The sequence below is a fragment of the Bubalus kerabau genome, chromosome 3, assembly GCF_029407905.1.
Source record: "Bubalus kerabau isolate K-KA32 ecotype Philippines breed swamp buffalo chromosome 3, PCC_UOA_SB_1v2, whole genome shotgun sequence".
NCBI classification, from domain to species: Eukaryota; Metazoa; Chordata; class Mammalia; order Artiodactyla; family Bovidae; genus Bubalus; species Bubalus kerabau.
The window spans coordinates 45,219,301-45,463,093 of NC_073626.1; the positions used below are offsets into that span (position 1 = coordinate 45,219,301).

General features: G+C 46.3%; 2 protein-coding genes, 1 long non-coding RNA gene and 1 pseudogene across 7 annotated transcripts in view; 2 read left to right on the forward strand and 2 right to left on the reverse strand.

Moving 5' to 3' along the window:
* The window catches only part of KLHL31 (kelch like family member 31), a 22,679-nt gene extending 21,772 nt beyond the window's left edge, over positions 1-907 (reverse strand). For both annotated transcript variants that reach the window (XM_055571761.1, XM_055571760.1), the window contains exon 1: positions 714-907. The gene's annotated coding sequence lies outside the window, so the exon portion shown is untranslated. The remainder of the gene's footprint in view (positions 1-713) is intronic.
* A 54,128-nt stretch (positions 908-55,035) lies between these two features.
* On the forward strand, positions 55,036-57,812 carry LOC129647244 (tigger transposable element-derived protein 1-like; annotated as a pseudogene).
* A 50,109-nt stretch (positions 57,813-107,921) lies between these two features.
* Positions 107,922-242,948, forward strand: LRRC1 (leucine rich repeat containing 1). 4 transcript variants are annotated; one of them, XM_055571762.1, is made up of 14 exons: positions 107,922-108,159; positions 157,440-157,557; positions 193,161-193,239; positions 197,216-197,305; positions 211,024-211,080; positions 211,359-211,422; positions 211,807-211,881; positions 215,462-215,606; positions 217,883-218,001; positions 219,559-219,642; positions 230,620-230,735; positions 238,681-238,853; positions 239,752-239,888; positions 241,477-242,948. In XM_055571762.1, exons 1-14 carry the CDS (start codon positions 108,001-108,003, stop codon positions 241,633-241,635), a joined length of 1,575 nt encoding a protein of 524 aa, XP_055427737.1. In that variant the 5' UTR covers positions 107,922-108,000; the 3' UTR covers positions 241,636-242,948. The 4 variants fall into 4 exon arrangements, with proteins under 4 accessions (XP_055427737.1, XP_055427739.1, XP_055427740.1 ...); XM_055571764.1 differs by lacking the exon at positions 107,922-108,159 and adding an exon at positions 121,277-121,576; XM_055571765.1 differs by lacking the exon at positions 107,922-108,159 and adding an exon at positions 146,388-146,657.
* Positions 191,828-194,219, reverse strand: LOC129646077 (uncharacterized). Its single transcript, XR_008711669.1, has 3 exons — positions 194,017-194,219; positions 193,085-193,166; positions 191,828-192,409 (listed from the first exon to the last, which is right to left on the reverse strand). It is a non-coding gene; the product is annotated as an uncharacterized LOC129646077 (long non-coding RNA).
* Positions 242,949-243,793: the final 845 nt, after the last annotated feature.

A 243,793-nucleotide genomic window follows, 5' to 3' on the forward strand; every position in this document is an offset into this window, starting at 1 on the left:
AGCACATTCCAGCCACCGCGTGTGTCCGCCCGGCAGCTTGACTCCGGGAATAGAAACAGCCGCCCTCTATCTCTTGCCATTTTAAGCGAAGTCCAGCTTTAGTGGGGGTTTCCATTTTACTGTTCCACTTCCAAATTGATTTCTAGCATAAAACACAGGTCAGTATTGCCACAGGTGCATATCCGGAACAACAACTTGTTTTAAAGTTAAATTAAAAGCTGTTCTTTTTTTGCAGAAGACATTTTGTCAATGGGCTCTCTTTCTGGGAATTCAAAGAGCTGTCTGATTTGTTGGTACTGATTTCAACACAACAGATTATATTTTATCTAAACTTATCCGATACTAAATGCTCCTGATGTTCCTGATAAAAATGAAGATGAACTTCTAAACTTTATGAACAAAACCTCAGAGGTTTATTTTCCCCTCCCTCCTCTCTAACACAGAAAAAGAAAAACCTACATTAGCATTAGAGACGTAAAATGAGTGTTAGTAATTGTCACTTTGCTTTTACGCCTTTCTATGACTATACTTCTTCCTCACATTCCTTAGATTTCAAGAAAATGTTTTCTGGCTCACAGCTTCAGGACTGGAGGACGTGACGGAGGGGGGGTCGTTGTCTATAAAATCACTACCACCGCGAACACACAGACAACCCCCTCCCACCCTCTGTCATTCACCCCCCAGATTTGGAGACTGGGGCCCCAGCTCCTTACCCTCCTGTGTGAGGGGCGTCCCCGAGACTTGCGATGCTGAAGTTTCAGCTGCAAACTCCTTTTGAGAAGCAATCTGCGGAGAGAGGGCGGAGGAAGACCCGGTGCGGAGCCAGCAGCAGCAGCGCTTAGAGTGACCCTTTACCGCCCCGCGGCTGCGGCGATGAGCCTGTGGTCTGCCCTCCGCTCCCTCTCTGGCTTCAATTTCAGGCCACCCCGGGGCAGAGGGCGGAGCCTCTGGTTGGTGGAGAGGGTTTGGGTTTCTTGATCTCCCCACTTATTGAAAAACAAAAAATAGTCAAGCCCCCATAACCTGAGACTGAGGAGAGAAAATTAATTAGGTGGATATGTAATTATCAGAAGCAGATTAGAGTGTGTGTGGACTTGGTCAGAGAAAGGGAATGTCGTGGATAAAATGAGCTTCTGGAAAGGTAAATAGCCTGGTCAGCTCAGGTCCTTTGAGAAGACTGGGCTTATAAATAGACTGTTCTTTAGAAGAGGAGCTTCTGGTAGCTCGCACATGGCACCGTCAACACTGGAGTCAAAGTTCCACGGGGTGAGGTTCACAGCCCCGACTCCCCGGTGGTCTCCAGGGAAGCCTGAGATGAACACGCACCCCAGCACACCCAGAGCTTGGGGAAATACTTTGGCAGTGCTTCCTGTGGGGGGAGAAACAGAGAGGGTCATAACTGACCACAAGCTTTAAATAGGCTCTGGGAGTGTGAAATAGCTGCTAAAAAAGTTACCCTGATAGTAGGCTGCAATAATAGAAAAATAGATCATGGAAAATAAATGTTCTAATTATTCTTGATTAGTCAGATTGTGAGTTCAGCATTGCTTTGCTGCTGTGGCTCACTGAGAAGTTCTTCTGTATCCTGAAGGAGGGGGCTGGAAAGAAGCTGGGCGTGTTGGGACCATCTGGAGAAAAGAAGAACCAAGAGAGGACTCAGGAGGAGTGGGAATCCTGGGTGCAAGTGTCCTGGGCGCTGTTGGGCAGCAAGGGGCCTTAATTAAAAATTTTGTGGTTTTAAGATATCAAAAGTTAAACCCAGTGGGTAGAACTTCCAACAAAAGACCAAAGTACTCAACTCTATTCCTGCTGTGATAAAAAATGAGCCTTATATCAGTATTTATGATAATGATGATATAATGGCAAGAGCTTCTATCATGGCATCTGGTCCCATCACTTCATAGGAAATAGATGGGGAAACGCTGGAAACAGTGTCAGACTTTATTTTTGGGGGCTCCAAAATCACTGCAGATGGTGACTGCAGCCATGAAATTAAAAGACGCTTACTCCTTGGAAGGAAAGTTGTGACCAACCTAGATGGCATATCAAAAGCAGAGACACTACTTTGCCAACAAAGGTCTGTCTCGTCAAGGCTATGGTATTTCCAGTGGTCACGTATGGATGTGAGAGTTGGACTGTGAAGAAAGCTGAGCACGGAAGAATTGATGCTTTTGAACTGTGGTGTTGGAGAAGGCTCTTGAGAGTCCCTTGGACTGCAAGGAGATCCAACCAGTCCATTCTGAAGGAGATCAGCCCTGGGATTTCTTTGGAAGGAATGATGCTAAAGCTGAAACTCCAGTACTTAGGCCACCTGATGCGAAGAGTTGACTCATTGGAAAAGACTCTGATGCTGGGAGGGATTGAGGGCAGAAGGAGAAGGGGACGACAGAGGATGAGATGGCTGGATGGCATCACTGACTCGATGAACGTGAGTGTGAGTGAACTCCGGGAGTTGGTGATGGACAGGGAGGCCTGGCGTGCTGTGATTCATGGGGTCGCAAAGAGCTGGACATGACTGAGCGACTGAACTGAACTGAATGGCAAGAGCCTCTAAGAGGTAGGTGTTGGAGCCAACACTGTTTTCAAGGGTTCAATACTGTTCATTTCAGTTCTACTGGAACAACACTGAGGTCATCCTTTCAATAGACTATTATTTTACATAGCGGTATGAACCCAAGTGGAAGAAATCAATGGCAGAAATGGGAAATCTAAGACACTTTGATTTAAAAACATTTACAGAGTAACTACATGTGCCAGGATTCAACTTCGCTGTGGTTTGTATGCTAGAAATGGGGGGCATAGAATGTGGGTGAAAAAGGAGCCTGTATGTGGGTGAAAAAGGAGTCCTGGTGTATATTAGGACATTTAATCTTTATTTTTAAAGCAATGGGAGCCTATGTATTGAAGTCTATTATGACAAAAAGATGTTCATGATGAGATTCGCATGGGAAAGAATGCTCTGGCATTTGGGGACTTTAACCTTTATAGACTTTAGAGGTTTAGAAAGAGATAGAAAATATTAGGTGAGTTATCAGCAAAGACTGGGGTGGAGTAGATGGTGCTGGTTATGGAACATGGGTTGGGATTGCCTGGCAGGATAGAAGGCCCCACTGAGGTCAGTGGCGGTGACTGTGGGTCTGAGACCTGTCAGTCTGCGTGTATGCTTTTCTTAACCCAACTTCAACTGCAGAGAAACCAGTGAGCTGGACTTAACCAGAGAAGGGGTATTGCAAGGTGGGTAGTTTACTTGTTTCCATTGCTGGTGCCCATCTCTCCTTCACCAACCTCTCCTCCAGACCCTGTACCACAGGCCATCTCAAATGTGAGCTCCAGGAGAGCAAGGATCTTTTTCTGATGAGTCCCAAGTGCCTGAAACAGTGCTTGGCACATATTGGATGATGAGTCATTGTTTATTAATTGACTAGGTGAATAAATGAATGAATAATTAGACACTGAATGAGTACAATGAAGTTAGGGGACGAGAGAGTGGAGGGTGTATGCCAAGGAGTATTATAATGGCAGGCCACAAAACTGAGCTGAGTAAGGATGGATATGAAATCCTAAGGGCAGGGAATTTTTCTTGTTAATTACTGCCATCCCAGAACCAATACGCTGCATATAGTAGATACTCAATAAACTAGAGTTTATTAAAAAAAACAAACACTGGACATAATTGGTGGCCCAGTGGTTAAGGCTCTGCACTTCAACTGCAGCTGGTGCAGGTTCAATCCCTGGTCAGGAAGCTAAGATCTCTCTCAAAAAAAAATCCACTATTATAAATAAATAAATGATTACCTTAAAAAATAGTACTGACAACACAGCAAAATACAAAGCTGAAAAGTATTGTGATACTTTGCCTTTTCCTTATCCTATTTGTCTCTTATAGAAATTCATAGGGATTCTGTAGCTAAAACAAGTGTGTCTTTTAAAAAAACTTGTATAGCTGAAAGAACCATTGGACAAAAAGGCGTGGTCCTTAAAGTATATGTGTCTGCTGTAGATTACAGCTCTGACCCTTTAGTCAGTTCTCAACTCTTAGATTTAATAGGAAGTCATTTAGAATGCTGTTTCTCAAATTTTAGCGGATATGGGACTCCTGAGAACATTTTTAAACACTCATTCTGGTTAAGGGATGTCTGAAGTGAGGCCCAAGATTCTGCCTTTCTAACTAGCTCACAGGTAATGCTGATGCTGCTGGTCCCAGGGCCACGCTTTGAATAGCAAGGATTTGGAATGCTTGGTTACTCAGCATCTGAAAGGAAAGGGTTTGTTAAAAGGCAATAGAAGCCATTTCATCAGAACTCAGTATTTCAGTATCACGTCTTCAGATCCACTGGAAAAAGTTCCTGACATTTCTTCGTTAAGTTGTAACAGCCCGGACTTCCCTGAAGGCTTAGTAGTAAAGAATCTGCCTGCCAACGCAGGAGACACAGGTTCAATCTCTGATCCAGGAAGATACCACATGCCTCGAGGCAATGAAGCCTGTGTCCCACAACTACTGTGCCCCCAAACAACAGAAACCCACCCACCCTAGACCCTGTGCTCCGCAACAAGAGAAACCACCACAGTGAGAAGCCTGAGCTCCACAACTAGAGAGGAGCAAGTAGAGAAAACCAGCACAGCGATGGAGACCCAGCGCAGCCAAGAATAAATAAACAAACGACGTGGAGCAGCCCTCCTCCCAAACCCAGCTTTGGACCCCTGCCACAACCACCTGTTTGGGAACCCCACCCTCCATATCTGCAGCTAATTTCTACCACCATTGAATGGTACACATGCTTTCCCTATTAAAAAACAACAACGACAAACAAAACTTTCCATTTAGTCTGTTTTTCCCTGCAGTTAAAGCCACATTGCCTTCCACGTCCTCACAGGCACATTTCTCAGGCGCGCTGCTTGTCTCCTGTTGCTTTCCATTTCCCCCTTAACTGTGTCCAACCAAGCCTCCCTGTTTGCCCTCTACCAAGTGATTTGCCAAGGTTGTAAATAACCCCGGGTCACTGGGGTTTTTTTGGACATTTGCCAGTGTTTGACCTTTCAGAATGATTCCACACAGCTGACCAATTGCTCCTACTAAAAATGCCCTTTTCCCATTGGTTTTGGTTTTCCTCAAATTGCTCTGGCTGTTTCTTCTTATCCTCTTTTCCTCACGGAAGGTCTTCTGCTCAACTCTTGAAGATTACAGTGCTTCAGGTCTGTCCTGGACTCCCTTTTCAGCCTCAGAACTGTCTGGAAGACGAGCTCATGCATTCTTAGATATCCACAGATATCTAAGAATATCTTTCCAAGACTGGAGTCATCCTTTCCCTCCAAATAGGTTCCTCTTACAATATTCTCTTTGGCAGTGAACAAGCCACCCCTCGTCCAGTTCCTTAAATGGTAAATCTGGGCTCGTACATGACCTCTTCCTCACCACCCTGTGCCCGCATCTCCACATCTGATTGATTGCCATGTCTTTGTGCTACGTATCTATAATTTCTTCTCACTGCTGCCATTCTGGTCCCAGCCATCAGTGCCTCTCACCTGGACCATCGTGAAATCCCCCCAAATGACTTTACTCTGTCCACTCTTGCTTCCCTCCAATCCATCCTCTGCACGGTACAGTCAGTGATCTTTTCACGTCTGATCATGTAACTGCCCTGCCGAAAATCCCACAGCTTTCCATTTCCTTAGGAGAAAGTCTCAACTCCTTCTTGGTTTGCAGTGGTTTGCAAACCACTTTGTAAACCTTGGTTTGCCTCTCAGCTACCTGGTCCCACAGTGTCCACCTCTGTGATCCCTTCATTCAAAACCCTCTTCAAGGGCCCCCAATATTCCATGCTCATCTTCTGCCTTGGCTTTCCATACTTGCTGTTCCAACTGCCCAAGTGATCTCTTCCTCACCTTTGCCTAACGATTCCTAACTCATCCTTTGCCTCGTGGCTTAAATATCACTTCCTCAAAAAATCCTCTCTTGAACCTTCAGCTCAACTTCTGTGTTCCCTCAGCAGCTTCAGTTTCCCTTCCAGAGCATGTGGCTGGTGATGGGTGGAGCCATGATGTGGACCACATGGTCAGGCTCCAGAGGCCATGCTGCTGACCTTGACTTTGATGGAGGTAGGTCTGTCTAATGTGTCCACAGCTCTAATGCTAGTCATAACACGGTATTTAGCACATACATTACTTGGTTAATTAATTGATTACTTAATTCAGAAAATTACTAAATGAAATAGATTGTTTTTGTGCTGGAGACTTTTACAAGTGTATTCTTAAGCGGTATAGTGTCTGTTTGGTCTCAAAGGCATCTTCTCATTTTGTAGATTGTCTAGGTGTGGGATGGGCCATATGCTAATTGACTGAAAGTTAGAGATGCATTTCAGTGTATAGAGCAGCATATATACACATTATGTGAGTCACATATGTAGCTTTACATTTTCTGGAAGTTGCTTTAAAAAGAGTAAAAAGGAACAGGTGAAATTAATTTTCACAATACATTTGATTGAACTCAGTAATATGTATAAAATGGGTTATCAATATAAAATTAGTGAGATACTTTAAATTCTAAGTCTTAAGACTTCAAAACGTGGTCTTTTACATTTTCAGCACATTTCAAGGGCTTAAATTTGGATCTGCTCCACTGTAAGTGCACAATAGCCAGTAACCTTCACCACAGGTGTGTGGATGGTGCAGGCATGTGGACAGTACAGGTGTAAACAACATTTGAAAGGAGCTTCAGGCCCTGAGAGTCTGCAGAGTGCGTGTTATCCTCATTGCTCCTATGATCTCAAGATACACTCCAAATTATTCCAAATAAAAACTGAACTTTAGGGACAGAATTTATCTTAAAGTTGCTCTTTATTTTTTTAATCATTTTTTTCTACTCTGTTTATAGCATTTTATTTTTTTATTAAAAAAATTAAATTATAAAAGTATTATAACACATTTATAGGAGACTTGGAAAATATGGAGCAAAGTTACATATAGTTCTATTATATATTACAATTATTTTTTAGGTAGATAAATGAAGATTTTTAGTTGGAGTTTTAATATCAAACTCTCAAAAAATTAATAGAATGAACAGACTGAAAAGTAGAAGGATATAGTAGACCTGCAAAGCTATGGACCAATTCAACAGAATTAAGATTTATACAATTTTCACACAACAGTTGGATACACATTCTATCCAAGTTCCCATAGACTATAAACCAGGAGACACTGAAACATATCTAAGGACATAAAAAAAGTACAAAAATTTCATGGTCTGAAGTTATTAAAATCATATAGGATCTGTTCTCTTATGAAATTACATTAGAAATCAATATCAAAAGAAAATAATCCACATATTTTCAAGGACAATGTGACATTTACCAAGAAGGTCTTTGACGTAGCCATTGAAAGCCTCAATCAACCTAAAAGACTGGACAAACATAGAAGGCGATTGCAGCAAAGGAAATATTTAAATGGGAAATTAGTATCAAAATGAGAAATTAACATCAAAGATGCTTTAAAAACCCCGTGTAATTGGAAGTTAAATGTCTATTTTTAAATGATGGGTATATTTAAGAAGCCATAGCAAAGAATATTACAAAATGTTTGTAACAGAATAAAAATTAAAAGAATTTATCATAATTTGTTGCATGTAGCTGAAGTTGCTCAAGTTAATTAAAGTTGCTCTTTACATGGAAACTGGAAAGAAATCCTGACCTGTGTCTTGAACAGTAGCCTGAGAATGGAGTTTAAGCTTGTGCCTTTGTATTTCTGACATTTGGGTGCCCTGGGATGTGCACTTTCATCTCGGGCTGGAGACAGGAAAAGTTAAGAGAACAAAGCTCCAGGGACTTCTCTGGTGGCCCAGGAATTAAGACTTTACCTTCCAATGCATGGGGTACAGGTTTGATCCTTGGCTGGGGAACTAAGATCCCACATATCTCATGACCAAAGGAAAAAAAAACCAAAAAATAAAATGGAAGCAATATTGTAACAAATTCAATAAATACTTTAAAAATGGTCCACATAAAAAAAGAATCTTAAAAAAAGAGAGAGAAATATCTAAGCTGCCAGTTTCTGTGCTCTGAGAAGGCGAGACTGGAGAAGATAGCCCTTTGTTGAGCAAAAGTCAAAGTGTCAGTCGTGTCCGACTCTTTGTGACCCCAAGGACTATAGCCCACCAGGCTCCTCTGTCCATGGGATTCTGCAGGCAAGAATACTGGAGTGGGTCTCCATTTCCTTCTCCAGGGGATCTTCCCCACTCAGGGATCGAACCTGAGTCTCCTGCATTGCAGGCAGATTCTTTTACCATCTGAGCCACCAGGGAAGCCCTTGTTGGGCAAAGGCTACAGCAAGTCTTTGGTTGTGCAGAGTCATCAAGGAGCATAAAGTGGGGGAGACCAACAGGCCTTAAGTGTGAAGCAGGATGTGTTCCTTCCGGCTGCTGGACCTCTAACCCACCTTCTGATGGCTGCGTGCTTTCCCAGGCCATAAGGCTGGGTACAAGGCAGAGTCGGTCTTCCACCCTAGAAATCAGGAAGCCAGATGCTTGCTTTGCCAGCTTTCTTTGCAGGGATGGCGTAGTTGAGTGCCAGGCATGGACCTGAGCCTCCGACTGGAGGTTGAGAGCTGATGGTGCAGCCCAAGAGGTGGCCTGCCTGGCAAAGGGGGCGCCCTGGCTTGCAGGAGCCCCGCGGGCACTGGGGCCAGCGGCTGCCTCACTGTTCGGGCCCTGAGGCATTCAGTTGTGGCTTCTGCGGCCCTCTGCGGGCCGCTGTGGTGTCTGGAGCTTGTCTGAGCTGTGGTTCTATCTGCAGAAGACGCGTTTTCTCCTTTCCTTTCCCTGGTCTGTTTCTCTGGTCGTCCAGCTGAAACGATTCCTGAGCTGCACGGGATCCTTTTTTAAGAAAAAAATATTTTAATTTTTTTAATTAAAGCAATCACTGCAGACGGTGACTGCAGCCGTAAAGTCAGAAGATGACTGCTTTGGCAGGAGAGTGATGACAAGCCTAGGCAGTGCGTTGAAAAGCAGAGACATCACTCTGCCGACAAAGGTCTGTATAGTCAAGGCTGTGGTCTTCCCAGTTGTCTATGGTTGTGAGAGCTGGACTGTAAAGGAGGCAGAGCACCAAAGAATCAATGCCTTCCAACTGGGGTGCTGGAGAAGACTCCTGAAAGTCCCTTGGACAGCAAGGAGATAGAACCAGTCAATCTGAAGGGAGATGAACCCTGAATTTTCATTGGAAGGACTGATGCTGAAGCTGAAGCTCCAGTATTTTGGTCATCTGATGCGAACAGCTGACTCATTGGAAAAGTCAATGATGCTGGGCAAGACTGAGGGCAGAAGCAGAAGAGGGTGTCAGAGGATGAGATGGCTTGATGGCATCACCAATGCAATGAACATGAACTTGGGCAAACTCTGGGAGATGATGAGGGACAGGGAGGCCTGGCGTGCTGCAGTCCATGGGGTCGCAAAGAATTGGACACAACTGGGTGCCTGAACAACAGTGTAACTGATTTACAATATTGTGTTAGTTTCAGGTGTACTGCATAGTGATTCAGTTACATATTCATATGTATGTATGTACATATATATGTCACATATATGTATGTATAGATATATGCACACATATATGTTAATATATATACACATATTCTTTTTCAGATTCTTTTCCCTTACAGATTTTTGCATGATATTGAGCACAGTTCCCTGTGCTATACAGTAGGTCCTTGTTTGGTCATCTATTTTTTTTATAGCAACTATTAATCCCAAACTCCTAATCTATCCCTCCCGTCCTCGCTTCCAGTAGACCCCTTTTCTCCTTAGTTACACAGTTATCTAGCTCAGGAGCTCATGAAATGAGGGGCACTGAGGAGCTAGGAGCAGACCACCTGGGAGGCAGGAAGGTTGGGGCTGAGGCGCACGACTTGACCTGGAGTCTGTGGGGAAAAGGGGCCCGGGAGGACTTTCTGAGGCTCAGCGGCCACAGGACCCACGTCAGCAAAGGGTCCTGACGATCTGTGTTCAGTGGCTTGCGTTCTGTGGAGTGAGGACCCTCCACGGCGCCAGGGTGTCAGGAAAGCCTGCTCTCCGTAAACGCTGGGTGGGTGTTTCGAGTGGAGATCACTGAAGACAGCACTTGGTGGGCAGAGCTGATAGGAGAGCTAAGCAGAAGGACGTGATGGGGAGTGACAGATGTGGGCCTGGGGCCCTGGGCCTGCCCCTGCAACGCAGGTGAGGGCAGGGAACTCCCCAAAGGCTGTGACTTTGAGAGGTCAAGCCAGTTCTATTTAAATACTAAAAAGGCTCAGAGACCTCAGTTGACATCCGGGTCACACCAGAGCTAATCCAGTTGTCTTCACTGAGGAGGACACGCGGTGACAGGTCACAGGGAACGACTAGGCTGTTTCCATCGTCACTGCGGGAGGTGGAAACTGCCTGCAAGAGGAGCTGTCAGTGACTCTGCAAACAAATGCCATGCACAGAGCCAGCAGAGGCCACGTGCCAAGAATTCCAGATAACAGACTCGAAACCTTGCCTTTTCAAGGGGACACAAAGTGGGATGCTTTATTATTCAGACAGGTAGGTCGGAAGCAGGAAGCCGAAAGTTCAGCACAGATGTGTTGACTTCCCATCAAGCTCTAACTTCTGGAAAATAAACAGGAGGTTCATCAATGTAGTCAAAACGGTCATGGAGACTGCTGCTAACTCAGTGAATTCCCACTGCCCGTTCCAACAGCCTCGAGAAATGCCAGCTGTGCTGGGCTGCACTGAACATAGCCAAGAGCTTCTTGATGTAAGTGGACACTTGCGGTTCACATGCTCTGTTGTGACATTTTAAAGGTAGCAGCACTGTTTGGGATAAGACACACTCGGAAAGGAGAAAGCATATTCATTGCAAGCACTTCTGAAAGTATGATGCAGTTTGCAAAACCCAGAGCAAGCTTTCTCTGACTGTAAGCGAGCAGCCACCGTGGGCTGCTTTTCAGTGTCAAATAATGAAAACAGTGTACGTATGAGGGCTGAGGGTCAGCCCGCCTTTGCGGTGGCACTGTTGAAGAGTCTTTCTTCTACAATGTAGATGCCTCTTAATCAGACTACTTGCTGTCCTGGCAGCATTTGGCTTAATCAAAAGTAGGTACTGATTCCTATGACATCACTTCACGACAAAGGTCCATCTAGTCAAAGCTATGGTTTTTCCAGTAATCATGTACGGATGTGAGAGTTCGACCATAATACAGGCTAAGCGTCAAAGGATTGACATTTTTGAATTTTGGTGCTGGAGAAGACTCTTGAGAGTCCCTTGGACTGCATGGAGATCAAACAAGTCAATTCTAAAGGAAATCAACCCTGAATACTCATTGGAAGGACTGCTGCTGAATTTGAAGCTCCAATACTTTGGCCCTCTGATGCAGAGCTGAGTACTGGAAAAGACCCTGATGCTGGGAAAGATTGAAGGCAGGAGGAGAAGGGGATGGCAGAAGATGAGATGGTTAGATGGCATCACCAACTCAATGGACATGAGATTGGGTAAACTCCAGGAGTTGGTGATGGACAGGGAGGCCTGGTGTGCTGTGGTCCATGGGGTCGCAAAGAGTAGGACACGACTGAGCGACTGAACTGAACTCCGCTTCATGTGAACAAGCTCCATTCAAAGAATGAGTTCGAAAAGGCAATTTGTTCATAAGTCTGAAGAAGTTGGCCTAGGTACTAACACAATTGGCTGTATACTGCTGAACCATAATAGGCTTATAATACTTTTCACACAAATAATACATAGAAAACAAATACAAAAAATAAAACATTTTTAATCTTGCAGTATAGTACCTGGAAAAGTATAGGAGTATAGTACAACAGCTGGCACACAGGGGCTGGCATCGAGTGAACAGTCAGGAGTTCCTGACTGGAGATGGTAGTGCTGAAGGATCGTCAGCAATAGGAGATAAAGGGCAAGCCGCAGTGTCACTCACGCCTGACATGGATGGCACAGCTCGTAGTTTCTTGCTGGAACCAGATGCATGTTCTCGTCTTTGAAAGTTTGCAACTTGAAGGTTCCTATGTAGGGGCCTTACTGTATAGTTCTCTTGAAATATGTATTTTTCTGGGGTTGGTCTGCTGTGGGGCTTGAGATTCTGCGTGGCTAACAAGCTGTCAGAGGCAAGGGATGCTATTGGTCTGCAGACCATGCTTCGAGATACCTCAGTTCTATTCCTGACATCCTGACTTCCTTGCTCTGAGGTAGAACTCAGACGTTACCATTTTCTAAAGCTTTCCAAAGCTCTTTTGTAAACGAGTGGAAGTGATGAGTAGCTTGGGGCCCCTAGCGAGGGTAGGAACACTGAGAAGGGGACTGCATTAGAGATGCTGACTTCTGAATACTTCAGCTAAGAAAGTGTTCTAAAAGATGAGCGTAATATGACTTGAAATTATGAAAGTTTATAAAATAAGAGAATCCTTCATTCTTCACACAGTATAAAGAAAATTAAAAACAAGTTAAGCTATCTCTGCATATGCAACAATTTTCTTTTTCTTTTTAAAAACTTTTCAGGCATGTGGGACCTTAGTTCCTGACCAGGGATCAAACCCGTGTCCCCTGCAGTGGAATTGCACAGTCATAACCACTGGACTACCAGGGAAGTTCTTGCAACAATGTTCTAACTCAGTGATGAGTCACGAGCCTCTTCCACCATCAGTACTCGGAAAAGTACCGCGTCCTTACTGACACGGTGCTGTATTCCACAGCTTGGTTAAGCCATAATTCATCTCACCAACTCCTTATAGGGGGACATCCTGTTGACTCTAATTTTTCTGTTTTGCAGATGATGCTCTGTGCCCGTATCCAAGGACACATGTACACGATGTTCTATAGGGACAGATTTCTAGATGTGGAAGTGCTGGGTTATTTAAATAATGCTCCTCAAATTGTCCTCCAAATCACATCTTCTTCAAACGGCTCACCAAATTACATTCCCATCATTTTATATAAACATGCTTTTTTCCCAATCACTTTGCAACTACGGGGCATTGGCAGTCTTTCCAGATTAATCAATATGCCATGTGAAAAGTGGCTCCATGGATGTTGTAGTTTGCCTGTAATGATGAAGGTGTGAGGATGAAATAGATTTAAGTACCTCTTCTTGGGATGGCCTGTCTATAGCTTTTGTCCCTTTAGCTATTTGATTGTTTGTGTTTTTACAGTAATCTTTTGTCTACTATGCATTATAAGTATTTTCAGCCTGTTTGACAGTGTTCCCTTTCTATACAGTGAGATCTATTCATTTTCGCGACTGCTGAGTTTTACTTCTTGCTTAAGAAAGACGTCCTTATCCCAAGATTATAAAATATATTCCTGCTTTCTCTATCTGCTACTTGCATAGATTTGTCATTTATTAATCTGTCTGATCATTAATCCTTGTGCCAAATGTACGCTTCACTTAGGACTTGAAGTTGAGCTATTACTTCGTTTCTTTTATTTTCAAATTTCATTCTCAGCACCAGACAGGTCTTCATTATTCCCGGATTTGAATTATCTCCTTTATCATATAGTCAACTCTACAGGTACATTCTGGTCCCTCTTTTTATCTCTTCCTCTTTTTACGTGACTATCCGAGCTGTCAAAACTTCTGCAGTCTTATACAACTTCTAGAAAGTTTAGTTTTCATTTTTCTTCTTCTCCCCTTCCTCCTCCTCTTTCTTCTTTTAACAAATTTCTTCTTCACTTTTTTCTAGATGGATTTAGAATTCCCATGTCAGGTTCTAAAGCAGTCTCATTGGAATTTTTACTGCAATTCCATTTTAATCCACAAATGTAAGAATAGACTTTTTTACAGTATTGAGTGCTCCAGACAGAAACAAGGTCTCTCCACTTATACATGTATATTATTCATATATATTTAAAATATTTTTTAAAAATATAGATCTTACACATTTCTTATTAGGCTTATTCCTGATATTGACAGATAGACTGATCTATTAATCATCATTTTAATTAATTATTAACAGTATACAACAGCTATTGATTTAAATATCTGCTGTTGCTGTTAAGTAGCTAAGTCATGTCCGACTCTTTGCAACCCCATGGACTGTTGCTCACCAGACTCCTCTATCCATGGGACTTTCCAAGCAAGAATACTGGAGTGGGTTGCCATTTCCTTCTCCAGGAGATTTAAATATATTTATCTCCTAATCATCAATCTCACTAGGCTCTTAAGGCCTCATGGTTTAATTCATTGTCTTTGGAGTTATTAAGCTTTGATTTTACAAAACCCATTTATTAGTTTCCTTTTTCAACTATGTAGCTAATAAGTATGCAATTGGGAAAATTAGAAATATAGAAGAGAAACTACCCCAACAACCAAGGACAACTATTATTATTTTATTATTTTAGTTGCATCAGTTTTCATTCCTTTTTTTAACATTTTTTTAAAAATTGAAATGTTGTAGGCTTACAGGGCTTCCCTGGTGACCCAGTGGTAAAGAATCCACCTGCCAATGCAGGAGACACAGGAGATGCAAGTTTGATCCCTGGAAAATTCCATGTACAGAAGAGCCTGGCGGGCTGCAGTCCATGGGGTTGCAAAGAGTTGAGCATGCACACGCAATTGAGCATGCACATGTGCACAGTTTTACAGTATAATATTAATTTCAGGTGTACCATATAGTGATTCAATATTTTTATATAGTACAAAGTACAGTTACCCTCTGTCATCATACAAAGCTATGACAAAAGGAACTATAGTCAGTATCTTATAGGTTCTTATAATAATTTATAATGAAAAATAATATATATGTGTTACTGAATCATTTAGCTATACCCCTGAAACATTGTAAATCAGTTGTACTTCAATAAAAAAATTTTTTTTAATTTTAAAAGAGGAGGACAAGATATATTTGCATGGCTTCTTCCACAGAATTGTAATAAGACGGCATACTTAATTGGGTGCATTTCTTAAATGAATAATTGCCTTCTATTTGCCAAACCCTTTTGCTGGAGGCATATTTATCTGATAAGGAGACATGTGCTTCTCACTTAGGGGCAGAAACACTCGTGTGACTTGTGCACTGAGTTGCTAAGTTAGGTCAGCCCCTCTGCTGCCAGCCTGGCCTGCTGGCATCTGAACCACCCGCTCCGGTTCAGCGTAACCAGGCCTTCTGGCCCTCCAGCTCCACACATACCTGCTAACCTCTCTACATACCTAGATGCCCCTTTCCAGGCCTCTGAGCAATCACTTTCAGGGTTCAAGTGATGTGGAGGTGGCAGAGGCCTTATAATTCTACTTAGAAGGCTGACTAGGGACTTCCCTGGTGGTCCAGTGGCTAAGGCTCCATGTTCCCAATGCAGGCGGCCAGAGTTCAGCCACTGGTCAGGGAACTAAAGACCCAGCACAGCCCTTCCCCCCACAAAACAATTCCAAAAAGAAAAGACTGACTAGACTGACATGATAGAGATTTCCCAAGAACACTTTTAGAAACCATTTCCCACATGGCTCTTCCATGGGGGTTGGGTAGCAGAGTTTCTGGTTCTTGAATGGGTGCTTCTCCATCAACTGACCCTGTGGGAGGTGGCTGATTCCCCTGCTCTGTGTGATGGTGTTTCTCCCCCTTCTCTGGGCCCTAGCAAAATTCCCTGCAACAGGAGAAACCCGTTTACCTGATACCCTATTACTCTGCTAGCCTAGCATCCTCTTTGGAGTATTGGAGGGTGGCACCCGGGGTATTTGTGAGCCATTTGAGCCAAGACAAGGAGATGATCTTTCTCTGTAGCTGCATCGCCCACATGACCAACGTGAGGACTGAACTAGAGTGGTGGGCGTGGGCTTTGACCCCTGCTCACATGGAAATGAGCAAAAATGTCGGCACATGGCAGCTGAAGATATTCCAAGTCTAGACGAGCCTTTTGTCGTTTGGAAGGGAGCCAAGCTCAATGAATGACTGCACCTGTTCATCCAAAGAATCTTAAAAAGATCATCTCAAGGGAGCAGAAATAGTCCTACACTTGACTAAGTCCAGGTTTCTGGACTGAAGAAAACAATCACTTTTTTTTTTTTTAAGGTTTTGAGCCAGTATTGGTCAGGTACTGGTGAAGATTTCATATTTTTTCCCCTTCTTGTCAATTAACAGGTTTCATTTTTCTTTTGCCCTCAGGGATGAAGGTCTCACTTAAATCATTAGCATAACTCCACAGATTGGAGCTTTACTGAGTGGTGATCTCAGAGGTAGCTTTGAATATTTAAAAACCATGTGTAGAGCAGACCCAAACCGGTACCCACAAAAACAGTGATGAGGGTAGTCGGCTCAAAGGAGCTGATAGAGCACAGCCCCAGCTCACAGGCACCACGACAGATCTCACAAGCAGCCTTTCTCTTCAGCAAACGATACCTGTGATGGAGAGAGCTGAGACACGCCGCAGTACAGAGCTTGACAAGGGCAGGCGATCCCCAAGCCTTACCCTGGCTATCTCCTCTGAATTTCTAGATTATTACAGATTGAGAACTCAAACTACTTGCTCACAGCTGGCATGAAGCTGAGGCATCTTCATTTGTTGCAAACAGGCTGCTGATGCTAAAAAAGGAACTCACTTCATCCGGGGTTAGGTTGCTGCTTAAGCCGGCTCCGACCAGAGCTGTTTAAAACAACTGCGCTGAAATTAACCAAATAGCCACATTACTTTAAAAGAAACACATTGTAGGCGTGAATAAATCTGTGCTGAACAGAAGTGCAAAGTTGTCTGAACTGATGTTTACAGGTGAGCAGGGAGAAGTAAGGATGGCATTGGAAGGGCTGTTGGATTTCATGCATGTGATTGGAGGGTGTGCATTACGACACCAGCACCCATTCCAGTCCTCAGCCCCCAAACCCAAGGGTGGTTCTGGATTCCTGCTCCCACCTCCCCCTTCACAGTCTCTCAGCAAGTCCTGCCAGGTCCAAAATACAACGAGACTCACCTGCTTTCTCCATCGCCACGGCCCCTGTGCAGTCCAGGAGTCTGCCCTGGTTTCCTCTCCATCCCACTTACAGCCACACCAAGGGCCCACAGCACTTCTCTACTTACCAGCCCGCAGTGCACCCCCTCCTTAGAGCTCACAGCGTCCTTCAGGATCTGAGCCCTGCTTCCCTCCCTTTCCCTCATCTTCTCGCACCTTCTGCCCTAAGCGAGTGCAGCACACTGCAGCCCAGGCAGATACACTAACAGCTTTAGTTTCTCTGATGGGACTTCCCTGGTGGCTCAGACAGTAAAGAAACTGCCTGCAATGCAGGAGATCCAGGTTTAATCCCTGCATCAGGAAGATCCCCTGGAGAAGGAAATGGCGACCGAGGGGACAACAGAGGATGAGCTAGTTGGATGGCATCACCGACTCAATGGATGTGAGTTTGAGCAAACTCTGGGAGTTGGTGATGGACAGGGAAGCCTGGCGTGCTGCAGTCTATGGGGTCGCAAATAGTCAGACATGACTGAGTGACTGAACAACAGCAGCCAATATTCTTGCCTGGAGAATCCCATGAACAGAGGAGCCTGGTGGACTACATACAGTCCATGGGGTCACAAAGAGTCGGACACGACTGAGTGATTCACACTTTCACTGTTTTCAATGTACCTCGTGGTCTTTGCATTGCTATTCTCTCTGCATGGACTGTTCCTAGCATGGCTCACAGCTCAAACATCATCTTCTTACAGATGCCCCCCCTTCCCCGATGGCCTCAGTCACTGCTCAGTCCCTCTATGGAGCAACCAGGCTTTATCCTCTTTATAGCTTGATTACAACCTGACCTCTGCTTGTTTGCTAACCAACTCCTTAATAGAAGCAGTGACTCTATCTGTCTTATTCACTGCCATGTGCCCAGCGCCTACTCATTCTCAGTTAATAATGGTTGAGTCAGTGAAGAGGATGCCACGTTTCCCGCCCATTTGCTTCGATTTGGACTGTGCCCCCTCTTCCCCCCAAATTGCAGAAGTATAATGCGTAACAATTGACAGGAAACTGAGGCCAACAACTTCCCTTCTCCCCTGCTGGGCTGGGGAGCTGGAGGCTGCGGTTCCAAGGTGGTTTGCCCAGTAGCACACAGCTCACCAGGGGCAGAGTCTGGAATGAAGCCGGGTCTCAGGACTCTGTCTGGCACCCTCCCTACAAAACCTGTGGATGGGCTGGGCTCCAAAAGAACTGGATTTTGTGGCTGAGCAAACAGTAACAAGGAATATGCGATGAAAGGAGGAAGGCGAGCCTGGGAAGAGAATACCATAAGACCCCCTAAAACAGCAGGGATAGGGAACAAGGTCCTGGGATAAAAACTAAAGGGAAGTCTTGTCATCCATCTGCCAATGCAGGAGACGCAGGTTTGATCCCTGGTCCAGGAAGAGCCCACAGGCCTCGGGAAAACTAAGCCCAAGAGCCGCAACTACTGAGCCCACGAGCCATAGCTACTGAAGCCCATGTGCCCTAGAGACTGTGCTCGGCAACAAGAGAAGCCTCTGCAATGATAAGCTGAGCACGGCAGATACAGGGGAGCCCCTGTTGGCCACAACTACAGAAAGCCTGCATGCAGCAATGAAGAACCGGCACAGCCAAGATAAAAAGTAAGGGGAAGTACACGTGTGGGGAGGAGCAGTCATTGGCACGGGCCGTGGAGGTCAAGGTACAGTCTGCTGCTTTGTAGAAGGGCTTCCAGGGCAGCAATGTGTGAGAAGGCGTGGAGGCTGCCCCGTGAGACAGTAATGAGGACCCAAGCAGGTAGGAGGCAGACTCTCGAGCCCCGGCAGACACTCAGAGGCACTACTCAAATGCTCTTGTGGACAAATGTAAACTTTTTATGTGGCTGGATGCAGCCCCGGGGAAGTCAGTTTGAATCCTTTGACACAAAACCTCTGAATCTGGTTGGGTCTTCTTCTTGTTCAGTCGCTCGGTCGTGTCCAACTCTTTGTGACCCCATGGACTGCAGCACGCCAGGCTTCCCTGTCCTTTACCATCTCCTGGCGCTTACTCAAACTCTTGTCTATCGAGTCAGTGATGCCATCCAACCATCTCATCCTCTGTCGTCCCCTTCTCCTCCTGCCTTCATCTTTCCCAGCGTCAGGGTCTTTTCCAAGGAGTCAGTTCTTCACATCAGGTGGCCAAAGTATTAGAGCTTCAGCTTCAGAATCAGTCTTTCCAATGAATATTCAGGACTGATTTCCTTTAGAATGGACTGGTTCGATCTCCTTGCTGTCCAAGGGACTCCAAAGAGTCTTCTCCAACACCACGGTTTGAAGGCATCCATTCTTCAACACTCAGTCTTTTTGATTGTCCGGCTCTCACATCCATACGCGACTACTGGAAAAACCATAGCTTTGACTAGACAGACCTTTGTTGGCAAAGTAATGTCTCTGCTTTTTAATATGCTGTCTAGGTTGTTCACAGCTTTTCTTCCAAGGAGGAAGCATCTTTTAATTTCATGGCTGCAGTCACCATCTGCAGTGATCTTGGAGCCCAAGAAAATTAAGTCTCTCACTGTTTCCATTGTTTCCCCATCATCTGCCATGAAGTGATGGGACAGGATACCACGACCTTAGTTTTTTGAATATTGAGTTTTAAGCCAGCTTTTTCATTCTCCTCTTTCACCTTCATCAAGACGCTCCTTAATTCCTCTTCACTTTCTGCCATAAGGGTGGTGTCATCTGCATATCTGAGGTTATTGATATTTCTCCTGGCAATCTTGATTCCAGCTTGCGCTTCTTCCACCCCAGCATTTTGCATGATGTACTCTGCATAAAAGTTAAATAAGCAGGGTGACAATATGCAGCCTTGACGTACTCCTTTCCCAACTATGAACCGGTCTGTTGGGTCTTGTGTTGTTCCAAATATACAGTGAACTTGAATTGTGATCAGTGCTGAGCAGAAGATTACCTCTGATGGGAGAAGAGGCAGAAAAAGCTATGGGGTTGCTTCTGAATCTTTGTCATATTCTCTTTCTCCCAAACTCCTGCCCAGGGTTTGACAAGCAGGGAGTGACACAGGAGAAGATGGAGCTGGCCTGTGGCTGGCAGTGGGCATCTGTCCACACACATGTCCTTCTTCTTCTTTACATGGACTCCAGGCTATGACGGATTGTGTCTTGGAATTAAAGACAGTCCATATACTCTGGTCCCTTGGTGGGATCCCAGAATTTGCTATTGAGTTAGGAAGGAAACCCAGGATTGGGTTAGAAAGCAAGGGTGATGGGAAAAGTCAGGGCATTAATATTAACGGTGGATATAGTCAGAGGAATTGGAAGGGGGGGCAAGGAATTAAAGGGAGAACTGTTTAAATGAAAGGGGGGAAGCCCACTCAAGGTGGTATCAATCAGTCTATTTTGGTGACTATCCTTTAACTTATCCTTCATACATAATAGGCTGTGTGTGTGGTGGTGGGGAGTGTTCCAGATAAAAATAAATACCAACCACCAAAAAAAAACCTTTTCAAGGAACCTACCGAAGTAATACCCAATTTTTTTTGCGGGTCCCTGACTCCAAAGAAACTTTCTGAAGAAACATCATACAAGATCCTAAGTCTTGGCTTATTTTTGCGAGAAATTGTTCCGAATACATAATTCCTCTAACGCACTGCACTGGTTGATAATGATCACTGCTGTTCATTACATTTCAGTTCACGGGAGATCAAAATCTTCAACAACCTGAGCAGAAAGGAAGGAGGAGTAACAATAGCTTTAAGACAGGAGGGCCGCTCCCAAGAATTCTTCCTCTTCTTCCCCAGCCCCTTCAATAAGGCACTTGCTGGCTTGGTGGTCTTTCTTCCTGAATTTCGCAGTCTGTTTGACCGCGTGGATGAGAGTGCAGGCTCCGGAACCCGGTGAGGAGTGTGTCCACCTGAGGGGCCACCTGTGCAGGTCAGGAGGTCTGTCCCACCAGGGCAGCGAGGTCTGGGGGTCAGGGCCCACGTGGAGGGAAGAGGGGATGTGATGTAGAAGCGTGTGTCTCGGGTACGAGCATCCAAGCAGAGCGAGGGCAGTGATGCAGGGCAGGATGTCAGGGCTCAGGTAGAGTGGGGAGGCTCTGGGGGGCTCCCACCCTCCAGCGGGCTTGACCCTGAGGGAAACAGGATGGGGGGAGGGGTGCACCTGTCTGGGAGGGGGGTGGCCACAGCAATATGAACCTGATTATAAGGAGGGATTTGATTCGATAAATAAACATATCAAGAATGATGGGTGCCAAGTCTCTCATCAGCAAGAGAAACTATTAGAATGGAAAGGGGGGAAGCAGGAGGAACCCTGTGGGGTGTGGTTAGAATGGCATAGATGCTGTACATTGTGTGTGTGAGTGTGTTCTCTTTGCCGATAACCTGGGAGCAGGTTCCACTCTAAATTCTAAATACCGTTTCCTACTAGAAGGAACCGGAGATCGTTGCAGAATTTGGCTGATTTCAGAGCGAGGGCAAGGCAAATATACCCCAAAATGGCTGTGCTTTTGCATTCACATTGTTGGAGGTCTTCCGCCACTGGAGTATTTTTGTTCTACAACAGTCTGTGTTTTATGTGTTCTCTGCACCTCCAGCCCAGCACACAGTAGGTTCTCAGCATAAATATTTTTGCTGAACACATTTCACTTTCATCTTTTGAACACTTACTTTGAAAACACAGAAAGCTTCAGAAAAATTTTACCTTAAATTGTAAATGAACGCTCCTATGCTAAATGTTTTATTTATGTGCTTATTTATTGAAGTTCAGTTGATTTACAATGCTGTGTTAGCTTCTGGTGTACAGCAAAGTGATTCTTTGCTGTATATACACACACATACACATGTGTATTCTTTTTCAGATTCTTTCTTCTTATAGGTTATCATGAGATATTGCAGATATTTCCATGTGCTGCACAGTACAACCTTGTTGTTTAGTTTATATATACTAGTGTGTATCTGCTAATGCAAAGCTCCTGATTTATCCCTTATCCCTTCCTCCCTTTCCCCTTTGGTAACCATATGTTTGTTTTCTATGTCTGTGAATCTATTTTTGTTTTCTAAATAAGTTCATTTGTATCATTTTTTTAGATTCCACATATAAGTGAGATCATGTGATATCTGTCTGATTTATTTCACTTAGTATGATCATCTCTAGGTCCATTCACTTTGCTGCAAATGGCATTATTTCATTATGGCCCAGTAATATTCCACTGTATGTTTATATACCACATCTTCTTTGTCCAGTGATCTGTTGATGGATATGTAGGTTCCTTCCATGTCTTGACTATTGTAAATAGTAATGCTAAATGGTTTAACAAGAATTTTATTTTCAACCAATTCATAACCTAGAGTATGACCCAGACATCGGATTAGAACACTTATTGAATATTTAGAGGGAAGGGGAAAATTACAGAAGTCAAGATTTTTGTTTCTTTATAAAAGTGATAAAATTCTCCAAATTTTAAATTTTAGCGGAAAGTTAAAGAAGCGTTTAATATGTCTTTTGCTCAATTATCAGTCTGGGCCAAGAGACTTCCATGGACTTTTTCACATGCTCAAGTCTTGCCTGCTAGAGGGGAAACCTGCTTTTGAAGGCAACTGTCACCGCAAGTCTACCGGGAGGACAGGTGAGTGGACAAGGCAGGATGGCGAAGGACTCTCAGGTGGGGACACGCCTGCTCTTTCCCACGGTCCCTTCCGGGGCTAATGGCGCCCCCGTATCTGTCCCCCAGGACATAAACCTGTGGATTGAGATCGGTCCCGCAGACTCCTTTATGCCTCCCACAAAGACACCCAATGAACCCATCATCAAATCATTCTTAACCTCCCAAACATCTCCCCTCTCATTCTGAGCCAGCTTCGCAACGTGCCGTGGCGCGGGGCCCGGCTCTCAGCGGTGTCTTCTGGGGTTTAAGGTTCTGAGGCTGCTGTCTAACGCGTCTTAACCAGGTTGATTCTGGGGTTTTGCGAGGAAGTCGAAGGGGAGGAGGGAGCAGGCTCCAGGGGCTTCGGAGCACGCGTTCTCGGAGGTGCCGCCCTCCGGCCGGGAGCTTCTCCCCACCCGCACCCCGGCTCTGCAGCCCTTCCCGCCGCTGCCCAGGTCTCGGGGCGCGGGGTCAGATCTGTGGGTCCTGGGCCATCGGGGCGGGGCAGGGGGTGGCGCTCAGGCCAACGACCCCTGCGAGGCTGAGGGCCTTGGGGGCTTCGAGCTCCCGCGCCTAGGGCCGGGCCGACCGCTCCGGAGGTCGGCCTCTCGGGCGCTGGACAGGGAGGCGCCAGCTCGGCTGGGGCGGCAGCGCCCCGAGACTCCGCGCAGCCCCGCCATCACCCCAACCCGCACTAGAGAGGACCCCCTGCTCCTCCCTCCGATCTTCCCCCAGGCGCCCCCCAGGATGAGCCGCAAAATTCAAAAGAGTCGAAAACGCTATATTTGTATTTAACACTGGCCTTGCACAATACAAGGATAAGGGGTAACATTCAACGCAGGAATGTAGAGTTAAATTTTTCTTTACTGGGAAAAGCACTAAATGGCAAGTAAAAAATATCCCAAATTGAGAGGGATTTGGGCGGGGGTTGGGGTGCTGTGGAAGGAGACACTTGTCCCTTTCAGGGCACTTCTTGGCACCCTCTCTTGAGCGAAGGGCCCTGTCTTTTTCCTTGGCACTGAGCCCTGCGGCCCCGGCCCTCTGCCCCCAGCTCAGCCTCTCCGTCTCCAGCCCCGAGGTTAACGCTAGGTTCTGGGCCTAACTTACCTCAGGCACCATTTCAACAGCCTCTTCCGGCCTCTCAGAGTCCAGTCTGACACCAGTCCACCCCAGTACCTCCTCCAGTTTGCAAAAGCAACCTTTACCACCCTCCAGAGTCTCAGCTTCGGTGACCTTGCCAATAATGCCTTCTGAGTTTGCTCCAAAGTTACACACTTGCCCCTTCTCTTTTCTGAACTGAACTTTGTATATTTCTATTGTAGCACGTTTAATACATCATATTATAAAAACTGTTTTGCATTTCTTCCTGAGTCAACAGCAGCTTGAAGGCAAGTTCTATTTATTTCTTAATATTCTTTATTTTCCAGTGGTCATGTATGGATGCAAGAGTTGGACTGTGAAGAAAGCTGAGCACTGAAGAATTGATGCTTTTGAACTGTGGTGTTGGAGAAGACTCTTGAGAGTCCCTTGGACTGCAAGGAGATCCAACCAGTCCATTCTGAAGGAGATCAGTCCTGGGATTTCTTTGGAAGGAATGATGCTGAAGCTGAAACTCTAGTACTTGGGCCACCTCATGTGAAGAGTTGACTCATTGGAAAAGACTCTGATGCTGGGAGGGATAGGGGGGCAGGAGGAAAAGGGGACGACAGAGGATGAGATGGCTGGATGGCATCACCGACTGGATGGACAAGAGTCTGAGTGAACTCCAGGAGTTGGTGATGGACAAGGAGGCCTGGCGTGCTGTGATTCATGGGGTTGCAAAGAGTTGGACAGGACTGAACGACTGAACCGAACTGATTCTTTATTTGGGGGCTTCCCTGGTGGCTCAGACGGTTGTGTATCTAGCATGTCCTAGGCACTCTTAAGCTAAAAATTCAATGGTTAACAACAAAAAATACCTGCATTCAAGGAGTTGCTGTTTAGTCATTAAGATAGAGAATTGCATAGCAGATTACATTTCAACAGAGAAGGGGTGCTTTCAGGGGAGCTTCAGGGGATTTGATGTAGTTAAGGAAGCAGAGTTTGCTCCAAACTCTGCTTGGAGTGAGAGTGGCATTCCTGAAAGCAGATTAAGCTGAAGCGTGGGTAGGAGTCCCCCAGGCAGAGCTGGGGAGAGAGGTTTCAGGAAGATGAAGCAGGGCCTGCAGAGACTGTACAGTGTAGCCTGTGCCGCTGGAGGTCAGGGCATGAGGGCCTAGAAGGTGAAATGAGCCCAGAGGGGTAGGTGGGGCTGAGTTTTGTGCAACACAAACCCAAGAAGTGAAGAAAACTAGATTAAGCAAAATCTGGACATACTTTGCAGTGGTAAAGTTCAAAAGCATCTATGTAATACCAGCCTCTGGTTTTGCCAGTAGGCATGTACAGATGTGAGAGATGGACCATAAAGAAGACTGAGTGCCAAAGAATTGATGCTTTTAAATCATGGTGCTAGAGATGACTATTGAGAGTCTCTTGACTACAAGGAGCTCAAACCAGTCAATCGTAAAGGAAATCAGTCCTGAATATTCATTGGAAGGACTGATGCTGAAGCTGAAGTTCCGATACTTTGGCCTCCTCGAAGAGCCAACTCATTGGAAAAGACCCTGATACTGGGAAAGATTGAAGGCAAAAGGAGGAGGGGTTGGCAGAGGATGAGATGGTTAGATAGCATCACTGACTTAATGGACATGAATTTGAGCAAACTCCAGGAGATAGTGGAGGACAGAGGAGCCTGGTGTGCTCCTGTCCATGGGATCAGAGAGTTGGACATGACTTAATGACTGAACACCACCACCAACAAATTCCAGCCTGGGTGAGAGTGTGGGAAACCATGGCCCTTGTATTAGGCTGGGGACAACTTTCTGGATCCCAATTTGGTCAAGTGTATTATGAGCCCCTTAATATCCTTTGACACAATAGTTCTACTTTCAGGAACTTACCATAAAAAATTAAATGAGGGTATTAAGATAGTGTTTATTTAGACTTTGTAGAAAAGAGGATTTCACACTTGGGAGATTGTTACTTCTTTTGATATTCATGAAGGAATTCATGAAGTTTTCTTTTTGAGTATGCAAGTCTATTTATTTATCTGAATAGATGGTGTTTTTTTTCTGCTTATGTCCCTAACAAAGTAAAAACTAAACATTATTAGTTTAGTCATTATCTTAGTTAATTCCAAATATGATAAAGCCATTTGTTAAGAATGAAGAGATATTTTCTCTTTTAAAAACAATTCGAACCAAGTGTCTTCATGGTGGATCTTGCTATTTAAGGCGCTGTTTGGGAGTCACAAATCACTGCCTGTCCATGGCAACTGTTGTAAGTAATGTGATTTTGCAACATGGCAGCTTGGACACTGGGCTGCTGACTCCTGCAAGTGATATGGATCGGTTTTCTTGCCTCATATAGTATGGTGCTCCTGGCAGGTGGATTATACGCCTTCAGGTCTACAAACATGATTTTTTAGAGTGATTTAAATGTGGTTGCACATGTTTTAGAATGTCATCAAAAATTAGACCTACCAGTGATCACCCTAGAATTGATAGGACAATGTTAATATTCACCATCTTGGGTCTCATCAGGGCTTTAATAAACTGTGAATAAGCCCGAAATCAACTCTGGTATCAAAGAGCATGCATTATGCCGCTTCCAACTGTTACCTTGCCAGGAAACAAGAGATAAAGGAACTTCTCTGAACCACCTTCCTTGTCTACGATTAGAGCTAACAACAGGTTACAACCGCTATCACCCCATCAGGTGATGCAGGGGATTAAATGAGCTAATACAGATAAAGAAGCCAGCCACACCTGGCTCAGGGTAGACCCCAAACAACGTCAACCATCTCGATCCACAATAGAGAGATGCTGTGAGAGATGCCATTTTCCAAGTTAAAAGAAGTTATGAATCCACTGGGAGAAAACTGCTGTTATGGAAAAAAAAGGGAGACACGTCTGAGCATAGCCTTAAAATTCCTGCTTCAAGAAACCCAATCTCTTCTTTGTTGCCAGCCAAAAAGTGACAGACACGGAACTGCTAGTCTCCAGGTGTCAGAGGTAAGGCAGATGTGGGAGCCCTGGGAAGGAGAAGAGACTAGGACTGCCCTGGTGGGGGAATGGGGTGAGCTGTAGGTAAATTTGAAGAGAGCCACCTTTGACTGGACATAGAGAATGAATGATTACCTTGGAAGAAATCATCTCTAGATAGTCACGGGCTACATGACTTTGCAGTAAGCATAAATCTCCAGAATCCCAAAAAGTCTTCTTTTCTATTCAAAGGTATGTGTCTTTTCCTTATGGTTACTTGACATCTTTCAAAGGGACAGTTTGTAGAGGTTCAGTGTACAGACCCTTAAGTCAGAAAAGACTGAATTTGTATCTTTTTTCTGCCACTTTCTTAGCTGTGTGACCGTTGGCATGTTAATCACCCTCTCTGGGAGGGATTGGGGGCAGGAGGAGAAGAGGACGACAGAGGATGAGATGGCTGGATGGCATCACTGACTTGAAGGATGTGAGCTTGAGTGAACTCTGGGAGATGGTGATGGACAGGGAGGCCTGGTGTGCTGTGATTTATGGGGTCGCAAAGAGTCGGACACGACTGAGCGACTGAACTGAACTGAACTGGGCCATGTGTGATATTAATTGCATCTACTACAGTGAGCTGCTGTGAAAAACCACAATAATCTCTATACAGTGTTTCAATACTCACTAGCACTTGCACGTGCCCTCAGTCGCTCTTTCAGTCCTCAGTCCGACTCTTTGCAATGCCATGGACAGCAGCCCTCTAGGCTCCTCTGTCCGTGGAATTTTCCAGGGAAGAATACTGGAGTGGGTTGCTATTTCCTACTCCAGGGGATCTTCTCGACCTACAGATTGAATCCGCATCTCTGGCATCTCCTGCATTGGCAGGCGGATTTTTTTTTTCCACCACAGTGCCAGCTGGGACTAGCACTTACCAAAATACTATTATTGTGTGTATTGTCATTTCTTTTTTCATCTTCTAGTCCCTGAAGTTCTGATTGTTTTTATAGACACTCAGCCCCTTTCTGGGTTCTCTTTTTTCCTTAGGAAACCTGGGCCTGAGCCCATTTTACAGGAACATCTCCACCACTTTGCATTCTCTGCCTTCTGGACACACGGTGGGTTGCTAAATGGAGTGGGTGCCAGGAGAGCTCAGCTGTGAGTCCAGGTTGTCAGTGGGGCATCGACATTAATACAGGATGTCGAGGCTGCTACTGATTGAGAACAGCAGCTTTGAAGTCAGATGACAGGTTTCAGGCCTGACTGTGATCTCTGACCATCTACAAGGCCTTAAACAACAGAATCCCTAGTCTGTGCCTCAGTCTGCTCACCTGCAGCCAGGCTGTAGCCTGGGCTGCGATGGCGCTCCGCTGGTGCCCCACCAGGTGGCGCTCTTCCCCACCTGTGCTCTGTTCCCCCGGGGGATCACAAGCCCCCTTGGGAAGCACCCAGAGGTCGGTTGGCACATCCGTCTCCCAGGAGGGCACACGTCAGGTCAGACTTGTGCAAATGCGGCTCTCAGGAAGCTGCTGGGACTCGTGGGGCATGGAGTGAGTGTGCGATTGTTGCCTGTAATTCTTCCTGACCTGGCAAGAATCTCACTTTTACCTCCTCTTCTTCCTGTCGAAATCCCCTCAAGCTGAGCTGATGAGTACAGATTACTCGCACCCCCCACCCCCCACCCACCTGTTTCCCAAGCATGTCCACGCAATTTCCTACCTTTGTGCCCCTGCCGATCTCTGCCAGGGCCTGACTGTGCAGGACTCAATCCCTGTTCTGGCTCAAATGCCTTCAAGACACGCTGTGCCTCACCCCCGCCAAACACAGGAACTGGTCTCCTTCAGGAGCGTCCACATTCCTGTGTGTGTATCTTTGGACACTTCCTCACTTCCCACCTGTATTATAACTGCGCGTTCTATTTCCCATGTTGTTTGGGAAGTTCCATGGGGGAAATGTCCAGTGTTGGACTCATCCGATGCCCCCACAATTACCTGCCCACGGAGGCGGTTCAACAAAGACTTCATGAATGAGGCGTGGTGTGTTGATAGACGGTTGATGTCCACGTGCTGGTTGAAAGGATGATACCAGTTTACGGATTTGCTTGTAACCAGCTCTTCTGGAGGTGTTTGGCCATCTGAGTAAGGATTGGGCCTTTTGTAAAGTGCTGCTCAGCTCGGGGGAGGGATGAGGAGTAAATTCACCTCTAATCTTGCTTTTGGACCACTGCTACTTATGGTTATACTTATAGTTCATGACGACACCGTCTAAAAAAGTTCTCGGGGGTAGCCCTGTGTGGATAGTGGGTGCTAGGGTTAGGTGGGGTGTTAAGAAGGGAAAGGGTGGAATTCTCACCCTCTGCCTGCCTGCCAGGAAAAAGAGGAAGCATCTTCCACCCTGGCGTCTTTGATTCCCCTCTCACATTAGGACACACAGGAGGAATTATGTTTATGACTTAGTGATAAACGCAGTGAACCTGCATTGGGTGTCCCGGCACTGCCCCATGCTTTGGGGGACCCCAAGGACTGGAGGCAGGGTCTCTGCCCAGAATATATTGTTCAAATTTCCATGGGAAGCAAGATCAAAGCTATACCATCCACAGCAAGGAGGCACACAGGTTGGTTCATGATCTGACAACTTTCTGCCCCAAAACCATTCATGAGTTGAAAGTAGTTTGATGTAATTTGAGATCACATTACATGAGCCAGATTCGCCGGCCTGAGTTCCTCTCCGGGAAGAAGGAAGGTTCCTTTAAGGCAGCCCAGGGGTAAAAATAGCTTGCTGTGGACTTTGAGTTACCCTCTTAGGAAGCAGACTTGGATGGCTCCCTGCCCTTTTGGACCCCAGGCCTGCCCTGTCCTTGTCTCCCTCATCTCAGAAGCTCGAACAGGACCCTGCTGGTGGTGGCCACTGGAGGGAGGTGTGAGACTCTCCTCGGGTCCCGGGGAGTGGGCTGGGCTGCTGGCGGAGCGGGGAGAGGTTTGGGTGACCCCACGCCCAGCAGGTGGGGCTGGGCCCTCCTTTCCCCTGAGTGTCCATTTAACCCATGCTGTTTCAGATTTGTTTACAAAGCCTGTGACTCAGAAATGAAAGGAAAGGCAATTTCACATTTTTAATGTCCCTTAACCCACTGGTTATGGCTTGATTCTTGCCCTACTTGTCTGTTTTCCCAGCAGCTTGCTGCTTTAGGAGGTTGGGAAGATGAGCTCAAGTCATTTAGAGTACTCAGCACTTCTACTTCTTTGACCCTTTATCCCAGATTCCCAAGGATTAACAGAATCCTTAGGCAAGTTATTAGCACATCAGTGCCTTGGTTTCCTCATCCGTAAAATGAGAGGATTGTGTGAGATAATACCCATACAATACTTAGAGTAGTGCCTGATGCATGGCAAGCACTCAGTGAATGTTGGGCTTCCCTGGTGACTCAGCTGGTAAAGAATCTGCCTGCAATGTGGGAGACCTGAGTTCGATCCCTGGGTTGGGATGATTCCCTGGAGAACGGAAAGGCTACCCACCCCAGTATTCTGGCCTGGAGAATTCCAGGGACTGTATAGTCCATGGGGTCACAGAGAGTCAGACACACAACTGAGCGACTTTCAATAAATGTTAGCTGTTACCAGCTGTCCTTCTTTGGCCTTCTATAACACTTAGATTCTTTCACGGGGCAGGTATTACCTCATGCCGTATCTGTTTGAGTTCTCTCTATATCTTCTGTCGTATTGATAGCATAAACATATCTTGTGACCAATATCAGGCCTTATATGTAATATGCTCTACATAAATACCGATTGAATAAAAATAAAGTACTTGGGTGAAAGTACTTTAATAATAAATAATAATAATAAATTATAAATAAAAATAATAAATAATATAAATTATTTATTTAAATTATAAATAAAAATAAATAAATAATAATAAAGTCCTGCAGGGTGAAAGTGCAGAGCATCATGCACAAATATTGTGTTTTGTATAAGATTCATCATTTAGTACTGTCTCAGCCTAGTGATGCCTTGAGAGCAGAAACCGCATTCTAATTTTTTCTGATTACAACCCAGCATGTGGCATAAATGCATTCCTCACTTTGATTAAGCCGTTAATACTATGTGATGACTGATCCTAAGAAAGCAAGTTGTGATAGTAAAACTGTTACAAATGAAGCCTCTTCCTGATGTTACACCTGCGTGTTTACTGCGAGTGTCCCTCGATGTCGCGCCGGCTGGTTTGGAAGAGAGGACCCTGCCCAGAGCTGTATTCAGAGTGGCTTGGGGACCGTCTTGGTGTTCTTGAACTTGTATAAGTTTTTTTGGTCACAGATGAACAGACATCAACTCTTGCAGCTGCTCCAGTCGCTCTGTCCAAAGGAAAGCCACTCTCAAAATAGAATCAATGGGAACAAATGGCCTGCCTGATAGACTATTTTGAGGAGGAGGTTGGAGAATCCAAATTTGAAATATTGTTATTAAGGAGGATGAGAAGGATGTAGAATTTGGAGAAGTTTGGGGGTGTGATATTTTTTAAAAAAATGTTCAGTTGGCCAAGTCCATGGATATGTGCCACCCTAAGAGACCAAACATATAGAGTTTCAATATTGGATACAACCCAATGTTTAAAGTTTTACATGTTTCCTACAAAAAGCAAAGTCCTCTGTATCTTAGGGACACAATTTCAAGTTTTCAGAGTAAAACTCTGGCCTTTAAAATGGTGTTGGGGCTGCAGACATCCCCGTTAGAGAATATTTAACTCCTTCACCGCTGGGACTCCTTAGCACAAAAGACAGACCCAGATTCAGCCGGATCGCTGCCCTGGACTCCATCCACGACCTCACAGCCCAAAGCCCGGCTCAGGCTTCCCCCTCCCCATGGGATCCTAATTTTTCCTTCCCTCTCAGTAAGTTAGGGATGATCCAAATGAGGGGTCAGCAAATCAAACAGCAGCACCAGATCCAGTTGTGTGGACTCATGTCCTATGTGGCACCCAGAGGACTGTGCCCAGAACCATTGCTAAGTTTCTTGTGCGTGTTCTTACATGCTTTTAGTAATAATAAATAATTATAGATGTAATCATAATGTTTATACAGTTATACCCTTTGCCCTTTCACACATAGGTATTTTCACCCATAATACGTTCATTACCTCTTTTTAAGAATAATTTTGTCTATTTATTTGTTTATGGCTGTCTGGGGTCCTCTGCGCTGCACAGGCTTCCCCTAGTTGCGGTGAGCAGGGGCCACTTTTCGTCCTGGTGCCGGCCTCTCACTGCAGAGGCTTCTCTTGCTGCGGAGCACGGGCTCTAGGTGCCTGGGCGTCAGGAGTTCCGGCACACGGGCTCAGTACTCAAAGCTCGAATGTGGGGCTGAGACGCTGATGCTGAGTGACCCAAATGTTTGTACAGCTAAGACCCTGGCAAAATAGATTTGTCCTTCCCCCACTCCTGCCACCCTGGGGGCAGTCCTGGAAAAACAAGGGACAGGTTGGACAAAGGAGGGTGCCAAGTTGCCAAAGGGCCTGAGAGAGATCAAGAGACTTAGCTGGGGAAGATTTGAGAGAAAGTCCATTAACAATAATATGTAGTTAGTAATAGCTAGTACTCTCACAGGATTGTTATCATGGCCTGGAGTCTAAGAACCATGCAAATACTAACTTGTTCTGTCCTCACAACAACTCTACGAGGTGGGGGCTATGAGTATCCCAATTAATAAGAGAGAGAGAAAAAAAAAGAGAGAGAGAGAAGTGTTGGAGAATGGAGAGAGGGAAGAGAGTAAAGCGAAGGGAAGGGAAGGCAAGGGAAAGTAGAGTGTATCTGTTAACCTCAAACTCTAATTTATCCCTGCCTTGCCCTTTCTGCTTTGGTAACAATAAGTTTTTTTCCCATGTCTATGAGTCTATTTCTTTTTTGTAAATAATTTCCTTTTAGATTCCACACGTAAGTGATATCATATGATATTTGTATTTCTCTTTCTGATTTACTTCATTTAGTGTGATAATCTCTAGATCCATCCACGTTTCTGCAAATGGCATCATTTCATTCTTTCTAATAGAAAGAATGGCTGAGTAGTCTTCCATTGTATTTATGTACCACATTTTCTTTATCCATTCATCTGTCGATGGACATTTAGGTTGTTTATGCCCTGGGTATTGTGAATAGTGCTGCCATGAACACATCTTTTGAATTATGGTTTTGTTATATACATATATGCCCAGAACTGGGATTGAAGGATCATATGTTAGCCCTGTTTTTAGTGTTTTTTTCCTTCCTTTATATTGCTGAGTTGCATTCCATGGTATGAATATACCAGTTTGTTTATTCACCCGTTGAAAGAAATCTGGGGTTTTTTTTTCCAATTTTGAGCTATTTCAAAGAAAGCTGCTGTAAACCGTCATTTACAGTTTTTTGTGTGAATGTAAGTTTTCATTTTTTTTTTTTTTTCTGTTAACAGTTGCCCAGGAATTCAAGTGCTGGATCATTTAGTAGTTGATGTTGACTTTAAAAAAAAAAAAAGTCAAATATTTTCAGAGTGGCATAGCCATTTTTTCCTTCCCATCAACCATTCACAGTAATCTAGTTTATCTCTCTCCTTGCCAGCATTTGGTGTTGTCTTCATTTTTCATTTTAGCCATTTTGATGTGTGTTTAGTGATGTTTTGTGGTTTTGTTTTTTAATTGAAGGATAATTCCTTTACAGAGTTTTGTGGTTTTCTGTCAGACATCACCAAGAATCAGCCATGGGTACACCCATGTCCCCTCCCTCCCAAACCTCCCCCCCATCTCCCTCCCCATCCCACCCTTCTAGATTGTCACAGGGCCCTGTTTGAGTTCCCTGAGTCGTAGAGCAGATTCCCACTGGCCATGTATTTTACCTATGCTATTGTAAGTTTCCATGTTACTTTCTCCATACATCTCACCCTCTCCCTCCTCCCCTGTTTTTAGCTTTTTTAAGGAACCTCCATACTGTTCTCCCTAGTGGCTGTACCAGCTTACATTCGGAGTGGGCTTCGTCTTGATTCCAGTGGTGGTGTTGGAGCCTGGAGGCTTTGCTGAAACCTTCTAGCACTTTCTGCTATTACATCAACTGATCCATGGAAGTGTTTCATTGGATTCTGCTCTTAGCTTCTGCTTGATTCAGTGAAAAATCCAGGATAAAGTGTCTTGTGTGAAGTTTCTTGATTTTGTGGGTAATGTGATGCTGTAATATATGTGCGATATATGAGATTATATTTGAAATGCTTCAAAGGTCTTGCCTTTCTCAGGAAAGGAGTGTTGGCCTTTTATGCCAGGGATTTCTTGCCCATTTTTATCCCCTTGTTTTTCAGTTCTCCTTATCATCTTGGCTTTGGCTCTGTGGTTATTTTAAGACTACTGTTGTGACTGAGCTTCTCAGTGAACTTGACCCAGCACCTTCCAGTCCCAGAGACCTCCCAAGGGACAGGGGAGTGAGAAAAGGGCTGGACGAGCTGGAAAGAGGGAATGAGAAGGCCAAGTGTTGGAAATGCCACCCTCCTAAAACCATCCACTCGGTGGCAAATTCCAGCAAACAACTTTCCAGGTGTTGCTGAATTTCCAAGATATTAATGCAATCCCTAAGGGCAAAAATCTTAAAAAGAAACCAGAAACCAGTATGGGAAAAGGGCAGTCCTGGGAACCCACACAGAGAGGCTCTGCTGTGTGTGCCTCTTAGACACGAGTCATCACAGACCATGGCTATAAACAGAGAAATGTCAGTAATTGGAAATGTGGAAGTCTCTTTGGCTCAGACAAGGCTTCCGCCCCTAGGATGTGAATGATTTGTGCCACAAATAACAGCAGCTTCCTCTGACACAGCGGTGGAGGAATTCCATGGAGAAGGGAAATGCATTCATTGCCACGTCTCACCCGGTTTGGTCATTTGTCCTGTCTTAGAAAGCCTAACTGCAAGTCCGCCATGCGAAACAAAGTACAAAGACAGAGAGCCAGAGCATCACCTCTGGCCCCACCTTATTTTGCACACACCCTCCCCTGCATCTGCACGAGCAGCCTGTGAAAATCCGGGGTCCTTGTTCTACACCCCTTCCTCAGCCTCCTCTGTCAGGCTCCTTTCATCTTTTCTATGTAAGATGTAATACTCTGTGTAATACTCTATTGACTGTAGTATTTATTTGTTTGGTATGTCATGTCATTCCAACTGTTGATATTTTTATGAGAAATAGTAATTTGTTCCTAGATTAGAGTTGCATTGATTGAGTTGCCTGCCACTTTTTCTCACTCCATAAACCATGTTGTTTTTAATGTACGATATCACAGAATGTGAGGTGTTTATTTTGGGGGTTACATCATGAATGGATGTAAGAGGTTGGACCAGAAGGAAGGCTGAACACTGAAGAATCAATGCTTTTGAACTGTGATGTGGGGAAAGACTCCTGAGAGTCTCTTGGACAGCAAGGAGATCAAATCAGTCAAAAAGGAAATCAACCCTGAATATTCATTGGAAAGACTGATGCTGAAGCTGAAGCTGCAACACTTTGGCCACCTGATGCGAAGAGCAGACTGGTTGGAAAAGACCCCGATGCTGGGAAAGATTGAAGGCAGGAGGAGAAGGGGACGACAGAGGATGAGATGGTTGGATGGCATCACCAACTCGATGGACATGAGTTTGAGCAAGCTCCGGGAGCTAGTAAAGGACAGGGAAGCCTGGTGTGCTGCAGTCCATGGGGTCGCAAAGAGTCTCACATGACGTACGGACTGAACAACAACAACAAATTGGTGAATACACTGGGCGGACAGCTCGGAAATACCCAGCTCCCTCTGGCGGGCTCTGGCGCCTGGCGCTTCAGCGCTTCTCTGCCCCGCCCTCTAGTGCCGCAGGGGTGTTGGCGCGGGGCTGCCCCGCTCTGCACCAGGCTGCCAGGGACGCATTTTCTACTGTTTCTCAATTTTCCCTTCCAGTCCTGAGAGTTCTTGCTCAAGTTCTTGTTTCTTGCCAGAAGAGAGTCAGCTTTAATGGAAACATTGGTCTTGGGCCCTACTTGGAGTAAAAGTGCTTAAAAAACGTAGAACATCAGGCTGGAAAGAACATGCCCATTTGTAGTAACCAGGATGGGATCCAGGCCCCTCGACGAGAGCCTCCGATTCAGCACCGTGGGGGCCGATGGCGGGCTGTCGGGGAGCCGTAGCCGGGCCGGGGTGCCCCTCTTCACCACCCGGATGTCATTCCCAGCTGTCAGGAGGGAGGTAGCCTTTCTGTTCTATTCAGGTTCTCACCAGGTTGGGAGGCTGGGCCCATCCGCATGCAGAGGATGGTGTGCATTACTCCGCCCACCGACTCCAATACTTCTCTCTCCAGGAAACACCCTCGCAGACACCCGGAGACGCCCTCACAGACACTCGGGAACACCCTCACACACCCAGAAACACACAGACACCCGGGAACGCCCTCACGGACACCCGAAAGTAATGTTTAACCAGCTTATATGAGGAAACAGCAACCCACTCCAGTGTTCTTGCCTGGAGAATCCCAAGGACAGAGGAGCCTGGCGGGCTACCGTCCACGGGGTCGCGACAGTCGGACACGACTGAGTTACTAAACCATGAACATCTCGGCGCGCAGTCAAGCTGCTAAGTTAATTAACCATCACAGGGAAAATTTTTTTCACTGAAGAAGTAACAGGACAAAATAAGTACTGTGTTAGCGTGATAAAGAGAGGAAGTGAATGGTGGCTAAAGGAAAACTTGTCAGTCTTGAACATGGTCTACGATGAAGAATTCTCAGTTGCTAACGATTACTACCCGTACTTTGTAAACCTAGTAGGGCGGCCAACCAAAGACCCCAAGAAGCCAAGAAGGCGCTTCGGAGATGCTGCGTCTCCGTCTGTGGCTCAGAGGTGAGCCCCCAGGAAAAGGCAGGGAGGGGCTCGGAATAACCTGAAGGAGGCGCCAAAGAGGGACCAAAGGGAGCAGTTGTCGGATGCCCATCTGAGGGGGATTCTGGGAATTAAAAGGTGACTCGTAAGAACGACAAAGTAAGTATTTTGCCACACTTTCTACCCTCCGTGTATTAGTTTTTATGTTTATACTACTTTCTATGTGAAAACAGATTTTACCTACAAACCATTTCAGGTGTTGAAGGTGCAAGTAAAGGTTACATAGAAGCTTTAGTGCATCCCTGGTGCTTAGAGAAGCAAGGGGGATGGCCCGTGTCCTGAATTGGAATTTTGTGTTTTTCCTACGAAATCTCACCTGCACATATAACTCGAGGCCGCGCTGACTTCACATTAGAATCACCTGGAGACTCTTCAGAAGGTTAAGTTGGAGTGGGGGAGGGGCAGCGGCTTTTTCAGACCCTCCCCAGGTGAGCTGAAGGTTCTGGGGGCCACGATAGGAACACTGTGTGGGCACTTAGCGCTGCTGCACCTGGGGGAGAAGCGTGGGGATGAGGTGGATATTTCGCAGAGGTGGAGACATGTTCCCACATGGCTCCTCTGAGGAAACCTCTCCAGGTACCAGCCAGCAGCCCTGTCATCCCCTGGGGACGGCACACAGTCTAGAGATGATATTCAAGCGCCTTATCTCAGGCCAGTGGGATTATACTGTTGTTTTCTTCCTAGATTGTTTGTAAGCCCAAACCTGAAATCTAGAAAAGTTTATGGTCAAAAAAAAAACCCAACGGGTTCGGTTTTGTTTTGTTTGTGCTCACTATTGGCTTTTTCCTCATTGATATTTTGCACTTTGGTTTTGGTTTTCTGTCATGTATTGTTACACTGAAAGCATGTTGTCAAAGAGCCATCTCTGTTACTGCCTGGGTTTTCTCCTTCACCGGGTGATTTCTGATCTGGTCTCTGAGCCTCAGCACACTGAGCCTTGTGGACACACTGCCTGCTCGCCCCCACCCCTCATCTGACTTACACCCCTCTGGCCCCAGCTCACGTTGACTTTAGGACGTTGCCTGATGAACTCATCTGTTGGCCTCGCTGCGGAGACCATAATACACCTGTGGCAGGAAGTGGCCAAGAGATGCTGGTCTGCACAGTCTGCGCAGTCTGCACATGCATGCAAAGGGCTGAAATATTTTAATGAATGAAATTTGTCAAAGGCAAGAACCTTATCTTCGTTATGCAATATTGAATTTCAAAGCGTTCAGCTAGTGCTTGCCCGGGCCGCCGCGCCGCCCCTCGCCTTAAGTGGTGACTCTCATAGAGCGGCGTTATTTAAGGGATGGAGAGTGAGTTCTTTTTTTTTTTTTTTTTTTTTTTTAAATTTTATTTTATTTTTAAACTTTACATAATTGTATTAGTTTTGCCAAATATCAAAATGAATCCACCACAGATATACATGTGTTCCCCACCCTGAACCCTCCACCCTCCTCCTCCCCATACCATCCCTCTGGGTTGTCCCAGTGCACCAGCCCCAAGCATCCAGTATCCTGCATCAAACCTGGACTGGCAACTTGTTTCATACATGATATTTTACATGTTTCAATGCCATTCTCCCAAATCTTCCCACCCTCTCCCTCTCCCACAGAGTCCATAAGACTGTTCTATATGTTTTAAAATAAGCACCACTTTTTAAAAAAACTCTTTTTCATATCTATAATTTCTTTTATTTTTTTCTATTTGTGAACCATCAACTTTTTCTTAAGGAGCCAAAATACTAAACATCATATCAGATAGAACATGATGAAGCAGGTACAAGTAGCAGACAGTTTTCTTAGTATTTTTTTTTTTTTGTACATCTGCCTCCTATTTGTTCCTATTTCAGTGCTCCTATCATTAGTTCATTGTGTTGTACTCCAATCCTCAAACCTATAATATAATTATTCCACTTGCTGTTTGTACTAATGATTCCTTTGTAGTCATTTATTTACCTTTCAACTCTCAACTCTTTTAGTTGTGACATAACCATAGCTCTAGACAAGAGATGTGCCTTCAGAAAGCTTTCCTCACGGTGTGGTGTGGGCGGGAAAGTGCAAAGGGTAGCTTGAAACTTGATAAAGATATCCACGACAATAGAAAAGAACTGAATATATATGTATATATGGGTTGGCCAAAAAGTTCATTTGAGTTCTCTGTACCAGCTTCTGCAAAAAGCCTGAACGAGCTTAATGGCCAACATGATACAAGTTTAGGCTTTAGAAATAGAACAAAAGTTTATCTAACTAGGAATATAGGTTTTCTTTATTTAAATAATTACATGAAAATACATCATATTTCCCTTTTTTACCTTGAGAGTCAAAACAAATCTTAAGGAGCAGTTTGAGCAAATGAACTAGCATAGATGCAGAACATAAAAAGCAAATTGCATTTTTGTATGTGATAATTTTCTATTTTAATTTTATTTTTTAAAGTAGCCAGGATATAGATATTTTACAAATTATTATCTTACATATGACAGAAAGAACATAAATCAAAAAGGGTTTATATATATAAACTTGTATCATGTTGGAGAGTGAGTTCTGTGTCTAAGGTCTGCCGGGCTTCCGAGAGGACACTTAACACGAAGTGGTCTGCGTTGCCCTCTAGTGGTCGCCGCGTCGCAGAACACCTCCCAAGAATACCTTCATGAATTCTTACTCTGTAGTAGTAGAGGACCGAGAAGGCAATGGCACCCCACTCCAGTACTCTTGCCTGGAAAATCCCATTGGCGGAGGAGCCTGGTAGGCTGCAGTCCATGGGGTCGCTAAGAGTCGGACAGGACTTGGCGGCTGAACAACAACAGAAGTCGTAGTAACGGTCATGATAGTAATGAGATGGTTAGATAGCATCTCCATCTCAGTGGACATGAATTTGAGCAAACTCTGGGAGATAGTGGAGAACAGAGGAGCCTGGCCTGCTGCAGTCCATGGAGTTGCAGAGAGTCAGACACAACTTAGCGATGCTGACTGAACAAGCAGGAAGAGTCGTTATCATCGCCACCGTCACCTCTCCATAATGGTAGTGGAATGCCAGCCTGTGCAGCAGCCTGGTATGACATACCCGATGGCTCTCCCTGCCTTCTTTTGCTGTTTTCTGTGAGAGGTGAAGCACCCATGGTCAACAGTCTGTAGGCATACTCCACAGGAGATTTTGTGTTTAAGAACACTCCTCGCCTCAACACTCTGCAGGTCCAAGCAGCATCCCACAGGCCACTTTAAATGTTTTCTGTCTTTCGAATCCCAGATATTTTCCCATACAGTTTAGGAGTGACTGCAGATTGGGTTTGGCAAGACTCCTTTAGGCTGAATATTCAAATGAAATTCTATCATAAAAATTCAACATAGCCCAGTAGAGCTGAACCACTATGAACAATTTCATCGGGCTTCAGTAAGTTAAAGAAAGTTATTTTGCAGACTTCCCTGGTGGTCCAGTGGTTAAGAATCCACCTGCCAATGCAGAGGACACAGGTTCGATCCTTGGTCCAGGAAGATTCCAGGTGCCTCAGGGCAACTAAGCCTGAGCACCGCAACAACTGAAGCCTGTATGCCCTAGAATCCATCCTCTACAAGTGAAGATACTGTAGAAAGAAGCCTGCACCACAGCTAGGGAGTAGCTCCCACTCGTGGCAACTAGAAAAAGCCCACACGCTGCAATGAAGACCCAGTACAGCCAAAAATAAAATAAATAAATACATAAATAAAAGGACCACAATGTTACAATAAGAAAGAAAGCTACTTTTTATTAAATTATAGTTGATTTACAGTATTGTGTGTGTTAGTTTTGGGTGTACAAGGTGATTTGGTCATACATATGTATATATTGTTTTTCCTGATTCTTTCTCGTTACACTTTACTACAAGAAATTGAATGTAGTTCTCTGTTCTATACAGTAAAACTTTGTTGTTTATCTCAGAAAGTACTTTAGTTTTTTGAGTTTGGGTGGTGGTGGTGTGAGGACTTTTTGTTTGTTAAGTTTTTGTGTTTAATTGTGACAACAGAAAGCGGTTGTGAGGATTTGGGGAAGAAATACAGAATATTCCTGAAGCCAGTTGGTTTATAAAACCGACCACACAAAATCTGTTGATGAAGAAAACAAGACATTCTGATTCCTATCTGACCGTTTTTAGATTGGGGCATGGGGACGATTAGGGACAGTGCAGGAAATAACACAGTGTCCACAGAGAGAGTGTCCCCTGCCTGTGACCAGTGCCGTGCCCTACAGATTGCTGCAAACACTCTCTCCAAGTTGCAGGCACAGTTTTGAGTCCCCACAGTGTGGTTCATGATGCAATTTGTAGTCTCAGTTTCTTTTACAAAATTATGATGTTTAAAGCATCGTGTAATTAGGTCAGAGGAAAACAGTGTTTATTCTATGAGCTGAGCAGAGGCTGCACTTCTGAGTTCTCATTAACCCAGTGGTTGATTTGCTACTGCCAAGAGTTTGCTGACAATGAAGGCATGAGAGCAGGCCGACAGGTAATGATTGCAAAGGAGTTCTTCTTTTTATGTTTCACTCTCTTAATTTTAGTGTTGATTACTTAGAACTTTTACAGACTGTTCGAAGAAACCCAGTATTCCTGCATAGAATGGATAGATCACCTTATTTTTGTTGTTGTTAATATTTAATATTTTATTTTTTGGGGGTTTTAAATTTTTTAGATTTGTTTTTAATTGGAGGAAAATTGCTTTACAATGTTGTGTTGGTTTCTGCCATACAACAATGCAAATCAGCCATAATTATACATATATCACCTCCCTCTTGAACCTCTTCCCCCTCCCCCGATCCCACTCCTCTAGGTCATCCTAGAGCACCAAGCGGGGCTCCCTGTATTATACAGCAACTTCTGACCAGCTATCTGTTTTATGCATAATAGTGTACATATGTTGATGCTGCTTTCTCCCTTCGTCCCACTCTTTCCTTCCCCCACTGTGTCCACAATTCTGTTCTCTAGATGAATGGATAAAGAAGATGTGATACATAAATACAATGGAATATTACTCAGCCATTAAAAAAGAATGAATTTGAGTCAGTTCTAGTGAGGTGGATGAACCTAGAACCTGTTACACAGAGTAAAGTAAGTCAGAGAGAGAAAAACAAATATTGTACATTAACACATATATATGGAATCTAGAAAAACAGTATTGATGAACCTATTTGCAGAGAAGGAATGGAGACCCAGATGTAGAGAAGGGGCTTCCTTATAGCCGCAGCTCAGGGGCAGATGCTGACGGCTTCAGACCCTGATCCTGTCTGAGAACGTGCATAAGAATGAACTGGATTCACACCTCAAACCCCCTTGGAAGAAAATAGAGATGTTCTTCCCCCCAAATATGTACAGTGTGGCACCTGGAAGAATGCAGGTATTCACAGATGAGAGTATTAAACCATGCGTTTTGGACGAGACAACAAGGCTTAAGAGAGACTGCTCTGATTTCAGTGCTGGATGGCTACCAACCTCAGCACCCCAGGGGACCAGAGTCACTGGTGTCTTGGGAAGCCTTTGATCACCTTCTGCTTTCTTTTTGTAGAACTGATCAAAATGCTAATTGTGAAGAAAATCTCCTTGGGAAACTGTAGGGCTCAACTCAGTTCTAGGCCCAGGGAGATTAAAATGTTATGACGGTTATGAAGTTCCTTCCTGGCAAAGCTCCAGAATCCTGTGAAAAGTATCAGAGGAGAGTAATTAATGCAAAAAGGGGGCTTCACCTTGTACCTCAAAGTCAAAGGATGTGTTGTTCAGTCACTCAGTCATGTCCGACTCTTTGTGACCCCATGGACTGCAGCACGCCAGGCCTCCCTGTCCTTTACTAGCTCCCGGAGTTTGCTCAAACTCATGTCCATTGAGTCAGTGATGCCATCCAACCATCTCATCCTCTGTCGCCCCCTTCTCCTCCTGCCCTCAATCTTTCCCAGCATCAGGGTCTTTTCCAATGAGTCAGGCTCTTCACATCAGGTGGCCAAAGTACTGGAGCTTCAGTTTCACTATCAGTCCTTCCAATGAATATTCAAGGTTGATTTCCTTTAGGACTGACTGGTTTGATCTCCTTGCAGTTCCCCCTTAATATTAGGGGGGGACTAATATTAGTCCCCCAAGGGACTCTCAAGAGTCTTCTCCAGCACTACAGTGGAAGATGGAGTAGAACATTAACTGTAGTCACTCCAGTGTGACAGAAATGCTACATATTCCTGCCACCTCAAGTCCCCAGTCTGTTCTTGCTAACACACACACACACCCTAACATCCTTTAGTCTTTCTAGCAGAGTGTTTCCTTGCTGACGGTGCTCTATGTGGGAGGCAGGTTAAAGAGAGGAAGCCTTGTCTAAGTGGAGGCTGTGTTTCAGAACTTGAATCTTTCACCCCAGGCATACGTACCTGGGTAGAGCATGACCCCCACCTCAATGGTAAATCAGTTTAGCTGTGAACCCAAACAAAAGCTCTCATCCTCAGCACCTCTGCCTCTTTCTGTCTGCAGGTGTCCCTCCTCTCCCTGCAACACCCTGACTCCTTCCTTCCCTTTGAGACAGGCTGGGACCTCAAAGCACCCTTTTCTGCAGTGCTTGTACCTGGACACACCTGTCCTCGAGCAACAAAATACAAAGAAACTGTATGGGACTGAAAATGCTAGCATGCACATTTGGGGCAAATTCTAGACCCAAAAGATACAAAGAAACCAAAAACACCAACTACCACTTTTTTCCAACTACCACTTTTGAGGGCAGTGGGTACCGAGCAAAAGCAGGGTACTGCGCATGTCCCCTACATACTCCACCACCTAAGGGGTGGGCAAACCACCTAAGCCAGCCCTCTGGCGAGACCTCTGGACACACCCCTACCCTCGGCCCATATAAGGAACAAGCTTGTCCCCCCTCAGGAAGCAAGCACGGGAACATGTTGCTTGTTCTCCACCCCTGCCCCCTGCTGCTGCTCCCCAGTAAAAGCCTTGCCTGACTTTCCTGTGTGGCCTCTAGTCAATTTCTATTGATGAATGAGGCCGAGAACCCTGGTCAGTAACACCTTGACTGCCAGTCCTGACCATCCTCCTGGTGAAGGGCGCTGACTTCGGGGGCATGTTCCTCCTCTGTCTCCTTCCTTATTGCTTGACTGATAAGAAACGGCCTGAGAAAACCCCACGTGGATAACAGAGACATGAATCCGAGAGACTCCTTTTTTTTTTTTCTTTACAATATTGTATTGGTTTTGCCATACATCAACATGAATCTGCCATGGGTATACACGTGCTCCCCATCCTGAACCCCCTCCCACCTCCCTCCCCATACCATCTCTCTGGGTCATCCCAGTGCACCAGCCCCAAGCTTCCTGTATCCTGCATCAAACCTGGACTGGCGATTCGTTTCTTATATGATATTATACATGTTTCAATGCCATTCCCCCAAATAATCCCCCCCTCTCCCTCTCCCACAGAGTCCTGAAGACTGTTCTATACATCTGTGTCTCTTTTGCCATCTCGCATACAGGGTTATCGTTACCATCTTTCTAAATTCCATATATATGTGTTAGTATACTGTATTGGTGTTTTTCTTTCTGGCTTACTTCACTCTGTATAATAGGCTCCAGTTTCATCCACCTCATTAGAATGGATTCAAATGTATTCTTTTTAATGGCTGAGTAATACTCCATTGTGTATATGTACCACAGCTTTCTTATCCATTCGTCTGCTGATGGACATCTAGGTTGCTTCCATGTCCTGGCTATTATAAACAGTCCTTCTAATACAGCTGTCTGCTGCCCTTCAGAGCGTCTCAAAAGACCCCTCCCTTTCTGCCCAGACTTTAATCTTGTTGTGAGACTGGAAGGCCAGGTGTGATGTTTCCCAGGTGGAGCTGTGGGTGTTGAGGTTGAAGATCCGCACTGAGGTTGCCCCAGGTAGGACTGTGGAACGAGTACTCGGTGTCTTCCATCACCTTTTAGTTTCTTACCTGCTTTCCTCCCTTCCCTCCGTTCCTTTCTTTCCTGGTATATTCCGTGCAGAAACTTCCAGGAGCAAATTTGCTGCTGGCTCCCAGCCCTCCCACTTGCCCTTGCTTCAGCTGATCACCAGTAGGCATGGAGGTGCACTGCATTTAACAAGGGGTCTCCATTCATGGTCCATATAGTCAAAGACCCGTGTAGTCAAAGCTATGGTTTTTCCAGTGGTCATGTATGGATGTGAGAGTTGGATCAGAAAGAAGGCTGAGCACTGAAGAATTGATGCTTTTGAAATGTGGTGTTGGAGAAGACTCGAGAAACCCTTGGACTGCAAGGAGATCAAACCAGTCAATCCTAAATGAAATCAACCCTGAGTATTCATCAGAAGGACTGATGCTGAAACTGAAGCTCCAATACTTTGGCCACCTGATGCAAAGAGCCAGCTCATTGGAAAGGATCCTGATGCTGATGAAAAAGATAGAAGGCAGGAGGGGGAGCAGACGACAGAGGATGAGATGGTTGGATGGCATCATTGACTCAATGGACATGAGTTTGAGTAAACTCCAGGAGATACTGAAGGTCATGGAAGCCTGGTGTGCTGCAGTCCAAGGGCTCACAAAGAGTTGGACATGACTTAGCAACTGAACAATAACTTCATTCCTGGTGGTAACAAGTTGGTGGGCAGGGATGCTCTCTATTCCCTGGGATCATGTGTCTGTGGAGGCTGCCCTGGGTGGATACAGTCAAGTTCTTCTTGGAAGAGTCAAGTTGCTCCGAGAGCCTGTTCTAGAACTCTGCTCCATCGCCAGCATCACCTGAAAAGTTACCGACAGAAGATGGACGATAGTCACCCACTTGAATTTCTCTGGTCAAATTTGATTTTTCATCTCAGAGGGATTTCTTCTTGCTTTAATGCAGCAGCTACTGTTTTCATGGGATACAACGTCTTTCAGATGTGACATTTTTTTCAAATCAAGGCTGAGCCTGCAAAGATCTCGGTTTTCATCCTTGGCGGCTGTGTGGCCTCAAGTAAGCTGCATCCATTCATTCTACCAACATAGGAGCCTGCAGGCCCTGGGATGCAGTGGTGAGGAGCACACAGAACACGGCCCCCAGTATAGGCCACGGCAATTTGCTCTGCAGTCTCAGTACAGGACCAAGGGCAGACAGGAAGCAACTCCTGGGTCTGCTGGAGGAGGAGCCCTTTCACAAGACACGTGGCCATCAGCTCTAGTGCCGTGACACACCTTGTTAGCTGCTCCTTGAGACCACAAGCTTCTCGAGAGCACCTGTTTGAAAACTGTACATTTCTCCTGATGGCGATAGTTACAGTCTGATCACTCATAGGTGACTTTCAAAGTCTGAAGTTAACAAATGTCTCTGCCTCCCAATAAACTTTAGAACACTCTCAGCCAGCAGTCTTGTTGGAACTCCATCATATTTTTATAAGTACAAATCAATCATTGTAATTATGTCGGTTTATACATGGACAGAGGAGCCTGGTGGGCTGCAGTCCATGGGATTGCTAAAGAGTCAGACACGACTGAGCGACTTCACTTTCACTTTTCACTTTCATGCACTGGAGAAGGCAATGGCAACCTACTCCAGTGTTCTTGCCTGGGGAATCCCAGGGACGGGGGAGCCTGGTGGGCTGCCATCTATGGGGTCGCACAGTGTCGGGCACGACTGAAGCGACTTAGCAGCAGCAGCAGCATACAATCAAGACCTATTTAGAATTTTCTAAGTATTTAGTAACTTTGCTTACTACACCTTTATGCATCTTACTCCTTCCTTCTGAGTTCAAATTTTTTCTTCCTGAAGTAGTAGGGCCTGTTAGGAGTACATTATCATCAGCATCATCATTATTTTAATGGTAGTTTAGTTGGGCACAGGGTTTCAGGTTGGTGGCTATATTATCTCAGCCCATTGAAGATGGGAGTACACTGTCTTCTGACCTACAGTGTTGCTGTTGAGAATTCTTACATGAATCTTTCCATTGTGCTCTTGTGTCAGCTGACTTTTCCCTCTGCTTGGTACGGTCTTGGTCTTCACTATTCTGCTGCTCACTACAGGCTGTTTTTGATTTACTTTTATTTGTCCTGATCAAGGCTTCTTTTTTGTTGTTGAAGAGTAGTTTATTTACCATGCTGTGCTAGCTTCAGGTGTACAGCAAAGTGATTCTCAGTTGTGTGTATATATAGCAAGAAAATCGGACAGCTGGAGGGGACCTTGGCGAGAAACGTATTTATTTGTTTGTCCAGCCAGCAGGCCAGTTACCTGATGTATGTTTACTAAAATGACACAGAAACTGCTGAGGATACAGTTGCTCCTCTTATAAAGCTTATCTTCAGATAGGAAGCGGCACACAATGAACAGAAAACACGTGATTAAGTAAAATAGTTGCAGATGGTGATAAAGGCTGCAGAGAAATAGAGCTGGAGAGGCATCTTCTATAAAGAAGCAACAGCGAGGGACTTCCCTGGCCGTCCAATGAGCACGACTCTGCCTTTCTAGTGCAGGGAGCTCAGGTGCGATCCCATCTGGGAACTAAGATCCCAGCAGCTGCGTGCAGCCAAAACGGGGGGGAGGGGAGAAGCAGCAATGTGCTGACCCTAAACCGTGAAAAGCCACCAGTTAGAAGAAGAGCCAGGGCAGGAAGACAGTCTGCAGTCCAACCGGCGGAGGGAACCCTAGTGAGAAACCACAGCAGATGGATTCCAGAACCCAGATCCCAGCTGTGCCGGAGCTGATCCTACCGAGGCTCTGATCCTACCGCTTCTATTCTCCAATTCCCAGCCTCTCACATGCGGCTAATCCCCACGCCAGCTGTCCTGCTCAGCCCCGTCTTTAGACAAGCTGTCATCTCCCACATCAAATAACGCTGAGCGCCCACACGAGCCACACCGTCACCTGCAGCACGCGCTCCCCCGGCTGTCTCGGGTGCCGGGGCCCACACGAGCCACACCGTCACCTGCAGCACGCGCTCCCCGGCTGTCTCGGGTGCCGGGGCCCCTGGCTCCAGACCCTCAGAGCTGCTGCCATGAATGCCTCTGTGAGCTCTTGCACCTGTTATTTGTATGTTTCAGTGTGTGTTCACTTGGATAACCACTAATTATGTCCTGGTGTAATAAATATTAAATTTGCTATTGTGGTTTTCGCAACAAAGAAAGTGCTTGATATGTTAATAGAAAAAGCCCTAGCTTTCCTTGTAAAGCTCCCACCCACTTTTGTTACATACAGAGCTCTACAGCTCTGCTTCAAGTTAGCAACAAGAATATATACACATACAGAGGTATATATGCATTTATATGACAGTCCTAAAAGAAAGAAAAGGACTGTTTGGAATTTTACTGTCTTCTCGTTCATATGATATTACTGATTGATAACTACATATTCCTTATACTTTGAAGCTATTGTTTACTTGATTTCACCTTATTTTCATAATAATCACATAAGGTAAATAGTTTATTTCTCTTCTTTTACAATAATTTGAAAACTTAGTCCAAAATGGGAACAGATTTGTCCATGATGGTACAATACAAAATATTACTGAGAATAAAATTAAAATATTTGATCACTCTCTGCACTAAGTGAAGAGCATTCACAGTTACACCTTCATTTGTATTAATTATATATTTTAAATAACTGTAATCTCCAACCATTAGTAGGAAGACTGAGGTGCATAAGAATTCTTTTAAAATAAACATTCATTGACCAAGATTCACTCATTATTGAATACAATATCAAAATTAAAATTCAGTTTTTATATGTAAGATATGATTTTATGTTCTTTACCTTGTTTTTTTGAAGGCCTTTTGATAGGAAGTCAGGGTCTTCTATGAATTCTGGAATGAGATATATTTCTGAGACATTAATCAAGTTACATGGAGTTACATTCATTAACCCTTTGTAGAGCAACTGAGAAGAGATGGTGGAAACTTTCAGCTTAGACATAGAAACACCCCATGGGAGGAACATCCCAGCACGGTCCCGGGTCCCCAGTCTTAATTTCGTCTTAGCTTCAGTGCTGCAAACGGAATGTTAGGATTTGTACCATCAGCACTTGTCACGTGACTTTTCTCAGCGACGATGTTGCCTCGGTGTCCCACTCCTGCCCATCCAGTCCATCCAGTGATGCCCTTTGGGACGAGTTAGAACACAAACCAGGAATTGAACAGCTTTCTGATGCAGCTGTGTTGCATCTCAGGTTTTGTTTTACTTGGTCCGGTTAAGTGTCTTCACTTGACAGCAAGGCTGTTCCTTCAGGCCTATAAAATGGATCAGGCAGGAAAATAATTGTGCAAATCACATGCATATGATTTCTAACCATGCCTTCAAAAGTTAAGCTTTGGGAGGGAAAAAAAGAGACTTATCTAGGACCTTGTGGATACTAGATAAGTCTGTATAGGACTCTACAAGTTAATCTTCACTAAAGGATACAAATAGAATGAGCAGACAAAAATTAGTAAACGTGAGGATTTAAACAACATGATTAACAAATTTGACATAATTGATGTATACATATTAGAAAGTGAACTGAACAACTGCAGACTGCACATTTTTTTCAAGTACGTGTAGAACATTATCAAAAATTTGACCATATACTTGGCAATAAAGGAAGTCTTAGCAAACATCAAAAGCAAATAGTGCAGAGATGGTTCTCAGGCCATAATGCAGTGAAGCTGGTAATAAATATACCAATACAAAAATATAGCAAAGTGAAAATCCTACAATTTTAGAAATTAATACCATATTGCTAAATAATCCAGTGGATCAAATGAAAAATCACCATATGAATTTTAATATATTTTTAATTGAACATATTGAAAATATGAGGTACAAAAATTTGTAGGCTGCATTCAAAGCAATGCTTCAAGGGAAATTTATAGGCTTAAATACATTTACTAGAGAAGTAGAAAAACTGAATGACCCAAGTATCCATTTCAAGAAGTAGAAATACCACAGAAAACTCAAGGCAAGTAGAGAAGGTAAATAATAAACCACAAAGTACAAAACAGACAACAAACTTACAATGAGGATCATTTGATCTAAAAATTCTATCTAAAAAAAAAAGGACAAATTGACAAACACTTGGCCAGTCTGATCCTGGTAACTCAGATGGTAAAGAATCCGTCCGCAATGCAGGAGACCTAGGTTCGATCCCTGCGTTGGGAAGATTCCCTGGAGAAGGAAAAAGCTACCCATTCCAGTACTCTGGCCTGGAGAATTCCATGGAATTGAAAAGAGTCGAACACGACTAGTGACTTTCACTTGGCCAGTCTGATCAAGAAAAGAGGTGGAGGAAATGTGTACATAATGTCAGGGATGAACAGAGTCATTGAAAAGGTCGTAGGATGTCCATGTGAATAATTTTATGCCAATAATTTTGAAAATTTAGATACGGATAAAACCCCAGTGTACCTAAATGGACACAGTAAAAAATAGGATTAAAATCTAGATCTGGGGACTTCCCTGCTGGTCCAGTGGTTAAGAATCCTCCTCGCAGTGCAGGGCACATGGGTTCGATATCTGGCCGGGAAACTAAGATTTCACATGCCAAGGAGAAACTAAGCCTGAGAGCCTCAAATCCCGAGTCCACTCACCACAGAGGCTGCCTGCTTCAATGGAAAGTTCCCACGCCAAAAAGAAAGATCCCTTATGAGGCAACAAAGTTATGTGTGGTGCAACTAAGACTCCGCATGGCCAAACAAATAAATAAATAAAAATTAAAAATCTGGATCAAAGGAATTGAGCCTCTGTCATCAAACTCTTTCCTACCCTAGATGCTTCTCTAGTGAGTTCTACCAAATATTTTAAAAAGTAATAACATCAGTCTTACACAAACTTTTCCAGAGAATAGCAAAAGAAAGACTTTTTATGAGACCCACATAAGCTTGATACCCAAACCTGACAATCAGATACAAAGAAAGAAGTTACAGGGTGCTCTTGTTACCAAAAGAGTGTCTAGGGTTCGGCTGCTCGCCGCTTAAAAGCCAAAAGACCGACCAGGTTGGTGGAAAGTTTGCTTTATATCAAATGCTGGCAACTGGGGGCAGAGGGGGCAGGGGGCCGGTTGACGGACATCTGTCCAAAGGCCAACCGCCCTCCCCCGACAAGCAGGGGGTGAGAGCTTTTACAGACAGAGTGTGTTGGGGGCGGGGGGCTACATGCAGACACAGTACAGTCGTCTCTAACAGTCATCTTCAAATTAGTCATCAGTGGTCTGACCACCATCATCTTGGTTGATTTAGGTAGAGTTAATCTGCAGTTCCAGGGTCCATTTTCTCCCCACTTCTTTGCAGTCAATTCTCGGAATTTTGGCAGCTCAAGCCCTGGGTACGGTCTGGCCGTCATGCAGTTAACTTCTCCACCTGGTGTTTTGGTGTCTATAAGACAGTTCACAGAGATGGCTCAGAGCATTATCCACAGCCCTTGAGAAAGAGCTAAAGGTCCTTGACTATGCTTAGTGGCTGTATTATTATTATTTAGTTTCCTTTGACTGCTTTCCTTTGTTTCAGCATTTCTCACTTCTCTGATTAAACTTATTTTTTTGACTCAAGTTTTTCGCAGACAAAAGGCAGAGGGCATGGTGCGGGGTGGGGGGTGGGGGGCAAGGACCTGCTCCGTCTCACTCTCTCTTGTCAAAGTAGTGAAAGTGAAAGTCACTCCATCATGTCTGACTCTTTGTGACCTTATAGACGGTGGCCCGCCAGGCTCCTCTGTGCATGGGATTCTACAGTCAGGAATACTGGAGTGGGTAGCCATTCCCTTCTCCAGGCGATCTTCCTGACCCAAGAATTGAACCTAGGTCTCCTGCATGGTGGGCAGATTCTTTACCACTGAGCCACCAGGGAAGCCCTTTAGGATTAGAAAAAGAGAAATAAATCTGTAATTATTTATATATAATATAATTTCATGTGCAGAAAAAGCAAAGATATCTGCAGATAAACTATTAGAATTAATAGGAGAATTGAACAAGTTCACTGCATAGATGGTCAGTAAACAAAATCACGTAGTTTATTTCTGTGCATAACTAATACTATTGATATTTATCAACATAAACACAAAAAGCGTATGTCTAAGAACCAAACCAAAAATACTCTGCAAGATCTTGATGCAGAAAATTACAAAACATGGTGGGGAGAAATGGAAGAACCTCTGATAAAGGAGCAACTGAGCACGTTCATGAAGTAAATTCATATTATAAAGACACTTTGTTACCACTCCAAAAAGTAATGGCTGAAATCAGCAACAATCAATCGACTCCATAGATGGCCAGATTCAGTGGACAGCTCTGCTGGTCTCCTTGGGGTCCCCCCTGCGGCTGCAGTTGGATGGGGACTGGGACAGTTTCATTTACTGACGCCTTGATGGACGTGAGTCTGAGTGAACTCCGGGAGTTGGTGATGGACAGGGAGGCCTGGCGTGCTGCGATTCATGGGGTCGCAAAGAGTCGGACATGACTGAGTGACTGAACTGAACTGAACTGAGGGACAGCTGGGCTACTGGGCTTCACGCTTTCTTACTTGTGATCCAGGGCTTTTCCCTCCCCACCTGAGTTTTCCATGTGATCGCCCCAGTGGAGCATCTGAAATTCTTACACAGCAGCTCAGGGATCCCCAAAGTACAGAGAGGAGGCTGCTTGGCCTTGTTAAGGCTTGTGTGCAGAACTGCCGTGATGTTACCTCTCCAGTGTTCTAATAGTGAAAACAAGTCACCAGATTAAGTGTAGGAGGACACTGGCCCCTGGGGGCCTGAAATCCAGGAGGTCAGGCTGACCAGGGTGTGTTTAGACACCAGTGCACTCTCAAGGGGAGCCCTCTCACGGGCTTCAAGGACTCACACCCCTCACAAGCAAAATGCACATACACCCACTCCTCTCTTCACTTCCAAAGCCTCATCCCATGACACAGTTCTTAAAAAATCGTGTGGGTCTGATGTATCAAACGACACACTGACTCCCTTGGGTTCCATTTGTATAACCTACAAAGGGGCTTCCCTGGTGGCTCAGACGGTCAAGAATCTGCCTGCAATGCAGGAGACCTGGGTTCGCTCCCTGGGTCGGGAAGTTCCCTTAGAGAAGGGAATGGCTACCCTCTCTTGTGTTCTGGCCTGGAAATCCCATGAACAGAGGAACCTGGTGAAATACAGTCCATGGGGTCGCAAAGAGTCAGACATGCCTGAGCGACTAACACTTTCACTTCACTTCACTATGGGGAGAGAAACTGATGGCATCCTATCTCTTGGCCCGGTGGCCCCCTCCTTCTCCTGTATCTCCACCTCAGATCCTCTGAGTACCACCTGTGTCTTCATCTTATTAGCACCAGAAAAATCACAGGATGATCAGATCGGGATGTCAGATACAGAAGTCAAGTGAGAACGGCTGCACTGAAGTGTATTAGTGGTGATGACTGAATGGTTGTCCCAAACCCAGAATACCAGGTAAGATGCATGTACAAGAAAGCCTGCCTGAGCCCTGATTTGCTATAAGTAGCACTTGCTGTTTCTCATCAAGTCACAACCAGCTATTCTTAGGCTTTTCCTCATCCAGACCAGTTCTACCTGTTAGAATGCTTTACCTCCTAGAACTTGTTAAGGAAATATTTTTCCCACAATGGCCAACTGAGAAAATCTCCCTTGTTCAAGTCACACAAATGGCAACCTAATAGACAGATTTCAAGTGTTAATTTGAAATTAATGATACCGATATTATTTCACAGTATCAATGCTATTAGGAAAGATTTTAAAGTTTGATAATGCAACTGTGGGCTTCCCCGATGGCTCAGTGGGTAAAGAATCCACCTGCAATGCAGGAGACAGAGGAGACGTGGGTTCAATCCCTGGGTCAGGAAGATCCCCTGGAGGAGGAAATGGCAACCCACTCCAGTATTCTTGCTTGGGAAATCCCGTGGATGGAGGAGCCTGGCACTGTCCAAAGAATCACAGAGTCAGGCAGGACTGAGTGACGAAGCACACACAGTGCAGCTGTGGGAAAAGGAGACCCTCATACACTGCATGTGAGGCTGACCGTGCTGGAGTGTAAATGCCCAAAGAGCTAAAGAGCACCTATTCATCTCTTCTGGGTGGAATGTGTGTGTGTGTACAACTCTGTGTCACCCCATGGACTGTAGCCCACCAGGCTCCTCTGTTCATGGAATTTGCTAGGCAAGAACACTGGAGTGGGTTGCCTTTCCTCCTCCAGGGGATCTTTCTAACCCAGAGATTGAACCCACGTCTCCTGGATCTCCTGCATTGGCAGGTGGGTTTGTTTTTTGTTTTTTGTTTTTTACCATTGTGCCACCTGGGAAGCCCTCTGGATGGAAACTACAGAAATTCTGAAATGCTATCATGAGAATCCAATGTTTCCCTTTTGAATTTCCAACCTATTGAGGATCAACATATTTATAAGGATAAAGCAAAAAAATTCATAAAATGTAGGAGAAGGCAAGGGTGGGATGCTTTGAGACAATAGCCTTGAAAGTGAAATAGATCGCCAGTCCAGGTTCAATGCATGAGACAGGGTGCTCAGGGCTGGTGTACTGGGATGACCCAGAGGGATGGGAGGGGGAGGGAGGTGGGAGGGGGGGTTCAGGATGGGGAACACATATACACCCATGGCAGATTCATATCAATGTGTGGCAAAAACCACTACAATATTGTATAGTAATTAGCCTCCAATTAAAACAAATTTTAAAATAAATAAAATTCATAAAACAAATGAAATATAACAATAGACCTACAAAATATAAGCCTGAATAATTTTTTATTATTAGATTCCATAGATGTAAAAGTCTCAGTTGAATAACTTTTGAAGTTTCTAAGTGCTTATTCTGCACTTCTGCAGTTCCTGGCCATGAAATGCTAACAGTCTGCAGTTCTCAGTTTGAGGAACTGTGCCATTAGTAACTGAACCCCACGGCCATGAGGAGATGCATTTAAAGAAGAAAATAAACATTAGGGGAAATGTTCATAGGGAAAAATAAACATTATAGTCATACAATGAAATACAATATAGCAGTTAAATGTTTCTATCCACATATTAACATGGATAAATCTTGAAATCAAAACATGGAGATAAAAAAACTGTCAACTGAATCTTTCTTGTATATTATCACTTATAGGCAGACCTCATTTTAATGCGTTTTATTGTGTTTTACAGATACTGCATTTTTTACAGATTGAAGGTTTGTGGTAACCTGCCTCACACAAGTCAGTCGGATCCAGTTTTTCAACATTTGCTCAGTTTATATTTCTGTCACATTTCAGTAATTTTCACAATATTTCAAACTTTTTTTGTTATCATTGTGTGTTAAAGTGATCTGTGATCAGTGGTTTTTTTTTTTTTTTTTTTTGTGGCTTAAACATTTATTTATTTATTTATTTTTAATTTTATTTTATTTTTAAACTTTACATAACTGTATTAGTTTTGCCAAATATAAAAATGAATCTTTTATGTTGTTACTGTGATTGTTTTGGAATTCTGTGAACCGTGCTCGTGTAAGAAGGCAAACTTAAACAGTGAATGTCGTGTGTGTTCTGCCTGTTCCACCCGACTAGCTGCTCCCCCTGCTCTCTCCTAGGGCCCTCCTGTTCCCTGAGACACAACAGTATTGGAATTACATCAGTTAATAACTCTACAATGGCCTCCAAGTGTTTGAATAAAAGGAAGAGTCGTATGTCTCTCACTGTAAATCAAAAGCTAGGAATAATTAAGCTTAGTGAGGAAGGCATGTTGAAAGCCAAGTTAGGCTAAAAGCGAGGCCTCTTGCGCCAAACTGTTAGCCAAGTCATGAATGCAAAGGAAAAGTTCTTGAAGGAAATTAAAAGTGCTGCTCCAGTGAACACATGAATGATAAGAAAGTGAGATAACCTTATTGCTGATATGGAGAAAATGTTAATCTCTGGGTAGAAAGTCAAACCAGGCACAACATGCCCTTAAGTCCTAACTCCCTTCAATTCTATGAAGGTTAAGAGAGGTGAGGCAGCTGCAGAAGAAAAATCTGAAGCTGGCAGAGTTTGGATCATGACTTTTAGGGAAAGAAACCACCTCCCTAACAGAAGTGCAAGGGGAAGCAGCGAGTGCTAACGTAGAAGCTGCACCAGTTAATCCAGAAGATTTAGCTAAGATAACTCATGAAGGTGGCCACACGAAACAGATTTTCCATATGGACAACACAGCCTTTTACTGGAAGAAGATGCCATGTGGAACTTGCACAGATGGAGAGGGGAAGTCAATGTCTGGCTTCAAAACTTTGAAGGGCAGGCTGATTCTCTTGTTAGGGGCTAAGGCAGCCAATGACTTGAAGTTGAAGCCAGTGCTCGCTCACCATTCCCCAAATCCTAGGACCTTTATGCTAAATCAGGGCTTCCCTGGTGACCCAGAGGTAAAGAATCTGCCTGCCAATCCAGGAGACATGAGTTTGGTCTCTGGTCTTGGAGGATCCCACACGCCTCGAAGCAAGTAAGCCCACTGCTGGGCCTGTGTTCCAGAGCAAGGGGGCAGCAACCACAGACGCCCTCACATCCCAGAGGCCCTGCTTCGCAGCAAGAGAAGACACTGCGATGAGAAGCCTGCGCACCCAGCTAGAGAAAAGCCTGTGCAGTGATGAAGACCCAGCACTGCTGAAAATAAAACACATGATTTTGAAAAATTGAAAGAAGAATTATGTGACATCTACCCTGCCTGTGCTCTATAAATGGAACAACAAAACCTGGGTGGTATTGCATCTTGTTTACAATGCGGTTTCGTGAAAAAAAAAAAAAAAAAAAAAAAAAGCTTTTTATTCAAAATGTTACCGCTCACTGAGAACGCACCTGGCCATCCGAGAGCTCTGATGGAGCTGTGCGAGGAGGCTCATGTTGTTTTCATGCTTGTTAACAGGACATCCACTCGGCAGCCCACGGATCAAGGGGTAATTTCAACTTTCCAGTCTTATGATTTAAGAAATATACTTCATAAGGCTATAGATGCCATAGAAAGTGCTTCCTCTGATGGATCTGAGCAAGGTCAATTGCCCAGAAAGGATTCACCACCTCGGTGGCCATGAAGAACATTTGTGATTCATGGCATGAGGTCAAAATATCAAGGTTACCAGGAGTTTGGAAGAAGCTGATTCCTCAGAAATGGAGCAGGACGCTGTGGTCATTGCTCCCTCACCATATCCTCTGCATGCCTTTTGTCTGTGGAAAACTATAAAGAATAAGTTTTATCAGAGAAGTGAGAAATGCTGAAACAAAGGAAAACAGCCAAAGGAGACTAAATAACAATAATGTAGTCATTAAGCATAGTCCATTCTGAAGGAGATCAGCCCTGGGATTTCTTTGGAAGGAATGATGCTAAGGCTGAAACTCCAGTACTTTGGCCACCTCATGCGAAGCGTTGACTCATTGGAAAAGACTCTGATGCTGGGAGGGATTGGGGGCAGGAGGAGAAGGGGACGACAGAGGATGAGATGGCTGGATGGCATCACTGATTCGATGGACGTGAGTCTGAGTGAACTCCGGGAGTTGGTGATGGACAGGAGGCCTGGCGTGCTGCAGCCTATGGGGTCGCAAAGAGTCAAACATGACTGAGCGACTGAACTGAACTGACTGAAGCGTAGTCAAGGAGCTTTAGTTCTTTCTCAAGGGCTGTGGATAATATTCTGAGCCATATCATGTGAGCTGTCTTGTAGATACTAAAACACTAGGTGGAGAAGTTAACTGCATGATGGCCAGACTGTACTTCAGCTGCCACAGTTCTGAGAATTGGCCACAAAGAAATGGGAACAAGTGCACCCCGGAACTGAAGATTAACTGAACCTAAAACAACCAAGGTGATGCTGGTCAGACCACTGATGACCAATTTGAAGATGACTGTTAGAGACGACTGTGCTGTTTCTGCACGTAACCCCCTCTCCCCAGTACTCGGTCTGTAAAGGCTCCCACTGTCAGGGGCAGGGGCGAAGTTGGACTTTGGACAGGTGTCTGCCACCCTCCACCCCCAGTTGCCAGCATCTGAAATAAAACAAACTTTCCTTTCCACCAACCTGGCCTCTTTGTTGGCTTTTGAGTGGTGAGCAGCCAGACCCCACACTCACCTTTTGGTAGCGCTCATGGATGACCGAACGGTTCAAGACCTCAGTGGAGGAAGCAACTGCAAATGCGGTGGGGAAAGTAGGGGAGCTAGAATTAGAAGTGGAGCCTGAAGGTGTGACTGAATTGCTGCAGTCTCAGGACAAAACTGGAACAGATGAAAAGCTGTTTCTTATGAATCAGCACATAGAGTGAGTTTTTGACATAGGACCTACTGTTGGTAAAGACGCTGTGAAGATTGCTGAAATGACAATGTAGGATTTAGAATATTATACAAATATTCTAAATAATTATATAAATATCACCCAAAGTTTACAGGTCACTCTTGGTTTTGTAATTTGATGGGTTTGGGCAAATATATTCATCACGTACTTTTCAAAGTTATATCTTAAAACTAGAATACTCCAGAAACTTAGTAGGGATGATAGGAAAAAAAAAAAAGAAACAACTGATGCCTTTTGAAGACAAAATCTGTGTCCCAGCCCTTCCTGTGCCCATACGAAGCAAAAAAAAAAAAAAAAAAGCTTTGAAGTCAGGCAGATCTTGGTGTGAGTTCAAGCCCTGTTCTGTGCTGTTAGCTGTATGACCTTTGTCCCAAGGTGACTCTTCTTTAAGTACAGGTCACATATAGCCTCCCTGATGAATGTACTCAATGAGCGTCTAATGTGATTTTTGGTCACCCTTCTCCAGCTGCTGCTGCTGCTGCTAAGTCACTTCAGTTGTGTCCGACTCTGTGCGATCCCATAGACGGCAGCCCACCAGGCTCCGTCGTCCCTGGGATTCTCCAAGCAAGAACACTGGAGTCGGTTGCCATTTCCTTCTCCAATGCATGAAAGTGAAAAGTGAAAGTGAAGTCGCTCAGTCGTGTCCGACCCTCAGCAACCCCAAGGACTGCAGCCTTCCAGGCTCCTCCGTCCATGGGATTTTCCAGGCAGGAGTACTGGAGTGGGGTGCCATTGCCTTCTCCATTCTCCAGCTACTGCACAGTTATTTTTAACTCCATGCCTGCTTAGAGCTGATGAGACAGACAAGTTAACAGATGTTTGCAAGTCAGACAAGGGCCAACTGGACCCATCAGAAGTACTCTGAGGTAGCTGCAGAAGCAGTAAGTAACAATTATACTAGACTGAGTTGCCATGTAACTATCTGGGTTTCAATGTATTCCCTTATAAAGTAATTCTCTGCTTATTATTCTCCTGATTCAGAAGTGAGAGCGAAAAGGAATGAAAGTCTTGGCCTGTCATACAACAGAACCACCAGTAGGAGGTGCGCTGGGCAGAATAATGGCCTGTCAAAGATGTCCATGTCCCTGTGTTATTAGTAAGGTGGGATGAAGATTGCTAACCAACTGCTCTTATTTATTTTTTTGGAACATAATTATTTATTATTTGACTGTGTCGGGTCTTAGTTGCGGCATGCGGGATCTTTAGGTGTGGCATGTTGGAGCTACTTCCCTGATGAAGGATTGAACCCAAGCCCCCTGCATTAGGAGCTCAGAGTCTTAGTCACTGGATCACTAGGGAAGCCCCAGCTGCCCTTAAAATATGGATCTTATCTTGGACTCTCTAGTTGGTTCAATATAATCCCAAGGGAAAAGGGAAGCAGAAGTTCAGAGTCAGAGAAGGTTTTGAAGGTGCCGCTCTGTTGGCTTTGGAGACAGAGGAAGCACACCCCCAGGAAAACGGATGGCCTCCAGAAGCTGCAAAGGTGAGGCAACAGTCTCTCCTGGAGATTCCAGAAGGAACGCAGCCCTGACAGCAGCTCTGTGTTAGCTCATTAGCCCATTTTAGACTTCTCACCTCCAGTGTAAAATGTATAAATGTGTAAAATGTATACATGTAAAATGATAAATGTGTGCTTTTCTAAGGCTTTTTAAAAGTATTTATGTATGTATTTATTTTGGGCTGCACTGGGTCTTGGTTGCCGAGCGTGGGCTTTCTCCAGTTCGGTGGGCGGGCTCCTCACTGCAGCGGCTTCTCTCGTGGTACACAGGCTCAGTTGCCCTGTGGCATGTGGGCTCTTCCTGGACCAGGGATCAAATCCTTGTGTCCTGCATTGGCAGGCAACTTCTTAACCACTGGACCACCAGGGAAGTCAGATGTGTGCTGACTTAAAGCTGCTTTAAGTTTGTAGTAATTTGGTGACAGCGGTGTTGGGGCCCAAGGCAATCTGGCCCCAAATATGCCACGGTGCCATATTGATTAGTTTGAATGAAAGTTACGTAAGAAACAGCTGATACAAGGACACTCTGACCCTCCCCTCCATCTCCCTGAAAACAGGAAATAGGTCTCCCATGTGAAAGTTGCCAGGAAAGCTCTAGAAACAACCTTGTTTCTTCTTTACTAATTTATCACCCAAGCCCAATTCTGTTTAGATTCTTCACTAATTAATCACCTAAGTCTCAGTTTCTTCATCCTCTCCATTCCTCACAAATGTGTTGTTTCTTTGTCTAAAGAATCTAAAAACTGACTGCCTTGGTTACTTCTTAGGTCTGTTCTATAAGAATTGTATGGTTTTTTTTTCTCCTATTATTCTGTCTTGGGTCAATTCAGTGATTAGATTATACAACAGAATTCAAGAAGGATGGGAGGAAATTGTCCCTCTCGAAACATGAAAGAATCCCCCTCTCTTTCAGGCAAAGACAGGCACAATAAAGGACAGAAATGGTATGGACCTGACAGAAGCAGAAGATAAGAAGAGGTGGCAAGAATACACAGGAGAACTATACAAAAACGATCATAATGACCCAGATAACCACGATGGTGTGATCACTCACCTAGAGCCAGACATCCTGGAATGTGAAGTCAACTCTGTGCGACCCCAGAGACTGTAGCCCACCATGCTCCCCCGTCCCTGAGATTCACATGCTAGCAAAGTAATACTCAAAATTCTCCAAGCTAGGCTTCAACAGTACATGAACTGAGAACTTCCAGATGTTCAAGCTAGATTTAGAAATGACAGAGGAACCAGAGATCAAATTGCCACCATTCGTTGGATCATAGAAAAAACAAGAGAGTTCCAGAAAAACATCTACTTCTACTTCATTGACTATGCTAGCTTTGTAGATCATAACAAACTGGAAACTTCTTCAAGAGATGGGAATACCAGACTACCTTACCTGCCTCCTGAGAAATCTGTATGCAGGTCACAGAGCAACAGTTAGAACCGGATATGGGAAAACAGACTGGTTCCAAATTGGGAAATGAATACATCAAGGCTGTATATTGTCACCCTGCTTATTTAACTATATACAGAGTACATCATGAGAAATGCTGGGCTGGATGAAGCACAAGCTGGAATCAAGATTTCCCGGAGAAATATCAATAACCTCAGATATGCAGATGATACTACCCTTATGGCAGAAAGTGAAGAACTAAAGAGCCTTTTGATGAAAATGAAAGAGGAGAATGAAAAAGTTAGCTTAAAACTCAACATTCAAAAAACTAATGGCATCTGGTCCCATCACTTCGTGGCAACAATGGCAGACTTCATTTTCTTGGGCTCCAAAATCACAGCAGATGGTGACTACAGCCATGAAATTAAATGACACTTGCTCCTTGGAAGAAAAGTTATGACAAACCTAGACAGCATATTAGAAAGCAGAGACATTAATTTGCCAACAAAGGTCCTTATAGTCAAAGCTATGGTTTTTCCAGTGGTCATGTATGGATGTGAGAGTTGGACCATAAAGAAGGCTGAGCACTGAAGAATTGATACTTTTGAACTGTGGTGTTGGAGAAGACTCTTGAGAGTCCCTTAGACTGCAAGGAGATCAAACCAGTCAATCATAAAGGACCTCTGTCCTGAATATTCAATGGAAGGACTGATGCTGAAGCTGAAGGTCCAATACTTTGGCCACCTGATGCGAAGAATTGACTCATTAGAAAAGACCCTGATGCTGGGAAAGACTGAGGGCAGGAGAAGGGGATGACAGAGGATGAGATGGTTGGATGGCATCACTGACTCAATGGACATGAGTCTGAGTAAGCTCCAGGAGGACAGGGAAGCCTGGCGTGCTGCAGTCCATGGGGCCGCAAAGAGCTGGACACGACTGAGTGACTGAACAACAACAGCAACAGTGGAAATAGGAAACTAATCCAATCCCTGAAACATGAAGAATGGATTCCTATGGAAAGCAGCATAGAACGTGAGTCTTACTTTTCCTCTTTTTAGAGTCACTGTCCATCAAACCGGAGACACTGGGTTCAAATGGCCCCTCGTGGTTGATCTGGGCTGAGATGCAGCCATAGGAGGCCTTTCATTAAACCTCTTCTAGCTCGATGTAGCTCTGGCAGCCACAGGGCTGTGCTCATCACTATGCGCTAGTGGCCTGGTCTATTCCATGACAAATGCTGATCACGGGTCCCTCAGAACGTGCCTGACTTCTCCCCTCAGGACTCTTCTTGGAGACCAGATACTGTGCATGAATGTTGCTTGATCTTTCTTGATCTTTGTTTTAGATGTTTAGATTTACCTGGTAAACTTGACTCATCTCTCAGGATGTAGAGCCAAGGTCTTCTCTTATGGTAAATTGAGTTTGGAGCCCCAGTTTCTTTACTCCCCTGTAGAGCATCCACACCGACACCGTGGAAAAGTGGAGTGTACTGCCCAGTCCCTTGACTTTGGACGTGGCAACCTTGCTCGCTTTGGCCACCGGAATTTTAGTGACCGCAGTGAGAGGCGAGACTTACTGTTTTTGCACTGTTGAGCTCTTTTGCTCTTTAGAGACCCACTCTGAGAGCAAATTCAGATCTAAGGAAGACAAGAGCCATGTGGAGTGCATGCAAACCCAATCAGCAGCGTAGAGCTGAACCCAGAGCTTGCAGTCAAGTTCAGCCCAGCGGGTTGGCCATTGTTCGGTAGACCATGAGCATGAGGACTATTGTTTTAACTCACTGTGTCTTTGAGCCATGAGCTGCAACATTACTGTGGCCATAGCTGGTTGCTACTCCTCCCACAGGAAAGCTTTGCCAACTCCTCTCCCTTGATGGATGGAACTGACCACTCTGCTTGGTGCCCACCATACAGTCTTACTGGGGCAGATGTTCACATCTGTCTCCCCAGCTGGACTTCAGTTTCCCTGATGGCAGGTCCCAGGTATCGACTTTGCATCTGTGACCTCTGAGCTGCTCAGAATATAGTCAGCCCCGATACATTTTTTTTTTTTTTTAACAAAAAGAAACGATTAACCAAATGAATGGATACAAGGAACACAATGGATTCCAAGTCTGTGACCTTCAAATAGCGACAGCGAGGAGAGGAAGAAGTCATAGGTTTCTGGGCCACTGCAAATATCATCTAGTTCCTCAGGGGCCCAGCGTTGTTGGTCAACCGAAGAATTCATATTCTTTAATGAAATCTTCCAATAGCATAAATGCTAATGTAATCTATGAGGCAAAGATATTTATTTCAAAGTCATGGCAAAGGTACAGCTGCTAGCAATCATGTAGGCCTTTCTTCAAATGATGTACTCAAAAAGAACAATGCAACTCATATAAGGAATGACAAGTTTTGACAGGAAAAAGAGGCCCTCCTACTCCAAAATATTGGGAGCTGTAGTTCTAAATGATTCCTTTTTAAGACGCCATCAAGAATTCAGCTCTTGCTTGTTGACTTGTGGTTCATGGAGCAGGGACTTTGTGTGACTGTCTGACTTACTCTCTTCTGAATCTCTGGGTCACTGCCTGTTTACATGACCAGGGCAGGGCTACTGTGAGACTTCAAGATGCCTCAAAGGAAATTATAAGCTTTCATTCTCTCTCCACCCTTCCTGTCACGAAAGCTGTCACATCGCGGCATCTCCTAGCTCAGTCTTGGGTTTTCAATTACAGTTGTTGCCATAAGAATGCTTCCAAGAGAGGCTTATTCAATAGGAAGAAACTCACATACACAAAAGAAAGACTGCCAGTACGGGAGTAATGATCGAACACGATCATTTAAAACAATGATCGAATACGATCGTTTAAAACAAGAGAACTATATGCTGAAAGTGGCTGGGAGTGCCTTAAGCCGTCTTGCCTTCTTGTCTGAAAGATACTTAGCAGCAGAGAGGTTTCTGTGCAACATTTCCCTTCTGTGTTAAAGCCCTTTCTTTCTCTTGAAATTTGTTTATTTTCTTTCATTCTAATTCTTTTAAAGGTTGACATGTCTAATCTATGGGTGAAACATAAGACAGAAATACTGAGGGACTTCCCTTGTGGTCCAATGGTTAAGACTGTGCTTCCGTTGCAGGAGGCATGTACTCCATCCCCGGACACGGAACTAAGATCACGCAGGCCTCATGGTGCAGCCAAGAAAAGTACTGAAGGATCCAAAGGCATGTTCTGGGGCCTGAGAATGGAGGTTGGGGAGGGGGAAGCAATAAACCAACAGTGACTTCGCTTAGAATCTTTATCTGCTCACTGGTGACTTTCAATGTCTTAACTTAAGCCATGACACAACCATAGCTCTCTGGAGCTGGTGGAACTAATAAGAGACATGGGAAAGAATGTTAGATAAATATTTGTTGATGAACATATGAATGACAGCCTCCGCCTAACCCCTCACTCTGGTGTTTCCTAATCATCCTCCTTGTAATTCTGCAGCAATGACCCGCTTGCTATTCCAAAAAACATCACATGCTTCCTCTTGCTGTAATTTCTGGCTTCCTTATCATCCTAGGCAGCTCACCATTGCCCAGGCAGTCCCTCCTCAACTTCCAAGTTATAACTCAGGCTCTGTGCTGGGGCAGTACTTCCTGTGTGTATCATGACACAGGACTCAGCTTGTTGCAGTTTTCCCAGCTCAAGTGCAGAAATCATGTATTTTAGATACTAATTTATTTGGCTGTGCCGGGTCTTAGTTGCAGCACACAGGGTCTTTAGTTGTGGCATGTGGGACCCAGTTCCCTGACCAGGGGTCGAACCTGGGCCCCCTGCGCTGGGAGTGTGGAGTCTTAGCCACTGGACCAGCAGAGAAGTCCCAGGAACCATGTATTGTAATCACTGTCACTAAGCAACTGACTTGGTGCCAGACACATCACAGGTATTCAGTAAGTGATCGCGAAACAACCTTTATGTTATTTGAGTCTTCCAGTGCCTTCCAAGCCAAACTATAAATTACCTCCATGTAGGATGATCGCCTCTATGACTCTCTTCTTATGTGTCTTCTATTCCTGGCTTGTGGCAGTCCCTCACTCTGTCCCAACAGTGATCAAGCCGGGAGAGGAGGAAGACCCGGTTCTGGGCGCTGGGTTAGGAGTAAGAAGGTAAAACCATTGGGAAGCTTTTAGTTGGAGATGACGTCATCAGATTACCTGTGGGAAAGAAACCTTAGAGTTTAGAGAGAGCACCATTTAGAAGTAGACAAAGAGTCATGGGGACAGTCCAGAAAAAGTGACTGCAGATTATTTCAATTTTTAACTAGGATCACAGCTCTGGGAATAGAGTTGGGGATCTATATTTTGTATTTCAGAGATGGCATTTGGATTTGGCAGATGATTAATAAATGGTGCAAAAGATGGAGGGAATCTAGGATGACTCCAGGGTCATTTGCTTGGGCAGATTGTGTATCCTTCTACACAGTGGGGAGTATAGTGGAAGAGGTCCACCAGCAGAAGGGAGAAGGGCCCTGAATTCACTATTGCTTTGATGGCAAATGTGGGTCCTGTGGATCAACTGGAAGATAGGTACCCACTAGCAGACGGGGGTTTTGGAGCTCAGCAGGGTGATCTGGATTGAAGATGCAGATTTCAGAGTCACTAGCAAGCTTTGACCAAGAATATTGTATAGAGCAGAGGTTCTGGGGGTCTGAGTTTACACAGGAATTTCCCCACCTGAAAATGTTTAGTTTTAGGTAACCTACAGAATGTGCCTTCAGGTACTTCCCTGGAGGTACAGTGGCTAAGAATCCACCTGCCAATGCAGGGGACATGGGTTCGATCCCTGGTCCAGGAAGATCCCACATGCCATGGGGCAACTTAGCCTTTGGGCCACAACTGCTGAGCCTGAGCACCTAGAGCGCGTGGTCCACAACAAGAGAAGCCACTGCAAAGAGAAGCCCTAAAACCGCAACTAGAGAGTAGCCCCCGCTCGCCGCAACTAGAGAAAGCTCACACACAGCAGCTAAGACCCAGTCAAACGCCCCACAACACAAACAAACAAAAACCCCCAAGACCCCACACCTTTCATTGCTAGGTACAGGCAGGAGCAGTTTTGAGGAAGTAAGACTTACTGAGAGCATAGAATCCCAGCCCCCCTGGAGGTGGCTGTGTGTGATCTGAAAAGCTCCCCATGTGTGTCTGATATCACCTCCCATCTCGTGAGCCTCTGTGGAATCTGCTTCCAGAACCCTGGTTACATCCATTTACAGATTTGACTTTCCTGTAGATTCTGGAGAGCCGGAACTTTGTCTTGTTCAAAGTATATCCCTAGGACTCGGCACAGGGTCTGACACATAGGTGTTCAAGTGTTTTATGAGTCAAATGATCTCATTTACTGTTGACTTCATGGGATGTTGTTTGTCACTGACATTTTAGATGTGAGAAAAGGAAGTCCCACAAGATGAAGTATCTTGGTCACGTCACACAGTTATTAATAATAAGTGACTCCACAAATACTCTGCCGCAACGTCAGTCCAGGCTCTTCCCCTGTAGACACGGCCTCTGCTCATTCCTGACCAGCCTCCAGCATCAAAAGGAAGGATGGGAGATTGGCGGCAACATGGATGGACCTAGAGATGATCCTACTAAGTGAAGTCAGAAACAGAAAGACAAATACACGATATATATGTGGAATCTAAAATATGACACAAATGAACTTGTCTATGAAACAGACTCACAGAAAAAGACCAGACTTGTGGTTGCCAAGGGAGGGGAGATGGGGGAGGGACAGAGTAGGAGTTTGGGATAAGCAGATACAAGCTACTACCCACAGGATGGATAAACAACAAGGGCCTACTGTACAGCACAGGGAACCATATTCAACAGCCTGTGATAAATCAGAGTGAAAAGAAATGGAAAAGAATATATATATATATATATATATATATATATATATATATATATATGGGGCTTCCTGGATGGCTCAGTGGTAAAGAATGTGCCTGCCGATGCAGGAGATGCAGGTTTGATCCCTGGGTCAGGAAGCTCCCCTGGAGAAGGAAATGGCCACACACTCCAGTAATCTTGCCTGGAAAATCCCATGGATAGAGGAGCCTGGTGGACTACAGTACATGGTGTTGCAAAAGAGTTCAACATGACTTAGTGACTAAGCAACAACAGTGTGTGTGTGTGTGTGTGTGTGTGTGTGTGCGTGCTCCATTCTGTCCGACTCTTTGCGGCCCCATGGACTGCAGCCTGCCAGGCTCCTCTACCCGTGGGATTGTTCCAGCAAGAACACTGGAGTGTGTTGCCATTTCCTCCTCCAGGGGATCTTCCTGACCCGGGACCAAATCCATGTCTCTTGCATCTCCTGCTTTGGCAAGTGGACTCTTTCCCACTGCGCCACCTGGGAAGCCAAATATATAAAATGGAGTCACTTTGGTGTACAGCAGAAATGGATACAACATGGTAAATCAGCTATACTTTAAAAAAGTATTTATTTACTTACTGGCTGTGCTGGGTCTTCTTTGTCGCGCGAGGGCTGTCTCTAATCGCGGTGCTTGGGCTTCTCCCTGTGGTGGCTTCTCTCGTCGAGGAGCACAGGCTCTCGGGGGTGCGGGCTTCAGCAGCTGCGGGCCTCGGGCTCTAGAACACAGGCTCAGTAGCTGTGGCTCATGAGTCCAGCTGCTCCTCAGCAGGTGGAACCTTCCCAGATCAGAGATTGAACCCAAGTCCCAGGTACTGGCAGGGGATTCTTAACCACTGGACCACCAGAGAAGTCCAACTATACTTTAATAAAACAATTTTTTTAAGAAGGTGGGATAGGCACTTCTCTGGCAGTCCAGTGGTTAGCACTCTGTGCTTTCACTGCAGAGGGCGTAGGTTTGATCCCTGGTCAGGGAACTAAGATCCTGCAAACCATGCCTAAAACAAACAAAAACAAAAATTAAAAAAAATTAAAAAGTCTAAATAGGAGGCTAGTTTAGCAACTGACTGCAGCTCTCCTGGAAGATTTTGCTAAGGGAAATACAAGGTGCGCTCTAAGATTCATGCAATTTAGCTGGTCTCTATTAATAGATTTCTTAAAATATCAATGAAAAAATAGGAAGATGGGGTTATTTCATTTTGGACTCAGGGTTGGATGCAAAAATAGGAGAAATGAGTAACTGAAGAAGTGCGTGTCATCATTCTTGATAAGCCTCACCCTTTTCATCTGATCAAACAGGGAGTTTGTTTTCACATGTTTCTTGTATGAATAATACGATTTTTCAAACAGGAAAGTAAAACTTGTGCTGTTCTTTAAGACTCTATTCAATATCTTGTAATAACCTATATTGGAAAAGACTCTGAAAAAGAACTCACACACACACACACACACACACACATACCTGAATCATTGTATAAATAAATATATATATTATATATAGGTGTACATCAAAGTGATGTACACCTGAATCATGGTAAATCAACTCTTCTTTCAGTTTAAAAAAAAACAACTAAACTCTATTGAACAAAAAAAGAAAAAAAGAAAGTTGACAGATATACGGTTGTTTAAAAAAGAACTCTCTAACTGAAACACTGATAGGTGAATGCTGGATCTGGGCAACCCGCTTCAGTGTTCTTGCCTGGAGAATCCCAGGGACGGGGGAGTCGGGTGGGCTGCCGTCTATGGGGTCGCACAGAGTCGGACACGACTGAAGTGACTTAGCAGCAGCAGCAGTAACTCCGCATGTAAAGAATCTGCTTGCAACGCAGGAGACAAAGCAGACTTGGGTTTGATCCCTGGGTTGCGAAGATCCCCTGGAGGAGAAAATGGCAACGCACTGCAGTATTCTTGCCTGAAACATCCCATGGGCTGAAAAGCATGGCAGGTAGTCCAAAATATTGCAGAGAGCTGGACAGTCCTGAGCATGAACCTGATGGAATGTTGGGTTTAGGACAGAAAATAGAGACGAAGGAAAAAGAGAAAAGCATTGAGAAGGGTGGTGGGGGCTAGAGAGGAATTTTGTGATTGAAAAATAGAGGGGGCCATATGGGCACTTGGCTCCTCTGAGTGGAAACTCCTAGTACCTGCCAGAGAGCAGGGGGCAAAGTTGTTCTGAGGCTCAGACCTTCACTGAGCTATGCGTTTGAGATTCTTGGTGGTCTTTCATGAGTGAATAAGCATAAAATTTTACCCTGTCAGAGCTTTCTCTTCTCTTTTATACTCAGTTGCTGTTAATTTGAATTCCTTCCTCCCTGAACAACTTGTTGTTTGGAGTTTTCCAAGGACACATTTTATTAATTTTTTTTCCTCATTATAAAAGCAGCACTTGTTCACTGTAGAAAACTCAGTAAATACAGAAAAGGAGAAAGAAGAAAATAAATTAATCGTCCTTCTACTCATGGGGGCTACTTACGCACCTTCCTTGAGCCCTATGACACCTTCTGAAGCTCGCTGGCTGGACTGACGACCTCGGGCCTGGCCTCCACCTCCATCCTCTGTCCTTCCTGCCTCCTCCCCTCCCCATCTCCTTTACTCCTGCCACTCACCCCTAAATCACAAACAGCTCCCCAAAATTAAAAGTGTAAATGTCATTATGAATATTGTACTAACTCAGAAAATTTAGGATGGGGCAGATGCACAGGTAAGGGCATAAACTTGCCCATTAGCTTTGATAGGACAGGAGGCTATGAGCACAAGTCATCTGAAGAAGGAGCTGGGTAAGAACCAGGAAAGAGTTTGTTCTGGGGTTACGAAAAAGCTCACTTTTTCCACCTTTACAGAGTTGGCAGTCCAGACCTTTCTAGAGCAAAGGCTACCTTATTTACTGTGTTCTGTGTCTCAGACAGAACCACAAGGAAATGGCACCCCACTCCACTGTTGTTGCCTGGAGAATCCCAGGGATGGGGAGCCTGGTGGGCTGCCGTCTATGGGGTCGCACAGAGTCGGACACGACTGAAGCGACTTGGCAGCAGTGGCCCAGATGGTAAAGCGTCTGTCTACAATGTGGGAGACCTGGGTTCGATCCCTGGGTCGGGACGTTGCCTGCAGAAGGAAAAGGCAACCCACTCCAGTACTCTTGCCTAGAAAATCCCATGGACGGAGGAGCTTGGTGTCCATGGGGTCGCAAAGAGTCGGACACGACTGAGCGACTTCATTCAGTCACAGCACACAGCACTTGAAAGAACTGACAGTGAAAGTTGCTTTACAGTCCGTGGAATCCTCCAGGCCACAACACTAGAGTGGGTAGTTGTTCCCTTCTCCAGGGGATCTTCTCAACCCAGGGATTGGACTCAGGTCTCCTGCATTGCAGGCAGATTCTTTACCAGCTGAACCACCAGAGAAGCCCAGGAATACCGGAGTGGGTAGCCTATCCCTTCTCCAGCAGATCTTCCTGACCCAGGACTTACTATGCACCAAACCCTGTTAGAAGTGCTGTATGTATACTGGGACTTCCATGGTGGTCCAGTGGTTAGAACTCAGCACTTTCACTACCAGGGCTGTGGTTCAGTCCCTGGTAGAGGAACTAAGATCCTGCAAGCCAAATGGTGTGGCTGGGGAAAAAAAAGCATCTTGTATACATTAAATTCATGGTGCTGTCACTCCATTTTACAGATGAGCATGCTGAGGCACAGAAAGATTAAGTGACCTGCTCAATGTTGAGAAGCTAACGAGAGTCACGTCTGGGGTCTGGACCCTGGCAGTCTGTTCCTAGAACCCCCAGTTTCAAACCGCTATGCCACGCTGCCTCTAAAGTGCTTTCATAGGCTTTAAGTTGTGATTTCCACAGTGTGGGGGGTGAGACAGTTTTAGGTGGTTTTTGGAGAAAGTTTTAAAAATACTATGTCTTTCATGTGTGTTAGGAAAAAAAAAATCTCTTACAAGTGTAATGTTCCAAATATTCTCATGTAAGATGACAAGATTTAAAAGTCAGCTCCAAGTCAGCTACTGTTAATAACAGTACAAATAGTATGAAAAGTTGCAGAAATAATAAAAGTGACATGCTTGTGAAACACTGTTGATGAAAAAATCAAAATAAAAAATCCCACTTCCAACTCGATGAGGCACCTGGGAGAGATTTCCTACCAGTAGAGATTGATTCAAAGGTGGTGGACTGAGGCCTACTGTAAAGCACAGGGAACTGTACTCAACATTGTGGAGTAATCTACATGGGAAAGGATCTGAAAGAGAATGTGTGTGTGCGTGTGTATGTGTGTGTGCGTGCTCAGTCACATCCAACTCTTTGCGACTCCATGAACTATAGGACTCCAGGCTCCTCTGTCCGTAGAATTTTCCAGGCAAGAATACTGGACTGGGTTGCCATTTCCTCCTCCTATATATATATATGACTGAATCACTTTGCTGTATGCCTGAAATTAATCAGATCAGATCAGCTCAGTCGCTCAGTCGCATCCGACTCTTTGCGACCCCATGAATCGCAGCACGCCAGGCCTCCCTGTCCATCACCAACTCCTGGAGTTCACTCAGACTCACGTCCATCGAGTCCGTGATGCCATCCAGCCATCTCATCCTCTGTCGTCCCCTTCTCCTCCTGCCCCCAATCCCTCCCAGCATCAGAGTCTTTTCCAATGAGTCAACTCTTCGCATGAGGTGGCCAAAGTACGGGAGTTTCAACTTTAGCATCATTCCTTCCAAAGAAATCCCAGGGCTGATCTCCTTCACAGTGGACTGGTTGGATCTCCTTGCAGTCCAAGGGACTCTCAAGAGTCTTCTCCAACACCACAGTTCAAAAGCATCAATTCTTCGGCGCTCAGCCTTCTTCACAGTCTACTTCTCACATCCATACATGACCACAGGAAAAACCATAGCCTTGACTAGACGGACCTTTGTTGGCAAAGTAATGTCTTTGCCTTTGAATATGCTATCTAGGTTGGTCATAACTTTCCTTCCAAGGAGTAAGCGTCTTTTAATTTCATGGCTGCAGTCACCATCTGTAGTGATTTTGGAGCCCCAAAAAATAAAGTCTGACACTGTTTCCACTGTTTCCCCATCTATTTCCCATGAAGTGGTGGGACCAGATGCCATGATCTTTGTTTTCTGAATGTTGAGCTTTAAGCCAACTTTTTCACTCTCCACTTTCACTTATTAATACAACATTCTAAATCAACTATACTTCACTAGAAAAAGCAAGAAATTAATGATAGTGAGTGAGTGAGTGAGTGAAGTCGCTCAGTCATGTCCAACTCTTTGCGACCGCACGAACTGTAGCCTACCAGGCTTCTCTGTCCATGGGATTTTCCAGGCAAGAATACTGGAGTGGGTTGCCAATTCCTTCTCCAGGAGATCTTCCCGACCCAGGGATTGAACCCAGGTCTCCCGCATTGTAGGTAGACGCCTTACCGTCTGAGCCACCAGGGAAGTCCAAATTAATGATAAAACCCCCCCAAAGGTGGCAGGCTCAAATTCTTGCCCAGAATGGATTCTGTTGGTGCTGTGAGTGAGGCCTCTCTGGGTGAAATTAAAAAAAAAAAAATTATAATCCTAGAAAAAGTTGGCCTAAAACTCAACATTCAGAAACTAAGATCATGGCATCTGGTCCCATCACTTCATGGGAAATAGATGGGGAAACAGTGGAAACGGTGACAGACTTTATTTTCTTGGGCTCCAAAATCACTGCAGATGGTGACTGCAGCCATGAAATTAAAAGACACTTGCTCCTTGGAAGAAATGTTATGACCAACCTAGACAGCATATTCAAAAGTAGAGACATTACTTTGCCAACAAAGGTCCCTATAGTCAAAGCTATGGTTTTTCCAGTAGTCATGTATGGATGTGAGAGCTGGACTATAAAGAAAGCTGAGTGCCAAAGAATTGATGCTTTTGAACTGTGGTGTTGGAGAAGACTCTTGAGAGTCCTTGGACTGCAAGGAGATCAAACCAGTCAATCTTAAAGGAAATCGGTCCTGAATATTCACTGGAAGCACTGATGCTGAAGCTGAAGGTCCAATACTTTGGCCACCTGATGAAAAGAACTGACTCACTGGAAAAGACCTGATGCTGGGAAAGATTGAAGGTGGGAGGAGAAGGGGATGACAGAGGATGAGATGGTTGGATGGCATCACCGACTCAATGGACATGAGTTTGAGTAAACTCCAGGAGTTGGTGATGGATAGGGAAGCCTGGCGTGCTGCAGTCCATGGCGTCGCAAAGAGTTGGACACAACTGAGCGACTGATCTGAACTGATACTCCTAATAATTTTTAAGATATTATCTGCCTTGAAAAGTTGTCAGCCTGGGTATCACAGGCTGAAGTTCTACCTAAGGAGCGGGCAGGGAACGGATAGTTATTCCATTTCTAATCTTCACTATATTTTTATTGACTCACTGAGAAATATGTTAGAAATATTACAAGATTGTGTACAGTTTTTATAACCAGTGCCTTGGCTGAGGGCTGGTTATGTGAGAGGCATAGACCCTTGGTCACTGAGCTGTACCAGAATCTGGCCACAGAGGGGTCAAGGTCGGGACAGAGTCTTGGCAGCTCCAGTAATCATTTGCAGTGAATAAAATACACATGTATTTTTTAACAATGTGTTTTGTCTGCCCATCCTTGAAACTTGTGCTTCAATGACTTGAATGATGCTGTAATTCTACAAAACTCTTGATTGTACAGACGTTGAAAGAATTTTTTCAAGTTTTTACAAGGTCTTCTTCTTGACAACGCTGGAGGCATTTTCCCCTCTGGTCTCAGTTCCAGACATTTTCATTTAAGCAGACTGTGAATATACCACTTGTTTTCATACAATAAAAGGTAGAGCTGAGTGAGTAGCCACTGTCTCAGCAGCTCTCAAGTCTCAGATACCATGAACGTACAGCTTTTGACTTCTATCTCATCGTTTTCCCACCTATTTTTCATTTGGCTTATGGTCTTCATTCTTTTATTCAAAATTGTGTTTTCTTCCATGGCCTGTATATCTGTATAATCCATTTTATATTTTGTATGGAATAAAACAGAATGTAAATAAGGAAAATTATTATGCCCCAAATACTAAGCGTAAAATAGATTATGACTCAAATCGCCAAAGGCAGGGAAACCATAGAAAGTGTTTTTGTAACTGCCAGTCACCATTAATTTGGCTTTGTGAGCCAGAGCTAATGCGTGCATCTTTTCCAGTTCCACACCCAGGCATGCGTATTCATGGTGTCTTTGACATCCTGCTTCTCCCCCGGTGCTTTATTGCTCAATAACAGAACTAGTTGTCTGGGTGTGGAGCCCATGAAAGCAAGATTTTTTTTTTTTTTAATTTCTTTTTTCCTAAAAAGATTGCCTGATCTATTTTAGACAGGGCCTGGGTATTTGTGGTAATAGGCATGATTCTCTTGTTCTGTTATAGTTCAAGGTCATTCTGATCATAGATCTATTTAAAGCTTTTTTTAAAAAGTTTAAGAAATTCACAACACCAGGAAAGAAGTAGGGAAAGCAAAGTGCTAGTCAAAACACTTCTCCGAGACTCATGTGTAAATGCCTAAATAGACATCTTTGCTGTGTCCTTGTCAAACTATTTTTGGTTTAGCCTTTTAATTAAACTGCCACCAGGACCCTTTTAGAATCCCACTCTACTCTCTGATCCATTCTGAAAACGAGGTGAAGTTGCATACGCACTTTAAGATCCCAGTGACTGCTTTAGACTCAAGTTTTATCTACCAGGGACGCAGGGAGTTCAAGTGTGTGGGATTCTGGAGGTCTATAAACTGTTGTAAGCAGAGTTTTAAAAAAAAAATTATTTTATTGAAGTACAGTTGATTTACAATGTTGTGCTACTTTCTTCTGTAACAGCAAAGGGACTCAGATATATATTATATATAAATATATGCATTCTTTTCCATTTTGAAGGCTTATCACAGGATACTGAATATAGTTCCCTGTGCGATCCAGTAGGAAAGTGAAGGTTCCTCAGTTAGTTGTGTCTGACTCTTTGCGACCCCAAGGACTATACAGTCCATGGAATTCTCCAGGCCAGAATACTGGAGTGGGTAGCCTTTCCCTTCTCCAGGAGATCTTCCCAACCCAGGGATCAAACCCAGGTCTGCCGCATTGTGGGCGGATTCTTTACCAGCTGAGCCACCAGGGAAGCCCAAGAATACTGGAGTGGGTAGCCGATCCTTTCTCCAGCAGATCTTCCTGACCCAGGAGTCAAACCGGGATCTGCATTGCAGGTGGATTCTTTGCCAACTGAGCTACCAGGGAAGCCCTTGTTATTCACTCCAAGCTCCCAGTCCATCCCTGCCCCTCACCTTGGCAACCACAGCAAGTCTGTTCTCTATGTTTGTGACTCTGTTTCTGTTTTATACGTGTTTACTTGTTTCATACATTGGATTCCACACATAAGTGATGTCATATTATGTTGATATGTCTTTCTCTTTCTGACTGACTTCACTTATCACAGTCATCTTTAGGTCCATCCATGTTGCTGCAAATGGCAAAATTTCATTCTTTTTTATGGCTGAATAATATTCCATTGTGTATAAGTACCATATCTTATTTATTCATTTATCTGTTGATCAGCCATCAGTTTTTTTTGGCTGTGCTGGGTCTTCATCCGCAGTGTGCACACTTTCTCTAGTTGCATGGATTTACTAAGCAGGTAACCAGGAGCCTGTCATTTGCTGTCCTTGGAATGCACCACTCAGTACAACAGGGCCCCTGCTTTGCTCACTCTTTCAATCACCTGGAAACCTTTAAGGTCTGCTCCTGCTTGGCCCCGCCCCCAGACAAACTGATTTAATTGGTCAGGGACAATGGGGATCGACAAGCTCCCCAGGAATTTCTGGGGAGCAAAGCTTAGGAAAGCTTAGGAAATTCAGCAAAGCTTAGGAACTACTGATCTGATAGCTACCACCATTGCCTCTGCATCTTGTAACTTCTGAAAGTGATTAGCAAAGTCAGAATAAAACCTTGGTCTGCCTGAGCCCTGAGCCTACCAGAAGGGAACTGCTGATCTTTCAACTCAAGCACTTTATACCTATTTTCTGTGAGTTTCTTAGAAATGTTTACTACGACCTTACTGTTATATTTTCATACAATAATAAAGGCCCATCTTGATAGTCAGACAAAGCCAGAAGAAATTAGTCATGTAGGGTGACATCAAGTCTATTTTGGTAAGCATTTCATATAATCCTAAATGGTGCAAAGAACAGTTCAAAGTAGTATTAACAACTGCTTTGTAAACAGATAATGAAAGTTCCCTGTTAAGGTATGTAAGATCATAAAAGGGTTCTGGACCAAGTTTTTCAGCATGTGGCAAAAGTTACCCCTGCCCACCACTAACAGGTAATTCTCTGGACACCAGCTGAGTGTCCTACAATTCAACACAATTCTGACACTAGTTACCTGGAGATGGTGTCCCTCCCCACTTCAGACGCCAATCAAACATCCAGCCTTTTGCCTGGCCCACTGGAGATCAAAGGTTCCGATGACCTCAGCTTGTGGGTTCTGTTAATTTGCTCACAGAACTCAGAGAAACGCTTTACGGCCACCCGTTTATTACAAAAGACTGTAACTCAGGAACAGACAGAGGAAGGCAATGCAGAGGGTAAGGTATGTGGGAAAGGGTGTGGGACGCGCATGCTCCCTGAGAAGTTTACCCTCTCCACATTGCCACATGTTCACCAACCAGAAGCTCCCTGGACCCGGTCCTTTGGGGTTTTCACGGAGGCTTCTTAGCACTGGCACAACTGATCAAATCATTGGTCACTGGCGACTGACTCAAGCTTCAGCCCCTCTCCTCTTCCTGGAACTGAAAGGTCCAGCCCTCTAACCATGTGATTTGTTTTCTTGGCAACCGTATGTGTTTCTGGATAAATTGGCTTGAAATAGAACATCACAGTGATCTAGCCAGACCAGACTGGCAGACTCCTGTTGGGGTTCCAGCTTTTCCTTTATAACCTTGTGACTTGGGAGCAGGATTCAGGGTACACGGAAGGTGGGCACCATCAGCCTCAGCAGGATGAAGGCTGCTCGGGACTCATCGCAGCTGCGGCCTCGGGTCACCCGGGGCAGAACTGCTCACATTCTAGCACGTGAATCACCGGGGAAAGTTTTCCGAATGCAGATTCCAACTCAGCAGGTTTGTTTGGGATTTGGCCTGGGATTCTGCATTTCCAACAAATTCCTGGTGATGTCGCAGCCGGTGTACAGACCACACTCAGGATTGAGATAACTTAGCATGAGAGATACTCGGTCCCCTGTTTCGGTGCTCGACAAACATCCTGGTTCTTTCTCTGTCTCTGTGTTTCTCCATGTACCTTTAGCTTTTGTCCCTCCTTCAGTTATTTGTATCTTAAGTACAACTAATTACAAATTTCCACAAGAGAAAAGATTGAATTGATTCATCTCAGAATAGTGGAGATACGGGTTTCCCGGAGGCTCAGATGGTAAAGAATCTGCCTGCAATGTGGGAGACCTGGGTTCGATCTCTGGGTTGGGAAGATCCCTTGGAGGAGGGCATGGCAACCCACTTTAGTATTCTTGCCTGGAGAATCCCCATGGACAGAGGACCCTGGCGGACTACAGTCCATGGTGTTCCAGACAGTCAGACATGACTGAGCGACTAAGTACAGCACAGTGGAGATACAGGCACTTTAAAAACTATGCTTTCATCCTTTCTCAAAGTTCTTTCATCTTTCATACCTTCTAAATATTCTTTCACACACTAGCATAACTTGTTTTACCAGAAAAAAATTTATCTTCTGCTATTGGAACGAACCACATTATCACTCTGCTGTCTTGTATGCCATGCTGACCAGATTTAAACCCTTCAGAATCCCACAGAGCTGGAGAGGAAAGTACAAACTCAAGAGGCAGGAAGTAGAACCCGTGGCACTAAAGAACACATCCTAAGGACACAGCCAGCATCTTTGGAAGGAATCGCAGAATTCCAGAGGGTCTGGCAAATGGCATCCAAACTTTACGAGCCCTGCTTTCCTGAAAATTTCTAATGTTCTATGTGTCAGGGAGTCTGGTATTGCAGCTCCGCAGGCTCATTCTGGAAGAGGGCAGGAGAGCTTTGTCAGTGTGTGATGGTTTCCGTCCTTAGACAAGCTTGCAGCAATTCCATGTCAGCCATGCACGGTCCCTTGGCACATGAATACAGTTAAAATGCAAGAGAGTCTTTTCTGAGCATGTCCACAGAAGCTCAAGTTGGCCTGTGGATAATTGAAATGCTTAAGCAGATTTTTCGGCAGATTTGTGCTAATTGTTGGCTCAGGACTTCACTGGCTCAAGATGGTATGTTTTACCAGCTTTTTGTATTTTGCACTCAGTAACCCTGGCTAAGACGGTAAAGAACTTGCCAGCAATGCAGAAGACCTGGGTTTGATACCTGGGTCCGGAAGATCCCCTGGAGAAGGGCATGGCAACCCATTGCATTATTCTTTTGTGCAGAGTCCCACGGACAGAGGAGCCTGGTGGGTTACAGAAGAGTCAGACATGACTGAGCAAATAACACACACACACACAGTCAGAGAAACAAGTACCTAACATAACACAGGGGTGGGAGTGGCAGGGCGGGAATCAAAGTTCTTCCCTTCTGGGAAAGCTCTAGGATTTGACTGAAAACTGCTTCATAAAATGGTTTAAAGACTCTGACGCCTCTCAGCAGTTTTGAGCTGAAGGGTAGGCCTGCTCTGGTTGGCTTCTGCCCCTGTTTCTGTTAAAGAAAGGGCTTTCCTGAGCCTGCACTTGCCCTCCCCACTGGTCACTAGCCTTTAACCACAGCTGCATGAGAGGATTATTTTCTGGACTCAGGGGGTCAGGAAATCAGCTGATCCTGCCTCCTGCAGACTCCCATCACCCACCCACCAGATGGTGTCATGGAAAATTGTACATCGACCCTCAAGTTTTCTGCTCGTGGAAAGGACCACCCCGCAGGCTGCCCTTTGAAAGGTTGTGCCAGCCCCGCCGCAGTTTTCTTGCTGGGGGTGCTCAGAGCACACGGAGCTGCTAGTTGCATCTTATGAGCTGCTGAAGGCCTGAGATGGGCAATGACGAGCACCATACCATATTCCCCAGTTAAGTGCAGGAACCATATACATGGCACAGACGTTATCTCACGGCTTAATTTGAGCCCGCTGACGTGTATAGATATTTCTAACTGAACCAAAGACATCGTTTTCCATGTTGGTTTGTTTTGCTGGCATTCCTGCTTCAATCCCCCAACTCTTTAAACACTGGTTTTTCCTCCTGGAAGTCATAAAGACTTTCTGGGGTGGCCTGGGCTGTTTGCTTCCTTTTTCTGTGCTTTATCACAGTGGTTTGTGGAGCAAATTAAGACAGGGAGGAAAGTCAGAGTGCTTCTAGAAAGACAGAGAAGACAATGCCCACACTAGTGGCTGAGCTGGAGAGTGCCTTCAGGAGGATAGAAAGGTCTAATGGGTAACTCTTGGAAAGTTGGCTGATGGTGTGGGACACAAACCCCCTCTGCTGTTTCTTGCACAGAATCTTCATAAAGGATGTGGTTCTGACCAATGGCTTTGTGTGAACAGAAGACACAAGAGTGTGTGAAGATTTGCTGTGTGTGATTTCCAGATTATTCTGGTGGGTGTGAAGACAACACAGGTCCCAGGTGCAGGGGCTGGAAGATGGGGGCCCTGGGTGTGTTTGCCCAGGTCACACACTGCCTGGGAAAGCACTCCTCATATTAGAGGTGAATGTCACCCCCTAAAACTGTCTCAACCTGCACAGCCATCTGTGGGGCCCCAAATCAAAGGTCAGCTCCTCAGTGGGTTTGCTTTTTCAACATCAGCACATTTACAGAGCATCTCCTGTGTATATGGGCTTCCCTAGTGGCTCAGCTCATAAAGAATCCACCTGGAAAGTGGGAAACCTGGGTTTGATCCCTGGGTTAGGGAGATCCCCTGGAGAAGGGAAAGGCTATGCACTCCAGTATTCTGGCCTGGAGAATTCCATGGACGTATAGTCCATGGGGTCGCAAACGGAAAGTTATGACCAACCTAGATAGCATATTCAAAAGCAGAGACATTACTTTGCCAACAAAGGTTCGTCTAGTCAAGGCTATGGTTTTTCCTGTGGTCATGTATGGATGTGAGAGTTGGACTGTGAAGAAGGCTGAGCGCCGAAGAATTGATGCTTTTGAACTGTGGTGTTGGAGAAGACTCTTGAGAGTCCCTTGGACTGCAAGGAGATCCAACCAGTCCATTCTGAAGGAGATCAGCCCTGGGATTTCTTTGGAAGGAATGATGCTAAAGCTGAAACTCCAGTACTTTGGCCACCTCATGCAAAGAGTTGACTCATTGGAAAAGACTCTGATGCTGGGAGGGATTGGGGGCAGGAGGAGAAGGGGACGACAGAGGATGAGATGGCTGAATGGCATCACTGACTCAATGGACGTGAGTTTGAGTGAACTCTGGGAGTTGGTGATGGACAGGGAGGCCTGGCATGCTGCGATTCATGGGGTTGCAAAGAGTCGGACACTACTGAGCGACTGATCTGATCTGATCTGAGTGACTTTCACTTTCCTGTGTATATGGCTAGAATTTTATTCTTGCCTTGGAATTTCCCATATGTTGTAGGGAAGGTGAAGTGAAACGCAGAGATAAAAATATAACATAGCATATGCTGAGTGTCACATGAGCTGTATAGAAACTCTTCTCAGAAATTCCAGTTCTGTCAGATGTTCTGTGAAGTGTCGCAGAGTGGATTCAGTTGGGAAAACACTCGTGGAGCCCTTGCGTGAGTGTTTCCTTGGAGACTCCCCATGCAGATGAGGACTCTCCTTAGCATATGAAGGCTGGGGGTCTTGCAGCAGTGTAATCTGCAGACCTTTTGTTAACACTGAATTCCCTATTTGTTTGAACCTGGAACCCATTTTTGTATAACACCCATGAAACATTCCAAGAAAATGGTGAGATGCTGTTGTAGGGGACACGCACTGAGGATTTAAGGGTGGAAGAAGTCACCGTGGGCTGGAATCACTGTACTAGGGAAACATTTCAGGGAAGCAAAAGAAAGCAGCTCAGCCTCCCGAGATCCACAACAGTCAGGTGAGCAGAGCCAGGCAGAGAAGAGAATGCTCACGAAGCAGGAGAGCAAGGAACACACACACACACACACACAATTCATGTAGACATAGTCACACATGCATGCACATACATATACATAAATGCAGGCACACACATACATATACAGACACACAGGCACACAACATACACACACACACAGACACATGCATACACACACACACATGCACACACCGCTGTACCACAAGAGGTTTCAGTGTCCTGCCTGCAGTAAAGGGATGTGTTGAGGTTGCTCAGAAGATCCCGTCAGTCTCTGCCATTGTGTCATCTTAGGTCCTGGAATAATCACCTTAGAGGGAACCTTTGAAATAACTAGTCTTAAGGGTGGTAGAACTGCTGTAAACTTAGGCTTCTAAAATGTCTTACTCTTAAACACAAATCAACAGGCGAATCATATGACATAATGGCACGAGTTCTTTATTTTTTACACATTTCTTTGGGTAATTTTAAAGTTACCCACAGTGATGAACTGGCAGTGCTTAGTCTATTATACAGAATAAAAGCATTCCCCTCCCTATTCCCCCTTTAATTGGTTTAACTCATTAGGAACCACTTTTGATAACTCTTTAGAAGAATAAGCAAGATTAAGAACTTTATTTCTATCATACCTTTAGGCAAGGCAGAGATTTGTGAGGCTTTTAAAGGTAAGACTAAAACAATGAAATGTTCGTTACCAGAGGGTGTGGAGCAAAGGAAGCCTTTCTACACTGGTGGTGGGAATGTAAATTAGCGCAGCCACAGAGGAAAACAGTATGGAAGTTGCTAAAAAAGATAAAAATAGAGTTGCCATATGATCCAGCAATCCCATTCCTGGACATATATCAAGACAAAACTGTAAGTCGAAAAGATACATGCATCCTGATGTTCATAGCTGCACCATTCATAATAACCAAGCATGGAAACAACCTAAATGTCCATGGACAGATGCACGGATACACAAGATGCGGTATCTTTTTGAGAAATATATATACGATGGAATACTACTCAACCATAGGACAGAATGAAATAATGCCATCTGCAGCAACACGGATGGACCTAGAGATGATCACACTAAGCGAAGTAAGTCAGAAAGAGAAGACAAGTACCATATGATATCACTTAGATGTGGAATCTAAAATATGACATGAGTGAATGTGAAACAGAAAACAGAAACAGAGTCACAGACAGAGAGAACAGACTTGTGGCTGCCAAGGGGCATGTGAGTCGGGGAGGGATGGAGGGGGACTTTGGGATTAGCAGATGCAAACTATTCTATAGAAGACGGATAAACAGCAAGGTCCTAGTGTAGAGTACAGGGAACTCATCAATATCCTGTAATAAGCTATACTGGAAAAGAAAGAAATAAAATGTCAGACACAGATGGCCAACGAACACAGACAAGGGTGCTCAACGCTGCTCATTGTTAGAGAAATGCAAGTCAAAACTACAACGAGTACACAAGTCAGAATGGCCATCATCAAAGCATCTACAAACAACAAATGCTGGAGAGGGTGTGGAGAAAAGGGAATTCTCTTGTATTGTTGGTGGGAGTGTAAATTGATCCAGCCACTATGGAGAACAGTATGGAGATGCCTTTTGAAAAAAAAAAAAAAAAAAGGAATAAAACTATTATATGACCCAACAATCCCACTACTGGGCATATACCCTGAGAAAACCATAATTCAAAAAGACGCATGTACCCTAAAGCTCACTGCAGCACTGTTTACAATAGCCAGGACACGGGAACAACCTAGATGTCCATTGAGGGATGAATGGATTAAGAGGTTGTGGTACATATACACAAAGGAATATTACTCAGTCATACAAAGGAATGAATCTGAGTCAGTCCTAGTGGGGTGGATGAACCAAGAAGCTTGTTATACACAGTGAAGTAAGTCAGAAAGAGAAAAACAAATGCTGTTTATTAATGCATATATATGGTATCTAGAAAAATGGTCCTGATAAACCTACTCGCGGGTCAGGAATAGAGATGCAGACACAGCAGGGGAAGGAGAGGGTGGGACGAATCGAGAGTGGCATTGACACATGTACGTTACCGTATGTGAAACAGACGGCCAGTGGGAAGTTGTGTATGACACAGGGAACTCAGCCCAGCGCTCTCTGACAACCTAGAGGGGTGGGTGGCGGGGTGGGGGGAGGTTCAAGAGGCAGGGGACGTATGTATACTTACGGCTGACTCATGTTGTTGTATGGCAGAAACCAACACGACATTGTAAAGCAATTATCCTCCAATTAAAAATAAATTAGAAAATAAAGTGTCAAAAAAGAAACATATGCTATCAAACAACACAGCCATATTAATACTCGATCATTTAGAACAATGATTCTCAACTGGAGACAGTTTTGTCCCCCAGGGGACATCTGGACATAACTGGAGACATTTTTGAACGTCACTACTTGGGAGCTGGGTGTCTTGGCGTCTAGCGGGTGGAGTCAAGGATGCTGGTGAACAGCTTATAATGCACAGGACACCCTCTACTACAAAGAGTTGTCCAACTTAAAGTGGTAATGGTGCTAAGTTGGAAAAACTTGGATTTCAAGATACAGACAGGGTGGTTCAAACCTGTCTTCTAGTTTCTAAAGTGAAATGTTTCACGAGCGTATGAACTGAGTTCTTGTTAAAAGAGGGCAAAAAAATGAAAGTCACTGCACCAAGTTTCTCTGCATTCCGTAGGGACAGAGTTGGTGGCATTCAGCGAATGGTAATGTAGTCACCGCTTCTGACTTTATTTTGGAGCACACAGCTTAATTATACACGACAGCTCCCACGGTGAGAAAAGAAATTGTCGTGATGGAACAAGAAGAAATAACCGCCCCCAAAAGTCCTGGGAAAGTTTTAACAACAAAAGTGGTAGCCAGTGGAAATCGAAGCAATTGACTGTCACCTTGTTCCTAAAACAGCTGAAGCCTCCTGGCGGCGACTGCCAACAGCATGCTGTGTCAAAAGGACCTTGTCAAGGAAAGGCTTGTAATTGCCAACAGCTTCCCTGGGCAAGAGAGGGAGAGAAAGAGCTGAAAATTTCCATCGCTCTGTGAATAGCTGAAACACAGAGCACAAAGAGGTAGACATAACAGCTTTTAAGCAAATAGCTGCTGTAGACCCCGCAGATGTTTAATGAGCCTGTGAGAAGACACTTTGCTCCATCCCAGTAGACATAGCTGATTTTCACTAAACCTCACTGACTCAGTGGGCAAAGGTTTCTGAGTGGGACATCCTATCATTTTTCTTGGTTACCAATAAATACATTGCGGGAGGTACAGCTCTGGAGAATTCTAGTCAGTTAGAAGGGCTTCCCTGGAGAAGGCAATGGCACCCCACTCCAGCACTCTTGCCTGGAGAATCCCATGGACAGAGGAGCCTGGTGGGCTGCAGTCCATGGGGTCGCTAAGGGTCGGACACGACTGAGCGACTTCACTTTCACTTTTCACTTTCCTGCATTGGAGAAGGAAATGGCAACCCACTCCAGTGTTCTTGCCTGGAGAATCCCAGGGACCGGGGAGCCTGGTGGGCTGCCGTCTATGGGGTCGCACAGAGTCGGACACGACTGAAGCGACTTAGCAGCAGCAGCAGCAGCAGAAGGGCTTCCCAGGTAGCTCAGTGGTAAAGAAACTGCCTGTCAGGGCAGGAGATGCAGGAGACTCAGGTTCGATCCTTGGGTCAGGACGACCCCCCTGGAGGAGGAAATGGCAACCCACTCCAGTATTCTTACCTGGAAAATCTCATGGACAGAGGAGCCTTGTGGGCTACAGTTCCTGGGGTCGCAAAGAGTTGGACACGACTGGGCCATTGAGCACACACTGTCTGTTAGAAATAGAAGGAGGCACAGATGTGAACTGCGGGTACTGTTTACTCTTGCACAGGACAGAAGCAAGAAGATTCAGAACCGTGGAGACGGCATCTGGGATCTCTGGGTCACTGAATGGCAGGTACCTTCCCTTTCTTCCGCCACTGTGAAAACACCCTCAATTCAGTGTGGCTCCAGTGCGCTTCCGGTAGATGATGACAGGTGTTAGGTAAGCTGAGAAACGAAGAACCATGTCTGCTGGGACAGAGTTTTGGGGAGAAGCACACAGCTGGGGGACACCCTGGAATGGTTTCCAGAAGCTGATTTCCAAGTTTTGAAGGTGAGTGGCCAGGGATCGGGGTACCTAAGTCCCAGCCACCAGCCCAAGTGCAGCTTGGTCTAAATTATAAAAGAAGACCCTTCCGCAAGATGATTTTCTGCTGTCCTCCAAAAAACTGTCATAACAATTATACAATCTACAGTGACTACTTCATCAGACCTCACCCCTCAAGTTGTGCGAAGCACAATCTACAAAATCATAACAAAGCAGCTCTGATAAAAATAATAGTGGTCACTGAAGGCTGACATTTTAAAATTTCAGTGGTCTTAGTTCATCCCCAGTTATCAAGAGAAAGCTCTTTCTTCTTAGAACCAAGCCAGCTAACAGATCTAGCAGAAAGGGTAGAACCAGAAAAAGCATCATTTTTGCAGCTCCCGTTTAAATAACCGATGCAGGCAAAGATCATCAATGAATGCTAAAACTACTCAGGGAAAGGCCCCTGCGGAAGAGCACTTCCATGGTGCCAAAGTATCACCCTACAGATTATTTGTTTTTAAAAAAGAACCAAACACATCTTTTTCTTTTTTCCATTTAACTCTTGCATTATAACTTTACTTATTTATACACTGTATTCAGTTGCTTCTGTACGAATGTATTTCTAAAACACACACACACAATGCATCTAAAAGAGTGAGTTATAAATAGAAAAAAGTATGAGGCAGGATCAGGGTGGCAGAGTGAAGCCCTGAACTCCCCTCCTCCTGTGGACACAGAGACTACACTCCACAGACAGCAACTCTCTGAGAACGCACGACCCGAAGCCAAACAGCTCTTCCATAACTAAGGTTATAAGGGTAAAAAAAGCACATAAAGATGTGTGGCAGGGCAGACATGCAGTCTAGTCAGGACCCACACCCCCAGCGAGGGAACTCACAAGCAGGAAGGGAAATCCCAGAGGCAAGGTTTTCCCTCAGGAGCTAGGGGTTCAAGCCCCACATTGAGCCCCCCTACCCTGGGGACCTGAGCCTGCATGATGCCTGGCTTTGAAAGTTGGGGTGTGTACATCTGGGAGAGCAGGGGAGCTGGGAATCTGAGACTCCTGTTTTCTTTAGAAATCTTTTTTAAAAATAATTGAAGTATAGTTGATTTATAATGTGTTAATTTCTGCTCTACAGCAAAGGGACTCAGTTATACATTTATTCTTTTTTATATCCTTTCCATTATGATTTATCCCAAGACACTGAATCCTGTGCTATGCACTACGATTTCATTGTTTTTCGATTCTATATATAATAGTTTGCACCTACTAACCCCACACTCACCCCACCCCTCCACATCCCCCTCCCCCTGGCAGCCACAAGTCTGTGCCCTGTGTTTGTGGAGACTTCCGCTCCGCAGGGCTCACACGCATGCTCTTCGGCTCCAGGTCCCAGTGCAGAGGCAGCGGTGTGAAAAGTACCTGTCCATGTGTGGGAAAGATCCATTGGCCGCTTCTGTTTTTATTAATTTTTATTGGAGTATAGTTGCTTTACAATGTTGTGTTCGTTTCTGGGGCACAGGAAAGTGAATCAGCTATGTGTATGCATACATCCCCTCTTTTTAGATTTCCTTCCCATTTAAATGACCACAGAGCACTGAGGAGAGTTCCTTGTGCTCTACAGTAGATTCGCATTCGTTTTCTATTTTATACATATCAGTAAATATGTCAGTCCCGATCTTCCAACTCACGGCACGCCCCCTTCCCCTCTTGGTATCCATATATTTGTTCCCTACATCTGTGTCTCTATTTCTGCTTCGCAAATAAATTCCTTTGTATCACTTTTTCTAGATTCTAGGTATAATCACTGACTGCTTTCAGGGTGCGTGCCAAAGGGGCAAGAATCTTGTGGAACTGTCTCTAGGGAATGGATCACTGATGGGCTCCCCTCTACCTGGCTACCTTGCCGTTTCTGACTCTGGCCAGCTGTCTTGCCAGCACTGGCTGCTCCAGCACCCCCAGTGGACTCCCCCTGGCTGCACCCCTCCACAGCGGCTCCCCCGCACCCCGCACACTCAGAAGGCAGCCTTGGAAGGGACCAATGTCCTGACCACCCTTGTTCAGGCAGCAGGACCCCTTCCTTGGGGTCTTTCCAGCCCCTTTCCCTCCTTTAAAGTCTCCTTTTATCATTTTCAAAATATATTCATACTTTACGTATGTAGATTTCTTTGCATATTACATGTTGATTGCCTCTCTTGCCTTATTGGAATGTAGGTGCAGCCTTCCTACCCTCATTGAAGCATGATGGTGCTCAATAGGTTTGCGTAGCATTTACTGAATGAAAGAGCCCATTGTGCATTCATGGAAGGGCCCTGGGCCTGATGCTGCTAGGACAATAGAAAAATGGATAAAAGGCAGCCTCTGCTCCTTGCAGACAGAGTCCACCTGCCTCCCTGCCTCTGCTCCCAGCACTGTTCACATCATTATTATCTTGCAAACATAGACCTTTTGTTTTTATTCCCCTTTCCCATTTCTCATATTCTTTTTTTTTTTTCCTTCTTGTCTTTAACTCTCACCCAATTATTCTAGGGAAGTATCTTGTCCTCCCTTAAAAGAAATCACTGTGACTAATGAGCAGAGAAGGTGGTCCTGGTAATTACATATTTATTAAGAGAAAGTCAAATTTGAAGAGAAAACAATAATAATAGTATTATCAGTTGGGAACATCTAGTAAATGTTTGCCATATGCCTGATTCACTGCCAGGCAATTTCTCTGCATGGCCTCGTTGAATCAGCACAGATAAGGACACCATGTCAGCAAGAAGTAACCTGTCCTGATCTCAGAGCCAGTGACTGGTCTGAACCAGTGTCGGTCTGATTCCAGAGCCTGAGCCGTCCCGGGGGCAACAGAGGCTGCGTTGTTCCTGCGGGCTATAACCCTCACAGGGGCTTCCCGCATCCCCGCCCTGCCGCCGCCGTTCACGTTCCTGCAGCGATCAACGCACCCTGACTTCAGCTCTTATCACCTGAAAGGTGAGGCGTGCCTCTGGAAGATTTGCACTCACTCCCCATGTCATTCATTGCAATTAGCGTTGTGGTGGAAGCAGGACCTCCATGTCTGTGTATCTACTCACAGATCAGACTTCAAAACCAGAGTTCCAAGCCAGTGTCTGCTACCTGCTGGTGCGATCGAGGTGGGCAAGTTATTTAACCCTTCTTTTTCAAAGTATTAAAAGAAAACTTCATTGGAGTATAGTTGCTTTACAAAGTTGTGTTAGTTTCCACTGTATAGTAAGGCGAATCAGCTATATATACATATATAGCTTATATATATATATCTTCCCTCATTTTTCGATTTTCTTTCCATATAGGTCACCACAGAGCATTAAGTAGAGTTCCCTGTGCTATATTTTGTATGAAGTCGCTCAGTTGTGTCCGACTCTTTGCGACCCCATGGACAGTAGCCTGTACCAGGCTCCTCCATCCATGGGATTTTCTAGGCAAGAGTGCTGGAGTGGGTTGCCATTTCCTTCTCCAGGGAATCTTCCTGACCCAGGGATCAAACCCAGGTCTCCTGCACCGTAGACAGATGCTTTACCATCTGAGCCACCAGGGAAGTCTATATAGTAGGTTTTTATTAGTCAGCGAAGAGTTGACTCATTGGAAAAGACTCTGATGCTGGGAGGGATTGGGGGCAAGAGGAGAAGGGGACGACAGAGGATGAGATGGCTGGATGGCATCACTGACTTGATGGATGTGAGTCTCAGTAAACTCTGGGAGTTGGTGATGGACAGGGAGGCCTGGCGTGCTGCAATTCATGGGGTCGCAAAGAGTTGGACACCACTGAGCGGCTGATCTGATTGTATACATGGTATCAATAGTGTATATACGTCAATCCCAATCTCCTGATTCATCCCCTCCCCATTTTTTAAAATATTTCAGGAATTTTCAGTTTTTTTTTCTTTTCAATCCTCGTCCAGCGATTTTCAAACTTTTTTAGCTTGATCTTGATTTTTTCAAATCTAATATTACTTAATATATTTTATTGTTTAGTTGCTAAGTCACGTTCCACTCTTTTGCAACCCCATGGACTGTAGCTTGCCACGCTCCTCTGTTCATAGGATTTTCCAGGCAAGAATACTGGAGTGGGTTGCCATTTCGTTCTCCACTCCTCCATATTTTTCAAAGTATTTATTGGAGAAGTTTTATTTTTTCATTTAAAATAGATTATATCAATTGTCAAAGGAAGTAAACTTGCTGGATAATTTCTTAGCCTCCTATTTCAATCCTCCTCTGCATACAAAGCCATATGCTAAAAAACTTCCCCAAACATGTGAAGTTGCCACCAATCTTTGATTAACAGAAGTAATGGAACTTGGAAAAGACTCTTTACTGAATGAGCCTAGAATAATTTGTAATCCATATGAAAATATACTTCAACGCTACCTCACACACAGAAGCCAATTCTAAGTACATTGAGAGCTTAAGTAAAGAAGGAAAGGAAAGTGAAGTCACTCTGTCGTGTCCGACTCTTTGCGACCCCTGGTGGACTGTAGCCCACCAGGCTCCTGTGTCCATGGGATTTCCCAGACAAGAGTACTGGAGTGGGTTGCCATTTCCTCCTCCAGGGGATCTTCCTGCAGGGATCGAACCCAGGTCTCCCACATTGCAGGCAGACACTTTATCCTCTAAGCCACCAGGGAGGCCCAAGTAAAGAAGGCAAAATTCAAATTATTCAATCCTTCTGAACCTTAGGTTATGCATGTGTGATATGGGCAGAATGACACTAGGGCTCCAGAGTGTAGTGAGTAACCTCAGGTGTGTCTGTAGGGACAACACGGCTGGGTCACCGTTCACGTCTCTCCTGCCTCGACTCTGACTCTTCCACTCCACCTTGTATAGGATTTCAGCTATGCCACGTGTTACCTATTATGCTTTGAATTAGTCATCTGTTACTGTACAACAAATGACTCCAGATTTTGCAGCCTAAGGCAATACACATCTATTGTCTCAAAGTTTCTGCGGGTCAGGGATCTGGGCACAGCTTCCCGGGGGCATTCTGGCTCAGCCCCACCGCGAGGTTACAGTGAAGATGTCAGCCGACCTGCAATCAACTCAAGGGAAGACTCTGCCCCCGAGCTCACTCACGTGGCTGCTGCTGCGCTTCAACAGACCGGCTTCCAGGCTTATTTAAGTGGGTGTCTCTGCAGGGCCGTCTCAGGCCGTAGCGGCTGGCTCCCCCCCAGAGCAAGTCACCCTAAGACAGAAGGAGACAGGACACCCAAGATGGGAGTCGTGGCTTTTTACAACTGAATCACGTCTCATGAATTTTGCTGCCTTTTGATTCATTAGAAGCAACTCAATCAATCCAGCCAACACTTGAGAGGAGGGAATAACGCCAGAACCTCTGCTGTGTACTGAGATGGGGAGATGGCTGGGGCCCTGTGAGAGTCTGCCTACCACGTGGTTTAGTCCTACAGACCTAGCCCAGGGATTGTGACGTGTCCAGTTGTATTTCATCGCTTTCATAAGAAAGTTAGTCCTGTCTTTCTGTAAGAGACTTGCAAACTATGAAGACAAAAACAAGGCTAAGCAGTGTGACCGGCTGTACCAGAAGAGCTTCGACACACCCCACGAAGAAAACAATAATTATGACTTCTTTTGTGTAATCTTGGAACTTATCACACCATCTGTACCTTTCAATTCCCACTCATCTAATTGTACTTTTCCTTTGAGCTGGTTTGTTTCTTAAAAACCATTTCCCCTTTGGCTGTCTCCTTGGTACATTTTCCACTTCCTCTTCTTTGGTTTACACACACACACACACTCCAGCTTCCTTCCTCAGGGAGCCTGGAAGATCAGGTAGGTAGTCATGGTGACATGGAAACATCACTCCCAGCCCACACAGGGAAGGCAGCTTGTTTATTATTCCCAACTAAGGCACCGTGAGCTGCAGCCACCTCCCTAGGGTGGAGTGTTCTGCCCCTGGGTGATCTTGGCTCTTCTCCCCTTGTTGTCCTGCTGGCTTTCCCTTGGCTATGGCACCGCCTAGTTGCATGAGCCTCCCAAGAGGTATGACATAGATCAAATCTGATAGTTGCATCCTTTGAGGTCTTAAAGATAGATTATACTGTATAAATACTAAACTATGTATGATGTAACTAGATAAACATATCATAAATACTAAATCAGAATTATAAATATTAACAATTTACTGTATAAGTAGGAAAACGTACCTTTTATAAAAACAACCTGCTTGGAGATTAAGTAGGTCAATACAACAGTTTGGCATTTTGTGTTCTTCCATCTCTACGAATTACAGAGAGTCTATTGTATTAGGGACAGCATTTAATTCCTGGGTTGTTGGTGACAGTCACTCACTCTATTAAACTTAACAATTTCTGTTTTTGAAGTATTCTTTCTCAGTAAGGTAGAGAAAAATGAGAAGTCAGATGAACATAGAAGGGACTGTAAGGGGCTATGAACAGGTGATTATTCTGAGGCAAACAGATTTGATGATGACGGTTACCCTGGGAAGAAGAAAAGTAATCATGGAAACAGGAGATGCCCTGACTGTGACTCATGAAAGAGAAACGCTTGCAAACATGAAAACCTGCTAGCATGTTTCTTTATGATGGAGTTTGTGCCGTTTACTTTTGCTAAAAGGTATACTGAGTACAGGACTAGAAAAGGTCAGTTTTCATTCCAATCCTAAAGAAAGGCAATGCCAAAGAATGTTCAAACTACCGCACAATTGCACTCATCTCACACACTAGCAAAGTAATGCTCAAAATTCTCCAAGCCAGGCTTCAACAGTATGTGAATCAAGAACTTCCAGATGTTCAAGCTGGACTTAGAAAAGGCAGAGGAACCAGAGATCAAATTGCCAACATCTGTTGGGTCATTGAAAAAGCAAGAGGGTTACAAAAAAACGTCTACTTTTGCTTTATTGACTATGTCAAAACCTTTGTGTGGATCACAACAAACTGTGGAAAATTCTTCAAGAGATGGGAATGCCAGACTACCTGACCTGCCTCCTGAGAAATCTGTATGCAGGTCAGGAAGCAACAGTTAGAACTGGACATGGAACAACAGACTGGTTCCAAAAAGGAAAAGGAGATGTCAAGGCTGTATATTGTCACCCTGCCTATTTAACTTATATGCGGAGTACATCATGAGAAACGCTGGGCTGGATGAAGCACAAGCTGGAATCAAGATCGCCGGGAGAAATATTAATAACCTCAGATATGCAGATGATACCACCCTTATGGCAGAAAGCAAAGAGGAACTAAAGAGCCTCTTGATGAAAGTGAAAGTGGAGAGTGAAAAAGCTGGCTTAAAACTCAGCATTCAAAAAACAAAGATCATGACATCCAGTCCCACCACTTCATGGCAAATAGATGGGGAGACAATAGAAACAGTGACAGACTATTTTCTTAGGCTCCAAAATCACTGCAGATGGTGACTGCCACCATGAAATTAAAAGAAACTTTATCCTTGGAAGAAAAGCTATGAACAACCTAGACAGCATGTTAAATAGCAGAGACATTACTTTGCTGACAAAGATCCGTCTAGTCAAAACTATGGTTTTTCCATTAGTCTTGTATCGATGTGAGAGTTGGACCATAAAGAAAGCTGAGCACTGAAGAACTGATGCTTTTGAACTGTGGTTTTCGAAAAGACTTTTGAGAGTCCCTTGGACTCTCAAGGAGATCAAACCAGTTAATCCTAAAGGAATTCAATCCTTAATATTCATTGGAAAGACTGATGCTGAAGCTGAAACTCCAGTACTCTGGCCACCTGATGTGAAGAACTGACTCACTGGAAAAGACCCTGATGCTGGGAAAGATTGAAGGCAGGAAGAGAAGGGGACGACAGAGGATGAGATGGTTAGACGGCATCACCGACTCGATGGACATGAGTTTGAGCAAGGTCTGGGAGTTGGTGATGGACAGGGAGGCCTGGTGTGCTGCAGTCCATTTGTTCGCAAACAGTTGGACATGATGAGTGACTGAACTGAACTGATATCGAGCAGAACATTTTACAGAATAAAAAGAATCATTGTCCTTTTAATAGAAGTTGTCAGAGACCTTACACGCTTTGTCATCCCATCTGCTCTGGGTAGAAATGAGAGACTGAGACCCAGGAGAGGAGGATTTTCTACTGTCTAATGCTATTTTGTTGAAAAGCCGGGACTGACAGTCACTGAATTCCTGATTCAGTGGCTTTTGTTAATAATTTTATTTTATAGTCTAGAAGAGAATTGGTTTAAGTTTTTCTTATAAATGTAAGTTAGTTATTTTCTATATCACTTAAGATGTTAAAAATATGAAATAAGCCCATTATATAGCACAGGGAACCATAGTCAATACCCTTGATAAACCATAATGGAAAAGAATATGAAAAAGAATGTATATATAACAGAATCACCCTGTTGTATAGCAGAAATTAATACAACATTGTAAGTCAATTAGACTTCAATAAAATAAATTTTAAAAATATGAAACAAACTTATCAAGTGAACTTTCCTTATATGTGTATGTGGATTTTAGCAAGTTGTGCTTTCAATGTGAATTTTCCTCAATTCTTGTTATACAGCAGGCCTAAGAGAGATTCAAACTCTCTGGTGCGAGGTGTGTTCTGATGGGCTCAGGACTTGCACAGAGTAATGGCTTCACTGTTAAGCACAGGTGATGAATAATATCATATTCAAGACTAATGCATTAGATGTCTAGCTACAAAACTGTATGAAACAATTTTTGGGTAAGTAAAGTTCAATTTCAGTACATTAAAATAAGGATCCATTTAAACCTTGCAGTAAATTGTTTTGGCAAAGCAATAGATTGAGAGAAGGCATCTCCTCAAATTTGCTATAAGATTAGATATTCTCATGCTTGATTTTCTTAGAGATAGTGTTGTCTTCCACAAATTGATTCAGGTTATACCAAGTGATAGATTTATAATAATATCAGTTACTGATATTTCTATCCAAATACTTAAATTTTTATCCCTTTTAAGGTGCTAGTAGAATTAATAAAAATAAACATACTTGCATACAAATTGTTCAATATATTAAGAAAATAAAATTCTTACAAGATAATGCTCTTTAAAAATATTTCCCCCTCATGTTTTGTGGGGGAAAATGGAAAAGAAAAGAATTTTTAGTTGATCCAGTAATGTAAAATACTAAGAATAAATTCCAGTCCATTCTGAAGGAGATCAGCCCTGGGATTTCTTTGGAAGGAATGATGCTAAAGCTGAAACTCCAGTACTTTGGCCACCTCATGCGAAGAGTTGACTCATTGGAAAAGACTCTGATGCTGGGAGGGATTGGGGGCAGGAGAAGGGAACGACAGAGGATGAGATGGCTAGATGGCATCACTGACTCGATGGATGTGAGTCTAAGTGAACTCCGGGAGCTGGTGATGGACAGGGAGGCCTGGCGTGCTGCGATTCAGGAGGTTGCAAAGAGTCGGACACGACTGAGTGACTGAAATGAACTGAACTGAAGAACAAATTAGAATTGAGGAGACCTCTGAATGGTTTATTAAGTAAAGAAATATGATTGAATAAAATCTAAGTGTTATACTTTTAAATATATAAATATTTATAACTTTATACATATATATGACTTATCTTTATTATTTGGTTAGTAATGTAACTGGAAGATGAAAAATAAGCTATCTGTTACTCTTAAACAGTTAATTTGTTTTTGTAGATAGCCTGGAAGTCCACAGTTAATCTTTCTTTTCTTTAAGGAAGCTTCATTAGAGATGTCCACTCTCATCACTTTTATTCAACGTAGCTTTGGAAGTCCTACCTACAGCAATCAGAGAAGAAAAAGAAGTAAAGGGAATCCAAATTGGAAAAGACGAAGTTAAACTGTCACTGTCTGCAGATGATGATACTGTACATGAGTGAGTGAGTGAATTCGCTCAGTCGTGTCTGACTCTTTGCGACCCCATGGAAACTCCTCCGTCCATGGGATTTTCCAGGCAAGAATACTGGAGTGGGTTGCCATTTCCTTCTCCAGAAGATCTTCCCGACCCAGGGATCAAACCCAGGTCTCTAGCATTGTAGGCAGACGCTTTGCCGTCTGAGCCACCAGGGAAGCCCTGTACATAGAAGATCCTAAAGATGCTACCAGAAAACTACCAGCACTCATCAGTGGATCTGATGAGTGGATCAGTGGATCAGCTGATCAGTGGATCAGCACTCATCAGTGGATCTGGTAAGGGTGCAGGCTACAAAACCAATGCACAGAAGTCTATTGCGCTTCTACACACTAACAATGAAAGATTAGAAAGAGACATTCAAGAAACAATTTCATTTACCATCATATCAAAAAGAATAAAGTACCTAGGAGCTAACCTACCTAAGGAGACAAAAGACCTTATTCTGAAAACTACAAGATGCTAATGAAAGAAATCAAATAAGACATAAACAGATGAAAAGATATATCATGTTTGTGGATTAGAAGAATCAATATTGTCAAAATGACTGTACTACCCAAGGCAATCTACAGATTCAATGCAATTCCTATCAAATTACCAGTGGCATTTTTCACAGAACTAAAACAAACAAAAATCTCAAAATTTATATGGAGACAAAAAAGGGCTCAAATAACAAAAGGAATCTTGAGACAGAAAAACTGAGCTGGAGGAATCAGGCTCCCTGACTTCAGATTATACTACGAAGCTACAGTCATCAAAACAATATGATACTGGTACAAAAATAGAAATATAGATCAATGGAAAAGGATAGGAAACCCAGAAATAAGCCCATGCACCTATGGACAATTAATCTATGACAAAGGAGGCAAGTCTAATGTTGGAAAGACAGTCTCTTCAACAAATGGTGCTGGGAAAACTGGACAGCCATGTGTAAAAAAATGAAATTAGATTGTTCTCCAACTCCATACACAAAAATAAGCTCAAAATGCATTAAAAACCTAAATGTGAGACCAGACACTATAAAACTCCTACAGGAAAACATAGGCAGAACACTCTCTGACATAAATCACAGCAATATCTTTTTTGATACATCTCCCAGAATAATGGAAATAAAAAAATTAAACAAATATGACCTACTTAAACTCAAAGGTTTTTTGCATAGCAGAGGAAACAATAAACCAAAAGGCAACTCACAGATTGGGAGAAAATATTTGCAAATGATGTGACTGATGGATTAGTCTCTAAAATGTACAAACAGTTCATGATGCTTAACAGCATCAAAACAAACAAGCCATTCAAAAAATGACCAGGAGACCTAAATGAACATTTCTCCAATGAAGACATACAGGTGGCCAACAGTCACATGAAAAGATGTTCAACATCACTAATTATTAGAGAAATGCAAATTAAAACTACGATGAGATACCATCTCACACAAGCCAGAATGGCTGTCACCAAAAAATCCGCGAACAGTAAATTCTGAAGAGAAGGAAACACTCCTCCACTGTTTGTGGGGATGTAAATTGGCATAGCCACTATGGAGAACAATATGTGTGTGTGCTCACTTGCTAAACTGTGTCCAACTCTTTGAGACCTCTTGGACTGTAGCCCACCGGGTTCCTCTGTTCATGGAATTTTCTAGGCAAGAATACTTGCATGGGTTTCCATTTCTTTCTCCAGGGGATCTTCCCGACCCAGGGATCAAACCCACGTCTCTAGTGTCTCCTGCATTGGCAGGTGAATTCTTTACCAATGTGCCACCTCCATAAAAAACTAAAAATAGAGTTACCGTATGAGCCTGGGTGTGCCAGGGTATATATGCCCACTCCTATATATCCAGAGAAAAAGATGATCCAAAAAGATGCAGGCACCGCGATGTTCACTGCAGCGCTATTTACAACAGCCAAGACATGGAAGCAACTTTAATGTCCATCGACAGAGGAATGGATAAAGAAGATGTGGTACACATACACAATGGAATATGACTCAGCCAATTAAAAAGAAAGAAATAATGCCATTTGCAGCAACATAGATGGACCTAGAGCATGTCATACTGAGTGAAGTAAGTCAGACAGAGAAGGAGAAATATTTTATGACATCCCTTATATGTGGAATATAAAAAGAAATGATACAAAGAAACTTACAAGGCTCATAGACTTCGAAAACAAGCTTATAGTTGCCAGGGGAAAGGATGGGAGAAGGGGTGGTTAAGGGAGTTTGGATGGGCATGTATACACTGAAATATTTAAAAGGGTAAACAGAAAGGACCTATTGTATAGCCCAAGGAACTATGCTCAATGTTTCGTGCCAGCCTGGATGGGAGGGGAGAATGGATACACACATATATATATGGCTGAATCCCTTCACTGTTCACCTGAAACTATCACAACATTGTTATTTGGCTATACTCCAATACAAAATAAAAAGTTAAAAAAGGTTCATTAGCGTCCCAGTCTTAGATGGCAGCATAGGAATCACCTGAACTTACCTCTTTCCCTGGATGCACTAAATCTATTCCTCTACAAGAAATCCAGAAACCAGTGCGTAATGTCTCTACATTGGGCAGATGAGAAAATACCCATATTGAAATGGGCCTTGGCCCACCCTCAATTCCTGGGAGCCACTAAGAACAAAGAAGGCAGTTTGAATGAGCACAAAGACTTGAGAGGAACACACAGCTCAGGCCAGGCTGAGTGATAAGGATAATCTCTCACACAAGGCCACTCTGTCCGGACTGAAAAGTGACTATTTTACCTAAGGCACAGAATTCAGCACAGACAGTCAAAGAAAATGAAGAAAAAGAAGAATATATTTCAAAAGAAGATAGGATAAAACTCCAGCAACAGACCTTAATGAAATATAGATAAGTAATATACCTAATAAGGAATTCAAAATAGCAGTTAGAAATATGCTTACTGAAGTCAAGAAAGCAATGTATGAACAAAGTGAAAATTTCAACAAAGAATATAATGAAGCACACAAAAGAAAGAATGGAGCTGAAGAGAACAACAATTGAACTGAAACATCCAATAGAAGTGTTTAACAGCAGACAAGATAGAGAAAGAAAAAAATCAGAGAAATCAAAGAACTGGCAGTAAAACTCATCTAATCAGAAGAGCAAAAAGAGAAGAAAAGAGTGAAAAGAAAAGATAGCTTAAGGGATTTATGGGGAAACACCAAGTGGACCAATATTCACATGATAGGGGTGCAGGAGGAGAAGAGAGAGAGAAACGAGCAGAAAGCTTACTTGAAAAATCAATGGCTGAAAGCTTCCCTAACGTGGGGATGGAAATAAACATCCATATTAACAAAATGAGGTATAAAAAATCATGAGATCATTTTGACAGATACAGAAAAAGAATGTGACAAAATTCAACATTCATTTATAATAAAATAAACTCAATGAACTGGGTGTAGAGGGCACACAGTTCAGCATAATAAACTCTATATATGAGTGGCTCAGTTGTGTTCAACTCTTTGTTACCCCATGAACTGTCGCCCACCAGGCTCCTCTGTCCGTGGAATTCTCCAGCTAAGAGTACTGGAGTGGGCTGCCATTCCCTCCTCCAGGGGGTCTTCCCTACTCAGGATCAATCCTGAATCTCCTGCACTGCAGGCAGATTCTTTACCATCTGAGCACCAGGGAAGCCCCCTATATGTGATAAGCCCACAGTTAACATAGTATTCAATGGTGAAAAGCTGAAAGATTTCCTCTAAGATCTGGAACAAGACCAAATGCCCACTGTTACCACTTTTATTCAATACAGCATTAGGAGATCTGGCCAGAGCAATTAGGTAAGAATAAAAAGGCCTCCAAATCAGAAAGAAAGATGTAAACCTATCTCTATTTGCAGATGACATGATATTATATAGGTATAAAAACTCCACCCAAAACTGTTAGAACTAATAAAAAATTCAGTAAATTTTCAGGATACAAAGTTAATAGACTACAATCAGTTGTATTTCTATTGATTAACAATAGACTGTCAGAAAGAGGGCTTCCCTTGTGGTTCAGCTGGTGGAGAATCCACCTGCAATGTGGGAGACCTGGGTTCAATCCCTGGGTTGGGAAGATACCCTGGAGAAGGGAAAGGCTACCCACTCCAGTATTTGGCCTGAAAAATTCCATGGACTGTATAGTCGATGGGGTCGCAGAGTCAGACACGACTGAGTGACTTTCACTTTCACATCAGAAAGAGGAATTAAGAAAACAATTCCATTTACAATTGCGTCGGAAAGAATGAAATACCTAGGAATAAATTTAACCAAGGTAGTGAAAGCTGTACACCAAAAGACATTGATTAAAAAAACTGAATGAGACACAAGTAAATGGAAAGATATTTCATGTTCATGGATTGGAAAAATTATATTGTTAAAATGTCCATACTACCCAAAGCAATCTACAAAGTCAATGCAATTCATATCAAAATTCCAACAAAATTTTTCACAGAAATAGAACAAGCAATCCTAAAATTTGTATGCAACCACCAAAAACTCTGAAAAGTCAAAGCAACTTTGAGAAAGAAGAATGATGCTGAAGGCATGGAGTGTCCTTGTTTCCAACTATATCACAAAGCTATAGTTATCAAAACAGTATAGTACTGGTATAAAAACAGACACATTGATCAATGTAAAAGAATAGAGATCCCAGAAATAAATCCATAAATATCTGGTCAATTGCTTTACAATGGAGCCTAGAATGTACAAGGCGGAGAGGATAGTCTTTTCAGTAAATGGTGCTGGGAAAACCGAACAGCTATATCCCTTTCTTATACCTTACACAAAAATCAAACAGAGAAAGGCAAATACTGCATGGTATCATTTATATGCTGAATCTTTTTTAAAAAATTCAAGCTCATAGAAACAGAATAGAAAGGTGTGGTTTGCCAGGAAGAATAGAGTGAGGTTGATAAAAGGGCACAAAATTTCAGTTATAAGATGAATAATGTTTTAGTATCTAATGTAAAATATGATGTCTATAGTTAATAACACTGTATTGTATAAACAGAATTTGCTAAGAAATTATAACAGAAATCTTCTCATTAAAAATAAGAAAAAGAAGAAAAAGACAAGTATGCTAATTAACTAGATGAAGGAATACTTGTGCATGTGTAATCAAATCACCATTACATACACATTATATATTTTATAATTTTATATGTCCATTATATCTCAATTAAACTAAATTTTTAATAAAAAGCTTTATCAGTAACCTCACAAAGTTTTACTCTGACAGGGCATAAAAGATACTATTTCTCCAATTAAGCTTACATCAATTTTATGGATGGTGCAAACTTCACTGGAGAAACATGACCTTTTCTAGATTTATTTTAGTGAACTGATCAACATACTTTTATTAGCAGCGGTATTTGAATTGCTTGAATCATTAGAAGGGGCACAGTTCTGCTCATTGATATCTTTTTCTCTTATTTTTTATGCAGTGAGTCTTGGCTTTCAGTGAAGACTTAGTATCCCTGCTACTTTAATTTATACAGTAGGCATTATAGCTATAGGAGTAATATAAGAAAAGAAGGACTTGTAGGACCTTCTTAAGTCCTTTCTGGATCAAGTTGGAAAATAAATGAAGCAAGAAATGAAGCCTCTGTGTTTATCTAAATGACTAAAAATTACATTTCAATCCAGTGAGATGATGTATGTTATGGTTATTTAAACTAAAATGCATTGAGACTTCCCTGGCAGTCCAGTGGTTAAGACTCTGTGCTTCCATTGCAGGGAGCACAGGTTTAAAGTAAACCAAAAAGCCTTATACAAATGGACATCATTGCCCCAACCTGAGGAAGGGTGCTTGGGAGCCTCCTCTAGGCTTTGCCTGACACGTTCTGCTTTTTTTGGAAGAAGGATGTTCTGACACAGAGACAGAAAAAATAAAATGGACTCAGTGGTGGGTGCTATAGTTTTTACTGGGCTCCTCTGGTATATTCTCTTTCATGTTGAAAAACGTTGCAGTCTAACTTCTCCCAATCCAATGATTTACATACTGTTTACCCAAACAGAGTACACACTCTGCAGGCTTTATTTTGGCTGGTGACTGAGAAAAGGATACGGACAGTGACTAATGCCTAATGTGTCATTTTCTGTGGCACAGAAAGCTCTTTCCACTACATTAATCCACAGTTTTCTTGACAGCTTTTTGAGGGTGGCATTTTTCATCTCTTTTGAAGATATAAAGAAAATGAATGCTGGAGTTAGTATGATTCACCCAAGATCTCATCCCTAGTTAGCAGCAGATGCAAAAATTCAAGGCAAAATTATGAGTTCTTTACACCAGCCTACATGACAGACAGTGCTTGGCTCATCTCCACCAAGGCAAAATGTTGTTCAATATTTGTCTCATCGTGAGCACATTTACAACACTGAGAAAAACAGAAGAGCAGAGAAGCTGAACTGCTCATTTGTAACTTCTCTGAATGGAGGAGCAGATTAAAGTCTTCATCATGTGAAATTTTGGACTGCTTACATATACTACAACCTATAAAGCTGGATAAACAGATGATTATGATTAATAACAGAAAATAGTGACTGAGTGGTTACCATTGGACCCACCTTCCCACAAACAATGATAATGTTGGACAAAACATTAAGAAAAAGCTATCTGGGGTTTCACTGGTGGTCCAGTGGTGACCACTTTGAGCTCTCACTGCAAGGGGGCATGGGTTCAATCCCTATTCAGAGAACTAAGATCCCACATGAATAAATAAATAAACATAAACTATAGGGGAAAAAAGCACAAGAAAAGACTATCTGCAGGTACTGGAGGGTGACCAAAACCAAGCGGAAACTGAAGGGGAATCTACACCAGGAAGGGGAAATAACACTCGGTGAGGTTCTGTTTCATGGTTTTGATAAGTGTAGTCATTATTCTGTACTGCACAGAACAGATAATATTTCTTCTCTATATTAAAACAGCCAAAGTTTAGAGCAGTTTGGTCAGGCTTGGGGTGACCAAAGCAGTTGGGAAGTGAGAGGAGGAGTCTCGGAAGGGATTGAGTGAAGGTCCATCCGTCCATCCATTCATCCATCTATCACCTGCTCAGTTGTGTCTGACTCTTTGGAACCCTATGAACTGTAGCCCTACAGGCTCCTCTGTCCGTGGGATTGTCCAGGCAAGAACACTGGAGTGGGTTGCCATTTCCTCCTTCAGGGGAACTTCCTGACCCAGGGATTGAAACTGCATCACCTGTGTCTCCTGTATTTCAGGTGGATTCTTCACTGCTTGAGCGGTAAAGGCAGCCCCTGAGTGACAGTGTGTGCTCTCAATTCTGCATCAACTCCTTCCCTATCTCTGGCTGACCTTTCATTATGCATGTGCAGTTCAGTTTCCAAGAATCACAGTTAAGAATAAAATAACTCAACACAAAATTTCAGCTACATCCAGCAGAGAAGATAAGATGCTATAGATTGAGTAGGTATTCCCCTAAATTTATATCTTGAAATGTAATTCCCAATATGATGGTATATGGGAAGTAGAGCAATTGGATGGTCATTAGATCATGAGGGTGGCACTCTCATGAATAGGATTAGGGCCCTTATAAAAGAGACCCCAGAGAGCTCCCCAGGTCTCCTTATACTGTGTGAGAACACAGTGAAAAGATGATCATTTGTGAGCCAGGAAGCAGGTCCTTACCTGACGTCGTATCTACTGGTGCCTTGATCTTGGACTTCCCCACCTCAAGAACTGTGAGAAATACGCTTTTTTTGTTTATGAATCACTAAGTATATGGTAGTTTTTTTATCCTGAATGGACTAAAACACAAGAGTTTGGAGTTTGATTTCATCCAAGCCGACTGTGTGCTAAAACAGAACAAAATTAGTTCTCTTTGGAGGAATATAACAGAATCCAGAGACACTATCATTCATAAGGTCTAGGATACAGTTAAAAATTACTAGGCATAAGAAGAGACAGGAAAACGAGACCCACATTTAATAAAAGACTACATTTGTTAAATATTCCCAATAAAATATGAGATGGGGATAGAATATTAATGTACAGGAAATCAACTTTTCTGCTGGCTCAGATGGTAAAGAATCCATATGCAATGCGGGAGACTGGATTCCATCCCTGGGTTGGGAAGAGCCCTTGGAGAAAGGCATGGTAACCCATTCTAGTATTCTTGCCTGGAGAGTCCCCATGGACAAAGGAGCCTGATGTGCTACAGTCCATGGGGTCACAAAGAGTCAGACATGACTGAGCTACTAAGCACACACACACACACAACAGGAAGTCAAAGGGATCTTAGGGTGGTGACTTTAGTGCTGAGACACCACCCTTATGGCAGAAAGTGAAGAGGAACTAAAAAGCCTCTTGATGAAGGTGAAAGAGGAGAGTGAAAAAGTTGGCTTAAAACTCAATATTCAGAAAACGAAGATCATGACATCTGGTCCCATCACTTCATGGGAAATAGATGGGGAAACAGTGGAAACACTGTCAGACTTTATTTTTCTGGGCTCCAAAATCACTGCAGATGGTGGCTACAGCCAATGAAATTAAAAGATGCTTACTCCTTGGAAGGAAAGTTATGTCCAACCTAGATAGCATATTGAAAAGCAGAGACATTACTTTGCCAACAAAGGTCCATCTAGTCAAGGCTATGGTTTTTCCAGTGTTCATGTATGGATGTGAAAGTTGGACTGTGAAGAAGGCTGAGCACCGAAGAATTGATGCTTTTGAACTGTGGTGTTGGAGAAGACTCTTGAGAGTCCCTTGGACTGCAAGGAGATCCAACCAGTCCATTGTGAAGGAGATCAGCCCTGGGATTTCTTTGGAAGGAATGATGCTAAAGCTGAAAGTCCAGTACTTGGGCCACCTCATGCGAAGAGTTGACTCATTAGAAAAGACTCTGATGCAGGGAGGAATTGGGGGCAGGAGGAGAAGGGGACGACAGAGGATGAGATGGCTGGGTTGCATCACTGACTCAGTGGACGTGAGTCTGAGTGAACTCCGGGAGTTGGTGATGGACAGGGAGGCCTGGCGTGCTGCGATTCATGGGGTCACAAAGAGTTGGATACGACTGAGCGACTGAACTGAACTGAACTGATAAAGGTGGCTGAATTCTAAACAAATTTATCCCTTAGATTATTTAGGTTCTCAGGCTTCTTGCGGAGAAGGCAATGGCACCCCACTCCAGTACTCTTGCCTGGAAAATCCCATGGACCGAGGAGCCTGGTTGGCTGCAGTCCATGGGGTCGCTAAGAGTCAGACATGACTGAGCGACTTCACTTTCACTTTTCACTTTCATGTATTGGAGAAGGAAATGACAACCCACTCCAGTGTTCTTGCCTGGAGAATCCCAGGGACACGGGAGCCTGGTGGGCTGATGTTTATGGGGTCACACAGAGTCGGACATGACTGAAGTGACTTAGCAGCAGGCTTCTTGAATGATTTGGATGTCTTTCCCTTACAGTGAAGATGTATAATCTCTAGAAAAATCCTTAAATTCAAGCTTGGGGGAGCTGAGGTAGGTCTCCCAGAGGGCTCTGTGATTCTTATGCAAATTTCTTCCAGCATTGCATTGCCTGTAAGATTTAATTTCCCTGTTTGATATGCCTTTGCCACCAGTCTTTCTGTCCATATCTCTACTCCAATCTCTGACTGCAGGTAACCAGTGACCTAGGTTGTACTGCAGTATATTAGTTTGCATTGTCTAGAATTTATATGTATATAAAAGGAATCAAACCGTATATAGCCTTTTGTGTATGGTTTTGCTTTTGCTAAACATGCTGTTTCTGAAATTCATCCACATTGTTTCAAGTATTAGTAACATTAGGAAAGTAGTAGAAAAGGAACAAAATTCCTTTTTATTGTTGTTTTTCTATTGTTTCAATGTAGTACACTTTGTGCATTCATTTATCTATTGATGACTATTTGGATGGTTTCTAGTTTGGGCTATTTTTAACAAAATTGGTACCAACACTTGTAAACAAGTCTTTGTATGGAAATAAGTTTCATTTTTTTCATTTCATTTTACCTGGGGGTAGAATGGCTGGATCATCAAGACAGGTATATGCTGATAAAAAACTTAAACAATGTTTTCCAAAAGTGGTTTTTATTATTTTATACCCCTACCAGCAAAGCCTGAGTTCCAGTTGCTCCTTACCTTCAGTAACACTTGAGACTGTCCATCTTTTACTTTTTAGTCATTCTAGTGAAGGGGTGGTGTCTCCCTTTAAAATTCACATGCTCAAAACTCTGAATTCTCATTTGGCCCCATCTTATCAGCTATTGTTTTGGACTTTCACTGTCAATGACAACCATCATCGCCAAAGAAATAATGACAGGGCAACAACACCACCATTAATGGAGCATTTATTGTTCTTAACAAGATCTGTCTGGAGTACCATCTGGGGAGCATGATAAGTACATTTATAAGTTACCTGTCGCTGTGTAACAAATTACCCCAAATATTAGCAGTTGAAAATAAGAAACATTTGTTTTATACAGTTTCTGAGAGTTAGGAGTCCAGGAGCTGCTTAAAGTGGTCCTGGGTCCAGGTCTATCATGCTGTTGCAGTTAGAGGATTGGCTGATTCTGTAATCATTTGTAGGCGTGACTGAGACAGGAGGGTTGGCTTCCAAGTCTACTGACTCACTTAGCTATGGGCAAGATAGTCGTGTGGGTCTCTATGGGGCTGCACAACATAGCTGCTGGTTTCTCCAAAGTGAGTGATCCAAAATAGATGTTGATTACACAGACCAACTAGTACATAGTGAATATTTATTGACTGAATAGACGTGTACCTGACACTCGGCTAAGCATTTTACTTACATCATCTTATTTAATCCTGATAACAATTTGTGGACCATTGTCCTCATTTGCACTGATAAAACTGAGGCTTATAAAAGTGAAACCTATCTAACTCAACAAAGCTGAAAGTTGGACTTCTCTAGCCCCAAAGGATGTGAAAAGTGGTCACATTGAAAATTAATTGCATTATTCCAAACAAAATTAGATTTCTATGGCTATTTACATTTTAACTTGAGTCAAAACATTTACACAGAAGGAAAGAAATTAGAATTTTTGTCAGTAGGGAAACCCTCAAACTCTTCAGGAAGATAAAGAATTGATTTTCTAATTCTCCACTTCACAAAGTGTTTTCATATTTTCTCTATTACCACACTAATGTTTCATATTCTTGGCAGATCTTTGAAAATGAGGAAATTCAAGAATTCTGCCACTGGCTTTCCAAAGATTCAAGGCAATTTGATCATTCAGTCTACCTATAGGGCTATGGTAGTTGTTGGGGTCTACAGAGCAAGTGAAGTAGTACCTGTGGTCTAAGAAGTCACAATCTTTTGGAGATTAAGTAAAAATAATCTAATATATGGAAGTGTAAGTGCCATGGAGAGGCACATGGAGAATACTTCTTGAGGTTTGGAGTCTAAAAAGATCAGCCTCATTTTAAAAACATTTGGTGTTTATGATAATAACCTAGTGTGATAATTCTGGAAATCAACAGAAGATGAAGATGAGGGGGCCAGATCTCCTTTATTTTTATTATTATTTTTAAGCAGTTGGAAAACTTACAAGGCCAGTGACTTGCTTACTTTTTTAGACCTAGGCTCTCAGGCAGGAACCAGTCTCCCCACCAAAGGTGTCACAAAGTGGGTTTCTGGAATTTGAGAATGAAGGAAGGGTGACTAAGGTTCAAAGTCCAGGTAACCTCCCTTGAGAGTGCAGAAATCAAGCCAGGACAAACAAAAGACAAGGTGGACTGGGTAGGGCAGTGGAGTTAAGAGAGGGATTGGAATTAGAGTTAAGGTGACAATGCCGGGGTAGAAACAGACAAGGCCATGGAACTTGGACCAGTCCTCACTGACTGGGAAGTGAAAAGCTCTCCTAGCAGAGTTGAAATGATGAAGTTACCCCACTCACCCCACAAAGACTGTCCCATGCACAGCTGGAACCGAGACCACTTACACCTTGCAAAAACTAGTTTCAGATCTAAATTTGCTTTGACCGCAGAGCACGCTCAGCGCTCAGACTTCTGCAGACATGTGGATTCCTTGACTTCAGACTCCTTGACTAGCTTCCGCAGTTTGGGGGCGGGAGAGCTTGAGTACTAGAGGTCATAGGTCAAGTTCACTTGAAGGGGGAAGGAGTGAGGACGAAGGGGCGCCCAGATGGGGAGTCAGAGTCGACCCCGAGAAAACAACCCATCAATGTGATTGGTTTTGATCTGGTCAGCAACCTTTTGCCAAGGAGCTGGTGTGGTTATTCGGAGCCAGGAAGAGGGGAAGTTCAGGGTGCTGGCCCCAGTCCTCTGATACGAATCAGGGGCAAGGTCATGGTCACCCAGTAGTGAGCCTCCTGGGTCCTCCCAGCTACTCCTTCTGGGGCTGCAATCTACCCTTTGCAAGAGACTAGGTGTTGGTGGAGAAAGGCAGGAGCCAGACGGAGGGTGCTACCCGGCGGCCCCCTGCCCTCCTCCCCCGCTATTCCCTCCAGTCCAGGCTGGTCCCCAGGGGCCAACGTCCGGTCGGGCTGCAATGGGCTCAGAAACCCGTCTTTGCCTGCTCGTTTGTGTCTGTGGGCTGCCCAAGGGGTGCCATCCCCTCTATGAGGATCTCGCAGACTCCCTGACGCCTATGTCCTTGGCGGTGTGGTAAAAGGGGTCTCCTTTCACTGCGTAGAGAGACGAAGGTTACCGAGGACGCTACGGCGGCCTGCAGGCGGTGCCCGCGGGCCGGAGGGCAGCCCGCTCACCCGTGGGGCCGCCGGAGCATCGCGGGCGGGGAGAGAGGACGGCAGAAAAGTCGCGCGGCGGCGACACCTCAAACGCGCCCGGAACCCGGAGCTCAGGGGCGCCCAGGGCGCGCAAGGTACGCTCCAGGGCGGCGCCTCCCGACCCCGGAAGGGAAAGCGGTTTCGGGGAGAGAGGAGTCGGAGAGCGAGGTACGCGCAGCTACTTCAGAAGTTGTCCCGCCGCCCGCCGCGCCCCCTCCCCGCCGCATCCCCTCAAAGGGGCTTCCCGGACACTCCCCGGGGCCCAGCCCGAGCAGGGGTGCGCACTGCCAGCGTCCGGCTGCCGCGGCGCCGACCCTCGGGTTCCGGGCCACCTGGAAAGCCCCGAGAGGAGTGGTCCCCTGACCCGAGCAGCCCCGCGCGCGGACCCACCCCGGCGCGCAGGCGCAGTGGCGAGGCGGCGGCGTGTCGGAAGCGGGGCCCGCGGTGGGCGGGGCCCGGGTGGGCGGGGCGCGTCGGAAGCTGCGGTGGCGCTGGGTGGGCGGGGCTCCCGCCGAGGTGCCTGCGCGCGGCTGCGAGTCCGGAGCCCGGCGCGAGGCGCCAGCGAGCGAGCCCTGGGGCCGACGGGCGCGCGGGTGCGCGGCGGGCGGAGCGCGGCCGCCGGGCGGGCGCGGAGCCCGGGTCTCGGCGGCGCGGGCCCCGGCGGCGGGCGGCGATGTTCCACTGCATCCCGCTGTGGCGGTGCAACCGTCATGTGGAGACCATCGACAGGCGCCACTGCTCGCTGCTCTACGTGCCCGAGGAGGTCTACCGTTACGCCCGCAGCCTGGAGGAGCTGCTGCTGGACGCCAACCAGCTCCGCGAGCTGCCGGAGGTGAGTGCGGCCTCACCTGCGCGCCCTGCCGCCCCGTTCCCTCCTTTCCGCTTCCCCTTCCGTCCCCTTGGCCATCTGGGGGCCTGGCCGCCAGGTCCCGCGGGCACGAAGTCTACCTGCGCTCACCTGCTGCTTCCTCCTCAAAGTTCCTGTTCTTTCTCTACGGAGCGACCTGCTGTGGTCGCCGGAGCGTGTGCGCTTTGTGGAGACGTCCTATGCAGACACGCCGTCTGGATACACATCTAGGGACCAGAGCCCGGCACCTGTGAGCGGGCGAGTGCGGGGCCAGGCGGCCCAGGACGGTGCCCGGCTGGGAGAGCCCGGCCCGGCGTCCGGCTCCCGGGGCCGGTCTCCTCGGCCCCGCCATGCCGCGATCGCCGGCCGGGGCGCGGTTCCCCTCCGGCCCCGGCAGGGCCGGGAGGAGGAGGCGGGCAGCGCGCGGGCTGGCCGTGCTATCTCGGCATCTCCCGAGGAATGTGCTCCCGGCCTCGTCGGGGGGAAGAGCCGTGGCTGGCCGGCCCGCCCGGCCGGGCTCCAGGACCGGCCGCCCGGGGCGGGGCGGGGTTGGCGGGGGCTGCCCCGGCGGAGCTGTGGGCAGGTGCCCGGCTCTGCGTGGACCTGTTGCGTGAAAGGAACCGCGGCGAATGCCAGCAGAGCCTCCGCCGGGCGGGCCAGCCTTGCCGCCGGGCTCCCGGAGCGGCGGCGTTCAGCCTGCTGATTGCTGCCTTTGCAGGGGTTGCATTTACCTCTTCTGAGTTGTTTGCCGTACATTAATCTCCCTACCCGGCCAGACTTGTCGAAGCGACACATGCTGATTGTGCTTTAATGGAGGGTCGCTCGGGGACTGCGAAACTTTTACGCTTCGAGCCTGCCTGGGGAAATTAGCTTGAGAGAGCCCGACGGAGGAAGGTAGCCCAGCATCCAGGGCTCTGCAGGAAGTCGGGGCGCTTGATCTGAAGGTGTGCAGGAAGTGCGGAGGCTGCTGGCAGCGGGGCCAGACCTGAAGGCCCCAGCGTTCTCCTGCTGGACCCTTTGTTAACACAAAGCCGAGACGTGGTCACAAAAACACTCAGCAGTCAAATGTTCTGGCCTGTTAGAATGACCCGATTCGTCCTCCGGCCCGGCAGAGGGTTTTAAACAGAACTGTGTTTTTCCTCAATATTTCAAGTGTTGTTATTATTCCTGGATTAACTTTCCTTGTTCCCCGGTTACAAGTGATTGGATGGTTTGCTCTGTGCAGTTGAGGGGGGATTATCCTCACTAGGATCTTTGCAAAGCTCCCCCCACCCCCCAAGCTTTATTTAGCTTAGAAGCAGAAAAGCCATCCAGTTCCCTCCGGCATTTATTATTTTGCAGGCATTTTCAAACACATGGTTTTATCTGGCCTTTAGCTGCCTTAAATTTGACTTAAAAGTCATGAGCTCACTTACTGCCTTAAGTTGTAATAAATTTTAGGCATTTCTACTGTCAGGAATATCAAATATGTAATTTAATACTTTTCAAGGGCTTCAGAATGAACTTATTAAAGCTTGAGTGAAAAGCTGTTCGACTAGAAATGTTTCAGGGCTCTTTGTGGTGTTTTTGTTTGTTTGTTTTCCTTTGTAGCACTGGAAGATTTCCTGTGACTGGATTGGCTTTTTACTGCCTTCCACAACGTTTGTGGGTTTTCTGTAATGTTTGGGGATCCAGCTTGGTATGGGAAATTACGGGGTTTGGATGTGCCAGGTATTCCTACTGATTCTAAATGGAAACTTCTCAGAAGCTCAAAATACAGTTGGATCGCCCTCAGTAAATATGGTAAAAAAAGGCTTTTCAAAGGTTATAAGAGGTCTTGCTTATGGATAATTGCTCTTACAGCTCTTAAAATAGTTTTAAAGTTTTCAAGTTGTGTAAAATGTTTCTCCCTGCCTTCTTGTGTGCCTGGGTGTGCGCAAGCCAGACTCCAGCAGCAGCCTTGAAAACACCAGTGTTTCATTCACAGTCTTTGAGACCCGAGTGGCTCATTGGTGCTGCTCACCGCTGGCCTGACCTCCCCCAGCCCGTCCCCTTACCCGCCACATCACCAGGGGGCCCCTTTTGCTGACACACCTCCAGGGCCCTCGGGGTGGTGGCCATACCTGTGGTACCTTCTCCCCTCTGCAGTTTGTCTGCAGCCTTGGTCCCCCAGCCCCAACAGCAAAGGTGCACACACAGCTTAGCCTTCGGCATCATGAAAAGCATCTCCTCTCCCTGAAGGTCTGCAACCTCTGGTTTGCTCCAGTCCCCTCGTTTTCCAAAGCGAGACTCAGGATTGAAGTGACCTTCAGGGCTATTCAGCCAGTGAGATCTGATCGCTGTGGCCACCCCCGCCTGCCTCCCCCGCCATGCGTCTGCCAACTGAACAGGAAGCTGGCCTCGCCCGCTTCTCACCCCCATCAGACCCTCAGTTATTCAGCCCCTCTGGTTTATTCTTGTCATGAAAGCTTGGTCTCAGTCGAGGCTTTATTGACCCTCCAGGATTTTGCTAGTTGTGGGGGATACAGAGATTAAAGAAAATGTGAGTCCTATGAGCAGTTTGCAGCTTTGTGGGGAGACAGTGACTTTAGTACAAGTGTGGTGGGTGTGGGTGGAGTGGGCACCCCCGTCATCAGAGTCAGCGGTGGTTACTGACCTAATTGCTGACCTCTTCCTGAACCTGCATCGGGGCCTCAGCAGGGGCCACACCCACAGATAGCCTCTCATGGCTGCAGGGGACTCAGTCCTCACCTTCACCCTCCTCACCCTGTCCCCTCCTTTCGCTGGTCCCCTCGCCTAGCCCCATCCCTTCAGGATGTATGTTAACGAGACACCTTGAGGTGCGCCCTTGGGAGCATGAGTTGTGTGTCCAGTGGGTCCTGCTCAGTAAACTCCTGTTCTTCTGTTGAATGAAGGTTGCTGAGTCTGATGCAGATCCTCCTCTGCTTCTTGTCCCTTGAAGCTCATCACTGCTGTGGCCTCTGGCCTTCTCTGATGTAGTCAGAGAACAGTCAGGTCCTCAGAACTGAAGGTCGACCACGTGGTGCAGTGGTTGTGTCTGCCTCTCCTGCTTTCCTCTCAGCGTTCCTGACACCATCAGTTTTCCCCTCGGTGTGCACAGTTCTCGGATGCCTTCAAACGTGTGTTTGCTGTGGTCTCTTTTGACCATCGCAGGGCCTGGCCTACCAGGCAGCAGACACTTGCAGCGAGTGCTATCAAGCCTTTCTGGGTTAAAGAGTTGAGTTTCATCTTGTCCCTTCCTCTTAGAGCTCAGTTGATGGTTCCACGGTTGCCAGATGCCATCTGTCCCCACCCTTCCTTCTCTCTGGCATCCTGCTTTATTCTTTTCCTAGCCCTTAGAGCACTTATCACCCCCTGACTCCAGACTGGGTCCTCACTTACTCATTCTTTGTCTCCTCAACCAGAGCTTAAGCTCCACGTGGGCAGGGGAGTTTCAGTTTGTGGCTGAACTGAGGACAGTGTCTGGGACACCGTGGGCACGCCTGTTGCCTGGATGTGTCCTTACACGCCGTCGCAGGGACACCGTGCTGTTTCTTCACCATCGTGATCGCCCTTCCCATGCCTAGCTTCTCCCGTGCACTGGTCTGTTGGGATTGGAAAAGATGTTCAGAGTCCAGTGTCCTATACTGCCTGCTTTTGTTCTCTGTCTCTTGGTGTGCCGGACAGTTTATTTTTTTTTTTTCCGGGAGGCTTGTAAGATCTTATCCCTCCCCCTCCGCCCCACCCAAGGCCTTGAACCTGAGCCCCCAACAGTGAAAACGCTGAGTCCTAACCACTGGACCGCCAGGGAGTTCCCCTGTGCTGGACACTTTGACTGTCTTGTCTTTCTGAAGTCATCTTCATGCATCGTAATTTCTGTGAATGTGACTGCAGGCTCTTCAGCTGTGATCTGTTGAGAATAAGTCCGCCTTGTCTTCAGCCTACTGTGTTTGAATGTGCAGTGGCTCCTCTCGCCAGCAGTTCCTTTGCTGGAGGCCGGGCCCATGGTTTGTTCGGGCTCACAGGTTCAGGGACTCAGCCTGCCTCCATCCCTCCTGTCGCTGGGTCCCACCGTTGCCCGGGCGGGTCTGGAAGCAGCAGGGGTGGGGCTGCTGGCGTCAGTTCGGGGCTGTTCTTGCATCACCTGCATTCTCTCCTCAAGCCTTGGCTTCCTCCTGTGTCATGGTGACGTCTGCCTTATAGGGTGGTTTCTGGAATGAAAGAGAGGATGCATGCAGAGCACTTGTAGGTCTGTGATGTTTAAGATTTCTGGATATTATGGTAAGGCACTTTTATTAGGAAACAGTATTTTTTTTCATACAACAAATTTGTAATATCTATACAGTTTTTCTCTTCTTTCACCAAAATATAATATTCTCTTAATTTTTGAGGAAACGATGTCTTTTAAACTGGAGTTTAAAGGCAATTTCCTGGGAATTTGAAACAAATTAAAATTTTAATATCCTTTTAAGTAATAATTAAAGGAATCATAGATTCTGTAAAATGTAGGTGACCTCACAAGTGCGTTGTGCCATGAGGATTTCCTGCTGATGTTCCCGTGTGCACTCTTTCAGTTGTAGCCAAGGGGGAAAGGACAGATGTGGACTTAGTGCAGAAGTTATTTCTTGGGATCAAATGAGGGCTGGGAGTTGATGGATGGGGTTTCAGGGCAGTCCACTAGAGGAGAGCGACAGATGGATGGCTGAGGGGTCCCAGCCTCGTGGTGGGCGGCCATGCAGGGCCCCAGGGAGCCTGCTCCGAGGCGGTGGTGTAGTTCATACATGTGCAGTCGTGCGTGGTACACAGTCGCATCGTACATGCGGAGTTCTCTTTTTGTTGCTTTTTTAAAAATCTGATTTTTACATTGTCTCACCTTATAGTTTTATAAGGGCTAAAGCATATAAAGCGTTATATTTGGACAGACTTTAAGTAACATTATCCTGGAGGAGGGCATGGCAACCTATTCCAGTATTCTTGCCTGGAGAATCCCCATGAACAGAGGAACCTGGTGGGCTGCAGTCCACGGGGTCGCAAAGAGTCGGACATGACTGAGTGACTAAGCACAGCACAGCAAGTAACATTACAATGAAAATAATTTAAGGCAAGCCCAGGAGGAAGGGCGTCCAAGAGAGCGCTTGCCCCTTAAAGCTTGACGCGTTTCTCCTTAGGGAGCTGGTTCTCCTGCAGAGAGCCTGTCCTGTTACCCGGCTGAGTACTTAGCTGTCTCCTGACTCTGTTCTGTGTTAGCCCAGCCCCCCACCTTTCCTCCCTACACCACACCCCCTGCTTTACAGGTGAGGAAACTGAGGCCTGGTGGGGGGATTGTAATTTGCCCTAGGTTGGTGGACACTGGAGGGTCTTTGATTAGAAACATTCAATATCTGCTACTTATTAATAATAATTACTGATATTTGAATGAGCGCCAAACGCTGCATTAAGAGCTCTCTAGAAATTATTCCCTTAGATGGACTCACCACTCACTTTAGCCCTTATAATTCCAATTTTGCCCGTGCGCAACGAGACGTATTTAAGGAGTTGTCCCTGAGGCTCGTGCAGGGAACTTGGCCACGGTCAGCCGTGGAGCCAGGCCCCGCCTCCAGGCCCCTGTCACTTGCACCGGGGGCGGGGCCTGGCCCTGTTAGAGTTAGGAGGCGGCTCCCTCCGGAGGGGAGGCTTCAGGGGGTGATGCTCACCTTAGAAGGAAGGAGAAGACCCATCACGGTCCCCAGAGCCTGTCCTTCCCCGGTAGCCAGAGCGAGGGGTGCCTGGCTGGTTGAGCAGGACTGGAGCGGGGCCGGGCTGGGTCTGAGCAGGTGGACCTCGGTTCTGGAGAGGTGGTTCTGGAGCGGAGCAGAGGAGGCAGTGAGGCTCAGCGCGGAGGTCTGGCGCCCCGGGGTGGGCTGTGCCCTCAGGGACATTCGGGCGTCTGATCCAGCGCGCTTCCTCCCGCTCCCCTTGCTGTGTCGTGCTGACCGCCCAAGCCCCTCGTCAGTGCTGGGGGTCACAGCCCACAGAACATCCGCCTGCTTGTCGTGGATGTGTTTTCCTCCGTCGTGGGGCATGTTGGCATTGAATTTATCAATTGCTCCCTAAACAGCATACTGGACATTAACTCAGGAGAAAGATGGAAGGCCCAAGATGCTGACTTTCTTTTGGGTTTCAGTGAATGTGGTTATCAAGTTGATAATATTGTAGCCACAGTAACGCTGGAGACCCTGTGGGTTCTTTTTTCCCCAGTGACATGAGCTTTGCTATGCCTGTACCTCACCAGGGAATTCAGTTTCATCCTCCTCTGCTGATGCATTGCAGCACCGAGTCACTGTTCCTGCATTACCATAGGTGTAGAAATACTGATGAACTGTCAGTAGGCAGAAGGTGATTGCTGAGATATTCATCTCTAAATTATAGAAATATTAATACATTTGACTTTTATCACAAACTAATTATTTGCTCATCTTCAATATATCTCATCAAACGCAACACCATTCTTCCCAGGCATCTTCATGAAACATGCACAAGATGAAAAGAATTGGTGCCTTTGCGGACATGCTGTGTATCGACCACACTATCCACACAGAGTCAGTGGATATTCACAGCCACTGGACACAGCAGCAACATCTCCATTTTTCAAAGCATAGAACAGAAACTTTAAGCAACTCCCCGAATTTATACAGCTGGAAATTGTGGGGCTGGAATTTTCAGCCAACATTGTGAACTTCACAGCTCAGGGACAGGAGAGCAGCAGAACTGGAGGACTGAGTCACAGGAACACCTCGTCACTTCTGCCACTCAGCCCCATCCCCCACCCCAGGTCAAATATCCCCTGGCAGTATCTTCCGACTCTGGTCCAGGGCTTTGTACCTTATTGAGAATGGGCCAGTTTTTGCCCAGGGTAAGTAAAGTCACACACTTGGAGCCAGAGATTAAGATAAAAAATATTTACAGTTATCAGTCAACAAAAATGCCAGAAGAAACAGTTTTATAATTGCAGAAAGCCACTGATGCTTGCAGCATTTCGACTTCCAGAGTCACTTGAACTCTTGCTGAAATCTCTTTTTTTAAAAGCAGCTCAGTTCTTTGAGAAAAAGTAAAGCTGTTCCCTGAACAAACCTGTCCCAGCACTGACAGAGTTGAGTCATGCTGGTAACATGGCAAAATAAGCCCATTTCCACAGCCCCCCTTCCTTCTTCCCAGGGGCTTTTGGGGAGAAGGGGGCACCCCGGTCCCTCCTCATATCTTCCAGAGCGTTATCACCTCTGCCAGAAATTGCGGCTGCTGTAACCATGGTACTTGGGTTCTTGGTGGTATTCAGTCGCTCACTCATGTCTGACTCTTTGCAACCCTATGGACTGTAGCCCACCAGGCTTCTCTGTCTGTGGAACTCTCCAAGCAAGAATATTGGAGTGTGTTGCCATTTTTTTTCTCCAGGGGATCTTCCCAACCCAAGGTACTTGGGATTTCCTCAAAAAGGACCCTTTACACAGGCTTGAATTTTGGGGAGGTGTAAAGGGTAGCTTTTTTTGATGATCCAGCAGATGTTGGCAATTTGATCTCTGGTTCCTCTGCCTTTTCTAAAACCAGCTTGAACATCTGGAAGTTCACGGTTCACGTATTGCTGAAGCCTGGCTTGGAGAATTTTGAGCATTACTTTATTAGCGTGTGAGATGAGAGCAATTGTGCGGTAGTTTGAGCATTCTTTGGCATTGCCTTTCTTTGGGATTGGAATGAAAACTGACCTTTTCCAGTCCTGTGGCCACTGCTGAGTTTTCCAAATTTGCTGGCATATTGAGTGCAGCACTTTCACAGCATCATCTTTCAGGATTTGAAATAGCTCAACTGGAATTCCATCACCTCCACTAGCTTTGTTCATAGTGACGCTTTCTAAGGCCCACTTGACTTCACATTCCAGGATGTCTGGCTCTAGGTGAGTGATCACACCATTGTGATTTTCTGGGTTGTGAAGATCTTTTTTGTACAGTTCTTCTGTGTATTTTTGCCACCTCTTCTTAATATCTTCTGCTTCTGTTAGGTCCATACATTTCTGTCCCTTATCGAGCCCAACTTTGCATGAAATGTTCCTTTGGTGTCTCTGATTTTCTTGAAGAGATCTCTAGTCTTTCCCATTCTATTGTTTTCTTCTATTTCTTTGCATTGATCTCTGAAGAAGGCTTTCTTATCTCTTCTTGCTATTCTTTGGAACTCTGCATTCAGATGCTTATATCTTTCCTTTTCTCCTTTGCTTTTCACTTCTCTTCTTTTCACAGCTATTTGTAAGGCCTCCCCAGACAGCTGTTTTGCTTTTTAGCATTTCTTTTCCATGGGGATGGTCTTGATCCCTGTCTCCTGTACAATGTCATGAACCTCCGTCCATAGTTCATCAGGCACTCTGTCTATCAGATCTAGTCCCTTAAATCTATTTCTCACTTCCACTGTATAATCATAAGGGATTTGATATAGGTCATACCTGAATGGTCTAGTGGTTTTGCCTACTTTCTTCAATTTCAGTCTGAGTTTGGCAATAAGGAGTTCATGATCTGAGCCACAGTCAGCTCCCAGTCTTGTTTTTGCTGACTGTATAGGGCTTATCCATCTTTGGCTTCATGGGAAATAGATGGGGAAACAGTGGAAACGGTGTCAGACTTTATTTTTTGGGCTCCAAAATCACTGCAGATGGTGACTGCAGCCATGAAATTAAAAGACCCTTACTCCTTGGAAGGAAAGTTATGACCAACCTAGATAGCATATTGAAAAGCAGAGACATTACTTTGCCAACAAAGGTCCGTCTACTCAAGGCTATGGTTTTTCCTGTGGTCGTGTATGGATGTGAGAGTCGGACTGTGAAGAAGGCTGAGCGCCGAAGAATTGATGCTTTTGAACTGTGGTATTGCAGAAGACTCTTGAGAGTCCCTTGGACTGCAAGGAGATCCAACCAGTCCATTCTGAAGGAGATCAGCCCTGGGATTTCTTTGGAAGGACTGATGCTAAAGCTGAAACTCCAGTACTTTGGCCACCTCATGCGAAGAGTTGACTCATTGGAAAAGACTCTGATGCTGGGAGGGATTGGGGGCAGGAGGAGAAGGGGACGACAGAGGATGAGATGGCTGGATGGCATCACGGACTCAATGGACGTGAGTTTGAGTGAACTCTGGGTGTTGGTGATGGACAGGGAGGCCTGGTGTGCCGAAATTCATGGGGTCGTAAAGAGTCAGACACGACTGAGCGACTGAACTGAACTGAAAGGGTAGCTGATATTTACACAAGAGGGTCAGAAATAACAGTTTCAACAGTTCTCAGCAGTAATGACAAAAATCCCAACCACGGTCCCGCCGAGCCATGGCCAGAGACATTGGGCTTATGAGGGTGTGGATCCAGTAAGGCTGAGGGCTTCTGTGCTCACAGACATCTGAAGGAATTTTGCCCGTTTCACGGTTTCCCTGGGAACACGGGGCTAGACGTTTGTCTTCCACTTCGTGTGATAGTTATGGGGGCAGTGAGCTCATGGGCCAGATCTCAGTTAACACGAGGAGACACTGCTGGATGTCCATTTACTTTCTCGGGTGTGATTTAGACGACAAGGGTGGTAATTTACCGTTGCATGTGGTGTTTCAGCAGATCTGATCGTGTGTGTGTGTTTGTGTGTGTGTGTGTTTATATGTGTCTTAGTGTAAAATATTCTGAATTTCTAGAAGTCAGATGGGATATGAATTTTTTTCTTGCTTATCACAGTTTAGAAGAATTTCCTTATCTAGGCTGTAACTTCTGGATCCCAAAGAATTTGACTCAGTTGGGAGAGATTTGGTATTTCTGTTTCCAAGAACCACAGGGCATGAATTTGTCATGTAGCAGGCGGAAGGTGTTACGCCTAGTTGCAGTACATTCCAGACTGATTCCTGCAAGTGTGGCTTCTACAGCCTGATGGCTCTCATCACCTGTCTTTCCACAATCCATACCCATTTCTTCGAGACAGATAGTTGGAGGGGCTGTCAGCCGACTTGGGGTGGACGTGGGGAGCTTGAGTCAGATGAGCAACAGTGAAGGCTGGAGAGGAGCTGCTGAAACTCTGAGGATGTGACCTGGGCTCTTGACTGCCTGACCTGAAATGGAAGATAGGGAGGCCCCTGAGGCTCGTGCCCTTAGTGCAACCTGCCTGACTTTGACCACGACACGGCCTTGTTTTGTCTGTCTGTTATGTGTTGAATATGTAGAAGAACTCAAAGAATAAAAAATGTGACTTTTCCTTAATTCCTTCCAGGTAATATCAGACATGAACAATTTTATTTATTTTTTTAGTGTATTTATTTATTTAGCCACATCCATGCAACCAGTGAGATCTTAGTTCCCACACCAGGGGTTGAACCTGTGCCCCCTGCAGTGCAAGCTCAGAGTCCTAACCGCTGGACCCCCGGGGAAGCCCCCACATGAACAATTTTAGGTTGTTCTTACTGACTTTTTCTCTTCCCATACCAGCATCCATTTATCATTCTTGAAAAGAGGGCTCCTACATAAATTACTTCTATGTAAATTACTGTATAAATTGCTTCACCCATTGCTTTTTCTGCACTTAACACCCTGCCCTGGACGTCTGCTGTGTCAATATGTGTAGATGTATTTTAGCATCAGTACTGGTGCCCTGGGTTCCCTTGTACTCGATACACCGTGATTTATTTATTTCACCATTCTCCTTTTGCTGGGCATTTCAATTGTTCCAGTTTTTTGAAGCACTGATTCATGTTAGATTGAATATCCTTGTCCATATTACTTTGTACACCTGTGCAGACATTTCTTTAAGATAAAGTTCAAGGTGCATAATTGTTAGATGAAAGGATGTATACTTTACGGAGTTCAATAGGTGTTGCTAGGTTGTCAGAGATTATTACTTTAAATTTTTATTTATTTTTAGTTGTGTTGGGTCTTCATTGCTGCTCGGCCTTCTTCTCTAGTCGTCACGAGTGGGCTCTAGGCGTGGGCTTTAGTACGGGTGGCACACAGGCTTAGTTGCCTCTCAGCACCTGGAATCTTCCCCAACCAGGGATTGATCACTTGTCCCCTGCACTGGCAGGTGGATTCTTATCCTCTGCACCACCAGGGAAGTCCAAGGATTGTTATTTTTGAATACAGGTTGGATTGGAGAAATCTACCCACTTTACAGCTAAAGAAATGCAAGACGAGAGAGGCGAATTGATGGGTCATAGCAGAGTTAACGTGCGCTGTCTTCTCCCACTCCCGACTCCAGGTCCAGTGGTCCTTCTGGGCTGGAAAAATACACAGGGAGACGGATTCTGTCATCTCTGCCCCCTCTCTTCTTGGCTGGGCTCTTTCCCAGAGACTTGGGAGGACCCTTGGTTTTCCATCAGTCAGATGTTTGCTCTGGGTCTTTGAAAGACTGAGGTCTGATGCTTGTTTTCAAGAGTCTACCTACATCTTTAGCTGGGCAGAGAGGTTGGCGTCATGGAGTTCCAAATGTGAGCTGACTTGGTTTCTGGAGCAGAAGGGCAGGTGGTGAGCAGGGTGTGGGGCCTGGGAAGCCCACATGGGTCCGCACCTCCCTCCGACCCTCCTGTTGGTGTGTTGGTGCTGGCTAGGATGGAAAAGTGTGTAGGATGGTTAGGGGATACACCTCTTAGCTGTGATGCCTGGGACAAGTTCTTCAGCCTTACTGGACCTCAGTTTGCTCATCTGTACAAAGGGACTAACAGTCCCCACCTCGTGTGTGTGAAGATGTAATGGGTTACTATGTATAAAGTGCTGGGAACAGTGTCTGTTCCACAGATAGCACCCAGTCAAACCTGCTGGGTGTTGTCATCATTCGTGGCTATTTTATGGGAGAGGCCCAAACACCTCTGCCCCGTCTTTCTTCGAATCCTGTCTCAGTTCCTGGTGGGAGAGATCTGGTGTGATGGGTGGCTCGGTTCCTGGTGGGAGAGAGCTGATGTAAGGGTGGCTCCCCGCTGCAGTGGCTGCTCTCTAGCAGAGCGCAGCCTGGCTCTGTCTTCCACCTCATCTCCCGTCTCTTCCCAGCCTGAACTGTGCATTTCGGCAGCCCTTCGCTGCCCTGGGTTACCCGTCATTTCATGGCTTCATTTTTGTGCTCTGTCTCCTGGGAGTTCCTCTTTCTCACCTTTGTCTGCCTCCCGATCTTCCTCCCATGGGATGCAGTTCAGGAGCTCCTGTTCCCCTGGGCAGCCTTCCCTTCTCTCCTGCCTGGTTTCCAGGGACAGCTGTGTCATTACTTTGACCCCCTTGTAATGACCTCTGTCCTCCACCAAAGCTACACACCTTGTCTTCTTTGCATTCCTGCTGCCCCACAAAGCAGGCTTTTAAGACATATCCGAGCAGGATTCTTGCGGATGTTTTCAGCCCTTTTGGGGAGTGGCTTTGGAAATGGGTTCGTAGATTGAACTTACCGATGGTTACTTCATGAAGAGCTGGGCGTTCTCACAGCCTTGGCTGTATGGGTGGTGTCTGGGTGGTGGCCCTGATCTCACAGTTACACAGCCCTGGACTGGGTGATCGCTCTCACGGGCCCTAGCACTGGCCTTGGGCAGTGTGCATAAGCTCAGTTTCCCGTCTGAGTCATGAAGGGGTGCTGTCCGTCATGTCCAAGGTCTCTCTGCGCTCTGACTCCCCGGATGCTAGTTTTACGGCCTTTTATGACTCCATGCCGCAGCCTTAACCTGAGGGGAGTGGGCCCCAGTTGTGCACGTGACCTGTGAGGTTGCTCAGTGAGACTTAGTAGAACCACAAGTCGAGGCTTAATCATTATAATCAAGGATTCGATAATAAGGAGAAGCTGTTCCAAACGCTTACCCTCCTGTGGTCAGTTGTTGATTCCCAGAACCAATTAAGGGAAAAAGATCAGCAGATTTTCTTTGGTTAAAACACATACACACACACCCCCTCCAGCAACCTTTGAACGCCAAATTTTTTTCCCCCGTGTCAGTTGCATTCTCCCAGCTTTCAGAAGTGACGTAAGATAGGCCCATTAGCTGAGGCAGTTTGTCTCCTTTTGAAATGAACTCGAGCGGTTCAGAGGAGGTGGCTTGAAACTTCACTCCGGGTTGGTTTGAGCATCCACCCAAGAGAGTGTACTTTGGGAAACTCACGTTGGGGACCTGTTAAGGAATGTCTGTGGGTTAATATCAGACTGAGGTGGCTTTTCGAGGAGTATTTTAGGATCAGAAGCTGCAGCCTTCTGCTTTTCCGCTGTCGGTTGGTCTCCTGACTAGATGCTGGTGTCAGGCTTCCCATGCAGTGTGGTTCAGGAGTGGGCTTTGGGGGCAGCTTATCTGCTGGGCCCCGGCAGACCCTTCCTCCCACCCCGCTACGCACTCCGCATCTTTATTGAGTGCTGCCTGCGTTCCAGGCTTCGTTCTGCCCGGCAAGGTGGTTGCCTTGCCTTGTCCTAACGGAGCTTCCATTCCAGGTAAGGGAGTCCGCCCGTAAATGGAAGAGCAGATAAGAATTTCAGATAGTGATCAGAGCTATAAAGCAAACAGGGAAATGCCATCAAGTGTGGTGGAGAGGTTTCTGTTTATTCTGAGAAGGCCTCGCCCAGGACCTGACCTTTGCCCTGGAGTGGGGAGGCAGCCGTGTGCGCGTTGAGGAGGTCCTTGCAAAGCTTCTGGATGAGTTTGGGGTGTTTGTGGGTGGAAGGAAGGCCAGAGTAGCTCATGTGTGGGTGGGAGAAATAAAGGTGGAGTTAATGTGTGTTGGGTCTCAGACACCCTGGTGATTTCAGATTCCCCGCCTCCCCCCCCCCCCCCCCCCCACGCACTGAAAGTATGGCAGATGTAAGCCCATAGAGATCTGGTTTGTGTTTTACAAAGTTTACTCTGCCGGCTGGTGAGAGTTTAATCTCGAGGGAGGAAGGTTCACAGAAGCAGAGACCTGGAGAACCAGTGGGGGCTTGGAGCAGGGTGGTAGCAGTGAGTGACGAGATCTATATTGGGGGTAAAGTCAACAGGACCGCTGATGTGTGAATGCAGGTTTTTGGTTTTATCAGCTGGGGGGCTGGCAGGGCCTTCCCTGGTTTGGGAGGACCGGAAAGGGCGTATAGTGGCATAGGAACTGGTAAATCCTTGAGTTAGGGTGTGGCAAAGTGTTTACGAGACCCTGGACTTAGGCGCGGAAGCCTGGACACCAATAATTATAATAAAGACAGCAGACATTTTTTGAGCAATAGGCCCTGGACTGCACTTAGCCTAAACAGTTCCCATGAGGAACTTGTTCAGTCCTCACAGAGACCTAACTTCCTTTTACATAAATGCACGCATGCTCAGTCATGTCCGACTCTTTGGGACCCCATGAACTGCAGCCCACCAGGCTCCTCTGTCCATGGGATTATCGAGGCAAGAATACTGGAGTGGGTTGCCATTTCCCCTTACAGGGGATCTTCCCAACCCAGGATTGAACACGTGTGTCCCGCATCTCCTAAATTGGCAGGGGGATTCTTTGCCACTGGCCCCATCTGGGAAGCTCTTTTATGTAAATAGCTTTATTATACTCCTGCTGACGCCCGGGGCACAGACAGATGACTTACCTGCTCAAGTCACGCAGCTGGTGGACAGCAGAGCTCGGGGGTCAGACCGAGACGGTCTAGCCGGTATCCCTAACCCCCGGACCAACCTTCCTCAGGGTCACACACGCAGAGACCACTTCATGGGCGCCAAAAGCCCCCTGATGGGCCTTGAGTTATGTCTGCTCTGGGTTCTTTTTGCAGTTGTTTAGAAAAAGAGCGCTGAGCTGAAATACCGTTTTAAGAATTAGGTCACCAAATATTAATGTGCTTATTCACGCATAATCTTTCAGAGAAGATTAGTGGTGCCCATTTTGCGGGGCTGCGTTTTTTACCTTCAGGAGAGAAAGTGAGCGCTGGTTTTATGCTAGGAGTGTGCCCGTTATAATTCTGCTCCCGATTACTCAGTTATTATACTATTGATTTCTGTTCTGAAAGCATGATGTCAAGTGATTAGCTTATGAGGCAGTTACGAGCCTTGACTGAAAGGTCAGAATCACAGAGAGGTTCTGACGAACTATACACATTCCAGTACTGCTGCCCATGGATGCCAGTACGATCAGGTCGATAGAAACTGTGCGTCTGATGGGAGATGCACCTTACCCAGTACCTGTACCCGTGACTCACCTACCTTGATTTTTGACATCTTCATTCTAAAATGGCAAGAGATAGGAGAGGAAAGTGTCACATCATCTCTGTTAACAGTGATTCATGCAAGTTACATGGAGGGCCAGAGAAAGCGCCCCACCCCCCAGTCTTCAGTCCCACCCCTGCCCGCCCCTCTTTACAGCTGACCTTCAAGATGCCTTTGTCAGGCAGATGGAGCAGAGGGTAATTGCTCGTGAGGCTTAGTTCACGTGGTCCGTACAAAATTTCTGTATTCTAGAATGTCTGATTTTGATTTTGGGGCTTAGGTCTAATGCGAGTCTGGCCCAGGAGGTGTGTCTGGTCACATCTGTGGTTTCAGCTCGCTGGTCGTTGCCTCGCATAGGGGCTTTCAGCCCCCCAGAAACAGGAGCGCCTTTGGAATATCCTCAACTGCAAGGAACAAGCGTCTCAGCCTAAGATGCCTTGAATGACAGGGGCCCTTGGGCCTCGTGTGTCTGGAGGCCGGGAGGAAGGTGGTAGCAGGGTTGGTCCAGCAGGTCGGCTCCTCGGTGGGTGGGGCCCGGGGACAGGGTGTGCTCACAGTCACGGGCGGGCCCTGGGCTCTAAGGGCAGCGGGGCAGGCGAGGAGCCGAGCGCTGGGCGCGGTGGGCGTGGGTGCTGTGCTCCGCCAGGTGGAGGGCAGAGATGGCGCCCGCCTGTTGGCGCTGGCAGGTGTGATCCTTTGGTGACCTCTCTCTGGTCTAACCCTCTCTCTCTTTTTTTTTTTTAATATTTATTTATTTGCTGCTGTGGGTCTTAGTTGAGGCATGTAGGATCTTGTTCCCCGACCAGGGGTCGAACCGTGTGTTGGGAGCTCGGAGTCTTAGCTGGTGGGGCACTGGGGAGGCCGCTAATCAGTGCCTTCTGCCGGAAGCACAGAGACCGTCTGCTCAGAAAACGTCTCTGGCGGGAATGATTTCTGTTTTAAAAAAAAGGAAAGCTTGGACATGTCAGTGTCTTCCCTAGGTTTTCTTCACACTGTGTGTGAGAGATTTGGGAGAGAGGAAAAATACAAGTCAGTAGGATATTATAAAGATTTAATTGCCAAGTAGACCTATTTTCTAAGTTGTTAAATTCAAATGTGCTGGATACTTTCTAGTAGTTTCTGACTGTGGTCTTTCATTGCTAACTTTCTCTGACTTAGTGGTCTCGCGTCTTCCAGACCTCCATGCCTCTGTAGGTGCTGTGCACTTTGCTTAGAAACCTCTTCTCCAGGACAGATGCTGCCTCCTCCGAGAAGCCCTCCCAGCTCTGCAGCGACACCCATATCTCCATGCCGCCCCTGCCCCCCAGCCTCCCCCACCCCAGCACTGCTCCACCCACCTCACTCCTGCTGTTCCTCAGGGTTAGACTTGGCCCTGCATCTGTTTGTTTCCCTTGGTTTGCCGTCAGGGACTTCTTTTATGTATCTCTGTCTCAGGCGCTGGGGAACTCAGTGTCTTATTCACAGGAAATGTTCAGAAAACATCTGTTGCGTTGAAAAAAAAATTATTTTATTGGGGTAGCTGAGATATATAAATCCTTGGACGTTTCCTTTGATGCCCCAGTGTGTGAGTGGCTCCAGGGGACCAGCGGTGCTCCGTCCCGCCTCAGCCAAGTTCAGCCTGTGCCCGCTGTCCCTGGAGGGAGTGCAGGTCGGGCGTGCTGGCCCCGGACAGGAGGCTGGGGCTGAGTCAGCACACCGCGGTGGTCCGGAGAGGACCCAGTGTGGGCCTGCTCAGGCCTGTCTCTTCGCAGGGGTGTGGATGAGGAGAGAGGTGACCAGGGTTGGGGGAGGAGGTCTGCCCACACACTGGACCGCCTGCCCTCACCTTGGAAGGAGGGAAGGAAGCCTCAGCGGCAGTTTTGAAAGTGCCGAGAGCAGCCCTGTGCTGATCGCCTTTGCTGATGCACAGCTAGGCACGTACCTGGGTTGTGCTTGGTCCTCAGGTCAGCCTTAGGTGGGAGGGCTTTTAAAAGCCCCATTTTACAGATGGAAACAGGAGGCTGAGCCCTTGGCTGAGGCCGCCCGCAGGGCAAACAACCTGGTGGGAAGTGCAGGCACTTCAGAGGCCCTGCTTTTCTGCCTGCGCTCGTGTGTCAGAGCAGGCTGGGGGCCTGGAGATCAACACGAGGCTCTGGGGCGTTGAAAACCCACCACGTTGATGAATCAGGCACCGGGCAAGCAGAAGTGAGCGCCGCATCCGACACTCAAGCCAATGGTGCCTTGGAGGCCGCGGAACTGGTGGCACAGGCTTCCTGAGGGTGGAGCGTGGAGGGCACAGCCCAGCCACGGGTTGCAGGAGAGGTGTCAGGACGCAGGAGCCCCACTGTGGGCGGCAGAGGGAGCCAGCTTCAGGAGGTTGGGCTTTATCTTGTCAGTGGAGGCTTGTCATCGGTGGAGTTGAAATAAACCTGGGCGGAGGGGGGCGTGGGACGGGGGCTGATCAGACTCATGTGGAGACAGCTCATCCTGGGGGCAGCTTGTGCATGGACTTTCTGAGGAGCGGGACAGGTGACGGGCGGCATATATCAGAGGCAGATAGAGTCAGACTTTGGTGACTGACTGGCCTGGAGGGTCTCGGGGGACAGGGGTCAAGGATCACCGCTGAGTTTTCAGTTTGAGTCACTGGGTCCGGCCTTCAGAATTTGAAGAATGAGGGGGAGGGTGCATGAGGTTAATAAGAGATCAGGCCTGGGGGCTTCAGTTCTGTCAGTAGAGGATGGGGTGGGGCAGGTGGAGAGGAGGTTGTGGGGGGCTCCAGGCATTCTGTGCGGGGGGTGCGGGTTCCTGGGGTGGTGCTGGCCTTTCTGCTTCATTTTGTTGGAAGGCTCAGCTCTGTGGACTTGGGATAAGGCAGGGTGCCTAGTCCACCTGCGGGGGAGGCCGCAGGATGAGAAGGGGCGAGGGGCCTGATGGATTCAATCCCTGGGTGGGGAAGATCCCCTGGAGGAGGGCACGGCAACCCACTGCAGTATTCTTGCCGGAGAAATCCCATGGACAGAGAACTGTAGCGTTCACACCACTCAAAATTTTGGGTTTGCCAGGTGGTGCTAGTGGTAAGGACCCGGTCTGCCAGTGCAAGTAGATGTATTAGACAGGGTTCGATCCCTGGGTGGGGAAGATCCTCTAGAGGAGGGCATGGCAGCCCACTGCAGCGTTTTGCCTGGAGAATCCCACGGACGGAGGAGCCTGGTGGGCTGCCGTCCACGGGGTCGCAAGAGTCGGACACAACTGAAGTGACTTGGTACGCATCAGCTTGAGGCCCCTGAGGTTTCCCACGCCCGAGGTTTGCGTTTCCGCAGACAGAGGAGAGGGTTTCCGCCGGGGGAGGGGGAGAAAGTCCTGGAGAAGTGGTGGGTGGAGACCATGGGAGAGGTTGTGGCAGGTCTGGAACAGTGGAGAGTCAGGGGAGTGACAGGAAGTAGCTCTGAGCAGGGTCAGCGTCCCAGGGTGTGACCAGGAGGTGACAGGGACGCCCAGGGCGTGCCGATCACCGGCCTTCTGTCCCCGCAGGATGGAGGGGGTCCAGCCAGAGACAGGCGTGTGGGCAGGAGGGGTGTGCCCCTGCGCCCCCGGGGAGGGAGCCTCCTGCTACTGCCTTACTGAGTGCTGTTTTTTTTTTTTTTTTTTTTTAAATTATTCTTTAGCTGGAAAACAAGAGTTCCCATGTGAAGTTTCCGATTTTTGAGTGCTGACATCTAAGTCAACCATTGTGAAGCCACACTGTGGGTCAGGGGCGCAGGGTGGGTTTGGCTGGGCTCCTGTGGGCTCTGACGTTCCTAGGACTCTGCAGAGGGACTGACCGGAAGCTGGATCCCACTGTCTGGGTGGCGTCTCGCCTTCCTGGGCATCTCCTTTGGTTTGGAGGATGGAGGCTCTAAAGATAAAGACCTAACTAGCTAATTAGTTTCTCAGGAGGAGCTAACAGGGGCGATAGTAATCTGAAGCCTTGGCCCCGGTGAACCGGGATCCTGATAACAGTGTGCAGCAGCTCTGCTCCTTTGCTCTGGGCAGAGCGGCCCTCTTCGCCAGCCCTCTTTCTTTTTTCTTGTTCCCAGGTCCTTTCTTGACTTGCTTTCCTCTTTGCTTCTTCACAGCCTTTTCTTTCCTGACTCCGTTTCCCCCATCTCTCTTTTTTTTTTTTTTTTTTTTTCTGTATTTCCCTTCTTCCCAGTTCATTTTTCTCAGAGTTTGCCTCAGGGTAATTCATTCAGGCTGAGTGTAGACCAATGTTTTTGCGTGTTGCTTCAGTAAACTTTTATATTCCCTTCTCCGAGTTTTCAGATTCCGGGAATGAGCTGTAACGTAGGCACATGTACAACCACAGGCAGCGTTTCCCCTTCAGATTGGTGGGGAGCCTGAACCCTGGGGGGTTTGCTCAAATTTCAGAAACGCTGTCTGCCCTCAGCCACCCTCTCATAGCTTTGACCACCCTTGAGCTGACAGGTCCTTGTCCCTTTGGAGGGACAGTTGACATTTGGGGCAGGCTGGGGAGCAAGTCTGCAGTGTAAGGCGTGGGTCTGTGTGGGAAAGCCCTGCAGCGCTGACCCAGGTCCTCTGCATCGCTGACGTGGGGTGTTCCCGAGGCGGCCCCCCAGGCAGCCCCCGGGGGAGGCACCTAGACATCGGACCCTCGCTGCCTGCTTGGGGTCTGTGCCACTGCCGGCCTCCGTTTTCAGTCTGGCTGTGAAGACTTGGAGTCCAGATACACTGTATTTGTGAAGTAACTAACCGTTAAGTTTTCTCACTTCAAGAGACGTTTTACTTAGATCTTGAGTTCGTCTTTTGGAGAGAAAGGTCCGATTTCTCTTGGCCTTTATGGTACTGCGGTGGGTGGACTCTGAGCCTGTCTTCACGGGCCTTTCGGGCTCTGGAGGCGCTAGGTTGGGAGCCCCCGGGGCCTGGGCTCCCTGGGGGGCTGTAAGGAATGCCGTGCACGTGGCCGGCACGGTGGGTTGCTGACCAGCACACGCATGCAAAGCAGGCCCTCGGCTGCACCCCTCCGGGACCTGCTGGGGGCCGGGCTGCCTCCTCTGGCCCGTCCTGGGCAGACTCCTCCTGGTACGGACCTGCTTCTTTACCAGAAGCACCCACAGTTCTCTGAACACCGTGGATTCTGAAGCTGTGTTTCTCGGGATACTGACGTGTGGCGTGGAGCAGGGGGCGGTGGGCGCCCAGGTGAGCAGTGCTGGGGTACAGTGGCCCTGCCCTGAGGACCGCGGGCGCTGTGGGCTCCGGGGCAGGAGGGACGGGTTCCTGCCCCTTCTCCTCTCCCGGTCCCATGGTCTTACCGAGTGACCTCATGTCTCCCAGCCTCGCCTCTCTGGTCCTTTAAAGGGAGGCTGGCGCCGCCGTCGGGAGGGCGTGGTGAGGAGCACAGTCCCGTCCGCAGGGCGCCTGGCTCAGTCTGGCATGTGCTTCGGTGCTTATTACCTGGGGTTGCAAACCCAGGGTCTCCATCCGTACTCTGAACTTCTTGTCAGAGAGAGCGGATGGCTGACCCCTGGGGCTCTCCTCTGTCCTGGAGCCCCTTCCTCTGTGGGGACCCTGGATGTGGGACCCTCATCCTGTCGACCCTGGCGTTTGGGGCTCAGCCTGTAGGTCTACGTCTGCCCTTGGCTGTTGCCTTTCTCTCACTTCCTGTTTTGCTCTCCTGTAGGGCCTTTCTTCCTGCATCCTTACACGTATGCACACACGTGTATGCACACGTACATACACGTACACACATGTGCGCACTGCTGAGCTGGTACCGAGGAGCTGTATCTGAGGCCTGGCTTAAGCCCAGCCGGCTTCTCCCAGGTCACTGGAACGAGGTGACAGTTGTCCGAGGCCCTGGCCTGCCTGGGGGCTCTGCAGCCTGCGAGGGCTGACCTCTGCCCACTGGGCCTGCAGGAGCTCAGGGACAAACCCAGGCTCTGTTCTTCCTCCACACCCATGGACACACGAAGCAGGCTTCATGTACCGGTCTCCACGAAACTTCATCTCAGCCACTGTGAGCTTGAATCTTCCTGGAGGACAGGCAAGCTGGCTTTTACAAAATGTTTTGTTTTTATTGGTTTTTAATGCTAGCCCTGAAAAAGAATGCCTTGGTTTTGGCCCAGGGTGCTGTCAAAACAAAAGCCTTCCCGTATCCAGGATAGAAGCAGGTTTCCGGAGGGCCCAAGTGTGTTGCCACGGTTGAGTCCCCATCTACCCTTTGTGACTTTTCAATAACTCTGTATCCTTCTCGCGCTGATCATTTAAAATTCTAATTGAAAGTGTGGCTTTCATAACGTGAGCTCTTTTGGCAAATGCGTGAAGGTGTGTCTGATGTAATTCCAGTCTCAGAAGCAGTTTTTAAGTAAAAGAGGCTTTAATCTTCAATGCCTTTGATGCTGGGTTGTTCATTAGATATTTTGAGAATGTAAATTATGGGGAACACAGTACCAAAGGGCACTTTTTTTTTTTCTTCATTTGGTGTAGTTCCTCATTCTTGGGTTGGTAATTATATTTGGGATAATTTAGGCTTGGACTAGAAGGCAATGGCAACCCACTCCAGTACTCTTGCCTGGAAAATCCCATGGACGGAGAAGCCTGGTGGGCTGCAGTCCATGGGGTCGCAAAGAGTCGGACACGACTGAGCGACTTCCCTTTCACTTTTCCCTTTCATGCATTGGAGAAGGCAATGGCAACCCACTCCTCTATTCTTGCCTGGAGAATCCCAGGGAAGGGGGAGCTTGGTGGGCTGCCGCCTATGGGGTCGCACAGAGTTGGACACGACTGAAGTGACTTAGGAGTAGCAGGAGCAGGAGGCTTGGACTGCAAAATAGATTTTGGGTCTGCGTTCTCTATTTGTTATGTAGTAATGCTTCTTTGTTCACTACCTGACACAGCATCTAGATGTGTTTTAGGACTGGAACCGCTACTTGTCTCTCTCAACAGGCTCTTGAATCTTAAGCAAAAGAAACACGTGGGGAGAGAGAACTCCCAGAGATGGAAATTCTAAGTGCCCAGTGCCTATAGAAATCAATCAGAAACCTTTTTGTGTTCATTTTGAGTTACCAAAAATGAGTTCAGTTCAGTTCAGTCGCTCAATCGTGTCCGACTATTTGTGACCCTGTGAATCACAGTATGCCAGGCCTCCCTGTCCATCACCAATTCCCAGAGTTCACTCAAACTCATGTGCATCGAGTCGGTGATGCCATCCAGCCAATCTCATCCTCTGTCATCTCTTTCTCCTCATGCTCCCAATCCTTCCCAGCATCAGTGTCTTTTCCAATGAGTCAACTCTTCGCATGAGGTGGCCAAAGTATTGGAGTTTCAGCCTCAGCATCAGTCCTTCCAATGAACACCCAGGACTGATCTCCCTTAGGAATGACTGGTTGGATCTCCTTGTAGTCCAAGGGACTCTCAAGAGTCTTCTCCAGCACCACAGTTCAAAAGCATCAATTCTTCAGCGCTCAGCTTTCTTCACAGTCCAACTTTCACATCCATACATGACCACAGGAAAAACCATAGCCTTGACTAGATGACCTTTGTTGGCAAAGTAATATCTCTGCTTTTCAATATGCTATCTAGGTTGGTCATAACTTTCCTTCCAAGGAGTAAGGGTCTTTTAATTTCATGGCTGCAGTCACCATCTGCAGTGATTTTGGAGCCCCAAAAATAGTCTGACACTGTTTCCACTGTTTCCCCATCTATTTCTCATGAAGTGATGGGACCGGATGCCATGATCTTAGTTTTCTGAATGTTGAGTTTTAAGCCAACGTTTTCACTCTCCTCTTTTTCTTTCATCAGGAGGCTTTTTAGTTCCTCTTCACTTTCTGCCATAATGTTGGTATCATCTGCCTATCTGGGGTTATTGATATTTCTCCCGGTAGTCTTGATCCAGCTTGTGCTTAAATCAAAGTAGAGCTAAATTTACAGTTAGTGCTTTTTGAATATGGCTTTATTTCAATAGAATATTTAAATAATAAGTTAAAGTTCCTTATTCAAGTTTTTAATAATTTTCTGGGATTCTTTGTAAACCATTTCTTTGAAAGTCAGGGAAGGCTGATGGACATGTACCTGCCCTTCCTTCCTGTTCTTTCTGATCCATACATCTTGGGAATGCTTTCCTAGGTGTCAAACCATCTGAAACAGTGTGTGAGCTCCCTAAAAACCCAGCTCTCTTCCCCTCTACAAACATTTTATCACATTAGTTTCATGGTAATAGATTAAGACAGAGAAGATAGCTAGAATTTTAATTAGTGCTTCCAATTTTAAGCCAAAAAAATCCAGTTAGGATGATATTTTTGATTCTGGACATTGATTTTGGGGGGTAGTATTTTTTTTTTTCTGCCTCTGATTACAAATATCACATTGATGCCCTTTTCGGGAACCTTGATAAATTCAAAAATGTTTAACAAGGCAGAAGAAAGTCCCTTGTAATCACATGTAAGGTTCAAAAGATTCGAGTCCCTGACTCCAATGAGAGGTAGTGATTGTGCAGAATTCCACCTCAGGAACTCTGGGGTCATTAATACCCTCCAGCATCTGGTTTTGTGTGCCCCCTGCCCTGCATTGTGAATACCTGCCTTTCACCTGGACTCAGAGCTCCTGGAAGGGAGGGGCTGCCCTCAGTTTTTATATCGCAAGGATCTAGAGTAATGGGGGTGCTCCAAAATGGTTAAGTTGAGGGACTTCCCTTGTGGCCCAGTGGTTAAGCATCTGCCTTGCAATGCAGAGGACGTGGGTTCGATCCCTGGTCAGAGAACTAAGAGCTCACATGCCGTGAGACAGCTAAGCCTGCAAGCCGCAACTCCTGAGCCCACGTGCTCCAGAGCCCACGCTGTGCAACAGGAGTGGCTTTCTCGGCTGAACCCCAGTGCAACCAAGAAAAGATTAAGTTGAAATGAAATTCCGTGCGTTTTAAGTTCACACCACTGAATTGGATGCAGCCAGTGCTCTGTGGTCAGGACTGGATTTGTTTTGGTTTTTTTTGAAATGTCTAGAAATATTTTAGAGAGCATTTTATATTTTGAATAAGTAATGCATGGATGTGATAAAGCACTGAGGCACACCAGAAGCTTGTGTACAGAGAAGAACAGCTGCATCCCTTTCCCAGGTTCTAGGCCTGCACTTCCCTTCCGCAGATAAAGGACTGTTTTATCACTTTGTGTCTTTCCAGCGGTGGTCTGTGCACATGCAGACACGAATGCCGGTTACCTTTTAAGCAACCTTCCTTTGGGCGGCAGGGCAGGGGTGGACGTGTGAGTGATAGGGCCTTTCTGGAAGCTGCTCTGTACTCTCTGTGAAAACTGGAAGCCCAGCCCAGCAATTCCAGCTCTGGCATTCAGTTTTAAAAATAGAAATACCAGTCTGTCAAGATAGAGATTGAAGAATTTTGTTAATGCATTTTTGCAGTGGCCAAAAGGAGGGAGACAAAAAGGAACAGAAAAAAGAAAAAAAAAGGGAAAAGGAAATACAGTGAAGGCTTGTCAGGGAAGTGATTGAATAGATTGTGATACACTTACAGAGAGGAGGCGGTGCTTTATTAAGTAGTCTGGAGGAACTTTGTTGATGTATTTTTATCTAAGAAAAGAAAGATGCAGAGAAGATTGTCCAGTATCTCCTTTTTACAAAATAATGAGAAACTCCGTGTGTGGCTGTGCGTTTGTCTGTTTATGTATGATGTTATGAGTGTGGAGAAAGACCGGCAAGGGGAGAGTCAAGTCAAAAATGCTTTCTAAATTGAGTTTACTTTTCTTGATTTTTAATAATATGCCTGGAATCTTCCCTGGAATAGGTGTCACGGTCATTGAAGTCATTTGTCAAATCTCCTTCCTTTCACTTCTAGGAAATGGGTACTCAAATCCTCACTTAATCTCATTGCGCAAGTGCGCTTATGTTTCAGGGTCTGAGTCACCCAGGGCAGGAGCTCACTGCTCAGCACGCACGTGGTGGGTCCCGCTGTGGCCTGAGTGTCTGGAGGTGCTCAGCGCCCGTGTAATCGCTCTGTAGGACCAGAAGAAATGATTGCTAAGGCCGTGCAAGAGCCAGGGTAGTACAGGGTCTGATGGTCACCGGAGGGTCTTAGCAGCAAGGTGAGTTAGGTGACAGAGTAACTGAGCTGTGACGGTGGCAATTGGAAGGGCGTTGTGGAGAAACGGGCAGTCTGGGGGGGTGTCCGCTGGGTTTGCCTCAGCATACCTCTTGGTTGCCCTTCGCATTTATCTGGTTAGCCTTGCTGGGATTAGGAAAGTACGCCAAGACATCGTGTCCCCCCAGGTTCACAGAAGTGCCTACACGCTCCTGAGTGAATGTGCAGTAAGTCCCAGGGAAAGGTCTAAATTGCTGTTATCGGGACCCTAAATAATCTGTCTTGGCTTGAGGAGGTTCCGTATCTGCTCGGACATCTGTAGAGGAGTCTAGAAGCTCCACTCTTGACCAGAGCAGTATAACTGCCAGATGAAAGGGATGCCTGTGGCGGGGCCTCAGCCCCCGAGGGTAGGGCAGCCCACCAGCATCTCTCTGGCTTGCGTGTCCCCTCCCACTTCTGTAGAATCTGGGCTCCAATGAAAACTTTCTCGTTCCTAGATTTTCCCTGTTGTGCTTCTGTAGGAAATGTTACATTTCACCAGGGCTCTTTTAAAAAATGCTGTGTCTGAAGTGAGATTTATCAGCCAGGGCAGAGAAGGGCTCCTCCCGTCGTTTTGGGCAGAACACGCTCATAGATGCAGTCTGAGAGCATAGAATGCATGCATGATTATCGGATTCGTATTGTGCTTAGGGCTTAGTTAACGTGTATAGTTCAGGGCATAAAACGCTTGTTAACTCCATCCACAGGTCTTGCTCACGCACGTTACTTCGTTCAGACCATGTCTCCATTATTTTGTGCAGAATTTTAGTTTTTTTTAGAATCAAATGCAAGACTTCACATTTCTTGGGGCTAAATTTACTCTCATTAGATTAGCACATTAGCTCTACTGTGGCTGCCTTTCAGAAGATCTTTTTTCCACTGCTGCTGCTGCTGCTAAGTCGCTTCAGTTGTGTCTGACTCTGTGCCACCCCGTAGACGGAAGCCCACCAGGCTTCCCCGTTCCTGGGATTCTCCAGGCAAGAACACTGGAGTGGGTTGCCATTTCCTTCTCCAATGCATGAAAGTGAAAAGTGAAAGGGAAGTTGCTCAGTCGTGTCTGACTCTTAGCGATCCCATGGACTGCAGCCCACCAGGCTCCTCCATCCATGGGATTTTCCAGGCAGGAGTACTAGAGTGGGGTGCCATTGCCTTCTCCGCTTTTTTCCACTAGATTTTCTTAAAAACTTACTGGCTAGTTTCTGGGGCCCCGAAAATGAAAGAAAAATGTGTCATCAAATGGAAGGGAAGTGGGAGCCAGGAGCTGAATTTAAGAGTTCTGACCTTCAGCAGGTTACTCAGCCCTTGTGAACTTCCGTCCCATATACCATCATTGGTGTGAAATGGAAACCTCTTGCTCCTAGTCCTGTTATAAATAAGGGCACTCTACGCAGGCATCTGGAGCGGAGCTGTGCACACTGTCGGTGCGGTGAGTCCTCGCAGGCATCTGGGGTGGAGCTGTGCGCACTGGCGGTGCGGTGAGTCCGCGCAGGCATCTGGAATGGAGCTGTGCACACTGTCGGCTCCCTGGGATTAGCATCAGTGTCTGAAACGCACCCGCGGCAGTGCCGCACGGCCGGACACCTGCCTCGTGCCCCCTCGTGCTCCTGCAGGTGGGTGACACACCCACGGCCAGCCTTCTCTGAGTTGACCTTGATCGTTCCACCAGTTTCCACTCCCTGTGTTTTCTCTTCATCCCGTCCCTCCTTTCGTTCAGGGCAGCATAAGAAGTATTCCCACATGCCTTGGTGAGCTCCAGATGCTCTGTTTAGGGACTTGGAAAATGATTCAGGATGTAATATTACAGGAAAAAGGCAAGATATTGCAGTGTACAAATTCAGTGAAACTAAACGTTGCAAGGTGAAGTAGCTGTGACCTGAGGTGGCACGCCCAGCCTCAGCACTGACCTCGCGGGCACACGTGGGTGCACTTCTGTATGCCGCTGCGGCGGCCACATGGAGCGGCTCCTTCAGGGCGGGTTGCCTTCTTTGCTTTTTTCCTAGGTGCCAGAGCTTGTTTCCTCTCTGCTGTTCAGAGAGCACTTAAACCTCTGTCACTGGCACCAAGCGCTCTTTGAACAATTGAAAGCAAAAATGATTTTTTCCTTTTCCCCGTGCCTGTTGTAATCTGCAGAGTTGAGCCGTCAGGGCAGAAGGTCATTTGTGTCCTTGCTTTGCACCATTTGAGTCCTGCACCACGCCCCACGCTCCTCGGACCCCGGCCCCGGGTCCCCAGGGGTCTCCCGGGGCCCTGGGTAAACAGCGTCTCCCGCATGCTTTCCTCTGTGCACGGGGCCGGGCGTGACTGTCCTGGGCCCTGTAGGCACTTTTCCTTCCTGGGCCCCTTCCTTTATGACTGTGATGGACAAATATAATCCAGGCTTATGTTATTCTTGTATCCATTTTTTTTCCTTTTGATCTTAAATGAAAGTATTTTTGAGGTCCTCAGAGTATCCTGGGGCCTCAGCATTGGTCCTCCTGGGTTGAAAAGCTCAGGGGAGCCCCTGGCACCCTGACCTTGTGCTGACCTTGATTGTTCCAGCAGTTTCCATTCCCCCTGTTTTCCTTTCATTGGTCCAGGGCACCTTAAGAGGTGTTCCCACATCCCTTGGTGAGTTCCAGATGCTCTGTTTAGGGACACAGCTGCTTAGGGACACAACCCCCTGAGAACCACGTGATTTCTGTGGTCGTGCCTGTCCATTTTGTATCCTCAGTTACTCTGAGTCTATTGGATGGTCCCGAAGACCATCTGAGAAATCACTGCCTGCTTTTTCCATCTTCATGCCGCTCTCTGGTCTTTTCCAAGTTGTTGGGCCCTGGTGGCCTTTCTCAGATTCTGTGCAGACCCCTACTCTGTTTTTAAAAACAGTTAACTTATTTTTGGCTGTGCTGGGCCTGCATTGCTGCACAAGGGCTTTCTCTCATTGCAGCGTGCGGGCCCCTCATTGCAGTGGCGTCTCGTTGTGGAGTGCGGCCTCTGGGCACAAGGGCATCCGTAGTTGCTGCCTGCAAGCATAACAGCTGCACAGCACGTGGGCTCTTCCTGGAGCAGGGATCAAGCCCCTGTCCCTGGAGTTGGCAGGCGGATTCTGGACTGCCAGGGAAGTCCAGCCCCTGCACTTAAATCTAGTGATGGAGGGGAACTTTGTCAGTAACTGCTGTGGCCCATTTCAAGCTGACTTTGGAAAGACTCCAAGGTTAATGCTTTGTTTTCTAATACTAGGCTTTTAAAACATTAAGAAAAAAAAAACTTTTCTTTTTTTCATGTTGTGAGAGCATTCTGTTCTTTTCCTTTTTGAAGGGAGCCCATCAAACATATTTAGTAATTATTTTGAACTAAAACTTGTGAAAGAAATTATAATCACCACACTTGTCATGAGTTGAGAGACTGTTTACTCTTTGTTCTTCCCCTGGCTGTATATTTCTGGGTCCTGTTAGGAACAGCACATCCACTGTGCCAGTGTCAGGTGGCTGGTAAGGAATACGGCTCCTTGACAAGAAGAACATAGCAATTGAGAGAGGAAAATTGCAGAGGAGCCAGGAGGACGCAGGAGCCGCAAAGGCTCAGATGCCAGTGAGAGACCAGGGAAAACGGTTTAAACTTGCTTCTTGAGTGTTTAAACCAATGGGTGACCCAAAAATAAAGCCTCACCCCCACCCCACAAAGCCAGAACAAGTTCCACTGAGTGAATCCCACCCTTGGAATGGAGGAGGTCAGGGAGATATAGGACGAAGCTTAGTCTGGCAGTCCTTCTGTGCCCTCATCAGGAAGGTGGCTTTGGCATTCTGGAGCCAGGAACACTGCTGGCGTCTACAGTGTGCTGACAGGTGAGTGGCCTGGAGCAGTGACAGCATGTCTTCCTAGAGGTGGCTGGGGAGCGAGCAGCCAGCATATGGGGGTTGCTGAGCTGCAGCCAGGTCCTGGAGGGTTGGCTCAGGTTTCCGAGGTTCACCTGGGATTAGCCGACAAACGGCCACTCGTCTGTCCCTGGCCACGTACTGAAATCTCACTGGTACTAAATGCCCGCTGACTTCACTTGTCCATCCTAGGGCCTCTCCGAATGTGCTTTTTCGTAATGGGCAGGAAGAATGGCCACACAAAGGATTCATCCTCTCCTCTTCTTGTTCTTGACCTTGCAGACGTGAAATCCACACATGTATTCTTGGGAGATGTGAGTGTGTTCCCTGCAGTGGGGAAGATTGAGCCCTGTTTAGGTGGGAGCCTCCCAAGCACTAGAAAGGGCTTGAGCAGATGCAGTGGTGAGAGGTACGCCAAAGCTCCTTCCAGCTTAGCCGTCCCCACATACAAAGAGATCGGATGTCCGGATGCATCGCCTAAGGTCAGACTCCTAACTCTCCGTGTCCTTGGTCCTTGGGGAGGTCATGGCAGCCTGAAGGCCGTGGCCAGCTTGCTCCTGGTCTGAGGCCTCACAGTGCTTCACCCAGACCTGCATTCTGAAGATAGGGAAGAACAGTTGTATTCTGTTAAAAGTGTCCCACTAAAGGGATGTTGCCTGTAAGCTTAAATTCGTAATGGCCCGCCTCTGGCAAACCTGACTCCTGGTGAATATGGAGCTAAAATATCTTCGTTCAGGTCACAGGCAGGAAGATCTTGACCAGCTCATCTGTGAATGACTGCAGGAAGGAAGAAAGTAACATATGCCCTCTGGAGGCTGATGGGAATCAGGAAATGCTTGACTTGACTCCCTCCCCTTTTGGTAGAAAGGAAGCCTAACTTCTGACTCAGGTGAGATGGTCTTTGGGACATGAGGCCACCATCTTCTCAGTCTGCTGGCTTTCCTAATGCAGTCACGGTTCTTTGTCCCAACAACTCATCTCTTAATCATTGGCCTGTTGTGTGGTCAGTAGTATGAGTTTGGACTCGGTAGCAATTCCCACTCATAGTGCCGTTCTTATCTGTGTGTGTGTGTGTGTGTGTGTGTGTGCACGCATGCCCACGTGCTCAGTCACGTCCGACTCTTTGCGATCCCGTGGACTATAGCCCACCGGGCTCCTCTGTCCATGGGATTTCCCAGGCAAGAATACTGGAGTGGGTTGGCATTTCCTTCTCCCGGAGATCTTCCCAACCCAGGGACTGAACCCTTGTTTCCTGTGTCAGCACGCGGTTCTTTACCACCGAGCCACTTGGGAAGCCCCCACTGTTTTCATTTATGAGGTCTGATTTCTGGATTTAAAAACAGAACAGGAGCCTTCGATTAGCATGGAAAGTACTGATAGGAATCAATTAAGATTCCGTATCTTTTTAAAGTTCTTTGTGGCTCCTGAGGGAGGACATGGTCCTTTCGTGGAGAGCTTACCGTTGCTGCCCGCATCCGTGCGCAGAAGCCAGTGCGGATGCTGTCTGGCCAGACTCTTCCTTTATCTCCTTCCTTCCAACTCCCGTGAAGAGTCACGCTATGTTTTTGACATCCGTGTTGATCAGGCTTATTTTCCTCCTCAGTCTCCAGGGGATGTGACATCATGTTCGTTCTTTTTGGCGGCACTGGGTCTTTGGTGCAGCACGTGGGCTTCTGTGCGTGGAGTGCAGATGCTAAAGCACGTGGGCTCAGGAGTTGCAGCACGAGGGCTTAGCTACCCCGAGGCTCGTGGGATCTCAGTTTGCCAACCAGGAACTGAGCCCGTGTCTCCTGCATTGGAAGCCGGTTTCTTAGTACTAGACCGCCAGGGAAGTTCCATGACATCATGGTAGACTTGATTTTGGGGTGCTGAATTCTGACCCCAGATAACCTGCTGATGGCTTTGCTGCTTCTTGCAGATGCTGTACTTTTCGCTCAGACGTGTCGGACTTTTTGTGACCCCATGGACTATACAGTCCATGGAATTCTTCAGGCCAGAATACTGGAGTGGGTAGCCTTTCCCTTCTCCAGGGGATCTTCCCAACCCAAGGACTGAACCCAGGTCTCCCTCATTGCAGGCAGATTCTTTACCAGCTGAGTCACAAGGGAAGCCCCAGGGCTAGTTAATTATAGGCCAAAGAGCAGATCACAAGTTGTTATCTAAGAACGTTGGTATGTTTTGACTGGAAGGAAGAACATGCCCAAGGGAAGTTGAACTTGCAGAATCTCAGGGTCAGAAAGGTACTTTGTAGATCAACTTCCTATCTAGTCCATCTGATTCCATCCTGAAGCCACACGGAGCAGTCATCTAGCCTGTTTGAGCAGGGAATTCACTGGGTCCCCAGAGGACTCTGCCATGCTTCAGTTCAATTATAGAGGGATGTTTTTCTTTCTTTGCTTGGGCCTTACTGAGCAAGTCTGATTCTTTCACCATGTGACAGGTCTTCAGATACTCATAAGCCATTTGACAATCCCTGCAAATCTTAACTCCCTTTTGGCTCATCACCATTCTTGCTGTGCTGGTTGCTCTGTCCTGAGCTTTTTGCAGCATCCTGTGAGGTTCCCGTTGTTGCCTGGTAACCACGCATGGGGAAAGAGCGTGACATTGTCCTTAGACCTTTGATCTGTATGGTTCTGATGTATACTTCATAATGGCAGTAAGTTTCAAATCTTGCATATGTAGTGGGAGAAGATGCACTTAATTTTTTTAAACATTTTAGTATTGTCGATTTACAATGTGTTAATTTCTGGTGTACAGCAAAGTGGTTCAGTTATACACACGCATGCATGCATGCTGAGTCGCTCACTCATGTATGAGTCTTTGCAACCCCTTGGACTGTAGCACACAAGGCTCCTCTGTCCATGGGATTCTCCAGGCAAGAATACTAGAGTGGGTAGTCATTTCCTTCTCCAGGGGATCTTCTTGACCCAGGGATTGAACCTGGGTCTTCTGCATTGAAGGTAGATCCTTCACCATCTGATCCACCAGGGAAGCCCTCAGTTATACGTGTATATGCATGTTGTTTTTCATATTCCTTTCCATTCAGGTAAATCACAGGATAGTGATTGGGCATAAAGACTTCTGAGAGGTTGTGGCATTTGGGATGAGCGGCATGTTCCTAGCTGGAGAAAGGTGTTGGAGACAGTGAGGGGGGACCTGGTGCATAGCAGATGGTTCCCTGGGGCTGCAGAGGTCAGAAAGGCCACTGGGCAGTTGTGGGCAGAGGGTAACTGGATGTCAGACTTGCAGCCCAGGGAGCCTGGGTGTGAGGGGTGGTTTGGATGCCTTACGTACCATGTAGTCCTCCTCGAGTTCAGTGGCACCCCACTCCAGTCCTCTTGCCTGGAGAATCCCATGGACAGAGGAGCCTGGTAGGCTGCAGTCCATGGGGTTGCGAAGCGTTGGACACGACTGAGCGACTTCACTTTTCACTTTCATGCATTGGAGAAGGAAATGGCAACCCACTCCAGTGTTCTTGCCTGGAGAATCCCAGGGATGGGGGAGCCTGGCGGGCTGCCGTCTGTGGGGTCGCACAGAGTCGGACACGACTGAAGCGACTTAGCAGCAGCAGCAGCAGTACTGGAGTGGGGTGCCATTGCCTTCTCCCCACCAGGTCCCCAGGCTTCCCCAAAATACTTCCAGCCCTTTCATGTTGGTTTTCATTCACTCTTTTGCTTTATTGTGTTTTGGATTATTTGATGAGTTGGAAATAACTGCTTTTGAATTTACTTGCCTTATTTGGATAGTAGCTCGAGTACTAAGTATACGGGGGGGGTGACTGGACTTGTTAACGAGCATCTCAAGTCCCTTCTCCAGGTCCTGTAAGCATTTGGTCTCAGCAGTCTATTGATTTATGTGTAATAATGTCTTTTTGTTTGTGGTCTTTCTCTGCTTTTGAAAATAACAGAAGTCTTGGAATGTATGGATGTGGTCCTCATTTAGCACCTAGCTGCATCCTAACAGGATAATCCAAGGGCAGTAATGCTATAGTTGGATCTGTATATCTTACATTTGAGAAGTTTTAGTAGCTTAGGTATATAGGATTTTTTTTTTTTTAGTGTATGATTCAATTTATATGAAATGTCCAGAAAAGGCAAATCCATAGAAACAGGAAGCAGATCAGTGGTTTCCAAGGGCTGGAGAAAGGGAGGTTTGGGGAGTTACTGTTTACTGGGTGCAGAGTCTGGTTGGGATAATGAGAAAGTTCTGGAAATAGAAGTGGTGGTTGCACAGCACTGTGAGTACAACCAACACCGCATAACTGTATACTTAAAAACAGTTAAATGGATACATTTATGTTTATATATTACTACGTCTTTTTTTAAAAAAGACCAGAAGGTCACAAAACAAAGTTTAGTTATTGACTTTTGAGTGGTAGATTTACAAAGGTCATGCCTTCTTTCCTCTTTAAAACATGCTGCTGCTTCACGGGGGACATTGCTTATGACCGGCTGCAGTTTATAAAGTACTGCAGCAGTATGTAGTCCTTCTGAGTTTATTGCGCTGCAAAGCCTTCTGATGCGAGAGCCCCTCGACCTCTGGGTGGGGACCCTACTCGGACGACACCCCGTCCCTGTCAGCGTGTGGCTACCATGCTGGCCGGAGGAAACGATCTGCCTCTAAGCTTCACCCCGGTCAGGAGGGGGTGTTTTGTGGAGGGACAGCAGTGATAATTACAGCTAACATTTGTCACACGTTTCTCCGAGGCCAGCACTGTTCTATATACTTGACCTGCACTTGCTCATACGATTGTCCCTGCAGCTCAGTGAGGGATGGGTGCTGCTATGACCCCTTTTACAGATGGAGATACCGGGGCACAGGGAGGCTAAGCAGCTTGCCTGAGGTCACACAGCCAGCCAGGAGCTTGGGGAGCCGGCTCTGCAGACTTGGGGCCCCACAGTGCTCCTTGACCCTCTGTTTATCATCGCAGACAGGTGGGGACTTTGGACCTGCGTTTGGGCCCTGCCGCTGACGCCTGTGTAAAGGGGCCCAGGTGTGTTGCCGCCCTGCGCTGCACTTGCATGATTTGTGAACTCTTGGTAGCTGCTGGGCTTGGGGTGGTTTTTAAGATCCAGTGAGGCAGTGTTTATAGAGCCCCCCAGCCTGCTACCTGGCAACTTAGGGGCATTTCTTATTTAGTTTAGAGTTACTTTTGTGAAAAGTAAAGTTTTGAAGTTCTTGAAATTAGACTTTCAAAATCCACTCTGATCACGTAGCATTTTAATTTTAAATCGCTTGGACCTATGCATACGAGAGGATTGACCTTAAAAGAAATGATCAATGAGTAGCCAGCCAGTAGTCAGTAGTGCTGCGGAAGGTGCTTTCCAGAGAGAAGGCGATGCTGAGTCGGGCTCAGATTCCATTGGTGCAGATAGAATGGATGGATGGTGCTGATGGGACCCCACGGCAGGTGTGAAGGGATGACCTGCTGTCCTTTTATTAGACACACCTGGGTAAAAAGCTGGCCTCCGGGCTGGGAGTTGGAGTCTGGGGAAGTGATAGCACAGAACCTACTGGAACCCTGAAGCTACCACAGAAAATTGCCCCAGGAGCTTACAGGGGGTAGTCCTCACTGTTATACCAGGCCACCTGGGAGCTCTTGCTTGTTTCCAGGGGTCCAGGAGCTGAAGGAAGGCAGCTGCCTCTCCTGCTTCACTCTGGGATACATTCATGAGTTCCCTTTTTCTTGAATGTTCTTTTTGGTCACAGGCTGCAATGGAAGGTTTTCGAGTCTGCCAACCCGTGAGGTGATGGCACTGAGTAAACTCTTATCCTGCAGAGATGACTGGTTGGCAGCACGAGCAGGTTGCTAGGACCTCTCTGCAGAGCTTGGTGGCAACAGAAGAACCAAGTCCTTAACTGTTGGGCCGAGTGAATGGAGTGGGTGGTGGTGGTGGGGGGCCTGGGTACCCCCAGCCCCGCTGCATGTCCCGAGGTTGGGCCAGTGCCAGGCACATCGCGTGGCCTCTGACCAAGGTTGCTGGCAAACAGTAGAAATGAAATCTAAAGCATGTTGAAAAGCAGAGCCTGAAGAAGTGGCTGGGAGAGAGCTCTGCCTGCCCTCTCCCCACGCAAAGCGTTTACTTAGATGGAGATCGTGGGGCCGAGTGTTTTCTGGGGTAGGGTGATTCAGAAAGTTTTCAAAATTAGGTCTTGTGTTTGTGGTTCTTCATCTGGATTAACACTGGAATTTAGTATCTGTTCAGTTTGTGGCGCTGAAACGCGGGGACGGGCAGGAGCTCCATCGTGTTTTTTCATAACTGTTTGGGAGTTGCTAGGGAATCTGCTCTTGGTTTTTTCCATCTTGCTTCTCACTTAGCTGTTGGGGCAGCCAGTAGGAAGCAGAGTGCATTTAATGTGTGTGAGAAGTTTGAACACGAGAGAGGATCTCCTTTGAAGACGCTAGGCCGCTCTCACAGGAGCTAGACGCACTTGGGAACCCGAGCCTATCTAGGTGGAGCGAGACGCTTATACTGAAGTTCCTGAATTATGGAATTTTAGTCTTGAATTGTGATTACAGACATGCCAAAGTACATGTTAATAGCTCCTGTGTATTTAGAATATATTAGAAAATGTTTGCAGGGGGTGAGCCCTGCAGCAGCTTGTAAAACATGGATTCTGGGCATCTGTCAAATTCACTGGTTCCCCCCCACCACCCCAGAAATCTCTCGATAGTGGCTTACAACAGTGTGATCATCTCCAGTGTTTTTGAGGATAAAAGACAAAGTCCTTTTCTTACCTCTTTACTTATAATTAGTGTACTCTTGCCTGGAAAATCCCATGGATGGAGGAGCCTGGTGGGCTGTAGTCCATGGGGTCACTAAGAGTCGGGCACGACTGAGCGACTTCACTTTGATTTTTCACTTTCATGCATTGGAGAAGGAAATGGCAACCCACTCCAGTGTTCTTGCCTGGAGAATCCCAGGGATGGGGGAGCCTAGTGGGCTGCCGTTTATGGGGTCGCACAGAGTCGGACACGACTGAAGCGACTTAGCAGCAGCAGCAGATACATTAAATCGGAGAAGGCGATGGCACCCCACTCCAGTACTCTTGCCTGGAAAATCCCATGGACGGAGGAGCCTGGTGGGCTGTAGTCCATGGGGTCACTAAGAGTCGGGCACTACTGAGCGACTTCACTTTGATTTTTCACTTTCATGCATTGGAGAAGGAAATGGCAACCCACTCCAGTGTTCTTGCCTGGAGAATCCCGGGGACGGGGAAGCCTGGTGGGCTGCCGTCTATGGGGTCGCACAGAGTCAGACACGACTGAAGCGACTTAGCAGCAGCAGCAGCAGCAGCAGCGTGCACTGAAAGTGCCGTTACGTGTCACCTTAGAGGGTTAGGGACTATTCTTCTGTTTTGATTTATTTCCAGTCACATTGACGGACATTTAAAAATTCCTCCTGTGTAATCAAATTTTCTATGCACTTTTTCAGCTCATCTCCTCCTTTGGGCATCCCAACAGCTTCTCTGCCCCAGCCCCCTCAACCCCTTGTCAACATCAGATCAAACACAGGCTCTTCTGCTAACCAGAGACCAAACCAAGGGCTCCCTTTCTCAGCTGAAGGTCAGCATGGCATGAAGGGCACTCAGCAAGTAGTTCCCAGTAGCCCAGGATGTGCTGTGCCAACCTTCACACGTCTTCAGGCTTCAAATCCAAGACATGGTTTTATACTGACATTCATGTGAACAATTATATTTTGCGTCTGTTGTAACAAAAAGTCACACAATGACTGTTTTCACAGTGAAGTATCTCCAAATAAAAGTTCCCACGTGGAAGGGCTTGGAGTCTTTGTGGGGTTTCTCTAATGGACACTTCCTCCGCCTTGGGACCCAGGCTGGTTTGGGACACCGTGGAGTTGGTGGTGTGATTTCACTGGGACCACTGCTGGATATTCAGGGGAAATGATGCAATACAGTCTGATTCATTCAGATTATATAGAAAAAGACTCACAAATTAGGCCTGTCATTATTCTAAAGATATCAAGCCACAGAGGTATTGATGAGCTTTGTGGTTAGCATAAGAGACTCTTCCCCAGAGTTTTGAGTGACTGTGAACTGGTAACTCAGAGTTAATAGTGTGTTATTAATTCATCAGTGACCGGATTCCTCCAGTTCTTGCTTGCTATCCGGAAAGATCAACCCTTGGCTGGGGTGCTCTCAGTTTATTACTTCAGGAGGTGGAAAACATCAGCGAGTTGGCAGTTGGAAGAATTCTGTTCATCCAGGATGGATGTTCATTAGCGTTGCCTGTATCTTTTCTTAATTGAGCCTGGAAGAACGCAGAGCATTGATCCAATGTTGATATATTTCTTGAGAAAATTTAGCAAGTTTTCCTAATCGTTTTTCTGAATAACCCATTCTTAAGTGGTGTCTCATTGGAAACTGATCTTACTGCTATGGCGTGATTGACCATGAAATAGCCTGATTCTTTTTTTAACCTAAAGAAGCGTATCAGGTGTAGCTAAAGATAAGATATTTATTATCCTTTCACAGTATTTTGAGCCTCACTTAATTCCACTTTCTCCCTTGTGTTTTAACTGCTGTTTATGTCAACTCCTGGGCGTGTCCTGAGAGTAAGGACTGTGTCTGTTGACGTATTTTCCTCCACTTCAGAACCCTGTGCGTGGGTTCCGTGTAGTGCCTGCTCCTGTTGTTAGCTTGGAAGAGTTGTATTGAATCCAAGACAAAACATCCCCCAAACAGGATTTTATTCCGCTTGAGTCACGTAATGCCTTCCTGAGTACAATGTGTGAAAAATTCAACCTTATTCAAAATCCTGTGTCAAAATACAAGACCACTTTAATAATCTGAATTGATTATCTGTTTGACTTCTTGTTGGAAGAGCCCTTTTTGGTGCGTAAGCTGGTCTTAGTGCCTTCCCTTCAAGTTTTGCTTGAAGTCAGTTCAAGTTTAAAGGAAAATCAACTCTTCCTTCAGATAAATAGGCTTTGGATTTTTATGGTACAAAACATCTGTACCCCACAGCCAAGTGATCCTTATTCATTGAATTAAAATTATTTTTTCTCAGATTAACTTTTTAAAGTAGTTTTTTCCCCTAAAATTAGTAGTGCATTAAAAAATTGACGGTTTATTTTTGGCTGCGTTGGGTCCTTGTGGCTTCGCGTGCGCTGTCTCTAATTGGGACGAGCAGAGGCTGCTCCTCATTGTGGAGCTTTTCACGGCTGTGACTTCTCTTGCTGTGGAGCACGCTCCAGGTGCGCCAGCTTCGGTGGTCGCAGCACTTGAGCTCAGTAGCTGCAGCTTGCCGGCCCCAGCTCGCAGGCTCAGTAGTTGTGGTCCACAGGCTTCGTTGCTCCTTGGTGCGTGGAGTCTTCCCCGACCAGGGATCGAACCCATGTCCCCTGTGTTGGCAGGCAGATTCTCATCCCGCTGTGCCACCAAGTAAGTCCCAGCATTACTTTTTTAGCATAACAGGCATTATACTGTTTATATACTTTTGCATTTTTTTCATAATCCTAGAACACACGGATTTATCATATTATTAATTACTCTCTAGAAACATTTTTAATGGTCATGCAGTAACTCAGTACTTGACCAGCCTGTGTTTAATCCTTCCCCTTTGCTAGGTTTCAGGTTGACATCTCTTTCTTGCTGTGGTATCTGATCCTCCCATGCTGGGCCTCTCCTGCCCAGTCCACATCTGTCCCTCTTCTCTCTGTGCCACCAGCCTGCCCACCAGTGCCCACGGCTTTCCCCTCACTCAGGTTCTCGGCACAGGAGAACCTCGTACTTTCAATGAATGTTTCTCATCTCCAAACCATTGCCAATACCTCTCCCATCCTCATCTACAGACTTCTGATCATAGCACCATAAATGAAGCATTCCCGGTTTTATGATTCTCACAGTGATTCACACCTGAGCTATTTTAATTACTGAGGGTGTACCCTTGAGTGGAGAAGGCAATGGCACCCCACTCCAGTACTCTTGCCTGGAAAATCCCATGGACGGAGGAGCCTGGTGGGCTGCAGTCAATGGGGTCGCTAAGAGTCGGACATGACTGAGCGACTTCACTTTCACTTTTCACTTTCATGCATTGGAGAAGGAAATGGCAACCCACTACAGTGTTCTTGCCTGGAGAATCCCACGGATGGGGGAGCCTGGTGGGCTTCTGTCTATGGGGTCGCACAGAGTCGGACACGACTGAAGCGACTTAGTAGCAGCAGCACCCTTGAGGCATTCGTATCCTCCTTATTGTTCATTCATGACGCCAGCTTGATAATGTAATGAAAGCACCATGAAAATGTGAAAATTTGTTAGCAAATAAGAGAGGGTAAAATGGTTAGTAGAGATCAGAAACAGAAAAATTGGAAAGAGAAATATTCCAAGCAGAGTAAACACTTTTGTTGTAAGCGCTCATGTATACATGCCAGCTCTTAGTGGGAAGCTTGTTTGCTTTTCTGAACTTTGATTTGCCTGTGACCCTCTGGGGCCACTCAAGGAGAAGAACATGCATTCTTTTCTTTGTTGCCTGAAGAACGTGGACCTGTGCTGCTCAGTCAGGAACTGATTAAAATGTGTTTTAGAACAGGAGACTTTTTTCCCTGTGGTCTGTTCCACTTATTTGTCTTATGGACGAATCAGTGAGCAGGGAAATAGATTTATCCCGCTTCCCATTATAGAGAGGGCAGCTAGTGTTATTGGAGGGACTGAACCTGTTATGTCATTTCATGTTTATCATCTGTGCACTGGTCCAGACAGTGGGACGTGGACATCAGCTTCCCATTTTGTGGATCAGTGTTTTAAATTCTTGACTCTCTTTTGAATTTCATCATATGCCTATCTGAAAATCATTCAGAGAGTTCGAATTGCCAGTTGAACAGACAGTGTGGGAAGTCTTTTTTGAAATCTGCCAGGGCTGCCCTGCCGCGGGGGATGTTTCCTCCTTTGCCTCCAAAAGTAGACCGAGCTTTTTCTTTATGGACATGTCCCTTTTGCTCTGACGTATTGTAGACTTGTACGAAGGCGGGAGGAGAAGGGGATGACAGGGGACGAGATGGTTGGATGGCATCACCGGCTCGATGGACATGAGTTTGAGCAAGCACTGGGAGTTGGTGATGGACAGGAAGGCCTGGTGTGCTGCAGTCCATGGGGTCGCAAAGAGTCAGATAGGACTGAGCGGCTGAACTGAACTGGTCCCAGTTCTGTGTGCTGGTTTCCTGTCTTTCAGCCTTTCCCCTGGCCTTAGGGTTTATCTGGAGTTAGCCTTCCAGGCCCAGGTGCCTCCAGAAGATACTGTCTTATGTGTCTGGACTTCTTCCCCTTCACACCTGGTCTCTGCGCCTGGACTGCGGGCCCCTCAGCGTGTTGTTTTCTTTCCCCACAGCACAGGCAGCACTGGAGTGCGACCTAGCCCTGGTTCCCACTTCCCGGGACTTTGTTTCACTTTGCTCATTAAAATATAGCTTCACAGATGTTTTTTGCCAGTTACCTGAGAATTTATTATCCTGTGATCCTCCAACTTGGGTGTGCCTTGGAATTTTCCTGAAAGAATGTTATTAAGTGGTGGTGGCATCTGGGAGCTGTGCAGTGTTGCCAAAATCTGTTTCCTCATCAGTGAACTGGAGATGAAACCCTTCCCTCACTGGCACGTGTAGCAATGCAATTAAACAAAGTGCTCAGCTGCTCAGCCCTCTGCGACCCCATGGACTGTAGGCCTCCAGGCTCCTCTGTCCATGGGATTCTCTTGGCAGGATACTGGAGTAGGTTACCCTTTCCTCCTCCATGGGATCTTCCTGACCCAGGGATTGAGCCTGCATCTGCTGTGGTTCCTGCATAGGCAGGCAAAGTCTTTACCACTGAGCCACCTGGGAAGCCCAGTGAAATAAAAATGTCCAGGAAAACTCTAATTTGAAAAGATACACGCACCCCCATGGTCACAGCAGCACTTCTTACAATAGCCAAGACACGGAACAACCTAAATGCCCATCTACAGATGACTGGATAAAGGAGGTGTGGTGCATGTATACAGTGGCATACTACTCAGCCATAAAAACGGAAATAATGCCACTCGATAACAGCATGGACTGACCTAGAGATTACAGAAGTGAAGTCAGACAGAGAAAGAGAGATGGTGTCTCTTATATGTGAAATCTAAGAGAACGAGACAGTTGAACTTGATTTATATAACAAAAACAGACTCACATACACAGAACACAAATTTACAGGTACTAACAGAAAGTAGGGTGGTGAGGAGGCATAGATTAGGAGTTTGGGATTAGCAGATACAAACTACAGAAACTAGATAAACAACAGAGACCTACTGTTTAGCACTGGGAACTATATTCAGAATCTTTTAATAAATAACTATAATGGAAACTAATCCGAAAAAGAACATGAATGTGTGTGTGTGTCATTTTGCCGTACATGAGGGATTGACACAACACTGTAAATCAACTGCACTTCCATTAAATAAAAAAGTGTGTATACCTAGCCTCGGTTCAGTTCAGTTCAGTTCAGTCGCTCAGTCATGTCTGACTCTTTGTGACCCCATGAACCGCAGCACGCCGGGCCTCCTTGTCCATCACCAACTCCTGGAGTCCACCCAAACTCATGTCCATTGAGTCGGTGATGCCATCCAGCCATCCCATCCTCTGTCATCCCCTTTTCCTCCTGCCCCCAATCCCTCCCAGCATCAGAGTCTTTTCTAATGAGTCACCTCTTCGAATGAGGTGGCCAAAGTACTGGAGTTTCAGCTTTAGCATCATTCCTTCCAAAGAACACCCAGGGCTGATCTCCTTCAGAATGGACTGGTTGGATCTCCTGTTTCCTAGGCAACCGCTAATCTACTTTCTGTAATTTTATTCATTTTTAAGTGCATGCTTGTTATATTGTGGACTAATAGGATTGTTATGTTTTTATGGTACATTGAAGGTATTTTGAAATGCAGTTCTAACATATTTAGAACTAAAAAGAGCCCTTCGATCATTTAATGCTTTTTTTTTTTTTTTACAGAAACAGAGGACCAGGGAAGTCAAGTGATTCCCCTGGGGACATTCCCATTCCACACTTCTTTACCAAAACACAGTAGAAAAAGTATCTTGTTAACACTTGTTTCATCAGCAGTTCTTATTTTTGAGTGTTTGCTGAAACCCTTTCAAATTCAAATTCTGGATGTGAGGTATGATCCTTTGAATTCTCTGCTTTAGCTAATGGATCTTTTTATTCTTCTGTGAATATTTCTCGAGTCTTTTCCCTTTAACTTTCTCGTGTGTTAAAAGTCATGTCTTAACCAAGGTTTATCCAGTATATTATTACATTTTCTGTTTAGGTTTCCTTTGGAAAAATCGTTACTCTGTGGTGAATCATCGAGTTTTATAGAATAGTCTGTCTGGTTTTTATACGTGGTCTTCTGTGGTACCTCTGAGGCCCCTACCTCATTTTATAGTAGGCCATTTAATCTACCAGATTTCACCCCTTCCAAGCCTCTTTTCAGTGTGATTTTTGCTGCTCTTTCCATCTACCAGTGGAGACTTATTTCCCCATTGCCCTCAGTATGGCAGAAGTGACATGGTGCAGATTTCAAGGTTTTGGCTCTGAGAGTCCTCCCGGACTCTCTGCCCCTTTTGAATGCTGGTCCGAGAGCCGCTGGATCATATGGCAAAGGAAAGAGGCCTGTGGAGAGCAGAGGAGCTCCCGCTGGGCGTTGGCACAAGTAGCAAACCATGAGCTGAGGCTGGGGTGGTGGTCTTCTGCCCCTCTGACCCGCTCGCTGAGTGAAGCTGCGTGAGTGAGCTCAAGTGAAAACAGCAGGCCCACAGAAATGTGAGAAATTTCAAGAAATTGTGTTGCTTTTGAGTCACTGAGTTTGAGATGGTTTGTTGTGCAGCAGCGAGCATTCTATATAGATGTTAGCTCTGTAGCAATGTTGAGATGACTACAGAGTACGACCCAAGTGGAGTCCTTAGCTCACTGCTGAGCACAGAGAATCCCACAGTAAATAAAGGGTGACGGTTAATGGCTGCAGCGTGATCATTCTAACGTTATTGTTTTGGTTACTGTTGGCCTTTTTATTTCTCCTCCTCCAGACATAATGTCATTGCTTTTCATTATCATTACCTCTGTCAAGGTGAAGAATTTGATGTCATTGGTCCTAATTGGCATTTTTGCTTTCTGATTAGTCAGTAGTTTAAAACTTTTAAAACTTCTCTTATTGTGAAATAAAACACATATATTAATAGTGCACAAAAGCATAAATATACAGCTCACAACAAATTGTAAAATGAAAACCTGTGACTAGCAGTCAGGTTAGAAGGTTTAGAATTGGCAGGACTCCTGAAGCCCATCTCATGCCCTTCCTGATCATGTTTCCCTCACAACTAGAAGAAGCCGCTAACTTGATTTAATACTGATCACCTCTTTGCCTTTTTTAAAAATAGTTTTTACCACCTCTGTATGCATCTCTAAACAAAGAAGTTTAGTTTTGGTGATTTTTCTACATTATATAAATGGAGTAATATAGTGTGCCTTCTTTTGTGTTTGATTTTATTTGCTGAATATTATTTCTAGATTTCTCTGTACTCCAAGAGCAAGCATTCATTTTCATTGCCATGAAAAATTTCATTGTAAGAATATATTTCTGTCAGATGTACTATTGATGGGTATTTGGGTTATTTACAGTTTTGGGCAATTATGAATAATTCTGTCAAGCACATTCAAATATATAAAATATACTAGAATAATATGTGAATTTTTTTTAAACAAGTATGCAAAGTACATACCTAGAAGAATTTATCTGGGTAATAAAGTCATGATCATTTTTTATAAGTCTCATAGTGAAGAACATGGCCAGGTGATAAAAATGATAGCTACGTAACATGATTATTCTCACCTGGAGATTAGAACCACTGGTTTACAATGTCTTTGCCAAGCTGGTTGACCACAAAGGCAGTTCAGGTCTTTGGGGACAGGGATGTGATGAGACTTAGGTAGGGTGGAAAGGGGTCAGCGTTTAGTTGAGGGGTTGAAAAGTGAAAGTAGTCACTCAGTCGTGTTCAACTCTTTGTGACCCCATGGACTGTAGACCGACAGGCTCCTCTGTCCATGGGATTCTCCAGGCAAGAATACTGGAGTGGGTTGCCATTTCCTTCTCCAGGGGATCTTCCCGATCCAGGGATCGAACCCAGGTCTCCCACATTGCAGGCAGATTGTCTACCACCTGAGCCACCAGGGAAGCACAGCTGAAGGGCTAGAAGATGCCCGGAAGGAAGTCTGTGAGTTCAACTGGTGTCCTGACAGCTCAGAGTCAGACAGCTTTTCAGGAGGTTAATCCCATTCTTTATACTGTCCTCCCCAAGGTGAGTCTGCAACAATGGTTCCTCTTTTCCCCACCTTATGGGGAAGTTTGGGGAGATTGTTGATCCTTGGCCATATGGTGATAGCAAAGGACACAGCTCTTTTAAGACTCAGATTTCCTAAGAAGGGAGAGGAACTAACACTTTATCAAGAGAAGGGAAAAGAATCTCGCTAGAAATGGAGAATGGGAAAAAGAAACATTCTGTTCAACCAAATTAAAGACTCTGTATCTACGAAAAACAATGGTGGCTATAAGAAGACTGTGGTGTGGCAACGCAGGCCAAGGCAATTTGGGTTTCTTTGCATGTAACTGTACAGAATGTGCTCGGTGTGGGCCAGGGCGCTGTAATCAACACGGTGCGGTTGCAGAATGGTGTCTGTGTGCCCTGTCACGCGATCGCCCTGCCCAGGCGCCCTGCCAAGACTGCCGTGCGAATTGTTCCTGTGGGCCCCGGCTCATCCCAGAGAAGGCAGAAGGGTTTATACACTTCTGGAGTTTTCCTCCGTGACTGCCTGCAAGTGCAACACTTGAAGATTTAAGCAGTCTTAGTGATATTGTGTCTCTCTTACAGAATGTAGTTGATATAAAGCATTTGATTGCCAAATCAGGGTCCCATCAGGATAATGAGGGAAGGATTGAGGAATTGCTGTCTTCATTGTGGGATGCTGTTGGATACGGCTGTTTCTCTATCTGGTCTGTCCCCAGTTGAATAAAGTAGTATTTGTGACAGGTCCTTTTTGAGGATGTTTTAACATGCAAAACAACTTAAATTTGCTTGCTTGAAATTAGGATTTAAAGTTAGGATTAGGAATTTCTGTTGAACATTGGGATTTGAAGCTTGTCATTTCCACAGGCATAAAACTAGCTTATTATCCACTGATGATCTAAGTCCCTGGTTGACTTGGTTTCTTGTATTATTTCTGAACGGTCCTCGAATGTATGGATTTGGTGATGGCTTTTGTGCTGTAGCTTTCCTGAAAAACAAAGTGAGCTTTTCATGCCTGAGTAAACACATCGATGCATTATGAAACTGTCAGACTCTTTTGAACAACTGGCATAAGCTCTGTTATTCAAATGTGACTCTTTTGAATGGCTTTTGTGTCAGCTAATGCTTTAGTATAACCCACATAAAGAAATTTCCGAATCTTTCCTTAAGAAATTAAATTTCAGCCCTATGATTGAAGAACTCGAAAGGATTAGTCCTTTTGTTGAGCATGCCCATTATTATATATAGCTAATTGGTAGCATTCATTTGATGAGATTCATAGTTCATATTAAAGTATCTTTTTTGTTAAAAAATAAAATTGTTCATGCATTTTCCTTGTCTCTTGGCGTAACTTTCCCCCTGTGTTCTCTTCTCAACAGGTACATGTGCTTTTCCTTAGTGTACCTGCTATTTTGTCTTCTTTTAAAATTATATTTGCATCATCAATCTCTTTGAAGTTCTCTGGTGTTTACAGTAATCTTTGGTTGCTTAATATTGAGTTCTTAATACCATGGTAATCATTTCCCTTATTTGATATGCTTTTCCTGTCTAGTGATTAGAATGCAGAAACATATTGTGCACCGTAGCTGCTTTTTCTTATTTTCAATTATGTTATGAGAACAGATGCCCAAAAGTATTGTTACGATGTCAGTGGACTTGAAAACTTTTTATGTTTTGTACTGCCCCATTGGTTTCCAAAAGATGATGCCTTCTTTTTGATTATGTAAGTTAAAATCCCTTTTACCAAAGGAAAAAACTGACGAAGCTTATTGAATGTTGGCAGCCTTCACAGCTATCATTTGGAGTACCCTGTTGTCTTGGTGGAGATGTTTTCTTTTGTAAATTCAATTTCTATTTTTAGCAAGGTAATATATGCAAATTATTTTTTAAAAATCCCATAAATCTCTTGTCCTCCCCTCCGCCACTCCAGTGTCTTGCTTTTGAGAACCCCCAGCTCTGGGATTTCTGTTAACATTTGCTTCCACATTGCTAAATGGCTTGCTTTTACAGTTTGATTTTTACCCAATACTATTTAGTTGTTTACTGATTTCCTTCTGTGGAAGATGAGTCTTTAGCATTTATGGTTTCTTTCCTATCCTCTCAATATTGACATAATGTAAAATTTGTTTTTAACAATTTATAAATATTAAAATATTATGACTGCATAAATATTGTTCATAATCAAATCTTGTATTTTGACTATATATCTTCTTTTACTCTGTATTTTTTTTTCTGGAATTAATAACTCCTTCCTTTTTTTGCTTGCTTTGTTTTCTCTATTTCATTTTCTAATTTGTCACCAAGTAAATTTCCTGATACTTCCAGACATGTCAGATAATCCCTCACATGTGTCTTTTTTTTTTTCCAAGCTCTCCTCTGAGAGCCCTGGTATTTTCTTCAGTGTAAACTGGCTGCTCTCGGGACCTGCTGCTTGGCTGCTGTCTTGGAATGCCTTCACTGTTTTAGCCGCTGTCTCCTTCTATTTGGCTGTTTCTCTGGTTTCTGAATCTCAGATCTTCCTCCTTTTAGATTTGCTTCCACATTTTGATGGATTCTTGGGAAAGGTGCAAGGAAGATAACTTTTTTGAGACCATGTGTGTCTGAGAATGTCTTTTATTCATTCATCATACCTGATTGATAGTTTGGCTGGGTATGTGAGTGGGTTGGAAATGTTTTCTTGGAATTTTGAAGGTACTGCTCTGTTGCCTTCTTACTTTCAAGGTTGCTGTTGAGTCCAGTGCCATTTCTGAGTCCCAGTCCTTTGTTATTACCCTCTTCCCCTTCTTTCCACCCTTCGGCATCTGGAAGCTTTTAGAATCATTTTATTTCTGGAGTTATGAACTTTTATAATATTCTTTTGTATTCCTATATGTTTTGTTTCATTCGTGTAATTGGCCACATGGTGGGCCTTTTTAACCTGGAAACTTATACTCTGCAGTCTGTAAGTTTCTGTCTTTGGAATATCTGTTCATTGGATCTAGTACCTTGCAACCTTATCCTCTAATTTTCCTTTTTTTTTTTTTTTTTTTCTATTCTGTCTTTCCATCTCTTTGTCTTTCTGTTGTCCCTTCTGGGAGATTTCTAGCTTTATTTTTCATCTCTTTTGTTGGATTCTTACCTTGATGCTGCACTAGTTTTTAATTTCTTAGGGTTTATTTCTTCTTCTTTTATGGTTGCTTCACCTTGTCTTATTTATCCATGTCTGAAGAACCTTGGCTTTGTTTAATGAGATTCAGGCACCTGAATTAAAAAAGAGAACTGAAGCTCTGAGTGCCTGAATGGGGCTTATAACCTGGGGCTTCCCTCTTGTATAATTTGTGTCTGTAAGTCTGTTTTCTTGCTGAGAAGCCTGGCTGCAGGGAGAAGGGGGTAGATCTCATGGAGCAGGCTCTGACCCCCTTCCCTGTTTCTGGTTGCGTGCCTCATCCCTGATTTTAGCTGGTTTTACAGTCAGCTCTTCTGGAGGAAATTTCCAGTCCCCTGCTTAGTTGTGCAAGCCAGAGGAGAGGCTATGGGGACTTAATGGTCTTTATATCCAAAGTGAAAGTCGCTCAGTCGTGTCTGACTCTTTATGACCCTGTGGACTATACAGTCCATGGAATTCTCCAGGCCAGAATACTGGGGTGGGTAGCTGTTCCCGTCTCCAGGGGATCTTCCCAACCCAGGAATCGAACCCAGGGTCTCCTACATTGCAGGCAGATTCTTTACCAACTGAGCTCTCGGGGAAGCCCCTTCCTTCAGAGATACCTGTACCTAATCTCCACAGGCTACTCATTCCACAGGCTTAAAGTTCAGCTTTGTTTTGACTCTTTTATTCACTGCCATTTATTCATCTGTTTCCTTGCTTCAAGGATTTTGTCACATGTCTAGTTTGCTTTTCATCCCCTCTCATCTTGAATTGTCTTCATCCCTTTATTTTGTATTTTTATGTCTATGTCCATCTCCCTATAAATTCCTTTAATGCTATTTTAGTACAGTTTTTAAAGGGTGTAGGGCAGAAGGCATTTGCCCTATGTGCCATGTTTAAGGCAAGGATCCAGTGCAGGCTCTTTTTTAGATTGACCAAAAATATTTCCTTTTCTCCTACACACACTTGTGGGATATTTATATATTTTCTGATGCACAGGAATTTCTTTTGAAATGTTTAAGAAATATTTTATTCTAATTTTCAAATATCTTTACTTAACATAGAAGGTTTCATACCAGTTTCTGTAAGTAGAAAATGTGACCACCTACTGGATACTTTAAAGGAGGCATTACTATTCTCACTGAGTTACTTGTTCATTGTGAAAATTTTTTAATTTTGAAATAATTGTTGCTTGTGCACAGAAGCATCTTGAGTACCTCGTTTACCCCAGCAGTTACATTGTCACATGACTATGGTACAATATTAAGATCGGGAAAGTGACATTGGTACAGTCCTTGATAATTTTTAAAAGACATTTAAAAACATTTTATTATTTTATTTTTGGTTGTGCTGGGTCTTTATTTGCTGCGCGGGCTTTTCTCTAGTTGTGGCAAGTGGGGGCTGTTTTCTGGCCGTGGTGCGTGGGCTTCTCATTGTGGCAGCTTCTCTTGTTGCAGAGCGCGGGCTCTAGGGCGCACAGGCTTCAGTAGCTGAAGCATGTGGGCTCAGTACTTGTGGCTCCCGGGCTCTCAAGCACAGGCTCAGTAGTTGTGGAGCATGGGCTCTGTTGCTCCACGGCACGTGGGATCTTCCTGGATCAGGGCTCAAACCCGTGTCTCCTGCAATGGCAGGCAGATTCTTTACCACTGAGCCCCCAGGGAAGACCCTAGAAGACAAACTGTTTTACATTTCATATTGGGCAAAAAGTTTGCATTGCAAATATTTGTGAGACCTACATGAACCTGTTTTGTCTTTCAGCAATTTTTCCAGCTAGTCAAGTTACGAAAGCTTGGACTGAGTGATAACGAGATCCAGCGACTCCCTCCAGAAATAGCCAACTTCATGCAGCTGGTGGAGCTCGACGTGTCCCGGAATGGTAAGAAGAAAATGGTTCCACGTGAACTGTCCATCTGTCTCTTCCGATGCTGATGTTTGCAATTTTGAGTAAATGTGGCTGGATGAATGTTCAGGAAGAAAACTATGTATATGTTTGGGATGACATTACTTCGATTATTGAATAGTTTGCCACAAAACAAATTTTAGGTGCTGATTTTCTCCCAGTCAGTTCACCCTGATTCACAGCGGTGGAGAGGGGCCTGAGAACTCGGCAGCTGTCCCCTCATTTGATGGGAGGAGACACTGAGGGCTGGGAGCGTGGTCACTTGTCCAGACCTCAGGGGGCTGCTGTGGGGGGAGCCCTGCTTGGGGAAGGGCTGGTCTCTCCTGGCGGTGGCCCGGCCCCTCAGCTGCTCCCCTGAGAACCTGCCTTTCTGCTGCAGTGAACAGACCTGCCTGCCGTTTCAGGCATTTCTGTCAGTCTCATTTATTTCTGACTGCGCCCTAGGTAGGCCTGCCCACTTGAATTTGTGTGGTGTGTTTGTGAGTTTATTTTGATTTTCAGATTCCACTGTGATGTTGCCTCCTTTTAATGGAACGGCCCAACAGGGTGTTTACATCGTGTTTAACCTTTCACTTTTAAATGGGTACCTGGTTTCACCTTGCGTCTTGTAGCCTTGGAGCATTCCCGGGGTAGACTGGTCCCGTGGCTTGCTGGAACATGTTTGATTAATTACCTCAAGGTAAAGTGGCAGCTCCCAGGGACCCTGTCTTTAGCGGTGGCATTCTGTTCTTGCGAGGACTCTGGTCTAACGTCCTGAGGATAAGCCCACATGTGCTCTGTTTATAACAGCGATAGTCTGCTTCTGCCTCACCTATTGCACACCTGCTTTGTGGTTTGTTTTGCTTTCATACAAAACTCTGTAGGTTCCTTCTCAACGACCCTCAGGTCTGGCTCTTTCAGTGTGGTGTCCTCTGCAGAAGCCCCCAGCTCTGGATATAGTATTTTCCTGTGGGTCCTTGTTATAAGGCAGCAGTGATAATCAGTACTTCATTGAAAATGTGGAGAAGAAAACAAAGCTTTACCCCCCCCCCCCCAACTTTTAAATTGCCGCTCCCTCTCAGATCCCGTAATTGGAAACTGTCTTTAGGCCAAGTCATATGCTCTTGTCATAGTGTCTGCTTTTGTTTGTCATGAGAATTATTTCTTCCCTTGAAAGTACTACAGAAAGTGAAAAAATTACTTGGGGGGCTTGTTTGTCTTCTTTGGTTGCAGGGGAGTCGGCTCTCCTCAGGTAAAAGGGATTTGGTGGTGAGAATGGGGTGGAGCTGGTGTTCTGAGCATTGCGCTGGGGCCCACACCCGACACTATGCTAGGGCTTTCGCGGCCTCTCTTCTGTCTGTGGATGGTCTGTTCTTCCCTCCACGCTGACCTGCTATCTCACCACCAGCCTCTTCAGTCTCTATCTGTTGTGGTCTTCTGCCCTTGTGGCGGCATCTGACGGCCATTACTGAGTAAGGCCTGGTTGACCCAGTGCATCTTTCTAAGGCAGCCGTTAGCCCCAGCTCCAGGTCACTGGCTGCCCTAGACACTGGCTGTCCTGCAGCAGGGGTGGGTGGCAGTGCAGAGCACAGTCAGCCTTCCCTTACACTGCTGTGCAGTGGGGGGGACCTCTGGCATTCCCCCGTCTGAGGTCCGGCATCCTCCCCCCACCCCACCGAGGTCCGGCATCCCCCCGGTCTGAGGTCCGGCATCGCCCCCGTCTGAGGTCTGGCATCCCTCCGTCTGAGGTCTGGCATCGCCCCCGTCTGAAGTCCGGCACCCCCCTCAAGTCTGAGGTCCAGCATCTCCCCTGTCTGAGGTCCGGCATCTCCCCCGTCTGAGGTCCGGCATCGTCCCCGTCTGAGGTCCGGCATCCCCCCGAGTCTGAGGTCCGGCATCTCCCCCATCTGAGGTCCGGTATCTCCCCCGTCTGAGGTCCGGCATCTCCCCCGTCTGAGGTCCGGCATCTTCCCCGTCTGAGGTCCGGCATCTCTCCTGTCTGAGGTCCGGCATCGCCCCGTCTGAGGTCCGGCATCGCCCCATCTGAGGCCTGGCATCCCCCAACGTCTGAGGTCTGGCATCGCCTTGTCTGAGGTCTGGCATCCTGCCCCCGTCTGAGGTCCGGCATCCCCCCCTGTCTGAGGTCTGGCATCCCCCAACGTCTGAAGTCCGGCATCCCCCCCGTCTGAGGTCCGGCATCCCCCACGTCTGAGGTCCGGCATCGCCCCCGTCTGAGGTCCGGCATCCGCTCCGTCTGAAGTCCGGCATCCCCCCCCACCCCGTCTGAGGTCCGGCATCACCCCCGTCTGAAGTCCGGTATCCCCCTCGTCTGAGGTCCGGCACCCGCCCCGTCTGAAGTCTGGCATCCCCCCCGTCTGAAGTCTGGCATCCCCCCCGTCTGAGGTCCAGTTCTCCCCTGCCTGAGTTGCATGTATAGAAACTGCTCTCTCTCGTCTCAGCTGTGCTCTCAACGGTAAAGACTGGATGGCTGTGAACTCTGCAGTGACTTTGAAAAATGACCGCTGAAATCACACAACCCAAAGAAATCAGATAGCCTTTTTGAAATGGGCGTTAAGAAGGATAAGAAGCAGGGGTCCAGAAATCCTCGAGAAAGAGGAGACCTATTGGCTTCAATTACTTGGGAGCCGAGGAAAAAACCGAGCTGGAAGGTTGCAGTCCCGTTACTGACTCTCGTGGGAAGACGTGCTCCGTATGAATTCAGCGTTGTCAGGGGCCAGTTGTACTGGTTCCCACGTCAGCTGTGTCTTTTGAAACATTCAGAAGAAGAAAGAAGGGCTACGTGCCTCTCCTCATGCACCCACTTATACCTTCCAGCGTGGATAGGAGGACATGAGCTGTCACTGAAGCCCAGTCAGGTCCCAGTGTTTGCTTTCCCGGGGAGAACCTTCCCTCCTGCAGGTCTGGACTTTGGTGATGGATCCTGCAGGTCTGCCCCCTTTTTATCAGGCTCTTGTGGAAATGCTGGGGGACTTAACCGCCTGCTTCTCCTATTGGCAGAGGCTTGCTCTGGTGTGTGCACATGTTCGTGTGTACGCACGCACGCACAGTGGGAGGTGGTGGAGGAGGCTTTTTTGTGGTGGTGAAAAAGCTGCACAGATGACAGAGCGGAGAAGGGTCACGGTTTTACCATCACCAACGGGATCTTGGGTCTTGAGCTGTTTCCAGACCAGGCAAATCTGCCCGTGTCTCCTCTCATTTTTTCTGGCTGATCAAATCCCATGAGTGTGAATTTCCTAGGCAGGTCAATCAAAGTGGTAGAGTCTGCAGCCTGAGAGGCCACATGGGGACCCCCACTTTTCGCACATGCGGGCTTTTGTAAGGGTTTGGGGCTTGTGTCTGGGGGCCCGTGTGAAACTCTAGGCTCCTGTAGCCCCCGCAGGGGTGGCCCACCCAGTGATCAGGGTCCTCTGTGTTCCTGAGCTGTCGCATGGCCGTGGCCGGCGCTGACCACTGTCAGGGTAGAACCTTTCCTGGCGTCCTCAGTCCCTGACTGTCCAGAGAGCATCACTGGCCGTGGACGGAGGCACGAGAGAGGGTGGTGTCAGACCCCTGAGGCCCTTTGGATCAGTGCTTGTCAGGCTTGAATGTGCCATGGATTAACCGCAGGGTTTTGTTAAAATGTGGATTCTGATGCAGGCGGTCTGGGGTGGGTCTGGGGGTGCTGCATTGTTCAGAAGCCCCGAAGGGATGCCAGACATACTGAGGGTGGGGTCTTGGCTGTCCCCACTCCCCAGCTTTCTCCTAACATCCCCTCAGCAGCTTCCTGTGGCTTTCAGCACAAATTCACTTAGCTTCTGTTGACCCCACACCTTCCCCGTGTGGAAGGTGGGAAACCTTCGGGGTTTAACCTCCTGGCTAAAGGGTGAGATGCTAGAGCTGACTGAACAAGTTGGCTTTGATTCCAGGAGCAAAATGAGCCCTTTCCTGATGTTCCCTTGCTCAAGGGAGGGGACCAGCGCTATAGGTTTCAAGTTAAGGTCTGATGCGGTTTCCTGTGGTGAAGAGCACACTACACTTTCATGCCTGGACTTTATATGTGTTTTCTCTGTTCACCAATTCTTAGTGGTTGGAGGCGAATGCTTTCTGGATATGTGAGAAAAGGCACTATTCCATCTCACTGTCCACGAATCGAGGACAGACTTTCTTAATGCATCATGAATCTTGCCCAGAGGGTTAGCAACTCACATTTTATAGTCCATGCTGTAATTTGACTTACATCACAGTACTGTGTCATTATCTATTTAATTCAGTTTTTTCCCCACAAATGTGAGGCCTGTGCCGCCAGCACTGCTCGAGATTATTTTAAGTGGCACTGCAAAACAGCAGTTTTTAATATTGAATCAAAGTGAGGAGTTAAACTATTTCCTTTTCATTAAACATTTTTTTTTTTTTACTCCCTTTAGGTTGCTTCCTGTAAAACTTAATAGCTATATTGTATTGATTGTTATATTTATCTTTTATATCTGATGATGATAATAGCTTTCTTCCCTGGTGGCTCAGCTGATAAAGAATCTGCCTGCAATGTGGGATACCTGGGTTTGATCCCTGGGTTGGAAAGATCCCCTGGAGAAGGGAACGGCTACCCACTTCTGTATTCTGACCGGGAGAATTCCAGGGTCTGTATAGTCCATGGGGTCACAAAGAGTTGGACACGACTGAGTGACTTTCACTTTCATTCATGTTAGTGATTTTTAAAAATAAGTCTTACTCAAAAAAGTTAACTTAAAAAAATGAAGTAAATAATAAAGAACACAGGTGCTCCACCAGGATGGCACAAATCATAAAGGTAGAACAGGGGTGGATGAAGTTGAGGAAATGCTGTTATTATTTGCACAGCCAGTGAGGGTTTGAGTTTCTTTCTTTTATGGGGCAAATAATGCTGTGTGTGAAACAAACATGGCCAGAGACCCCACATCCTGGAGAATTACTTTGCAAACCTGAGTGAACAGGAAACTAAAAGGCAGGTTTAATACAAACCCTCACTGGCACCAGGACAGCACTTCACACTTAGCAGAGGGACAGCTGATCCAACGGAGAAGGCAGTGGCAGCCCACTCAGGTGCTCTTGCCTGGAAAATCCCATGGACGGAGGAGCCTGGTGGGCTGCAGTCCATGGGGTCGCTAAGAGTTGGACACGACTGATGTGACTTAGCAGCAGCAGCTGATCCAATCCACCAGCAGGATCTTCGTCCCACAAAGTCTAGAGCTGGATGTGTGCTAAGTGCTGGGGTTAGTTGCCCTCTGTCCGGCTGCAAGACGGGGGTCACAGCTTGTGGTCGGTGGCTGCGGGCTTGTTTAATGACATCTGAGGCCAATTTTGAAGCCTCCTGGAATGACCTGGTGACATCAAGTCTTGGTGCTTCTCAGTGAGCCCTGCGAAAAGCTCTTTCTGGCAAGCAAGGCATCCCATGTGCCTAGAAGTCCCTTCTCAGTGATGAACAGTTGGCCCTTTGGGGGTAATGACTACATACGTCCACAGCCCAAGTTTGGCAGAGGCCACTGCCCATGCAGACTTTAGACTTGCCACAGCCAGGCCATCGTTCCCTCGTCTGCCTCTGCCTGGTTTGGGACCGGGCTTGGAGCCCTGCTCCACTGCTAGACTTCAGCCACACTGTCGGTCAGTGCGTTCCTTTGTCCCAGTCACTGTGAAAACCGACCAGGAGACTCCCCTGGGGGAGACGCCCGTGGAGCCCCTCTGCTGCAGGTGCAGAGCGACAGGCCTGCCGTTGCCGTCTCTGCGGGTGCTGCCACGTTCCTGCCGCAAGCCCTTCCTCTGTCTTTTTACCTTTTGTTAGGAAGAGGGGTTCACATTAAAAAAATATATATTATTGTCTTCTACTCACATTTTAAATCCCAATAATAGTACTTATTTTCAAAGTGAATATGGAAAGAAAATTTGGCATCTGTTTTCTAATCACCCTTCCATGCCACAAAGACTTTTTTTGGGGAACCTTGTATATTTTTTAAATTAAAATGGACAGTTTATCTATTGATTTGGCTGTGTCAGGTCTCAGTTACCGCACGTGGGGTGTTTGTTGCAGAGTCTTCGTTGTGTCATACGAATCTTTCTTTGTTGCATGTGGCTCAGTAGTTGTGGAATTGGGCTTAGTTGTTCTGCGTGTTGTGGAATCTTAATTCCCCAACGACGGATTGAACCCCTGTCCCCTGTGTTGGAAGGTGGATTCTTAACCCCTGGACTATCAAGGAAGCCCTGGGAAGCCTTGTTTAGATGTGAGGGTGTATGGGAATCATTGTAAACATAGAAAGTTGGAATAAACCTTGCAAACGTTGCAAAAGATCCTTCGTCCCTTTTCTTTTGTGCCATAGAGAAACATCAGTGGTATTTTATCAAATTGTTAAATTTGAAGGGAAGTTTTGAAGCAGTGCTTCTGCTCAAAATGATTTTGCAGCTCTTTAAGAATTTGTTGGTTTGCGATCAACAGACCAGTGGTTTCATGTCCTCAAGTGGATTGGTTTTCAAAAACAGCCACCTTAGGTAGATAAACCAGGACAGTTTTATAGGAATCAAAATCTGCCTCAGGTTGCAATTTCAGAAAAACATAGAAGAGTTGTTAAGTAAGTAAGTGAAAGGCACTCAGTTGTGTCTGACTCTTTGCGACCCCATGGGCTATACAGTCTGTGGAATTCTCTAGGTCAGAATACTGGAGTGGGTTGCCTTTCCCTTCTCCAAGGGATCTTCCCAACCCAGGGATTGAACTGGGGTCTACCGCAGGCAGGTGGATTCTTTACCAGCTGAGCTACAAGGGAAGCCCAAAAGAGTTGTTACTCTTTATTAACTCATATGGTCATTTTCTTATTTTCAGAAAAATTGTGACTGTTCTCAGTAAGTTGTAGGTTTATATAACTTCCTCTCTCTCTCTCTCTCTGTCTTTAATTATCAGGTTCGTAATAGAGAAGGTGCCCCCTGAGTTTGAGGTCAACACCTTTGAATGTATTTTTTAGGTTAATACGCTCTTCAGTCTATCCTGGGTTCTCGAAATGCTTAGAGACTCTCATCCTCATCCCCTCTCCACATCTCCCCCATTCAGTTTATTCACTCAGTCCTGTGCTGCTCTGTGCTGGGGGATGAATTTTCCAGAACAGTGTTAGATTTACACAGAGTGGGCTAAATTGAAGATACACAATTGTAGTGGTTTCTCCTGAAATAAAATGAAACCCTGGGCATATATCCGAAGAAAACTCCAATTGGAAAAGATACATGCACCCCAGTGTTCATAGCAGCACTATTCACAATGGCAAGAAGCAACCTAAACTGCCCATTGATAAATGAATGGATAAAGATGTGTGTATGTAAAATGGTGTATTACTCAGCCATTAAAAAAATGAAATAATGCCATTTGTAGCAACATGGATGGACCTAGAGATGATGATACTAAAAGAAGTAAGCCAGAAAAGACAAATAGCATATGGTATCACTTAAATGTGGAATCTAAAATATGACACAAAGGAACTTATCTATGAAATGGAAGCAGACTTGCGGACGTAGGGAACAGATGGGTGGTTGCTAAGGGGAGGAGCGGAGAGGAGGGGATGGGCTGGGAGTGTGGGATGCGGCGATGCAACTGTTGCACGCAGAATGGGTGAACAAGGCCCTGCTTGCTGCACGGGGAGCTCTGTTCAGCATTCACTGTCCTGTGATAGTGAATCTGTTGGTCACCTCCACTGTATAAGGGGTTTGATTTAGGTCTTACCTGAATGGCTTGGTGGTTTTCCCTACTTCCTTCAATATAAGTGTGAGTTTTGCAGTAAGGAGCTCATGATCTGAGCCACTGTCAGCTCCAGGTCTTGTTTTTGCTGACTATATAGAGCTTCTCCATCTTTGGCTGCAAAGAATATAATCAGTCTGATTTCGGTATTGGCCATCTGGTGATGTCCATGTGTAGAGTCTTCTCTTGTGTTGTTGGAAGAGGGTGTTTGCCATGACCAGTGCCTTCTCTTGATAAAGCTCTGTTAGCCTTCACCCTGCTTCATTTTGTACTCCAAGGCCAAACTTGCGGGTTATCCAGGTCTCTCTTGACTTCCTACTTTTGCATTCCAATCCCCATGATAAAAAGGGCACCTTTTTTTTTTTTTTTGGTGTTAGTTCTAGAAGGTGTTGTAGGTCTTCATAGAACCGTTCAACTTCAGCTTCTTAGGCATTGGTGGTTGGGGCATAGACTTGGATTACTGTGATATTGAATGGTTTGCCTTGGAAACAAATCATGATCATTCCATCGTTTTTTGAGATTGCAACCAAGTACTGCATTTAGACTCTTTTGTTGATTATGAGGGCTATTATGAAGAATTCTTGCCCTCACAGTAGTAGATACAATGGTCTGAATTAAATTTGCTCATTCCTGTCCATTTTAGTTCACTGATTACTAAGATGTTGATGTTCACTCTTGCCATCTCCTTCTTGACTACATCCAATTTGCCTTGATTCATGGACATAACATTCCAGGTTCCTATGCAATATTGTTCTTTAAAGATCAGGCTTTACTTTTACCACCAGACACATCCACAGCTGGGCATTGTTTCTGCTTTGGCCCAGCCTGTTCATTCTTTCTGGAGCTATTTCTCTACTCTTCCTCAGTAGCATATGGGACACCTAATGACCTGGGCAGTTCATCTTCTGGTGTCATATCTTTTTGCCTTTACATACTGTTCATGGGGTTCTCGTGACAAGAATACTGGAGTGGTTTACTATTCCCTCCTCTACTGGACCATGTTTTTTCAGAACTCTTCACTATGACCTGTCCGTCTTGGGTGGCCCTGCATGGGATGGCTCGTAGCTTCACTGGGTTATGCAAGCCCCTTCACCATGACAAGGGCTGTGTTCATGAAGAAGAGGCTATTACATGTAGAACCAATAAATAACAAGGTCCTGCTGTATGCAGAGGGAACTCTATTCAATATCCTGTGATAAACCATAATGGAAAAGAATATGACAAAGAATGTGTAGGTATGTATAACTTAGTCACTTTGCTGTGCAACAGAAATGATCACATTGCAAATCAGCTATCAGATCAGATCAGATCAGTCGCTCAGTCGTGTCTGACTCTTTGCGACCCCATGAATCGCAGCACGCCAGGCCTCCCTGTCCATCACCAACTCCCGGAGTTCACTCAGACTCACGTCCATCAAGTCAGTGATGCCATCCAGCCATCTCATCCTCTGTCGTCCTCTTCTCCTCCTGCCCCCAATCCCTCCCAGCATCAGAGTCTTTTCCAATGAGTCAACTCTTCGCATCAGGTGGCCAAAGTACTGGAGTTTCAGCTTTAGCATCATTCCTTCCAAAGAAATCCCAGGGCTGATCTCCTTCAGAATGGACTGGTTGGATCTCCTTGCAGTCCAAGGGACTCTCAAGAGTCTTCTCCAACACCACAGTTCAAAAGCATCAATTCTTCGGTGCTCAACTATGCTTAAAAAAGAAAAAAAAGTGGGATGCTAGCCTCTGCTCCCTTTCTTATCAGACAGTTTATGTCGGTGTTGGGTTGACAGTTTCCAGGTCTAAAAGTGGTTGAGGGTGAGTGGCCACAGGGCCTCATTTTTTATTTTGAGGTCACCTATTTTGTTGTGTGAATGAGGCTTGAACCAGGAGATGCTGAGCCTTCAGGCAGCTGAGGGCTGGATGGCCTCTCTCCATCAGGATGATGACAACCATGTGTTGCCATGACCACAAACAGTGCTCTGAGCTTATTAAGCTAGAAAAGATGCATCTTAGAAAGGGATGAGGAGTCCTAGGAGGAAAGAGGGGATGAGGAGCAGGACTGAGAACTGAAACTAGATTACATATAGAAATTGTGTCGATTTTAAATTGGCTTTGTATGCATTGAATATGTACCTGCTCAAAGCTAATAATAAATTGTGATTCTTAAATCTTTTTAGTTTGGAAAAACCATGGATCCAGGCCTTTTTTTTTTTTAATGCTTATGATTATCAACTATAGCCCATAATTATTATTATTTTTTATTCAAGCAACATTTATTGAGTACTTACTGTGTTTGTGTAAGGCTCTTTGCTGAATTCTTCTGTCCCTTAAGGAGGTAATTCTACAGGCACAACAGACATATGTAAGGAATTCAACATTAATGACTTAGATTGTTATATAAATACAGTGCTCACTGCATGCAGAGAGGTGTCAGTTGCTGCTGCTGCTGCTAAGTTGCTTCAGTTGTGTCCAACTCTGTGCGACCCCATAGACGGCAGCCCACCAGGCTCCCCCATCCCTGGGATTCTCCAGGCAAGACACTGGAGTGGGTTGCCATTTCCTTCTCTGATGCATGAAAGTGAAAAGTGAAAGTGAAGTCACTCAGTCATGTTTGACTCTTAGCGACGTGATGGACTGCAGCCCACCAGGCTCCTCCATCCATGGGATTTTCCAGGCAAGTACTGGAGTGGGGTGCCATTGCCTTCTCTGAGGTGTCAGTTACAGTATAACTGATTTGAAAGAGACTTGAGAGAACAATGGAGATTTTTGGTTTGAAGTTGAAATCATGCAGTCTTTAACAGTTCTAATACTTTAGTTGCAAATTTGGAGGGAGTTAATAAGTGGATAACCTCAGCTGAGTTGTTTGTTGGAAAAAAATTTTCAAATGTTTGTTATATATTCACAGAGTCAATGGTATCATTAAAATTGCAAATATCTCAGTGCTTGCCTAGTGGATATTCACTGAAAATTTTTAAATTCATCAAAGATCAGAGAAGAGGGAATTCCCTGGTTGTCCAGTGGTTAGGACTTGGAGCTTTCACTGCTGTGGGCCTGGGTTCAGTCCCTGGTCAGGGAACTAAGAGCCACAAACTGTGCGGCCAAATAAATCAGAGACATTCTCAAGATCAGAGACATGCCTAGTGCATAGAGTAAGAACTACAGCTACCTGAATTGTCCCGAGATTCAGTGTATGGCTGACCACTGCTGTGTTGTAAAGGGTTTGCTCTGACTATGCTCAGCTCTGTGCACTAGTCAAGAGAGACTGAGTATTGCTACAAAATGCAGAAATCTCAAGGGCTCAACAGAATGAGAGACTTGCTGATCAGTCTGTCAGCCTACAGTCCTGTGTGTGTGTGTGTGTGTGCGTGTGTGCTGGGGGGTCATGGAATGGGGAGGTGAGAGGCTCTGCTCTGTGTATTCAGGGATCCAGCTTTTCCTTCTTGGATGCATATTTTCCTTCAACTAGTGGCCCCCAATGGGAGGGGGAGGTGGGGTTTGTGCCTGGGTTAATTTTGTGGGCTGTGTTGAGAAGTGGCCTACTTCATCCCCATCCATGTTCTATTGGCCAGTTTTATGTCCACAGCTTAACTGAGCAGAGCTTGGAAGTGCAGTTAGCTGTTTACACAAGAAGAAGGGAAACCCAGCTGTTGGTAAGGCAGGAGCAGCAGCTGCCGCAGCTTGCGTTTAATTGAATCCTGGAATTGTATGGTTTTATATGGTGGCTCAGTGGTCAACAGTCTGCCTGCCAGTGCAGGAGATGTGGGTTCAGTCTCTGGGTTGGGAAGAGCCCCTGGAGAAGGAAATGGCTACCCACTCCGGTACCCTTGTCTGGGAGATCCCATGGACAGAGGAGCCTGGGGGGCTATAGTCCTTGGGGTTACAAAAGAGTCAGACACGATTTAATGACTAAACAGCAACATGCACTGATCACACGGAAGCCTAGTAAACACGCACACTCGATTGTGCTGCGCTCTCACAGTCTTCCAGTGAGTGGCCCATTTGTAGGAAATTCAGGTGTATGCCCCCAAAGAGGAAGGGTAGACTCCTCCCCACACCTGCACAAAAATACGTAAACTCAGAGACAGATCAACCCTGTGGGTGCCCACCCTACACACGTACATGATTATTTTAAAATTTGAATTTTTAGAAACTAGTTTAAAGTGTATTTTGAAAATACACTTTACATTTGAGGGATGTTTGAAGTACTTGCTTTAGGCAACATGGAATCCTGAAAGGTTTTCAGGACAGGAATCACCATCTTGGACGAGTTGCTTCAGCTCTGTCTTTCTCGGTTTCTTCGTCTGTGAGATGGTATGACGACTCTTAAAAGAGGCTATACAAGCAGAGGACTTAAAACAGTGCCTTGTATGCAGTGAACACGGTCGGCTGCTGGAATTAACCCTATCGTCGTCCTTCACTTCACACCATGAGGGTCTGCACCGGCATCGTGAGACTAAGAATGCAGGGCAAGAGCGAGGACTCCGGCAGGTCTGAAGGCTGCCGTGACGCAGGTGGGGGACGCTTCTTCCTGAAGTGACGTCTAGATACTGTGTGCTTTATGCTAGGCAAGTGCTGTCTCATCACACCTGCGATTTATCTAATCAACACACCAGTCTTCCGAGCTGGATCAGCAGCATCTCAGGATGACTGATGAGGACACTGGGGTCTGAAGAAGCTGTGATGTGCCTCCAAGTCACATTTCTAGTAAGGGATGGAGCTTCAGTAAGAAACCCAGAGGGGTGGCACTTTTAATTATTTTGGGGAACACTGAGCATGATAAAGGTAAGGCTGATAGTTTTAGTCTGTTTTGAGAGAAAGAATATAGACGATATTAGGACTAAGTACTCTTCGCATTTGGAGATGAAAAGAGGAAGAAGTTATCCTAAGAGATTTAAACTCATGAAATTCTACCCAATGAATGAATTCAGCCACCAGCAAATGTGGTCCACTGTGAGAGGTGGCTTGTATGTCTTTTGTATCCAGAAAGGGAACATGAACTAATGAGGGGGAGCAGTGCTTTCTCGGGAAGCTCTGAAGCAATTCTTCTAAGGTCATTGTTGTGCTGTTTTGGCAAAAGATCGGTGTGTTGCCTGAAGTGTAGAACAAGGAAAGCCCAAAACAAAGACCTTATGGGGTTTTGCTTTTGAAAACCAAGTAAAAAGATTAGACAATGTGAATGTCCCAGGTCCTTTGGAAGTAGGTATGGATGGCGCTCTCCTATAGAGAGGACTGTATCTCTGATTGGCCAGTGGCCAAGGTCATCCCATGTTCTTTTCTCAGACAGTGAATATTCTGCAAGCACTGTAATGGGGTGTTTAATTCTTGATATGGATCGTGAAGGTGTAGAGAATACCTTCAGCTGATATGCTGACATGTTGTTATCAGCATCTGGCTCCATCAGATTGATCGCTGGTCCCACCTGAATTTTCTTAGTATGGCACCCATTTTCATAGCCTTTTCTCCTGTGTGCAAACTGTCACTGACCTGGCACCTGGGTGACTCACCTGGTTAACCCACTGATGTTCGGCTCACTCCTGGTGTACACGGGAGGCTTCTGGTCTCTGGGAAATTCTTCTTTGAGTACCCCCAACTTAGCTGCTGTCTTTTTGTTTTTGTCTTGCTCTCAGTTCAGTTCAGTTCAGTCGCTCAGTCGTGTCCGACTCTTTGCGACCCCATGAATCACAGAACGCCAAGGCCTCCCTGTCCATCACCAACTCCCGGAGTTCACTCAGACTCACGTCCATCGAGTCAGTGATGAGATCCAGCCATCTCATCCTCTGTTGTCCCCTTCTCCTCCTGCCCCCAATCCCTCCCAGCATCAGAGTCTTTTCCAATGAGTCAACTCTTCGCATGAGGTGGCCAAAGTACTGGAGTTTCAGCTTTAGCATCATTCCTTCCAAAGAAATCCCAGGGCTGATCTCCTTCACAGTGGACTGGTTGGATCTCCTTGCAGTCCACCACAGTTCAAATGCATCAATTCTTTGGCACTCAGCTTTCTTCACAGTCCAACTCTCACATCCATACATGACCACTGGAAAAACCATAGCCTTGACTAGACGGACCTTTGTTGGCAAAGTAATGTCTCTGCTTTTGAATATGCTATCTAGGTTGGTCATAACTTTCCTCCCAAGGAGTAAGCGTCTTTTAATTTCATGGCTGCAGTCACCATCTGCAGTGATTTTGGAGCCCAGAAAAACAGTCTGACACTGTTTCCACTGTTTGACCATCTATTTCCCATGAAGTGATGTCTTGCTCTAGATAATGTGAATAACACTTGACCTGTCCCTGAGATGACTGGGGAGGGTAGAACCAGGAAATACAAGGATCATTTCTTTAGCACCTTATGTTTTTCAAAACACAGGTTGCTTGTAAGCCATAATAATAAGGCAGCGTAAAGAAACACGGTTGATTAACCAAGAGAGCCCGGTAGATCTTTATCCTCAGAATACTTCCTGAAGGCTTACTGGGTATAAGCTGTGACGCCAGGCACGCACGGCCTGTGTGTTTTCACCTTTAATCCTCAAACCAGCTCCAAGAAGGAAGCTTGTACTCCTTTTTTGACAGTTGAGAAAATCATCTCTCAGGTTTAAAAACTTGGTTGCTCATCACAGGGCAATTGAGTAGTGGATCCAGGTTTTGTTAGATTCCAAATCACAATTCTGTCTCCCCAGTATGCAAATTTTGTGTCTTCCCAGAAACAGTCATCATTAATGTTTTTATGTATTCTGTTTATCATTATTCTTTTCATTACCTGCTTCACAAAATTGGGGTTATACAGCATGTAGATATTTCTGTCTTGCTTTCACTCACTTCATTTAAGTTTGCGAACATTTCCTGAACCATTATTGGTAAATATTTAACTGTTTTACCAAGGTAGATTAATCAATAACGCTTGCCTTTTTGACTTTCTGGAGAAAACATGAACACCAAGAGGAAGCTATAGGCTTGAAAGGTAGAAGTGGATAGGTAACCATCAAGACGGGGATTTCCAGAGAATGTAATAAGGTACAGGCAACTGGACAGAGTGTGGAAGGAGGCGAGGAAGCAGTTTGGAAGTCTCTGCCTGCCTTAGAGTCTCGTGTTGAGAGCAGTGAGGGAGGCCCCGCCACCCCCGGGGCCCGCGGCTCAGGGTGGGCCCGCGGTAGTGGATGTGGACCGAAGCAGGCGGAGCACAGGCGCCCAGCCCTCTTCCAGCTCTGTGAAGCATCAGCCCCGTGTGTACCCGACGTGTGTCGTTGGTGAAGGTGCTCGGGGAAAGTGCCACTGCGCGTTAAGAGGTGTTGTCCTGAAGTGTTTAACTCTGCTGTTCACCTTTGTCTGGCGGTGCTGCAGGCTGTGGAGGAACAGGCCTTCCTGTGTTCAGCCGGGTGGGTGAGTGCTGGGTGGAGAGGAACACGGGGTCTGAGCCAGGCAGACGCACGTGGCGGGGGTGCTGCTGAACTAGGCAGATGCACGTGGTGGGGCCTGAGTGAGGCAGACGCACGTGGGGGGCGGGGGTGTTGCTGAGCGAGGCAGACTCACATGGGAGGGCCACGTGCCGGTAACTCACACGCATCCCCCGCCACAGGCGGCCTGGGGCCGGGGGCCGTGGGGTCCCCAGGGAAACCGGAAAGGCCAGCGGAGGCCGGGTCTCTCATCAGCGGCCCCCGATCAGTGCAGGGGGCAGCCGGCACCCTGGGAACTGAGTTGGTCACAGGGGTTCCTCCCTCCCCATGTTTATCTCAGACCTTCCTAACTTTTTTAATTCTATTTTTTAAATGTTGTATTGGCCTATCGTTGATTTACAGTGTTGTGCTTGGAGGAGGGCATGGGAACCCACTCCAGTGTTCTTGCCTGGAGAATCCCAGGACAGAGGTGCCTGGCAGGCTACAGTCCAGGGGGTTGCAGAGTCAGACACGACTGAAGCGACTTAGCACGCAAGCGCACAGTTGATTTATAATTTGTTAGTTTCAGGTGTACAGCTAAGTGAATCAGTTACACATATACATGAATCCATTCTTTTTCAGATTCTTTTTCCTTGTAGGTTATTACAGAGTATAAAGCAGAGTTCCCTGTGCTATACAGGAGTCCTTGTTGTTTATCTATTTTGTATATAGTAGTGTGTGTATGTTAATTCCAAACTCCTAATTTATCTCTTCCTACCACATTTCCCCTTTGGTACCCATATGTTTGTTTTTGGAGTCTGTGAATCTGTTTCTTGTAAATGAGTTCATTTGTATCATTTTTTTTTAATTTCACATAGAAGTGATATCATATGGTATTTGTCTTTCTCTGTCTGACTGACTTAGTACGATAATCTCTTAAGTCCATCCATGTTGCTGCAAATGGCTTTCTTTCATTCTTTTTTTGTGGCTAATATTTCATTGTGTATATGTACCACCTGTTGTTTATCCATAACTCAGACCTTGTCATCAAGGTCCCTGCCTTGAGCTCTTATCTTGGACTAGTCAGCTTTTAGGTGTGGCCCGTTGAACCATGGTGAAGAGGTCTCCCTGTAGGTCACTGGCATTTCCTGAGCAGATGCTCTGGCTTCTGGAGCCCTACTGTGCTGCCAGCCAAAGTTATTCTTATTTCTAAGATGCCACTTGGCCATGTTGGCAACTGTTAATGACCTTCCTCAGTGGTCCAGATGGGAAGAATAAAACTCAAGTCAGTGCTCAAAATTAAGGCAGCATGTTTCCTTGTGAAAGGCCCATCAGAGCCCGGGTGAAGTTTCTTGGCCAGAATGCACACTTCACTGAGACAAGGGACAGTGGGGCAGGAACAGTTTTGAAATGAGTTGTACTGACTTCTTGAATTTTTAACCAAAACCACGTATTTGAGTTCTGTGCTGCGGGCCAGCAGTAACAGGTCAGAAGGGTGATGGCTCTCAGGGGATTTAGGGACAGGGGTGAAAGAACAGGTCCATCTGTGATGACTGGACGAGGTTAGAGGTGTGCCTGAAGGAGCACAGGGTGGGGTGGGGCCTCCGTCCTTCCCGGGGATGGAGGAATATTAAGAAGACTTCCTGGGAAAGGTGACATTTACTCAGGCTCTGAGGAACAAGTCACAGGTAGAGACAAAGCAATGCAGGAAGGATGTTCCTAGGCAGATGACATAGCACGTGTGCTGGTCTGAAGGTGTGAAACTTGGGAAATGCAGTCTGTTACCGCAGCACATGGCGAGAGATGAGACTGCAGAGAGGTGGACGGCAGGGGCATTGGGAGGGCCCGGGGACCTGGTGAGGAGCGTTTTCTGGAAACCCGGTGCGGTGGGGGTGTTGGGTCTGTGAAAGGGTGATGCTGAGGTCACCCAGAGGGAGCTTGGGCTTGGTGGGGGCAGCCTGGGGGCAGGAGGCAGGCGTCCATGTGGGGGATGGAGAGACTGGGTGGGGAGCAGGGGAAGGGGAGATGCTGGACCAGGCCCAAGGGTGACAGGTGGCGAGGTGACTGGATGTGGGGGGAAGGGCGAGTGAAAGGTCTGGGTCTGGGATGAACCCCCGCTTCCCGCCACGGGGAGACGGGAGATCCTGAAGGCAGGAGCAGGACTGAGTGCAGAGATGCGGGGAGGCGCCTTTGGAAGATCCCAGTGAGGGTGTTTGGCGGGCAGCAGAACATTAGGACTGAGGCTCCGGGGAGCTGAAGGTTTGGGAGGCATCCCTGAGAAAAATGCGAGGAGGAGCCGCCGCTTGGTGGGGGCCAGTTGGCAGAGTGCTGGCTGGCATCAAGGACAAGCTGCTGCCTGACTGTGTCAGACACCCCAGAAGATGGACCTTACAGGTGGAGTTAGAGCTCTCACCACAGATGACGTGGCCCAGGGGCTGTGGGAGGGCAGGACCCTGGGGAGCTGCACTGTGACAGAACTGATAGAAAGGAACCTGAGACCAGGGGCTGGGAAGGAGCAGGGAGGGCGATGGGGGTCTCCTGAAAGCTTGCCCGGGAGCCGGATGCAGGATGTGCATCCGGGAAGGCTGCCTGCAAGAGGAGGCGGGATGGTCAGTAAACGTGGGCTGATTTGGCATCGGGAGGTCCTCTGTGACCTGAGAAGCGGCACCAGGAGGTTATAACCCTCATTGCTTTGTTCTGTGTGTGTGCCCAGACTCTCTTTACGAGATCAGAGGAGTGCTGCAAAGGCACCCCGGCCCCACTTCCTAAAGGAAACAGCCGATTTCTGGCTTCCTGCGGGGTCTGCCAGTTCTAAGGGATGGGAACAGTCCTGATGCAAAGTGTGCCTTGGATGGCTGACTGGGATTTTGTTAACGGAGGACTTCAGTCACTCGGGTCATATGTGTATGGTTTGACGGCTGCCTGGCACGGGGATGAGCCATCCAGGCAGACCCTTCAGAAGGCAGAAGGGTGGTGGGGGGAACCAGTCATCAGTATTCTTTTTCTGAAGTCTGGTTGTCAATGATGATGGGACCAAAGTGGATTCTGGGCATGTTAAGCCTGGTTATTCCATGTTAAGTCTTGAGGACCACAGACAGTGTTCCTTCTTTCTAAGACCCTTGAATGATTCCATTTACTCATTGTGTTTCCAAGTTTATTTCATTTTGGGATTTTTTTTTTTTTAAATTATAAAAGCAGCATATGGTTCATTATAAAAATCAGTGGAGGTAAATAAGTTTTAAGTCATCAACCTGCCCTTCCCACTTAAAGACTCTCCGCACGCTGGTAAGGTCTCTGGTGTGGGGCGTCACACTATACTGCTCTCTTGCCCCCTGGATTTTGAAGTCTTTGTGGGCCAAGGCTGTACCTCTTACTCACCTTTGCCTCCTTACCTTCTGCCACACAGCTTGACCTAAGTCTCCAGGGTCCACTAAATATTAGTGGCATAAATAATCTGATATGTGAACGGGTGAATGAATAGGGTGATCTCTTAGGCTTTTCCCTTGGGGCTGTTGCTTCCATTTTCACTTCAGAGAGAAACTGGACGCGAGAGGAGAGTCCCCATGTTGGTCACTTTTTGATTTGCAGGAGCGCTTATTCTGTGGAAGGCACTTTGTAACAAGGTGCAGGGTCTGCAGCCCCTCTGTCCAGCCTTAGGTGTAGATTTCTTGAATTATGTGAATTAATTCACATTAATTTCTGTTGAGAAACCAGTAGATGGCTGGCAGAGAATCAATGAGATGAGAGGTTTAGCACATTCATGGCATTATAAGATGTGATCTTTATAATGCATTTTAAATTCTTCCAAAGCACGCCAAAACTTCTGAGATTAAGTTCAAATAGTCAGGAGACATTTACTCTGCTTTCTCTGAACCTCAGGCACTGGGATGTTATCACAGATAAAGCAGAAGGAAGAATCCTGTCCAAGAGGTGGCAAGTCACAGTCTGTCCCCAGAGGCCTGCAGACTATGTGGGCAAAACCATATTTGTAGGTATGAAAGGGAGGATGGAGAAAAAGATGAAAAAGTCCAGCAAATCAGAATGTCCTGCTGACCACAGACCACAGAGAAAGGGGATTTCAGGTATGATGGGAGCAAGACTTCTTTCTGCCTGGAAATTTAGACTTTGGGTTTTGTTCTTCCTTCGTTCACTTGGAGCAGTGTTTCTCCAGGTGGGCTCTGGGACCACCTATGTCAGAATCCTTGTAAAAACTGCTTATTGCCTACCTTCTCCAGGGACTATACAATCAAAATTCCCAGGGCAGGATCCCAGAGTCTGCATTTTAATCTCTAGGGCAACTAGTGTAAGTTAAACTGGAGCTAGAAGACACATGTACCATGCTGTTCATAGCAGCTCTGATCACAGTCAGGACACGGGGGCAGCCTGATGTCTACTGACAGATGAGATTACAGACAGTCAGGACATGGGGGTAGCCTGATGTCTACTGACGGGTGACTGGAGATTACAGACAGTCAGGACACGGGGGCAGCCTGATGCCTACTGATGGATGACTGGAGATTACAGACAGTCAGGACACGGGGGCAGCCTGATGTCTACTGACGGATGACTGGATAAGGAAGATGTGAGACACACACACACACACACACACACACACACTGGAATACTACTTAGCCATAAAAAGAATGAAATAACGCCATTTGCAGTGACATGGAGTTAGAGATTATCATACTAAGTGAAGTAAGTCGTACAGAGAAACATGAATACATGATACTGCTTGTAGGTGGAATCTTAAAAAAAAAGATACAAGTGAACTTATATACAAAATGGAAATAGACCCATGGACATAGAAAACAAACTTACAGTTACCAAAGGGAAAGGGGTGGGGGATAAATTAGATGTTTGGGATTAATAGGTATATACTACTTCATACAGAATAGATAACCAACAAGAACCTACTGTATAGCACAGGTAACAATACTTAATAAATAATCTATAAGGAAAAATAATGCATATACATATATGTATAACTGAATCACTTTGCTGTACAGCTAAAACAGAACATTGTAAACTAACTATACTTTAATTTAAAAGAGGCATCACCATTTAAAACAAGAAAAAAAAAAAAAGAACCTAACAGAACCTAGACAGTTCCTGATGGTTTCAAGATCCTAGACGGCATTTAGGCCAAAAGTTTTCTTGCCATGGACTAAATCCATGGACTAACGGCTTAAGTACAGAAAATGATTTTTTGCACAGTCCAGAATTCAAGAGTGTGCTGTACTAACCCAGATGACCCCTCAGCAGAAGCAAACATTCCATCTTCTCTCTGCCTTAAACTTGGGTGGAGGGCCCGGGAGGATTGGTTTAGGACATGGACATAGATGCAAACTTAACATATCATCTTCAGAGTGAGATTCAGCGGAAACACAGAGTATATTTTATACTAGCTCCCGGTGTTGAATTTTCTGTAATTGATAGAGACTGCATTGGTTCTGCAAGATTTTCTCAAAACCGTGGGTTACGAGAAATGCTCACTGCAGTTCTGAGAAGGAACGCTAAGACATCTGGCGACAACACCAGAATATGTATGCGCGCCTCCTGTGCTGCCTGCTTCAGGGGCACTACCAGCTTCAGTGTGTAAGCTCTGAAATGTTTCTTTTTAAGAAGTTAAACGTGTTCCTAATAGCATACCTTTTCTTCTGTCAGTGGGCAGCTTATATATTTAAGCCCTTAAGCTCTTTTCTACAGTATTGTTTGAAATTGTGTAAACGTGTGTTTGAGCCCTTTATAAAATACTTTTGCACTCTGTTTTCTGGTTTAACTTTTTTTTTTTAGGGTTACCTTTGAAAAAGTATATTTGTATCACAGGCAGAGAAATTTCTTAAAAATTGATTTTATTTAAAAATGGGAAGTAGTCTGTTGAATTAGATTCAAACAGACCCCTTTTACATCTTTTCCCACCTCTTTTTCCCCCCTCTTTCCCCCGTCTTCCAAACATCAGAGCAGCCCTATTTTCCCTCCCGTCACTGTTCTACCTCCCTTTGAAGCACTCTGATCCAGGCCTCAGTGTGTGCAGCCGTCCGTGTAGGCTGGGCTTCCCTCTAACAACAGAAAGAGCTTTCCCTGGAGATGGATGGTGGGCAGGAGCCACGAGTAATTGTCGGGTGGGTCGGGTACCATACCAGCATGGCTAGAGCCACCTCATCAGTGGCCCCTGACCCGACTGCATCTTAGATTCTGCTGAAGTAGGGTTTTTTTTTAATGACATATAGTTGATTTGCAAAATTGTGTTAGTTTCTGGTGTACAGCAAAGTGGTTCAGTTATATAAATGTATATTCAGTTATAAAATGCATATTTAAATACATACATGTAAGTGTATATATTCTTTTTCAGATTCTTTTCCATTATAGGTTATTACAAGGTGTTGAATATAGTCCCCTGTGCTATGCAGTAGGTCGTTGTTAATTTGTTTTGTATATAGTAGTCTATATCTGTTCATCCCAAGCTCCTGGTTTATTCCAGCTGCCTCCCCCTCCCTTTTGGTAACAGTAAGTTTGCTTCCTGTGTCTGTGAATCTGTTTCTATTTTGTAATAAGTTCACTTGTATCTTTTTTTTTAATTCCACATAGAAGGGATATCCTATGATGTTTGTCTTGCTGCCCAGACTCCACCCAGGAGTGACGTCACTGGACTCTCAGGCCCCAGGCGATTCTGAAGTGCATTCAGGGCTAGGAACCAATGAGGTCAGATGCCTCAGTGTTTCTCCAGGGCTTCAAGGCACTTTCTGTCTGCATCTCCAGGAGAGCTGGGTTGAAACACAGAGTCCTTCTCCAGACCCCAGACCCTGCGAATCTGTTGCTCGGAGTGGGCCCGGCCTCATCAGCGCGTAAATGCGTCTGTGTTGGGAGCCCCCAGCCTTGGGATCCTCAGTGGTGTTTTTGGACCCGGGTTAGCAAGGTGCCCGGGGAAGGCTGGTGGGAACTGCGGAGCGTCAGGGCTCTGGCCGGTTTGTCTGGGGTGGGAGGCTTCTCCCCGCTTTGGGGAGGATGGTGTGCTGTCCGCCTCTGTTGTCCGTGCTCCCCAGAGCGTGGCTCCGGGCTCTGAATGACTCACCCCAGCCTGTGGCCTGTCAGCTGGCAAACACCGTGCCCAGTGTGGGGGTGTGAGGATGTTTATCCCAGCTGACAGGCACAGATGCTAATTGGAAGGATGAAGGGAATGTATTTACAAGGGTGCCACAGACAGCTCGGGGCCAGGCCTGGAATCCACGAGAAGGGGCCCTGACCCCCGGGACTCATCTGCAGTTCAGGGGAGGGAGGAAAGGGCTTGCGGTCTCAGAAGATGGAGCGGACTTGGGGTGAGGGGAGCTGAAGCCTTCATTTCTGGGCCAGGGCATCCCGGATCCACTGGGAGACCTCATTTCCTTGAGAAGTTTAATGCCTAAATACCCGAGTTGTGATTTTGTCAGTATTAAATGGAGGTAATTAAAATGAGTGGTAATTTTGAATGACAAAGTAACTGATGAATACGAATATTGTTTTTTAATTTTGGGCATTTAGTTGCTGTTATCTTGAGGTTTAAGTAGACATTATTTCAGAATCTATATATTTTATTTCGGGAAGAGGATGAGCAGAAAGAAGCCCAAACTGTGTGGGTCTCCCTGCCCCGCCCCCCTCTCCCTCCCCTGGCCAGTATGTCTGAAACCCTACATTTAATATTCTGTAATGCTTTACCTTCTGCTGATTTTTTCCCGCCCCCCCAACAAGAGGTCGTGTATCTTAGGACATATTTGTGTTTATTGAGCCAACGCTGCTGGGGAGGAAAAGCTGAGGCGTAAAGGTTATTTTTGTAATTGTGGCTGGAATTAGGTGAAAATCCTCTTGTCTGGGAAAAGCTTTTTCTTTTTCTTTTTTTTTTGAGTGCTAAGTTACCAAGACTCAAAATAAAACTTTGACAAAGGGGCCTGTGTCCCCTCTGACCCCCTCACCACGTAGAGACCGCGCCAGCTTTTCTGCCCCGCACTGTCTTTTCCCATCGGCCCTTCCAGAGGATGGACACGCTTCCCCGGGCAGGAGTCCTGTCTCTGTCTCTCCAAGGCCCACTGCCTCCTGGGCAAGTCCCTGGGGTTTTGGAAAATGTAATAAGTGGGGGGATGGTGCCTTTGAGAAAAAGCTCTCTGCTTCTCATTGTTATTTTCCCTGCACGCCGAGAGGAACAGCTATGGCAGCAAGTGCAGGCCAGGATTCTACGTTCATCCCGAGTCTTATTTGACAATCCCAGATATGTTTAAGCAGGATGGAGCCAGGAGCCCAGCAGTCAGCCTGCCGGATTGGCATACAAGGCCCTGTGTTACCCGAGGGGAGAACAGCCCTCAGTGAAGCAGTATGATGTACAGAGCGAGCCCAAAGTCAGCCCTCAGGGTTCCACCACGGCCCGAAGCGTCTCTTTTTACGTACTCATCCTGTCCACGGCTGGTGTTTAGTCCTTGTGTTCCAGTCCGGTCTTTGGCGAGGCCTCGTCTCATGGTGTTGATACGTGACATGACCCCCAGAGTGAGCTTCCCGCCTCCCCTGGGCCTGCGTGCAGCCTTGCAGCCAGATGCAGGGTTCGTCGTTTGCGGAGGATGTTTCATGTTTGGGGTCTTGTCACTTGCTTCTGCTGTGGGGAGGGCTGTCTCCTGGTCTGTGGGCCCCTCCCTCGTCTGCACAGGGCCCCCCCACCTTCCTCGTGGGCGTGGACGGTGTCCTCAGGCCTCCCCTTGGCCCCTGTGCCCCTGTGCGCTGCCTTCTGAGTGAAGGTGGGCATGAGTGTCCACGCCCCTTCACCCCACTTCTGTCTGCCTCTCTGCCTGCCCTGTAGATGCTGCAACAAAAAGGTCAACCCAAACATGCTCCTCAAGCCACAGACCCTTCGTCTCTCCCCTGAATTGCCAGGCTTTCTGAAGGCTTTCCCCCATCCCTAGGCTCGCAGATGTCCAGATTTAATGGAGCAGCAGGATTTATTTTAGATGGGATCGTGACACGGGATTGCCAAGTCTTTTTGATAAGAAAAACTCATTGTCATTTAGTGAAAAGCCAGGAGATTCAGCCCCCCAGCAAGGCTGTAATCTCTGATTAAACAGAGCCCAGGGCACAGCAGCCCTTGTGAACACATCTGTCCGGCTTCACGATGGCAGAGTCACGTCACCGTCCCCCTATTTCCCGGTTTTGCCGGCCAGAAGCCCCACATCCGAGACCAGAAGCGGCAGCTTCTGTGTGCCCACCCCTCCTCTCTGTACACAGGAGCTGGTGGGGGACCTGGCTTCCCCACCTTTGCGGTCTGATCCTTCACACCGTCTCCATGTTGGTGGCCCCTGGACGATGCCCGCGGATCCCTGTGGGCAGCACGTGCTCCCCTGACCTGCTGGCCACCCCACCGACCCGCCCTCTTGGGGACCCTTTGCTCTTTGACCTTTCAATCTTGCCCCCATAGCTGCCTGTTGGGGCCCCCGGCCGCCTCAGTATGACTTCACCTGCTGTGATTGTGGGTGAAATGACTGCCTGGGGGCTCTCGGAACCCTGCTGGGGTGAGGCCAGGACCCAGGTTTCCAGGCTCTGCTCGTGGGCGCAGGACCTCAGCTGTTTACCCTGGGCCTCCAGGGCCTCTCCTGCATCTGCTCCATCTTGGTGTTTGTTCTGGGTTCAGACCACGCGTGGAGGCCCTCGGAAGTGGCAGCTCTTCTTGCCTGGGGCCACATGGGCGAGTGGTGCGGGAGGACCCGGAGGAGCTCCTCTTTCGACCCGGACCTGTCGCTTCCTGTGCCCAGCCCACCTGTCCCCTGCTGCTCTCTCGGCGCCTGAGCCTGCCGCTCATGTCCCGGGGGGCCGACAGCCGCCTGCCCGGTGACCGATCTTAAAGGGGCTGCTCTGATCACTGGAGAGTGGAGAGCAGCTTCACACCTTCCTCTAAGAAGTATAGGTGTGTGTGTGTGTGTGTTGGGGGTCACATTGGCCAGTGGGCCCTGGTGCACCTTTCCTCCCAGGACAAGTCTCGGGGTGTTGTGTTGAGTGTCGCTGCAGGTTCAGGGGCGGTTAGAGTCTGGTACCCGTGTGCCTCTGAAGTGGCTGGGCTGCCGCTGGGTCATCCCTGCCCCCGGATCTCTGAGGGCGGTTCAGGGGTGCCTCCTGTTGCCTTGGCGCCGTTTGCTTGTGCCGTCTTCTTTTTTGTTTGCCTCTGACGTGGTTAAGCATCAGGTTCTGCCCTCGGCTCCTGACGGTTCACTCAGCGGCACGCTTCTCTCCGGTGGGATACTGATGACGACGCTCAGGTATAGCCCGTGCAGACGGAGGTGCTGAGGAGGGCTTTCCCTCTGACCTGAGTGCGTCAGGGTGAGAGGAGGTGCGGCACGTGCCCGCTGATAGAAAAGGTGATGAAACCTGTGCGCCTCGGGGGCGCCCCTCCCCAGTCCTTGACGTTCGTCTGCTTGACCGCGTTGCCCCGTCCACCAGCCCATCGAAGCCCTCAGTCGCCGCACTGCTGGATGAGGCAGGGGATGCCCCTGGGAGGAGCCGAGGTCCCGGGCAGCGCAGGTGTCCCTCGACCCCAGGCCCAGTGCAGGGGGCAGTCAGTAGCGTTGCACACTGGCTTTGGGCCCGCGTGGTCATGCTGCGGAGACGCTGGTGACAAGATAGGCCTGGTCCTGGGGACTTCCCTGGCGGTCCAGCGGTCAGGGCCTGGTACTGTCACTGCCGGGAGCCCAGGTTCAATCCCTGGTCGGGGACCTGAGACCCCCGAAGTCACATGGCGTGGCCAGAAGGAACACAGGTGGTCCCTCAGCCAGCAGAGCACCCCGGTGGGGAAGGCAGGGGCTGGGAACATTGCGGTGTTAACAGATACTCACTGTAGAGCACAGGGCATGGTGGGAGGCCTCATCTATTTGACGGGGTTTGGGGACAATATACCCGGAATTTGATGACGCTCTGGCGCCTTTTTGTCAATAGTCCTAACTATATTCCCTATCTTCCCTCATAGGAGCTTCCTTAAGCAAGAAACGAGGACGAAATAGCTTAATATTCTGTACTTAGGCAAATACCATACTTAATTTCAAAGCTCCATCAGAGTCAAAAGTTGGTAAAGATTAGCCAAAGCAGAGAATTGAGTTTTGAACTTTTTCCTTTGCTACTTTGATATTTTTGTGATGTTCTCTTGAAAATGAATTAGCTTGGTTTCATTTAATCAGAGGAATTGGGTGGAAAAAAAAGAACGTTTAAAGCTGCCCTCAGAGATCCGTGGGCTGGAGTCCTCCCTCCAGGCTCCCTCGCGTGCATCTGCTGGAGACGGGGGTCGGGGGTCCCCCTGCAGTGGTGGCCTCGCCTCCCTGAGGGGCACGCGCTGGGGGCTGGCGGGTCGGGCCTTCGGGTGGAGGTGGATGGTTTCTCTTGACCTCACAGGTTTCTTTCAGAGTCGGGATGACTTTATGGTCCAGAGCGCAGGCTCGGGGGAAAGTGGGGTGAGAAGGCCCGGGTTCTTCTCCCTGCTGTCCTGCTGATGAGCTTCCTTCCGCAGGGAGCGGGGGTGGGGGTCACTTCCCTGGAGCTGTTGTGAGGATTTAAACTGGTTCATTTATGCAGAGTGCTTGGAATCGTGCCTGACCCTCAGTAAGCCTGCCTCCCTTGTGGCTCAGCGGGAAGGAGGCTGGGCTGCCCTAGCTTTCAGGTGAGGGGTCCCGGGCCTCGGGGCTGGAGCCGGGAGAGGAACTGTCTGCACTGGACGCGGCCTGCCTGCAGGACAGCGGAGCCATTGCCCTCCATGCAGACAGCGACTGACACAGCTCTTGCTCCATGTCCAGTAATAAATCTTCAACTTACCAGCCTTCCATGCAGTGTGTCCTGAGTTTTAAAATGTTACTCCTTTCAGTTTTACCAAATTATGTGATGTTGATCATAATTTGCTTTCTTTAAGCCTTGCAGTTCTCCTTTAAATGCTCTCCTTCCAATTTTTAATCAATTAACACGGATTAGATACTCTTAGAGAGAAAAGTGTGAAAGTGTTAGTCACTCAGTTGTGTCCAGCTCTTTGTGACCCCATGGACTGTAGCCTGCCAGGCTCCTCTGTCCATGGAATTCTCCAGGCAAGAATGCTGGAGTAGGTAATCATTCCCTTCTCCAGCGGATCTCCCTGACTCAGGGATCTAACCTGGGTCTCTGGCATTGAAGGCAGATTCTTTACCAGCTGAGCCACCAGGGAACAGCTACCACATATGTAAGGCTTTCTTTTTGCTTCGAATGTCACAGTCTTCTGAGTGGAGAGAGCCTACTACTGTAACTGCAAACATCATACAGGTCTTGAACCCAGGAGAAGAGATGCTCTTTATATAGAACCAGTGAGAAATGCCATTTATTTAAAAAGAACTTGGGCTTCTGTGCACAGGGACTATGGTCACAGACTGGGCAGGCTGTCTGCACGCAGTTCTCCATGAAAGGAAAAGCCCTGGAAGGTTCTGTACTCACACAGACATTGAAGGAACCACGAGGTCACACAGTCCAGCCTGAGTCCATCACACGGCGGGCCCTGCGATGGTGATAGCTTTTCAGGAGAGGTGCTGGTCCGCCTTCAGGCTTCTGGGCGTCCGATCCCTTGTCAAGGGATGTAGACTAAGCCTCTGTATTCCTCTTGTAGGTTAGGGGGCTGCGGAAGGTGGAACCGCATCCTGATGTGTTAAAAGTGGTTGCTGAGAAAAGGAGTACCAGGAAGGGCAGCCCTGTCCTTCTGGATCACTTTCTAAATGACAAAATCTGCGGGAGAAGCGTGTTCTCTCTCAGAAGCCCTTGGGCTATTGGTGCCAGGGTGGTTGTCCGCTTGGTGGTGGTGAAGATGAAGGTTTTTGGCACTGCAGAGTTTAGGGCTGATTATAAGTCTCCTGGATACAGGTGATAGTAATGGTTATATTGGTAAACAGCAGATTAGGTATTTTTACTCTTTAAGTAAACTCAAAGCAGTTCTGATTCAGAAATGAGGAAAGCTTAGAGTGTGTCCAGATTGAAGGTTATCTTAAGAAAGTTGTAGGGAAGAGATTACTTAATTTTACTATCATTCTCAGACATTTTATAAATATCAAATTTTATGCTTTTATTCTTGGACATACATGAGATAAAGCCTGTTTGAACTCATGAAAAATGTGATTAAATTTGCTTTTTTTTTTAACCTTTTTTTTAAAATCTGTATAGAAGCTTGAAGTAAGCTGAATGTTGGCAGTTAGGAGTTTGGGGGCACCTTTAATGAGATGAAAACCTCATGAGTTATTTCTCATATTTGTATGTTAATAAATATTCATTCAGGGTTTAATCACTATTGCTTCTCAGTTAAAACAGCAGCAGAAGCTCTCAATCCTCTCATCTCTGTTAATCACACTGCTCTTCTTCAAATTATCCAACTGTCATTCACAACAACATGAATGGACTTAGAGATGATCATACTAAGTCAGAAAGGGAAAGACAGATACCACAGGCTGTCACTTACATGCGGAATCCAAAGTACGACACAAGTGAACCTGTCTACGAAACAGACACAGGCTCGTGGACGTGAAGAGCAGACGTGTGGTTGCTGCGGGCGCTGAGGGGGGTGGAGCTGGGCGTTGGGGTTAGCAGGTGTAAACGTTTATGTGTAAAATAAGCAACGGTCCTACTGTAGGGCACAGGGAAGTCTATTCAACATCCTGTGAGAAAACATCATGGGAAGGAAGACTTAAAAAAAAAGAATGTATAGGGGACTTCCCTGGCTGTCCAGTGGTTAAGAGTCCAGGCCTTCACTTCAGGGACTGAGGGTTCACTCCCTGGTCGGGGAATTAGGATCTGTATCCCAGGCAGCTTGACCGAAAAAGGAAAAAGGGTGGGTGGGTGTGTGTGTGTGTACATATCTATATCAGATATATATATATATATATATATATATCTGAATCTCTTTGCTGTATAGCAGAAATTAACACAACACTATAAATCTAACTATGTTTAAATTAAAAAAAATGCTCAGCCTTGAATGGCAAACAGTGGTCCTCTCCACTGACCGCCATTCAGTATCAAACAAGAGGTCAGGAGATGCGCCCTGTTGTTCATGTGCCTCTCCTTTATCCTTTGACAGCCCTACGCTGGAGCTGTGATTATCCCTTTTTTAGAGAAGAGTAAACTCTGTGTCTGGCAACTTAAGGGCACACACTCAGCCTAGTCTCGGGAGTCTTCTGTCAAGAGGTCTCTCTGGCCTTCTCCGCAGACACTCCTGCACTGATGCCCCGAGTTCAGGCAGCTGTGCCCCGGGCCGACCCTCTCCCCGCTTAGCATTCAGGATCACGTTTCTGCCTGTGCTCCTCTCCTCCTCTTATTTATTTATTTCAAAGCATGTGTCCTTTGTCTCATTGTATCCTTTCTCTGAACTTCTGCAACACTTAAGGTATGATATGCTGGTATTCTTTGAAAATATCTGTTGCTGAGCCATTTTACAGATGAGGAAATCAAGGCCCAGGCAGGTTAAGTAGTTTGTCAGGCACCACAGACCTGGTAAGTGTGGGAAAACGTGCAAATCGGTCTTGTGACTGTTTGGGTTTGATGGATGACTAATGGGATTCAGAGAGAGACCGTTTAGCAGGATAGTATATTATATAGAATAGGTAATCCCTGTGTAGCACAGGGAACTCTGCTCAATATTCTGTGATAATCTATATGCAAGAAAGAATGGATACACATATATGTAAAACCGAACTGCTTTACTGGACACCTGGAACGAACACAGCATTGTTAACTGTACTCCAGTGCAAAATAAAAACTAAAAGAGAATAGTGTAGTCTTCTAGAGCATTGAAGCCTGAACTGGACTGATAATAATGTGAGTGGATAGGAAAGATGGGTGGGGAAAATAATAGAGAATGACAGAAGATTTGGAGACTGAGTGTGCGTGGCAGGGAGAGAGGGTGTGGGGGAAGAGATTGAAATTACAGTTTTTTAATGAGATTTGTGCTGAGCCTCGACCTCACTGAGAAGTGGTTTTTTATCTGTAGTTTTTTCATATGTTTAGTCTTAAAACTAACATTTATCCAGAGCAAAACACTGGGAAGACAGTTAAAGGGGATTTCAGCTGGGAATAACCTGCAAGCTTTATACTATCTCTTATGAGGGGCCTAGGACCAAACAGTTTTCTTACTGGTAAAAACAGACTGGGGGATATTTCCTGACTCAGGTGAGAGAGCAACTGTCCTTGCAAGAGGCTTAGCAATATGAGTTTCTCATTTACTCCTTCATTCATTCAGCACTGTGGGCTGCTTGAACTTAATGCAGGCATCCCTCAGCATCTGGAATGCTGTAACCCCTTATATAAGACGGCACAGTGTTTGCATGAAATCTTGTGTATCCTCCCGTACACTTTAATCTCCAGATCACTTCTAATACCTAGTACAATGTAAACAGTTGTTGCTGCTGCTGCTAAGTCACTTCAGTTGTGTCCGACTCTGTGTGACCCCATAGACGGCAGTCCACCAGGCTCCGCCATCCCTGGGATTCTCCAGGCAAGAACACTGGAGTGGGTTGCCATTTCCTTCTCCAATGCATGAAAGTGAAAAGTGAAAGTGAAGTCGCTCAGTCGTGTCTGACTCTTAGCGACCCCATGGACTGCAGCCCACCAGGCTCCTCCATCCATGGGACCTTCCAGGCAAGAGTACTGGAGTAGGGTACCATTGCCTTCTCCAAAACAGTTGTTAATACTATGTAAATAGTTGTCACATGAGTAAATAGTTTTGCTTTTGGACCATTCTGGAATTTTGTTTTTTTAATACTTTGATCCACAGTTGGTTGAGTCTCTAGGTATGGAACCTGGGAGCCAACTGTACTATGTCAGCTTTGGGGATGCAGAGAAGGCCCACAGGGTCTTTCTTGCCAGTGAGCTTAGAGTTAGTAAGGGAGACTGAGCATCACCAAACAATTATTTAATTACCACTGTAACAGATTTCAGGAAGCTGAAGCCCAAGGAAGCTGAGAGCAGGGGAATGCAACCTAATCTTGGGGCCAAAGGAGGTGTCCTGGAGGGCGTGGCATTTTAGCTGGGTATTTAAGGAGGAGTGGCTGTTCCCCATCTTCAGCTTTCTGTTCTGATATTTTTAGTAACTTAAAGCAAACCAGTAATCAGGACTCTTCAAACCACTCTCTTGCTTGCCTTGTCTAAAGCTCTTATTTTTACAGGCAGATGCCTTCTTTCCTTTCAAGTTAGGAACACACATAAGGTAGGAAGAAACAGTCTTTGGAGTTGAGACCTGTGTTCCATTTGCTGGTTTTGTGTGTGAGCAGGTTTGCCCAGGGAGGGAGGTGCCTTCTTGCGAGGCGGACCTCGCCCACCTCCGTCTGGACTGGGTCCATCTGTTTTCTCTGGCAGTTGCTGTTTCTACCTTCAGAGTCCCTGACTCCAGACCAGCCCTGACCAGAGTTTCTGGCAGCCACTGCTCATGTGTTCCTTGGTAAACCCATCATCCTGAGCTTCAGGGATGCTTCTGATGCTCTTTGAAGTGTTAAAGATTTCCACCCAATTAAAAAGCCTTCACTTTTTCTCTGTTTCCTTGATCTTTTCCTCGGAAAGCTGCCACATGACGTACATGTGGGTGTCAGCTTGACCTCCTTCCTGAGCGCTTGTGAGGTGGCAGGTGCAGCCCTTGCACCTCTTTTCTCAGCCTTAGAAAAACCTGCTCAGCAGGACCCGGTGTGGTGGCTGAGGAGGGGCAGTCAGGAGTGCAGACCAGCCAGCACTGTTCTCCTGGGTGGCCTCGCCTGCCTGAATAGCCTTGCTGCTCCTGTAACGGAGGGAGTTTCCTGCCATCGTTCTGTCTTTTGTTTCTGTTTTTTGGTCTTTTCCTTTTTTAAAAAATTGAAGTATAGTTGATGTACCGTGTTATGTAAGTTATAGGTACGCACTATAGTGATGCACAGTTTTTAAGGCTTATACTCCATTTATCAGATCATATCATATCAGATCAGTCGCTCAGTCGTGTCTGACTCTTTGCAACCCCATGAATTGCAGCACGCCAGGCCACCCTGTCCATCACCAACTCCCAGAGTTCACTCAGACTCACGTCCATCGAGTCAGTGATGCCATCCAGCCATCTCATCCTCCGTCGTCCCCTTCTCCTCTTGCCCCCAATCCCTCCCAGCATCAGAATCTTTTCCAATGAGTCAACTCTTCACATGAGGTGGCCAAAGTACTGGACTTTCAGCTTTAGCATCATTCCTTCCAAAGAAATCCCAGGGCTGATCTCCTTCAGAATGGACCGGTTGGATCTCCTTGCAGTCCAAGGGACTCTCAAGAGTCTTCTCCAGCGCCACAGTTCAAAAGCATCAATTCTTCGGCACTCAGCCTTCTTCACAGTCCAACTCTCACATCCATACATGACCACAGGAAAAACCATAGCCTTGACTAGACGAACCTTTGTTGGCAAAGTAATGTCTCTGCTTTTAAATATGCTCTCTAGGTTGGTTATAACTTGTGCTCCCCATATTGTCCAACAGATCCTTGTAGCTTTTTATACCCAGTAGTTTGCACCTCTTGCTCCCCTCCCCCATCACCCCTCCCTAGTAGTGACCTCTGTTGACCTCTATATCCCTAAGTCCGCCTCTTTTCTGATACATTCACTAGTTTGTTCATTCTTATGCCCAACAGTGCCATGACCTCAGCCCTCAGTAAAGTGACCGCTAACATTGGGTGGGGGGGCGGTTCTTCATCTCTGAGCCTTAGTGTTCACTTTGGGCAACGGAAGTTACAGTAATTTATGTTGCAGTTATATAAGGTAATGGGCTTCCCTGGTGGCTCAGATGGTGAAGAATCTACCTGCAGTGCAGGAGAACCAGGTGTGATCCCTGGGTCTGGAAGAATCCCTGGAGAAGGAAATGGCACCCCACTCCGGTATTTTTGCCTGGAGAATCCCATGGACAGAGGAGCCTGGCGGGCTACAGTCCATGGCGTTGCAAAGAGTCGGACACGACTGAGCAACTTCCACTTTACTTTACATAAGGTAATATGTGTAAAGGGTCTTGCCACTATATATATGCCTCAGGGCCTACAAATGTTGGTGTGTTTTAAGAATTCATTCCAGACTCAACTGTGGACAAACCATATATATACATATATACATCTTGTATATGTGTGTATGTATGTGCTCATATGTGTATTAATATATATCTGTATATGTTTGTGTGTGTGTGTATATGTATGTGCATGTCTGTGTGTGTGTATACTGGTATCGTATTTATGAACTAGGACCATAAATAATGTGTGTTCTTTACTACCTTATACAACCAATTTTTTAAATTGAAATGTGTGTTCTTTACTAACTTATACGACACGGCAGAGACTTGTGTGAGGCAAATGTTACCACAGATTTAAATATTTGCAGCTTTAAAATTTGTACTGAGAGCTTGTATGTCGCTTCTGATGACTGTGGAGCTTTGGTGCAGGGCGTCCATCTTCCCCTGACTTCTTCTGTCTCTCTTTACCCCCAGTTTAGAAAAATCAGGTATGTTTAGGCTCTGCTTGCCTTTGTCGAGCTGCTGGAAGAAACAGCATGGGACCAGGAGAAGCTCTTCTATTTCAGCCCTTCTTAATGTTGCGGGCTCAGTCGTGTCTGCCTTTGTGACCCCACAGGCTGTAGCTCGCTGGGCTTCTCTGCTCATGGAATTTTCCTGGCAGGAATATTGGAGTGGGTTGCCATTTCCTCCTCGGGATCTTTCTGACCCAGGGATTGAACCTGCGTCTCCTGTGTCTCCTGCATTGGCAGGTAGATTCTTTACCACTGAGCCACCTGGGAATCACTTCTTAATGTTAGTATGTCCAAAATAATGTATTCTTGAAATTAAATACTATGAACTAACCATTTTTCTAGCCCTGAAAGCTGTTATCTCAGGGTTTAAACAAGAGGAAGTTAAAATGGCAATTTTGGTCATTTCAAGAATGACAGCACTTAGTGGCAGGTAAACATGGGGGAAAATATTCAGCCTCATTAGTAATCAAAGGAATAGAAAACAAAATGTTACCAGACTATTTTACCAGTAACACAGGCAGTTTTTAAAATGTAAGAGACAGGAAAGTGGGGAAGACGGTGAATGCGTAGCGGAAGCATAAGGGTGTGCCTCGCCCCCGCGTGTGCGGCTTCGCGGTGTTAGTGCCTTTGGTACAGTGATCACCCTGAGGGATCTTAGCCTAAGGAAGTAACCCGGAACGAGCATAAACATAATTATCACCTCAGGACCTTGGAAACAACCTAAATGTCCAGCCATTGGGGAGTGGTTACATGGAGTATGAAGAGATAGGCCGTGGACTTTTCTGCCACTAAGAATGGAGGACTATTTGGAAAAATAATGATGGGGGAAAGTTTGTAAAATAACGTCAAGTGAAGCATGAACCTAGTCACTGTGTCTGTGTGACAAATAAAAACTACATTGGAACAAAACGTCATCACTGTGTGATGGGAATGCTGGTGGTTCCTCCCCCCACCTTTGGACTTTTCTGTATTTTCCAGATTATGCTCATAATCAGAAGAAAATCTGTAATTTAAAAATGCATACTTTATGGCTGAGTAATGTTCCATTGTGTATATATGTACCAGAGCCTCTTTATCCATTCATCTGTCGATTCACATGTAGGTTGCTTCCACATCGTAGCAGTTGTAAATAGAGCTGCAATGAACATTGAGATACATGTGTCTTTTTCAATCATGTTTCTCAGGGTGTATGCCCAGTAGTGGGATTGTTGGGCATTTGAATCGGTTCTAATGAAGTGAATGAACCTAGAACCTAGAAAAAACAAATGTCACATGTTAATTCATATATATGGAATCTAGACAGATGGTACTGATGAACCCATTTGCAGGTTAGTAACGGAGACACAGACATAGCTAGCAGAATTGCGAATATAGACATAGAGAGCAGAATTGTGAACACAGTGGGAGCAAGAGCGGGTGGGGTGAATGGAGAGGGTAGCATGGGAACATTACATTATTATATATAAAATAGACAGCTAGTGGAAATTTGCAGTATGGCTCAGGGAGCTCAGAGTGGTGCTCTGTGACAACCTAGATGGGTGGGAGGTGGGGGGGAGGTTCAGGAGGGAGGAGGGGACGTGTGTATACTATGGCTGATTCATGTTGATGTATGGCAGAAACCAACACAATATTGTAAAACAGTTGTCCTTCAATTAAAAATAAACAAATGTAAAAAATGCGTACTTTAGAATACTTTGTACTGATGAAACCATATGAACACGTAGGGGGATTTGAAAAGCCTCGTGGGAATGACAACAGTGACTTTTGATGAGGTGATGGGACTTGGTGGAGGGGATTGTTCTTAATGTTTTGCTTGAACATGCTTCTGTTCAGACTATATCTTGTATCGGGAAAGCAAATATAAACGTAGAAAAAGTATTTTGGAAATCCACGCCACATTTGAGCAGAGGTAGTAGTGTGCAGATACCTCCTGGTCCATGTTGAGGATGATGGAAACGGCTAACAACGGTGGTCAATGATAGACGTTTTCTTTCCTTCTGCAGATATTCCTGAAATTCCAGAGAGCATCTCATTCTGTAAAGCACTACAGATCGCTGACTTCAGCGGAAACCCATTGACTAGGTAACCTTTCTGCTTGCTTTTCTGACCATAGTTCTAAAGGCACCTTTTCCCTCCTGGCTCAGTTGTGAGCCCACTGACCGGTGGATTCCAGGCACCTGTGATGCCAGGGTGACTGAATTGCTGCCCACACAGCAATGCGGGGACAGCTCTCTGGAGTCTGTCCCAGGGGTGTCTCTGGGCCACGTGGGCCCATTTCTAAGATTTCTCGAGACTCTAAGCAACCTCGGAAGAAAGAAAGGTACTTTTCCTTTCCATTCCTTTTGTTTGTTTTTAAAGTGTCTAGAAAAATTGGGATTAAAACTTGGGAGTCATCTATCTCAAAATTGCTTGGGTCTTCTTGGGTATGGGGAATGCCCTATTCCACTTTGTTTTTCCTGCACCTGCTTATTTTTAAGAAGTAAGTATGTCTTTAATTCTGTTTTTTCTCCTCTGAATTTCAGTTTTATGTTACGAATAATGCTTATTTTTATGGAAAATAGTGCTCTAGTAAGCGCCAGCCCGACTGCTTTCTGACTCACCGCAGTCGTCACGCCTCATGCTCACTCCTGACCATCCTTGTCTGTGTGGTTGTCGCTCTTCCTCAAGCATTTCTGTAGCTCCCACCCCTATGAGGTCAGGTGGGAGCCCCTACCTGACCCCTACCGTGCTGTGAGTCTCCTCCACCCTCTGTCTGACCTCGGCCTGCCTTGCGGCCTTCACTTCCCTCAGTTGCCTTCTCTGGCCTGGTCCTCGATTTTCCTTCCCCTCTGTTTTGGCTGTGCCAGTCCCTTCACTCACCTTTCAGATGCAGCCCACGCATCACATTTTTGCAGGACCCTTTTCTGGTGACTCCCACGGCCCCTCGTCTGGGCTCTGTAATGCTCTCTGGGTACTTTTCTCATAACGCTGGAAATCTGCATGTGAGTAATCACTCCGACCCAGGCCCCTGGACTGGATTGTGTTCCTCTGTCACCTAGCTTGTATCTGCTGCCCTGCTGTCCTTTCTGGAAATGAGAGAACCCTCAACTAGTGTTTGTGGAACCAAACTGAGCTGCTTGTGAAAGGCAGCTTCTGGGTTAGGCAGCTGAGAAACACTCACTATACTGGCTGGAAGCATTTTTGTTAACTCTTCAGTTGCTTAATCCCCTTTTCTGTTTCTTATGTTTTTTTTTTTCCCCTCATGTCTGCCGACATGTGACTTTACCATCATCTCAAAACTCTGGATCAGAACACATTGCATCATAAGAGGCCTTACTCAGTTTTCACCCTGGCCTCCTGTTTGGCATGTTTCTTGAAGGAGAGCCATTTTAATGTGGCGGGTGTGTTCTTTTAAGAATTATGAGTTAAGAATCTGTGAGTTGAAGGGACTTCACTTTCACTTTTCACTTTCATGCATTGGAGAAGGAAATGGCAACCCACTCCAGTGTTCTTGCCTGGAGAATCCCAGGGATGGGGGAGCCTGGTGGGCTGCCGTCTATGGGGTCGCACAGAGTCGGACACGACTGAAGCGACTTAGCAGCAGCAGCAGCAGCAGCAGCAACAATTATTCAGCATGGCCTACGGATTTTATTACTGAAGCAGCTGAGGCTCCAAGAGATGGAACGACTATTTAGGAATGGCCTACAGATTTAATTACTGAAGCAGCTGAGGCTCCAAGAGATGGAACGACCATTTAGGATCACGTAGCCACCAAGCAACAGCTCAGACTAGCTTTCCTCCCTCCCCACCGTAAGTCTGGCCTTCCTCAGCCTAGCCCGTCACATCACTAGCTTGACTCTTAATGTTAACAGCCAGTAAAAAAGCAAACCAGCCACTTAAAAATATATTTTCCTTACATTTAAGATCATTTTAGCTAATTTTAAAATTATATATATATATATATATAGTTTCTGGAAAAAATTCAGAACAGATAAGTTGCATCTTTTGAACTATAGATAATTACCTTGATTACACTATGGAAGAGGTTATTGTTGTTGTTCAGTCACTCAGTCACATCTGACTCTTTGCGACCCCATGGACTACAGTATGCCAGGCTTCCCTGTCCATCACCAGCTCCCAGAGCTTGCTCAAAACTCATGTCCATTGAGTCGGTGATACCATCCAACCATGTCTTCCTCTGTCATCCCCTTCTCCTGCCTTTAATCTTTCCCAGCATGAAGGTCTTTTCTAATGAGTCAGTTCTTCGCATCAGGTGGCCAAAGTATTGAAGTTTCAGCTTCAGCATCCATCCTTCCAATGAATATTCAGGACTGATTTCCTTTAGGATGGACTGGTTTGATCTCCTTGCAGTCCAAGGGACTCAGCTCTCAGCTTTCCTTATGGTCCAACTCTCACATCCACACATGACTACTGGAAAAACTATAGCTTTGACTAAATGAACCTTTGTGGGCAAAGTAATGTTTCTGCTTTTTCATATACCATCTAGGTTTGTCATAGCGTTTCTTCCAAGGAGCAAGCATCTTTTAATTTCATGGCTGCAGCCTCCATCTGCAGTGATTTTGGAGCCCAAGAAAATAAAGTCTGTCACTGTTTACATTGTTTCCTCATCTATTTGCCATGAAGTGATGGGACCAGATGCCATGATCTTCGTTATTTGAATGTTGAGTTTTAAACCAGCTTTTTCAGTCTTCTCTTTCACCTTCCTCAAGAGGCTCGTTAGTTCTTCTTCACTTTCTGACATAAGGGTGGTGTCATCTGCATATCTGAGGTTATTGATATTTCTCTCGGCAATCTTGATTCCAGCTTGTGCTTCATCCAGCCCAGTGTTTCTCATGATGTACTCTGCATGTAAGTTAAATAAGCAGGGTGACAATATACAGCCTTGACCTACTCCTTTTCCTATTTGGAACCAGTCTGTTTTTCCATGTCTGGTTCTGACTGTTGCTTCTTGACCTGCACACAGATTTCTCAGGAGGCAGGTCAGGTGGTCTGGTATTCCCATCTCTTTAAGAATTTTCCACAGTGAAATAGTTTGCAACTTTGTAAAAACCATTCCTGAGAATGTATTTAATCGATTATGAAAGCCCTCATTAATACTCTCATATTATTCTCTATATTAAACGTCATACAGCATAGGATTTGTTTTTTAAAAAAGGAATCTAGAAAGAGGAAAGAAATGAAAGACTCTAATCTAGAGGCTATCACTAAGGCAAGAAGCCCTCACTACCCCCTGCAAAAAAATGAGTTGTGTGTTCTTTTCTCCATCTTAGCAGATTTATGTATAAGGACCTTCAGCATTTTAGATGCAATGAGATCTTTTTGCCTTCAGTTGGTGTTTTTTAAGCCTCAAATACTGGTAACCATAGAAATATTGAAAGTAAATTTTCTTTATAAGTATTTAAATAATTTTATTTTGAATCTTCTCTGTTCAGTAGAGTCTAAGAGAAGTATACAGAATTTCTTTTTTGTGTAGAATGTTGTGAAACATATAATCATCTCACATGATTGGCATCTTAGATCAAATCAAAAGAAAAATATTAAGAAAGTAGCAATTGGCTGTCAGCTGATTAATTGTAAGTAATCTGTAGCTTTGCTCTGGGTATTATAAGCTACAGGAAAAAAAACTGAAGCAGCTGTCTTATGTTTTATGATAATCTTGTGGGCTAAAATTTCTCTCTGTTTTCTGTTAATCGATAAAGTGCTTTCACTCTTAGGCACTTCCAACTGCAGGAAGTATGTACCATTTTCTTTCATAGAGTGCTCAGTAGGCTCATGACACTTTTTCTCCTTTATTCTTACAATTTGTATGTCTTCCTTCTTTATTTCTGGATCACTTTATCAACAAGTATTTATCATGTCCCTGTACTGCCAGGTAAACCAAGTCCTTACTTTTTTTCCCTTATAGTTAGAAAGACAAGACAAACATGCCACATATAATGTAATTTTAGGAGGTTATTTCAATCAGCAAATAGAAGAAGAAATCATTATAATTATGTTCACTATACACCGTATATGCAATTCTCTTTATCAATTATAACATTTTTTGTTGTTTTTTTAGATTGCCAGAAAGCTTTCCTGAATTACAGAATTTGACATGTCTTTCTGTAAATGACATCTCACTGCAGTCTCTGCCTGAAAATATTGGCAAGTAAGTTAAGTTTTTATGTGAAGTTTGCTTGTATCAGGGTGAATGGGGCATTTATATCAACTCCACCTCCTTCCCTTTTTTGGCTCTTGTTTTACGTCTATTCAGAAAGCTGTTTATCCAGTCTTCAGTTTCCCCTCAGGAAAGATCACAACCAGCTTCTGTGTGTTTTGCATCCAGTTGCCCCTGAATTTTAATAATTAAAAAGGATGCTGCTATTTGTTACTGGTGGAGAACCTAATTTGTTTGGAGTGTTTCTCTATAAACAGATGGATTCTAGAGTAGTTAATTGAAGCGAAGTAGCATGTGTTATATAGGTGGTTATTAAATCCTGTTAGGAATGACTGCTTCTAGTAATTTCATTGAAAACATACGGCCTGTGCCTTATACAGCAGCTGTGTCTGACAGGCTGTGCACCGTGGATCTGGGGACAGGGAGCGAGGGTGGTGGTCTGGAGAGCAGGCTTGGAATGGGGAGGGGCGAGGCGTGGCGAGGCTGTGTCAGGAGGGTATGGAGCAGGGCGGGCAGGGGACTGGCCCGGCTCGGTCCCCATGCTGGTTCCCGAGGTCGGGGAGCATGGCCAAGGCAAGAAGTGTAGGATCCTTTGAAGGAACTGTATGCTGGTGAATCTGTTCTCTTGCACATTCCCACAGAAGAACTGATGGAGGGAATTATCTTAGCAGGTCTTCTCCATCCCTTCAGGATGGATGGTGGCTTGAAGCAGGCTGGTGGCTCATGCTTGACCACTTGAAAGCCCACCCTGGCTGGCCAGCGCTGGTGGACCAGCATGTGGCTGTCATAAACGATTTCTCTCATGCTTACCTGTCCTGCTTAAGTTCTGAGATAAAACAGAAGCTCGCTTTTTGGGAACTGCAGTGTATCTGGGTCTCTTCTGCAGAGGTTTTTCTTCCCAGGCGTCTGCAGTCCACCGTGTCCCCTCCTTGCGAGAGGGAGACGGCTGGCTGCCCCGTTTCTACCTGCAGGCCCGTGTTTCTCTGCGGTTCATGCAGATGTTTGGACTCTGAGCCAGCATATGTGATGGTTAAGAACTCCACCCTTTTAGCTCCAGGACAGGATAGACACAGGAAGGTCCCAGCACCCCGAGTTCATGGCACCCTTTGTGGAGGAAATCGCAGTGTTTTGTGCTGGAGAAAGCAGTCATTATGATGTTTTTGTGGAAACTTTTTGTTGTTGTATTTTTGTTAATATGCATATTTGAAAAGTGTTCCAGCAATCACTGGATTTAATACATGCTAAGATGGGCTTCCCTGATAGCTCAGTTTATAAAGAATCTGCCTGCAATGCAGGAGACCCTGGTTCGATCCCTGAGTCGGGAAGATCCCCTGGAGAAGGGAACGGCTGCTCACTCCAGTATTGTGGCCTGGAGAATTCCGTGGACTGTATAGTCCATGGGGTTGCAAAGAGTCAGACACGACTGAGCGACTTTCAGTCAATAATCATGCCCTGCACTCCTGCTGTGTCAGGTTTCATGGATTTCTAATTAATATACTGGCCACGTAAATATTGACCTTGCCTGCCTCCTGCCCTCAGGGTCTCTGGAATCTAATTCTCTGAGCCCCTCCTCCCTTCTTCTCCTGCTGGCCAGCTGGCTGCTCCGTCCACCCCCTCGTTTGTGTCTTTTTAAACAGGTTTCATGGACCCGATTGAGCGACTTCACTTTCACTTTTCACTTTTCTGCATTGGAGAAGGAAATGGCAACCCACTCCAGTGTTCTTGCCTGGAGAATCCCATGGACAGAGGAGCCTGGCGGGCTGCAGTCCATAGGGTCGCAAAGAGTCAGACACGACTGAAGCCACTTAGCGCTTCCTCATTGAGAGGGACTCTGCAGTTTCCCACAGGATTCCCACATGGTTGCTTTGGAGCATTTAACTAAATATTTAGTAACCAGAAAACTTCTTAGTGACAGGATGCTATTGTAAACAGGGCACAAATAGCAGGTGCTGCAGAAAGCACAAAAAGGATGTTGAATGGCCACTTGGCTGATGGATACTGTTCGCTGTCCCTGTGGATGCTGGAGTGGAGGGCCGGGCGTGAGTTACCCTGCCGGTTTGGTCAGATGAGGCAGACACCTCAGTGTCAGTCCTTTCAGCCTCTGTTGACGATGGGAACCCTGTTTCTCCTTTCGGCGCCTGGCTTGGACAGGTGGCCTTAACTGAGAAAGCGGTGGAATTCTCCAGAGCTGGGTGGGCGTGTCCTGCCTGGGGGGGGGAGAGCCCAGCCTTTAGGACAAGCACCCTTGCAGGACCTTGGAACCGAGGGCACCGTGTTCCCTCCTGTGTGATTTGCCAAGAGGCAGTTTGGAGGGTGTTTGGGCATTGAGGGCAGAGCTGGAGCTGGAGTCTGGCTCTTCTGGTCCCAGGCCTGCTTTTCCCCAACTCTCCCCCTGCATCACCGTGGGACAGCCGCCCCCCATGGCCCTCAGAGCCTCAGTGACTGTGTCCTGGTTCCCCTTGTGGCACCTAACAGTCCACTCGTTAAGGAGGCAGGTCCAAACAGCATGGTAAAAATTTTTCTGCTAACAAGCTAGTTGCTGTTTGAAAAAGTAGTCATACACTTTGAAAGACTGAATATTTGTATTGCATTCTGAAACATCCCCAGATCTGTGCCGTGGGAGGGGGGTACCTGATGGGAACCAGGCCAGCTTCTCAGATCACCGTGGCCTCTCCTCTTCCCCGTCCTCAACCGTTGGTCACTGCTTTGCAAAGGTGCGCTGTCATTCACACACACTCAGAGCTGTCCAGTGTGGAAGCTGAGCTGCTGGTTTACCTGGTAGCGTTTCGCTGCACGTCTTTCTCATATAGAACTTTCTGCGGGGCTCCCGCGAGTTCCCCCCGTGCACAGGAGCTTCAGCTGCTGCCATGGGAATTGCTGAGTGCGCTGTTTGGGTTCTTGCGAGTCTGCAGCATCAGCTGTTGGTGATGAGCAGCAGCCAGCGTGGCGCAGGTGGTTCATGTCCTGCAGGGCGTGGCTCTGAGCCAGGTAACCATTGTGTGCTTACTGTGATGAAGCAAGTCTCTCAAGCAGTAGAATTTTTGCAATACTTTGTAACAAGATGAGGAATGATCATGAAAATCTTATAAGCCACCAAGAGGTATACCAGCTACTTCACACAAAAGTATACATTTTTCTGTCACTAGAATAAAGTGTCCCAGATTTGCTGACCCTTTTCTGGGATGGCCCGTCCATAATTACTTGGCCCTTCAAAGGAAAGGGTATTTAACAAGGAGCAGGAAACTAACTGACTTTCAATGGGTAAACACCACTTTCTGATTAGTCTTCATGAACACAAGTGTTTGATGTCAGGGATGATGGGACTTTATCAGCTGAATTTCAGCCAAGACCTTTCCATAATCAGAAGAAATTTTTTTAAATTACTAATGGATGATTTAATAAGTGCAGTTGATGACACAGTTCTTGGATCAGTGTAACTTAAAAAGAAAATATCTTGGCCGGGCTGAAGCATGTAGAATCTTTGTTCCCAGACCAAGGATCAAACCTCAGCCCCCTGCAGTGGAAGTGCCGAGTCCTGGACTGCCAGCAAAGTCCCTGGATCAGTGTGACTTTGCGAGGTGTCTTTTTCCCTTGTTACACCATTAAACAAGTATCAAAGTGAATCATTTAGGGTCAGTTTTGTTCCTAAAGGTAAACAGAGTATTTACTACATAATATAGTATTTTCAGTCTCATTGCTTTCACTAATGAGAGCCCAAAAGATTTTTGTATCTCTAATAAAATAAAGAATATTTTTCTTTTGTTTTTATTGTCTACTTAATTTTTTTTCTTTTTATTTTTATATATGGGTACATAGTATATCTATATATCTATCTTACAATAAATATAAGTGTGAGGATTTACTCTTAAATGTGTGGGGACCACCCTCTAGAACAGAATAGTTGGGAGTCACTTAAGCCAGAGGCCAGTGATTCTCAGACTCTGCCGTGTTGGGTCCCCAGGGGTTTCTAGAAGTCTTTCCCGGCTCTTGTGGAGTGTATGGACCAGGCTCTGGTGGGTGGTCCCTGCTAGCCCCTCCCTGCTTGTTCCAGTGCAGTTCTGCTATTAGCTTCTGAATTTTTTGTATCTGTGTTGCATACAATGTTTGCATTTAAAAACCTGCTGCATGTGTGTTTCACGTGGTTCGGTGACCTGTTTCAGATGCTTGGCAGTGCTTGCTCACTGCAGCATCAGGAGTTTTCACTGGGCTGTAGATCACTTCAAACCCTCTCACGAAAGTGAATTTAAAAATTTGTACCTGTCTGCTCACTGTCCAGACTGGCTGAGGTTTTCCCCCACTTAGTGGTTGAAGTTCTAGCTCTTTTGTGAAACCTTCTCTAGTGACTAGGAGAGATGAAAGAGATCCCAGACTCACAGATACCTGATCCCTGGATCGCCCGCACGCTCAGCACTGGAGTCCTTTGTCTACACACAGAAGGCTAGTGCAGTGTGTGTGTGTGTGTGTGTGTGTGTGTGGTTGGCATGTACACTGGGTCCACCTTGTCTCCTGGAGCCGTGGATCCCTGGGTCTGGGTCCCTCTTTGTGTCTGGACCGACCCTGCCGTGGCTCTAACGCCCTGGCGAATTCATGGATGAGACGCACGGTGTTCCCTCCTGCATGCTGCTGTTCTCCAAACGGACATCACAGATGGTCCAGGTGGGCTCTAGAAGCTTTGTGCTGGGACCATGTTAGCCTATCCCTGCAGAGTCACCTTCTGGGCTGAACGCTGTACCGTTCGTATAAAAAGATGACTGAAGAAGCAACTGTGAAAAGAACCTGCTTCGGTTGCTCTGAAACCTTCTCCTGAAGAATGTGTGTGTGTGTGAGTCGCTCAGTCGTGTCCTACTCTTTGCGACCCCATGGACTGTAGCCCGCCAGGCTCGTCTGTCCATGGGATTCTCCAAGCAGGAACACTGGAGTGGGTTCTCATGCCCTCTTCCTACTGAAGAATACTTGTTACCAAATAATGTTGCTTACTTTCCCCCAGGTAAGGAGTTATTACAGAGAGATTTAAAAAAATACGTATTTTTAGGGGAAAAAATGCCTCACTGGGAGAACCGTAAGCTTCTTCCTTTTAATAACAGTTCTGACGTTTATCACATTTCCCTTTCTGCTTTTGTTGCCAGAAAGCTCAGAGCTGGTTCCCACGATCCGCAGGAGCAGCTGTGTTGGTTTCCATGTGGTGGAGGGACCCGGGGACCCGGGGGCAGGGGTGCTGCCGGCGTGCAGGGGGGCGGAGCAGGGTGGGGCCCCAGCACACCTGTCCCGTTACAGCTCCCACTCGCTGAGCACCGGGCGCCGTCCCACGCTGTGTTAGCTTTGTCTGTAAAGTGGGGTAAGTCATCTGCCCGTGTGTGTCTCACTGGTGGGGTTTGAACTTGGTCTCCTCCTGTAGGAAGCTGCATTTCCTCTGCTGTCGGATGCCCCGCTGAGCACATGAATCTCCTCCTCCCTTCCTCAGCCCTCGTTCTCTAATTCATGAAACTTTTGGCCTGGTTGTGCTTTATGAAGACCCCTTTAAGTCCCTCCTAGAAAGAGTTGGGGTAAAGTTAAGTAAAGGGCTTTGTCACTGAAGGTGCCAGTGAGGCAGGAAGGGCAGCAGGGGAGGAAGGAGGCCTTTGTAGACCTTAGAGAGGAGAATTCTAGGTCTCAGATGGGCTCTATGAAAACTCTCTCAGTAAAACTGAGTTTTCAGATATGCCCTTGAAAACAGTGCTAAGTGATGGTGACTTTTTACTATCACTAAAAACACCTGGAAGATTCCACTGCTCAAGCCAGGAAAGATGAATTACTTTAAGAAGTTTTGAAACATTGGTACAAAGTGTAAATGAACTTTCCTCTCAAAAGAGGTTTTTGAGCTTGTGAAAATATTTTTCTTGAGATTAGTGGTAGCAACATGGATGGACCTAGAGATTATCATACTAAGTAAAGTAGGTCAGACAGAGAAAGACAAATATATCAGTTTTATGTGGAATCTGAAAAATAGTACAAATGGAGTTATTTATAAAACAAAAACAATCTTTTAGACAGAGAAGACAAGCTTTTGGTTACCAAAGGGGAACGGCAGCGAGGGATCAATCGGGGGATTGGGCTGAATGGATACTCACTACTGGGACTTCTGTGCTGGTCCAGGGGTTAAGAACTTGCCTTCCAAAGCAGGGGACGTGGGTTCGATCCCTGGTCGGGGAACCAAGATCAAACATGCCACGGGGCAGCTGAGCCCGCACGCTGCAACTACCGAAGCCCACACACTTTAGGCCTGTGCTCTGCAACAGCAGAGGCCCCCTGCACAGCAACGAAGAGCCTGTGCAGCCATAATGATAACAAATTCTTTTTAAAAATCAGACACACACTACTTCCCAGGTGGTGCTAGTGGTAAAGAACCCACCTGCCAGTGCAAGATACAAAAGAGACATGGGTTCCATCCCTGGAGGAGGGCATGGCAACCCACTCAGGTACTCTTGCCTGGAGAATCCCATGGCACCTGGCGGGCTATAGTCCATGGGGTTGCAAAGAGTAGGACATGACTGAGGTGACTTGCGCATGTGTGCGTATATATATATATATATATATATATGTAAAACTGAATCACTTGCTGTATACTTGAACTTAGCACAGTATTATAAATCAAATATACTTCAATAAAAAGGATGCAGCCCTCATTTAAGGGAGTGGGTCCTTCCTCAGAAAGTTGAACATGGTTACTATATGACCCAGTAGTTCCACTGCTAGTCATGTTTACCCGAGAAAACTGAAAACATATGTCTATAGAAAATGGGTGTACAAATGTTCATAGAAGCATCATAATAGCCAATTTGAAATAATTCAGATTTTCATCAGTGGAGGAACCAGTAGACAAAATCTGCTATTCCCATATGATAGAGTATTACTCAGCCATAAAAAGGTAATGAGGTAGTTATACATGCTCCAGTGTGGATGGACCTAGGAAACGTGTTCAGTAGGGAAGCCAGACAGCAAGGTCACATACCGTACCATTTCATTCATATGAGATGTTCAGCAGAAGCAAGCTCATAGAGACAGAAATTAGTGGGTTGCCTGTGACTGGGGTAAGAATAGGGTGGGATGGTGGGAGCAGGGTGTGTGTGTGTCTCACTGGTGGGATTTGAACTTGGTCTCGTCCTGTAGGAAGCTGCATTTCCTCTGCTGTCGGATGCCCCGCTGAGCACATGAATTTCTTCCTCCCTTCCCCAGCCCTCATTTTCTAATTCATGAAACCTTTGGCATATTTGTGCTTTATGAAGAGCTCTTTAAACCCCTCCTAGAAAGAATTGACTTGTGATGGTTGTGAAGTTTCTTTTTGGATGAAAGAAATTTTCTAGAATTAGGTCATGGTGATATTTGTACAACCTTGTGAATATACTGAAAACCACTGAATAGTACCCATTATAAAAGTGGACATTATAGTATGTGAAATGTATCAAAATAATAAAAAAGAAGAGACGTTAGGCAAACTTGAAGAAGCGTGGTTTTGCTGAGGGATGATGCCATACCTAGGAAATGGATCTATGCTATTCTTACAGGAAATCCTCTGTAATGTAGCCTCACCAGCAATGTGCTAAGATCATTTCGTCTCAGTTACTGGCACCTGGTGATAAGCAGGTACACAGAGCCAGAGCCTCCAAAACGTCCAGGTGTTGTGGAGTCGGGGTGGTGGGGAGCTCAGGGAGAACTGTGAGAATCTGGGAAGCCTCTGCCTTCATCGTGAGCAAGCTGCTCTGTTTGACTTTGTGTATCTAGCTTCATGAGATTCCATATCCTTGGCTGTTAAAGAAACTGGTACCATCAGAAAAAAGGTGAGTTAGGCTAAATATATCTGACATCTCTATTTAATTAAATTTTCTCCTCAAAGAATAGCGTTCTTTAAGAAGGAGAAATATGTGTAATAGATTGGAATGGTGCCCAAAACCCAGTGGTCAGCCACTAAATGGTTATCATCAATAAAGAGTTGGTTGTGACCATTTGCTAATAGAAGTAGAACAAGCAGATAAGCCCTGGGTTCTCTGGCAGATTGAAGTCGAGTGTGTGGGTGTGATTTTGTGTCTGCTGCCCTTGGGAATGGTGACCTGTTAGTACATGCTGCCTGAAAAGAATCAGTCTTTTTGAAAACTGTTACTGTATTTAATACTTTTTTTTTTTTTGAGGCCGGGAATTTCTGTAAGTATTAATTGCTCCAAAAATAAAATGAAAGATTTTTAGAAAATTTTCTAGAGCAACACCACCATAAGGAAGTTTGTAACCAGAGTTTTCTTATTAAATACTAATCTGGTACTAAAAAAGCGGAAATCCTGTGGATATATAAGCACTTCCCTCATCCTAGTTGAAAAGTATTGCCATAAATGTTTACAGATTTTATATTTTAATGGTTTAATAGTGTACTGTCATTTGTTTGGGGGCACCTAAATTTATTTTATTCTTTACTTTCTTAATGATATTGGCCACCAAAATAGGAAAAAAAAAATCCCAGTGGTTTAGAAAGGAATTTTTAAAATACAGTGGAGGACAGATGTAAATTTTTTTTTTTTTAAGTAACCCCTCATCCAGTCCCTGAAATAGAATCCTAAAAATACAGTTGGCCTGCGTGTTGGCTCACAGCAGGGTAAACTCTTGTGCGTGCTCTCAGGGACCGTCAGCTGCTGGCACCAAAGACTTCTGCACACTCTTCCTGCAGAAGCTTGTTAGGATTTTGTCTTTCTTTTTTTAAACCCCGTTTGGGGGACTTCTGTAGTAGTTCAGTGGTTAAGGGTTCGCCTTCCAGTGCAGAGGACACAGGTTTAGTCCCCTGGGTGGGGAGCTAAGACCTCACGTGCTGCAGGACAGAAGCCTGTGCGCTGAGCTACTGAGCCTGGGGCGCTCCAGGGCCAGACGCCAGCCCGAGGAAGCCCAAGTGGGCAGTGAGGACCTGGTGTGGCCAAATAAATGGTATTTAAAAAAAAAAGAAAAGAAAAAGTTAAACCCCATTTGATGGTAAAAACAGTGGGAGTGAAGGAAAGATAGAAAATAGTGGTTTGTGTAGGAGGTCATCCTGATGATATTACACAGAAATTTAATTTGCCAGGAATTAAAATTGAAGGGTAAAATATTTGTTACTAGGGGAGTGGTTTTGGAGAAGGCAATGGCACCCCACTCCAGTACTCTTGCCTGGGAAATCCCATGGATGGAGGAGCCTGGTAGGCTGCAGTCCATGGGGTCGAGAAGAGTCGGACACAACCGAGCGACCTCATGTTCACTTTTTACTTTCATGCAGTAGAGAAGGAAATGGTAACCCACTCCAGTATTCTTGCCTAGAGAATCCCAGGGACAGGAGCCTGGTAGGTTGCTGTCTATGGGGTCACACAGAGTCGGACACGCCTGACGTGACTTAGCAGCAGCAGCAGGGGAGTGGTTTAAAAAAAGTAAGGTTTGTATGGATTCCGAATTGCCATGCAATTAAAAAAACAATACCTGTGTGTATTATCTGTTGATGAGAAAGTCAAAAATCTCCTTTGTATAGGATGCTGCCTTTTGTATGAAAAAAGGAAGCTAAGGCTATATATTCATACCCCTTTTTCTTTGCATAAAAGGCAACTCTGAGTAAATGCACAAATAACTAACAGAAAGGGTTATTTCCCGTGAGAAGGGTCTAGGTGGTAGGAGACTGGATAGAAGCAGGACAGAGGTGGGAGCCAACTCATTCCTGAATATTTGTTCTGCATGTTTATTCATGTATTATATTGCTGCTGCTGTTTAGTCATTCAGTCGTGTCTGACTCTTTGTGACCCCATGGACTTAGCCCGCCAGGCTCCTGTGTCCATGGAGTTCTCCAGGCAAGAATCCCGGAGTGGGGTGCCTTCCTTCAGGGGATCTTCATGACTCAGGGATTGAACCGGCGTCTCCTGCATTGACAGACAGATTCCTTACCACTGAGCCACCTGGGAAGCCCCAGTGTATTAGTATTACACATATTCACAAATATTGTATTCCCTGTTCACAAAGTGAACCTCACAAACTCGAGGGTGAGAGCAGAAAATGGTGACTGAAAATGCAGATTCCATGGTGAGTCCTGGCTCTGCCCCTTCCCAATCGTGGGAGACCTCGTTCAGGTGCCCTCTTGTGCCTTCATTTTCTCATCCATAAAGTTTATTCTTGGCAAGAACTGGCGGCAGTCTCGGTCATACAGTTCCTGCTGATGTCATTACTAGTAGTCATCAATGGCCGGTCGTTCTCATGTTGCCTGTCGAGTGTCTAAGCTTTTGGTCACATATCACATGTTGACTGCAGCAGCTGATAAATGCATGTGGAGTTTCTCTTGGCCTGTGGCTAACAGCCTGGCCTCTGAAGCAGACAGAGTTCAAGTCCCTGGACTTAGCAGTGTGTCCTTTACTCACAAATATGCTGGAGTGGCATTGACTAGGTTGCCTACACAGGGAAGGCACCATCCTGAAGTCTTAATGGAAGATGCTGTATTCAGAAAAGCCAGGAGAGGAGGTCATTCATCCTTGCATTTTATTCTTACTGTCTCTGGTCCAAATCTGCATTCAGGCCGGCCCTGTTTATGTCAGCTCTTCCTAGAACGGCCTGGAGAACACTCTTCTGGAGGGACTGGTAGGATTGCGCGTTGTCCTGGGGCTGTCCAGGGCAGGGTACTGATGAGAACCAAACCCGTGGTTTCATTTGAGAATCAGTTAATAATCAAAATGAGAACAGCCAGGCCAGGTTACACTCTGAGGTTTGGGCTTAGATGGGAGGTGGGCATCTGTAGTCAAACCAGTGTCCTTGCTTTTTATTCGTCATTGTCCCTCAAGTCACCAGTTATGGATGATGTATCCTTAAAAGTTGTCCCGTACCAGCCGCTCCCCATCTGCAGGCCTGTTGTTGGAGGCGGTTTTGGGCAGAGGGGATGGCTCCCGTGGTTTATAGAATTGTGGAGCAGTCTTTCTGGGGACCCCGCCTTGGGGCTCACACATTTGTGTGGCCCCCAACTATACTTCCCTGGAGTAGGAAATGTCAACCCACTCCAGTATTCTTGCCTGGAAAATTCCAGGGACAGAGGAGCCTAGCGGGCTACAGTCCATGGAGTCAGAAAGAGCTGGGCACGACTGAGTGACCGAGCATGCAGGCAGGCATGACTGCTTGGGCACAGGGCCGTCTCAAGGAAAAAACACATCAGACTGGCTCTGTCAACTTGAAGGAACATGTATCCTGCCCTAACTGCTGCAGCAGGTATGACTGTCTTCATTTTAGGGGAATCGAGGTGCCTTGCCGAAGCACTTTAGCCAAGCAGATCCAGGTAGTTGTGAGGATGTAAATTATAGAGAGAGAGTTCCAAAGAATGGCAGTCCCCTGAGTGAGGGCGGAGAAGGACGTGGCAACCCGCTCCAGTATTCCTGCCTGGAGAATTCCATGGACACGGGAGCCTGGTGGGCTACAGTCCACAGGGTCGCAAAGAGTCGGACATGACCGAGTGCCTAACACACGCAGGGTGAGGGCAGGGTCTTGGCTCTCACCGGGTTTGAGCTGTGGCTTTGCCACTGTCTGATGGACCTCACACCAGCGGACCTCGCTTTGTTGATGGGGTCATCCTGGTGATACCAGCGACATGCTGGGTGGTTCCCGGTCAGGAGGTGACAGTAAGGACCCAGGGGGTGCCCCGGGTGGCGGGCCCAGCTCTGTTCTGCTTCAGGCAGGAGGTGTAGGGCCAGGAGGGGTCAGTAGCTGGGCCTGGTGACACTGGTTTGCAAGGTGCGCTTGATGGCGCCAAGGAGGGAGCGTCGGGAGCAAAGAGGAGCGTTTCCCCTCCTTCCATTAGTGGATGTCGGGAGCAAAGAGGAGCGTTTCCCCTCCTTCCATTAGTGGATGTCGGGAGCAAAGAGGAGCGTTTCCCCTCCTTCCATTAGTGGATGTCGGGAGCAAAGAGGAGCGTTTCCCCTCCTTTCATTAGTGGATGTCGGGAGCAAAGAGGAGCGTTTCCCCTCCTTTCATTAGTGGATGTCGGGAGCAAAGAGGAGCGATTCCCCTCCTTCCATTAGTGGATGTCTCCAGTGGGTCAAAAGAGATGTGAAAGTGATGAGCGTTAGATCCGGCAGGTCTGTCAGTGGTTTCTAAAATAGAGATGTGAAAACAGCCAAATGCTTATCATCTTTCCCATAAGACTGGTTCTGGGAACAGCTAAAACTGAAAACCAGGCCCTTGATTTTACTTTTACAGTGGCCTGTAATGTCCGGTCTCCACCTTATCTATGGGTTGCGTTTAGGGGCACATAATGGGTGGTCCCCCCTCCCTCCCACATTATTTCTTCTACGTGAGGGTTTGGCCCAGAGGCAATGGGACTGGGAAGTTGCGATTCCACCTGGCTGCATTTTAGGGGAAGAGTCTTGGTATTAAATTCATAATTACTTATTAGCAGGGTTACTGACTTTTAAAAATATGTATATTCTGAAGGGTTTTGTTTTTTCCCTCTGGTTTAATTGTGAGACTGTTAACTGTTTCTAAATTTCTAAAATTATTTTTGGAAAATTGAAGGGGATATCAATTTTGTGCATTTCAAATGTATAGTTCAAATACATTTTTCAAGCCACTGGGTTTTATGTGTGTATATGCATTGTTCCTGCAAATCAAATTTACATTTTCTAATGTTATGAAAAGCGCTTTCAGTGCCTGCAATTCTGGCTTTGATGTTGGAAGGAGAACAGAGGATTAAGGCAGATTAGGGTGTTGGTCTGACTCCCTGTGTTCTGTGGGATCACAAGTAAAAGTCCTCCAAATCTGGGCGTTACTCTGGTAACATTAGCAGAAGCTGGAGTTCTCGCTTTTCAGAGCTTAGCACACGCCTGCTGGAGTAACCAGCCGATTCTCTCCTGAATCAGCGTGTCGTGCCAGCGCTGACATACTGGGAGGTGTGTGGCGTCTGCTGATTCAGAATCGCCACCGTGACCCAGATCACCGGCGTCTGGGGAGAACCTCTGTATGCTTGCACGGTGTTTCTGCTAGACGTGGATTACAGCTGAGAGGCAGGAGAATCTGCTGAAAAGAGTGCCACTCGGGGTTTATTAAGAATAAAAGCAACATTATCACAGCCAGTGCTTACCGAATCAGGCTGGTGTCCCGGGTACCGCGTGGAGTGTGTCGTTACTTGACCTCCTGCATCTCAGGGGTCCCTTGCTCTGTGAGTGTCGGAACTTAAGTGGAGCACGTGGACTCTCTGAACTGAGATGCCCACTGCGATCAGACAGACAGACTTCTCAGTGATGTTCAAACAGACTTTTCAGTGATGTTTGCAAGAAGAGCAGCTTGAGATTAAAGGCGTTCGGGTGGTCCTGTTTTTAAGGCAGTGGTGCATTTTTGACATTCTCAAGCCTGGAAGTGCATATTCGGCCCCTGTCTTGGTCCTGGGAGTGGCCGTCTCTCAGGGACTGGAGAGCTCTTCCTGTGTATCAGCTGCACAGAGTTCATGTGCGCGAGGCCCTGCGGTGATGGTGCCACTCTCTTTACTTTAATGTTAAAATTTGCAAAGTAGAGACGGTACTATTTTTACTGGGGATGGGGTGGTCATAGATATTTTTCCTCGGGGAAGTGACTTACATGTCTTATTACTAAGAGTTGCTCCTTCTGGAGTGCATACGCTGGGGAGTGGCGATTGCTGGGGAGGGGAGGGAATAGGAAGAATCTTAGGTATTTTACTCAAACCCTTTTTTTCTTCTGTTCATTTCTAGTCTTTATAACCTGGCTTCACTGGAACTGAGAGAGAATCTACTTACTTATCTCCCTGAGTGAGTCTCTGGGGAAAAGGAGGGGGGGTTTCATTCTGAATGAATTTCCTGAAGCATTAAAAAAAAAAAAACTACAGTAGCTTGTCAAAAAGAAGTTCTGTGTCTTTTGGAAAATTTGAGAGATGCCAGCCTTAATAGACTTCCTATGCAGTATTTATGGCCATAAAATCCAGATGAATCTTATTTTGGGAAACTAGTCCAAGGAGGAATCTCATGTTGCTCAGCATTTCTAAATCCCAAGAGCTCCTTCCCTTTGTTTTTTTTTTTTTTTTTAATAGCTCCCTTACCCAGCTACGGAGACTAGAAGAACTTGATTTAGGAAACAATGAAATATATAATTTGGTAAGTCTGTACTGAAGAGAGATTTGAATTTCACTTGTTCTTAGTTATGATCACAAAATATTTGGGGGGCATCTCTAGGGATGCTCTTAAGCCAGTGTTTCCACAGAGACAGCTTGGCAACATTAGAGCATGCGCTTCGGTTCACATGGGTTACGGATAATGATTGGGGGGTGGAGGGTCGGGGGTGGAGGTGATGGCCTGAGTGGAAGCAGCTTGGGGAAGAGTCTTGGGGATGCTTTTAGGAGAGGGGTGCTGATTTTAGAGAAGTACCCACAAACCTCTGCTGTGGTACTCCATTCCTAACCGTTGAGTGAAGGTCCTTTCCTCCTTAATGGGGGGCTACATACTGGAGCTTTGTTTCCATAACATTGCTTTTTGTTTTAGCCAGAATCAATAGGAGCTCTCTTACATCTAAAGGATCTCTGGTTGGATGGAAATCAGCTGTCAGAATTACCTCAGGTGAGTGGTAATTTCACACTGTTTCCCTCCAAAATACAAAGAGACCACCGTCACCCTCATGCATCCCCTGCTCCTCCATGAGACTTCCTAGAAAAGGGAGCTTGAAAACTAAAACATTGGTTGCCAAAGCAGATTTGGAAAAATTCGTTGAGCATTCATCGCGCCACATTGCCACAAAAAATTGAAAGCCTCAACCCATCGTTTCTAAAGATAGTAAATATATCTTTTGGTGTGTGAAGTCTGCATTTTATTTCATCCTGCCTTGAGGCCTGGGTTGCCTGCTTGAAGCCCAGCTCATTTGGAAATTACCAGGATGGATGCCGGATTTTGATGGTAGAAGTTTCTGCCACTGTTGGTGATATGCCAAGTGTTTTGAGATGATTTGAGCACATTTTGCTGTGTAATAGTTGATGTAAAATCAGTGCAAAAAGTTTCTACTTCATATTTTCTCCCAAATGTTGCTTATGGTGTAGCTGGGCCGTCACAAGCTGTTTACGTTTCTCCTGCTGTTACCAAGCATGAGGAACCGTATTCCAAATGAAACGGGCTCTCGTGTGGGCTTCTGTGTCAGCCTGTGGCTTCTAGCATGCAGACCCACCTTCCCATCAGTTGAGAGAGAGACTTAAACAACAACACCACACAGGCATTTCCCCCAACTTTGTTTTTCTCCAGCTGTTACCGAATTCTACTCTTCGGGGTCTCTTAGAGCCAGGGTTTAAAGTCCATATATTTCCTGATGGTTGAGGTATGTGTATTGTATAGTAATTCAGGGGCTGTCTCTGCTAGGCTCTCTGGACCAGCTATGATGGACCGTGCCCTTCGGGTGTAGAAGGTGTATCTGTGCAAGGAAGCCTGGTGCTATAAAAAAGTACTTGAGTAAAATTCTAGTTGTAGTTATGTGCTGGAATTGCCAGGACATCACCGACGACTCATGCGACTACGGAGCTAATGCGAGTCTGTTCCTGAGGTCTTGCTGCATTTGGGAAAAGGAGAGGGCAGATCAGCCGCTGATATGAGTGAGGGTTTGATTAACAGATTTCTCTAGGAAATTATGAAACGTCGTGATTAAGAGAAGTCTAGTTACTTAAACAGAGAAGGCAATGGCACCCCACTCCAGTACTCTTGCTTGGAAAATTCCATGGACGGAAGAGCCTGGTAGGCTGAAGTCCATGGGGTCGCGAAGAGTCAGACACGACTGAGCAACTTCACTTTCACTTTTCACTTTCATGCATTGGAGAAGGAAATGGCAACCCACTCCAGTGTTCTTGCCTGGAGAATCCCAGGGACAGGGGAGCCTGGTGGGCTGCCGTCTCTGGGGTCGCATAGAGTCGGACACGACTGAAGTGACTTAGCAGCAGCAGTAGCAGTTGCTTAAGAGTCAAAGGATGGGGTAGAAATGCCAGGAAGATATTAAAAAAGTATAAAATACCAGCTATAAAGTCTGGATAAACAACAAGGCCTTACTGTGGAGCACAGGGAACTATATTCAATATCCTATAATAAAACAGAATGGAAAAAGAATATGAAGAAGTATGTATGTATAACTGAGTCACTTTGCAGTATAGGAGAAGTTAACACAGCATACTTGAATAAAGTCCAAATCAGCTCTTAGACATGCAGAGGAGAGTATATGTGTGGACAGATGTATGTAAACAACTGTGTGCAGAATGTCACGTCCTAAACACAAAGAAATTAACATGCCACTGATCATGTTATTAATTTTTTTTTTATGCATCTTATTGGCCCACTTGTATAACCTTTTGTTAAGTCAGGACTAAACTCATCAGACAGTCTCAGATAATCAGTTATTTTCCTGTTTTCACTGATGACAGAAAGAAAAGGAGACAAAGACATTGTTTAAAGGAATACATTTAAAAAGTAGACTATCCTCAGGGAACCTGGCCTGAAATTAGTAGAAAGGTGGTCTGCTTTCCTCCAGCCAGGAAATGCAGGGGTGGAGTCCCAGGGTGAGTACTGGATTGGGTGGGGGATAAGCTGGGTAGTTGTTCAGGCCACATTCAGGACCACTGGAGTTCGAGGTGGGGTTTCATTCTGGGCCTGGAGTGATGTTTCCTGGCGGGAAGGATGGAGGCACAGTAGTGAACAGACTTGGGCAGAGGGTGTCCAGGCCTGTCCAGGCGGGAGGGTGCTGAGTGCTAGGGGTGGGGGACAGGCTGGCAGCAGGTCGGGGCAGTGGGGGCACCGGTAAGAGGGAGCATGTGTTGGGAGAGTGGAGGGTCAGATGCCTCTGGATTGGAGCTCGGGCCCCAAGGAGGTGCCTCCCCTCCCGAGTCGGCTCTTCCCTTTCAGAGCAGTCTGGCTCTCTTGCTGCTGCTGCTGCTGCTAAGTCGCTTCAGTCGTGTCCGACTCTGTGTGACCCCATAGACAGCAGCCCACTAGGCTCCCCTGTCCCTGGGATTCTCCAGGCAAGAGCACTGGAGTGGGTTGCCATTTCCTTCTCCAATGCATGAAAGTAAAAAGTGAAATTGAAGTCACTCAGTCCAGGCTCCTCCCTCTATGGGATTTTCCAGGCAAGAGTACTGGAGTAGGGTGCCATTGCCTTCTCCATTGTCTCGGGTATTAACAGAGAAAGTGTGTGTGTATTAATAGTGTGTGTGGTATGTGTGTGCGTCTGTGTCTGTCTGTATCTGTGTGCGTGTGTGTGTGCGTGCATGTGCCCGTGTGTGTGTATTAATAGTGTGTGTGTGTCTGTGTCTGTGTCTGTGTGTGTTTGTGTGTATGAGTGTGCACATGTGTGTGTGCACGCTCTAGTTTCCCCAGGGAGCAGCTGAGCCCCTGTTGTGTGTGTGTCTGTGTGTCTGTGTGGGTATTTGCACGCTCCAGTTTCCCCGGGGAGCAGCTGAGCCCCTGTTGTGTGTGTTTGTGTGTCTGTGTGTGTGTGCACACGCTCCAGTTTCCCCAGGGAGTAGCTGAGCCCCTGTTGTGTGTGTGTGTGTCCATGTGTATCTGTGTGTGTGTGTCTGTGTCCATGTGTTTGTGTGTGTGAGTGCGCACATGTGTCTGTGTCTGCTCCAGTTTCCCCGGGGAGCAGCTGAGCCCCTGGTGTGTGTGTGTGTGTGTGTGTGTGTGTGTGTGTGTGTGTGTGCTCCAGTTTCCCCCAGGGAGCAGCTGAGCCCCTGTTGTCCCACGAGCTGCCTGTCATGAATATTGAAAGGAGTCGGCTTCTCACAGGACTTCACAGGCTGTTCTGAGTATTGAGTCCAAACGTGGAGAACTGGCATCTGGCCTCTTGTTTTCTTCTTTATCCCGAACAGTGGGACCTTCGAGCGGCTGGTTTTCCCCCGGTGCCCATGTCCTCATCTTACTGAGGGAATGACTCCTTGCCTGCCTGCAGGCGGAGGGCCTGGCCTCCCTTCCCAGCACCCATGTGTGCTTCACACAGCTTCCCGTTTTCATCGGAAGGGGGTCTGGAAACTCACCCCCTCTGTCACCTTCGACCAGCACTTATAGAAGCATCCTTAGGGCCACTCTGCAGTGGTCTTGAAAAATCAATATAAGAAATTCCTCCAAACGGTAACTGGTTCTGGCGTGACTTTCTTTTCCTGTGTGATTGGTGCAGGAAATAGGAAATCTGAAGAACCTGCTCTGCTTAGACGTCTCTGAAAACAGGTTGGAAAGGCTCCCGGAGGAAATCAGCGGCCTGACTTCACTGACGGATTTGGTCATTTCGCAGAACTTGTTAGAAATGCTCCCGGACGGCATCGGTGAGTGTGGACGCTAGCTGCCCCAGTGCTGGCTGTCAGGTGCTGGGGTGCGGTTCCTTCAGTCGTTACAGGTTGAATCTCTCTATGTGCAGGCATGTCTGTTTTCCTGGTCTGGGAGCAGGCCTGTTGAATATATGTTACTACTTTTAAGTGTTGGCCCGTCTACTTCCTCTGCAGCTTGTGTGCATGATTTTGGTGGGGATGAGCCCAAATTGTAGAATGTGTTTTGGGCATATGAACAGTTATCAAGACTTTTTGAATTGAGCATCGCAGATAGTTTATGTGGAATGACCTTTGACCTCATGGTGTGACCCCCCAGGAAGGGCTGTTATTGGGGGGGAAACACATTGAGCCTTTTCTGATTCCATCGGGAATCATCTTTTCCTTGAACCATTCTGTGCCGTTTCCTTTAAAAAACAGTCCAGACGTTTCCTTTACCGAAAAGGATCTCAGCCCAGGGTGAGAAAATAAACACAGAGAAGATAAACAGACGTGGGCTGTCAGCTCTGCCATAGCCAGGCCTTCCTAGAAACTGTAGGAAGCTATATTAAACCGTGTGGCTGTCATAGGGCAGCTTCTTTGACCTTCACTTAACCTGCATTCAGAACATCAAAGGGAGTTTGGGAGAGGTTTTCAGTAGTCGGAGAAGCCGTGTGACAGGGGCCCGGCTTCCTTTCTGGCATCTGGTCCAGATGAAAGGGTTGTTGATAAGAGCAGCTTGGCAGAAGGACTGACAGACGCTGCCTTTCAGATGAGTCTGGTTGGGGACCTGACGGGGACTGTGACTCTAGGTGGGAATGTCCGGTAGGAATCACGTATAGCATCAGAACAGCTGTGGGGACTCAGGATGTTTGGCTGCTGGGAAAAGGGAGAAGTAGGCACGAGATGGCTGACATCAGACCTTTGAAGGGCTGTCGGGTAGAAGGAGGCGTCGCCTCCTTCTGTCTTCTAGTTCAAGAGGGTGAAAGGAAAAGGTTGTGGATCTCAGTTTGATTTAAGAAAGAGCTTAACGTGCATCTCTTAGGAATCAGTTTGGGCTGCTTAGTGAAGAAATGAGCCTCCTGGCACTAGAAGTATTCAAGGAGAGTCTACAGGCCTGCTTGTGAGTGGTGTTGAGGAGTCTCTTGGGGTGAGCTCTGCCAGCTGTACGTTCCATGCCCCAAAGATGGTGCTGACGTGTCTCCTGGCCTGAGGACTGGGGGCCCCTCTGGGGACAGTGTTAGTAGGTACTGACTGTGCTGAATAAGCAGCCTCCCTGCCCTGCCCCGTGACCGCACTCAGCACAAGTTCACCCTTTCGGCATCTCCCCGTCTCCAGCTTTATCACTTCTGTGATAGAGGCTGTCCTCTGACTGCCCTGAGGACAGTGACGTCATGCTGGCCACCCTCTGTGGATACCAAGGACACCTGCTTGGGAGGCGCGCCCTCGAGGCAGGAGCAGGTGACAGCGAGACTGACGGCTCAGGGTCTCCTCCAGCCCTTGGCGGCTGCAGAGGCTGCAGTAAACTAGCTCTTCCTCTGTGGCCTGAGGGCACCTCTCATGAGTCTTTTCTGTGCTCTGAGTGAGACAGACCTGTCTTAATGTGGCCTTCCAGAGATTACCATCTGACCCCGCAGGCTCAGAGATTTCCCTAGTAGGGCTCCTCACTGACTCATCGTCACCCCCAGGTGATGGAATGGACTGCCGTGTGCTGTCTTTTGTTTTTAGCGAGGGTGATTCTCGTGTGTGTTAGCTGCTCAGTTGTGTCTGACTCTTTGTGACCCATGGACCGTAGACCATCAGGATCCCCTGATCCCGAAATTCTCCAGGCAAGAGTCCTGGAGAGGGTTGTCATTTCCTTCCCCAGGGGATCTTCCTGACCCAGGGATTGAACCGAGGTCTCCTGCATTGCAGGCAGGTTCTTTGCCATCTGAGCCAGGATGATTCTTAGGGTAACGTAAAAGTCTCTCCTCTGTATACAAGACGTTTCCTGTTCTTGAAGCTCCATCAAGAGCCAGCTCTTTGTTTTTTTTTGTGAAAATCTATGGGCTTTGACATGATTTTTTTAGGTAGCAACTTTTTAAATGATTTGCCATTAATTGCCAACTGTTTCTGACAAACAGAACACACGGTTTTACCTCAGCGTTTTGTACTCTAAATGCAAATAGCACCGTTTCCTGAAGCTGGGTGAGGAAACCAAACGAGAATGGAAATTCCAAACACCAAGCAGAGGGGAGGTGCCAAGTGCTGACCAGAAAAACAGTGATAACTAATGAGCCTAAATAACCCTTTTACAGGAAAACTAAAGAAACTGTCCATCTTGAAGGTGGATCAGAACCGACTCACCCAGTTGCCCGAGGCGGTCGGAGACTGTGAGAGCCTCACGGAATTGGTTCTTACAGAAAATCGGCTACTGGTGAGTGTGGCCCCAGGGTCAGGTGGAGATTGATGGTGTGGGTTCCGCATCAGCAATGCTTTGCAGGGTTGCTTCTACGTATTTGTAATTTGGGTGGACCAGATGGAGGTCCCCTTACGTTGTAACTAACCAAGGGGCCTGAGAAGCAGGCTCGGGACATGCAGATGATCCCGGTCCCCCCGTCAGAGACTGCGCCCCATCGTGACACTCAGGGTACGGGCACTGGCCTAGACACCTGGGGAAGGGAGGCGGGGGGACCGGCCCTGCTGGTGGAAGTGCTTCTGCTTGTGTCTGAGGGTGGGCCAGTGGGAACGGTGTTCTGTCTGGTTCTTGGAGCAAATGTGAGCGCGGGGGAGGGGGAGGGGATGGGGGGGCTGGACCCGGAAAGCCTTGGAGGCACTGAGGGTGGGGGGATGCTCTTTTGGGGAGCCAGAGTACAGCTCTGACCTTGATCTCACCCCGTCCAAGAAGCTGGGTGAGGCAGAGCAGGTGCCCAGGCTTGGACCGGCCCTCCCCGTCCTCCCGGTGACGCCTGCAGAGCGGGTTTCTGAGGCGGCTGCTCTCCGCCCGCTGCTGCTCCCGCCACCCGCCCCATCTGCTCACCCTGCTCCCCCTGTCCTGGCCTTGTAGCCTCTTTGTCTTTGGTTTACTTTCCTGCCTTTCCCTCCACTTCTCTGTCTTCATTTTGTCACTTTAGTTTTTACCCGACTTTTCCTTTTACCTCTTTCTCCCCTTTTCTCCTCTCTTTATAAAAGGAGTAAGTAATGCTCTTCTGGGGAGCAGAGCAGAAGAAGACAGCAAGAGTGGGTGAAGGAGGCGGAGCTGGTGTGGGCCTGGGAACATCCCCCTGTAGCCAGGACACTGGCCTCCTTCCTTGTTTCTGGAAGGAATCCGTTAGAATTACAGATGGTAGTCGTGACAGTTAGAAAAGTGACGTTCACCCCTGGATTGCATCAGGGTTGAAGATCCTCCTCTCCCCTTGGACCCAGGGCCGGTTCCTGCGGGGCCGGAGCGCTCACACCAGCCAGGGCGGTCCCCTCCCCTCCCCAGGCCTTATGACCGCCCCCACAACACACCACCACCAACACACCCACCCAGCTCAGGCTCTCATACAAGCCTGGGCGGTTCCTTCCCTCCCCAGGCCTTATGAAGCCCCCGCCCCCACACACCTGCCCAGCTCTGGCTCCCACCGCTTCTGCAAACTAGCGTCTCTGCAGTTCTCAGAGGTGCGGGCAGGGGAGGGGTGAATCTCAGGGGTGCAGATTTCACTTCCTTGACTTGAAGGGCCTTCGCTACCTCTTTTACTGTGTGTTTCTCTGTTCCCAGGCCTGTGTCTTTAACCTCATTTCATTGAAACATACTCTCATTTCTACAAAAATGCAAAATATTAGATGCCACATCCCCAAGTGAGCATTACAAACACCTGCTGTTGAGGAAGGACTTGTCTTGCTGGATGAGATTAGACCCTCTCAGTTCTTGAAAAGATCCATTTTATCTGTTTTACTCTGAGCCATGTCCAAAGTATGTGTTATTAACAAAAATGTTTTATTTTAACAGACTTTACCTAAGAGCATTGGAAAACTTAAGAAGTTGAGCAACTTGAATGCAGACAGAAATAAATTAGTGTCTTTACCAAAAGAGGTATGTGCTTTTAAGAAAATAATATAATAGTTCATAAAGAAATAATGATACACAAGGGATCACAGATGTCAAATACTTATGTGCTGCTTTTTAAAAGTGTGAACTCTCATCGGTGGGTCCAGAGATGGTCAGAGGAATTGTATCAAAGAATGACCATCAGTAACGTTGGGGAGAGTAGGTGGGTCCAGATGGCTGTGAGCAGAGCTGGGAAAGGTGAATTCGGAGTGGGCAGAGAGAGTGGCGTTTGGGGGCTGGCCTAGGAGAAGAGCAAGACCATTGACAGGAAGGGGTGATTGTGGACTTGGGCTTTGGGGGTGATTGGGTCTAGTGAGCAGGCAAGCCCTCCCATGAGCCATTGGAGTTGTGAAGATGGGTCTTGGTGGACAGTCTTCCTGGGCAGAAGCTCATGTCTGGGAGAACGAGAGGGAGCCCTCCACGTAGAGGTGGACGCCCAGGAAGGTAGAGCCCGGTTCTTAAGATTTTTTGGTCGATGCTCCCAGAGGGAGAAGAGGGCCTCCACCCCTTGTGGGCGTGGCTGTGTGATTTAGAGGCATTTAACCAAGGAGGTGCCGGAACTGAGAATGGGAGGAAGCCCTAAGGGGTCGCACGAGGTGGCCTCTGGGGTGCTGTTTAAAAGGAAGGCTGTCTTTCTCTTTGGAACCAGGAGAACCTGCCTGAAGATGGGTGCCACCGAGCTTGGTCTCTGTTAAAGTGTAAGACGCTGGTTTTCTGCCGCACAGCAAGCTGCTGAGCCGCTCCGCCTGGCCGCATAGGAGGAGGTGTGGCCTCCTGCGCGGTGGTCCCTGGGGCCGGGAGCAGCTTCCCGCTTCCTTCTCTGCTCCACCCTTGTCAACGCCCATCTTGCAGTCATTTCAGAGCTGTTCTCCAGGCAGCGAGCGCCTGAGGGGCTCTGACGCTCCCCGGCCGCTCCTGCAGGCATCTCACCTGGTCTGGTCTTTTCTCCCCTGTCCCTGTCTGGGGGTTCAGCGGCCCCGCTTCTCCCTGGGTGCGTTAGCCGGTGCTCCTGAGCGGAAGGATAGGGATGTTTGTTACAGATGTGACCGCATTCTCACACAGCCACGATGGGAACCCTAACATTTAAGTAAAGCTGTTTCCAGCGCAGACTTAAGTCTCCATCTTCGCTAAACTGGGACTCAAGGAAGAGATTCTGCTCATTAAATCCTCATTTTGGTTCCAGTCTAAAAGCAATAAACTGAAGGACAGAGCTGGTGTTGATTGTACTCTGGTGGGAGAGCGCGTGTGGGTGGGTGTAGGTCAGACGCACAGGCAGAGGGAAGGACAAAAGATCCAGGCCCTCCCTCCGCAGTGGCTGCCCCGGACCAGGCGCTGTCCTGCCTGTTCAGTGAATGTCACGGCCCTGGACCAGGCACTGTCCTGCTTGTTCAGTGAATGTCACGGCCCTGGACCAGGCGCTGTCCTGCTTGTTCAGTGAATGTCATGGCCCTGGACCAGGCGCTATCCTGCCTGTTCAGTGAATGTCACGGCCCTGGACCAGGCGCTGTCCTGCTTGTTCAGTGAATGTCACGGCCCTGGACCAGGCGCTGTCCTGCCTGTTCAGTGAATGTCACGGCCGCTTTTGAGGCCATGAGGATCTGGATCTCCCTGCTTTACAGATGAGGAAGCTGAGGCTGGGAGAGCTTTCCCGCCGGGGCTCCCGCAGCTGGAGTCTGGAGAAGAGACTGCAGATGTGTCCCCCACGGCCAAGCCTGTAAAAGCCTGGCCGCTCAGCTGGTAGAGATGGAACCCCACCTCACCTCTTGACTTTGACATGAGGCAGCCCCCTTGGTTGCGTAAAGGAAGCGTAGTTTGGACACTTTAGAAGATTAATGCATTTGAGGAAAGTTTTCAGTAGACCCTGAAGAGAGCACTTTTGAGTGTGACGTTAATCCCCAGCAAGGTCCCCACATCCCTGCCCCTCTCTGCATCTGGTCTTTCAAAGGGGCACGTTGTAGACAAGAATGTGAAGAATTGCTTCCTGTAAACTGTCCCCGTCATATTAGCATCAGCCCTTTTTTCACTCTGAGAGGATGGAATTATGATGCTTCCCTGGCATCTGGAATTTCATCAGGGAATGGAGTCTGCGCCTTTTCCTTCTGCTGCCCAAAAAGGCAGTTGTTTAGGGCCCCGGGGACTGGCTCCTTTCTTGCCCATTTCACCCCGCTCACACTCAGCTCCCAGACTGGGATGTGTCCCAGTTCTGCTTGTGAATCCCAGCTCGGTGACCCTGCAGAAATCGGCAGTGCTGGCCTCCGACCCGTGGACTGGGCCAACAGACCACGGAGGGGCCCTCACCTTGCTCTGGGTCTCCTTTGTTGGTCTGGGCTGTGCGTGCGTGCGTGCGTGTGTGCGTGTGTGTGTGCATGTTCTCTGCCTCCAAGCTTGATACCATCCCATCAAATCCTGCACTCTCCTGATTGGATTCTCCTCTCTTCTCTTTCCGGATGTGATTGCTTCCTCTTGAACAGTTGTCTCACGCATGACACATTTAAACTGCCGGTGCCCACCAATCCCGTGTACATGCCCCCAACCCATAGCTGTATTAGTGGCCGTTGGTCTGGGGCGCTGTGAGCTCTTCCTCTGTTTTTGTCTTTTCTTTCCCATTTGGTAACGTAACATACTGTCAGTTTTACAGCACAGTTCCTTCGTCTATAGCAGCATTTATTTGCATTTTTTCCCCACATGGTTGAGGGGAAGATGTTTGTACTGTGTGGGTCACAATGATAGATTCTGTTTGTGTTCTGTGGTGTCACATGTAGTAAACATTTGCAAATCAATGAATGTCTTTTGTTTTCTTAATTGTTAGCTGCTTGGATATTTAGAAAAGTCGGGTAAACTTGCCATCTTGTAAGTATTGTTCAGACCACAGTTGCATCTCCAGCTTCCATTCTGCTTCTCACATGCATGAAGATTCAGATTGGCTGAGCACTTTATGCGCTTTTCATTGTAAAACATTGGACATTTTCCTCCAAACTCAGTTTTTGTTTTCGTGAATGACTGCATGGCCTGGAACCTAATTTTGTTATGTGTTTGTCAGATTTGTTCCAATTATTCTCTCTCAAAAGAATGCTTTTCTGTGAATTACATCTTAAGTTATTCAGAAATTTTGAAAGGCATAACTTGGCAGCTCACCTGCCTTCACCCGATTCTAGTTTATTGGCATGATTCTGTCTCCGATGGGAAGGCTAGATTCGCTTTATTTGCTACATGTGGCATGCTTCTAATTTTTCAGGTCACTCATTTGCATCTTTTACCCCTCATCGTATTGCTCAAGTATGTATGTTTCTGCAATAAGGAAGTTCCCTTAAAAAAATCCTGGTTTTGGTGGACGGAAGACTTAAGGGGAAGAGGCTGTTGTAGCGTGATTTGTGGACAGACAGGACGTTGGTGAATGTGTGATCACGCATATGAAGATACGTTTCTGGCCACCTCTTACCTTTAAGTAACCTTGACCACAAAGGTTTCTGCCTGGAAGATGTTGTGCATATACCTAAGTTTAGGACTTGGTCTTTTTTCTCTATTAAGTCAAAATGGAAGTGACTCTCATGCCATCATACCTGTCCAGTGAAATAAGACAAGGGAGGATTTACAGATCAGTCATCACAACTTTTCCTTTAACAGGCAATCTGTAAACATCATTTACCCACAGATTTTGTTGTGATATTCAGAAAGGTTCATGGTGATAGAGTATTCATTTTGTGGATAACTTCCTTCCTAATTCTTCAGTTCAGTCACTCAGTCGTGTCTGACTCTTTGCAACCCCATGGACTACAGCATGGACTCCCTGTCCATCACCAACTCTGGAGCTTGCTCAAACCATCGGGTCAGTGATGCCATCCAACCATCTCATCCTCTCTCGTCCCCTTCTCCTCCTGCCTTCAGTCTTGCCCAGCATCAGGGTCTTTTCCAATGAGTCAGTTCTTTGCATCAGGTGGCTAAAGTATTATTCTTAGTACAATTTAAAATTCTTCTAGGTTAAGTTCCCATGATATAAAGTGAACTATTGATAAATAAAAGAGATAAGACAAAACCTAAAAATTAAAAAAAGAAGAAAGCTGACCATTGGATTTCAAGATGGAGAAGGCATTGTATAGTTGGAAGATGAAGTAAGTCATAAAGAAACAGTTGATGGATTTATCTACATGAAGATGAGATTTCTGATCTTTGTGAAAATAAAGACAGCTAGCTGGAAGTCAGGGAGACTTTTACAACATTGCATGTGAAGGCTGCCTTTCCTTACTCTGTTAGAAGTTATTTCACATCCGAGAAGAGTTGTGCCTACTCTAGAACAGTGGACAGAAAGAAAAGCAGAGAAACCCCACAGAAGCCAGTAAGTGATTCACAGGAGAGAAAAATTGAAATGGGCTTTTAACGTGAAATCATTATTCACTGCTGGAATTGAGATTGCCGGGAGAAATATCAATAACCTCAGATATGCAGATGACACCACCCTTATGGCAGGAAGTGAAGAGGAACTAAAGAGCCTCTAGATAAAGTAAAAGAGGAGAGTGAAAAAGTTGGCTTAAAACTCAACATTCAGAAAACTAAGATCATGGCATCTGGTCCCATCACTTCATGGCAAATAGATGGGGAAACAGTGGAAACAGTGACAGACTTTATTTTCTTGGGCTCCAAAATCACTGCAGATGGTGACTGCAGCCATGAAATTAAAAGACATTTGCTCCTTGGATGAAAAGCTAGTGACAAACCTAGACAGCGTATTAAAAAGCAGAGACATTATTTTGCCAACAAAGGTCCGTCTAGTCAAAGCTATGGTTTTTCCAGTAGCCATGTATGGATGTGAGAGTTGGACCATAAAGAAGAATTGATGCTTTTGAACTGTGGTGTTGGAGAAGACTCTTGAGAGTCCCTTGGACTGCAAGGAGATCCAATCAGTCAATCCTAAAGGAAATCAATCCTGAATATTCATTGGCAGGACTAATGCAAAGCTAAAGCTCCAATGTTTTGGCCACCTGTTACGAAGAACTGACTCATTAGAAAAGATCAGTTCAGTTCAGTCGCTCAGTCTTGTCCGACTCTTTGCGACCCCATGAATCACAGCACGCCAGGCCTCCCTGTCCATCACCAACTCCCAGAGTTCACTCAGACTCATGTCCATCGAGTCAGTGATGCCATCCAGCCATCTCATCCTCTGTCATCCCCTTCTCCTCCTGCCCCCAGTCCCTCCCAACATGCTGGAAAAGACTGAAGGCAGGAGGAGAACGGAATGACAGAGGATGAGATGGTGGGATGGCATCACTGACTCAATGGACATGAGTTTGAGCAGGCTCCAGGAGTTGGTGATGGACAGGGAAGCCTGGCGTACTACAGTCGATGGGGTCACAAAGAGTCAGATAGGACTGAGCGACAGAACAACAGCAATCAGTGTGCATGTTAAGTCGCTTCAGTCCTTTCTGACTCTTTGTGACCCTATTCACTGGAGTCCGCCAGGCTCCTCTGTCAATTGGATTCTCCAGGCAAGAGTACGGGAGTGGGTTGCAATGCGCTCCTCTAGGGGATCTTCCCAACCCATGGGTTGAGCCTGTGACTGAGTGACTGAACAATAACAGTTATTTACAACAATATGTTAATCAAAGCATTTATACCTATCAGATGTTTAAGATTTTAAAAATAGAATAATATACCAAATATTGATGAGAGTACAGGAAGTGCCTGTTATCATGGAAGTAAATTATTATGGCGTCTCTGGAAGGGAATTTGGTAGCGTTATTAAAAACGTAAAGAATGTACGTACACTTTGATTCTGTTGTTAGACTTGTAAGAATTTATCCTAAGACAGCAATCAGGAGTGTACACTAAGAGGCATGCACAAGATTTTTTTCTCCCAATGTACACAGAGGTGTCTAACATGTTCCAAGCACCGTGCCAAGCATGTATAGGGGCAGCTGGCATGTGCCAGGTGGCTTCAGGCTAATTCTTGTCTGATTTCCGCAACGGTTCTATTAGGTAGAGGTAAATAATCATCTGCATCCAACAGAGTTCTAAGCTGAGATTCAGAGAGGTTAAGTAACTTGCCCAGGGTCACACAGCAAAGAAATGGCAGAACTAATAAGCAGTGTCTGAAAGGGTGATATGCTAAGTAATCTGTGATCCTTCTGTAGAAGGAAATAACTGAGTGGTCAGTAAAAATCCTGTTAGAATCCTAATGACGTGGGAAAGCATTCTTGGTGCCGTTTTGGGTGGGAAAGCATTCCGGCATGCGGACAAAGGTGCTGAAGATCATAGCTGGTCCTAATTCTGTTGCAGTGCATGTTTATAACCACAGATGCCTGGCACTGGCACCTCCGAATGTTAAGGTTGATTATCCCTCTGTGGCAGGATTTGGTTTGAGTTGTTTTCTCATCACGCCGTCATGTGTGTGTATGTGGTTTTTATTTTTCCAGTCACCTAAGTTGCTTTTTTATAATTAGGAGAATACTGTCACTGTCAGTGGATATTTTGATGTCAGTGGCCCAACAATTCAGGGAGTCCCAAAACCACACAGTCTCCAAAATATTTCTGGAGTGGGGAGCATTTCAATAATATGCTACAGATGATGGTGGGAAAGGCAAAAATAGCCTTTGGTTTCTAAAATTACACATCATGTTATTTCTTTTCCAATGGGATTTTGATCCGTTTTTGCTTATTGTACATTTTCCCTCTTGGCCGGTGAAGTATGGGTTCAGTTCTGCTACAACAGTATATTGAAAGGAAGATACTGAAGGAAAATGAAAGTTCCTTTCCACTCGGGGCAGGATATGGGCAAAGGTGACTCATACAGCCTTTCTCTTTGAGTCCTGCAATCTGTCTGATGGTCTCCCCTGAGCTGTCACCTGCAGGCAGTTGATACTCAGGGAAAGCTGATCTGAGCGAAGGCTTGCTCCGTGATCTGCAGGTGCCATTTCCTTGAGATGGATCAGACCAGCTCCAGAGCGGAGAAGGCAATGGCACCCCACTCCAGTACTCTTGCCTGGAAAATCCCATGGACGGAGGAGCCTGGTAGGCTGCAGTCCATGGGGTCGCTAAGAGTCGGACACGACTGGGCGACTTCACTTTCACTTTTCACTTTCATGCATTGGAGAAGGAAATGGCAACCCACTCCAGTGTTCTTGCCTGGAGAATCCCAGGGACGGGGCAGCCTAGCGGGCTGCCGCCGTCTATGGGGTCGCAAAGAGTCGGACACGACTGAAGCGACTTAGCAGCAGCAGCTCCAGAGGGTCAAGGGTAGTATTGTTTTGAATAGGAGAGCACAGTGAGTGTCCTCAGCTGCGTTCTCTAATTCTCAGGGAGTCCAAGTCCAGACCCTCGTATTCTTTTCTGTGGTGCTGTTATCCTTGTGTTCTATTATGAGGTTAAAGGGGTTTTAAAATGTCAGCCTCCTATGTCACTGGTGATAAGTTACTTAAACAGCAACTCTGCTTCCCAGAAATCCTAAGTGATGAGACATTTTGTCCTGTTGACCCCTAAGGAGCATGTAAACTCTACCTCCTGAACCCGAAAGAGAAAGCAAAACTGCATGTGAGTGTTGCAAAGCACAGTCCTGAACTCAGGGCAGTTCTTCACTCCTGTGAACACAAGAAATGTCACCCTAAGGCACTGTCATGGGGCCTGAAATCTGAGCAGGCTCTATGGCATCCAGGGCCAAGGAGGGGCGGCCTCCGTAAAGTTCCAGCGATGTGGCAGGGGCTCAGGTGTGGACTGCCTCCCGACTCGGACCTGGGACTTGACCTTCTTGGAAAAACACCAGCTCTGTTTACTTGGCAGAGGCAACAGGCCAGGTCCTAGGATAGGGGCTGTGGCAGGTGGTTCCTTTCAACCTAATGCTTATTACTTTCGCTAAAGGAACACGTGAGAACCCACAGGACCCAGGACAGAGCCTGAATCCCACTGCGGGTCTGTGTGACCCCAAAGACCAACCCCCGCCCCGGTGCCCACATCCCGCCTTAATGTCTGTGCAGAACCCCATCTTATGAGTCAAGGTTTTAACTTTGTCCAGTTACCTTTTCTAAAAGCCAAAGTTTCGCATCCTCCCTTCCCAGGGGCTTGGACAGAGGCCCTGTGGGGTGCTCGCATCTTTTCCCCGATCAGGCAGCCCTTGCACTTTGGCCCAGATGGGCTTTTTGTTGTCATCCTTCTGCTAGTACTCGCTGGTGGGGCTCAGAGGCCACTGTCCTGCCTTGGGGACCCAGGGCGCCTGAGGCTCTGGGATACACCTCCTTCCTTCCCTCGACCTCTCCAGTGGTGTGACATTAGAGTGGGGAAATAAAAAATAAATAAACCACAAACCATGAACACGTAGGTAGCACACACCCTCCGAGTTTCCCATCTTTTACCCCAAAGTCCTTAAGGGTGTGAACTTGGGCAGAGCTTTTATTGCATGGACAGCGTTCACAGCCCTCTCTGACTCACGTTCATTAGTTAATGATTGTTGAGGAGTAGATGGTATATGCATGTGGTACAAATCGGACGTGTGGTGGTGGTGTATCCAACCATGGACACCCCCCACCGATACAGAGACCCTGCTGGTGCAGGCAGCGGGTGGCTTCAGCACCAGCGAAGCACCAGATCCCTATGCAGTCTCAGCTCTGTGCACCCCCAGGACCTGATCCCTCAGCAGGCAGGTCCTGCCTGTGAATCACCGTCCCCAGCGTGCGGGGGAGCCCTGCCTCAGAGCCGGGCGGGACGCAGTGTGTCTGCCCCACCTTGCAGACCCAGGGTGGGTCCCCGGGGACTGTGGGCGTTCCTCCCTGTGGGTCAGTCTTTGTTGGGGTCTCCTAGATTCATCAGGGGGGCTCTGGTCCTGTCGCTCCTCACCTGCTCCAGGGCATCCCTGGTTTTGATCCGCCTCCTTTCCCAAGGTGCCTGGGCACCTGAGGAAAACTGATCCCTTCCTCAAGAGAGCGAAGAACGCCTGCCCCCCGGGAGATGCTGACGCCTCTCTTAGGACACAAAATCTGCACAACATCAGACATAGAGATTCTTGCCAGAGAAAAGAGCTCTGTGGTCTCCAGTTGCTGTACATGGAAGCAGATGACAGCTTCACGCCACAGCCTTTCAGCAGTAGGTGAACAAATAAATGCGAGCGTGTAAGCGTACCTTCCTGAGGAACGTTGGCTGGTAGCTGGGCTTCCGCTGAGGGCAGATGGGAGGCCAGGCGCCCTGATTACATGTAAACATGCAAATTAAACAGCCTGTCAAACGCTCTTTCAGAGGATTGTGTGGACTAGGAAGGCAATGGATTGATGTGGACCAGGGGTTCTGGGACGGCGGTGTGGGGTTAGAGAATGTTTTTGCTAATTAGGGGTGATCGGTAAGATTCGAAAACGACAGAAGGGTGTTTCTGTAAGAAACAGTGTGATGAGAAATAATCAGTCCACGCTATCTTGTAGAGGACAGTGGGCAAACCAGTTTTTCTGGGATGGGAAATGCAGATACTGAGAATCAAGCATACCTGGGTGTTTCCAGGTAATCAGAGAGGAATGTTAGTCCTGTTTCCTCTGTGTTTTCTTATACATTCATTACGGTTACATGCTGTGGTTAAATATAGTATTTCAAAATCATTATATTAACTCCTGAGGGAAGATATAATAAGTTGTCTATGAAAGGAATTATGCAGCAGTTTCATAAATGTGCCTTCTGTTAAGGTCCAAACGTACATTTAACACAGAGATAAATATAGAAAAGGGCAGAAGGTATATTCAGACACTGATGAAGACCCAGGTGTCTTGCTCCTCTTGTGGCAGGAGGCCCTGGAGTACTTTTCCATGGGCCGGAATCAATAGGTCCCTTCAGGAGCCCTTCTGCAGCAGCCGCTCTGAGTCAGGACAGTGCCTGCATGGAGAGTGGAGTGTGGCCCCAGGCCTGCGGGCTGTTGTGTCTAGGACGAGCTGGTTTTGCACCCCCTTGGCTCAGCTTTCCTGTCTGTAGAAGCCACAGCCAGCTTATTCAAGAGAGGCAGTGAATTCTTTTGTGAAGACCAGACTCATACTAAGCTCAATTACCTTAGAATTGGTTACTTTAAATAATAGGGAATTGGATTTGGTGGGTGCAGATATTGACATATGCTTTTAGCAGTAGGTTATGTTGCTGTTGTTTAGTCGCTAGGTCGTGTCTGACTCCTTGTGACCCCATGGCCTGCAGCACGCCAGTCTTCCCTGTCCTTCCCTGTCTTCCAGAGTTTGCTCATTAGGTCATAGCCGACCGAATTTACTTTTTGCTAAAAAATGGTTGATTTTGCATTTGTCAAAGGCAAATGAATTTATCAAATTAAATTGTGAATGACCAAAAGCTATTCAAAAATTTGTGGTAGAAATCAGTGAATCATCTCTCAAATGTCTCTCTTTTTTTTCTTTTTAAAATAAACTGGAACACTGAAGTTAATATAGTGGGCAGGTCTTGAAAACTGTGTGTGTGTGTGTGTGTGTGTGTGTGTGTGTGTATCATCTTTCGCCTAACTTTTAAAACCTAGTATTCTTTTTCTTTTAAGCTTTTTATTGAAGTATAGTTGATTTACAATGTGTTAGTTTCTGGTGTACAACAAAGTGATTTGGTTATACATACAGATGTATATATAATTATGCTTTTTCATATTCTTTTCCAACCTAGAATTCTTAAACTCCCATATTACCAAATTATATATGTGTCTGCACTGTGTCATCTGGTTAACATATTGGAAAGATAAAATGACTTTCTGTTCAGAATGCAGTTTTTGAACTGTATTGTTTATTTTCTTGGCTTCATTGAGAACATGAATGTTTAATGTTTTGCAGAGATTTTTGTCAGGTTACTCAATGTTTCGTATGATTTAAGTTGATCATAGATTGTCATCAGCGAGACTTAATCGTCACGGGATAGAATTCTGTGCATCCTTTTCATGCCATTTGATGAACAAGACCCTCCAGCCCCACCCCCATGTCCCAGAACAGCCTGGAAAACTGTTGTGTTTTTTTCCTGTCATAGATTGGCGGCTGCTGCAGCCTCACTGTGTTCTGTGTGCGTGACAACAGGCTGACTCGGATCCCCGCGGAGGTGTCTCGGGCGGCCGAGCTGCACGTCCTGGACGTGGCAGGGAACAGGTAAGCCTGAGACAAGCAAACGGTCCTCCAGCCCAGCCTCGGCTGTCTCACTTTTGCTCCCCCTGGTAGAGCGTGTCCTGATGGGTTGCCTGAGCCAGGCCCGGAAGCTCTCAGTCTGGGAACCAGAGTGATGGAGCCCGTGGGAGGGGACAAGGTCAGGGCCATCGGCGCCTGGAGTCCTTTCAGTGTACTATGGGTGCAGCTGGAGACGTGGGTCTTGGTTGGCGGTGCCCTAATGGAAGGTGGGGGGAGACCTAGGTCTTGGCTTTTATAACTGGCTTCCATGAGTCACCATGGGCCTCAGTTTCCTCATCTGAAAAATGAGCTCCAGTGAGTCTGAGCTAGAGTTTAGCTGGGAGTCTTGGTCTGCTCTACCTGTGACTCTGAATCCCCTGACTTTGTGGACAATGTTGTACTCAGAGACACTTTGCTGGCAAGAAGATCCATAGCTGATGTCAGAATTACCAAGTGCTTCATAGTCTAAGAAACCTAAAGAGCTGCCGGTCTGTGTCGGGTTCTGGGTCAGAGGCCTGCCAGCCTGCTCACCAGCCTGTAATGTGCAGTAGTTTCAAGCATTCTGAGCTGATTTCATCACTGCAGACATCACTGCACTTTCCTACCCAGGCTTTGCTTTCCACCTCCGACCCTTTCTCTGGCTCTGTACCTTTATCTTTTCTCCCTCATGCCGCTCTCTGGGAAGATGTCTCCTCTCTGGGTCTGCGTTTCTGGATTATCCCAAGTGATCATTGCCTGTTTACCTGCCTGCGGTCCTCAGAAAGCTCAAGTTACCTAAAGTGCATGCAGTGGTTTGTGTGTCATTGTGATTTGTGCCTTTAGGAGATGCCTGGTGAATATTTGTTAACTGAATGAAAACATGAGAAACCTTAGTTTTGCAGAATAGCTGGCAGGCCACTGCAAAGCGCCCGATGTCACAGGCTTCATTGCCAAGAGGAATTTAAACAATGCTTTCGAGTGTCAGATGGGAGAGGGTGGGGGACGGGGTGTTAGAGTGTTAGATGGGCCAGGGCCAGGGGGAGGATGATCAGTGGTCCTAAGTGGTAAATGCCGGTGACTTGAAGAGTGTCTGGGGAACTGTGTCCTCAGTGATTCGCTGCTCGCAGGTCGGGCGCGGGCCGCAATTTTTCACTCCTGCTGATGGATCGTGGGCAGCAGAGCTAAACAAATAGCAGGACGCGGGGGAATCTGGTGATGAGTTATGGCCTCAAGAAACGCTCGCCGTATTAAAGTTGATGCTTTCAGGACATCACGATAGGTTCTTAAGGCCACTCAGTGGTGACTGGAATCTCGGGATTAGTTAGAGCTGGGTGTTGACTTTCCGCTTGGACTGAGCCCCCAGGAGATGCGCAGCATGAGAAAGTCCCCCTTCCCTCCCTCCTGTGCTCTTCCTGCAGCAGGAGAAGCCCAGGGACTCCAGACCTGTCCTGGTTCTCGCTGCTCTGGAGAGCATGCATTTGCATGACTAATTCTTAAGCAGAAAGATGACTCTGGCGTCTAAAGACTGCTTTTTACCCAGTGAAGTCCCCATTCTCCAGTTCTCAGAAGAAGGGAAAGTTCTATTTTTATGACGCCTGGGCCAGGGTGGAGAAAACCCAGTTAAAAAGCTGTGCCACAGCTGTGATCTGAGCGGGTTAAATGTGCCATTTAGGCCATGGTATATGCAGATTCATAACCAGATTTCAAGCTTATTAAAAGTATTTAATGACTACTTATTTAAAGTATCGGTATAGAAGCTCATAAAAAAGAGGCTGCCGTGTCAGCTTTTCAGCTTGCAGAGATGTCACACCATGGGAAGTCCTACCAAACACCACAGAAGTTTCTGTCTGTCCTCCCAAGCGTATAAAAATAGCAAATGGCACAGGGGCCCTGCACGTTCGTTCCTAAAAACCTTCTTTGACACGTTTGATAGGAAAAATTGCAGCAAGGATAATGCTAAAGTGCCACTTGGAAACGAAAGCACGAAGCCTCCGGGTCCAGTAACAGAGGAGGTGCCTTGTATCAGCCATGTGGGCCCAGGACACAGAGGCCCCTGACTCTCAGCTTCTTCCCCAGGGGACTGTCCACCAAGTACACAAAATCGGATATCGGAGCATCTTCCTCGAAGTACTACTAACGCCAAATACTGCAGGCCAGGGCTGTCAGTGGAAAGATAGTTTGTACCTTTGACTTTCATGATCCAAAAAATTAAGTTAAAAAGACTAAATAAGGTATCACCACATACCTATTAGGATGGCTTTTATTAAAAAGACAAGAAGTAAGACGTGTTGGCAGAGAAAAGAGCACCCCTGTGCAGTATTGGGGAAATGTAAGTTGGTGCGTCCACCATGGAAAACAGCATGGAGTTTTTCCTCAGTAAATTTTTATAAACAGAACTACTGTATGACCCAGCAGTTCCACTTCTGGACAAGAAAGCAGGATGTCAAAGAGGCGTCTCCTGTCCCGTGTTCACCGCAGCTTTATTCACAGAAGCCAAGATGTGCCAACAGCGTCAGCGGCGCCGGATGGATGGGTGAAGGCGAGGCGGCGTGCGCCTGTGTGTTCACATTCATACATACGAAGTGGAATGCTGCTCAGCTGTGAGAAGGTCGGAAATCCTGCCATTTACAGCTTGTGCCCAGTCGTGTCCGACTCTTTGTGATCTCATGGACTGGAGCCCACCTGGCTCCTCTGTCCATGGAATTTTCCAGGCAAGAATCCTGGAGTGGGTTGCCATTTCCTTCTCCAGTTTACAACATGGACAGGCCTTGAAAGCATTTTGCTAAGTGAGATAAGTTAGAGAAAGGCAGATACTGTGAGACCTCACTGATTTGTGGAATCTAAACAAGCTGAGACAGAATGTGGTGGTTGCTAGGGGCCAGTGGGTGGGGAAATGAGAAGCGGGAGGGCGCACATTTCCAGTTACCAGGTGAAGCGGCTTTGGGAGTCTAACATGCAGCAGATGACTGCAGTTAGCAACACTGTACGATATCCTTCAGAGGTACCAAGAAAGTCCATCTTAAATGTCTCTAGCATACACACTCACTGGTGACTATATGAGGAGATGGAGACCCTAAGCCTACTAGGCAATCATTTCCCAATGTCGTTGTCCTCTGTATCCTTGGGGAGGTTGGTTTCAGGACCCGACCAGGGTACCAACAGGGGCAGACACCTGCAAGGGCAGCCCCTTAGGGTACCAACAGGGGCAGACGCCTGCAAGGGCAGCCCCTTAGGTTAGATGCCGCAGTACAGTGGACCCCCGTATCTGTGAGTCCTGCATCCTCAGACACGGAGAACTGACTGTATATGTAAGTGCATCAAATCATCACACTGTCCACCACAGGTTTACAAAGTGTTACCAGTCGATAGAGCTGGAAAAAATATTAAAAGAGAAAATGAAACACAACAGTGTAGCCAGAACCCTGAGCCTCTAGAGAATGAACTGCGTCTCCGCCCTGCGACCTGCAATGCCCGGGGCTGAGATCCTGTGTGGCCGGCGCCCGGTGATCCCGCTCTTGTTTTTAGAACGTCTTGCCTGCGGAGAACTCCAGAAAGTGAAGTGGTGCCCCTGAAGGATGACTGGAAACCCGAGGTTACGGAGGCTTTCTTTCACTTTAGATATTTAGGCACTGTTGACATTTTTTTCACTGATTATGTTCGCTCTATATGTATCTTTAAACATTTTGAAAACTTTACTTAAAACTAACAATTCTAGTAGGAAGAAACAGATGAAACACTCAGTTGTAAGTACCATTCAGCTGTCAGTTAAGTTAGTATTAATCAGTCAGCCACGTTTGGTTGCTAAATAAATTGGATAAAGCAACTGCTGTCCTAATCGGCTCATAGCTTCCTCATAGCTACGAGGGGCTTCCCTCACAGCTCAGTTGGTAAAGAATCTGCCTGCAATGCAGGAGACCCTGGTTCGATTCCTGGGTCAGGAAGATCCACTGGAGAAGGGGTAGGCTATCCAGTCTCGTATTCTTGGGCTTCCCTGTGGCTCAGCTGGTAAAGAATCCACCTGCCATGAGGGAGACCTGGGTTCAATCCCTAGGTTGGGAAGATCCCCTGAAGAAGGGAAAGGCTACCCACTCCAGTATTCTGGCCTGGAGAATTCCATGGACTGTATAGGCCATGGGGTCGCAAAGAGCTGGACATGACTGAATGACTTTAAAAAAAAAAAAGTCCTAATCAGAGGTAGGGAAGGTTACTTCAGGCTGGACTGGTCACCGAGGCACCTAAAAAGGAGAAGCTCACGATGCGGTTGTTCATTTCTTCAGTCCTTGTACTCTTGCTGTAAATAGAAGCTGTAGGCTTTTTATTTATTTATTTAGGGGATGTGGTCCTAAACGGAACATGGTGATGTGTACAAATGGGGCTGTGGCTTCTCATGTTGATCTTGTAGTGAGTGGAAAGTACCAGAATAAACCAAAAATATATTATTAACTCTGCTGGAAAGTGGGAATATATACATATATATACTTTTAAAAAATAGAAAAGATATGATGTATATAATATTATATATATTTACTACAGCTTTTGTATATTTAAACTCTGCTTCTGGCCTGTGTCTGACTTGGTTCACCCCGAGAAGCAGGGCAGCGTGCGTCTTCCCCCTCAGGCTGCACTGTGCCAGTGCAGGGCCGCCCAGCCCGCAGAGTCTGTTTGCAGACTGGGCAGGGAGCGGAGGCTTTTTTTTCCCCCTTTTGCACTGGGAACACCTCTGTCCGCAAGACACATGTGAACGAGCTCATGTGTGTGGCGTGTGCTTGGCCGGTAGCAGCCGTATCCAAGCTGGTACACTGATGCTTTGCAGGAAAACCTGTGTTCTAGACCCCGTGTCCGTCTTCCCTGGCTTGGTGGCATGTGACTTTCAGACCTGTTGCTGTGGAGTCTAGTAATTTACTGTAGCTCTTATGACATGATTTGCCATCATTAGCAGCTGTTACTGATGCTTTGCCTTTCATTTATACCTTTGCTTTAGCATTTTGCTGGGAAGCAGGTTATTAGCCTGAGAAGGCACGATGACCGTGTTTTCAGTATCTGCGTGTCATGCCAGCTTTGGAGCCTTGATTTATTCTTTTCTTTCCGCTCTTAAAAGTAGAGATGCTGACTATAGATTTCTTGCCCAAGGCCTTGAAATATTCCAGAGGATATTAGCTTAACTCCTTTTTAAAAGAGAAATAGGGACAAACTTTGAAAAGAAATTATCCTTGGGTTCCGTGACATGAAAGAGGGTTTGATGTCCTTTAAGTGCCTGCAGTGAAATAGGATATTCTTTTTAAAAAGCCCCTTCATAGCGTCCGGCAGATACTTGCTTTGTGTCTTCAGCTTCCTTGCGTTTAGCATGTGTGTGACGGCATTTAGGCAGATGAGAGATCGTTTGAAGCTTATACAAATAAGCACAGAGATTTCACTTCCAAGCCACCTCAGGAACCCAACCACTGCCTCAGAAAAAGGGGAGCTGGGGCTGTAAGCGGCTGTGCCCCCGAGTTCCCCACCCCTGCCCCAGGCATCCTTATGGTATATGCACGTCACTGCACTGGGTGGATTCTGGGGTTTAAAAACACATATCTCCCACCCAGTTTGACTGTCATTAGTAAAATACTGGCAGGTACACCACGTGGAGTCTTTTCGGGGTCCTTTAACATAGGTAGGTTTCATGGCATTGACTCGAGAACCTCACTCCCCTGTGGGCACGGTTCCCTACATTTATCCAGCGCCACACCCCTTGCATGTGTGGGGGTGGTCAGCCTTTCCTGGACGATTAGGAAAAGAAAATATTTTCTCACCTCCATAAATAGGACAAGGGAAGGTGTTTGCGAAAATGTATTCATTCTTCTTACAGGAAGTTTGTTAATACTCTCACTGCTTTCTTTGATCATTTTTAACTTCATCCGCTAAAATAACTTAGCTGGTCTGTGCTTACGTTTTACTTGGATTCGTCTTATACTACTGGAGTCCAACTGCTCTTCCTAGAGTTCTAGTTTATTTCCCATAAGTCTGTCAATTCAGAATGCATCTGATAAGGCAGTATCAATCTGTTGGTGAGACGTTAGGCGGCTCTTCTATGTATGTTAAGTGGAGATAGAGGTACTTTTTCATGGAAGAAAGAACCCCAGCATACACACTGTCATGTAATGTCTTTCAGAACTAATGGGCCAGAAACTTCTCTGAAGAAAATATGTGTCATATTGTAGATAACAGACTGTGATCAGCTTATTTTTTATCTAACTTAAGAAATCACTTCTCAGGTGGAACCACCATTTAATCCAAGGAGCCATCCTTAGAGTAAAAATACTTGATCAGGTATAACCTTCGGTTCTTTAAACCTTAAAGTCGTGGCATTTGCAGAGGTTCGGGTGTTTTCAGAGTGAAATAGTGACGTGTATAAAGCGTTGACGTCTACCGCAGCCCCACACTCGGCGCCCTTCCGTTGGGGCCGGAAGGTTCCTTGTTGCAGGGCTGCCCCGTGCACTGAGGGTGTTTGGCGGCCTCCGAGCGTGGCCCTAGACGACAGCAGCGTCCCCAGCGTTAGGGCTCCGCTTCCAGGTTCAGGCCCTGGTTAGGGAACTAAGCTCCCGCAAGCCACATGGCGAGGCCACAAAAATTAAAAAAAAAAGAAGCCTCCCCCAAAGTGTCTCTAGCAGTTGCCAGGTGTCCTCTGGGGGCAAAATCACCCCTGGTTGAGGTGTTCTCTACAAGTTGCCTTTGCCAGGTACCAAGTACATTTGATTTCTGGTAATAGTCTCCACTACATAGATTTCACTGGTCAAGTATTTGTACAGACATAAATATAAAACTAATCTTGAGGAATCGCTTTACAGTTTTTAAAGTGCTTTAATAGATACCTTCCCGTTTGAAACCGAAGCAATCTGAGGTGGAAATTAATGATCATGTAGGTGTCTGAGAAGTGGGAGCTTTCAGAAACTTTAAAGTCTAAAATGGAATACCTAAAATAATCTCCCCGGAGAGAGCAAGCGGAGTCCATGAAAAAAACGCTTGTAATCTTTAACTGTGATTTAAACTCTTCAGCATCCCAGCCTCCCTCACATCCCGGTTTACAGGTGTGCCTGGGACCAGGCAATCCCACGGCTTCATTGCAGCCCCGCTGACTGTGACTCAGGAAGGACTCAGCTTCTGGGTCCTTCCACAAGTACACTGGCTTCCCCACCTCCCCACCCCCGCCTTTACATGGAAACTGGCTTCCCTGATAGTTCAGCTGGTATAGAATCCGCCTGCAATGCAGAAGACCCCGATTCGATTCCTGGGTCAGGAAGATCCCCTGGAGAAGGGAAAGGCTACCCACTGCAGTATTCTGGCCTGGAGAATTCCATGGACTGTATAGTCCATGGGGTCGCAAAGAGTCGGACACGACTGAGTGACTTTCACTTTCCTAGCCTAAGAATGGAGAAGGCAATGGCACCCCACTCCAGTACTCTTGCCTGGAAAATCCCATGGATGGAGGAGCCTGGTGGGCTGCAGTCCATGGGGTCGCTAGGAGTCGGACACGACTGAGCGACTTCACTTTCACTTTTCCCTTTCATGCACTGGAGAAGGAAATGGCAACCCACTCCAGTGTTCTTGCCTAGAGAATCCCAGGGACGGGGGAGCCTGGTGGGCTGTCATCTCTGGGGTCGCACAGAGTCGGACGTGACTGAAGCGACTTAGCAGCAGCAGCAGCAGCCTAAGAATAAACTGTGTGCTGTAACTTCCTAATCTTTTTGCCCTGTGGCCTGAAGGTGCCAGCGAGGTGATGGCAGGAAAGGGTGACATAGTCACCCCCCGAAGCATCTCCTGGCAAAGGGGGCATAGCACATCTCAGTATAAACAGAACACCATTTCACATACCGCACCCAGTCTCAGGAAGCAGTTGAATTTTTATCTGTTGTGGACAAGGTTTGATTTAATCACAGACTGTAAGTGCCTGGCCTCTCCCTGTGTTTTCACCAAGGCTGTCGCACCTGCCTTTATCGCTGACCGCTTTGAACTTGAAGGCTCTCTGGTTATCTGACAACCAGGCCCAGCCCCTGCTCACGTTCCAGACGGACACCGACCACACCACCGGGGAGAAGATCCTCACCTGTGTCTTACTTCCTCAGCTGCCTTCTGAACCCGCCTGCCAAGGTGAATCGAAGGGCCGGGTTCACTTGGCCCCGAGAGTTAGCAGCGGGTCCTGCCCATCCGTAAGGCCTCTGCCCGACCACGGGGCTGCCCGCCAGCCCAGCTGTGAGGTCCCTGTGGGTCTCCCCTGGGGATCTTCTGCCGTATCTTTGCAGAACACATGCTCATACCTGTGTATCACGCCTGGCATTCCTTAAATAGCCTTCTGGTTTCGAATTCCAGCTAAGGCTGAAAATGCACATATGTCTTCCTAAAAGAGATTAGAGTCCCTAAGGAAATGGCAGCCCACTCCAGTACTATTGCCTGGAAAATCCCATGGACAGAGGAGCCTGGTAGGCTACAATCCATGGGGTCACAAAGAGTCGGACACGACTGAGCGACTCCAGTTTAAAATTCATGCAGACAGTTTGGAGGATTAGTATTGATGGTCTCCAGCAAAGCGTTTTTAAGCCAGGGAGTTGTTTTGAGTAACTATACCTTTGTTTTGTAAATCATACGTGCTTTAAAAAAAGCATTCATAGTCACATGGCATGGCTGTCAGAAACCCTTTGCTGAGAGCTGGTTTTGATAGAAGTCTGGAAGGCTCTGGGCAAATGGAGTCACCTCGCTGACCCCAGCTTGGTTAGAGGAATGTTAAGACCCCAAGAGGACAGTGTAGGTTGAGCGGCCAAGAAAATGACCAGATCCCACATGTGTGGCCACCTCGCTGTCCAGAGGAAGTTTTTGAAGTGAGTGTGTAAGAAAGAATCTTGAAAAAGAGGTCTGGGAATCATGATGACGTTCTGGAAAGAAATAGTAAACACCGATTTAGCAGATGTGATCTCAGATAGAATTAGGTATCCTTGGAAAGACAGGGTCGCCTTGCCACGGCAGCCCTGCTCACGTGGTCTTTGTCCGGCAGAGAACCTGCCCCGCTGCGGCGCCCTCGAGAGCCTGGTGCACGACGTGTCAGAAGAGGCCTGGAGCGAGCGGGCGGTGAACCGGGTCAGCGCCATCCGGTTTCTGGACGATGAGAAGGATGACGACGACAATGAAACGGTACGGGATTCGGGCTGCTTGGTGTTCACGGACGCTCACAGTGGAAGCGCCTTCTGAGACTGAGTGGCGCCTGATAAAGAGCCCTCTTATTTTCAAATAGTCTTTACTCCTTTCCGCCTTCAGCATTTAAGAATTTTTTTTAGAAGGCAAAAGCTAGATATTTCTAAGCCCTGGTTCACCAAATGCGTGTAAAGCAAGTGGGACTTACAGATTTGTTTGTTTGAACAGGGTGTGGGTGCTTCTTTTTCTTTCTTTGTGATGGTTTCCCCTCAGGCCCCCACTGCTTTCTTAAAATCAGCTGGGAAGTGTTTCTTTTCCGTTGTTCTCAGTAAACTAAGTTGCTCCCCTCCCTCCACCGCCATGTACAGCTCTGCCATGTGGACTCATCCACGTTTCACTGAGTGGCTTAGCTTGCCTGCTGTCCTCTTGGACTTGGTGTTCCCCTTCATGTGACCCAGGAGCCTTCACCTTCTTGAAGACAGTGTGTGACCTCCGTAGGATTCCCTTACATGCTTTCATTGAGAATCAGGCATAGGTTTGAAAGGACCACTCAGCCCGACTTGCCTCCATCCTCAACACGTGTCTCTGCCATTCGGCTGAGTCAAGGACAACTTGTGAGCCTTCCTGCAAGTTGACTTTGGCCTCTGAACTTTCTGACGCTAATTGAGATTTTCATAAGCAGAGCTCACAGGGAATACTTGCTGCCCCCAAGACAAAGGGAGGTTTTAAAATTACTGCCAGGCAGCAGTCTGTTATTCCAGCTGTCTGCAGGGGGACTTTTATTTACTTACAGTAGTAGAGGGCAGAGTAGGAGTTAAGCATGACAGAATGACTCCAGTCAAAAGGGCTCTTTAATTTTATCTCATGGCTTCTTAGAGCAGGACTCTTTCACCAGCTGCTCGCTGTCTGAGTTCTGCCCTGCCTTTGTTAGCCTATGATGCCCTTCCTCAGACTCACTGGCAAGAGGTAGATGCTGTTTTAGGAGCAGAAGAGCACATAGCATATTTAATAATATAATTTTTAAAACATTGTCCATACCCCGTTACTTCACTTCCAGCCCTGTGGTCTTTTAGGGAAAATAATGTGAATTTTCTTCAGTAGGTCATAAAAGTATTAATAAAACGGACGAATTAGAAAAGAAGCCCTTTCTCACCTCCCTTTTCCTTCACGTCCTGTGCCTCATGGGTTGAAGAAGGCCTTCAGATAATAGTAGAACATTCTAGTGGTTCTAATTTTAGAATTTTTGACTCCTCTTTCTTTTGCCTTCCTCCACCCCCCTCATTATATCTTGTAAGTCTTTTATTATTTTTCTTTCTGTTCGTGGAACCTTGTCTTTATCTTAACACATCTCATATTTTCCTAAGTATTCTTTTATCCTGAAAGGAACTCTTCCATCTTGACAAGATAAGTTGTAGACAGCATTTTCATCCTTCCTTCCACTTGGGAGCAGTTGATAAATGCTTGTAGCTCCAAGGCAAGCTTTCCACCCGCTCTGCCCGTGACCTCTGGGCAGGGGGGCCTGGGTGGGAAGCTTTTGCGGGAGTGATGGACTGAAGCCCAAACACTCGCCATGATGCTTGCTTTTCAGAGAACACTCCTGAGACGAGCCACGCCCCACCCAGGGGAGCTCAAGAGCATGAAAAAGACAGTGGAGAATTTACGGAATGACAGGAATGCTGCTAAAGGACTGGATTCCAACAAAAATGAGGTCAACCACGCCGTCGACCGTGTGACCACGTCGGTGTAGGTGGCGCGCCCGTCTTACCTCCCGAGTCGTCCTGCTGCGGAGCCGGCCTGCCCCCTGGAGCCCCCCACGGGGATGCTGCGCCCGGGAAGTGCCTTACTCTCACCCGACAGCCAGTCACTGCACCCGCCCGGTCTCCAGCTTGATTGTTTTTTCCTCCTAAATTTCAGTTGTTTGTAATAAGTGGAATACACTACTGACAACACCTGACCTTTGTTTCTGTCTTGTGTTGGGGTCAGGGAGAGCAGGAGGGGGTTCTGGTCCCCCTCCCTCCCGTCAAGTGCGGGGACATTGCGAACCCACGTTCTCTTGGACCTACTGATGAGACAGAGAGTTTTATGTATGGAAAAAAACAATTGGTAATTTTTTAAACCTTTTTTGGCAGCTCAGATGGTGTACATTTAAACATTTTGTATAGGTATTTCGTAACAAAAAATATGTATTTCCTTTTGTTATTTTATCTTGGAAACGGTACACATTTTAGTATTTGTGCAGGAAAAAAAATACAGTCCTAAAGTATTTGTTTTTATCTGTACTATCCACTTGTGCCTTATTGTCGCCTGAGTCCTGTCAAACCAGTTGTCACAGTGACATCTTTGAGCAGAGATGAGGCTGGAAAGGTGATACTTTGAAAGCAGTGTTGGATTTTAATCAGTAATCAGGAGGATTTATTTTTAACCAAAAAGAAGAGTTACCACCAATTTGCAAATTTTATCAGTTGATTATTTTTTTTAAGATGAACCAAAGGATTAGACTGCTAATATTTCATATCTTTTCCACTTTGACATTTTCATGAATGGGTCTCTTAGGATGAGTGTCCTGTCTGATTGTACCTACTCAGAAGGTACCTGCCATTTGTAAAATAAAATAGAGCAGAAAAGCACAAAAAGAGCAAACCGGTTCAGAAATTCAGTGGGGAAATAAATTATGTACTGCAAAGAGAAAGTATGATTTTTTTATTAAAGAAAGCTTTAAAAGTTTTATACTGAGATATAAAAACCACAATAAAGCAGAATAACCTACGACCCTGTTAGAAATGTTGCTATCTTTATAAGTGCAATTTAATTTGTAAATAGAGTTTGGATCAAAGTGTAACAAAATATTGCTTCAAGTTTTAATTTTAAGTCTGCTTATTTAAGAGGTGCAGGGTATGTTTTGGTGTGTTTCTGTTGATTTCTTTTTAATTTTATTTTGTATGATGTGATAAAAGAGGAATGAAAAACGCCCGTCCCTGTCTGGTGTTTAGGAAAATCATGCTGTTGGTGTTGCCTTTTTATTCTTTCCATGAAATAAAGTCAGCCTGGACATTAGCGATACAGCTTTTTAAAGTTGATTATCTCCTCATATGTTCAGATGATAACAGGCAGCCAAGTTCTTTAAGAACGAGCGCCCTCTCCTCGGATTCCTGAAGCGCTGCTCAGCTTTGTGTGAGCCTCCTGTGGGACCGAACTCCGAGTCTGCCCCACCAGGGGGAGCGGAACCCAGCACCCTTCTCAGTCTGCCTCCCCACCTTGGGTTGGGGCCAACTGGCCAGTCGAACTCCTTAGAAACCTGCTTTCAACCAGCCAGATACGATGCCTTCTTTTACGACCGGGCATTTACTTACTGAGTTCGTTCTGCCTTTATGGTGGTGTGTACGTGTGTATCGAGTCATAAGGCTGCCGAGTTGAGAGCACGTGGCACGCAGTGGGTTTCACCTGGTCAGTCTCTGTCTCATTCCCGCAGCAGTGGGCACCCTTCTCCTTCTTTCCATTTTAAGATTCTGGCATACTCTGTCTTGTAAAGATGATGCCACAGAGTCTTGGGCTGACAGAGCCGCAGACTGGCTTTATTTAAGGAGAGTTACCTTGACCCTGAAGAGCAGAAAAGACTTCCTGGTATTCTGTTGGTTTATCTCCATATGAAGCCCAAACTCAGCTCACCATGGCTTGGGTGGAATAGAGACGGACAGGAAGAGTATGTGTGTTTGAATTTTTCTAGAAAATTCTGCATACCTAATTGTTTCCTTTGGTCTGTCTCCTCTACTTCACATACTCCTGGGCTTTTTTTTCCCCTGGTTTGTTTGATAATGTTTTTTGTTTTCATAAGGAAAAGTCACTTTCACCTTGGTCATTTATTCTGGGTGACATGATGCTGCTCTTACCCTCCAGATGCTGGACAG

What these genes read in the sequence shown, in the direction of transcription:
- LRRC1 (XM_055571762.1), top strand. Translation starts at nt 108,001, where the DNA reads ATGTTCCACTGCATCCCGCTGTGGCGGTGCAACCGTCATGTGGAGACC. An exon ending in AGCTGTCAGAATTACCTCAG is followed by an intron (nt 211,882 to 215,461) that starts GTGAGTGGTAAT and finishes TGATTGGTGCAG; the next exon opens with GAAATAGGAAATCTGAAGAA. An exon ending in CTGGACGTGGCAGGGAACAG is followed by an intron (nt 230,736 to 238,680) that starts GTAAGCCTGAGA and finishes GTTTTCACCAAG; the next exon opens with GCTGTCGCACCTGCCTTTAT.